Source organism: Tympanuchus pallidicinctus, unplaced genomic scaffold, assembly GCF_026119805.1.
Source record: "Tympanuchus pallidicinctus isolate F22 unplaced genomic scaffold, pur_lepc_1.0 scaffold1, whole genome shotgun sequence".
Classification (NCBI taxonomy): domain Eukaryota; kingdom Metazoa; phylum Chordata; class Aves; order Galliformes; family Phasianidae; genus Tympanuchus; species Tympanuchus pallidicinctus.
This window is the reverse complement of record NW_026294618.1, coordinates 77,336,658-77,625,015: the sequence shown is the minus strand read 5'-3', so window position 1 is coordinate 77,625,015 and position 288,358 is coordinate 77,336,658. Positions and strand designations below refer to the sequence as shown.

Below are 288,358 nucleotides of genomic sequence, written 5' to 3'. Positions count from 1 at the left end.
TCCATATAAACCTCTTACTGTGTGGATCCAGGTGCTGGCAACACCTTCCTTGAGGAATGGTATGCATTATGGAGACAGACTTTCCTGTGTTTCAGCAAGGTGGAACTCAGTTGGGAAGGAGACAGTTTATGGGGTCCCGGGGGCTGGGGGAGAGGGCAAAGGCAGCAGGGAAATGAGAGGGGAACAGAGCAGGGGGAGGATTCTGGGGGATTAGAGCCCCAAGGGGTCCATGTGACATGGATACAAGGAGAGTTTGGAGGGATGAAAGAGCTGCCCTCAGATGTAGGCTATGGACTGGCAGAAACGCTTGCATTTACCTTCCCTTCTCCTCCCTGACTCACTGTTCTCAGCTGAAGCGGGGTGGGAGAGATGGTATTCTGGTGCTTCTGCTAAGTTTCTCATTGCCTCAGTAAGTATTGAAGATCTAAACTACTGTTGGTCACTAAAACACATTCAGAATTTTTTTATGTGTGTTTGCACCAGCCTGGCACTGGAAATGCTGTTTGTTGTCCACCCACGGTGGGGCTGAAGGCAAGAAAATCAGACTCCTTTCCTGTGCTCTGGGTCTTTGTTACTAAGTGTTTATTCCAACACATGTGCAAAAAGGTTGTGTCTGGGGAGTGCAAGCTCAACATGAAGAACCTCTGTGACCCTTTTTGCTGCCCTTTTGCGCGCCATTGATATTTTTCTGCCTGCACAGACACAATTCCTTATTCCTTGCTTCCTAAAGACCAAGATCATGGGATGGTGATAGAAATATTTGCTACCCACCATGAAAGTGAAGTGAGCACTGTTCATCTCCCAACTGCTGGTCTCCTTCAACACGTGGTCTCAGTCAGCTGCTTAGTACATTAGCACAGCGTTCATGAACAACCTCCCCTTTTCTACCATTTCTCTAAGCACCAAGTTGCTTGGGGCATTTCCAGCCCTAAAGAGCAACGGGGTGTGCTGCAAGGGACAAAAGATATAAACACAGATTTCCACAGTGTCAGCCTGCATCTGTGCTTTCTATAAGTCCGTAATTTCTTGTGATTCTTTTCAAGTTAAAAAAGGAGAAAACAGACAGTATACATAAATATCACTCCATGCTGTAGCAATTCAGTTAATTATAAACTCAGTGATGTAGAAATAGAATGGCAAGGAAGAGTCATGTCTCTTTTTTTGATGATGCCTTAAAGTGCAGAAGTATTCGATGCAATTTTAAATCCTTCTTTGAAATCAGGCCTTGAGAAGAAAGGATGCTGTCTTGTTGTATTTAAAAGAAAAAAGTCAACTTCAAAATCTTATTAGAAAAAGAAATCTCTGAATAAGCTCTGTCCTCTGTTCTCTGCTTCCATTACCACTGTATATTATAGGGTAAGCTCTGTGTTTCAATCCTCAAGTTAAGTAAATTATTTCTCATAAATTGCTTCGTCACAAGCACAGTTAAGCTGGCAATACTATATGTATTCTTATAATTGCCAGCCTCAAATCTCCATGAGAACCGCAAGAAGAAAACCTTCAGATTTTTGAGCTTTCTCATTTTTTTGTGTTTTTATATCATGAAAAATACTGTCGGCTCTTTCAAGCTTCAATAACTGACATTTCCCACCTTAGGTTGTCAAGGCCCTTTGCAAAGAAAGGCAAACAATGAAAGAATGTGAAAAATGCCTTTGGGAGAGAGAAAATTAAATTACACTCATGTTCTTAGAAAATACCAGAAGAAAAGAAAGGCAAGCAGTTTCTACAGAGAGAAATCCAAAAAGCACAGTGCTCACAGAACAGAGCTGGGAATGGTGCTTGAATTATGGAAGATGCAGATGAGAACAGCTACCTACAGAAAACCCTAGAACCTGTCTCTCACAGCTTTTTCCACCCAAGGCACGTAAGAGGTTACTGCCCACAGCTGTTTGCTGCCAGCCCCAGCTGGCCTGATCCAGCCATACCATATAGGGCTAGCCCCAGATGGAGCTTGTGGAACAGGGTCTTGGTTTCTTTTTATTGATGAGTGTTCTTCCACCTGCAGATGACTCAGAAGGTGATGTTGAAACATGATGACTTGTGTCTGAAAAGGTAGGAATTTGTGTGGAAGTGTATTATTATTTTAAATCTATAAATGGAAAAGAATCATAGATGGATTAATGGGGTTTTACAGCCTCATGAGAGGTGCATGTGATTTTCATGTCTTCCTGAGGGAATTGGGGCATTGCAAATAGGTGCTGCAAAGGCAAGCGTGAGGGGAAGGAAGGTGCTCAGGACTCAGCAAAAGGTGAATGATTCATGTTGTTGCGCCTACAGTTCTCTGATACTGTGCTGTGTGCTTAGATCTGTGCTTGGAGTGCAGCTTGCAAAGTGCTGGTGGTTTCTGCTGCATCCTGGTAGGAGGCTGGGAGGGCCAGAGAGGGTCAGAGGGAGGGAGGGTGGATGGATAAGGCATCTGCTCCGTTCGTTTTGCTGAGTGTGTCCAGATCCCAGTTCAGCTGCAGAAGCAGAGCAGTACAAAGCTGGTTTAAAATCTCCATTGTGAACTTACTGTAGGCTGATATGTTCTGGTAATGGTTTCTGTGAGTCCCTTCCCATCAAGTGAAAAGGTAGTTATGATCATTGAGAAATGCGGATTGCGTGTTGTGCTTGTCTAATGTAGTTATGGAGGTAATGCGAGAGTTGATCCTGATTTGGGCCAGCGTAAGAGAAGGAGGCATGTGGCCTGTGGAGCTCTATACAATGCTATGTTCCTCTCCTCAGTGAGCTAATAAAGGACAAAACCAAGCTGTGTCAGCTGTGATGTTAAATATTATGCGCTATCCTATGTTACAGCTCACTGAGCGCTTTGGCTGTTTGCTTTGGTTCAGTGGGGTGGATAGAGCTGCTGCTGATGGTGTGCTAACAGCCCAAATGAGTTGTAAATATTCACTGTTGAGGCCACTGGTGCATCGTGCAATGGGTCTGTATTCAGCCCCAGCTGTGTTTGCTGAATGCCCCTTTCAATGCCTCCTCTATATGTGGGACTATATGCCATTGAGCCATCTTTGCTGTGGATTGGGATAACCTGTGTTTTTACTTTGCACTGATGCTTACAGGAATTCGGATGCTGAAACCTCTGTTTCCTTTGTGCCGCTGTATGGGAAAGTCTGTAAAGAAATCTGTGAGTGCTGACAATTTCCATCCAGCCATTTTTGGCCATTTAAGCTGTCATTGATTTTAGGAGGTGACTATTAGATCTTAAAGTTTCTGCTGCTCCAAAGTGAATATCCTTGGCCTTCATAAAACTCACGCTTCAAAACCCAGTCTAGACTCAGGTAAAATATAAAACCCGGTCTTCTGTAAAGTTCAGGAAACTTAATAAAGAGTTCCTGGCCCCACTGGTAGAGCTCTGGCATCAGATCTCTTTCTGGTTACTTTGCCAGAGCATGCTTCACATCAAACAGAGATGCAATTTCAGCATCATCATCTCTATCATTCTATCAGCGACTAACATATAGAGTGGAAATAAACAGGTTTTATCAATAGGGCTTCGTGAGAACACATCAGTGAGTTGGCAGACATGATGTGTTTGTGTTTCATGAGCTTCTGTGCCACTGATTCTAATGTATATTAGAATCACTAAGGTTGAAAAAGACCACTAAGATCATCTAATCCAACCACCAATCCATACTTACCATTCCCAGTAACCATGTCCCTCAGTGCCACAGCTACACATTTCCTGAACAGCTACAGGGTTGGTGACTCTACCACCTCTGTGGGCAGCCTGTTCCAATGCCTTTGGAGAAGAAATTCATCCGAATATTCAACCTGAACATCCCCTGGTGCAGTCTGAGGCCATTACCTCCCATCCTATAGCTGTTAGCAGGGAGAAAAGACTGATTCTCATCTTACTGCAGCTTTTTTTCCGTCAGCTGTAAGTAGTGTTAAGGCCTCCTGTGAGCCTCCTCTTCTCCAGACTAAACAATCCCCAAGCCTGTTGTTGTGACTAAAGAGTAGGATGCAGCACTTTGTCTTGTTGAACCTGGTCGTGTTTTAAAGCTGCCACGACTGTGAACATTGCAGCAGTGCTATTATGCAGGGATAGGGGGATTTGCCCCTGGATTTGCAAAGGATAATGTTTTGTGATGACTCTGAATGAAAGCATGGGTGGTGGGGTTTGCTACAGTCACATGGCTTAATCACAAGGTTTTACACAGTGTAAGTCAGTGCTATGGTATTGGTGTAAGGAATGTGGGCTGAAGCCCTGAATTTTCATCACTGCACGGGGGCAGAGGAATTAACTCTCTCTCTCTCTCTATGACATTTAGGGATTTCTTGAGTTGAATGCCATTACTGACTACAACATTTCAGATGAATAGACCTACACAGATAGTGCACTGCTGCAACATGAATAATTGCAAACACTCCTCAGTCTTCCCCTTCCCACCCCCCTCAGCCTAAGCACAAACACTGAACTAAAGATACACTCTTCAATCACTTCTGACATTTCTTTGTTGCTGCCTAATGAAGACTGGTTGATGGGCTATATAGAAGGGTTATATAAGCATTTGCAGAGCCTTCATTGTAGTATCAAAAGTGGGCAGCAGTTGCAAATGTTAGCATTTCTCTGGAGTTTCTTTAATTGCAAGCCTAAATGCCAACATGGTTCACGGGGCCTTGTTTCCCCTTTCACTGGGACTCAGTGAAATGTCACAGTGCAGAGGACTGCAGGGCTTGAAGAATGGCCATGCTGCAGTCCCTGCTGTGCTCATAGGGAATGTCTATGTGCTGTTGTCCGAGTGAGACGTAATTGTAGAACTATAGAATAACTCACGTTGGAAAAGGCCTTAAAGATCATTGAGTCCAACCATGACCTAACTATACTACCCTAACTAACAACCCTCCACTAAATCATCACACAAGAGACATGCCAGCTTGCTCCTCTTGGCTTTCCCAAGCTTTTTCCAAGCACTTTTATAATTCCTTTCATTAATTGCATTATTTGTTTTCTGATCTTGTTGCTAAGCAAATCCAGTCAGCTCCTGACCTGCATTCAGTGCCTCATATAGCTGTGGCCAAGTGGAAGCCCTGCTGCAGCAGGAGGCTGGGCACGGACCAGGCTGTTTTTCCTCTTGACTTTGTCAAGAGGACTTATCCTTGCAGGCTTTATCCAGGTGATGAAGAATGACCACCAGAGGCCCATTGTTTGCTTGTCATTACTGTGGATCGATTTTTCCAAGCTCTTTTTTCAGTAAGTGATCAGATTCTTAGAGGTGACTGAGGCATATCATCTTCATTTAAAAACCTTTGGGATCCTAGGTCTGATTGACGACAGAAATAAATGCTTTTTTTTACTGGTGATCTGGCAGTAGCTCCCTCAAGTTGTAGGATGATACAGATCTCATCTCTGGATCTGAAATGTAAACTTTAAAATCACTGAGCTGCTCATTAATCTGGAATAATTTTGTCTGAAATAACATTTGGGGTTGTTTCTGTATGTGAGTGCCTTTCAGCAAGCAAAGTTGATTGCACTGGATTGTCATGTAACATGATGAAATCCAGTGCTAGCAAAAATCCATTTTCCACTCCCTTTAAATCCACACATACGCTGCATGCTGCCTCAGGAATTGTCTAGCTTGCTCTTGAGTAAGTTAGCTTTGCTCATTTCATGCAGCAAGTTCCTCACAGCGTAAAGCATGATGCAAATCCACTAAATTTATCTTGCTTTCCCATGTGAATGTAGGATGATACTGTAGTGGAAAGGCTAACTCAGGGCTCAAACCAGTGATTGAGCAGCTGGTGGGAAGGCAGGGCCAACCCAGATGAGCTCAGGTGCAAGCAATGCAGCTGAGCGACTGGAAGGGGTGGATCCTGGCTCCACCTCTACCCAGACCTCATTTAAGGGTTGTCTATGGAGGCAGGGGTATCTTGCTGGAGATCCTTGAGTACCTGAGGTCTTCTGGAGGTAAGCAAATAATCTTCCTTTGTTTCTGCTTCTATGAGAGCGGCACTTGGGCTTGCCCTCAGTTATTGCAGCCAAAGATTTTGCCACCCTGCTATTATTGCTGTGCTTTTCATAACACTATAATGTTACAGATACAAATCCCTTTGAAATTTATCTCTGGTGGGTGGCAAGGATTTGCCAAGACACATTACCAAGATTTACTTGTGCTCTCATTTGTATTACCAAATGTTATTCTTGATTTAATGCGTCAGTTCACAAGTACTGTGGTACACAGGCACCTATGGCTTGAGCAGCTTGATCTGACCTTACTCTGGATCCAGCAGAGGTGCCTCTAGCCACACGTGCACCCTCTGTGATCACTCAAACTTTGCTCGAGCAGTAGCTCCTTGCATTGGTCAGGCTGGCTGGAGCAGCGTCAAAGGCTGTTGGAGGCTGTCATATCAGCAAGGTGGAGGGGGCCATTGAAGTCATCTCTGAGTCCTTCCACTTCTGTTTTACTAAGATATGTCCTATTACATAATTAAATGCTATGTGTTTGTTGTCCCCAGAGGGCTTATGTCTCGTTCACTGAGCATTAAAGTTGATGATTATTGGCATAGACAGCTGGTAGATGGTTCTTTTTTAATTTTTATTATTCCAGTGTGACTCTTTTATAACTATTGTTCTTACTACTTTCCATTTAGTAAATTTCTGGTGTGTTTTTATTGTAGTACTATATAGACATCCTTTGAATGTTGAATTTATTCTTGTTCTTCTCCTGCATGTCAGGCATAATGTATTCTTGCCACCCTCCTATGATAAGCTATTATACAGACAGATTGCGCACAAAAAAAATCCAATCCAGAAAACAAAGTTTCAGAAATGTACTAAATACATGTTGTATAGTCAAAACTGTAGATAAAAGCATAGGCCAGATGGTAAGCTGCTGTCCTCTACTGCAGTCAGTGCAATCTATTTAAATACCCACACTCAGACTGTGAGAGTTATATTTGACTGTGCCTACTTGGTCAAGCTTTACAAGAAGCATGCAGGCAGGATTAATGTGTAACTGTGTCCAGTAGTATCTGTGCTCTGCTCTTCTGGAGATCGAGATTCCATCTTCCTCTGGAATCACCTGAATTGTCTTCTCCAAGAAAGCAGGAATACGTGTTAACCATGAGGTCCTTAGAGCCATTTTATTTCCCTGATTGTAGCTTTTCCATATTGCGTAGATCATTGATATATGAAAGAATGGGGCAATGACTACTGTAGGATCTTCACATCATGTGAAAATTGGGCACTTCAGACCATGTGGTAGACACAGGCCCATTTGACTCTGCAGGCATCTTTGCTTTGGCCCTCAGAGCTCCCAAAGGATTTTCAGAAGTCCTTTGCATTTGTTGATGTACTGACAAGCTCCAAAATCCAAGCTTTTGGCAATCTGAGAGGGAGAGAGAGGGTCAGATGCAGTGTTGCAAGAGAACCTGACCTGCTAAGCTAGTTTATAGTGTTTAGTTTTCTGGATAGTTGGAAGTACAGGTGCAGTAACATCACACACCCTTTTCATTATTACCCAGGAATGCAAGCCTTGATAGGGTAGAAGAACCAAGTTCTTTTCAAGCCCTAACCTTGGGAAAGGATCTCATCTTCATCTATTACTCCTATGGATAGTGCAATGGACTCAGTCTGTATCCCCCTTGTCTAGTCAGTGTATGAGGCAAAGAACAAAGGGCTTATTGGGGTGGAAAGAGACTCTGCAAGAGTGTGCAATCCTTAGTAAGCATGCCGTAGTAAAGTCATTATCTTCATGGGGATGAAGGTAGATGTCCTGTTTTCTAGTCTCTGCTACATGAAATACTTTATATGAGTCATTAGATAAAAAGGTATAAATATCACTGAGAACAGAGACTGCCTTGCAGTATGCTGTCCCTCCAACTGCACACTCATATTATTCATATTACCATTAGAAATGTCAATGCTGTAAAGAAATGTTGCTATGTACTTCAATGTGCTGACACCCAGAGGGATTTTCAGCTTAGCAACTGTGTCAGCAGGGAAAATTTGAGCCCTAAAGGTTTTCTTGGCATAAATAAACAAGTGATAGCTTTGATTTTGTATCTTTTTTTTTTTTTTTTTTCTCCTCAAACCAGGAGCAGCTATTATTACGTGTGGAAACTGAACATAAATAATCCTGGCTTAACTGCTTGCACTATGTAGCCCAAGTAAAATGGTTGTGTTGGTAACAGGGAGCCACCTGCAAGACCAATGTGCCCGTGTTAAGTATTGACAACTACAGTGATGATGGTGTAATACTGGTATGCTGAATGTTATGAATACTATAGATAATAAGAAATAAGAGCTGATGAGATTTTGATACATATGTAATGGCTTCACAATTAATGTATTTACTAATTTACCTGCTCGTGTGTACTAATGAATATCTAATCAGAAATGTTAGGCAAAAATGAGAATATAGAGTATTTAAAGAGTGGCTTAAGTGTTTCAAGGTTTTTGCAGAATGACTTTTGCTGTGCTGTGGTATGTCACCTTTTGCCAGAGTGTTTCAGCAGTGCCAATGGGAATGAGGGTACAGAGATAGATGGATGATGAATAGCTAGGAGGGTTTGCTGGCTGGGTTCCTTGCATCCTAGCAGTGAGAGAGAGTGAATAGATGTCTCAGATCCTGCTGGAACAAGCCAGTAAAAGCTGAGAGCATTCTTGGAAATGAAATGCTTGTCCTATTATATTCAAAACAAACACAGTACTTCTAAACAGACAACTCAGAAGCAGGTAGGCCTTTGCTTCTGTGAGGGACTTGGGACCTCCCTTCAAAGACCATCTTAGACTGAGAGCATTAAAAGCTGCAATTTACTGAGAGCATCCTTATCACCAGGGCATCGTTTGTGACAACAGCTCTCTTGCATCTCTGGCAAAATTCATCCACCATAAAAGAAAATCCAAGGTTTGACAAGCAGTAGGGTTGGCAGGCAAATAATTTGACTCCAGTCTTCTGTGTGCCTCTACACTGTTCTTCATTGTTGCTGACTAAAAGGCATAATAATGCATAGGGAACAGAGCCTGGGACTCCATCATGCCCCTTCTGTAGTCCCAGATCGTGTTTCCCCTTGCTGATGCTCTCAACCTCTGCACCCTTTGAGGCTCTCTGAGGTCAGTGATGTGGGCTCAGCAAGCAGAGGAGCAGGGTTCAGCCTCCTCCAGACAAGCATGCAACCAGAGACAAGGGGAAGAAAAACAAAACTGGAAAGCAGGATGGAGGCCAACTGTTTACAGTTTGTGTGTGGGTTTGCACACTTGAAATCCTGAAGCATATTCCCTTACCTGTACTTGAGCATGAACTGGTTCTGGGTGTTTTTTCCTGTCTTCTGGTGCTTGTGTGTATCTTGTGTGCAGCTACAGAATACTGATGTGTGAGGGCTGGAAACCTAACAGCCTGAGTAACTCTAGTGACAAATGTGCCTGTTATGGGGCCTGGAGCACAGGTTGGTGCCTGCAAAGGCATCCATCTTCTTCCTCCCCCCCTCAAATAACCTGCAAAACCAGATGTTTTGCTCTGCAATCATGAATCTATCTACAAGGACTGTAGCCTCAGGCATGGCAAGAATGAGATCTGCACTGTCCAGTCAAGGCTTTTATAGTATTAGCAGTTTCTAATTGTTCTGGGGCAAGTTTGTGTCCTTAAGCTGCTGACCCCTTGCGTCCTTGCATATCTTCTTGTTTCCCTCTTATGTTGCTTTTTTCTGGTTCGTGTATCTTACTCCTGTGTCTCCCTTGCTGCTGTGTACATGTATAATGGCACATATGCTTTCTCTAGACATCCATAAATCAGCAGAAATACTGATTAAATGCTAGCCAGGTGTCTGTGGCTATTGCCAGTGCCTGGAGTGGTTGTCACTGCAGGTACCTCTGTGAGCTGCACCCAAAGGATGCATGGCACTCATCTCAAAGTGACCTGTGGATGTGTGCAGCAGTAGCTAAGCTCAGTCCAGTGAGGCTGCCAACGAGGATTTGGGTTTAGACATAGAAGCTTTTAAAATGTTGTGCCAGCTTTGACTGGCCTTGCCTGCCTTCATCTGGCTGTGACAGGGGTTTGCCTTAAATGGCTTCGTCTGTTTCTGCAGTTATGGCATGTGCTTTTATCTGGAAGTCAACAGTTTACTTATTTGCTTTTAATTATTTATGGTAATGAAATAGCACCCGTATCTCAAAATTTTCCATGGGGATGAATATTCTTGCAGTTCAGATCTGTGGCTGTGAAAGGAAACAGTTCCCAACTGTTGCTTAAAATGTTTATTTCTTTTTAACTTCAAAACACAAGTGATTTTTCTCAAAACAAATAGAGTAATGGAGGAAATGAAGGTGGGCTTGCTTTGATTTTCCAAGTGTGTTTCTTGGGGAAGTTACGAACTGTTGGAAAACAACTACATCTTAGCATATGCTGAGGGTGAAAGATTCCACGTAGGTCATAAATATCGCTGAGGTTAGCAACAAATCATTTCATTTTTTTCCCCCCCACCCTTGTTTTTCATTCAAATGGCACTGAATGAAGACACAGAATTTCCAGGGTTAATACAAAAACAATGTGATGGAAATCTGCGTGCTCAGTGAATTCCTAAGATGGGAAGTTATGAACATGTGCCTCCTTACTTTCATTCTGTGAAATTAAATTGAGGGAATAATTGGATGTTATTGTATCAGATATTCTCACTGCTGACTTAATCCTATAGTTTTGCTATTAAAATAGCTATCCTTTGTTGCTACTTGCATTTATCTGAAAGTCCTTTTTTTTTTTTTTTTTTTTTTTTCTTTTTTTTTTTCCCCCCATGGTAGGTAGGTACGAAAACTTTAACAGCAGCAGTAAAGTGTTGTTAGATTATTTTGTAAATAGCACTGATGCCATACTTTCTTAATACTCTTACTGTCTTATTCTTACTGTCATTGGTTTCAGTGGCTGCAAACCATCTCACGCTGCACTTTCACAGTCACCCAGAAAAGCAATTGAGATAGAGAGACACATCAGGAAGTTAAAGCCAGCTTTTGGGCACGTGCATGCTACAGCCAGGCCCTGCTCACTGGAAGAGTCAGGGAAGATGGAAATAATTCTGGAAACAAACAGATGCTGTTAAACCTACAGTGACAGAATACCAAGATCTACAGTTCCTTGCACTTGCATGGATACATGTAGAGTTGGGCAGGTAGTCTGTTGCATACCCATGTGGGCATGGCCATTCTACCCCTGTGTCCAGGGAGGAACAGCTTTGCCTACCAACTTGCAGAACTGGAGCAGCAGCTGTGCAGCAGGTGGGCCCATCTTTTCCTATGAGTGGGGTCTGTGCTGCATCAAAGAACTGAAAAGATCCTCTATGCCTGGGACTGCTGAGGAATTAAAAAACAGATTTGGAAATGTAATCTTATGATTAATAAAATTGGGACAGGAATATAATAACAGTATTTTTTTGCTAGCTAATGCCAGTTCTTCCCAAGTGAGCCTTCATTTTCTTTCATATGTGTGAAAATCGAATGCTTCAGGTACCATGTGTGCTGCCCGTGTTGAAATGTGTTTTGTAGCATTCTGCACCTACACAGAAGGTATCTCTTTGTTTGTGCTTGAGTTGTGTAGTTCTCAGTGCTACAGAAAGAAGTAGATGGATTGGGAGTTGGGAGATCACTCAGACAGTGATCTGAAGAGGGTCTTCCTGAACACAAAGGTGGGTGCATGTGTTAAGTGGCCATAAAACTTAGAGTCTATCACATTCGATGTCAGGGTTATTAGATGGTGTATCAAGAATACCAAAATACTCTTCCCTGTTTGCTGGAGGTGGGGTGTTGGTTGGACTTCCCACACCAGAATCGGGGCTCGGTACAGGATGCATTTCTGCTGCGTATTTGTCTTCTTTCTGAGAAGGTTCTTGTTTTTGCTTGAGGTTTTTGAAACGTTTGAGCTTCACAGGGTCCTTGACTTCCTTGGCACAATGGAACAAGATAAAAATGTCCCTCCGAAACTTAGAGCTCATTCCAAAGTAGATTATAGGATTGTAGAAACTGGCAGACTTAGCAAACAGACTGGCAAGGATGCTGGTAAGATTGGGCACAGGGTGACCATACGCAGACCAAATAGAGATGACAGCATATGGTGACCATGCAATAATGAAGGCTGTGCAAATAACAATAGAGACCTGAAAGACAGAAGGAAAACAGTCTTAAATTTATTCTGGAAGACTACATCAGAGATGAAATACACTGGGGGAAAAATAGCTTAGAAACTGATCTGGAAGGGAAACATTCAGGTTCTCCTGAAGATATGGCTTACAGGACTGCACAGAGAAGCAAAAACTTTTCTTTGGTGCCAGCTGTGTCTAGAAGCTGTATATCTCACTTGGCATGAGGTGTGCATGAGCAGTGCCTCACCTAATGGAACAAAAACAGCTGCAATTCCCTATAGGTTTTTATGAATTTAGGAGATTTGGTGTAGATTTCAATCTAGAATAAGTAATTTGAAAGTTCCCCTGTAACTTGTGTGTATTCTCAGAAGTAACATCTCTTCTGAAAGAGAATATGCCAAACTAAACTTTTGTGTTTGTGGTGTATGGCCTATTCCAATTATATTTAAATTATTTTTCTCTTGTGATGTAGCAACATCACAATTGTTATGCAACCAAAGGAGTTCTAAACAATTCTTATGTTCACTCAGTAGTGATGATTACAAAGAAGTTTAATAGGGGCTATGGGTTTTGTTCACTTCTGTCCTAGTTGAGATCAATTTTTGGACAGACAGATTTCGCTGAGATAAATCCCATGATATGAAGCCCAGTCTTACCCTGGTGACATCGCGCTCCATTCTCCTCTGTCTATCTGTGGGATCACTGAGTCCTGTTAATGCATGGCTTAATTTGACAGTATTGATAATTGACACATATGAGAAGACCATGACTGTTACAGGTAGGAAGAAACAGCAGATAAAAATGGAGATAATGTAGGACTTGTAGATTGTAGAGAAGTTGGCCTTTGCCCAGTCTATCTCACATGTTCCATACATGCGATCTGGAAAACAAAGGTGAGTTGTTAAGCATTTTTAAAACATTTATCTGGCTTTGTATGATTAATTTATTACATTTAATGCTGTATTTTACATCCTTTAAGCTATAAGCACCTTTCTAATTAACAAGCTGTGACAACCAATTTTTCAAGTACTCCTATATACCATTACAAGTTTTAATCCATATTATCATTCTGTCTTATTTAGATTTCCAGTGTAAATCCATAACGTACAAACTGTTGTTTCAGGACATTTCACTAGAAAATGGGTATTAATTTAGTTTGTTAATACTACAGAGTGTTATCTTCTGTTATTTGAAATGCTTCTAAAAAGTAACTTTCTAAAGTGAGCACTGTAACAGCATAACAAGCACTTGTAAAGATGCAATGTGCTGCATGTAAGAAGTCACTACCTGCATAGTAAAGTAAGAAAAATACTCAGTGGTGGTTTTATTATTATTTTTTTTTAATAGAAGAAAAAAGGCATTGAAAATTTTATTGTGGTGGGAGAAATGAAAGCAAATAGAGATTATGGGAAAATGAAGCATATAAGTACTTAGCAAAATGTTTCAAGTCTTTCTAAATAGAAAGCAACTACAAAGGAGCTGCAGCTCTTAAAAACAATGTCAGGCAAATAGCAGGATCTGCAACTGGGGGCATTTACAAAAGGACAGTAGGTGATCAGATAGCTAAGAAAGCGGCAATGGGAATGAAGAGCAGTCTATGCTTAAATGCTTTTTATGAATAACAGTTGGCTTATCAAGTGTCTTTTGATGTGTTCATAAATGTATCCTGACAGAAACCTTGAGTTTGACAGCATTAAGGATTGCCTGTAGTTTGTGAATCGTGGATTTTTGTTGGTGGAGGGATGGCTGTTTTTCTTTCTTTTTTCCCCCTGACAACCATGGAAATAAAGTGAATAATTGAAGTATGAACAAAAATTACAAAGTCAGGTATTAACAAGTTCTGAAAATGCAGTACAGGTGAAGCCTGCATGATTTAACTACAGCTTTCTCACTGACATCCAGTGATGATTCTGAATGGAAAAAAAAAACAGAAAAACCTCTTAATTCCTCATGGGTGATAGGAGGGAGTTTCAGATAGAATAAATTAAAGGAGCAAAAGATTAAAATCTCTTTTGAGTCTCATCAAAAAGAGCTTGATATTTTTAACACCAAAAGCTTTAGGCAGTGCTTTCTGGCTATGCTCAGTAATAGAAACTTTTTTTTGTCTCCTTTGCCTTTTTTCATCAATAGATCCCAAGGTATTATTCAAAAAGATAACCGTAACTTCTGACTTAATTCTTATTTTCTGGCTTGTGGAAACTTTTGACTGGAAAAAAAGGAAGCATCTTCCAACTGGAATGAGAAGAAAATCCTGCAGATTTTTTTATGTCAGAATTGAAAGCTCTGTTTCCCTTGCTCTGCAGGAGCACCAGCAAGTGGCATTTCCAAAAGTCAGTGGGGGCCTGGGGAACTCCGCAGCTGCTGTGCAGAAGTGACAGGTGGGAGGCAGAAATGCACCTTATGCTGTGGCCTGGCTGTCACTGTCATGCTCTGCTGGACTCCTACCTAGGTAGGTATTCATGGGTCCCTCTATGGAAAATGTGTTGAGAGTCAGATAAATGAGGAATCTGAAGCACCCCTTATTCTCAACAGGGAGAAGCTCTCAAAGAAGCTGTCTTGAAGACTGTTGTCAGGGAGTTGAATCCAAATTACAAGCAGGATCCAAGGGGGCATTTGGAAATCCTTACATGGAGTCCATGGATCCAAGTTAGGGCCAAAAATGGATATAAGAAAACCTGCAGATAAAGAGCTAATCGGATTCTTGTACATACAAAATCCCATGTTGCTACAAGAGTGCAAAGCACTTGTTGCAAAGTGCAAAGCAAATGACACATCCAGACCACCCAAGTTCTAAGATATACCTAGAGTGCAAAAATCATTACATAAAATTAGAGCAGTTGTCCTGTCTCAAACAGAAGATTCACTGGGCCTAGTTCTCTGATAACAGTTTAGTTTGGGAAGGGGATCTCAAGGTTATGGGAAATGAGTGCTTTCTTACATATATCCTTCAAGAAGTACAGAAATAACTCAAAGCTTATTTAATAAATATGTGCATGCTGCAGTGCTGGTTTTAGTCTTTTTCTAACACTTGCCCTGGCCCTAACCTTCTGCCTTGCCCTTGATCTTGGAGTCTCAGAGCCTTAGTTCCTAGCTATTGCTGCCATTATTTCTTTATGGGAAGAAATCTCCACCTATATGTCTTGAAATACAAGATGTAAGAGGTTGTCTTTCTACAACCTCTTTTCAGTCACACCAGAGATCTATGATTTTATATTTTAATCTGTTTCCTGATTATATCTTGTTTTCTCCCTATTGTGCTCATGTTTCATAGACCTATAAAACCCAGATCCACATTATTTTTATTTTCCCTAGGAGGTAAGCACTGTTTTAAAAGCTAGGGGTGTTTTCATTTGCTTTTCCCCCAGATGAGGGTTTACTTAAGATGCGTGAGCTCTGAAATTATTGTATTGGTTTGTTTAGAGACTTAATCTGAGACAATTTCTCAACTATTTCCCATAATGAAATTTTCTAGTGTGCAAATAGATCTTAACCATTGAATTACCTCAGTGTCAGCAAATTAATTTTTTTCTACTTTTTTTTTTTCCCTATGGCCTTATCTTGTACCCTCATCACTTCTTGGGCTGACTGACATCATTGTCTTCCTCTGCTGTGCTAGTTTTCATAATTTCATTAAACTGTTTAAACTTCTGGCTTGCTTTACTGTAGTTTCAAGTTTAACTTGCTGGAACTTGAATTATTTTCTAGCTTCCTAATCTTGACAGTTTTTGAAGGATGTGTTTTGATCATTTCCTTTATCTCACTGCTTAACCATGCCAAATATTTCTGGCCCCATTTTTTCCCCCAGAGATAATACACATTTGATCCAAGTATTTCCTGTGATATCTTCAAGAAATCTCTTTATAGCTGACACCAAAGCAGGCAACACTGCACATCCATCTTCCCTGATGAATTACTTTTCTCAGTTCTGCTGCTGATCAATCCGGTTTAATCACAAACAGGAAGAAAAAAGGGTAAGTATCTCAGTTCAGTTCAGTGGAGAAGTGGCAAATAAGTACAACTGAAAGATACCTGTTACCTGTATAACTACCCCAGCCAAGCAGTGGAGCTGCTGACCAGAAGAAGGCTGCTATCCAGATGAGGACCATAGCCACCGTCATACTGCTGTTGCTGATACAGTGAGCTGCAATGAGATGATTTAACCAGAAAACAATAAATGAAGAAAACACAGCTGAGAAAAATTTAATATAAAGCTATTTATTTATAAGAAAAGCTTAAATTTGCAAATGCTTGTGTTTGAGTTCACTTGTGGAGCAGTGGGACTGTGTAGCTATTTATCAGAGACAATGTTTGCTGACTGCTGCAGAAATACAACATTCTGTGTTGGAGCTGTGTTTTGTAATTTTGTAAGAAGAAGAAATATGTTTTATGCAGAAATGATTATGGTTAGTGTAAATGCATGGGATTTTCTTATTTATTTCAAAGTTCTCACTGTTAAAAAAGAGCAAAAAAAAAAAATACTATCTGATCAAACTTCATTAGCCACACGGTACAAATGATTCAGTCTGTTCCACTGCTGCCATATGTGGTGATCATTTCTTTGTCTACCAATAAAATACTTATGCAGCCACCCATCTCTGTTCCTTAACATTTATGTAACATTATACTGAGTACTTGGTCAGATTTTCTCAACACCCAAAGATAAATTACTAGCAATGAATATGTGATACAGCAGAGCAAAAGAGAAGTGTGCATTTTAAATATTGCATCTTATGAAGCTATGAATACAAGATGGAGGTGAAATGAACTTATCACTGTAAACTGCAAGAGAACTTCCTGTAGAAGAAAAAAGATTCCATGAATAATCTCTTCACAGCTAATACTGCTCACCCTAATAGAAAGAAAACTCATATATTGTATCCATGGTTTACACAAGCTTTAAATGCAGATACTAATAGGTTCTCGCTTGGGGGTGGTACAAACCAGTCATAATAAGGGCATGAAAATTGATAATGTCTTATCTAAGGATGGTGAAAGCTGGACCAGAGAAAATTTATAGAATATGGGTGTAGGTCACTCTGAAAGTAATGCTTCCTATCTATTTCCATGGAAACTACAAGTACCTGACTACATTATATTACCGTTTCCAGTGCATCTAATTTGTATCTGGTAAATTCTGTAACTGAAAGGAGAACAGAGTTACAGCAAAATTCAATGAAAGCACAACTGGATCTGCCTTTATTCCTTACCTCTCTCAGGATGGCAGCCTTTTATATAGCGAGTCACACTGATCACTGTGAGGGTGTTAATGCTAGCCAGGCCAAAGAGAAGTGTGAGGAAACCATCAACCTGAAAAACAAAGCAGTACAGAGTGTTCTCTTACTGCAGAGTGCCTAGAGGGAAAAGAACTGCAGGGATTGCTCCTGTCATTTTCATGTTAATGCTCTCAAAAGTTTATCCAGCAACCCAACCAGCATGGTAATACAAGATGGCAGGAGCAGTCATCTTCTATAGGATCAGTGAGCAAGTAAATGTTCAAAAATTAGAAGAGTGCTCTGTAATGTGCGTCAAATAAACATGCAAACACACCCTCACATGCATGCTTCCATGAAATGACTTGCCAAGAGAAAAAGGGTGAAATGAATTAAAACCCCAAGTGTGCAAAAAGGCATTGGATGTCCACTGAGGTACAGCAAAAATGCAAACTGAACCCATGAACTTAAGGCCAAAGAGAGAAGAACACAGGAGATAGCGGGCTTGGCTGTGCTAGAAGGGCTTTTCAAAATATGAAGTAAAATCATCCAAAGCTAAATTATCCAAATGGATTGAGCCTTAGTTTACTGACCACATGCTATTTACCAAGTACTAGTTATAGGAGTGGGGTTGCTGCTGACTGGTGAGGATGGATGTAGCCATCTGCTAAGGAACACAATCTGAACTAGGAAATGATCCAGGCAAAATGCTGAGGGTAGTGTTTTTTTGAAAGCTTGCAGTAATGTACCAAACCAGCCAGAGCAGAAGAGCTCTTGAAGGCACCAGTTGTACACCAAGGGAGATGGGAACAGGGAGCAAGTGTCACCAGGCTGACTTGGCATTCAAGCAGTAGAAATATCAAAGGGGAGGCACATCATTATTCCAAAGGAACACGTTGTTTTTGTGTGAATGGCACAACTCCCATGGAATTTAATTTACCCTAGAGCTGAATCTGGAGCTTTAATCCAGGCTTGAAGCTGAGATCATGGCAGACTGTATAAATTAAATTGGGTTAAGGGTTAGGAAAGACTAGTTCACTATTTCTTTCACTGGTGTTTTTTCTCACCGTCAAGTCTTGCTACTGCACCAAGCCAAGTATTTCTATGCTCCAGATACAGTTAACTCATACTTGGTGTATAAATGCAAACGAGAAAATAAACTACTTGGGGTGCTTCAGCTACATACTACTGTCTGCACTTGGCTGAATTTTGCCCACTCTGGGCTTAGTGGTTAGCAAAACACCTGGATACAAAAATGAGCTTTGCATTTCATTAGCCTTAGTAATGCAAGCAGCTGTCACTGCTCCACCTGCTCTAACAACGCATCATAAAAGCAAGAAAGTAAAGCATGGCCAAGGGCTACTGAAAAACCACACTGCATAAGCTTAACCAATCACATTAGTTTTTAGATTAAAAAGGAAGCAGTATTTCAGGGATGATTCAAAGAAGCACTTTTTGAAGTTGAACCTAAAGGACTATGAGATATAATACAGTAGGAGAACATATGTAATGTGTATCCATTAGTATAGAAAGCATACTGAAACTGGATGTTTTTTTCCTGAAATACATCAGGGTATGCTTTGTCACCTGCAAATCTGACTACAGCTGTTCCATCCCCCATTCCCTCATGTCAGAGCAAAACAAGACAATTACATTCAGTCACCAGTTTCAATACCCCACAGGCACACTTACTTACCTAGGGAGCAAAGTGAGCTTAGAAACACCCTTTACCATTTAAGATAAACTCCTATCACTGTAAAAAAGAACAAGCCAAAATGTTTTCTTTGAACTGGTGCTCTGCTAAAATACACTTTTCCTTAAATCACTGCAGTTCCTAGGACCGAGCCATTGTCAGAACTATGTGAAATAATGTGAGAATTACACCAACTTGATCCATCAGCTCTCTCTCCTTTTTACCCATTAAGAAATAGGAGTAAATTAGCAGTTTTAAAAGGTTTTCTCTCCATGCTATACCCACCCTGCTCCTTTGGCTATGTGGATATTCACAGAACTGGCTTATTATGTTGCCTAGAAGCCAAGACACAACTCAAGACCAATCTCACTAATATTCTTGTTATACTATTTACAACCCACAGTAGAGAAATATCATTCTGCACGCAAATTCATTTCTTAAACTTTCTTTCAACGTAGGGGAACATAGGAATCCCCAGTGCACAATTAAAATCCCAGCTATGAGATTGGGTGTGCCCAAGTTTCACTGCCTTTAAGACTTATTTATGCATCTCTAGGTACTACATAAGGGTTGTTTTCCTTTACAGCAGAGTAAAATACAGCTTGTTATTGTATTAATCAAGGTTTGACGGCACAGAAGCAGTTTGCCCAAGTAGCTATTACGTTTCAATTTGGGCTGAAGCAGTGATCTCGTTAGCCAGACCAGGTGCATCTCTCCCTCTTCTGGCCAAAGGGGGGAATCTACTGCCATTTCACTGGTGTGTCAGCTTTCCTTCAGTGCCACAGACCTCCCTTCTATTTTAGATAATTAATACGTAAAGAAAAAATTAATCATTTTTTAAAAAGGGATTATTTTTACACTCTATATGTTTAGATTAATCAAATGAGATCTCTCAAAAATAATTTCATAAATATAAATCAGATTGTTCAGAGATAGTAATCCAGATAGATATTCAAAATAAACCTCTTTCAGCATCAGAAGTCAAAAAAAGCACCTAATAAATCTCTAGAAAATACATCTTGAAAAAAGTAGGGAATTCATAACAGAGAATGTTTTAAAGTTTAAAACAATTCTTAGAGTCTGCAGTAAATGAGAAAATACCCTCTCATGACTAGTGACAACATAATTCTTCCATCTTCCAGTACATCAATCATATGTCAGCAGGACTATTTTTTTTCTTAAACTAATCTCTGTCAAATGGAAGAACAGCTAAGGTTCGTGATAAAAATTACTCTCCACAGTAGAGAGTAAAACTTAAAACTCCCAGTGCTCAAATTAATTCTTTGAGATTTAGTCAAATACAAGAAGCAAAAGCAAATTATAATCCACCACAATTTCCATGAAGTCTTCTGTTCACATCACACTACTGTGCTATGGTTGCATGCTGCCTTTCAAAATGTCTCAGCAGGATTCAAGGGTAGCTCTATTTAGAGGTGATTACATTAATCCAATCCATTACATGTCTCTGACACAAACAACAGGTAATTTTCTGATAGGCGATGAGAACTAATATGTAACAGGATTAGATAGTTTAAGCCATTAAGTGAGAACATCAGATGCTCAGTATTCTGCATTCACCAACTGATTAAATCTTTCTATTGGTGGCACATATTTTAAAGATATAGGAAAAACATGAATGCATTAGTTAGACTACACAGTTACAGATATGTAGTTTCATTGTTTATTCACTTACCATAAATATACAGTTGATGCTAGCTATTATGATACACAGATTATATTTTGGCTTTAGTAATATTAAATAATTCAAAATACTTGTTTTCTTGTAGTCATTTTAGGTTTATATAGTGGTTTAGTGAGATTCTATTTATACTTACTTTTGGGTGACTTTCAGTTATTAGGGTTGCAGCTCTTTCTGGTCATAATTTATACTCACAGCAGTAGTACATGCCCATAAAAACATACATGGTTCTGAACTGCACCAAGCACACAGAATTTAATAAGTTTCTTTCAGAATTTCCTTCCTCACCAGATGCAAGAATCACATCTGCACACGCTTGTGAGAAGCTTCCTGGCTCTAAGTTAATGCTGTGAAGGAAGAAACAAAGCACGTAGCTCATGCCACCCAGATCCAAATCCAGTGGAAAGATTCCCATCTTCAGATTAAATGCTGCATTAGCATTGTCCTTCTGTGAAGGACTGTACAGGGAAGTTTAGCACTAGATAACAAACTCCAACACCGTCCCACACAATGCTGCACAAAACTTGTTCCAATGGGCCTGAGCCCAAACTCCTCTCCACTTTTGGGCATAAAGTCAGAGGCTGCTTGCTTATTGTTAGCTGTACCATTACTATAAACACGTAGATCCAAACATATGCAAACAGATAGAAGAAAACAGCCTCAGGAGTCACCTGTGTTATCTTCACATTTCACAGAATCACAGAATTGTAGGGGTTGGAAGGGACCTCCAGAGATCATCGAGTCCAACCCCCCTGCCAAAGCAGGTTCCCTACAGCAGGTCGCACAGGTAGGCATCCAGGCAGGTCTGGAACATCTCCAGAGAAGGAGACTCCACCACCTCCCTGGGCAGCCTGTTCCAGTGCTCCGTCACCTCACTGTAAAGAAGTTCTTGTGCATGTTTGTGCGGAACTTCCTATGCTGCAGTTTCCAGCCACTTCCCCTTGTCCTGTCTCCACTCGCCACTGAAAACAGTCTGGCCTCGCCATTCTGCCCCCCACACCTTAGATATTTATAGACCTGGATCAGGTCCCCTCTCAGTCTCCTTTTCTCAAGGCTGAACAGACCCAGTTCACTCAGCCTTTCCTCATAGGAGAGATGCTCCAGGCCCTTCACCATCTTCATGGCCCTCCGCTGGACTCTTTCCAAGAGATCGTTGTCTTTTTTGTACTGGGGAGCCCAGAACTGGACACAGTACTCCAGATGAGGTCTTACCAGGGCAGAGTAGAGGGGGAGGATCACCTCCTTCAACCTGCTGGACATGCTCTTTTTAATGCACCCCAGTAAGCCATTGGCCTTTTTGGCCACAAGGGCACACTGCTGGCTCATGGCCAACCTGTCATCCACCATTTCCATGGAAGCAAAGCTTGGCTTTATGGCCTATGATAATGCTGCCCTAATAACTGTGATCATTTAACGTCAGATTAAGTCACACTTTCAAAATATTAACTTTGCCTTTTCAAAAGGTCATGGTTAACGTTTCTGTAGGTTTACATGCTTCTCAAAGGAGGAGGTCCTGCAGACCGTTCACAGGCTCTGCTAGCACAGCCCAGAAATTACAAGTGACCCTCCAAGTTCTCCAATGGACAATTGCCTGTGCTGTTTCCCAGCAAGAAGGAATCTGCTTGCCTAGCTTTCACCAGGTTAATACAAGGTCACCTCTGACTGTTGGCTGAATGCCTACCAGTGAAGCTATTCTTATGCTCATAAAGCTCCTAGGCACAAGGCACAGCAGGCTAATAGTGGTGCCAGCTCAACTGGAATTGGCAGAGACAAGAATTTGCTATGTCCCTGTATAACAATCAGGTCAACACAATGGAAAGGTGATACAAGAGGTGTAACAACAGAGGGATTAAGTGTTGCAAGGAAAAGAAAAAGGACTCACCCGTCTCTGAGGATCTAGACTCACTGGGAAAACTCCACAAAAGAGAGATCTCCAACCAGAGATCCATTCCCAGTGGCAGTCAGCCCTTAAATGAGGTCTAAGAGAGGTGCAGCCGGGCTCCACCCCTTCTGGTCACACAACTGAATTGCCTTCACCTGTGCTTCCAGGACTGACCCAGTCCTTTCCCCAGGTGCTCAATCAGTGGTTCAGGCCTTGACTCAATGATTCCCATACACCCTGACAGTAGGAAAAAAAAATAATAATGACTGTTTGGAGATCTCCTCTTACATAGCTACTCTTAGATCCTGTTTCAAGGTCCTGTGAAAGGAGAGGCTGGTGCAGGAACAGGAATTCAGGCGTTGGGAATTCCCAGCTCTGTATGCTCAATGTCAGACAGTGAGCGCCCTTTCCAGGCAGTGCAGTGCTTGGATGACACAGGAGGGGCTGTGCCTGTCTTGTTAAACACCAAAACTGATAGTCTGAGCAGCCACCATTTTTCAAGCACCAAATATATTTCTTCCTTAATTTGTTGCAACTAACTGGCTGCAGAAATAATCATTTACAGCAAAAACAAGGAAGATTTCATAACTAATGAAAACTGGCATAACTTCCCTGCCGTCACATTAGTTACACTGAAATGATCTTCTATGTTGCTAATGATTCTGTTCGTGCAAAGGAAATTTGTTCCCCTCTTCCCTATAGATGAAGTATTTTTCTCATTAGAATTTAGCTCACAGATGTCTGCACAATTTGCTTTTACCTCTTTGACTGCAATGTACATACTACTCTTCAGATGACATCGCAGCAGACCAGAAATAAATAAGTAGGGAACAGTAATATGTCTGCATTTTTTTCTCCATATCCAAATCTCAGTAATGCAAGGAAAGGCTCAGAGAATGAGGTAACAGTCCAGTACTCATAATATTTTAAATATAAAAGTTGTGCGGAAGAACAAAATTGGGTGCAGAAGAGGCATCATGTGACACAGTACAGGCAAAATGAAAGACATCACTTTTTGAATTTGCTATATAGTTCAGTCTCCACATCCCACCTTTCACAGTGGACCAGTGTGTTAGGGTGAGCTGAATACAGAGCTAAAGTTACACAGCTTTTCTTCAGCACCTTTAACATCTATTTTATCTCTTAATGCTCTTAGTGCCAGTTCCATGATTTGACTGCAGGTTATTTTCATCTTACTGAGATGTCAGGAATGATAAGATACATATATAAATAAAACTGCAGAAATATCACACCACAGCACTGCACTAGGTTATTCAATAGCTATTTTTTCCACTCAGTTTTTACATTTGGTTTAATTTCTTCTACGTCTTATAGGTGGATAGCTGAGCACTTACAAACTAAATAGACATTAGGACATGTTCCTGTACCATTATGATTTGAGAGAAACATTCAGGTTTCTTCTGTCCCAGCTTCCATCCTAGACCTACACTTTTGGGTATTGGGATAGAGATTTTTATACTAAGCAGTGTTGAACTACCTCAGTCTTTGGATGGGAATCCTCTGTCCAAGCCATCCAGCTGCAGAGAGCCATGCTGAGGATGGATGTACTCTTGCAGCGTGCATTCTGGCCCCACCGTGCATGAGCAGCAGTGAACTCAAGATGTGCCTGTGAAGACATTTCCCTACTATTTTCTTCTCCCATCTACCAGGAGCTGAAAGAAAGTCTGTGACCTTTTACTTTGATCCTCTCCATTTGCAATTGCCTTTCCTACCTGGTTGCACTGATGCTGAGGTACTACTGCTGGTCAGTCATCCCACGCAAAATGTAGAGGAATACCACAACACACACACTAATACATAAACACTGACTCAACTTTTACAGACACACAAAAATCACAGATTGAATCAGCAGTCACCAGTCCAGCTAAGTCAAAAGACTAGTTGGTTACACTGGTTATATTAAATCGACAGAAATCTATGTTCTTCAAGTGCACTCCATAAAAGAACATAAACGTCATTAGGGTTTATGATTTGTGGGACCATTTATAGAACTTACTGTTGAAAAGATATTGATCTTTTGTTTTACAATTAAGGTACAGATTATTGCATGTTCTGAGGAAGCAAATTCTATCAATAAGATATAATTTATTCAAGATTAAAAGACCTTTGCCTCAAAACTTCTGAAAAGAGCCTATATATTTTTATGTTATTAATTTCAGAATTTCCTACTGTTTCAATTTTCCTTTCAGAGTTTAAGATCCTCATCTTTAACGTTTACAAAAGCTGAACACTATTCCTTCCTGAAAATGTCTGATTAGACCTCTGGGTGTTCAATCGCACCAAAAGTACTGGATGTGTGAAGTGTCAGCTGGAAGCAGTGACTGGAAGCTGAACGGGATGCTTCATGGTCCCTGGAACAAGCAAATACCAAGGCTATAGAAGAGAAACTATAGCAGGAGAAGGACATCATGTGTGAGTGGTCAGGACAACCACTCTGAAGAGGAGATGTCCTTGCCCAAGAGCAGCACTGTTAATAATGCAGGGCTACCAAACATCCAGATTTTCTTAGAGGTCCATGTTTGTCTGAGATTTCATCTGGAGACTTTACCAGCTGCAGCATCTCAACTCAAAAAACTTTGTTAAGGTGTAAGAAATCCTAGACATTTCTGCTTGTCCTGCACTCCTCAATGCAAATGCACTAAGTCTAGAAAACGTTGGACTTTGGGCCAGACAGCTTCCTTTCAGGATGCGCATATGATACAGGGCTGGTGCTGTCAGGCAAACAGTGCAGAAGTGGACTAAGTCAAACAATGCATACATGCCACGAGGGGCCTGCTGCAGCTCACTAGGGTTGCTAGATTATTTCCAAGATGTGCCTCGCAAAAATAGGGAAGCACTGCATACAGCGTCAAAACATAAAGCAGTGCAGGATTCAGAACAAGTCTCCTCACTGCTACAAAGCCAACCAAACCACACAGCAAGGCAGTCACACCCACTTTCAATTTTAGAATATTCCCCCTTGTCCCATCAGTATTTACCTCTGTGAAAAATCTGTCTCCCTCCTGTTTATAAGCTCCCTTCAAGTACTGGAAGGCCACAGTGAGGTCTCCCAGGAGCCTTCTCTACTCCAGCCCTGAACAAACCCTGGGCTTCTTTGTGCACACTTAAGATCTATCTTACATGTAGGAAAAGATACTCAAGGTCTCCACTAACAGTCAAAAATAAGTATTAAAAAAATTAATAAACCTATGATGACAAAGCAAGCACATGTAAGAGCAGTCATTCTTCTTGACCCTTATACAATTCTTATGTATTTATAAAATTAACATCAGAATAACTATACTGTATTCTCATACAAAAGAAAAAAAAAAAGACAAAGTCAATTAGTGGAAGCAAGTTTGAATAGAAGTATAAGGATTATGAAACATTTCTAACTCTAGGGCACTCCACAGCCTATATTTGGCTTCTGGGGATAAGAAAGGTTATAACACTTCCCCCTCTATACTAAGGCTTCCTAAAGTCTGCAACTTTTATATTCACCAAAAGATCAGCAGATACGAGAAAAGGTTTCTGCTGGTGGATTAGTATGGTTTAGAAGAAACTGGTGTTTTCAACAGAGAGTTAACATTCCTTTACTTCCTACATGTAAATGATGCAATATTATTTACAGGTTTCATAGCAACTTCTAATTCAGCAGAACATATGAACAAAAAACATATAGAAAGGACAAAAATACATCTTGAGGTAACTTCTAATTATAAACATGGTTGATAGGGGAACAGATGTCTGTTGGTCATTGGCTTATATTCACTGACCTGAATTTACTAGATGAACTGTACCAATGATTTGCCAAGAGGCAAACGATGAATGTGTCAGAGTCTCTCCTTCCTCTGTCCAGATCAGGACTAAAACACAGGGTTACAGCAAAGAAGGGATAAAAAAAAACTATGAGAGAAAAAAACATGTCTGTACAGAGCATATAGCTGAGCAGTGTTTGGGTACAGACCGGCCATGCAGCCTCATTCTTGGAAGCAGAGCTCTCTCAAGCCTTCAGAAAGAAAAATAATGCTTGGTATGAGGGAGAGTAATAGTGGTTCTGCACAGAGGGGAGATTCTGTACAGAGATGTGTATACAGGAGCAATATACTTTGCCCATTCAGCAAGAATGAAACAAGACAGCCATTTTATCATAAGATAGATCTTTAGTTACACTTTTCACAGACTAGACCGTTGGAGAAGAAGAGGTATCTGCCTTCTCCCCACTCCCTCTATCTGAGACAGCTAAGAATTGTGAACTCTACAGTTTGAAAAACGTCACCTGAAGGTACTGAAGAGAGCCCAAGGCAGAGGAAAGGAAAATAGCTTTGCGGATTAAGTGAGGTGAGCTCGTGAATTTTCTTCATAAACAGAAATGACAAGCTAGCTTGGAAAAGTAAAGTTTTGCTAAGCATACCTGACAGCAGAGGCTGACTGATCAAACAGGAGCAAATGTTCAGTGAAATGGACAGCAACAGAAAGCCAAAGGGGGGCTGTCCTCAGGACCTAGCAACATCAACCAAGGTGGGGAAGGGAACACATGGGTCGTGCTAACAGCATGTTGGTCATGCTGTGATCCCAGCTACTGGCCTAGGAGTTTCAGTGAGATGAGGCAGCCGAGAGATACACATTCATGATGGAAGGATGGGCTTCAGCTGCCTGGCACCAAGGTCCTTATTTCCCCATGTTCCAGATGTGAGGCCCGTTCTGGTCTGGCTTTGAATGCACCAGATTTTATAAATAGAAAAAATAATGCAATAAACCCCCACTTCTGTTCAATGCTGAACATTTTAAGAATGAGCTCTGTGCTGGCTGGCTGTGCATGCACAGAAACATACAATTAAAAAAAAAAAAATATTGACTCTTCTTGTTATTTCTGTACTGTACTCTTCCTAAATACCTAAAGGTATCTACAATACTTTCAGAAAGTAAAAAACATCTGAACAAATACTTTTTCAAGACAAACCCTACTTGTTGCTGAACATATCCTGATCACTCAGCAAGTCACAACCGGTTTCAGCTATTCATAAGGAGTGAAAAAATACTTTCCCAAGTTGCCATGAATTTTTAATTAACAATTAACGTGATATCATTTCTTATTTGAAATGTTAAGTTTAAACTTCGATAATCCTCTGTAGATTCTGAAAGAAGCAACTGTAACATTTTGCAAACCAGATTGTTTAGGAAAGTTGTTAATGTGCTGTCAAGAGTACTCCCTTGCAAATCAATGGATGTGGACACAGTGCTGATTCCTGTGTACTGTGTTTTACATACCAGCACCCCCTCCCAAAACAGCTACTGCACAGACCGTGCTCTAAACTACACAAAATACATCAGGGACTTGTCAGCCTCTGGAAGAGCTTGGGCTGGGGAAAAGCAGAAGGGTCGTTTAAAATTACTTCTTCCAATCATCTGGGTTGCAGATCTTCTGTTATGCCACAGATCTCTGTTCAGAATTTCAGCTTATATGGCTTACACTGTCTTACATAGGAAGCCTGCTGCAAAGCTGGAACTGGACCCAGAGGCCCAGACTTCACACTTAATTCCCTAACTGTAGCAACAACCTTCTTTGAAATGAATGACAAAATGAGAATCTCTTTAAGTTTCTGTGTGGGTTTTTTCAATTTGTATGCATGCCTTTGTTTGTCTGATGAATTGAAATCCTCCCATTAATCAAGAAAATTAAAAGGTTTCTTGGAAGTTTATCCTCAGCAGACTTTGAATTGAAATTGTAGGTTTTCTGATTAGAGAAATAATGAGTTTTGCTGAGGAAATAATGAGCTTCGTTTTAATAAAATCTTTTCTGCAAAATTGATTTAGACATATATTTAATTTCTCACTCAAAATGTTTTTTTCAATGAAGCTATGGCTCTTAGGTTAACCAGAGCCTTTCTGCAGGAAATCTCACTCCCAGAATAAGGAAACACAAGCTATAAAAGTATTCTCAGCAGCAATGCACAATAGTTCAAGCTCCTCTTTAAATAAAAAACAATAAATACCTAAGATAAGAAAACAGGATTATTTCACTCTCTCTTTTCCTTCATAGTTATCTTCTTTATACCTTGCCTGAGGCTATCTTGTCAGTTTCAGCTTTTTGATTCCCCCATGAAACAGGCACTCACACTAAATATAATCTTTCTCATAGATATTTCCAACAGCTTCAGGGAGCCAGGCTTGCACTTATTTATCTACGAGACATGTTTATATTCTGTCTATGTAGGCGTGAATATTTCAGAATTTGCTTTAATAGGATTTTCTGAGTTTCCTGCTTCCAAGGTTAGGGATGATTGTGCCGTAGAGAGAAGGCACTTATTCTACCACAGACCCCAAGCCCACAAAGACTTCAGGCACAAGAATGCAACCAATTTGGTACAAGTAGCTGCATGCTGTGATTTATGGGTGTACTCAAGTCCTGCATGGATGCTCTGAACGCTTTGTTAAGCAGGAACATAACAGCTAACTTAAAGCTGCGTAAACTGCCAGCAACCAGGTTTGACCACAAGGAACAGAAGAGAACCAGAGCCTGCGCCTTCACTTTCCAATATGGGAGGGAGGTATGACGTGAAGTCAAAACGCCAAGCAGGAGGAACTACTGCAAATAGACAGAGCTAGTCTCCTCAATTTCTCATGTAGAGGAGAAGAAAGGCTTGTTACCTACAGAGAGCTAAGTATCCTCTGGTGAGTGTAGAAGGAAGGAAAGGGAGAAGGAACAGAAAGGTCTGCCTCCAGAAATACAAACTGCCAGTCAACTCACTATCTTGCCTTCTTTTAATTTAAAAGCCTAAAATAACCTTGTAAAATACAAAAAGTTCAAGTCCCCTAGTGAAACACTGCAAACGCAGATAAGAAAAAAAGGATATAATGCACAGATAATAAGAGAGAAATAAATCCAAGATAAAAGGACATAAATAAGAAAAAAAGAAGTATTCTTTTCTCACTATAGAAAAACTTAACCAAAACCAAGAAAACAATAACAATGCGGTTTCTAGTCACTAATAAACCTTCTCTACAGTATTTGGTGGATTGAAGTGATCAGTGTTGGTCTCCTCAAGTGTTCACAAGAACATGGAATAAAACAGCAAAAGAAGGACAGCTTTTGTACAATAACTGTGAAACTTGCATTATATAAGCCTTCTCTAAGATGACTTAACCTGCTTCTACAAGGCAAATAATGAAGTACAAATACACTAATTCTCTTGTAAGGCAAAGGGCAGCATTTAACAATAGCATCAGCCAGCTGGTTGGGAATGTTGACCTTTGTGGTAGGAAAAAATTACTGAGAATTTGTCAAAACCCGATCAAACACAGATTTATGGATGTAACAAAAGAGAACACTGTCCTTTTGGAAAGTGAATCAGCATTTTTTTCTTGTTGCTTACACACAGCACATACACAGAAGTAGTTACGCTTATATTACTTAATTAAGTATAATCCAGTTTTACCTGGCAAGTCCATATCGATGTGATAATGAATCCATCATCTCTGAAGACATTGAATATTTCAATGATCCCCCTTGAATAACCAAACACAGAGATACTGGCATCTGATACAGCCAAGTTAAATGTAAGGTAGTCAGTAGGCTGCAGAAGATGCCTCTGTTTATACAGGACAAAAATCACAATGCTGTTTCCAAACCAAGACATCCAACCTGAAAAACAAACAAACAAACAACACTTTGAAGTCAAATGTGAACAAGCATTAGTTCAAGTTGTAAATGTATGATTTCACTTCTAACTATCCTTTAGTTCAATTAGAAATGAATTGGAACAGTTTATTTCAACCATTGGGAAACTTATGTGTGAAGCACTTTTAAGTGGCTAAGATGTACTGCAAAAGCATGAATAAGTGAATAACTGGCAATCAAATGGAACGAACAGAAAATGCTGCTGCTCTGTTTGTCAAAGAATCACCACTTTCAGCAGCTGCTATCTGAGAGCACTGGTACTGTATGTTGACGTAGCAAGATGCAAATACACATACTGAAGGAGAATGTAACTTGATGTGTCATTGCATAACAACTCTGGGTATTCAGAGAACATTCAGAACTCTTTTAAGAAGCATAATATGTCTGCATGATGGTAACACAGCGTTTCTCTGCTGGGCTCCATATGTCCAGGCCACCTGTGAGCGTCACAAGCTAAAAAATCAGAGAGCAAAGCACGGAGGCAGTGAGGTTACCTACATGGATCCCAGTCCTGAGTCTGCAGTGGCAGAGACAGACTTGGTACTGCACTGTGAACAGCTTTTCTGCAGACTCATTTCCTTCCTAATAACTTCTCTTTGCAGAATTGCCAAAAAACCACTTGCTTAGCAAACACGTCTGGTTCACTAAAGAGCTTTTGAATTGGGAAGAGCTGATGTGTCAGTATATGGCATTAACCAGAAGTAGACACTGATGCAACGATACTTCTGTGTGTATACACACACACAGACACACACACATATGTATAGATATATATAATTATAAGATCAACAACAGTAAATACATCTTATTCTGGCCACTAGGTGACAATGTTTCTTAATGGAGCCTCATTTCCAACAGCAAAATACAGCTCAAGTTGGGAATTGTTTCTAACATTTTTCCAAGTCTTGGTATCATTAACCAGCATAGAAAGACAAGGGAGGACAAACTGCTTTGGGAACACAATTTGCAGTGCAGCCATGATAGCTGTGCTGTTTGCATGTGTCAGCTCCACATCGTCTAAGGTAAGATGGTTTTCAAGACAGTAGATGCAGAAATATTTTCCCTGTCAGTAGTAAGGCATGGCACTAAAATGGCAGACAAAAGTTCACCTCCTTCATAAACAGTACAATTTTGTCAATATGATGTAATTGACAGGAAGGCTGTCCTTGAAATTCCCCCTAGCCTGGAGGGCATGGGAGTTTTCATTTAAAGTATCTTAAGGAAGAGACTGAGCAAAAAGTGATGCAAAACAACAATACAGCTAAGGCAGATGTCAGAGACAAGATTGTGATCACTTCTGAAACTATGTTCAGACACTGATGATGTAAAGACACAGCGTTGGGCGTTGCTCTCAGGATGAGAGACAGTTTCCTCAGCTGCTCTACAGGCAGAAGGTGCCTCGGGGCAGGCTGCAGGCAAATCCAGATCCCAGAAAGAGAAATGTGAATGCTGAAGTGCTAGGAGGAGTGGTGACACCTGATGGCCTCTCAGTAACATGGGGGATGGAAGAGAGTACGTTGAGAGAACCCACTCTGCCTTCTATAGGATACCAACAATATTCTCTCACAGGAAGAGATGAAAAAATAAAATCAAAACACCAAAACCCAGCCCCAGAACTCAGGCAATCCTGGTGAGAAAGGGCAGGTTCTGGTGGAGACCTGTAAGTGGCTGAGAGAGAAATGGTAGGATGAAACTGAGCACTTCATCCCAAAGTTTAGAGTGGAGCCAGTGCAATTCCTCCGTAAGATGTAATGCTGTCTTGATCTGGGCTCATCAATGAGGAATGATGGCAATTCTGAAGTGGCATACAACAAAATTACTGACACTCTTTAACACAGGACAGGACTGCGAGCTGCTGCTGTGAGATGAGCAATATCAGAGCAGAACAACTAAATGAGTGCTGACAGTCACTGAATATTGAACAGCTACGGGGTCACCTTTACTCCTCAGGACAGAACTGAGTAGAGCTTTTCTCAAGCCACACTAATACAATTGGTACTCACACTTGCAAACATTGGGACGTAGGAGGAACAGGACAGGAAGCAATATTAAAAAACAATGTTTTGTCTTTATAGAATTCTGCAGTAATGTTTCTCCTGGAATAATACAGCCTGGGAGGTTTTAGTCCATGGATGTCAACAGTCTCCACACAAAGGGGTTGGTTCTGTTTCCCATGATTTGCAGAGGAGGAACAGCAGGGATGCTCAGCAAGTGATGGAAGTCAGGAACCAAAACTCTATGAGCAAAACCCTGTGTCAATTCACTGTCTGCCAGCCAGTGCAAAAAGTGCATGCGGAAAGCTGACTGAAAGATTGGCTGAGGAAACCAAAAACTTCTCTGTTTGAAAGAAACAGAAAACAGCAACATGTTTAGCTGGGAAAAATGCTAACGGAGAATGTAGCAATTATACAAAGATTCCTGCTTGAATTCCATCCAAGCCTGAGCATGCAGCCATACCCTCTATTCCCTCTAAGTGCATGAAGACTGTGAACAACACTGTCCGTGTTGCATTTATGCTTTTGCATAGTTAAGTTTGGTAGAAGGGAAGCTGTACTGTACAACTACCTGTACACGACCATAAATGTCTGTCTGGAGGGGTCTGCTATAAAGTTTTCTAGTCTAAAACAGTGGGAAAATGTACAGTTTATAAAGCTGTCATTATCTACTTAACTGTGAAATGATTTTGCTCTGCTTTTAATCGTCACCACTAATTATACAGACACAATATTGTACCCAGGGCACATTGAGAATTTTGGCAGAAGAATCATCATGTTTTAAACTTGACAAGGCATGGAGAGATTATTTGTTCAATAAATGTGATCATTTTGTGGATGAATGCTTTGTGAATGGCTTGTTTCCTTTCCCACCTTTTCAGATTTAGTTGTCAAGTAACATCCCAAAATAACATTCATCCTGTCACCTGTCAAACAGTATTCTGTCACCATTCAGAAATATGTGCCATTTAAAGACAAGTCTGGGCCTTGTGGTTTGTTCCAGTTTTCAGATCAGGTTGGTAATGCCCTCAGCATGCCTTCGTGATAAGAGTACTCACAGAAAGTCAGAATTTTCTCTCTATCAAATATTCTGTCATAATCACTTGACATTTCTTGTTATGTCAGTCATTCATTCTAACAACCCCAGTTAAATGTGAAACTAGGGAAAATGAGCACAGAACAAGTTGTGTATAAAAGTAGAAAAGAACAATTAGTTTTAGAATTCTAATTAATATTTAAGGGAAAAAAAAATACCCTTTCCTTATTTTTCCTCCAGGTATGGGAACGAATGACAGAAAGTACAACAGAAAGATCCACAGTAGTCAAGAACCAATACCACAAGACCTACAGAGGTTGATTAATTTATGATATCAGCACTGCTGTCTGACAGAAATGTGTAGAGGATATGAAGCTGGTTACAAAGGACCATAAACTTCAGGAAGTAAAGTAGATGAAATTCAAACTGTTTACAAAATTTAGAATATTTTGGAATTAAATTTTTTTTAGTTGTAACTCATATTTGTCCATTTTCAAAACCAGGTCATGCCTGGACAAGTGTTTTGGGACTATGATGTATAAAGCATAAATTGTAATGTAACGTAAAAAGATGCTTTTTTTTTTTTTTTTTTTTTAATTTTACCTAGCTACATAAGCTGGGACAAGTTTTACTGTAAGTACTAATGTTACTGCCAAAATTTGTTATTTGTTTGTGTACATTTCAAATGTCTAATCCTGGAAAACAAACTTTTAGCAGGATTACAAAGGAAATTTCCCCTCAGTATTTTTCTGCTATGGATTATTTGCTCTGTCCCTCTTCAAAGATTTTTCTTGGCAGCAATGCTACAGAGTCCTTTGGAAGACACTGTGGTGGCTCTTACAGCACATGCAATTGGAAACTTATAAGCTTTTCTTACTGGCCTTGAGATCCCATTTACAGAGTCTTTAATTACAGAGTTATTTATATTTCATACAGAGTTATTACATATCCTTAAGCCAACTTCTGTAGGGAAGATGAAGAGTTGGTTATAAAATGATTGTGTGATAATAAGCATTTCTGAACAGTAGCTTACACCCTACAAATATTTTTCCAAACAAATCAGTGTAGAAGTAGCAAGCTAGCTTCAATAAAAATTCTGTATGTTATCGTATAGGATTTTTTTTTTTTTTTTAACTCAAAGAGGTGAGGAGTAAAAATATACTGCAAATGGATCTGAGCATGCATGATGCATGCATGGAAGTTAATAATGCATTTCCTCTGTGATCAGCCTCAGAACAAAGTTTGTGTTCATGAGAGGCTTGGTGTAACCTGAAGGAGCTCTAGCAGCCATGGCATCACTGGTGAAAGCTGAAAAGAACTATCAGCAACAGAAGATGACTGGATAGCATACAGAAGTAACAAGGGGACTTCAAAGAGTGAAGTAATAAGGTATTAATGAAATTTAACTGAGCAGTGTAAAAGTTCAGGCACTTAGGTACTTTAAAATGTATTTGCTACAAGACGTGAGGTCAGCATCAGGGGCAGCAGAGGAAAACACCTCTGTTGGTCAATTGATGGAAGAAATGTGCACTACCAGTGTGATGCACAGGCAGCACCAGCAGGGGTTAGCAGAGCTAGAGGTGTTAACATTAATGAATGGTGATAGTGAGACCTGGTTTGAGTCCTAGTGCGTGATCAAAGAGTGAATCCAGATTAGAACAGCAAAAAACTTCTAGGGTGATGGACTAGGATGACAGAGGAAACACACTGCAATAGGAGATAAAGAGAACTATCTTGATGAACAGGAATACAAGTTTGACTGTGAGATAACCTGTATAGGAATATAGAGTGGCTGTAGGCGATAACTGCAGGCAACAAAAGTAATTTATTTGAAAGGAGGGACAAAAAGGACAAAGTTGATGTGCTAACGATTTAAGAAAAGATTCCTGTGCAAGAGGAACCAAGTCAGGAGCAAACTGTCAATTGAAAGAGTGATAGCAACAACAACAAAAAGCCTTAGCCAATTATATGAGGAGGCATGATAGCTTTGTAAATGGATTATATGTTGTCACAGCAGGGGAATAGCCTTACTGACCCACCATGTTCTTTCTAGTCTTAAATTCAGCTGATTAATTCATTAACTAATGGTGCAGCCATTTGTGAGGGGTTGCATGCATGTGAACAGATTGGGGATAAATTGGGACAACTCTGCTTTACCTTACACTGTTCCAATTGAGCTTATAATTAAGATAGAAGTCTTTTTTTTTTTTTTTTTTTTTTTTTAAAGGACCTCTAGTTTATTCCAAATACTACTTCCCTCCACCCCTGCTTCCTACCAATAAAAAAGCAAGGTCTCATATAAACATATTAAAATACTTAACATTTTACACTGTAACATCCACAGATCTTTTTCAAGCATTAGCTGAAGGTAATAAGCTTCTTGCAACGTGTGTTAAGCTTAGAAAAGCAAAAAAAAAAATCTACTTATGTCAGTCATTCAAGAAGAAACATTTTTGAAAGTGCAGTTTAGAACAACTGATGTCATAAATTATTTTTTTTGTATTTTCCCGTGAGGATGTATAATTGGAAATTGATTACCTATCAAACCTGCATTCTTTAATGTTTTCTAATATTTGCTTATATCCTGCATCGAGTCTGTCCCAAGTAGACATCATTTAAACAGAATGCAAAGTTGTGCTGGGATCAAAGTGAGTTCATACTGGGTTCCATTTTCAGATCCTTACTATACCCATACAGTGTTGTCATGCAGGAGAACCAAAATGGTGCTGAAACTGCTAACAGGGGGCAATGACCTGTATTCCTTAGACCTGCCAGAGATCCTGTTTGAGGGACTAATTATTATGGGCATCAAACACTTAAAGTAAAAACAGTAGAAATATTTTAAAAATTCAAAAACCTGTAGAGCTCTATTTTCTGCCTCTGCAAGAAGCACTTTAGATTGCCAACTGACTGGCACCAGTCAAAATTCTGGAAATCAATGGACATTAACTCAGTGTCTTCTCATGTCTTGGTAGCAAAGAAGCATTACATACATCTGAGAGAGTACTTTCCCTTTTTGAAAATCTTTTACTTGTTAAATTCAGAAAACAGTAGTTAAGTCTACAAGCTTGGTTTTTTTCTTCTTGAAAATTCTGCATTGGTTATTAATGTGTTAGCAAAATAAGGCCGTACCTCTTTGATCTTATAATAATGGAAGAAAAATGCTGCACTTCATAACATTCTGTTCTGTTACAGATGAAGAACAAATGACTCACTTCAAGCTTTATACCAAACTCTACCAGGAGTTTAATTTCACTAGCAAAGCCAAGACAGAGTACATACCTAAAGCCAGTAGGTAGAAGCCTATAATGGTCTCTCCTTGTTCTGTGATGGCAGCTTCCCTGCTCAGAAAACTGATGTTGTTGTTCCTCCAGGGTGCCTGTGGAGACAACTGGAGAGACATTTTCAGCAAAGCTTATGACCCAGAGCTTGCCTTTTCCCTGGTATGTCCCAAACACCAGGAAAAATAGAATAAATCCAGCCTTTCCTTCTGTTTCTGCTCAGACTATTCAGGGAAGTTCTTCGACGAGACTAATAACCTAAAGAAGGAAATTGCAAGGGACAGGAGCTTTGTAGCCTTCCAACCTGTTCTTATTCACTAATCCTATCTCTTAGTACAGGCCGTGAGCCTGTGACCAGTGAGGGCAGCAGATTTCCTCACATCCTTATTAACTGCTGCTTACAGAAATCTTGAATGAAGAGTGTGTGTCTGACAAAAGACGACCACACAACCTACAGGTTTACATGCACACCAACAAGTGTGGTGCATATTGATATATCAGTGAAATGCCATTACTTTTGCCTTTTTGTCTTCACTGAATTCCCTTAGAATTTAGTTCTAAGAATTAAGTAAGATGTAAGAATGAAAGAAATGATATTTGGAGGAAAAATATCCCATAGAGGTTTAAAAAAAAAAAAAAAAAGTGACCTCTACTGGAAAATGGCTTAAGAACCACATATCTTCTTTTTACACTATTAAGAAGCTGCCAATATTGAGCATTCCAAGTACAGTTGGATTTTTCCCCCACTGTTGAAAAATGAGGCGTTGTCTTCTTGACATGTTGCATGCGCTTTAAGTAAGTCAGCTCAGAATATGTTTAGTCTTTAATCACAGAATGATTTGGGTTGGAAGAGAACTCAAAGCCCACCCAGTCCCAGTCCTCTGCTGTGGGCAGGGCTGCCACCCAGCAGCTCAGGCTGCCCAGGGCTGCATTCAAACCAGCCTTGAATGCCTCCAGGGATGGGGCATCCACAGCTTCTCTGGTCAGTTTGTTCTACTTTGCACTTTTCTTTATAATTCCTATAAAATAAAATAATCATCCATATCCAACATGACAGCACATAGCCTGGAAAACAATAATCTTGTCATGATGATTCATGGCTATGGACTTTGTTGATTATAGTAAGAAAACACATTTCGTATCAGTAGGAGATGATCTTCCAAAATCAGATCGTGTTTGTTCACTGCTTCCAAGAAACTAGACATACTGAAATGATTTATGCAGAGTTTTGTCTAACAGTCACCCTAGTCTCCTATAAACACTGGACATTGGATGAGGCCAGTAATGCTTAAAACACATCAACAGATAAATGGGAATAACTGTGCTAGTCGCATGCTGCTTGCATTGCCTAATTTTAAGAAAGTAGGCCTGCGTGCTCCTATGCTGCAATGTTGTAACTTTATCATTTAATTCTATGCTTTACACAGAGGAGCCACTTGCAGTTCCTATCTGTACAAAAGGTATGGTTTTATCACAATTGCAAAAGCAAGTAAAACAAATCAGGAAATAGTAACTAGTCATAAGAATAAAATAAAGCAAACAAAACAAACAAACAAACAAAAAAACCCAAACACAAACAATCCAAATCTGCTGTCAGAGCTAAGCCAGGTAAAAGGCTGTTCCAGATAGGCCACAGTGCAACAGCAGTGGTGACAAGTGTATTTATGGAGCAACTGGTTACAGGCAACAGTACGATTAGTACTGCATTGTTTTCAGTGAAGTTTTATTCACTCACATCATTGAGCATCCATTACCAGAACAAAGCAAACATTCACCTATGCCTCTTGCATAGTGTAAAACTACACATAGGTTTATTTTGACCGTGGAGAGGAAGGTGCAAGTCTCTGTTTCAAAATGGTTTTTCTTCTCTCATTCAGCTCCAACATTCAAACTATGGAAGAAACGCACCATTCTATTTTAGTGTGTTCAGGTGAGATTATGTTCAGGAAGAAAAAAGAAAGCAAACCCCAAGACACCATACCTTCATTTGTTGTCTACCATCATGTCAGAGAAGAGGATTCTTTTTTCACTCCTTATACTGACTTTGTGCTTGCTTGGAATAAGACCCCCAGAAGTTACAATCTAGTAAGCATCACACTCCACAGCTTCCCATTCAAACCTCAGAAATGCTGGGCTCCTAAAACTTTCATTCAAATTGATGAGCTTTCCACGTACTTAGCCACAATTGGAATTTAATCCCAGATTAAAAGAATACCATGCAGGAGGAGGAAATCACTGAAAATTTAAATAACTTTAATCTAATTTAGGTTTCCTTCAGCTGATATCACATAATCGCTTACAGATGCCAGTTGCTACTATAAACTATATATTATATACTATATATACTATGTACTGAGTACAGTGAAGTCTTTAATAGTATACTTCAGTAGATGTGGAAGCAGATAATAGAAGCCTGTTATAACAATAATGAGCCTGGGAGACTAGCAGAGAAGCCCTACACAAGGTGGCTTCTTATGCTCTTACCTTTGCCGAATTTCTCATAATAGAGTTTATTTATTTCTCTGTATTCAGAAATCTGAAATAACACATCCTCTCAGGAAGCTGAATCGTAAAAGTGCTTTTTCTTCTGGCACCTAGTTCATGCGCCTGCACCCACCATGAACCAACTGGTCTAATAGAGATTTCCAGGGTAGCAAGAATCACTCCCTTCAATGAGACTAAAACTTGGAAAACATCTAGCAGATCTCATCTGAAAACAGCTATAAGTGGTCAGAGAGCCACCTGTAAGCCATATAACAAGATTTAAGTCTGAAGTATAAAGTTGTTAATGGAGAATCACTTTTCCCTAATTTCTCTGCGTTTTTCCTTCCCATCATATATTAACCATTTGCTTTTCTGTCATGCCAGGTCTCACCTCTTACAGAAAGTTTAGCGACTGCTAATATTTTTAATGTCTAAACTCAGAAGAAAAACTGTAAACTCCTTCCTATCACATGAATTACTTTACTATGGGACAGCACTTTTTCAGATTCATAGGCTACTCCTTCCGCTTTCCAGCTGGCACAGCTGCCCTCTTGCCAAGATCTGTGGCTTTCCTGCCACTCCTTGCACCATTATGGTTAAAATTTGTCTTCATGGTGATTCAGGTGGATAAATCGTGATTAAATTACTTTTGAATAAACTGAGGCTAAGTGCACCTGCCTCTCTGGCCACAATAATGAGCACTGTCCAAAGCCTCAAATTAGCAGTCTGCTAATTACAAACATGATTTCAGCCACCCACACCTGCGTGTTGTTTTGCAGGAATTGATTTTTGCTTGGCAGGATAACTGCATGTTGTGTAGGGAGGCAAGACCACAAAATATTATCTCAAAGATAACAAACCAGAAAAGTTCAGTCATGTCTCTGACTGCAGACAGCGGGCAGCATTCAATTAGCAGGCCTCAAGAAAGCAAGTAGAGAACACCCATAGCTTTATGCTTCAGATCATAAGGCAGCCTTTAACTTATGCAACCCACCACAGGTAGGCTATTTCCATCTTTAGCTGCTGAAGGTGTGCTACAAGGAGCAACAACCACAATCCTCCTGAGAATGCAATCAGTAAAACACCAGTGGGCAGACACACCACTGCAAGCAAAACACAAAGGACCAGCTTCCCAGCTGACAACAACACACTGCCACCAACTGTGAGGAACCCTCTTGCACAGCTAGGCATTCACAAAGTGCTGGTGGTTTCTCTGGGAAGACAAAAAGCCTGATACCTGTCCTGTCTGCCACTGTGAAATTAAGATGTGAACAATTACCTGTTCATTCATGTACGACTTAATAATTGAAACAAAGCAGGATGACAGTTTACCCCTCATGGTAAAGAGGGATCCTAGGCAGGATGCAGCTGGAGTCATGCTAGCATCCTCTCCAAAGAGGAACTTTGGAGAAATTGCCATGGTAGCAATTAATTCTGATCACAGTGGTCTTTCAATAATTTCATTCTTCCTTCCCCAGACATTGCATCTCATAAAGCATGAGAATGGAAGATAATTTCTGTAAGTATGACTAAGATACTTTAACATTTTGCACAGGAGGTTTAAAGAAATACCACAGGAAATACATACCAAGTATACATTTCTTTTTCTTAAAATAGATTTTTTTTTTAAAATTCATATGAAGACTTTAAACTGAAAAGCTACTTTTTTAATCACAGAATCATCGAATGGCTTAGGTTGGAGGAGACCTTAAAGATCATCCAATTGCAACCCCCTGACATTGGCAGAGCTGCTGCCCACCAGCTCAGCTGTCCAGGGCCCATCCAACCCAGCTTTGCGCACCTCTAGGGATGTGGCATCACAGCTTCTCCAGGCAGCAGTGCCAGTGCTTCACTGCCCACTGAGTGGAAAATTTCTACCTAGAATCTAACTTAAATATCCCCTCTTTTAGTTTAAAGCCATTTCCCCTTTTTCTATCACTATCAATCCGCTTAATAAGTCAGTCTCCCTCCTGATTTTATGCTTCCTGTAAGTATCAGAAGGCCACAATAAGGTTCACCCACAATGAGCCTTGTCTTCTCCAAGCTGAACAAACCCAACTCCCTCAACCTCAGTTCCTCTGAGCATCTCTGTAGCTCTCATCTGCACCTACCCCGAGTGCTCCACCTCCATCCTGTACGTGGAAACCCAGGTCTGGAGATATTACTACAGATGGGGCCACAGGAGGGCAGAGCAGAGAGGGACAATCACATTACCCCTCCTGATGCAGTCCAGGATACTGTTGGCCTTCTGAGTTGCAAGTGTACACACAAGAGTGTCACTGGGAATTTGTAATAACTCCTGTCATAACTCATTACACTTTAACCAATAAAAAGAAAGTTATTATTTAGCAATTCCCAAGGTCAGCATTAAAAACGAGTCAAAACAAGTCAATTTTTCCCCAGCTCTGTAAAAAAAAAAAAAAGAAAAGCTTACTCAGCATTTAATAGTGCCACATGAGAGTTAGTAACACATTTTCTTAACTTCTTCAACTCTTTAATGGTACACGCAGGGAGGGCTATCACTGTACCTGGCTGTGTCCTTCCCCATCATGTTGGGAAGACACATGCTATCATGTTAGTGATCTTACAGGTGTCATTGCTGTACACAGCAGCTGGAGATGCAGCCTTTCTCATGGTAAGCACTGATGCAAGGCATTTCTAAAGAGAAAAACATTCCTCATTTTTTCTTTTTTTAAACTTTCAAGCATTTCACATTCCTATGTTGATCCACTTAACCAAATGATATTTTGCACAGCAACTCCAAAAGGCTGACAATGATGCCACCTGACAATTTCTCACAGCACTTTTGCCAGGGCTTTGCGTATACAAGTTATATATATATATATATATATATATATATATAAAGTATGCAAGTTGTAGGTTTCAGTAGCTTCTGCTGAAGAACCATAGAATCACTTGAGCTGAAAGAAAACCTAAATGCCATCTGGTCCAAATTCCCTGTGATGAACAGGAACACCCTCAGTTCCACCAGTTGCCCAGAGCTGTGTCCAGACTGACCTTGTATATCTCCAGGGATGGGGCTTCCTAGGAAACTGCGTGCCAGTGCCTCACCACCCTTAATGTAAAAAACTTCTTCCTTGTATCCAAACTAAATCTCCCCTCTTTTAGTTTGAAACTATGTCCCCTTGTCCTATTACAGCAGACCCTGCAAAGTGTCTGTCCTCTCTTCCCTGTAGCACGCCTTCAGATATTGAAAGGGGCTACCAGCAGTTCTTCCATATGATGTCCTGCCTGAGTGAAGCTAGCATGAAGCTAGCATTACTAGAAGGTTAGGAGACAAGACCTACAGAAAACATTCTCTCATCTTACCCTGGGAAGTTTTAACACAGTTTGCAGTGCTGCTCAGGCACTGGAGGGGAAAAAATGGAAGCAACTGGTTTCTCAGAGAAGAAGCAGGAGTTAACAGCTCCAACAGGAATTTCAGAGTGGCTTGCCTGAAAAACACAGCCTCTTTGATCTTGCAAATAAACAGAAAAGTACTTCAAAAGAAGCAGTATCGACTTTACAGGGCTGTTTGCTTGGTATGTAAGCAAACGAGCTGCTTATTTGGGCAAGCGCATGTGCTGCCAAGCAGGGTCAGAGGAGGTGAGGAGTTACTGACATCAGAGCTGCACGGCTGACACACAGCCGAGGAGTCAGGCGCTGCGCCGCACTGCCTCTCCCATTCATAATCCTGGAGAGGTCAGCTGGGGCTGCGTCTGCCGAGGGGAAAACAGAGACCATCACTGTTCTTAGACACACAGAAATGAGCTTTCAAAATGCTGGCAGCCAGTCCTCAGGTCATTTCACTGGTGCAAACTGGAAAAATAAAGCCTAAGATTTGAACAGCACTTTTCACCATTAGGGTGCCAAGGTGTTCCACAAAGGGTGTTTTATTTGCCCAGGCAAACCCAAATGATCCTCACCAAGCCCATGGCCTGGTCACATCTCACTGATGTGATCTGAGCCCCCTCTGCACCTGCAGTGAGCTTGAGAGGTCCTTTCCCACACCAGGTATGAGATCAAACGCATTTCCTTCATCATAATGTTTTCAAACATATTCTGTAATTTGAGAAAGGGAACTGTAAGGATCAGGTTTTCTCTAAAAGCCTACCAAAAATGACCCTTTAACAGCCTGGCACGAAAAACGAATTGATCTTGCTATCCACACCATAGCAGTGCTATTCCTTTTCTTCTCCCAGACACTAACTAAAAGCTTTCATTCCTTAAATAAAAGACACGCACCCCTCTCCATCTTATGTCCTGCCACTATACCTCCTCAAAGCTCAGGTGAATGTGAGGGGTCAAAGTGGTACTCAATGCTACAAGAGCTATCTCATGATGACAAAATCCTATCTATCTGTAGGATAAGAATAAGGAATTCATTTCACATTCAAATTTGCCTTCCCTCCCCATAGATACAATATGAAGATTTGCCTTTCATTCTTGCCACTCCACTATGGCTGCACATGAGCATGTCCTAGGTCTTGGCTGGATGAGTTATAAAAACAAAATGCACCAACCCATGAAATTCTTAAAAGAGTTGGTCAAATGCTTTTCCTCAAAGCAGAATTCTTGATTTGAAAACACTGTTGAGAAATAACATTCACTTTCACTTAAAGACAAAACCACACTGAAAGATATCAAGGTTATTCCAAATGACAGAGAAAAAAATTAAAAAAAAAAAAAAAAAAAAAAAAAGCAATTTATCACAGATGGAAGGTTGTTCCTTTCTCTGAGAGCATCTTTCTATCCCTGCAGCAAAACAGTTATCCATGTCATACATAACACAGCAGCAGAGATGGCTCTCTGTAGAAACACTGTATTTTTCACTCTATTTGGGATTTCTAGGAAGAAAAATCACTTCCAGCAGAAGACTGAATATGTATGAATGCAAAGACCAGAACCATAACGTCAGCCAAGAATGAAAATCTTCTGGTGTTCTGAATAGCAGAGGAGAGGCCTCTTTCAGAGCTTTCATGAGCTTATGATGCAGCTGGTTGCTCAGGAGTCTGCATGGCACGATAGGACTGAGGAGTGGAAAATTATCATCAAACAAGTCTGGTTTAGAATTATTGTCTTCAGTCTATAGATCTGTAGGCATCTGTGGACTCCTGAATTTCTGTCCCACACAAGATTATACAGACGTTATCAGTGGCTCAGTTGTTCCCTTTCCTTCCACAGCTCCAGAACAACAATTAGTACATTGTTATATGGTCTGGTGGAGGAAGCCACGGAAGTATCCCTGTTGGGAGTGCTGTTAACGGCTTTGAGAGCCTTTTACTTGCCTGGTGCTGGACTCTGCAATACTGAGTCATACTGGCTGATTATATGAGCAAACTACTTGAAATTTATAACACACTTCTTTGCTCATTGTGACGCTGAGGTTTTAATTCATGTTACTCTCCTAGTGAATAACTGCATTTCAGATTAGCTTCCAGTATCAATATACACTAGTCTTTAGTTCCTCAGTTTGAGCTTGTTTCCCTTCTACTTTTTTCTACTTCATTTCCACTTGCTGCCTTAGTGGTGATTTTGTATTACTCTTGGCCCAGCTCTGTCCTTACCCTTCATGTTCCAGTCAGAACATCTTCCATGGGCTTGTTCACTGTGCTGTGCTACCAATGCCACCGCAGCTAAGCAGAACACTAGGGAATAGAAATCTATACACTGTGGTGGACAAGGAACAGAGGTTCACTGGAGCTAGCTAACAGTACTGACACTAAGATGTCAAATGCTATGGAAACTGTTGCTGCTAAAGGTTCAAATCAGAAATCCATCTTTTTGCAAACTGCCTCTGACAGAGTTCACAGGTGATGTCCAGGGAAAACAGCAACACCAAATCTCTGAACTTCCCAGTCAAAACTCCATTCCATCCTATGCTAGAAATCCCAGCTGTTTTCCCTGCTTGAGAATGCAGACATGCCTGTACGATCTGTCTTTTGCAAGCAGGATACAGAAAGGGTCTAAGGTGTTGATACTAAGTAACAGAGAAAAAAACAGACCAAACCAAATCAGATTATATCCCTGACTAGGTACTTCACTGTGCTGGGTGGAGCTGAGCTTCTTCTGAGGTAGAAAGGGAAGGAAAATACCATCACTGATGTCCTGAAACAAAGGGAAACTAAAAGCCTCGTCAGTTCTGTGCTTGTAAGAACAGAATGAGAAACAGCAGTAGTGCTAAAATTTAACGTCCTGACTAAGGCATCAGGAAATTGCTGAGGTTTCTAGGATATGAAATGCAGGTCTGTGACTCCACTCTTCAAAACTAAAAACAGAAGAAATTCTCAGCCACACAGAAAACCAGTATGTGTTCCTCCACCTAGCCCAGTTATGGATGTGTCAGCTACATACCCACATATAACATGTAAGAAAGTCATGTTTCAACATCAATTCAAAGCTTGTTTTGTTTGCAACCCCTCCACAAAAGCAAATGTTTAGACAGAGAATGCTGCTTTTGTTTGGACGTCTTCCTGACACTATAAGGCTCTCCTCGTTTTCCCAGCCTGACACTCCAGCTCCTGAAGGAGGCTCTCCTGCCTCCCACCGCTGGTCTTACCAGGGCTGGGCAGTCAGGTTCTCCACCAGGAGCTGCCTTTATGTTAGTTTCATAGATGCCCCAGACTAGTTGCTCCAGTAGGGAAAGAAGATTGAATTTAATGGTGCATCATCATCATTGCTGTGGGGGACTTGACCTCGTACACACATCCCCCTTTCACACCAGCCACCGTGCAAGACTGACTCACCCGTCTTTGTGCTTTGCTGGAAGTTTCTGGTGCTCCCTCTGTGCCTGGTAGTCCTGCCTCGCTTCAGAGGAGGCTTTGTGGTTCCTGGACAAGCTGTGGCTTGTCATCTCAGCTGTACTGTATGTACTGCTGTGCACTCTGTCCCACCACATGGATTCCTGACTTTCTGACCATTCATGGAAGGATTCAGAGAACACTCCTGCCAATTATTTCAAGCTAAAGAAAAAAACCCAAGAGATTTACAAAGACACACCCACCAAAAAACAGAAGAGGCTGGGAACCTGTGTTTTCCAGTGCAGTTATCTGGCAGAAGAAGAGAAGAATGAAACTCTGACTCTTTCACCACTGACTCTGCAAGCCGTCCAAGTGCAGTGCCTGCAGTAGGGTTGTCCTGATGAGAATGGCTTGCACCTGTGAACCTTGCAAGGTCCGGAGAGAGACTGCCCTGCACAGGTGAGGAACACAGCCAGGGCAGAGAGCTTGTTAATTAATATCTTGCCACATCTCTGCACTTCAGTTTTTTTTTTTTTTTTTTTTTTTTTTTTTTTTTTTTTTAAAGTTCATTTTTAAAATTGTGTTTTCCACCAAAAAAAAAAAAAAAAAAAAAAAAAAAAGGCTATATCTCCACAGAGCAGGACTTCCTTGAAATAATTTCATTTTACTGAAATCTGTAACGAGTGTAAGGCTATAAACCCCTTCAGATTCCACATAGTCATTGAATGCAGCATGTTTACCACTCAGTGCTGGGGCAGTCGCTTTGGTCACAGCTGGTTGGTTACATTAGTGGCAGAACGAAGGAGGAACCAGTACAAGTAACTTAAAAGAACCCCAGCTCTAAAAAAAAAAAAAAAAATTTCAAGCATTATTACAGATGAGATGACAGCATCTTAGCTCTAAGCAAATTTACCTACATTTTATAATAAGCTAATGACTGGTGGTTATAGGCACTGAATTTCAGGAGAATTGAAAGTGTATCACAGCAGGGCATTACATTGCAGTGATAATTCAGACAACCCTACGGCAATGGAAACTCAAATCTAAAGGTAGTACAAAACAGGTGCTCATTAAGAAGTGATAATATGCACCTCTCCCTGTGTTTAACCCCTTCCCAAATGAACTCCCACACAGACAACTACATGATACCCAGAACTCATCCCAGGCAAACTCTTGGAGCTAAGCAAATTATTATATTGTGATAAATTTTGTAAAGCATGCCTTTCATTAATAATGGATAAAAATGCACAAAGCTTCGCCTGTATTTTTCATACCATGGATCAAATGATCTAGCTTGAATACCTGTTCTCTCCCCTTGAAATGCAATCCTGAAACCGTGAGAGGATGCTTCAAACCTGGTCGATTGCTGCCATCCTGTGGCAGGTTTATGTATTTCAGTTCGGTACCAGAGGGAAAACACAGCCTTAGAGATGGCGTTTTACAAAGGTCTGCTATCAACTCATGCTTTAAATGCTTCAGAAGGAATGTTAGTTATCTTTTAGCAGCAGTTTTCAAATCTTAGAAATCCACGAGCCATTACCCATAAGGACTGTAAAGTCTCTTTCTCCCGAGATATTCAAAACCCATCTGGACACTTTCTAGTGCAAGCTGCTGTAGGGAACCTGCTTTACCAGGAAATTGGACTTGATGATCTCCAGAGATTCATTCTAACCCCCAAAATTCTGTGATTACAATGATTCTAGCAGAAGTGACCCTCCAATGCAGAAAATGAAGATCAGATTACAGGGAGCTCAAGTCCCTCTTTTGAGCAGAGAGACACTGCAGCATTCAGTGGTCTAAATTTCAGAAATGATGTTAGTGCTAACTCATCTCTAATCCTATCCACAGCCGACTGCCAATTCCAGAATTAATTGCTGCCCCTATTTCTGATGGAAAATCTGGTGGTGCCATCAACTAGAAAAGCCAACGAACAGCTGAATCAAAACACAATGTGATAGGAAGGGACACCATCAAAAGACTTGGGCCACCTTGAGAAGTGAGCCCATTTGAAATTAATGAGGTCCAGGTGCAAGGTGCTGCACGTGGGTTGGCTCAGTCCTAGGTATATGTAGGGACATAGAGAGCTCCTGGAGAGGACTTGGGAATCTTAATGGATGAGAAGCTGGACATGAGTCAGCAGTGTGCATGTGAAGCCTAACATGCCAACAGTGTCCTGGGCTGCATCAAAAGAGTGGTGGCCAGCAGGGAGAGGGAGGTGGTTGTTTCCCTCCACTCTGCCCTGGTGAGGTCCCAGCTGGAGTACTGCATCCAGGCCTGGGGCCCCCAGCACAAAAAGGACTTGGAGCTCTTGAAGGCAGGTCCAGAGGAGGGGCACAAAGACAGTCAGAGGGCTGCAGCACCTCTTCTATGAAAGATAGGCTGATGGAGCTGCGTTTGTTTTGTCTGGAGAAGAAGAGAAGTCTCTAGGGAGACCCCGCTGCAACCTTCTGATACTTCAAAGCTTATAATCAGGAGGGAGAGTGACTCTTTATGTAGTCTGATAACAATAGGACAAGGGGGAATGGTCTTAAGCTGAAGGGGGGAAGGTTTATATTAGACGTTAGGAGTAAGTTTTCTGTTGAGAGGTTGATGAGGTGCCGGACCCTGTGCCAGTGGGGTTAAAACAAGTTGATTTTTGATCTTTTCTAACACAAGTAATTCTGTGATTCCAACTCTGGCATCAGAGGCAGGACTTGTACGAAATATCTTGAAGATAACAGGCGCTGTGGGAATCCAAGTGCCAATTGACAGCAGAGTAAATATCACCCGCTGCTAACTTCACCTGTGCTGCCCAAGACCTCAGTAGAGAAGCCATTCAGATAGATCATTAAACCTATAGGAGAGATGAACACTAGGAAGGTCAACACAAACTCCATCATCTCTGAAGTGTGAAGCCTGTGCAAAAAAGATGAGAAGCCATTCTGTACACCATGCACAGCAGGACTGTGCCCACAGATATAAGTACATCTCAGACTTATTTTTCTTTTAGCACACAATGACAGAGAAGCAGAAAAACACCTGAGACCCTCTATACCCAGCTGAGAACTAGATAACAGCCTCCACAAACAAACGAGCTTGTTCCAACACGGGCAAATGGTAATTTATGTCCCCCAGAACCCTCTACTACTCTCTGAATCATGCATAACCTCCTCTTTAAGGCAGATCTCCTACTCTCAGCCGACCTTTCCCTTCTGTGCTCAGTACTCGACAGCTTGCAGCAGCCAGGCAGGCTGCATTTCTTCCCATCAGCCTGTCACCCACTGCCTGCAGCTCTGCCAGTGCTTCTCCATGCTAGCAACCCAACCTGGCCTGCTTTGACCTTAGCAGCAGCACCCCAAACATGTACTTGCTCAGTCTCTGTGACTCTTCCTGCTTATTCAGACACAATTTGCCCAGCTCCCTCATGCATCTCCCTTTGAAAAGAGGAGTCTTAGCTACTTACGCTTTACAGATATTTAAAAGGGAGAAGAGGGTTACAGCTTGAAAAGCTACCCAGGTAGGGAAAGGGGAAAGGAAGCGCCATTGGTCTGGAGTAGCAAGGGAATATGAGTGGCCCTCCACATTCCTCTTCTTGAGATTTTAAGAATTATCACCAAAGTAGTGTAAGGTACAGGTATATGTGAAGGTGTAAGACGGAACACAGGCAAGGAAAGAGGCAGGAAGGTCCAACAGGGAAAGAAACAGGGAAAATGCACTACCATGGGTGCTTGGCCCTGCCCAAGAAACACAGGCTGAGAAGAGGTACAAGGCCAAAACAAAATAAAAAAGATTATCTTTCCATTGGTGCTGCTACTTAATCTGCTGAATCAGTAAGTCCTTGCTGAGGGTAACACTGAGGATCCAGTCTTACCTTTCCTTCATCCATCTACAGTTGAGCTCCTCATGGTCCTGGCTGAGCACCTTCATAGCAGCAGAGAACAAGTGTCTTCTGACATACAGTGATGCCCAGACCCTCAGCTGTGAGAAGGGAACTGTTTCTCATTTGCAGGAACCCAAGCTTTTATAAGAGAATGAGTGCGTATTCCAGAGTGGTGTATTCTCATCTAATGTTCCTGATACTGAATGCAGAACTGTCTGTAGGAAGCCGACAGAGCTTTTAATCAACACCTCAAAAGAAAATGTCACTATCAAGAACTATTTTTGGTGTCAACCTGTGCATGATGTAGAATGATCACTAACAGTTTCCTAATCCAGGCACGCAGGTTTAGGTAACAAGTCTTTTACAATTACACCAGACACTATAGGATTTTACTCATTTTTTACTCCAAATTTTGACGCTTACTGTCCTAAGCCAGTAAACTCTTAATTAACTTCAACTTCTTGAGCCAGTTCAGAGCAATGCAAGAACTTATCAGACATTAGAACAGCAATGACTCCAGAAACAGGAAAGACCCCATTGATCCTTCATGGCTGAAAAGCCCTATAGAAATTATCGTGGGTAAGGGCCATGCACTACTACTAAAGCTGTCAGCACTGGGGAGTGCAGTGGTTCTGAAAGACCTTTCTTCAACACCAGGTGCTGGTGAAGCAGAACTCTCAAGCTATTTAGGTGCAACAGGCAATGCCGTGTCCCTTTGGGCTTCTACATCCAGAATTTTCAGAGGGGAAATAAATAAATAAATAAATAAATCACTGCACCACACACAAAGTGACACCTTACTAGTGCAGCACCTTTTGCAATCTCAGATACACAAATTAGAGGAAGTAATTGTGCAGATTTAGGAGTTTCTAGTGACAGCGAGTCTTAGAGCAGTTCACGTAACTTCACACATCAATGACAGCAGCCAGTGCATGTACAAGGAAGCTGCTCTGTACTCAATGGTTTTCATGCCATTGCTGGCAAACAATACCAACTTCTGGAACAGCAAGTGACTGTATCTGCATTTATTTATTTATTCCTCAAGTTTATCTCAAGCAATTTTTTATTTCTTGTGTTATAAAGAAGTGAATGTAGGTAATACTGTGGAGGTGTTCTGTAATGATGATGACAGCTGTAAGGTATTCTGAAGGAATTCCATACTTATTTGGTAATCTTCCAACCCCAGTTTCCAAAATACACAGATAAGCAGCACGACCTACGTGGGGCTAACTTGGTACAACAAATCTGTAACATATTACAAGTGTAATATAAACAGGAGAAACATTCCTGAGAGCAGTCAATGATTTGTATATGGAAGAAAAAAAGCAAACATTTTAATAACAGTACCCTTCCACCCAAAAGATATCCTGTACTGCTCCTGATTGATCTGTGATGGACTATTGCTGAAGGCCAAAAAGGCAGTCACTGGGAAAATCTAGATTTTTTTTTTTTTTTTTTAAACTTGGCTAGTGCTCTGAACATTATCAAACCATATGTTTGTGCATGTCTGCCTAATAAAGAGAAATGTATATTGCTACACAATTTGCTTTCTCTATTTTTCAAAATAGGTGGGCATTTCCTGAACATTTTTCTTACCAAGGAAACCTAAACATTTTACCTACTTAGCACAGTTTTTCATCCTACTGCATTCAGTTATAGCATGCTGTTCCTAAGAAACATGTGCATACAACACTAGAGAAAATTAGAACTAATTTTTTATTCCATAACGCTAATGTAAACCCACAGTGAGGTTTAAAAACAATGAAATAACTATGAGTTCTGCTTGCATTAGTATTCAGAGCAAAAAGAGGATTCTACTCAACATCTGAGGAGATTGAAAGGGGGAGAAAAAATGAAACAGTAACAAAATTCAATAATCAGTTCTCGCAATTCATAAAGCTTCTTCACCAATTCTTAGAGTACACAGTGATCAGGAAACAGGGAATCATCACTGATCAACACATAAAAACAAAAATAAGTTCTCAGTTAAAAAAACTTTAAAACTTCTGGTCAAAGGAATGTGAGCAAAGGACCATGTACTTCGTTTCATCAGCAAAGAAAAAGCACTTAAATGAATGTAAAAAACCCGCAAAACAGAACAAAGTAATACCTTTCCATTTTTCAGCACTAAGAAACTGTCCGCAAGGAAAGTATCTTGTCCATCACTAGATGTGCCCCATGTAACCTTAATAAAGGTCACTGCTGTCTGCAGCAGACATCTTAAAAATAAATCATAGAATCATGGTTATGATCACATTATCTTAGTATTACAGCAGGCAGATTTCCTTTATGACACTTTCACATTTGACTTAAAATAAACAACATTGTGCCCTCAAGACAAGCAAGAAACAAAATTCACCTGACAAAATTCAAGACCCATGTTTTTCATTTTGCACTGAAATTTCATTTCTACTTGATGAAAGTTTGTGCAGTTTCTGTACAGACTTCATATCGAGGGATAATTTAAACATGAAATATTAAAAATTAACACTGCTATCAAAATGAGAAAATAATTCCAAATCCATTGAGATTGTTGTTAGTACAATCCAGTAATAACCCAATAAGGAACACTTGATAGAATGATGGGACAAGTCAATAAATTAAAGCTTGGATGCATCAGAGCTGAAAGTGTTTCAATAGAGAGCTTTGCTTCTAGGCCTTTCCTGACTGAACAGGGCAGATTTTGCTGGGCAGATTGCTATTTTAAGTGAACCTGCTGACCCCCACTGACCATTAGTGACACAGCTGGAGAAGCAGGCTGCACGTGGGCTTCGTACCAGCTGGAACTTCAGGAATTAAAGCTTGCATCTTAAATCGACCCTTTGGAAATGAGGGGGCAGCTGCTGAAAACAATGCTGTGTACAACCAACACTGTTGCTGAGCACACACAGTACCACCTTCTTCTGTGCTAGCTGCAGTTTCCAAGCAACATGCATGCAGAAAGAATAGCCAAGGTAATCTAGACTGGAAGCAACAAAGATGTGAACTACTGCTATAAAATCACCACAGCAAGATGAAGGATACAATTACCTGGCAAGGTCAGTAGCAGATATTCTTTACCACCAGTTATCTATACAGTTGTCTGCACCGCTGAGAGTACAACCACATTATTATTTTTCACTCTAGGGGAATTGATTGCAATATTGTTTTCTTTTTTCCTTAACTGAGACAACATATTTCAAGAATTCTTGACCAACTTGGGACACGCTGCCTAGAGTGCCCATCACTCACCATTTGATTTTAGCAGCAAGTGAATAATCATATCAAATAAAACAACTGAATTCCATAGAAAAAGTTGGATTTTAAAACCAAAGCTTCTGAAGTAAATTATACAAATACCTACCTTTAAGTAACTTTTAATTCAGTGACTTTAATTCACTGAATTCACACAGGAGACTTCTAGGACATTTCATATAAAAAACTGAACAGACCTTTGGTAAAAATGCAGGTGCTTGCCAGTAATCACTCTTGAGTGTCCTTCTTATGGCTATCTCACAGAAAATAAAGCTCCCTCAAAGAATTCAAGATTCAATAACGGAACTGGAAAAAGGATGCATAAGAGAATTTGAAATACATAGAACTCATCAGAAACACAGAGTTGCATTGCTCTTTTTACTCACATGCTTTGAGATTTGTAAAGATTTCTAAGTACATATAATATTTCCTACCTTTGGGAGTTGATGTTTAATGCCAGCATCCTATATACATGGTAAATGGGTATTTTTCATAATCTGAATAGGTACTTTTAATAAGACTAATGAAGGACATCATAACCCATGCACATGCTTACCACTGAAGTTGGTTTTGGTTTTTAGGGCTTAGTTTGAATAGATCCCATCTGGAGACAAAATGAGTTCCACCGTTTTAAAAAAGAAATAACAAAATGGGGTCATCTCCCTCCCTTGGTTAATTTCCAGTTACCAATAATCAAAAGTAAGCATTTTTACAGAAAAACATGTTATAATGACTTTTTAATACATCTGCTAAAGAAATAAATGGTCTCTTGTTTGTTATAGGAGCCACTAATCAAGTATAACTACAACAATAATCCTTCCCTAACTATAACATACTTATGCAGGTCTCTTATTCCTGATCTCATGTATCTCATGTAAGAATCTGATGGCCGTCAGGTGCAGAGAAAGAAGTGGAGGGATGAAAGATCTTTAAGCTCAGAAAAGTTCAGCAATAAAGAGGCACAAAAGAAAATGCTGAGGTATGTAGGAAAAAAGTCAAAGTGTTATGAGAACTTTCTTAAAAAAGTTTTCATACTTTTTTTTTTTTTTTAGCTGAGCAAAATGAATCAATTTAAACAATTTTGAAACAAAAGACATTTCTCTCTTTAGACTCTTATTTGCCAGTTGTTTTCACATATACAGTATTAAAATCCGGTATAGAATAAATAGAAATTCAGCTTAGAAAAACTCCTATGATTCTACTAGTATTCCTTATTTTCTAATGTAAATTTTAAGACTGGCAAAATGATTTGTGGCAAATATTTAATATGGAGATCGCAGGGTATGTTTCTTTTACAGGATTTGCAAAATACATTCTCATCTGTTTGAATGCAGATACATCATCACAGAGCATACAAGAAAGATCTGTAGTAAAGTTCATAGATACACAATGACCAAAGTCTTGATATAATACTAACTTGGAACCCAGGTGCAAGTTTTTTCCAAACTGTACATGTATTTTTAAAAAGATACAGCCTTTCAAAATGCTTATATACTTAATCATATCCATTAAGATCAAACGCGTATTAAAACCAGTAAAATTATAGCAGCAATATGAGAGAATATCTGAGCCACGTGAACATTAACAATTAAAACAAAAACAGCAATTAAACATGAAAAATTACATTACTCTGATGGTTCCGTTGGATAACAAAGGTAAGTAACACACCAATTACTTATGCCAAACCATTAAAGAATAAGGATTTGTTCACTCTGTGAACATTACTGTTGTATAGCTCAAAGATAATGTTTAAAAGAACCGTTGAAAACAAATGTCCACCAGCACTGTCCCAGAGTGCTTCCTGAAGAACTCATCTGAATCGTTTTGTTGGGTCTGTACAATGAAAATTCTTTTTACATTTTTGCTCCAGGAACTAAGGATGTTTTAAATACGGATTCCTTACAATTAGGCTTATGTTATTTACACTATTCAAAGGTTACTTTTCCTTCCCACAACAAAATGTGCAGGAGGATTTCCATGCTATACAGTGTAAAAAGAGACTTTAAAAAGCCAGAACAATGCGAGAAAAACTGTACAGTTTTTGTTCCCTGCTCCAGTTCATTGCACTATTAGGTTAAAATGGATGAGTTGTCATGCCCAGAAGACTTAATGTAGGATCAGAAAATCCACGCACACACAAAGGAGGTAAATGGGTACTGGTTTAGGTATAGTACCAAATGGAAGGAAATACTATGAGTTATTTCCATGGAAAGCTTCTCATCATAGGAAGGAACACGGTTAATTCTGAAAGGCAGCCCTCTTCATGTAGGACACAGAACTGTAAGAGACCACAAAGATACCTGAATAAACATCAGTGAAGTTAGTCTGTGTAAAAATGTACTGTTTATACTAGAAATAACTAAATCTTGAATTCTACCCTATCAGTAACACAGCAAAAATCTAGAAATCATTTGAAACTCTCAATTAAGATACCATCTTCTCCTCAAAAGAAGATTAAATGACACAACCCACTATCTTTAACTAACATTATCCAGAAATGAGTTAACTAAAGGTCATGTCTTAAACAGTGCTTTATGTAGTGCTATATTAGAGAACAGAACGCTAACTAAAAGGTGACACATGCAATTATGTATTAAAATATGCACTGAAAATTTGGGATTCTAATACTACTTTCTAAATCTGGTGTGTGTACTTGAATCACAGACAGTGGGAAGACAAGACATGTCCTTCACATGTTTCTCATTCCTGTTTCACACACAAGACAAACCTCGGAGCAATCCAGCTTTCAAACCAATGCTAGCACAACACAAAAGCAAACAGAAAAGTCAGCTATGACAACCAAACAGAGACTTCAAAGACAAGAAGATGAATATTCTTGTTATGTTAAATGCATATTTTATTAGTAGAATAAGGGTTAAGAACTTGCTTCACTAATAAAAAAATTTTGTTGTTTGTTATTGGAAAACAAGCTGCAAAATGAAATTTATTTCTACTTTTATGACATCTACATTCAGAAAAAAAGCCGAAGAGAAAATAACACTATATATATTTCATCTACTTTACTCAGTAATAATATGTAGTAAGTTTTTAGCACTATATTTTTATGTCACACTCACTGTTTAAGAACAATTGGACAAGTGCACAGAGCTTAGTAACAGATTTTAAAACAGCTTACTATCACGATACATCTGATGCCAAAGAGCTTCATTTAGAAGTACATACCTACATACACACATACACAGACCTAGCAATTTATGCTTTAAAAATGACAGAGTTATTTACATATTACACTTATACTGGAACTGAGAAAAAACAGTCTTTCAGTGAATGATGTATTCAATTTTTGTTCTGTATTACCAGTAATATATTCAACAGTTATCCAACTGAAATTAAACCTCCAAATTTTGTAAAAAAAAGAATTAAAATAAAAAATAAAATCAATAATTCTGAAATAACATGTCAAACTTGATACCAGACAAAACTTTCCTACAAATTATGATTCTATGTATAAAAAAATGTATTGATTTGCTACTTAAATATCTTAATTAAGAAATGTTAGCTTCCTTCAGACTTCTTTAATTATTTCTCCTCACTTCCATAACTGTAAAATTGGTTAATCCTACTTCCCACCAAACCCTCCTCAGCTACTACTTTAAGTTTGCTGTTTACTCCTTCCTACCAGGTTACTCCCACACTGTTTGTTCTTGTCATCATGCATAAGAGGGAATCATGCATGAGGACCAAATAAAATATATATTATTTTTTGAAACATTTTTGAGATAGCAGAAATTGGAAAATGAGAATTTTTTTTTAAAGTAAAAAACAAAACCAAAAAATATCTTACGAAAATGAGTAATCCTGTTCAGAAATACACAGGGAGCTTTCTTTTTTCCTGACATAAAAAGAACGAAGTCTGTGCAAACCCTTCTGACAGCTCTGAGTTGCACTGGCCTTCTTTGTTTCTTTATTATTCTGCATCTGCAGAGCAGTGCTCTAAGATTTCTCCTGACAGCATTTCAGATGTGTTAGTTGACACTTTTACATAAGCTATGAAAAAACCATAGGAACGATCCATGGTAACACAGGTCAGTAGGAGATCTAGTCATACAACTCTCCTTCAAGTTCTAGCCCTGTGCTCCAGCTCTTGACTAAATTGCCTTGCCAAAATAAAGTTACTCAATCATCATTCAATTAATGTATCAAGTATTAGATGATACATATGGTGGGGTTGGTGGTGTCTTCCTACATGATGCAAATTTAGTCTTTCACAAGATTTACAATTAATTTTGGCATTTAGTTCAAGATATTCAAAACAGTGACATTTCTACCAAACACTGCAAAGTTCAGAGAAGACACAAACATTTCACTTTCTTTCTGTTTCTATCAGAACAGAAGTGGCAGGACTTGCTTTAAAATAAACACTCACTGCTTAGAGTAAGGTCTTAGAGTTCTATTATCCTTCCAGGCTCACGACACTTTCTGTTCCATTACAGTATACCAATAATGCTATGGTAATCATTAGAATCACTTTTCACTGATACTTTTTCTTCAGCTTGATTCTAAACAATGAAAGCAAATCTTGAGTTGTAGCTGACAATATCTACATTACAGTGTAATGCTGGCTTATGAGCTATAAATATTTAGCACAGTCTAAACACTGCAAGGGGAAACTCGGTTAAGGCTAAAGTGATGGAGTGAAATTCCATGCTAATTAGCCTGAATATTGTGCAAACAGATCTACAGAAGAGTAAGAAAGCCTTAGTTCACGATTTCTTAGTTCAGAAACCATGATGTTTGAGGGGAAATATCTCTTCCTTTCGGTATGAGAAAGGTGAGAGAGATTATCCTTTAAACACCCATAATAAACCTTATACAATAAGAGGCATAATGCTTCCCTGAGAGTTTATGAAGAACTGTTTGACCCAACACATTTAATGCAAGCACGATATCTTTTTAATTGTGCAACTAGCTGGTAGAACATTCCTGCTGACTTTAGAGTCACGAGCATGCAGAAAAGAGGTAGGAGGGAACCTCAGAGATTCTTACATCATCCTCTCATATGTTCAGCTAATCTGTGTATCTTATAAAAATGTTCTGCACAGAAGATTCCTGTTTCCCTCAGCAGTCAGGGTGCTTCTTCTCAGCATCCAAGTAATGTAAAAACTTTTCTCAATAGTTACGTCTAAAAATAAGGGGAGACATTGTAAAGAACAATCCATCCAGTTTCTACCAGATGCATTACGATGAAAAGCAAACAGCTTTAATTACTGACAACAGTTTATTGTCTTGGATTGAAAATTCTGTTTCATAAAACTAATGTTTAGTGCCATCACCATTAAAAACCCCTTGATCTTAAGCTTAAGTGGCTCTCAGCTCATAAGCAAATATATCTGTCTAACATAAGAAAGATTTTCAGAAAGGGTAAGTAAACAGTGGAGCAATTAAAGGAACCAACTGAAAGAGCTTCGTACTCTTATTGTATGTGGCAGTTCTGCAATGCTACACGAAAATCAGAAATGAGCCTCTTTCAACAGAAGTCTGTTGAAACTTCTACAATGCTATGTGGTTCTCTTATCAGTTTTTCTGAAGCAACAGCATGCTAACTTTCATCTACAACTGTAATTTGGAAGTATTCAGATCTCTATGAGATGAATGGTTAGAATCTTTGAAAGAAATATGAAAATCTTAAAAACAACAACAAAAAAAACCACAGTAATAGTCACGTGACTATATTTGAAATAAAAAGAAATTAAAAATAGCAAGACTTTGAAAACTTGATACTAAAAGGACAGAAAAAACTGGGAAGCATGAAAACTTGAAGCTGAACAGCTGAATATAACCTACATTTGAGTGACAAATAAAACAGCATCCATCCATCATTCCTTTAGTATACCTGCTAGTTCTGATCTTGGGAGTCTGATTAATGTTTTAAACTCTAACGAAGTAAGAACAGTGTATATGCCAAGACTTGCAATGACATAAGTGTTTTTAAGATGTGGGCAAAAAAAAAAAGCCAAAGAACTGTGTTTAGAAGCAATTTAACAACCTGGAAACTACCTGGAACAACTCCTTCAAGTTAAAGCTAACAGTGATTTTCAAAGTCTCCCATTCTGCTACTAAAACTGGAAAATAAATGATTAGTACACAAACTACAAGTAAAAGATGAAGGTATGATAAATACATGTAAAATAAATAATACAGATTAGAAGGTAACACATTTTTATGCAAAGTTTTAAGCACTGCATTTTGCAAATACTAAGAAGTTTGAGTTCTGATTCTAAGAACCTGGTAACATGCAGATGAACTACACCCATTTAACTTTATAACCCAGGCTACTCTGCTCTCACTGATGTCTTCAGCTACGTGAATATACATGCATACTTCACTACACTGCATTATCACCAATAAAAACAATCATGTTGTATTATGAACTACGCGCTCACAAGGCCCTGAATGAATGAAAGACTTCTGCAATAAAAGGCTAACATAACTCATGTTATAACTACTCTTTTCAAATACATCCTTTATATTCAGCATGTTAATATAAAATTAAAAAAAAAAAAAAGTTCCTTTGCTAGGAAACATACTCACCCTTTAAAATATAGTCTGTTAACAAGCTTGGCACTTTCTCGCTATCTTCTTTCATGGCATGAAGGACTAAAGTGTGGAAACAAAAACAAACAAACAAGCAATTCAGACATCTAGTCATAAATTAAAGACAACACTTACAAAAAAAACAAACAGCAAAGCTATTTCTACTATTCATAGGGATTTACATATTACTAGCAAGAAAACCCTTAACTGGAGTACAAGAAACACAAGAAGGGACATGTAGTATCTTCATCCTTCACTTGTATAATTCTCACTGTACTCCACAGTAGGCAGATTCAAGAGACCCATTTTGCATGGCTAATCATTTACAGTAAGATGCCATCAACAATGACAGCAAAAATAAAAAAAAAAAATAAATCACAACATCACTGAGGTTGGAAAAGACTGCTAAGATCATCTTGTTCAACCACCAGTGCAACTTCACCATGCCCACTGATCATTTCCCTCAGTGTCACATCCACAGGGCTCTTGAACACCTTCAGGGACAGTGAGTGCACCACCTCCCTGGGCAGCTGTGCCACTGCCTCATTGCTCTTCTTGAGAAGAAATTTTACCTAACATTGAACCTGAACCTCCCTTGGTGCAAATTTAAGGCCACAGCTTCTCATCATTACCTGGGAGAAGAGAGCAACCCACAGCTCACCACAACCTCCTTTCAGGAAGCTGTAGAGAGTGATAAGGTCTCCCTTGAGCCTTCTCTTCTCCAGACTGAACAATCCCAGCTGCCACAGCTGCTCCTCCTAAGACTTGCACTCCACCCCCTCACAGCTTTGTTGCCCTTCTCTGGGCATATTTTCACCATCACAAGCCTTGCCAACATAAAGTCACCATATCCAAAAGTGAAATATACTAACAGGTAAGAAAAGCATGCTGCATACTTGTCTTTTTTCATCTTCAACTGAAATCATGTAATAATGTTACTTTTCCAGGATGTGCTGCTGTAAATGATTGGATAAAAAAGATCATCTATTCTGGCACTTCTTATGTTCTTAATTATTATATATATTTTAATATTAATCATTCTAATCAATAGGGAAAAGATTCAAAATTCATGTGCAACATTCTTACGTTTAGAGAGATAAGTACATAAGCATGTATGCAATGGAATGTCAGGAATTTTTACAGCTTGTTTATGGTGCACGATTTTTAAAAATTAAAATGGTACAAAACTAAGCAACCTGGCACACATAAGCTTGTCTGTTATTTCATTAACAAAACTAATGACAATTCTTTATGAAGTGTTCTTGGCTCAATTGAAACAATTACACATAAAGAATTAGTACAGAATAGCATTATTTCATAAGCTCCAAATTTCTTCTGTGACAATGAACTTCAAATATAATAAGTGGCTCATTTCAACTTTTAAGTTGAAGAAGGCATGAGTGCTCATAACTATAGAATAATACAAAGCTTTGGGAGGAAAAGAAACCACCCTCAGAAAAAATCCTCCACCTTTCTTTAAGGTCTGTGTTAACAACAGCAAAAGAGAGAGTCAGGAATCTGCAACCGAGTCACAGGGTCAAGTTCCAACCAGCCTACAGAAGGCCATACACTTAATACTATTTGGAATGCCTTTTTTTAATATTATTTATTTATTTATTTATTTTAAACAAGACATTTTGTCAGTAAACCATTAAAACAATATATGCCATTTTCAGGAGCTTTTTATCTCTCTCTTAATATCAAGGTTTTGTTAATATTTTTAACCAAAATTTAAATACGGCAAGAGGGTAACATTACTCTGATGGACTGAATATAAAACGTGAAATATAGTGCCTACAGCAGAAAGACATTAGGAATATAACTTCCATTTAAACATTTCATTACTTCAGACTTTATCTGATATTTATTTTCTCTTTCCAAGAAAACCACCAACCAACCTGTCACTATTCTTTAGCCACCTGTGGAATAACAGATGTGCAGCCGGAAAACACCTTACAGCATTGTTAGATTCCAAGCACTGCACTGTAATACAATCAATCTTGGGTCAAACTGATCAACTGGATGTGATTGTGGGAAGTCTGATCTAGTGGTTGGCAACCCTGCCCAAAGCAGGGGGATTGAACCTACATGATCTTTAAGGTCCATTTCAACCCAGGCCATTCTGTGATTCTATCATTCTACTAATTGAAAGATGTCCCAACCCATAGCAGGGTGATGGGACTAGACGATCTTTGAAGTTCCTTCCAACCTAAACCATTCCATGATTCTATCAAATGCATCAAGGCATTTTATCACCTAATATCAAACTGTTCCTGCAAATCTCAAAAAAGAGGAGATGCCATTGATTACCTGAGATTTGCTACTTTATTTTATCACCCTAATAATTAGTATTTAATTTTTTAAGATGCAACCTTAACTGTCATGCAAATTCCAGTATAACATAGAGGACTTTGAACTTAAAAATAATTTTAAAGATCTGGCCTAAGAAAATAAGGAGAATTTAGAAAATTGTCAAAACTCAGGTTTAGTTACATGCCACAATTACTAAAATTTATTAACAAACAAACAAACCCAAAATAACCAACAGAAAGACAAAGGCTAGTTTAAAAGCAAGCAAGTACAGTTGCTGCATTCATTTCAATTTCTGTAAGTTGTTACAGTAACATCAGTAAGGTACAGCAAATTTGAACAAAAGGAGGTGTTTCAGGTACCAAAAGGTAGCAGAAACAGAGATACATCATAGACTATTTTGTGACATACAGTATTGCTTTAAGTCTCCATTCATGGAAACAGTATGAAAACCTGTGCTTTCTGATGCAAGTTTTTAGACTCCAGAGTTTCAGACAGCAGCTAGAAAATGAATATTCTGCAAGGACTCAAAACCTCAGAAGAGGAGGTCAAAATACACATTACATAAATTATAGAGTGAGACAGAAATAGACAACCATGTAAGTATGATTCATTGGTTCGAGCAACCACTTCCATCCACAGAGAACAGGATGAGCTGGGGAAACACTTTTGTACTTACTTTTGGTTAATGTTTGAAGATCTTCAACAGATGGGGGTCCATTTTTCTTCTCATAAGGGATGACGGTTGTTAAATACTGTCAAAAAAAAGCAGAGTTACTTCACAATCTTTTAACACCACGTATGTTACCTGGATTCTTTTCGTGAACACTGTAGCTATTAAATTTGCTAGCCAGAAATAACAGCTTTTCAAAAATCGTATTACACAAGTGATTAAGATTCTACTTCTCACACTAAGCTATTATTGCAGAAACTATTTTTTTTTTCAAAATTATGTAAACATCTCTTTAAAACTCATGCGGCAAAACACTAACAAACAAACAAGATGATAAAAAATGGAAGTCGTAGATAGTCTGGTATTCTTTCTCAGAGCCTAAGCATGACAGTAGGAAAATCTAAAATCTCTCCACTTTCCAGACGTCAAGAACAAGTCCTTCATATATTTCAAGTACTTCTTACAGTGAAGCAAAAGCTAGAACAATCATCTCACTATCTGGTAAATATATTTCCAGATAAACAATTCTTATTTATGTTTCCCTCAAATCATTTGGGAAACTGATATTACTCAGCCTGTAAAAGATTGCAGAACATATCTGCTGCAGGCTGTGAGAGGTGTGTGAAATAAGATATTCAAGTTTGTACAAATGTGCTAACAGTTATTTAGAAAATTTGGCCATATACTGTGTTCGAAACATTTTAGAACAGCCATGGGATTTTCCCAGTGACTGCTGAACTCCTTCTAAGTGTATGAAACATTCCAAAGACCTTGGTAGATCAAAGAGTGCTGCCCATTCCCATCTCTGACGGTGATCTATATGGTCCTCTGTACAAAGAAAATTAGACTGCCCTACAGTCGGGTGAAAATGAAAACAGACAGCTTTCACCTTCTGACCCTGTAATGCTTCCAACTAAAAGGAACAAAGAAACCTAATCAAACATGAACCCATTGCTTGCACTTAAATTTGAACTTTCACTTTTACTAGTCAAATATGCTGGTAGATTATCACAAACCAACTCCACATTTGCTTTATTTACTCTTCATTGAAATCTTTCACTCTCATCTGCTTTAAAAAAAAAATAAAATCTTTCAGGATTTTATTGCCTAGAGCTTTCAAGCTCTTGAAGTAACCCTACTGCTCTAAGATTTATTATATGAATTAAAAGTCACTGGGATTTTTCCTAATGAAAAAGCTTTAAGAATTTACTTGAAATATTTTTTATGGTAATTATTCATAGGGTACCAGATGAAGCAACATTCCATTTTGCATTCAACTTCAGAGATTGTAACTCTTCACACAACAATGACAAAATAGGTCACTTCAAAAATAATTTCATATTTATTTCCATGAAACTACAACAGAAAAAATGAGCACAATAACACTACTTGAGAGCAAATTCTCAGCTACAGAATACTATTTCTCAATAAAGTCACCACAGCTAGCTATGCATTTTCACCAGCTATGAACAAGAACCTATATGCCATGCTCGTAAATATCTGCATAGCTGCCCAGAACATGGCTTGTCTTCACATCATTGTCACCACTAATGAAATGTACCACCCACCATTTCACTGTGCTCACATGCGCTTTTTGGTCTCCATAAATGTTCAGCAACCATTGATTAATGTCAATGGGTGCCATTTTTTTTCCACACAGAGGAGCTCAATTTCACCCCTTTGCTTCATACACACTTCCATGTCAGATGCTATCCTATTAGACTTCCTTTCTGCTGCCATCTGTCACACAGCATGTAGCAGAATATAGATGGGAATGCTCAGCCTCTACTGTCATACCACCAACATCCACATCTGATGTCACAAACCAACATAATAAAATAGGAGGCATCAGTTGCAGAGCAGCCCTTGTACATTCTACATCATATCTCCTGTAGTATGGCCAACTCTTTAGCAAGAGTCAATTGTAACTCAAACTCTGGTGAAGAAGTTTACTTTGCAGAAGAGCTGGTGTTGCCAAAGCCAGCTATAACCATTGCCATGATTAGAGTGAGATGACGCAACTTATATCTTTATGCTTAAAAGCCAGACAGACTCACTTGTGTATAATTTAAAAGAACGTTGTATGGGATGTACTGACACTTCATCAAAACCTTGAGCAAAGATGGGGTGCTGTAATTCCTCCCTATTATTTCAGCACTTTCCTCACATCCACTTAGCACAGAAAAGCAGGCAGTGCTTCCAAGGAAGCCATCCATGAGTCAATTTTCAATTTCTTCCCCAGCAGATATATCACAGAGATTTGCATTATTCCTAAAACCAACAACATCAATAGCTAGATACAAGGCTGTTAAATCTACATTTGTCAGAGATGAAAGTAGATCTATTAACTCAGGAATCAGATCTTAGGCTGTTCTTTCCAGCCCTCAAAATATTCAAGTGCCATTCTACCCTTTACCAACCTGCACAATAAATAACTGAGATACATTTTAATGACCAAATATATGCTCCTTGTTTTCTTGCCCCACAACACCTACCTACCAATTTCCCTTTACAATGAAAAAGACAAAAACAATAACCATGTAATTGTTTTCTTACTTTCCAAAAATCACCTCATTTTTCTCATCACCACTTAGCTGTTAACAGTGAGTCTCCCTAATGGCCCTAATAAAACTCATTCCCTGAATTACTCTGTGAAGAACACATTACGAAAATGATTTGAGTATAGCTTACTGACATGCCCAAGCATTAAATCTACTGTGACCTGTACATTTTTGACATACATTTGACAGTATGATAAGCAGCAATCCCCACTGTAATTTGTAGTCATACAAAGTGTTTGATATGTATAATAAGTGAAATGAAAACATCTTGCAATTCCTTCTGGAGATAAGACCGCAGAAAGAACTGACAGCATTGTGTGATGCTTTTCATGCTGTTGTTGGCGTTGTATTTTCCCAGCTGCATTATCAGATGGGAACTGGTGGTTCCCACTGGAAACTTCACTTTAAATTTTACCATCAGTGAAGACACTGAAAAATTCTAAGTTGTGTTTACTCATGCCTCAAAGACAAAAAAAAAAAAAAAAGAGGATTACAGTTTTCAAAAGGAAAGTACCTACCTAGTTTTCAGAGTAGCACTATCCTGAAAACAGTCAAGACAGCAAACACCATTGAAATTAATGAATGACAGGAGTTTAGAAAGAACTGAACAAACATGTCAGAAACTTTATGCTGTGATTGAATGGGTATGAACCTCAACCTTGTAAGGCATTCAAAAAATTGTATGCTCCTGCATTTTTTTTTCTTTTTTTTTTTCTTTAGTACAACCCCAGGGAGTTACATAACTCTTCCCTACCACACAAAAATACCTGAACTTAAGTTTATAAGCACAACACGTCCTGAAGACAGACTCATACAAATGTTCTGAGAGTAACACTAAACAGATTACACTCAACTATCATGGGGTATAAGATGGTACTTATTCTGCTTTCTAACTTGCTGCTGTAGGAAAAATACAGTGTCTTAAAAGAACATCCAGAGTTGGGTAAAATGACAAAGGAAAAATGAGCAAACCAAACAAGTGAAAAACACAATAAGACTGACACTGTAAGAAAAGTTTTATAACGTTACCTACGAGGCATTTACAGAAAAAAAAATATCCTTTCAGATAACAGATTTTGAACAAATGCCACAGAAAAATGGTCTTCCAGGACTACTCTAGAAAGAGGCAGTATTACATCTTCCTTTCTCCCTTCTTTTTCATTTTAAGCTTCTTATTTTCATGATTAACTTTAGGATACAAGAAAGGGAAACAAAATATATCCCCAGATAACAAGAATATAGTATAAGATAGATCATGGGAAAAGTACAATCATCATAAAGAACAGCATTATTAAATTAACAAGAAAAAAAATCACTATCACTGGAAGTTATCCCAGTTAGTGATATTGGAAGCAAATGACTAAGCTACTTACGATTAGAATCAAGAAAAAAAGGTGTGTTTTTATAAACATATAGAAAATAAGTCTGAGCTGCCCGTTTGCATATTTGAAACAGCTAAAAGCAGCAGTAGTTAGTATTTTCTGGTAAAGATAGCAACAAAAACAGTACAGCTGTAACTGAAGAGAGTTGAGATAATGTAAGGCAATACAGATTCTATTGGGTTAGATCTAGCCACGTGCTCACAATCCAAAAAGCAAGTGACAAATAGCTGAATCTATGCCTTCATTAACACATAGACACATACCTTGCTTGCAAAAGAGGGTAAACTCATGATATATAACCTCATGATAATACTACAGTTCTGAAACAAACAGAAAGTATTATTTTGGAATAAAAAATAAAAATCTTGTTTCTTAGGTGTATGTAACCTCTCCAGGGATGCCCAATGAAGCTGGGCTGTGTATAAGTTTCAACAGTTAAACAGTCAATAAAAAGACACAAACCTGCCTTTCCCTTTTGTGTCACCTCAGTAATCTGCATTGTACATATTCCTCTGCATTTAACATCATGCAGTTTTCAATGGCAAAAGGACATACAATAAAGTCCATGCATTTTGCAGATGCTACTCAGATTTTAAGATATATCAGTTCTGACCAGTGGAAGAAAGGAAAAAAAATTCCATTGTAGACATGTCTCAAGTCCTTTAATGCTGAAAGCTAAAATGGAATGTCAAATCTGGTATATGTTCTTCTGTTGGACATTCAATTTGCACAGACATGCAACGTACCTAAAGCACACATTACGTCAAATCAGACTTTTAGTCTGGGGTAAGAAACAAGAGCTGTTACTTCAGTGCATCAGGGTATCGAGCCCTGACTGTCTCATCCCATTGAGGAAAGATGGAGAGATGGCAGGCTGATTGGAGTCCTGAGGCAGAGAAAGACTACAGATGGCAACATTTTTGTCCTATTTTTTTTTTCCTGTCTTGGCACATATATTCAACTAATGGTAATTTTCAAGATCTCAGCTCCTATCGAAGATTCAGACAAAGAATGAGGAAGAGTGAGGATAGCCCAGCACCTGTTTCTCTCCACCCGAGTTTCCAAACGTGTGGCGGAAGCCATTCTGTATGACATTTGAGATCCCTTCCATGCTGAAGCGCTAAAGGTAGTGAAAACATGGCGGAGAAAAAAATGGACAGAGAAAAGTTCAGAAGGCTAGCATTGATCAGCATTTATCACAACGATAAAAGTAAGACAAATGACAAAGACAAGCACTAAGACGCATTTCAGCACATTTCTACTTCTTTCATTCATCCACTAAGTTTTCATTAATAAAAAGCAAACCTTACGGTATCAGCTGAACAGTATTTCTACGTCAAATTTAATTAAACAAGATCTTTCACACTTCAGACCCAAAATTCGTATTTTTGAGACTTGTATTTTAAGGTTTGCCATTTCATTTCTCAACACTTAAAGTTTAATTCACAGTACAAACTTTCTTTAAAGCTTATGTTTGAGCAATACATTTCTAGAGACAATACAGACACTGCTGATATCAGTTTTACAGATTTCTATTAGAAATATTTCTCAGAGGCAGTCATTTTACTTCCAACCTCTTCAAAAAATTTTATGCTTCCTTTTTCCACTCCTGAAGCAACAATTAACTATCACCTGTATTCCTCATTTTTTTTTTTTTTGGTCAGATGAAATATGCACAATTGGTTAATAAAGCATTCATATTAATTTCAAGCTCCATTACACAGAACCCAAGTGAGGAAAAATTAATACACAATCCAACCACAGTTTTCTTCACACATATTATAATCCTTTTTGCTTGCAGGAAAAGATGATTAAAAAAAGAAACTGGAACAATTTTGACATTCAGGATTAAATGTAAAACGTAGCAACTGGCAAGAACATAAAAAGAAGAAACTGCCAAGCTGCTGACAGAGGGCAAGCAGTACGGTGTGCACACCTGAGCACATTTATCTAAATGTATATATTTATGGGAAGAGAAGAAAAATGTGCTGGAACACTGGATTCATTTGCTTTCCAAAGCGCAAAAGGGTCAGTAAATAAAGACACAGATTTTACCAAAGCCATTTTGAGTCTTCCAGGAAATTCTGCTTAAAGTAACTGGTATCTTCATGACTTGAGTATTTTTCATTACTCTCACTATGTGCTTGTGAAATAAGAGTTAGAAGTATGAGAAAATGACTTACCCAAAGTCCGTATCAATGACAAAGAATTACAACTTGTATTCGTTCAAATTCAAATGATGTATCCATAGAAGAACTGATTTTCTCAGAATATGAAAATGTAATCCTATTTCCTATTAAATCCTATTAAAGTTTTGTATTTAAATGAGACTTCAGCATAGCTTCAGCTAATAGGTAATTAACTTTATTAACAAAAGCTCACTCTTCACAAAGTAATCCAAACATACTACTTATATACACACTCCTTGCACTTCCTTGGAAAAAAAAAATAAAAAATTGAAGGAAGAAACTTGTTCCTTTGTTTCTGACTGAACGTTTCCAGATCTGTATAGATAGTGGAAGCTGTTTTCAAAGGAACCATACTTAATAAGCCTACAGTCTATCTGGGAGATAATCAGTTCAGCTCATCTAAGGAAGTAATCTGATATGTACAGCTTGAAGCAACCAAACCTGAGAATGTTTTATAACAGAACCAATACTTTGGCTCTTGAAAGCATTATTCAAGCCTCTAAATAATCAGAATAAGTAATGAATCACCTCAGTCAAGTTTTAAAATCAAGTAAACAGTTTTTTTTTCCTAGTTAGAATACCACTTTTTCCTCATCAGCGATTGAGAGCCAAAAAGGAGTACATCTCCACTCTGATTTGCTGTTGCAAAGAGACAAAAATTCCATATTGCTTTCCAGACACCCACTTTCTCCGAGTTCCATTAAAACTCAGCTAGACACACAAAGAATGGTTTTTCATCTGGATTGGTAAAGATTTTCAAATTTACATAGAATACTCATAGTATAAATGGCAAAGATCAGCACAATTCCATGTAAAGATGCAAATGTATCAGTTTACTATAATTTAGTAAACTGTAGATCTTAACACAAGGCTTAGCAAATTTGTCCACAGTTTTTTTTTCCACTTGAGGAACAGGAAAAACAGAGACCAAATTAGATCTACTGGTACAACACCAGCCAGGAAATCAGAACTGCTTTCTGTCAGGACCCGTCTTTTGGACAAGATGAACAACTACTACGTTTGGATTGTATCACAATTATCCCATTCCCATAAGTTTCTAAGGTAGATTTTGAAGAATTAATGTTCCATGACAAATGTTTATTCATTTATGTTTGAAAAATGAACTTCTCCAGCAAAACTGAAGCATTCTCTGGGGCTAAGCCAGACCCACAATACCTCAGCTACATTTTCTGTACTCCATAAGAGAAGTTCAGGAATTCTAATAATGTCCCATTTCAAATTACACTGAACAGATAAGACAAAATTACATCGACAAGATAACGACCTAATTTCTCTCACTGCTTGCCTCCTATTTTTCAAAGTCGGTTTGAAAGACATTTCTCCTTAGAAAAAAACAAGTTTTTTTGTTTATTTCCTCCCTATACATCTGCATTAAATATTGGCCTTACCTCAATCTGTTATTGGAGGTAACAACTTTGATGCAGGTTTCAGAGACTCAGGGCAAGATTTACTTTTTCTAGCCCCAGGTCAACATGATTAATAAATATCTGAACAGCTCCATCAATAATACTGGATTTCCTATAGGACTAATTGTGGTAAACATACTGAAATTCACACTGTAAAACCAAATGAAACAGATGGATGAGCTTGCCTAACCTGATAATAGAACACAGCACTACATCAAAATACAGCATTATTGGCAAGAAAGATATCCTGATTGCAGGCAAATGTGCAAACATCTTATTCTTAATAAGAAATGTAGAAGAGCAAAATGTTGTATCTATATATGGGAAAAGATTTTAAAAAATTGGAAGTGTCTAAGAGTCTTGTTTGTGAATGAAGGCATGAAAGATGTATCAGTTATCTTGGTCTAATCAAGGGCTATTACTTTTCCAAGAGAAGAATGAAAAATATTTTGAATTTAACAACAGTTATAAATATATTCTTATTATAAACATATTCTTACTGTTCCAGGCATATGACCTCTTTCTTGCTTCCCATTCTGAGGGCTACCATTTTTCAGCTTCTTTTTCTTCTTTGCTGTTTCTTTGTGCTCTCTCTGTTTATTCTGTACTTCGATGAGGACAGAAATGAAGCTGTTTTTCACTTCCTTCTCGAACTCCAACTCATCCCGCAGTGCCAACTGCTGCACCAGCTCCTCAGAATAATCCTTAATAGCAGTCTCAATTTCTTCTAGCAGTTCATTTAACTCAGCAACAGACAATCTTTTTACTCCTGTAAATAGTTAACAGAAAAATGCAATCAGTCAAGATTCTAAGCAGGAGACATGAATGCGCAGGATGACATGAAAACAATACTTTGACTTTTTTCAAAACAACAAAGTACATTCTAAAACTACACAAAACAAATCCATATTCATAAAGGAACAAGTTCATCATAGAAGAAACTAGATTAGTAAGAAGTGAACTTTAAACTTTCTGCTTAGTTCTGAGAAATCTGATATAATCCACTAATACGAGGGGCACGCTGTAGTTAAGGAAGCTGAAATAACCACTAGACTTGGAATACTGACATCCTTGTTAACTATTGCTTTCCTCCTGCACCCACTCTTCAGAAGATTTCTCCATATTTTCTTCCAAAGCAGTCAACACTTCGGCACTGCTGGAATTCTTGGATTTTTCACTTACAGTAACACAGAAACTAAGCATGCTCTGAGTGAGGGGATCCTCCTAGGGTTGCTGGCAAGGCATGCAGACATCTTAATAGAAACAACAACATGCTTTTATGATAAGATGCATTTAGTACAGGGAAAAAAAAACCCAAAACACTAGCTTCCAAGTTTCTTTGTCTGGGGATTGTAATCAAAAGTATTGCCTGAAACAAACGCCTAGAATTAAAACTATCCAGTAGGCTCATTTCAAGCAAAAATCAGTACTGATGATTTTGAGAAAGCACAAGCCTAAATTGGTGAAACCTACACCAGAAGCCTTTAAAAATGACAGTTCAGAAACTAAACCAACCCTTCAGATTTACATTTTAAAAGTACTACTGCTACAGACAATGAGCTATGACCACGAGGATCTCTCGAGGCTCACTTCAGCTCAACCTGAAAAAGCTTTTTGAGGACTGCTTTTTGTTTCAGAACTCAAAATAACATCTGGCATGTCTATGAACTAGTAAGTCCCAGATGCTATGTCAAAGAACGTCACTTTCACTGGCATTTGAAAAACAGGCAGTCCTGATTACAACGAAGAGCACAATCCATTTAAAGACACTGCATATGTCTTCATGCATTGTGTTTGTAATTACTTGGTTATGTTCCATTAGTCTAGTAAACTCTTAGACAGGTGAGTACTCATGGGCAAATGCTGAAAAATACAGATAAATTCACAAACTACAGTACAGTACAGTTCTCAGAAGCATCAAAATGTAGTAGGTGAATTTCTCTCTTAAATTAGAGCAGGGAAAAATGATTGATTTGGGAAAGCTCCCTCTCACTTACCAAAGAAAATGCAATTAAACCTCTTAGGGCAATGAGCCTCAGTTTTTTCAGAGTAGCTTAGGTCTTACATTCTGCTAGAAGACTAACAGCACAGTAAGAGCACAGTACAGAATGGCAAAGGCTCTAAGCTTCAAGTAGATTGAACTGAACAATTCAACACATTTCCCATCCAAGAAAAGAGCAAACACAAGCTTTGATTTCTTGCTCTTAATCCTAAAGATTAACACCTCTGACTTGTTCTACACAAGCCAGACTAAGCTTCCAGGAAAAACCTGTGGCCTGCAAAATTCAACAAATTCAGAGAGATGCTGACAAAACTTGGAAGCAGCCTTGCAAATGAATAAAAGGTAGCAAAAGCTTTTCATAAAACAGTGAAAGGTGTGAAAGCTGATTCTGAGGAACTGGTGAAGAAAATTAAATTATCTGACGAAAGAAACTCAAGAATTATTTGGTCAAGGCTCATTTTTAAGCCATAAAGATGCAGCAAAGAAGATGCACCAGAGAAGATGATATTTATTTTCCTTTTCCCGAGGCAAGGCAAAATAAATATGGAATGAAATACAAAGCAAGCTTGATTAGCTCTAAACCTAAGGACATATGGAACTGTCAGAAGAGCAGGAAGCCCTGCTGTGCAGGATATGCTACGCTTTCACATTCCTGAGATTTATGTGTTAAGACAGCTACAAGTCCAACCATGAAAATGGAATCTCCTCCATAAATCTGAAATGTAGCAGAAGCTGTAAGGCATGTCACAAAAGGTCAGCTGGTTTTCTGAATCATCTGTAGAATTTATACTGCTGACCCAGACTATGAGAAAGAAAGCACCAAACTCCTATCTCTTTCAAGTACAGATTTCAACTAGCAGATTAATCAAATTTCCATCACGAAATTGATTAATCAGATTTATGTTTACAAGCAAATCAATATGTTTTGCTTGCATTATATATGTATTTTCTCCTTTTTTATAGAAAATTGCAAATTTCCTTTGTGCAGTAGAAGAGGAAGCATTTTTTCCTCTTATGGTTTTTTGAAAGGGAATGGCAAGGGTGGAAAGGGTTGTGGTCCTCAGATAGTAAAAAAGCAATGGTTTCTTACTTTTGTGTTGCTGTGTATCAAGATTAGTTGCAATGACTGAAACAATACTAATGAAAACCCATTTCTTCATCTACAGTATAGCTTTCAAGAGCTTTAGCTAATCTCCTTAAACAGGAGCAGTACAAAGGCCTAAGAAAGCACCTCTCTTCAGAATATGTAATTTAATAAATAAAAATTATAGGCATCCCATTATCTATGAAAGGATTTCATTACAGCAAATTGAGCTCCAACACATAAATTCTATACAGTTCCATTTTCATTCTAAGTTAGGTGAGCTGACAAAGATATGTCTTCTATTTACATCCTAAATCTACTCTCTCCTTTTGGGAGAAATCCAATATTTTCAAAATATTCCTGGATGCAGATTTTTCATAAGAGGAGTCACTATAAACGAAGTATGTGACAAGCTTATCTATTAAGCTATTTTCAACAAGTCTATTTCAATAAGACTGATTTTCAGAAACCATTTTTTAGAACAAAACACTAAATAAACAGCACTTACTCTCCTCGTAGCTGTTGTTTGTACTGGATCTCTTGAGTGTTTGAATTTCCTGGGAAAGCATGGAGAGACGGTCGGACTGAGTAGGTGTTTCATCATCTTCGGGATCAGGAGATTCCTGCATCATTTCTTCTATTTCTTCAATCACCTTCAAAAAAAGACAATCCTTATGAGAACTCTCACTGCAAGAGACACAGCTTGCAATCTGAAGCAAATCAATTTAGAAATCGTTATTATTATTGTTATTATTTACTTTCAAGTAGTACAGATGTTGCTAAGTGAAACTCATACTGTATGAGACAGGGTTCAGGAGAATGAATAAAACCACACTGATGTTTCCTACCCATCCTTTGGGAATAAGTGCATCTTTTCAAGCTACTCTGGTAGTTGTGTGGTGATCTCAATACAAGCAGTGTGTTGAAAACACCAAGCTATTTCCACATGAAGGTACACAAAGCTCTGCTTAAGAGAAGTGAAGTGTATGCTGGAATATTTTCCTGGAGGGTTTGGTCAAAGGAAAACAAAACAGCAACAAAGTCAATGAGGTTTTTTTTTTTTAATACTCTCAAATTTCACTACATTTCTCTAAGCAAAACTCTTGTGTACTTTTATGGATGACACTTATAGAGAGAACTCAGTGCACACGGAACAAAGACGACATTTAAAAACACCACCCAAAATCATCTACTGTGAATGGAATTCTGTGTTCTCAGCTCTTTTAAGTCTGAATGTTTTTCTCCTTATCACTGCTAACACAGCAAAATGTTCCTGTTAATCCAGCACTTGGATCAGAATGGAAGATCTTGACGACATGATTAGCAGAAAAAAAAACAGTACTATCATTTCTTCAGAGCCATCTAAACCACAACCCTTTTTTTTTTCTTTTTTTTTTTTTTGCTATTACATTATACTGAATATATTAGATTGCATTTGCTTACTAAAGTGGGGTGGACATTAACTTTACTCAAAACAGCAATTCTGAATAGAGCATAAATCCACTGATTTAGAAAAGAAGCCTTTAGATACCAAGTAATGTAAACTCCTATTAGCAGAACTGTTATTTTGCTCTCATACAGGCAAAAACTTCAGAGAATTCTCACTAGTCACAAAGCCACATGCAGATATGAATACCCACATTGTCAAGCTGGGAAACTACAAACATTACAGTAATCTTAATATATAAAAAATGTTTTGGCTTCTTAGCCCATGTATTTAATTTAGTAGATTTTCTGACTTATTCCTGACAAGAAGGGTATAAAGATTTCAAGACCCTGACTATCTTACCGACCTCCTCTGAAGCACTGGAATATCTTTTCAAATCTGAAGGATATTAATAATATCACACACATTACAATGACTCTAAAAAAACAACAACAAACAAACAAACAAACAAAAGCCCCCAAACCAAAACCAATCAAGAAAGCTAGCTCCTGTAAGCAGCAAGGAAGAAGAATACAACATAATCACAGGTGAAAAGAAAATACTACAATATCACCACCGTGCTGAAAAATGTACCTGTTCCGCTGTGAACAGTGGTTCATCATTGATGCAGGAAACAATGATGGAATGCATATCCAGCTGTTCTCTCAGCTCTTCATCATCTGACAGGTCAAGGTTTAAGTTATCATTTACCTAGAAAGCATGAAAATTGACCACACACACACACAAATAAAAACACATATACAGAAATTACAAAGGAAACAAAAGGGGAACTAATGTAGAGTTTCACAAACAAAACATTTTCCTTGCCCATAATACTGGTATGAATGCTTTTTGCTGTCAAGCATGCAGAAACTGAAGCATCTTAACCACTGAAATAGTTAAGAGAGGCGTCACTCTTGAAAGATGAAGAACTCAGCAATTAAAGACCACATACACAACGTCACGTAGATATCTGCATTGGGCTGACAGCTTTCCCTACAGATATTTAAAACAGGCAGTTGCCTTAAAAGAAGGCTGACGTTATTCAGCGTGGAGTGGAAACCTACGTAGAACAAATATTAAACACCTGTGATTTTATGTGCTTTTAGAGTTTTATTTTTTCACATAATGAAAGCAATATAAAAAACTGTTCTAAAAATAGAATGTTTCCTTAAGTCTCCTCCTTCAACAATCACATATATTTTACTCTCATACTCTGCCATATTATAGCTTATTTACAAATACTTTAATATTTACAAATACCATTCTTTTTCTGCATTTTGTCTGTTATCACATTCCAGCCAAAACAACCTAGAAAAGCTAAAGTCATCTGAAAACACACAATTTATATTTCTTCAGGCATCAGAAAGAAGGCGAGCGTCCTGTTTTTTTCCAGAATCTGGACTAACCACGCAGTCACAGGCCTCCACTTGGAACATCTGCTCACCCACCACACAGACACATCTCAGTTATGACATATGTTCACGTCTGCAGTCCTGAAACGGTCAACGTCTATGAGATGGTAAGCAAGGACAACAGCACATCCAGAAGGAGGTCAGCTCCTCCTTCCTCACATCCCCACAAATATTTTAGGAGACTCAGAATATAATCTGATGGTTAAGCTAAAAAACCAACTAGAACAGCCCAAAGCATAGCTGACACTAACCTGGCAGTGCACCCAGTCACACTGCGTGCCCATTTCAGGCCCCACACTCCCACTCCTTGCACTGGCAGCTTCAGCTTTTGTACCTGCTGAACAGACCAATTCAGGCAGCGACACGTCTGGAAGTAATCTAACAATAATATAATAACAGCAATTACGCAACCCCGTTCCTTGCACCACTGCACAACACTTCCTCCCAGCTTCCCCTTTCGCTGCCAGAGCTACATAAAAGTATTCAGAGATCTGTGATGTCGAAGCAACAAAGATTTGATGAATCAACCTCATTCACCTTACGTTTTCACCTCCTAGAAGAGGAAGAAGCTCAAATCCAATGGCATATTACTAGCTTCAAACACATCAAAGAAGCATTACTTAGCTGTTAGCATTATTAAGTAAGAAAGTTAAAACAAGCTACTAGCTGATCCATATGTGCTGTCACATATCCAGAAGTACTACTGAAACAGAAGTAGGAAAAGAAATAGTGCTGAATGCCTCCAAACAGATGGGCTTCAGACATCCAAAGGCATGCCAGGTGGACTGGAAGCTGAAAAAACTTGAGCTATGTTTATTTCATAAACCAATTTCTTTTCTACTTCCAGCATACCTAAGATTCTTTATAATCCAGCAATACAGTTTCATATTTATGTAGTTCCTTCAGAATTTCCTTACAAAAATTCCATTCAGTATTTGTATATTGTAACTGGTTATTTATTAAGAAATCAACCTTCCACTCCACTGTTTCAGTCACATAAACACAAACACAGCACAGGGGGCTGCAACTGCTTTTAACTTTAAATATAAGGATTTAATTACTTTAAAATCACTTAGAAAGTCGGAGCATGCTATTAATAAAAATTAGAATATATTCAAGTCAAAAAAATCAAGAGATAATCATCAGACTCCAACAGAGAAAGACAGAGACTCTGCAAGGGAAGATGGTGAAATGTGTTTTTTTTTTTTCCTTTTCCTTTTTCTTTTTTTTTTTTTTTCTGCTATCCTTTTCACTAGAACAATCACTGCTCTTGTCAGCATAAAAGTACCTATGGATTCTTTAATGGATGGCAGAAATCAAAGCATTAATCTATTCTCAGGTTACACACTGAGATATTTTTACAACGTAATCCAACTTCACCACGCTTAAACAACTTGTTCCCTCAGAAGACCTGAGAGATGAGAATTCTTCCTAGCTTTCTTCCTCAAGTGTTTTAATCCATGTGTAAGAAGCTCAGAGGACAACCTCTGCCATGAACCTCACCGAAGCTCTTCCTTCTCCAGGAAACTATTCATTTGTTAAATAAGAAAACAGAAACAGAACTAAGTTGCACTTCTGTTCTCCTTGGTCAATTTTCCCATTAAAGAATCACGTCAGTCTCCAAATGAATGCAGATTGAGATCAACTTTTAAAAAGTCCATACAAGATTTACTGAATCAGAATACTCCTTTTTTCCTCCCTTACCCAGAACATCTTTCAATATGAAATGAGGAGAAAGTGCTTCAGGTAAACTGAATTGTACAACTGTCTACCATGCTGTGCTCTAAGTAGCACTGGCCTCCAAAGGCCTCCTTTTAACCCCACATCACTTCAACCCAAGCAGAAGCAAACATACATCAACAATTGTTTTTCTCATGTCTAATATTAAACAGCCTCAAGTCTAATATCAAGCAAAATATTTTAATCTATTTAGTAGCAACAGTACTTTATACAAATGCAAATTGCTTTATTTCCCTGCTGAGTGTAAGAGATTCAAAAAGGGTACTTCTGCAGATTGCAACTTACCCCTTTTTCTGAAAGGTTCAGAGTTGGCAAGTGCAAAGCTCTGGTGTGGGAAGATTTCCAGTCAACCGGCATTACGTTTCCATAATTATCAGTCAAAGCATTCCAAATCCTGGAGAAAGGAAAAGAGGAATTAAAACGTACAGCGTAACACAGTAAGCATACCTGTAATGGAAATATCTTTCTGCCTATGAGTATCAATTTTCCTCCCTAAATATTCACCTGCAATTTACTGACAATATTTTTATCATGCACTGGAGTCAAGAAGCAAAGTTTTTTAAATAAACATCAATTATTTCTCATTTTAAATCCAAAATTTAGGCAGAACAGTAAAGTAAAGCAAGGTAAAAAAATAAAGAAAAAAAAAGTGACAGCCTTATTGCTAATAATATAACTCCACTCAAAACCTTCGTGGGGAGTGGGCAAGTGGGCAAGGCTTTCCCTACTGAAACTTGAGATCAGCTAGAAATTCTTTTCCTACAGTTGTCCCTGTCTTCCTTGCCTCCTGCAGATTAAAGCCAAGAAGTAGCAGAGGCTGAGTCAAAGTAGCAGAGGCTGAGAAGTAGCAACATCTGAGTCAAACCTGTATTTTTACAGCTTGCATTAGCTTTCATAAAGCTTTTTTCCCATTTATCACAGAAAAGCAAAGATACAAAGAATTTTGCTTTATCCAGCAGTACTCTTGCTGACCACAGCTCACCACTCTTCTTTACAGCTCATCTTAATCATTCCTGCATACAAGCAGCTCGCACAAGCAGTCCTACTCTGGTACAGCAGTTCAGATCTTGGACTGCCTGGAAGCACTGCAATGTGGGTGCGTGTCTGGAGCGGTTGCATAGCCAGGCTCATAGGGCTCAGCACTGAGCAATGCCTCTGACTCACGGCTCAGTGATGACCTCCCTGCTGGTACCAGATAGCCAGGCATCTGCTGAGGGGCTTTTTTTGCCCCTTCTCTTGGAACAGGGCACCCAACCGACTTACCTCAAAGTAAAAGAAACACCGCAGTGTTCCTAATGAAGTTACTTGAGAGTGAAATTTGCCATAAGGCGTAGCAACTCTTAAAATGAAGTTAAAAGCAGGAAGGCAGCACAGGCCTGAAGCGCTCCGTTGCTGAGGGAAGAAAGCAACGACCACGGCTGCAAAACTCGGAGGTGCCGTTCCCACACTTTCCACGCGTGATTCCAAACGTGCGTTCGGCCAGAAGCCAGACTAACCGGGGACCCGGCGAAAGCGGAGTGCAGCGTTAGGCCCGTGTCCGGAGGCCCAGCGGTGCAGCACAGACGGGCACCGCGGTCCCCGCCGTTCCCCCTCGGCCGGACCGGGCCTCCCCATCCTGCCGGAACGCCGCCGCCCCGCTCCCCCTCTCCCCGGGCCTGCACTCACTCGTCGTCCTGCAGCGCGCTCTGCTCCGTGAGCGGCCGCAGCGGAACGCGGCTCTCGCCGCAACCGGCAGCGCGGGCCGGGGGGGGCTCGAAGCAGAGGGACAACTTCGTTCCCAGATCCCATCCGCCTTTGTCACCTCTGGCGGTTTCGGGAGCGCTCCCCGCCGAGGGCTGGAACCCCGAGAAGTCCTGCCAGTCCCCCGGGTCTCGCTGCGAAGCCGCCGCCGCCATCGCCGCAGCTGGAGACGCCGGGCTGCGCGCCCCCGGTCACGACTCCGGGCGCCGCGCGCTCCCGGCGGCTCCGCGGGGTTCGGGGGGGAGGCGGGGCGCGTGACGGGCCGCGGTGGGCGGTGCCTTCGTGCCTTCGTTCCGGCACGGCCGAGACGGAAACTGCGGCCGGCGGAGCTACGGGGCGCTGCTGGGACAGCCGGAGCCACCCGCAGCCGCCCGGTGGGATTCCCGGCTGCTCCGTGCGGGGACCCTTCAGCCCTGCTCAGTTCGAGGCGCTCACGGCACCTCGCTGCCTGCCCAGGAGTGGTGGCTCCCTGAGGTGCCCGCGTCGTCGCTCAGATGCGGTGGAAGCAGAGGCGCTTTAAAGGAGTTCTGCCAGCGTCGCTGAATCGAAGTGACAGCCGCAGGCCTGAGGCTGCAGTAGTCGCAGATAACCCGAGCTAGAAGGATAATCGAGTCCAACCGAGGATCATCCGACCCCCGGCTCCGCTCAGCACCACCCGACGTTCAAACCCGATGCCTGAGCTGTCCAAGAGATATTCCAGAGTGTGCCATGCTCAGTTTTGAGCCCCTCAGTATGGGATATGTAGGGGGTCAAATGTGTCCAGAGAAGAGCAGTGAAGCTGGTGAAGGGACTGGAAAACCAGCACTTAGGAGCAGCTAGGGAAACTGCAGCTGTTCAGAGAAAGCAGGCTGAGGGGAGACCTAGATCCCCCCAGCTGCCTAAAAGGAGCTTGCAGTGAGGAGGGTGTTGGCCTCTTCTCACCTGGCAAGTGATGGGACATAAGGCGACAGCCTCAAGTTGCACCAGTGGAGGGTTAAGTTGAATATCAGGAAGAATTTATTTCATAGTGAGGGTGGTCAAGCATATCAAGCATAGGAACAGGCAGTATTTAAGAGATGTGTGGATATAGCACTAATGTTTAGTATTGGGGCTCAGTAGGTTTGGTGGATAGTTGGACTTGATCTTCTTTCCAACCTCAATCACTCCGTGTTTCTAAGTTTCTCTGCTTAGCTTCTCTCATTTGTGTTCAGTCTTGCTTAGGTTTCTTTTCATTTTTCCCACTTGGTGTTTAGAAAGAGACAAAGCATCTCTGTCCTACATAGGCATTTCAAATGTAATTTTTTCTGATACTGATAGTACTGCAACAGAGGCCAGGACTGCTTCAAGTGTTCAAACATGGATGCACCATCATTTTTTACGTTAGCATAGAGTTATTTCCTCTTCTATGCAGATGAAAAAATGAATTCTTCACAGGCAGCATTTAAAAACACTGCTCAAGAAAACAGCCTTCCATAGGCATAGTCAGGAAAGAGCAAAGATGCTAGATCAGGCAAATATGTAAATGAATGATGCAAGGGATGGAACACCTCCCCTTTTAAGGACAGATTGAGACCTGGAGCTGTTCTGCCCGAAGAAGAGAATGCTCTGGGGAGACCTGAGAGTGGCCTTCCAGTATCTGAAGGGGAGTTATAAGAAGTAAGGGGACTGCCTCTTTATTAGAGTCTGTTGTGACAGGACAAGGGGAAGTGGTTTAAACTGAAAGAGGGCAGTGTTAGGTTGGACATAAGTAATAAGTTTTTTTACAGTAAGGGTGAAGACCAGGTTGGATGGGGCCTTGGGCAGCCTGATCTCATATTAGATATTGAGGTTGGCAGCCCTGCCTGTGGCAGGGGGTTGGAGTTTGATGATCCTTGTGGTTCCTCCCAACCCAAGCCATTGTATGATTCTATAATTCTGTGATTTTTAGGGTGGTGAGGCACTGGCACAGGTTGCCCAGAGAGGTGGATGCCACGTCCCTGGAGACATTCAAGGTCAGGCTGGATGGCGCTCTGAGCACCCTGATGTAGCTCTAGGTGTCCATGTTCACTGCAGGGGAACTGGATCAGATGGCACTTAAGGATCCCTTCCAACTCAAACAATTCTATGATTCTATGAAGCCCTTAAAGCTCTGATCCCACAGCCCTTCTACGGGACCTTGTGTCACAGTCCTGTGTGATTGACTGTGGCAGGTATGGCTGAACCAGATGGAGTCAAAATCAGAAAGAACTTTATTTTTGATTGCACTTCAGTGAATGCTGAAACTATTTGGAATGCCACAAATCCCTTCAGTGTGAAAATTCTTTAGTGTAGAACCCAGAGCTTTCTGTAACTGCAAACATTTCTTCACCCACAGTACTTTCTGAACCGTTCTGATTGAAGACAACAAATGACTCACCATAACATAAAGATATAAATGAATGTCTCAAGGACTAGCATGAGGAAGTAGTAAATAAGAAGATTTAAGAAAACAGACATCGGTAGGTTTAAAATTTTTTTTTTATTGTGCTGCCAAGAGCCAAATTACAAGAAACCGCCTTACAGTTAAAAAAGTAAACAAGCAATCTGCTGAACCGCAGTGCACTCCGAGTGCCACATATGCATCTATTTTTCAGAAAATTATATCTGCATTTCTCTTACAAGAGCACAACAGGAACCAAAGTAAAAGAGTGTAATGGATACAGCACATAGGATAAATCATATCTTTAAAATAATAATAATAAAATAATAATAATAAAAAACATTTTACACCATGTCCTATATCCTGCTAATATTTTCAGAATATGGCCTTGATTGTAAAACAAAAGCAAGCATTTACAATTTCTGGATAAAGACTGCTTACTCTTATGCAAGGAATGGATGTCTTGTCTTGACAAAATCTTTGTAGTAAGTGGACAGAAACGTCTCTGTTTCAATATCAGATTAAGTACAAAACACTGGGGAGACCACATTTTTTCTTATTGGTGGTTGGAAATGGAAGTTACATAAGCAGAAAAAATGTTGACCCTTGATGATACACCTATTTTTTGCTTTGATGCAAACAGCTAGAACACCTTTTTGATATTCTAAAACAAACAAAAAAATTGTTAATCTTCAGATTAATAAATTAGGTCATTATAATAATAAATTAGGTTTTTTTTTTCTTTTCAGTTTTTAAAGTTCAGCAACCTCTGACCAAGTATTTACAACAATACTTGAGAGTTCCTTTACAAAAAATACATTTTCTTTTCACATTAAGCATACTGGGTATCTGTGTCTCTTATGACAAGCATTTGTAAAAGAAAAAAGGCAATGCACAAATGGGTAATTAGTATAAAAGTGCCAAGACCTGTTTGGAAAGTTAACATTGTATTATACAGCCAGAGTTATAAATGAGGCAAGCTACAACAAACTTCCAGCTTAATGTGGACAATATTCCAGTAGTTGTTTCAAACAATTGTTTGAAAAAAACAAAACAAAACAAAACAAAAAAAAAGAAATAAAAGAAAGAAAAAAAAAAAAACCAATAGAAAATCCAGGAGCTGATGCTGTTATTCTATGGAGCTGATTAGTGCTGCATGTATATTGTCATCAGTGTCTCTAGCCAATGCATTCATTAAAAAGCCTTTTTAAGGCTAAGCAGGAAAAGAAAAATAAGAAACACCCTGAAATGTAGCAAGTAGCAAGAGCAACGCTTACTGCTATAATCGTGCACGTACTGTACACACGCAAACACAAGAGTGCACACACACACACACGCACACAAACACTTTCAAATCAAATCAAACTGTAGGTAGAATGAGATGCTCTTTTCTCGTCTTTTCTAAACTCACAAGTGATTAAGCACTGATATGGAATGCCTGTTTATCTGTTTTTGCTCTGGGTAAAATCTCTCTCAGATAAAAATACATTCAACAAGAAAAAAAAAATAGAAAAAATATATACTGTATACATAGTATTTTATATATACAGTATATATACGTATAGTGTACATACACATGCATGTATATATACATACGTATACCTACATGCATTTGTATATACATATATATACACAAACATACAAATACTTTTTGTTGTTTTTAGCATAATTATATTTACATAAATATTCCTATAATGCTAAAGTTTAAAGAAGCATGATCTCCTTTTTTTCTGAGCTTCAAAAAAGGTGCTTGAGTAATATACAATTAAAATTAAGCAGCTTCCTAGCATGGAAGTAGTTTCTAAATCTGCATACCAGTAAATAAGAACATCAACAGGAAAAAAAAAAACAACAACAACCTTAAAACAGTCTCTTTTTTACTCTCTTTTAAGCAAGAGCTTTGTCCAACAAAAAAATATTTTTCCTTCTCCTGTATGAACAACCAGAGATTGATATCAAATAACAAAATGAAACCACAACAGACAAACAAACAAACAAAAGCCCCTGGAACTGCGTGGTGTTCTTGACTTTTCCTTCCTTCCTTCAATACTGCTGTCAAAAGATCCAGTGCTCATTTCAGGAATTACTTAGGCCTCAGTCATTTGCTAACTCTGCCAAAGTCTGGCTAATCTAGCCAATCAGCTTTGAAGAAAACAAAAATAAAACAAAAAACAAAAAGCAGCACAAGGTGTAATTTTGTACATCCTTAATAAACCCACCCTTTATTTTCTGCTATAACCTTTTCCTTGCTATTTCATTAACTACTGCAGCTTCTCAACATATAGAAAAATATTTGCAGCTACACCACATCTGTGATGTGACAAATTCTGTTCTATGAGTATATTATTGTAGCAACAGCTGGAAAGAAAACGTCAGACCTTTTTATTTTTTTTTTTTTCACTTGGGGTTAGGATTTGCTGCAACAGATGCAATTTCAGAACAACAAGAAAAGCCACTGTCCTGCTGCTTGGTGGTATCTATTCATTTTCTTCTCCAGCCAAGCATGACCAGCTTTTCTCCTCTGAAACTTCCTTTAACCTCATTGCCTACCCCTAGCCCCTGATTCCCCCTCCCAAAAAACCTCTATAGCTATGTTACAAGCAAATACACCTTAACAAGTTTTAAAACTTTGGTTCTAAGAAAACACTTGGTCAGTTATCTCAAGGAAAAGTGGGAATGCTTTTTCTGGCACATTGCAGGAGTCAGAGCTCATCCCAGTAAGGTCTTAGAGCTGTACATGTAGTCACAAATCCAATACAATCCACTAAGCAAGTGCACGATTCTAGCTTTATTTTAATAGCAGACTTAGTCTCTTTCTCTCTCTCTCTCATTTTTAAATCCTTGGTAAGGGTGCAATTCTTCAAACTGTTTGATAGAAATTATCTGCCTGTAGGTTGTTCTGTTTCTGCATGCTGTAAAATCCGCTGTATCTTGAATCCGGGTCTGCAATTCTTAGCATCCTCTGAGAACTGTCCACCTGGACCATGGTACCTTTCTTGCAGTCCACATATACCAGTTGATTGTTTAGGCAAGATGGCTGTTAAGACAGAAAGAACACCGAATCAGTTAATTTTTTTCTGTATTCAACCCACTGCTAGCAGGTGTTTGTGGTACAAATCCATAAACACAAAAGGAAATCAAATTGGCAATGAAACAGTTTGGACTCTTGCTAAGCTTGGTAAAGGTTTTTGCCAAGCACAATGACAAACCAACAGCCTCTTGCAATCACTATTTTTCATCTTCTCAGTGAAGTTCGGGTATTCTTTTTTCCCAGTTAAACTGTTACCTACTAGTCTTCCACTGTGCAAGGGCTTTGACTTGTTGCCTCAGTGGTGCAGGAGGTTGTTTAATAGCCTCTTTATAGCTGATAATTTTTGAGAACATTTTGTTCTTGGTGACAGTATCACTAGGATAATGGGAGAGATTTCTTTTATTTTTATGTTTATTCAAGCAATTGAAGTTGATTGTCTCCTCCGTTAAATGTGAGATTCTGTTACCTTAAGGAGCAATTCTATGGAAACCAGTTGACTCACAGGTAAGAAAAGAGTTTACAACAAAACAAAGAACAAAAACACAAAAATAAGGCCACATTTTACAACATTAAAGTGTTATTTTATGTGAAAAGAAGCGGGAACCAGCAGTAGTCAAGATCTCCCATTTATTTCCTAGACTAAATTTGAGAATGTATGGCAGAAGTGCAAAATCTAGAGAATTGTGGAAAAACCTGTAACTTCTGACAGAGAAACAAGCAGTATATGTTTTCTTCAACAATGTACCCATCTTCTACTGGATCTGATGTATCATTGTCCTTTAAGTACCCCTTCCTTTAAAGCTCTTCAATAAAATGATCTTGTCCTGTATACTATTATAGCTTAGTACCAATGTATCGATTTTTAGATTAACATCAAATGTATATATTTTTTTCTGCTTTCTCAGCATATTTAAATAACTACAAGCTGCAAAACCTTTCTCCTGCAGCCATCATAGAGAAAGCAGAAAGAAAATCTGATGACATGCAGCTTAAAGGGTATTATAGAAAAGTAGTTCTATTTACTCCTTGGAAAAGTAGTTCCAATCCCCAAACTCCTAAAAACAACTAGAATTGTGGGCATATTTTTGCTCAAAACACTGCATTATTTTATTTCATTAGCATCAGGAAGATAAAAGAGATGAAAAGCTATATAGTAATGGTTTATAATATCAGCAACAACTCTGGAAAAAATGAAAGATATCCTCTAAAATAGTACACTCGAGTATTGAAAGTGCCATTTCATGCGACTGTGTTATCACTGGATAGGCTGAACAACAGTGTTGATATTTCTAGTGTAAATAAAATCTGTAATAAAAGTCTTTATTGGCTTCAAATTCATTAAACTTTTTGAAACCAATCAGTGATTTTATGTTAAAATTGTCCAATATAATGCAGTTATTAGAAAATGTGATGAACATTACTAGTACGTACAGTATCTGATCTTGGACAATACTTTGAAAGTGGATGGAAGTTTAGAAAACAAAACCTTTCTCCCAAGTGATGACTGCAGATGAGAACTGCATACAATTATGTGCACACATATGAAATTGGGAACATTTTTGGATTTTTTTTTGCTGAACTTGATTTCTATCCAGTCCCCACTCATCACTGCATCAAGCAGGACATTGCTGGCATTCATTCAATAATGAAAATAATTATTCAGGAGATTAAATAAACACCACCAGCCTCAAAGGTATAAAAAGGATTCAGGCTTAAATGAAAAAAAAAAAAACGGAGTTCATATGACGAAAATTCAATTGCATCTCACAGAATATTCTAGTCAATTTCAGTTTTCAGAAAGGTGAGAAGCTGGAAATAGGCATGAATATGGCACCTTTGTTGGAGCTTTGTAGCAGGACACTGGAATCCACTGCTTTTTCTGGTTGATGAGCAGAAAGACGATGATTACTAACAGCGCTATCGTGATTGGAATTGTCACCAAGGCAACAGAGCTAACTGATGCATCTTCACTGGGGTGCGGCCCACTTCCACTTCTGTATTCTCCCTGGAGATGATTCATGTCTGCAAGACAAATGTGGGCATTTGACATTAGTAATGATAAATGGGCCCCTATCCATAAGTAACATAAAAGCCTCAGTCACAAACTTTGTCATTTTCATGAATTTGGACTTCTTCTCCTGAAATGTCCCTTTTTTAATATAAATTAGAATAACTGAAAGCTAGCAGTTTGTATAGTGACTATATTAGTCAGAAAAAGGCCATAAAAAAGAGGAAATTGGATGGAATCTAAAGGAGCAATAAGCAACTGTGACAGCTCAGTTGTATTCACTTCGTCTTATATGATTACAACCAAATTACCACTCAGAAAAATAATGCTGCATTTCTGTGCAGCAGAAAACCTGGTAGTCTTACAATAAAAAGGTTTTTTGTTGTTGTTGTTGTTGTTTTTTTATAATAATTTTTAATTTTTTTAAGCTGATAGAGCAGTTCAGTCCTGTCTGTTCTTGCCTGTTGAGAAATTATTACAATACTTGCATCACTCAGCCTGTGAAAACAGCTCACTGGCAGTCTAACAGACTCAGTTTTTCACGTAATTTCAAAGCACGATCATTTTCAATGGCAGTATTCCTACACAGTTTTCAGTGCACATTTAGAGTTTCTCAGCCAGGATAGACACAAGCCAACTCCCAACACCTCTGAAACGTAAAAATGTTGAAATTATAAACAGTGTAACTCTATAGTTTTGTAAAATAGTTATATTTCGGATATCCTTTCTCCTAGCCACCAAGTAGTAGCATGCAATATGCATGCATGATATGATACTTGGATACAGAAAAAAAAAATATACAAATTTTAATAGTCCTTCAATTAGAAGAAGTTAGCAAAGAGTGTGACATACAGTGTTTTCCACTACCCTGCTGGGCAGTGTAGTTTTAAAACTAAAGATGGATTTACACCATTAGGCAATTTTAACGGTCTTGTGTCATTACACCTGAAGTGTTCTGTTCCACAGCCATTTCTCTATGATATATTCAGTGTGGGACTCAAGAATATAGGGTGAGATTCTTTTAAGTGGCGCGCAGAATAGAATAAGGGGCAATGGACAAAGACTATAACAGGAAATTCCATTCAAACATGAGGAAGAACTTCACTGTTAGGGTGATGGAGTGCTGGAACAGGCTGCCCGGAGAGGTTGTGGAGTCTTCTTTTCTGGAGATAGTTAAGACTCATCTGGATACTTTCCTGTGCAACCTACTGTAGGGGACCTGCTTTAGTAGGGGGGTGGACCTGACAATCTCCCTTCCAACCTCTGCAATTCTATGAAGGCATCGTACGTTCTTCTGTTTTTATCTGTACAAGAATGTCAAATGGACCAAATCAAAGTTCATTGATGCCTGTGGCATAATAGCATCCTGCTTTCTAGCTTGTGTATGAAAAAGACACTGCAGAAGCACTCCTCATTGACCAGTTTATCATATTTATAACTGTACAGAACTCTGTCATACCAACAAAGATGTGTCTTCCAAGCTGAAGATGTAATGATAATGAGATCAAATTGCTCAAGTATACTTTAACAGACTGAGTCCCCTTTGCTCAAAACAGTATAATAACAGAATAATATTCTCAGATAACTACCTTTTTCAAAGCATCACACACATGCTACCAGAATTGAAAAAAAACAAGGACATTAAAACATGGGGAACAGTCACAGATCTAACTAGCCCCATTTATATCAGATTTTACCTCTGTGAATGTGGATGATGTCATTTTCACTTGGTGTTGACCAGTTTGGCACTTCTAGTTCAACATCTCCTCGATGATTTGTCTTCTCAATAGGGATGTTAGTAGGTTCAGGTACATACATCTCTGAAAAATGAGATGAATGTCTTTCAAAATTACAAGCGTCTTAATTTTCTGGTGCTGCTCTTAATTCAGCAGATACATCTGGCTATCTGCAATGCTTTCTACTACAAATTTTTATTATTTATTTTGGAATTTTCTCTATTACAGCTATGGGATATGGTTTTAATTTGACATAAAATCTTCAATTTGTGTTAAAAAATTTCCACTGTGTACAAGATTCATGCATGTTGTCATAATCATTATACTAATGTAAAAGGAATGATGTAGTCCTATAAACAACTTTTTGCTTTTTAAAAAACCATTTCAGAATAGATGGCTAAGGCTTGGTTTGTGATGCTAAATATGAAAAATGCCAAGACAGGGCTACATCCTTCTGGCTGGTACATAGCTGACAATTTTTTTTTCCTCTCCTGTAGTTCCCAAAGTAGGAGAATTGAAAGAGATGCTACTGCTGAATTGTCCTGTCAGAAGTAGTTATTAGCTGACTCAGTAAGAAGGAAAAGACCTGCAAAAATATGTCAGGAGTAGCATTAAAAAGCAGTTGCAGTTCTTATGTCCCTTGTGTCCACAGCTAAGACAATTTCATATTACATACATATCAAATTAAAATACATTAGTAATGAAGTATTTGAAAAGTATTGACCTAGAAGGGACAGAAATATTAATTACTGGGCAAATACGCAGAAGTGCAGAACTATTCATTTTCCTACTTCATTAGTTTATTTTCATAACTTTGTATACCAACAGACAGAAGAAGCAAAAAAAAAAAACAAACAAAAAAACCCAGAACAACAATTTTTGAATCTGCAGTTCTTAGAGTAAGTAAAATTCAAACTATATGTTTGCACAGTGTGCCTATCTGGTATTCATTTTCCTGAAGCCTAAATGTCTCCATGACATCATTCAGTATGGACTGACATTCAAAAAACAATTAAAAAAACCTGACTGTCAGTCCTGGAAAAGAGCATTGCAATAACCTAAGTTGTTAAATCACATTACCTGGGCACATGGGACAGCAGCTTCCCTCCACGTTGATGGGTTCAGCACAAGGCAGGGGTGGGCAGCTAACAGTGGAGCAGAGAGTCTGACCCTGCAGGCAGTAACAGTGCGTGCAGCTGTCGATGTCCCAGCGCTCCTCATCTGCGTATGTTTTTCCACTGAAGTGGCAGACCACTTTCTTTGGTACTGTATCTTCTGTTGAACAAAAACAGAGCAGTGTTGGGATGGCCAGTTGCACACAGATCTGATCTTTTCCCAAAATATAACAGTGAAAGAATAACTAAGAAAAAATCCCAGCTATAATTAAAAGACCCTCTCCACATCTGTCAAAGATATTTCAGAAATATAATTTCTGCTTCCTTATGAAGTACGTCACCAACCCAAACTAATGCTTCTCATGCAAGAGGCTAGAAGATGAATGATTGGGTCATGAAGCAGTGATATCAAAAGTACTGTGAAAATGATAAAACAAGAGAAACTTTTTTTTTTTTTTTTGACTGTTTGAGACTCCTAACTCATCCTCCTCCTCTTCTCCTAGTAAATCCTATTTAAATCCTATTTAAGAAGAAAGCCAATCTACAGTTCTAATTACCAAGATTCAAGACAGACAAACTCAGTCTGGAATACTTCAAGACAAGACTAGGAAGGATGCCAAGAAGAAGGAAGCAACTCTTGAGCGACGTAACTGGAACAGTTTTGACTATTTATTATGGCAAAACAGATAATAAGGGGATATGCTTATTCTTTGTAACCACATCAGTGGGATCTCCCATGAAAAGGGTAGCAAGTATGTTTTTTCATGGTCAGTATTATATAAGTTGGAAATTGGCACAATTGTAACCCTCAAAAAAGTGAGGTTAGGTTCCACAACACTTTTTCCAAAGATTGAAAGCTAGAAAACCAACATTTTTTTCACACAGATTTTGACACATTATGCAATAGAGACCTAAATGTGATAAATAAAGTAGGTCTTGGGAAAATACTCAAAACCAGCATTCATTCTCTTTTTAAGCATTTAATACATCTTTATTTTAATGCTGATTCCTACGCAAGTCTTTCAGACTGCCTGTATTATACCTTCGATTTCACTGAGATGAGGATCATGAATTGCTTAACTTAAAATGTTTATTTGCTGCTATAGCATTTTACAGATTATCAAACAAACAAAAAACAGTACACAGCAGAACCTCCAAAAGCCACACACAACCTCATTTTCATCATAGCTTCTCAGTACTCTTTTCTTCTAGAGGCAGAAGTTATTATGAAGAAACATGGTGATGCTGGATTTGCAGATTAAGCAGATGCATGAGACAGCAGAACCAAATTGCAAAGAAACCCACTAAGCTGTTAGAGAAATACTGGTTTAATATCCATACAGATTACATATATAAATATGTCAGCTAGAATTACCTCCCATATATAAATACAAATCCTTAAGTATTTTGGCCATCATTATAGATTTTATTTAGAGACAACATAAATAGATCAATATTATCTACAATAAAAAGGTTTGCAGTCAGCAGACCAGTGTCATGTATCTGGACACAGTAAATTCAAATGCAAAAGAAGACTACTGAGTACTACTGAGAAAATACTAATGAAAGCATCTGAAAAGCTTAAAAGTTCCAGAGGTCCTTGAATTGGGCATCCATGTGTCCATGGATGCAATTTCAAATAGAAGATTTCTATATGAATATGGGATATAGGAAAGTAAGAGTGGGAGGAAAAAGTGGTCAAAAGCTGCAAAAAACATACAATTTCCATTTAAAAATGATTATTTTTGCGTTAAAAGTGTTGAAAAGAGGCAATGAAGACCTGTTTAGGTTAGGATGGCAAGGGACAGAGCAAGAAGCACAGCTGGAGTAGTTCTCTATTTCTTATTCTTAATCCAGAACTAAAGCTGAGCACTCCCTGTTCACCCTGGGCTGACCTACTCCCATAAATGTTACCTTGCCCCACTCAGGACAGCTTCTTCAAGTCTGCAGCCCTGTTGGCTGGATGGCTGGAGAAGTCCTTTAACTTGCTTAGGTTTCATGAGTTTATGTAGAACACAACAAAATTTAATACATATAGTGTTTTTTTTTTTAAGAAAAGTGAACAAAGACAAACTCAGAGTAGCAGTCTTGCACCTTTGAATCTTTAAAGGAAGATCCTGTGCATATCTCCTGCTTGATGTCCATATCTATAAGACTATAAACCCAGCATAAAGATGAAGGCTACCACACCAACAAGCACTCAAGAGTGGAAACAAAGGAGAAGGACAGTGAGAAACCCACATGGAAAAACGCAGTTCAAAAGACAGTGTGCAGCTCTACTTGTCTTTTCTCATATTTCCTCTAACTTCACCAGGAAATCAAACACATCTGGTAAACATATAAAGTCAATGCTGTTTTGTGCATAAGAGTAATCTTCTCACTCATCAAATGGACATCTCTTTATCCTCTCTAATGTAGATGGTTATTTTTCCTAATTAATATCTCTTTGCACAAGAAAGAAAAATATTGAACACAAGGTGAATTTGAGAATTCAGAAAACAAAAAAGCATCCAAGGCCTGCAAGATTTTGAATTTAAATCTGTGCTGACTTGTTAGACATGAACAAGATCTGGATCCAGAAAGAAGTAGAATAAAAGACAGTGCTAAAATCCAGCATCATTTTTGAAATTTCAAACAATGAAGAAGTCTTGTTATAACTACTTGTTACTACTAAACACTTCATCAGCTATTACATAAAAATAGGAAGGAAGAACCTCTACCAAGATGTTCTTCACAGTTCTCAAGAAATAAGCAGAAAATTGAAAAACACAAAGGTTTTATTCTCCATTCTTTGAAATTTCACATGGTTCTCTTTATCATCTGCAGTTGTAATCATTTATCTGCGGTACTGCATATCTTGATACAACATATATGTTATCAGTCAGATCTTCCACTAAATCCTCAAGTCTGTATGAAAATTATATCGTCATATTCCTGCACTTGTACCTTGAAACTAGAGATAATGATCCTCAAAGCTCCCTGAACTGTGTGACTTCAGTTCAACAGAAGGCACAAATGGCTTTTCCCCAAAACAGGAAAACATATTTCAATTTGGAAATAAAACTTTCTCATTCCCAAGGAAGAGGTAGCAAGTATGGACTATTTTTATTTGCTCACCAATGCAGTAAGGACAACACTGTCCCTTTCTCAAAACAGGTCTCTCACAGGATACTGGTGGGCAAGACTCAGAATAACATCTAATTACACCATCCATGCAGATGCAGCTGGTGCAGACGTTAGGCTTCCAGGATTCAGCTGTCAGAAAAATATCTCCTTCATCATTTTTGCAGTAACTAGGCATGCTCACATTGCTTGACAAAGAAGGCTGAAGAGGCTCGTCTGTAAATATAAAAAATTAAGTTAGTTAACTTACAGTAGCTAACTTCTTTGATATTTCTTCTACATAGGGCTCATTCTTGTCATGCTTGCCAGTTCAGTACCTGCAGTTCATAAATCTCATTATATGCTCTAGAATAAAGTTGATGTAAACCTTTACTGAGTTTACTCAAGAAAAACCAACCAACCAACAAACAAAAAGATAGTGAAATCGTGAAATGATCATTGTTAGAAGCAGCCTCTCAGAAAGGGACTCTGAATGTTCTAAATGGAGTGGCATACAGGAATTCATCTTAAATCAGATATATTGAATTTTAAGCCTAAAAGCTGAATCCTAGAATCAGTTCCAGGCCTTCTGTGATGAAAAGTCAAAAGCTATTATGCTGCTATCATCTTCGCCAGTCTTATAGGAGATAATTATAAGCTGTGGAGAAGCAGATGGAGCTTGATCAGGCTTCATCTTGATGCTGATGTGTCAGCTTTGATTCTCAGGCACTCACACAGGGGAGATATTTCTGCAATGAAGCTGTATCTTAACAGACATAGATCCCGAAGTATGAGTGCAGGTACAGAGAACACATAAAAAAGAAAATAAAAAGATTCATAAGGGGACTCAGATCAGGTTCTCAATCTAACTATGCAAAATAGGAGACTAAGCTTCTCACATAGCCAGTGAAGAAGGATGAATTTCTCCAAACATTTATTTATGTGTATTTTGAAGATAAACAAAAAAAATGTTCATGGTTAATAATTGGAAAAATGGTTGTTGGGAGAACAGGCTAACATTTTAGCTTAAAAAAACCTTGCCAGGAAAAATAACAACTCCCAAACCAACAAACACTGCGTAACAAATGGCAAAACCTAGTTTGTTTAAGTAAAGCAAATCCTGTTTCCTTCTTGACACTGTGAGGCAGTCTACTGCTGGGCTGTAACGGCCTGATATTAGCAAGCTGCCTTCAAGTCACTCTCAAATCATATCAAGTGAGGATAAAAACAGCAAATTTTCTTTTGTGACCAAGTCCCAAATATCCAACCCTTACAGTATTAACTTTCCCTCAGAGAAGGTGTCCAAACTTCCACCAGCAGATGAAATAACTATTGCACACAGTCAAATTTTGCAATTGAAATGGGAGGACTGCAGGCTTAAACTCCAAAATGCTAAAGGAAAAAGAGAAAGCAACAACCAATTGTGCACACACTGAAACAACTAGTATTCATAACATAAATTCTAAAATCAAGAAAAGACTGATAAAAACTAGCTGTCAATATATACCTGGGCACTGAGGACAGCAGGAGTCCTGTGTGCGAGTGGGGTTTTGACAAAGAAGAGGAGGACAGACTTCAGTCTCACACAGGACTCGTCCACTGTGGCATGTACACTGTGTGCAAGAATCAATGTTCCATGTTTCTCCTTCTACAAAGTATTCCCCACCAGGAGCATGACAGATTGATGGACTAGTGAGCTCTGGCTTCTGCACAATTATTTCATCTGGAAAAAACAGAATTAGAAGATAAGAAAAATCAACTGTGATTCCAATGATTAAAACATATACTCAACCTTTTATTTCTTGCTGCTATTATAAAAAATATTAGGATTAACAAAACCAGCTATAAATCCACTCTTAAAGAAACTCTTTTTAAACTTTGTGTCACTCTCTTGTATCTCACGGAAAATGTAAAAAAGGTGAAAATGGAACACTTTGGGAACCAATTTGAATAAATGCTGGTGTGAGAATCTTTCTTGTTTTTTGGCTCAAAGCTTGCTTCCTGAGGTTTTTCTTGTGATAGGACTGAATGATTTGTTGAGGAGGCAAGTGATGGATGCTAACCGTGTGACAATCGATATCGCTTTGGGAACATTTGAAAGCCCCTTCTTCCAGAGCTGTTTGCTCTGTAGAAGAGTGGAAGAGAGTGCTCAGGAGTGTTCACTGGTGGAAGATCTGGCCTGTGACTAAAGTGCTCCAGCTTGGTATGGGAGGCTGGGGAATGATGCCATTGTATCCTGTGAAGGCAAGATACAAGTTGGTGCCTCCCTGCTTCCTCTTATCTGCTGGCAAGGCCAGGAAGATAAGAACAAAGGAATTTCCTGCTGAGGTCCCAGAGCCAGAAGCTGCCACTCCAAGGAGAGCTGACTCAACCACCTTGGGTTTGAGCTGTCACTCAAAGGAGAGCTGGCTCGACCACTTTGAAAGCATTGAAAAGGGGCCATCATCGCCATGGTCGTCGTTGTCGTCGTCAATAGAACAACTCTGCCCGATGACCCACAACTACTGAAGATCAAAGACGGAACTATGAACTTCGCTGGATCCATGGTGGTGACTATCTCCCTCTTGCTTCCTATAAAGACTTCTTGCTTCTTCTTTTCTATCTTTTCTTTACCCTCCTTCCTTTCCCCATTACCCTAATTCATGATAGTGTCCGTCCTCCCCTTCCCCATTTCCCTGACTAAGATTTGTAATAAACTGGTCAGACTAACATTTGAACCGTTGCTTCTTAATCTCACGCCAGGTATATAGATAATAAAAGAACCTCCTCTCCCTCCTATAAATTGGAGCGAGACAGCTGGTTAATATACATCAGAGATAACCAAGTATTCTTGGAATTTTGGAAAGAAAGCAAACCAATCTACAACATAGAAATTCCAAGAGACAACTGTCATTTTCTGAAAATATTAAAATAAATGCAATTCCTGAAAGGATGGATAAGCATGTTCACAGTCTGGGATTTGAGAAGATTCAACTGCCTATGATAAAATTCTGATGTGACTTGTGCCTCTAACATTCAATGCCAAACTAAAATCAAAATCTGATAATCTCCATCTGTAGCTCCTAAAAACTTAAAAGCACTTAGCAATGGAAATATGTCACTGAAAGATTGTTTCATAAAGAAAATTTAGAAGTTAAAAAAATAATCTGCATTAATGACTGAAGTAAGAACAGTACCCAAGATGATTCCAGTGAGTACACTTTAATTTTCAGTGACTATCTCACCAAATTAATCTTAGCCCTTTTTCACACAATTAGTTACATTAATCCTACAGCCCTAGCCAAAGACTCAACCAGCCTGGATTAGAAATCCAGGCAGTTAGAGAATGGATCTGAACTCCTACAAGTCTTCCAATCACGAGGACATTCAAATAATGGGGGAGTACCCTTCACCAATGGGTGTTTTAAAAATACAAAAGAGACCTGCCTTGCATTTAGACAGTGTTTAAGCAATTACTATCAGTGAAATTGTGCCATGGACTACACTTGCACAGCCTGGTTAAAAAAGTGCCCACTGCACATAATGGATGAATTTCAAAACAACAACTTTGTGATATTTTCTAATAAATTTACATAGATGACAGGTTGGCATGCTGGTTGCTGTGGACCTGGCATGAGCCAGCAAGCTTGCTCCATGCACTGCATATAGGAATCAAGCTGCCCCACGTAGCATGCTTTATTCAGTTCCACGAGCCATGAGTTTAACCTGTTGCAATGTGAAGCTGCAGGGTTGTCAGTGCATATTGCTCTTTGGCCTCAATTCAACCCAACTGATGTTGGATATTAAGAACGAGCTCCCTCAGAATTCCTGTGCTGTGAAGAGAAGGGATTAAAAAGTGACCCAGGTAATGATTCAGTATCCCTAAACCATTTTCTGTAGGTCCCTCTCTCTTACTTTTGTCATCTGGATAGCCCAAGGCTAACACAGTGCATCTGCTTCTCACCACATTCTTAATAATGCTGATTTGTCTGATGAATTAAGTCTGTGCCCTTTGCTCTGTGGCATCCTCATAGAAGATGCCCAGTTCCATCACTTGCTTTCTCTTCTGCAGAATGACAGGTAGAGCTCAAGAAAGTAGACTCAGGCTGATCTTTTCCTGTTCAGAAAGTACTTTAATATTTTTTCCTTAAGGGAATTAACTAATCTATCAGTGATTAGCTTATGTTACCTTTTTCCCATTGCATACATTTCTAAACAGCAAATAGGATTCAGTAGCATTTTACCACACTTGAAGTGACAGCTAGTCTGCTGCCCTGTCACTGTCTGATTTATTTCAGCTGGAACAATCTATTGCATTTTATGCAAAAAACATCCACAGTCAGGCAAGCTTTGCATTAAGTTCTTTGCAAAGTCACAGCTTATATACTGCTCATAATCATAAATGCCTAACCAGAGAATACTGCTGTATGTACGGCACTGCTTACAGCTCCCTTACCAGTATTGGTATTGATATATTATTGCAATTGAGTTGCTGCAAATGTGCAATTACTAGATTCCTGATGGAGTAACTAGCAAGGCAAGCACGTAATCTTTCTGAGAAGCATGGTTCTGCAAAACACTAGAAGTTAATGGCTTTCTAAATCTTGCAGGAAACCTGGAGCTTTCCTTAAGAACTGGTACAATCCACTTGAATCTCATAATATATAGAAACATGGTTTTGATGAGTGTTTTAGCAAAGTATTTCTTGTTCTGTTGAAAACCAAATGTGAAATTGAGCATAAACAACTTTTTCAGTCTGAAAAGAGATTTCTAAGAGCTGCCACTTCCCTAAAGGAAGTAGGCTAAAAGTGTGATTTAAAACCACATCAGGACTGCTAATTATTTATGTTAGATACGTTTGACTGTCATGCTCATAACCTCACAAACGCAACTGCATTCCTATCTGTAGAAAGCCATGATATTCATTTAACAGCATCAGTGTGGAATCAACACACTGCAAACTAAAATCAGAAGTGCATAGCAAACAAACAGAAAACCCTGGAGAAAGAGAACCCCTCAGAAGGAAATTTGGCTATATTACTCACAGGTAACAAACTGAAAGAAACTAATCTCTGGTTGCCCTAGCACTGTATGCATTTGCACCAAGTATGGCTTTGCTTGCACAGAAGCTAGATGACAAGTACCCTGTAAAGACCAAAGAATGTTAGGCAGAGAAATCTAGGTAGATATCGTATCTCTAGGACCATATCTGGACTCTACCGGGATAACACTGCAATCTGGTGTGGCAAAAATCTTACATACAAACTGATAAAACCAGCCAGATGCTTAATAAAGGGAGAGAAGGAAGCAAGTAAAGGATGGATTCTCAAGTGTGCATAAATAGTGGGAGTAACTTTCTTCATGTTTCCAAGTCAGCTAACAATTTCATTAATGGTTATCATTAATAAGATGCTAAAGGGAAATTGCTCAGCCTCAGTAAGCACTGCTAAATTAGTATTAGGAATAGCTCTGGCTCTGCAAAAAAAAACCTGTGCCAAAAGCAGCACCATGGCACAGGAACCACAGACACTGTGTCCAGTCTCAATAGTGGGAGCAAGTGATATATGCTGAGAGAGGGTGAAAGGCAGATCAACATTTTGCAATCCCATATCCTCTTGAGGACTATGTTTTTCTAATTACAACTGGGTGCAAAATGGATTGGAGATATTCGCTGAAGCAGTCTGAAGAGATCTACTGTCTAGGGCTGCTCAGCCTGGAGGAGAAGGCTCCAGGAGAGACCTGAGAGATGCCTTTCAGTATCTGAAGGGGGGTACAAGAGAGAAAGAGACAGACTGTTTATAGCAGGACAAGGGGAAATGGTTTCAAACTAAAAAAGTGGTGATTTAGATTGCATATGAGGAAGACATTTTTTTACAGTAGGGGTGGTGAGGCACTGACACAGGTTGTCCAGAGAGGTGGTGGATGCCCCACACATGCAGACTTTCAAGGTCAGGCTGGACAGGGCTCTAAACACCTAATTTAGCTGTAGGTGTCCCTGTTCATTGCAGGGGAGTTGAGTTAGATGGCCTATAAGGGTCCCTTCCAATTAAAAAGATAATATGATTCTATGATCTTATGACGTCCTAGAAAGGATACACTCTTTTCAGTCGCTTTTAGAAAGAGGATTTGGCTACATATTTTGTTCCTAAGATCTTCTGTTCTTTTCAAGGGATTTGAAAACATTCATAATTGCTTGAATCATGCAAGTGCTTTCTTACTATTTCATTATTCTTATTATCACCATGCACCTTGTTCCTACTTGTAACATGACTTATGATCAAGTCATAGACAATATAATGCTATTACAAATTAAACTATTCAGCATATAAAATACTGCAGGAATCTATCTGAAGGTGGAGGGAATTACTCATCATCTGTCCATATTCTAAAGTTGTAAAGTTCTTTCATAAATGTTTTCCATTTTATCACTTCTTATTACAATTATATTGGAATGCAGCATTTATTGTACTGGTCTTCTCCCTTAGAGAATTAGAATTATTTTCTACCACTGGTGGTAGTGGAACATTCCTTCGGAACAGAATCATGATGTTCAACTGCCAAAGACATCTCTTTAAAAGCCTACTCCTCTGAGGAGCTGACAGAGAGGTGAATTTTAATAAAATTACACTTTAAAATAAAAAAGATAATGCTTATAACAGCTTATTATATTTGCGATTATTGCTAATATAAACTGGAAACTAAACTGTTTAAGGATTTCAGTCTATCAAAAATTAACGTATTAGGACCTACAACATGCACGTTTCATATACTCAAGTAACCACTTTTCAGATGTTAGATCTCAATGAAAACCAGTCATGATGTTCTATTTGGACATAGAAAGCTTCATTTATATTTATTACAGAATGAGTTTTCATGCATTAGGAAAGACCACACATATGTGAAAACAAGCTCAACTACAAAGAACATACAAAACAGCATGTTACCTGGACATGATGGGCAACACTGCCCTGGATGTATGGTGGGGTTGCCACAATTAGGAACAGGACAGGTGATCAAGGCACACATTTCCCGTCCGTTGTGACAGTAACACTCCCTGCATCCATCGTGCCAACTCTCTTCGTTTTCATGTCGGCGCCCATCCACTGACAGGCAAGAGCCTGTTTTAACTGGAGGCATAAGAGAAGCAGTTGCCTCTGCAAGAAGTCAAAAGAAAATGCAATTTGCTAATAAGCATGTGTTGCTTAGAAAAACATAAATACTGTATGCCTGGCTTGCATTTATTTTTAAAGTATGTAAGAGATCAAGTTATTAATAAATGTATCATTTATATTTAGAAATAAACTTGAGACATATGAAGTAATTATTGGTATACTGGAGGCCATAGTAAGACATAGTAGAATTTATTTCCTTGAAAAATACAATCATTTCTGTTGTGCTTACACTGTCTTTAATCATGCAGTAATGCAGTACTGGCTAAACAATGTAAGGAAATGGTAGAAAACATGAGGCATATTTAAAATTAAACAGAACAGTTTTAGATATTATCTGTAACATGAGTACCAAATATCTGGTAGAATATAAAGGCATTTACAAGAGCTAAGGATGGCTCCATATATACCATTAATTAAAAAAATTCCAAGCACGTTCTAATAGGGCCATACCAGATACTGGAAATATTTCATAAACCACTACCTACAATAAATTACTTGTGTTAGTTATTATAAATGATGCTTGGAAGATGGCTGCTCTGACATTTTTATCCCTCATTCCTGGGTTTTATTGAGATGAAAATACAATTGTTTGGACTGCTGTGTTACTTGCTCTCAGCCAGAACAGGGAGGCTTTTGGCCTAGGGAGGATAAAGACTCATTTGGATCTTAAGGGGTATTTAAGTGCAGAAGGACTCAGCCTCAATAAATTCTCTGTTAATCAGTAGTGAATTTAGATCCTAACAATCCCTCACCAACATCATCATGATGGAGGATTTTGGGTCAGTTTGCCAGTGAACTGACTTGCTTTCAGTGATACATCAACACTTACATATGTAAAGCTGCTGTATTAATATGCTTGTCAATTATTCATTTAAAAAAATAGTGCAGAATGAGAAGAATTGTTAAAATGTGTTTCTAGTTAATTAAAAAAAAATATCACAAACCCATCACAAAACTAACAGCACTCCAGCTGTGGTGGATCTACCAGTGGTGGCCTAGGAATGACAAGCAGATGCTATGAAGTGGGTTTGCTGCACATCATTTGAATAAGAACTCAGTACACAGATATTGCACTACCGTGCTGTTTTGTGACACATAGAAAAAAAAAAGGGAAATGGGTACAATACTTCTAAAAGCAATGCACTGAAGAGAAACAATATGGAAAGGTTGCACACAGTTATTACACATTGAAATCGTAATACCAGATGATATATAGATTCCTTTTTAAATTCTGTCCTACATTAAAATCATTACTGATAAATCGTTATTGATAAATGTTTTAAAATATCTGATGTATTCAGGCATTTTTTTTTTACTAAGACATTCTTATGTCTACTCCTAAATTTGGAAAAGCAAAGCAAGCATGTAAGCAGATATTCAAGATTAACACAAGAGTTTGAAATTGTTTTCATTTTTCAGTTTTTAGACAAATGTTGCACAAAAGGAAGTACTTAGAGCAGAAATCAGGTTCCCAAATACAAAATGAGAATAACTCAATATCCAGAGGTATGGCTGAAAATAAACTGAGAATTACATAGCTTACAAGGAAAATACAAGTCAGGAATGTTACACCACTGCAGAAAAGGCAAGTTCAGCCTAAGGTACGGTATGGAAGCACTGGACATTCAAATGCAGCTCTACAATCTGTACCAGTGGGCATTTTTTTTGCTGCTGCAGAAGTGCAGTATCCAGTTCCAGAACTGTGAATAGGGATCACAAGACCTGGGTTTTGTTCACTTTGAAAATAATACATTTAGGAGTCTCTAATTGCAAACCCTTAAATATTGCCAGAGTTCTAAAGGGAAAGGTGAGAAATTGTTCCCTGAGTCTGCTGAGCTTAAGAAAATAAGTAGATGGTTAAATTCCTAGAAAGGATGATGAAAATACAAGAAAACTCTTAAAGTGTCTCATATTGGTAACCACATGAAAACATAAGTTAGAGAGTAGAATTTTTTTGTCTTTTTCTTTTTCTTTTTCTTTTTTTTTGAGATTGGAGGTTCTTAAGAAGTGAAATCATAGACAAAAATCTGTTGAGGATTATCCAGATACACTTGGCATTATGTGAAGGTAGAGAAATGGACTCGTCTTTTTTTGGAGGATTATCTGATCTCTGTATTTCTACGGTTCTACTTGTATTTACTCCAGCATAAGTTAATTCCAGAAGAGGCAGATTAGAAAGTAAAGCTAATTCACAAGCAAGTTACTTATCAACTCTCTCACTCTACTTAGGAATTTTGGATCAAAGTTTTAACGACTCCTGGCTTCCCTAGAACATACTGATGGTTGCCCTAGCTATTCCTGGATGAGTTGCTAATGATCACATAATTTAAGGGATAGTTCATGATGATCCAGTGTTTAATCTCACGATATTTTATTTTTACTAATAAAACAGAATACATTCTAGGGGGCAGTGTGACAACTCTTTTTTTTTTTTTAGACACTGGAGTGTGAGATCAATATTTGAAAACTCCAGCAGTGAAAAACAACCGAGGTAATAATGAATCTGAAGTATGGACAAATCTGTGAAGTATCTCAGCAAATACCCACAGGCTCTGAAATCTCATGGAAGTATGTAATATTGTGAAAATTTTATATTTAAGAATTTCTGACATTAGCCTATTAGAATTTTATATAGATTTATGGTACAGCATTTCAATTCTTACAGGTTCCATGTAACATCCCTTTGATCTGGCTTCCAAATGCTTTGAAAACATGTCGCAGTGATAAATGGCAACACCTACCTCTGCATTTGCAGATAACACAACCGTGGCTGTTCTGCTGGAAGCCCATTGGGCAGATTTTACCACAAGGCATTTCCGGGCATTTCTTACATCGACAGATTTCGCAGCCATGCTTGTTCTTCCTAGATTACCAAAATAATTTGTTAAAGGTCAGCAGGATACTTTAAATGTCTAAATGCCATGGCTGAAGCAAAAGCAACCTCTAAATTGACTGATCAAATAAAGAAAATTGTCTCTAACATTCAGTTATTTTCAGTATGCATGTTGATGTTCTCTTCTCATGTGAATGGCAACAGGTATTTGGAAGTTTCAAGCCATAGCAGATAATACAGATCTAAATGCTTTTTACTCACAAATGTACTACGTTACTAAAAGACTAAATAATTATAGTGCTGAAGTGAGATTTGCAATAAAATGATCTTAAAATTTTTCTTACTACAATTTTAATCCTTCATGCTACAAGTTGTTTCATTTATGATTATCATTAACATTATTCAATTCATTAACATCAGTGCCATTACTAATATTTTGTAGACAATGACAAGATTAAGGTGCTTATTTCCTTTTTTTAAAAAATAAAAAACATGTAACAACATCAAACATTTAAAAAAACCCAACCAAACCGTTTATATAGTTGAACTACACCCTTCATCTAAAGGTAGAATTTAAATAGATGATTTTCAAATTAGCTTTAGAATGTTTCAAATTCAGTTTATGTGTACAAAAATTCAACTGAAAGACCATTCCAAAGATAGGGCTCCTAACATGGCTTCACATCAGTTTGCTTTTAAGGTACCTTTATCTTACTCCATACTACCATACCATGCTTATTATTATTTGCTATAATTTCTAAAATCCCTTTGTTTGATGATTCACACAAATTTACTAATATAAATGTTTTATGCATACTTTAGTTAGAAAAAAGAGAAAAAGGTGTGCGTTTCAACTTACTGAAGTATAGAAAGAACACTGAAATTTTTAGTTTTCTTCTGTAGGTCAATATTCTAAGTCAGTCAGGATAAAAATGACTACTCTCAACTGCTAAAAGGTATAATTCTGTGAGAGATTTAATGTTACTGTTTTATAAGACCTTCTATTTGAAGATGAACCAGGTAGTTTGGTGCCAGAGCACAGAGCAGTTCTGAAGGGCATAATGCTTGTTCATGGTCTCAAATGAAGCCTGCAGTTGCAAATGTCTTCTCACTAGGCAAACGATCACCGAATATCCATGGCAACCACACTAACATCAGTATCTGCCTCCTTTCAACATCTTCTTTTATTTATTGTATTTTTTATGCTTTAGATTGTCAATGCTTGAACTTTTGAGTCACCCCACTAAAACATTGTTTTTCAATTTGAGCTTTTTTCTGGATTCATGCCAATGACCACTGCAGCTCACCAGATATATGTTCAGTCAAAGGAATTGAAGGAGTCAGTCATTATTAGCCCCATCACTCTTATGACCACTATTTCCTGTAATAAGGTTCTAAAACTTACAAAGGGGTAAGCCTGATTCTGTATCTCAAATAACAAAGGATATATGGGTATACATATATCCATTTACACGAGTTCAGTGCTAACATCCAAATAGATCTGAAGAATACTTTCATCTTACATTAAGTAATATTATTTCTTCTTTCTCATACTTTCCCCAATCTTCTTGAAGTGAACACATGTATATATTCCCAAATTTTGCATATTTTCAATACATATGGGCATACCAAAGAGGCATAAACATAAGTATAAAATAAGAATACTTACAAGTATCCAAAGGGACAGTACTTGTCACAAACAACAGGTTTGCATTTCTTGGGCCGTGGACGGCATTGACAGATCTCACAGTTGTGAGCATCAGTCTGGAACCCAAAGGAACAGTCCAGGGAGCAGCCTGATATGAGGCCCATACACAGCTCTTCTCCTGTGAAGAATACACGTAGATGATTGCAAAGCAAAAGTAGTTTATACTAGACAAATGGATCCAATGGGATGTCTTCAGTTCCAGTTAAGAAGTAGATACAATACCCTATACTAATTTGATTTTGTGAAGTTATGCACATCCAACCAACATCCATGACTGTCAGACTTAATAAAGCATTTAAAATACCATAAAGTTGTGACACACCATATTCATTTAATAGGTTTCTCTTCAGTATAGAGCAACTTTTATTTCTAGTCTACATATTTCAAACAGAATTGAAAGGCAGGAATGTAAAAGCCTTTATTCCTCACTTAGAGTGCTTGCTGTCACCTGGTTGCTGATTAAAATGTGCTTCTCAAAAATATAACTGTAATACTGGAAGAGGTGATTAAAACTTTGAGATGTTAGACTAAAAGACCTTCCTTCTGAAGTCTGTTATTATGTTTTATTAATCTTTTGTGGCAAGGAAGGATGATGTTGGATTGTTGGTATATAAAAGAAATTAATTAGAATTAAATTAATTAAAAGAAATTGGTGGCATTATACATGAAATTAAACTCTGTTTTGAGCTCTGATGTGGTGTAAATTATGACATTTCCTGCTGATACTCTGAACTGACCTGAGAATAATCCTGGAAACACACATGGATTGATGAGTACCATTCATTTTCTGAAGTGTACTTTGTCACTGAGATGAAGTGTTTGGGTGGCTGTGCGTAATCAGCAGGCTCAAAGAACATAGGTCAAGGAACAATAAGGTACAAATGCAAAGGTGAGGGAGAAATAGAAAAAAAAAAAATCTAAAGGCATAGAAAAAACAGGAATATTTTTTAGTTGGCATGTTTCTTTACGTCATTTGTGTCCAGATTTGTGTTTAGGACACCTTTCAAAGCGTGGCATCCTGATTTAAATATGAAGTAAAATATAGTGCAATAGTGACTTCTTCAGGATCTCATGGGTAAATGGCTTTCAATCTTCTGTTCTGCTTTGATTGTTATGATTTATTTAGTGACACTGAAGTGCAAAATACACTCTTACATGCAAAATTGATATACTTTATTTAAAGGGTCAAAGTGTCTAGGACAGTGGTATGCAAACAGGATGACAGTATCTTATCCTAAGTAGTTCACGCCATTAAATTACTTAAAATTCAAACAGTCAGTTGGCACACTAACTAGACAGTCTAGTCTGAAGGCAATCTTCTCCTTGCTTATTCATTTATGTATTGAGTTATCCTCAAAAGAATTCTGAATTTTGACTTTTTGAAGTCAAGAATGGATGACTGACTGACAAACATTGCCTCTAAAGAACAGATGCTGAAGAGTATCCTCATCTTCATCATGCCATATGTAAAATATAATCAAAATTCTGTCTGTTTCAACACAGGTAAAGTTTGCTGAATTCAACAGAGACTACTGCTCACACCTGAACTTACTAATGTAATGTCTGTGCTAGACGAGGACATCAGAATACTTTGTATAGAACTCTACAGGCAATCCTTCTAATAACATGCTAAAAATGGTGACTACCGAGAAGCTAGTTGTTACTAAAATTACTGTGCTCTCATGTTTAAATTTCTCACATTACAATATTACAAGCTGTGGACTTAGACTCTCAATAGGTTTTGAGAAATATTCTCTATAAAGAAATTCAGTGTTGTGGAAATCGTTGATTCTGGCCTGCTTTCTAACTTCACAACTAGCTATGCACATTTCTTTTTACTGAAACGTTTTAAAAGACATGGAAAATTACAGGCAGCCGCAAACTGAAGTACCATCTGGTACACATGCACAGGCCTCCTGAAAACCCTATTTCACAGTTTTAAACAGGGCATTTTTTCAGAAAAGTGAGAGCGAACTTGCCAATTTTACAGGAACAGAGTTTAGCTCTATGAAAAAAAAAAAAAGGGAAAAAAAAAAAAAAAAAAAAAGAGAAAAATTGCCAGGCCTAGAGATTCACATGAAAATAAAATTTAATGAATACAATTTTCACCCTGACACATAGCCATAACTATAACTTTAAATTCATTGTTAGTAAAATTATCACAAGTTCAATATGAAAGACAAGTAAAACCAGATTTCCTCCGAAGGCTCTGCAAATACGAGTAAAAAGTACTAAAGAGTAAAGACAACTGCGATCTACATATGAAAGTCAGCAGCTATTATCTGAGATTTATTTACTGAAAATATCAGGAGGTAATTTGTTTTGGGGGGCTTTATCCACTTTTGCATAAATAAACTTCACCTAGAACCTGAATCCCAAATCATGCAACATATTCACAGGAAGAGATTCAGCCTTCAGTGAAGCTAAGAGCTTAAAGGGTATATTCCAAAGAAGCACTCTGAGGATACTTTAAAAAGCTAACACTGAAGGAAAACTACCTTTCAGAAGTCTGGAAATCTGCATTACGTGCTTACATGTCACTGCAACTCTAATAGAATAGGCAAGCTTCATGATTACAGAGTATTTGTTTTTTCCTTGACAGTGTTATAACTAATCGTTCAGAACTCAATTAAAGATTCAACAGGGGGGTACAAAACTAAACAGAAATGATACAATGAGTAGGAAACCAATAAAAGAGAAGGCATCTTTCACTATGCTGCTTGAGAAATATGTGGTTGGAGAGCAGAGTTCTATGTGAGAAGTAGAAACACATTCGGTGATTTTTCTTATTAACTGTGAAATGCCAATGAAGTAATGTCAATACAGAGAACAATCCTTTTACATAAGGTAATAGGAGGGCTTAGGGTGATAAAGTAACGACACTAGAATGAAATGCAATACTGAAAATGTATAAAGTGCATAAACTGAGTTCACACACATGAAATTAGTTGATTTCAGAGGGATAATAAAGCGATGTGACTTTAGAAAGAGACAGATATGCTCCTGAATGTCTCAGGCTAATATAACTGTACTTTTAACACAAACATTTTAATGTGAACATAGGCTTTAGATGAAATATAAAACAAAATACGAAACTAAATTCTAGAAAAATTTCAATTGAATCAAACACAGAAAAAGCTAGCACAGTAATCAGAGAAAGACTGCCCTACACCCCAAAGACTTTCTCAAAATAGCTTCTTACAGGGAATAAATACTGCCTTGAGAACAAACATGCCCTGAATACTTATAGCAGTGAATCCACCCCATGGAACAAAACCACACTATTTTATTGTCTGTGTACAATGATTGTAAAGGTAGCAGCAAAGTCAGTTACCAACGATTCCATGCTTCTAGCCAGTCTTCACTAAGTCTCACTATATTGGCAAAAGCTATTGCTTAGAGACTTTTCTATTCTGAACACAGCATTTCTAACAACAACTGGTTTGTAGCTGCAATAATTCATCACATTATGTGCTGCCTTGCATATAGGAATTCTACATTACTAGATTCATTTGGATCAATTTAATAAGATACCACTAGAAAAAAATAGGAAAGAATAGTTGAAGGTGAACCAGTCTTCCAAAAACATCGGTGAATTATTAAGATACAAATAGCAGGATCAGAATTTCTATGTCTGGTCACTGTTGCCAAAAAACTCCTCTTAATAGAGCAGTTTCTTTCTCCCCACTTCCTTCCCCCACTCCCAAACACATGGGAGTTTTATACACATGGACTAATAAAATAAGTATTAGAGTTTCAGAAGGGTGTGATGCTGCTTAAGCAGAATCTGATTGCGATATGTGGGATGGGACATGACTGTCAGAAGAAGAAAATCTTGTCTTAAAGACAAGGGATTACTACTAAGATATGATGAGACTGCACAGCGCTCTGCATGCAAAAGATTTGGTCTCAGTAATTCTTTTCCTCTAAATACCTCATTCTCAGTACTAGAAGAAATTCATTTTAAAAGGTTGTCTAAGACCTAATCACTCACTGCTGAAGGAAAGAAAAATATGCACAAAAATCAGAGTGTAAGAGGAGTTGATATGCTGATGCGACATACAGATACCACTCTGCAAACAAGATGACAACATCATAGCTCCAGAATATGTAATGTTATCAATGTTTGTAAGGGTTCACTCAAAACCCAGATATTTCAGATACAATGCAATCTCTCTAAGCTATGAGACCTTTGAGGCAGTATATCTTAAAATGAATCACAGGTCTTAGGCCTAAGTTCCAACCATCGGATGTATAATTTATTCCTGATTTTGGAGTATTCACATCCCCAGTTTGCATGAGCAAGAGAAAATTTAGAATGTAGTGAAATACTTCTCAAAAATCAAACTGTGAAGTGGACAAACGTCAGTTCTGTAAATTGCACGTTTGGGTCTAAAACTGTTCTCCCATTTGAAATTTAACAGCTTGACTGTAATTCTAGATAGCTCTTACACAAAAATTGACCTCCATTTTTTTCTTCTAACATATATATGACATATAAAAAAAGATCTAAGCTGTAAGATATGTTTTTCCCTGATTTATTATTTTATGTATGGACACTGGTAATTTTATTCTGAAGACTGAAAGCCTTTTTAGGCTGAAATTTTTGAAAAGGCATTCCAGAGATGCATAACCTGTTGAAATACTTTCAGTTTTTAATCCTGTAGTTTATAGTGAAAAAAAAAAAAACAAAAAACTTTTGGACAATATTAGTAACTATTTGAGAAGAATTATGTCAGTATTTCAACTTTGCTTAAGCCAGTGTCCACTTGAAAAAAAATATAGATTTGTAGCATTGCTAGACAAAGCTAGCTACATACCTTCACCATCATTATTTTCTTGACGCTGAGGCTAGATCATACCAGGAGAACTGTTTCACAGTACCTTTATAATTAAGCACTCCTCAGCCGTCCTCTCGGTGTGGATTGCTACTGCTGGGTAATCTTCAGGGGTGGGGATCTGGGGAGGCAAATTTATGAAGGAGAAAACTAGGTTACTTATCAGTAACTGGAATTCTCTGAATATATTGCCTCCACAGATCCACACTAACCCTCCCTCCTTTCTTTAGAATTAACTCATGATTCATAATAGCTTGATAAAAATGAAGGGACTGGGCACTGTGATGCTACAAAAAATAATCCCACGAGTCCATTGAGGCAAATTACCCACATGGATACCCGCTCTAAACAACTCTAGGATTCACATACAACATATGATTTCATGAAAGTGATATCTCTCAAAGGTGGAGTCACTGGAAAATGATTGAGATTCCAAAACCCTTCAAGAAGCTTTTTTTCTTTTTTTTTTTTAACGAGTCAAGCAAATTTCCTAGCTACTTTTATTGAACTAGATTTATTGTAAGCACCACTAAAACTAATACACTGTATTCCTCAGAGATCCCCACTTTTGTTCTAGTAAGAAGACAGACAATATTTATTTAGCATGAATTGTTCATCATAATTGTGTCCTCTTCAGGGAGTACTTCCTCTGTATTCCACATGTGCAGTTACAGTTAATATTTCAATTTTACAAAAAACGCGTATGTTTCCAAAAAACAAATACGCTTCATCTCCAGTTCCTCATGGCTGTATTTCACTAACAGAAGTCTAATAGATAGTAGGCATTTCTTTTCATACCACTGCAGGAAGATAATCAAATACACATTATCTGCCAGATCTACCTTATTATTCAAAAACTCAAGATGCTCTCTCCTTGCGCTAAAAAAATGCTAATAGACTGTTTTCATCTTTTCCTTTTTGTTCCATGGAACTTATTGTTACATCACGATAACAATTGTAGAATGGAAAATGTTACAGCATTCCTATTTACCTTTCTGTTTCCAAGAATTATAAATTGTCTAAAATGTGAATACCGTGACTACTTTTCCCATCTCATGTTCAATATCCAAAAACACATAAAATATGTTTACTTAAATGGATCGCATTAACACTGATAGAGCTCAGAAGTGCTTAGAATGCATAGTTAAAGAAAGTTTATTATTATTATTATTATTATTTTACACAAATAGATTAAAGGGATCAAATCAAATTTTCACTAGGAAGACTAGAAGATTAGGAAAACTCATCCAAAACTGTAACAATTGAATGATGAAAAGATTATTTGAGATATATTCTCTCATTTTTTTTTCCTCATCATTAGGCCATATTTTTTTTTTCAGAGCTTCAACACTGCTGCTCATAGATGGCAATACATAAACCTACATTACTTTTCTCAGACCTTCCAATCCTGTGCTTCAGTCTTCCACAGCTGCCTCAGAATACCCCACAGCTAATCCAACTCTCACACTGCTAAATCCAAACTTCACACTGGAGTTCCACTCGTCTTCATCAGCTATGAAGGGAGATGGTGTAACTCACCACAATACTGAAGTCCATGCTGCAGATATCTGACAGTACCAAACTCTTAAACTCCATTATAGGATATGTTCTACTCATTTAAGGAAAAGATATAAAAAAAATCAAAAATACTTCTGTATTTGTATAGAATGTATTTGGAAGAGAGGGGGTATTTTATGTCTATAGAACTATTCAAACATGCAACATACACAGAATTCTACTCTTTGAATCCTGATTTCATGATTTGCTTTGACAAACAAAACAGACCACAACAGGATGAAGATGACAACATGCTACAGTGTGCAAGAAAAATACCTTTTCTCTATAGCCTCCTACAACTGCATCTCTCCAAGATCACTTTTGGAATTAAGGAAATTGTTTGACAATGGCCTTCTGTAACTGCAAAGCTAAGCTTTCTGCATGAAGCAAGCATGTTTTAAGTTTACAGAAATGTTCTAATTTTAATAAGATCTGAAATGTATAGCCAAAATGTTCTCAGTTATACACTGAATAGTACTTCACATTCAACTCATTTAGGATAAAAGACTACAGTCTATCACAGAAGTTACAGGAAAGATTTTAATGTCTTTTTCCTTTTCATGAATTTAATACGGGGAACAGATAAGACCAGATAAGCTACTGGCTCTCACTGCAGGCTCTCAGTAAAAAATGATTTACTGTTCAGCAGCAACTTTCAGACTTTAAATCTTAATTTACTGCAATCAGCAGGCATTATTCAATGTGATGGTTAGTCCTCTTTGGAGCACTAGGAGTCCTGCCTCATAAATATCTAATCACTGGTTTTATTTCATTCCTCTTATGTACTCTTCCTTCCAAAGATTTTAATCCACTTCACTTCTCCCTATGAAAGCACTCACTAGCCTAGACACTCCAAACACAACTGCAACTGCTGCATTCCAGAAGTAATAATTTTTTGCTTGCTCATTTTTTTTTTCCTAGTTGTTTCTTGTTCTTACGTATTTCATTTTTTTTCATTTGTAGTAATACTGTCTCAGTTTAACTGATGGAGTTCTGCAGCAGTTCTTCCTATAACCTGGGCTATACTTTTTTCTTCTTCTCATCTTCATGTAGTGCTTTGGCTTCTGTACATTCTTGCTCAATGTTATCATTCCTTTTTCCTGATAATTTGTGGCTCCATTGCTACTCACTGTAACTTTTTATTTTATTAATCTGTGCTCACTCACAGAATAATAGAATGGCTTGCATTGGAAGGGATCTTAAAGATCAACTAGTTCCAGCCCCCCTGCCACGGGCAAGGTAACCAACCACTAGGATAATTCTATGTTCAGTGCTATTTTTTTCTTAAAACTACCAACTGCCCCTGCTTTTTTTAATTTCACTTTACACCGAGGATGTTTTCACTACATGTTTCTGAAGCATGTTTTTGCATTCACTGCGAAAACAAGGAAGAAGAATAAAGTATCCTTCTACTAAAACCATTGTTTTCGAGAAACTACCATTTGTTTTCTTCCTTTCTTCTCTCATTCTGTAGTCGATTCGAAACGAGCTGGATAAACTTGAATCCAAATTACAATAAAGCACCACACAAGCTTCATGATACCATATGTACATTATCATGTCAAATAAACCCGTTGTATAGCTTTTTTAGCTACAGAAATATAAATAAAGATAACAGTGAGGAACCATTTACAGATTTGCTGCACTTTCTTCCTTTTCTTTGTAATTTTGCTTTTATTCTGACTGAAATGAATAGAAGTATATACATTTCAGGGAAGGCAGCTAAAGAGAAGTTAGCAAAAACGGAAATGCCATTGGAAGGACATTAGCAGAACTTGGATAAGATGACTTGAAACAGTAATAAGAGGTATGTGCATCTTCTGTACTCAGGTAAATGTGACTCAGCTGAGCAGGTCAGATAGCAAAGAAGAAGTGAGTAGAGTGTAAGGATACTGATACTCTCTAATTAATTTAAATGTAAATCCACATGTGTCTGTGTGAACCCAAGATAATACACATTCTTACATTTTTAGAGAGCCAAGATGCAACTGAATTAGTTTAGACTTGAAAGTACAGAGAACTAGAACAGTATGTTTTCATCATATGTGACCTCAAATTGTTTTCTTCTTGGTCCTCATGCAGTCATTTGTCCAGTCTGGCAAGCGAGAAACATTATTTGACAGAAAAATTCTATCCCTGTCATTTTGACTGATATGCCACCATTGATGAAGACTACCAAGCTGTAATTTTTCTTCCCTTCTTTAGTAAATAAAGGTTTCTCCTTTCTGAACAACTTGGGAGATTTTTAAGCAGTCTACAATTCAAGTTATTCAACTAAGAGAAAGGGTGACAGACAAATGATACTATTAAGTTTGCTTCTGACAGTTTGCTACTGCAAAATGAAAATAATTGCAAGCAAATCTGAGAGAAAGAGAAAAATCTCCTTGAATAGGTTCTTAAACAGTACTTAATCAGAAACACTCCAAGAAAGCACAGGGACGTCCTGGGATGCAGTAAGCATACATGTATGATAGTCTAACAAAAGACATAATACTCTGCAGTGATGGGCCTCCTGCGCAATAAACTGGAGGCAGGACTGCACACACAGGCATACATGTGGAAACTTGATGAGTATGTCCATCTTCTTTGTCAAACTCCTTACAGAAAATGCTCCTCCTCACGCCAGTTAATACTTCACCAATAAAAAAGAAAAAATCAAACAACAGTGGTAAAAGCAGAACTTTCTGATTTTGTAGGCAAGGCATGTATGTGATGGCAATAAAGTATGTGCCTTATCTACCCTTGCAAACAGTGCTTTTTCTTTTATCCACTGATACTTCTGACACATCAGCTTATGACTTCATTTCAAGGCACCATTTCTCTGTTGTATAAACTCTTCTAGTTGCTTTGTCCCAAACTGATCATTGAGTCATACGATCCTAAGATGGAATTCTTTACTCTTCCCTAGAGGATGTAGGTTGTGTAGCACTCCTGCTGTTGTGCATAGTTGAAACAACATGAACTAGTAGGTAACACAGTTAATCAACTAGGACACAACTTACACATCTGAAAGAAATGATATAAACAGCTCTGCATGTTTCATAAATAGGGGAAACTCCTATCCAAATTTTAAAAAGTAGGAAATAGATGTGGTCCTCTGTCAAGTTCCTGTGGAAACTTCAAGAAGGTCACCCCTGCCAAGAACACAACCTGTACTTGAAAATATTATTTCTGTATTATGATAATGACATAAATTTATTTGAGATCTCCTGTCCTATATCAACATGGAAACAAAAAATGCACATTTTCCAAGAAAAAAAAGATAAAGGCACCAGAAATAAACCTTTTTTTTTTTTTTTTTTTTTTCCTCCTTAAGCAAAACATCAAGCCAATCCCTAAACAAGAAAGATGCAGAGCTACAATAAAATGATAAAGGGACTTTAAACCACTCCTAGCTGAGCTGGCGGGCGCAAGAGATATTGTCCTCCACCTGAATTGCCCTCCAGGTTCTTGTTTGATAATTCCAGGAACAAACCTGACCTTGCTTTATAATTCATGCATAAAGGTTGAATTCTTTAGGAAATACATAGAGAAAGCACACTTCTCCAGCTGTTCTTTGAAGATACTATTATTGCTGATAAATGCAAAGTTCTCACAAGGTTCAATGCTTTTTCTAGGGGTAGAATAGATCACGAATAAAAGCCTGTATAAATCTTACATAAAATGTATTCATATAAGTTACATAAATAAAATTACATGTGGCTATGTTTGTATATAAACATATATTCCCTAGAAGTATCATTTTCAAAAATTTTTGATCCTCAAAAGCAGTAAACTATGCTAAAAATAGAATGTTTAGCAAACAGGAGTTTTTAAAGTGCACAAACCTGACAAAAAGGTACAGTGACATTAATGTTAAATGACAAATCATAATTTTTTTTCTCTTTTTTACCTAGCTGTTCATTTTTACCTGAATTCATACATTTAATTTTTTCTTCATACACATTTTAAGCAAGCAATGTCAGAAATTATCAACCGTCCTTTAAAGATGAACAATTAGAAAGCATATGTGCAGTAACACAGCAGCCAATTAACATCACAAATAGAAAAAACAGCATACTGACATCTTCACCAACAGCAGGATATAGAGGTATATGGCACCATATTTTTGCATACTCACTGGTTTTGCACTGACAAATGCGGCAACCATTTTGATCCAGTTTGAAACTATAGATACAGTCTTTCTCAGTCAAAGTGCAGTTCACCAAAAGCTCACACGTGGGTGGACCTATTGTTATGTAAGTTGGTTCTAAATGCAAGAAAAATAAAACAAACACATTTGAGATCAATTTGATATCTTAAATAGTTCACAACAGGCGGACAATGCAACAGCAAAGAAAATCATTTTTAACAAATTTTGTTTCTGATTCATGAGCATTCATGGTACTTACTTCAAGAAATAGACTTTGTTTTGGAGTGGTATATACTTATTATACACAGTTTGAAGCTACATAAAAATTTTGAAATAGAAAAACAGGAAAAAAATCATACTACATTTTTGTTCACTGAGAAATCAGCATTCCTGCATTAAGTTTAACACTGAATTCAAAAAACTTATTCTACTCATTCTTTTAACAAAAGTATTTTATCCAAACTGTGCAGATTCTTAGGAATTAAAAAGACAAAAGTTTCTCCAGTGCTTAGTTGATTGATACTACCAAGCTGTAAATCAAAGCATGCAGCTCAATAGATCAAATCTTTCTTTGCGTGAATAAGATCACTTCTACACAAATTTAAATCAGAAGAGACTTTGAATGCCAAATGGGAATGAAAGGTACAGAGTGTGAAAGATCTCTTGAAGCCACACAACAGGACTATTCATCGAAAATATCACTTTTTACAGTATAATTTGCAGTATGAAGCTGTGGTTTTTGAATTTGATGATATTATTGTCAATCATTAGACAATTATTTACAATGTAATACTTGCTTTCGGACACTGTTTAAATATGTTAGATAATGAAATTTGTTTTAGTATATGCAGTAGCAAGACATATTCATGCACTGCAGTACACAAAGTTACTAGAGTAAAGTAAACCCCCAAGACATAAGAAAATAGCAAGCAACCTCAACACTCCCATCAAAAAAAATAGGATAAAGAAAGGAATGAAAAATCTTATTTTCAAAATGACTTTTTGTTGTATGATAATAATAATTTTCTCTACCTTTTTTTTTTTTTTTATGGAACTCAGCCCTTAAGTAACAAGGAATTTACTTATGTATATTATTAACACAATACTAAGCATCATGAAACACAAATGGTGTGATTTTTAAGTAAACAACCGTGAGTTTTCATTTCAGTGTTTGACTGAGCTCTGATTTTTCCAAATCTCGAGAAACAAAAATTTTAAAGAATTTAGATTTTAAATAAATTCAAATGGATGAATTGGTCAATTGTGAAAATATGGAGAAATGGTATACAAATCATCATTACAAGAAAACAGCGTTTCATGTAGCATGAACATTTTCACAGACTGAAGATGGCTATATCTTATCATACCTCCTCTCCAAACCAAATCCTTTGAATGGCAAATTTTGTCATCCATACTTGGAGGCAAATTGTCCTCACTCTCAGATTGAGAGTACAAAAATACTCAACATTTATTAAAATAATAGAAGTATATACTGTCAAACAAAATAGCTGCCTATTTCTCTGCCTATTAGCTCTGCACCCACCAGGCAGCTACAGCACCCATGCCTTCTAGTCAAGTGAAAATTATCCCATTACAAGAATGTGCATTTCTGCTTTCATTGTCTTGTACAATTTTCTGCTTTCACAGTTTCCCTCCAGCCCTACTCTTCCCTTCCCAACAGTTTATGCAGTGGTTGAACATTTTTAATCCTTTTTAAATTAGGTCAGCGAAGTACAGAGTTAGGAGCAAAAAGAATGCATGACACGCACAGAAGATTTTAGTCTTCTCTCCCAGAGATCATGGTTCAGATTCCTCACTTTTCTGTGAATTCTAAAACACTATTCAAGTTCTGTTCTGTGCAATTTTTGTAGAAGAAGTGTCTATATATATTGTACATACATAAAACACCAGCTTTGCTTAAATGAAAGCTGGAAATTTGGATAATGGTATCTCTGTGCCTGTAGAATCCTCAAATCTCTTATAAGCTGAATTATTATTATTTTTTTTTCCTCCAGATTTTTTCCAGGAGTTTAACAGATTATTAGTTTGCAGGTCAAATGAGAGATTCTATCAATTTCTGTGAAGTATTCATTTCATAGCTCAGAGTTTGTAACCATAGTATGGAAAAGTAATCTTAATGAGCAATTTATTTTAGAACAAATGAATTCCCAAACTAGACCATTTTTAATTGCAATGAACTCCTTGTATTTTTTTCAAATTCATTCAATAAACTGACTAAGTTATGCTCATACCTAATATCTAATGTTTGCAACTTCAACAGATCATTAGTTAAGGGATGAAGACCATATCAATATAGACCAGTAACATGATATACTCCAGAAACTTCATTAATTCATCCCATTTGTTTAGGACAGATCATTATAAACTATCTTTGCAAATGAACTTATTTTTAGCATCTGGTGCCTATCCTGAAAACCTCCATTCCTACTTTCCTGTATTCTTTAAGTAAAATATCCTCAACAAGCAAGATACCACAACACAGCAGTTACCTTGAAGCTACATGCAGGTTACTAGCCAGATAGCCCAAATCTGGCACTTCAAATGACAACATAGCAATACTTATAATCAGTGGTAGTTAAAAACATCACCAATCATATGAATCACTCACACTATCCAAAGCATGTGGTAACTTTTCAAAGCTCTCTTTCATGTTTTGATGCTCTTCTGTCTTGGATGCTGACATATCAGTTTTGAAATGTCTCTACCTTGATACACTGAGCAATATATTATTTCTTAGTAGGGACAAAATTAAAGGGTTACTATTTTAATTTAAAAGATTGTTGTGAATCCTTTATTTGTTGTGGTTTGTTATGTTACCTCTCACTTTTCTTTCTGCGCTCAGCATCCTGAGAATTTCCAAGCAAGCTCACAAATTTATTTTTCCTCCCTTCCGTCCCTAAAGGTAAGTCCTGAGAGATACAGTAATTTTATATGCATGCCTGCTTCTCAATGAGCTGCGAGTGAAGGACAAAAGAAATAATTTCATTCCCTACCCCCACATGTGCAAAAATGCAGCCAGAAAAAAAGTATCAGCCCTTTTCACTTCGCTAGACAAGACTCAACAAATAATGCTAGCTTTCCTGCTGCCAGACTGCTGGCTATTTGAATAGGCAAGCAGTAGTTAGGCTTGAAAAAGCATGTACGGCCACATGATCCCCGTTAGGCTTTCACTGCTGCTCTTGGTAGAAAATGCAGAAGAAAGATCCAGTGTACAAATGAACAGACAATTGGTGGGAAAAACATAGGCTACTTCTGTCCATGTATTTTACAGCAGTAAAACTCCAATGAAGAAAGAGGAAAGGCAAAAATAAAGAGAAAAGGATTGATGAGAGTCCACTTGAAAACAATGCTTTTTTTTTTTTTTTAACAGAACACAGATATTGCTGGTGTAAAGTGTTTATGAGTAAGGTTGAATGCAGCTTGCTATTAGTGTATCTTGTTTCCATATATTCTCTTGGAGCATAAAATTTTCTATGCTGAATTTCAGTGCACTGAATTATTATTTTGCTTGCTACGAGGTTGATCAAAATGTTGAATTCGTTTTTTGTGCTTTTTCACTGCTATAAATATTTTTCAGCTAACAACAGGAATTCTACAGCAGTAAATCAAGCAGGGTATGAAATTGGTATATGCATGTCACATCACAAAGAAAATGTTCTTGACTTTATGTTTTATAGTAGTAAAGAAAAAAGGCAATATTAAAAAAATAAAAAAATTGTTCCTCAAATTGCTAACATTTAATCATGGCCTACTTAAGTCTGCTATACAATACCACTGCCTACTCTTCCCTTCCATCTCAGGACGAGACAGAAGTGATGCTGCTCTCGGCTAGAGGCAGATATAAATCACTTTTTGAGATTCAGACCTATCTGAGGCATCAAACAAAGCATAAACACAGATACAACACAGTTCTGTATCTGACATTTTACTCAGAAGTCACTTCAGAAGTCATAAAATCCACAGTGGATATTCCAGCTGCTGGTGGCCTGTCAGTCTGACCCACTGAGAAAACTTCACAGTGCGTGATCAAATCCCTGATCTCAGTCATCCTAGCTTGAAGTCAAAGTGCTTTGCAGGAAGACAGTGATATCCCACCAATAGCGGAACTGGCTTTGTCTTTCTGGACCACCTTAGCAATAATGCCACAAAACTTGAGTGTCACAAACAAGGAAATTTGTCAAGGTGGAACAAGACCATACTGCCACCGTCAGTTTTCTAACCAATCCTCAAAAGCATTCCTTTCTGCTATTTTCTGATTTCTGAGACCTTCCACTTCTACTATGAGTGATGTGACACAGCTGTTGTCAGAAAAACCATTTTCTTCTGTTAAAGATGTGAAATATGTAGAAGAGGACAGGATAGTCTATCTAAGTTTTGTACTGTGCCTCTGACAGAAGCAACAGCCACTGCCATACACAGATCTTGTTATACATGGATGAGTACTAGGATAATGCCTGGCTGAAGTATTCAGAAATTGACAGAAACTGATTTACCCATGCTTCAGTGACAGCAAGGGAAAAAGGTTCTAAGGATTAGAATTTTATTATACATACAGTTTGAACATTTAAAATTAATGAAAAAAGAAAGAAAACAAATTCATTGACGATTGCTGAAGCCCTGGAAAATAAAAGCAAAAATGAATCTGAGACCATCTGCAGCAGCCTTCTTGACTTCAGTTTTTCATATGAATGTAAAAAATGAACATTTCGTTGAAGATGTCATTTTTTCTTCCAACTTTGGAGATTGCATTTGCAATCTTTAGTTAGTTATAAAGTGAGATGAAAAAATAGAGAGAAGTACCCCTTAAGGCTGATATCAGTTACACACATTTGCCTATCATACCTTTAAAATGTTTAAAATTTGAACTTTGGGTATTGAGTTCATATCAACAAAAGAAGTGGGATTCCACTTAACTGTATCACAGCAAAGCCACGTGTATTGTAAGAGAGCAGTAAGTGTTCAGTTTTGGTCTGCGTGAAGGACAAGAGGACTTATATCAGTGAGAGCAAAGCAAGCAGTTCCATGGAAGCAATGCTTCTCTGTTTAGCACTTGTGAGTCCACACCTGGTATAATGTCCAGCTTTGGCCTCCTTAGTAAGAGAAAGGCTGATGTTCCAGAGAAAGTCCAGCATGGGGTCACCACGCTGGTCAGGGGCTGGGGTAGGTGGTGTAAGAGGAGAGGATGAAAGACTGGGGCTTGAGGGCAAGGGGGTGATTCTTCTGCTGTCTGAAACTTTGTAATAGGAGAATAGACAGCCCAGTTCATCTTGGGGGTGGCCAAGGGGATGATGAGAAGCAACAAACACAAATGTAAATAAGAGAAATTACAATCTGATACAAGTTTTTTTGTTCTTCTTTTTAAACTGAGTGGTCAAACTCTGTGATGGAGTGCTAAAGAAATTGTGGGATCTTCATACTTGAAAATACTCCAAACTTCTTAGAACAAGTCCCAAATAACCTGCTTTAACTGGACCTTCTTTGAGAAGGAGATACAGCTGGATAATCCCTAGAGGTCCTTCCAACTTGCATGATTCTAAGAACTTCAATTCAGGACATCTCTAGTGAAAGCAATAATATCCTTGGTGGATCAAGAAAGTGAAATCCACAAATAAATATTTTAATTTCTAATTGTTTCTGTATTCCTTCGCCAACTACAGATTGTCTTCCTTACTCAGTAAAGAAATCTATGCAATTACATAAGAAGTAGCTTTCCAATCAAGAAGCAAAATCTCTTCCAGGCAGTTAAAACACAGAAATTCTCTACATAATGTTATTTGATGATAGCCACAACCACCTTTAAACAGTGCCATCTTATTGTTATCTTTATGCTAATACCTTACGAACAGCTTCTTGAGCCCATTATTATTAGTATGACATGAAAGTACTTAAAACAAGCTCTTTGCTTTGTTTAATCTGGAACGCAGTATTTAAACTCAAAACAGGCTTTGTTTCACACTTTCACTAAAATCACACCAGGGAAATTCCTACTCCAGGCTTTAACAAAATTTGCTTTAATTAAGGAAGTAATCATATTTAATTTTTTTTTCTTCTGCATATTGTTTAATGTTTTGCTATATTTGACATTGTTAAATATGAATTTAATAGCAAACAAAACTTTGGCATCTAATTGACCCTTAGAAATCTGTATATCTTAACACAAAATAATTAGAAATCTAAGAGGCCAGATATTTGACTCTACTGAATCAGCCCAGATTTTAATTCCACTTGCAAATGTTGTTCTTTCAAAATAGCAAAAAAACTACTATTACAAAAAAAATATTATTTTTTGACATAGAAGTGTAGAAGACATTAGCATAAATCAAACACCTTCATTAAATTACTTTGCTTGATTCAAGCACAGTGATTATTCCAACTTAACAGACACAGAGGTCTGATTTCCTCTCTTAATCACTTCATCTGCGCTCCCTGTGCAGTCTGACTCAGTATTACTCTAAGCGTATACACTTGAAAGCTAACAAATCTTACCAACATTTGGTGTAGTTTCCCAAACATGCTAGAGATTTATTTGCATATGCCATAATAATAAACAAGAACAACAGACTATGGGTTGACTACAAGTACACACATATAAAAAAAACAGAAAAAGAGAAGATGTTTTAAGACTGTGGAGCTGCTTTTTCTTTTCTTTTCTTTTTTTTTTTTTTTTGCCTGGTTACATTTTTATATACACTTTTATCTATATAAAACTAGTATTGGTGGAATTGGCGGAAACCAATCAGCAAACATCAGCAAAATCATTTCAGTCAGCCTGACAGAAATACACTTAATCAAAACTATGAAACTGTAAGCTCTACAAATACATTATTATAGAGGTTAAAAATTACCTTTCAAAAAAGTCTTCTCTGGATATTAAAAAAAATGCATTTAGTCAATTTCATTGAAAGACTACAAACTACTACACAAGTACCTAGCTTACACAGGAATTAAAGAGAAAAAAAAACTAAAAAAATCTTTACCAAACAGAAATTTTTACTTTAATAGACAATATAAAATTTCGTCCCTGGAATCCCCCAAAATACTGTTTTGTATCCTATTTGTATTTATTCAATGCTTGTATGCTGACCATTACTATCATGTATAAAACCAAATTTTCAGATGTTAGTGTTGACAGTTACTATATAATACAAATGTATTAGACTATAAAACAAGTAATTTGAGGAATTATTTGGAGATTATTGCTCATGCAACTGGAAGACAAAGCTGCCAATGATTTTCAAAAAGAAAACATTTGTGCTTTCAAAAAGCTTAATTGTAACCAAAATAATTTCAACATACAAGCTCATATCAATAGTAATTCAAATTTCCCTAATGTATCTAATAGTCACACAGTACAAAAAGCCACAGACCTGAAAATAATCCTAAATTTAAATGCCATAACTATAGCATGGGAAGTGGGATTGTATACATTAGCATTCAGTGCTAGAACTGCTCAGCATCATTTCATATTCCCATTTTACTAATGTGAACCAGTTAATGCTTTTGCTAGAGGCATCTAGATAAAACTGATTAATTTTCTTGTGTGTATTATTAAAAAAGTTGGAACATAGAAACAGATTTTCAGAGAACAGCACAAAAGCTTTATGTCTAGTTGTAAGCACTACAATGAATGTACATTGCCCTGAAATAATGCCTCCTATTTATTTCCCTGAAAATTGCAACACATACAAAGAACACAATAAAAGTAGTGGATAGAGCAAATTCTCAGCTAGAAAACACTGCTTTTCAACACAGTCACCACCACTAGCTATGCATTTTTTGCCAATGATTAACAAGAGCTTGCATGCTGCACTCATAAAAGTGCACCAGCAGAGGCAACACACTGTCACCATCATTCCTGCTGAAACCTACTCCTACTGCACCAACCACAGCCTCACTGTGCTCACATCCACGGTTTGGTCTCTGGAAATGTTGATGTCAATGGGTGCCATTTTTTCCACATGGAATTCAGTGACACCCCTTTGCTACATACCCACTTACACATCAGACACCATTTTGTCAGTCTGCCCCTCTACTGCCATCTGTCACATGGCAACAACTGAAACAGAATATTGGTGGGAAGGTTTAATCCACCAACGTTCATTACTGATATAGTAGGCCAACAAAATAACGCAGGAGGCATTACTTCCAAAGTAGCCCTCATACTTTTCTTTTTTTCCTCCCCATTGGATCAAAAGTATTGACCACAAGGAGTCCTTTTTAGTATAAGTGGAAAAAAAATAATTCCCCCAAAACTCCACATGTAAATTCTAACCACTGATCTTACCAGTACGTTTAACAATAATTAACTCATAATTGATCATTATTTTATTTAAATATTCATAATTAATAATTATGAAAATTATTATTACTTTTTTTTTTAATTAGGGGGGACAACAGTAAGAAATTTTATATAGAAGTTCTATTGTACACAGCTACAAACTCAAAATATAGCTCTCTGAGGTGCATGCATTTAATTCAATATGATTTTATCTCCAGAGAAGCAACCCACATAAAATAGCAGTACATTTAGATTCAGCAGTGCTGGGTCCTGAGACACTGGGAGAAAGAGTTAGCCAATGTAGTGGACCAGAACAGGATTCTAGAAATCTCAGCATCTCATAGAGTGTGTGAAATTGAAATGTGTTCTAGGGGAGGGAGGGGGGAAAAATGAGTCAAAATCACGTTCCACACAACAAAGACCACCAATAGCAGCAATGAAAAGCCTGCCTGTGTTTGGGGAAAGTGAAACAGCTCCCTCTTCTGTAGCATTTTATACCGCAAGCTGTGTATTAGGATTAAGATGCTCCGATCCTACCATGCCAATGCCAACAGACTTACAGAAATATAGATTCAATGCATTCAAGCATTTACTATAAAAGTTAAGAAGAAGTGTGAGTGAGCAGCAGTCTAGCTCTGTACCAAACGTTTTACCCAGTAACTGCCTGTAAACTGGTCCTGCAGGGTGTGCTGCTCAACAGCCTTTCGTTAGAGTCTATATACTTGTTTGAATTTTGTCCGCAGTCCAAAAAAGTTAACTGCAGCCTACTAAGCAGCAGCATGTGTGTTTACTTAAGCTTCCTGTAAAAACATTCATATCATTCCAAGAGTGACTAAATGTTTTCCATCCTCATAGTTAGCATTCCAGGCCTCCCCGCCCCTCCAGTCCATTACATGAAAAATATCAGTCCCAAGTCCTGAGCAAGAGAATTTCCTTCCTGGGCTTGAAATCCCTAATGACTCGCAGGATTCTTCCCCCCCCAGTGTTTAGCTGTCTGTGTTAACTATCAGTGTTTAACTATTACATAATGTAAAATGTATGCAAAGATTTACAATGCAAATCTATTTTAGTATCACACAGAAGTAATGGAAAATATATTCATTAATATATTCATTAATACTTCCAAACACATGGCTCACTGTGGCAGAAGGACTGTTAATTTCAAATGTTATTTTTAACCTCAAAATGCTTAGATACAATTTGCTTTTTTCAAAAGCAACTATTAGAATACAAGACATTTTATTGTTCCTTTGAAGAAGCCTCCTGTGAAGCAATGCTATATGTGTGTGAGGGGGTCTTTTTTGCAGTGATGCAACCAAAATACTCACAAACTTTCTACTACAAGATGCTAACTTCTAAGTTTTTATCTGGTGCAATCAATCTGTCCAGTTTTTAGGTACGGACTCCCTTCTAATAGATGTTAATACTCATGAGCTTTGTTTTTTTGACAACCCAAAGTAAAATGACACTGAGAAATTACCACATCTATTAAAGCAGAATCAATTAAACTTATTTATAAAGAAATGTCCAACTAGATAAGGCCATTCAGTTATCATTGTGAGGTGGTGTTACCAACACACTAAATTAGTGTGTATCTGGGCCAAATGAAAGCTGTAGGCACTGAAAAGAATTAATTAGATGATTCATACGGTTCTTAAAATGCAAGAAATCCTTAGCTGCATTGAGATATATATACGTATTCACTAGGATCCCCAGATTATTTATCCTTTCAATAGCCATCTTCTAATGAACTTTATCAGTGAAAAGAAGGAAAAGATTATTTTATATCCGTCTAGTATTCCTGACTTTCTTAAATGCAAAGACTTTTATTAGCAGAATGTCTCTCAGGGCACCCTGGGCTGCATGGTTAAAAAATCTCTACTGTCTTGTCTTTCCTAAAAAAGCTGTACTAAATCATGATCTGGCAAAAGTAAGCTCAATTCTCTACAGCACTGCATTTGAATCTCTTAACTGACTTTGATGAAAAGACCCACCCAGACCTACAGTGCTGACACTGAACAATAACTTGCACTTCGTGCTCTAAGTAGATGTCTGGGTCCAAATCCTATGCCAGTGAACACTGTTCTCTACTACTGACTTCATCGTGAATGAATCAAATTTCTTTTCATGGGACTATGGTGCCTTTTTTTACTTAATGATGTGTTGGACACACTAAAGGAACTGAACTGAATTACTTCTCAGCTACAGTTTGGAGCCCTTTATTGATGAAAATGTTAATTTCTTTTTGCAAAGATAAAGTGTCAGCCATTATGACAGCGAAGTAATGCACTCCTTATTCATGAAAGTCCTCTGAGGGGACTTTGTCTAACACTTAATTTCTCATTCATAGCTTATGCTGGAAACCTTCCACCTGTACCTGAGAGCTTTCACGCAGAATGACTCACTGGGTAACAGCCAACTACTGTACATCAACTGACTTGGCTGCAAGTTTTCCCTATCTGTAGCCTGAGCCAGTGGGAGAAACAAGGGAATGTAGGAAGCCTTCAACGTTCTTAGGAGACATTTTTGGTATTGATGCCAAATTCTCAGCACTCGTGTTTATTCTCTTCTTTTCAAAGAACCAAGCATTTTCCTAATACTCTACTCAATATTTACTTCCTGTGAACACAACTATTACTCCTATTTGCAGATGGCTGTCTGCAGATGGCCTGAGGAAGGCATGGTTATTTATGTCAGTGTAGCTTGTTTGGTGTTACTCACATGCTATTACACATTGACATTAATAGCTAGTTGAAGCTCCAGTAGTATCCAATTTTTTAAAAACTTCATTAAAAATGGAATTGCTGCTTAAACATTTAGGAACTAAAACAAATGTTAATCCGAAAGAGAAGCAAACAGCTTCAGACAAAGCAGAACTAACAAAAGCCTGATTCCCTATGGATCCACTTCCTACAATAGGACAGGCACCCAAACCAGCTTCCATGAAGAACCTCAGGAGTAACAAAGTATGAGTTCATCCCAAAACTTTGCACTCTGTCCCTTCTAACTACCTGTCTGTTTTCATTAAATATGTAGGAATGTGTTATCTTCGAGATTTCTGTGCACTGTAAGTGACCATTGGCTCTAAAACTGTGAGGAAAGCACAGAGGGCTAGTGTGATTACCTAAACCTTGGCTCTTTATGAAGACAGTCTAGAAAACAAAGAAAGAAAAAACAGACTAAGTAGATAATAGATTAAACAAACAAAAGCAAATCCCTACGCACCAATATCATTACAGCAGCTACAGAATTTCTAGAGAAACATCCATCAGAAGCTTAAAACTAATTCTTTGTGTTCGATCCACAGAACTTGCTTTTCCCAGCTCTGACAGGTGAAAGGAGGTGGCTGCCTCGAAAACCAGTGTAGACTAAAGAGCTCAAGGATAGGGGCTTGCTGATGAAGGAAGAAATGATACAGAAAACATCTGGGCTTTGTTTGGAACAATCTCTTTTCTGCAAGGGGAGAAAGCAACCATTTCCAGAGGGAGAACAAAGCTGTTCAAAGAATTTTAGCAAGGCATTGGGCTTCATCTTTAAAAGCAATCTTACACCAGCTTTGCAGCTTCTTATCATCTAGTATGAGTGTTTGATATTGCCCTGTCTTGTTCCCCACGCTGCACTCTATCTTCATGCCGTATCAGCGGCCCATTGCTTTTTCTCTCACTCCTGCTCAGACACTCTTACCTCGAAGTAGCCACCCTCTGCTCCCATCCCAGGCTTCTACCTATGCACATCTTGCACAAGTACAATCCATGTGCACTGGTATACTGGAAAACTGGCAAGAAGTGAAAGGTGGGGATGGTGTAACCAGAGGTCTTTCCAAATGCCTTTGATCACTTCTATGCTTACTGTAAGAAGAAAACAACTGTATATTGTTAAGTAACTATTATCACCTACATAAACACTGAAAACTGCATATCAGCTATTATAACTACTTTCGGTTATGTATGCAATTTCCTGAGAGCATCTCCTCTCACTGAGGCTGAAAATACAAACAATGTGGTTCCCTAAATGAAGCAAAATGACAATCTCAGTCAAAACATTCCACAGGAGGAATTTTGTTTTACTCAACAACCATCTACCTTTCTCTAATACGCATCTTCCCTTTTGCAACTCAAATCATTTATTTTCAGAAGATATTGCAGAATATGTTGCCTTTACTTTGCACCAACCTTTCAGGCGCTTGAAGGCTGCTATCTTCTCATTCCAGTCATAATTTCCTTTGAAGTAAACCAACCCAATTTATTCAATCTGTCCTCCTATGATGTGCTTTTCAGAACACAAACTATGCTCAGAACTCCTGTTCAGACTCTTGTCAGTTTGTCCACATGGTTTTTGGAGGAATGTATAAGAAAGGACTGAGGACTTAGTACGTCAGCTAGGGACTTACCCATAGCAAAGAGATAAGACTTGGCATCTTGCAAACTGTACTTGTAACCTTAATATCAGTACGGCACTTGCCTTCTCAAAGCTCTGCTAATCTATCTTGAATTTCTGTTCATTCATCACCAGACTTCTCCTGGGAATTGACTATGTAACAATTACCCTGAGTCAGGACTATTGAAGAACCTCCTCCAAACATAGTCCAGTAGATTTTCTCTTGTTGAATTCAGCCAACATTTTTCCAGTTTCTGCTTTAAAGCAAACAAATTCATTCTCTGCTCTCCAAGATACTGGTGGCCCTTTCCAGTTGTGTTGTCTGGAAATTAATTCAGTTTCCACTGAGTTTGCAGGTATGCTAGTGAAAACATCAAACAGAACTGAACGTGGATGCTAGCAGATGCTAACTACAGTGTAACTCAAGGAAGGTTGTCCATGGCTTTGAAGACTAAAGCAATGTAGAGCCTGCGATATTGCAGTGCTACACCTCTCCCCTCCATATGCCTGTCCCATACTCCTGCTCTCCCTCTTGGCAGCTCCAGTGAAAACGATCTGGATCCCTTCACTTGACCAACTCCTCCTGCACTCACAGGACAATGAGAATTTGGGAGGGCCTGGGGGCAGCTAAATTATTACCCTCTCTGCAAGTCCAGTAACAACTCCTCACACGCATTCAGAAAGTTATACATTTCAAGCTGTTTGGAATTCCACGTCCAAACGACATTCAAATTCCCAGGTCAGCTCCATGTGGCCTCCTGCCATCTGAACTGTCCACATGCTCAGCCCACTTTTTATCAGTCCCTCAGGAGCCTCATGTTCTTCTCAGCACACAGAGACTGTTGCTGCCACTGCTGCCATTACCAGTGACAGCTTCCCACCATTTTTTTGACACCACATGTATCACTTGCATCACACTGACATTTTGTCTCCTCCCACTGGAGAAGAAACCACCACATACAGAAAATACTTAGATAAATCTACTTGTCTATGCTATGCTTCCTAGCTCACTCACATACACATTAAGTGTGATAGCACATACTCTGTGATATCCATCACGAGAGAATCACTGGGGATTAAAACTTGCTAACTTTCTTCATCATTTAGTGTGAAAGTAGTTATTTTCATCACTTCACGGGCAGACTTTATACATTATCAGACACCTTCTTCATATCCTGTGATGTGAATTTTGACATGAAAAAGAATCAACAAGAAAAGTCTCTGCCCCACAGATTTCTCCTAAGCAGCAACTACTCAGTGAACTTGGACAGATACTGCAACCCAAGAAGGGTGACAAACTGTTACGCAAAATTCACTTCAAAATTTATTTCATTCCATCAGAGATGGAAAAGGAAAAATAAGCAGCAGCTCACTGAGCACGTTCCCCTGCAAGAATCTATGTTCTGTGAATACAGTTCTGAAGACAAGTCTAGAATGATGATTTAGAAACTGAGTGATCTGGTATTTTTCATGATGAGCAACTACTACCAAAAATGCAACTGCGAAATGTACAGATTCTTTCAAATATATTCATTTTGTAAACGTTCATATTTTCATTGCACAGGTTGGGTAGGTGTTTGCCATATCACAGAATCATAGAATGGTGTGGGTTGGAAGGGACCTTTAAAATCATCCAATTCCACCCCCCCCCCCCCGCTATAGGCAGGGACACCTTCCTCTAAGACCAGGTTGCTCAAAGCCCCGTCCAGCCTGGTCTTGAATGCCTCCAGAGAGGGGTCATCCACAACCTCACAATGCAATCTATTCCATGTAGCTAAGGTAAAATCTTAGTTTGTTTTTCAAACTGTGCACATTTCCACAAAACGTAATTACATTTTAAACTCTAAAAATCAAGATGCATCTCCTATCTAATAATCATCCCATATAAGTTTTACTGAAAAAATGTTTCTTTCATACTATATTATGTCCATTCTCAAGTTATATTGTACGAAGATTTTGAATTGTAACTAAATGATAGCAATGAATAAGAAATTAGGAACAATTCAATTATCAGTAATAGCTGTAGATGAACATTTTGATCCTCTAATTCCTCCTATACTTATTAATAAGCTTTAATAAAAGCAAGGAGTGAAATTCATTAATAAAGCTAATCTTAAATGATTACTATATTAGACCAAAAAAGTACTGAATATGGCCACATACATTTGCAGTTAAACCATGCTGTAATTTAGAATTTAAAAATTATCTATTTTTATTCCCAACTAATTAATTCCCCAACTAATTCGTTAAATGCTGTGACAGCTACTTCAATCCTCCAAAATTATAAAGTAAATTTAGGAATTACCACGTCAGAAGTAGTCACGATAGTATGAAGTATAACAAAAGAAATGCAGATCTCACCTTCACATACTGGGCAGCACTCTCCTGGTACTTTGACAGGATTCAAACAGCTCTGCCCACAGGCTGTAGCAACACAGTGAGGATCTCCATTGATACACTGGCAGAAAGTACAGTCATCCTCCCTCCAGCGGTCTCCATGAGCTTGGATCTGACCATTGGCGTAACAGCCAGCAGGATTATTTACAGGGTAAACTGGGTCTGAAATAAGAGAAATTGCAACAGAACAAGAAATATTACATTTCTTCTTATGCCTAAATATAATGTATGAATAGCTTCAGTGTCATGATTCTGTATTATTTAAAAAGAGTTACGTGAAGACACTACCAAACAGAAAGAATCATGCTGTGGCATACAGAGATACAATAATATATGCAACAACATAAGATATGCCAATATTGAAATTTACTGTTGAAAATGTTAAGTCAGCTTATACTGAACATTCATAAACTCAGTGCCCTATTTTAAAAGATTTCCACTAAAATTTTGTTTTTAACAAGCAGATCGAGAAAAGGAAAATGTACCTACAGATGGCTGGATTATATTATTTATGATGTTTAGTTTTTGGATTTTCCGATTTCTTTTCCAAAACAAAATGTATCATAGATCTACTGATCTTTCTCTTTTCTTTTCTTTTTCTTTTTTTTTTTTTTTTTTTTAACTTCACAGATTCTATAGGAAAACTGTAAACATTTCAACAAAACTAATCATATATAAGTGAGAAATTTGAGTTGGAAGACTTGGGATTCCCAATGTATTTTGCTAATTGAGATGTCACTGCTAAGTTTACTTTTAACCACACAGACCAAGAATGCATCACAGGCCTTTTTCTATGCTGTGGCCATACCCTGACCCGCAGTAGGGCAAGATCCAAGTGTACAGCGCCAGCCCTCATCTTCCTCCCCCAGAATCCTGTTTGTATTCTGGCTGACGATGTGTCAAATATTTTCCAGTATAAGCAAGAGGGTCAATGTGAAATTTCCCACAGGATTTTTTTTAGGAGGACTGCAGGCCTAACAAGCAGATGAGCAGGCTGTCAACAGGGTAAGGGAGGAACAGAAAAACACTGAAGCCAGATTACTGCCCAGGTTCTTTGCTATAATTGTAAACACTGCTCAGCTGAACAGAGAGCAGTAAGTGGAAAAAGCAGGCTGCAAAGCCATAGATACAATCAGAGACACACTGCTGCTGTTTTGGAGCATAGTGATGGCTAAATTATTAGCTAAATGAGTAATTTCTGCTGCAGAAATTAGGAACGGCTTTTATATAACATTTGGGAAGAAGGCATCCAAAAGGTACAGCACACATGACCATGTCTAAGATCATATCAAGAAACGTAAAAGAAAAACCAAATTAAGAAGGAGTTGACAAACTTTAGAACAACAACATGGAACACTTCTTCACTCATTTTCAATGAAAGGACAAAATAAAAAAAGCAGCAGACAAAAAAAAAGGATTGAAAAGATACTGTACCTTCACATACTGGGCAGCACTCTCCCTCTGGGACATAATACCTGTCACAGTGTAGCTCACCACACTGGGCAGAGAAGCAAATAGACACACCACCTTGACACCGACAGAAGCGACAAGCATCCATTCGAAACATGTCTCCATCATAGTATTCCATGCTGTTAAATATGCAAGTTGGTTTCACTTCTGAAAGAAGAAGAAAAAAACAAGTCAGGATTTTTACAGACACTATTAAAATGGTAAAGAGTTAAACTCATTTTTCTACTGACAAAACCAGATAGAAGGAAACCACTAACTTTTCCTTCATTAAAAAAAAAATCTATGTTTTCTTTTAACTACACAGTATATGTTATTCTCTGTTTAAACAACAGAAGAAATACTATCCAGATTTATTTTTAGAGCAGCTAGTTATTAACAATTATAATTCTAATTTATTAAAAAGTAAAATACTGAAGGAAAGTCATTTTCTTTATTGGTTGTAAATCTTTTTCATTCTGGATGAGTTAGAAGCTATTTCAAATTTCAGCAAATGAAGCAATACCTTTTTTTTTTAATATATATTTTAAAAATTGAGTTTCTGATGTTTTTTAAGAGCAATTTCTTTCTACAGGATTCTGATACACAGGTGGCTAAATTGCCTTAGAGCTGTCCAGTACATAATGAGCTTTCTGTTGTTGTTTTCTTCTTGTTGTTGTTAGTTCATGAGAAAAATATGTATGTATTCCAGGACTGCATGATATGAATTCCAAACACTTCCTAGTTCAATCAAACTGGAGCCCTACTAGTCATCTCACTGCTGTACTCCTCACATAAAATAATCACCATTGTAATGACCATTATCTGGTCATTTGGTGTTCTTAAAAACAGCAAGTCTGTTTTGACTATTTCTTGTACAGCAGAACCCTAACTTATGATTCAGTCCAAACTGACGGGGAAACTGAAAGCCTCTAAAAATTCCTAAATATTTGGGATATGACTTGAAGGACATGTTCAGTTCAGCCAGCTACAGATGCACACACTGTGCTGTACAGCTGAATCACAGAAGAGTTTTGACTCTGTAGAACAAATACAATTATAACATACCACATTCTATACCACATTAGTCATTAGGAAGTCATGACTTCACAGTTTTATCATTATATTACTCACTGAAGCTTCCTTTCTCTTTTCCATTATGGAATAACTTAAAATTCTCGATCTTTTCTGAAACTTGCCCGAGACACTTGAGAACAGATACCTGAAGTGTTCACTAAGCAGATGTATTTGTTCAGTAGTTATGAATCTATCATTTTCAAAACCAAAACATCTGAGTTAAAGGAAGCAACTTGTTTCAGACACAAAGTCAAAATTAAAAAGCAGGCAATTGCATACATTGTTGAATTCCGCAGACTACACGGAAGACTGTTTGCTCACTCACATGCATAAAGCAGACACATGAAGGTGATAATTATAACTGCTTTGAGGTTAGGTTTTCTATTGCTGTTCTTAGTACTCAATCTCACATGGGAGATCAAAATATTTAAATAAAAATCCAGGATTTGCTGAATCTTCTTAATTTTGGAGTCTGAAGACTTTTCATATAGGTCATTCTTGACGTTAATGTAGGGTTTCTTCAAAATTCTGAAGTGTCTCAGTGACCTCAGTAGTTCCCTGCACTCACACTTATGCTGAGCTCCAGTCTCAAGTCATTTAATATGACTAAAATGTTAGAGTTGAAACTTGGAATTATCCTGAGCAATCTTTGATTTTTACATGCCTCTTCAGTCTTCAAGGCATAATGTAGAAAGCAGTGTTAAAAAAAAAAAAAAAAAAGAAAAAAAAAAAGAAAAAAAAAGAGTAAAAAGAGGAAATACCACTGTGTCCGGGAAAACAGCTATGACCTCATTAGAAAGCTATTCACATAAACAAACACTTGAAAAATATTTCAAGTTTATGTAGCTCAAGCTGTTAGTCTAAAAACCTTCTTAAAAAGGAAAAAGTGCCAAGAACTTAGAAGGCATTTAAATCCATTTGTTCCTGACTTTACTATTTTGATTGCAGCTTTCTAGATTTTTTTTGCTTTTTCTTTACTTTTCTCCTCCCCTCCTTCTAAAAGTAGATCTCAATTTCTGCCTAGTTTGGAAAGTAGATACATCTTCCATGAATTATCATTCATTTTTAAAATGTCCAAACAACAGTAAGCAAGAAACTGTAACTCCTGAGAGGAAACAATCTATTTTATTCTTACAATGAAAAATGCTATAAAATGTCATTGTGTGTATATTTTTACAAACAAGATTTATGGTAGTGTACGTGTATTCACACTGAACTACTGAGCTACCCATATGCATTCAGCTATAAGACAAGGATTATTGTTGCTAGATCTGTGCACTCTAAGGATTCAGTCAAGCTAGAACAAACATAATAAGAACTCCAGGTTTAGATACAAAAGTGAAAGTCTAATAAAAAAATCCAACAGCATTTGAACCAACACATTCCTTTTAGTGGGGTATGTTGGAAGATACTCAGAGTTCTCTCACTTGTTTTTGTTTAAAATAGTGGTAATTTTATTGCTTTACTGACCAACATATAATAGCCATGACAGAATGAACGAGTATAAAGCTATCATTAAATAAACACAACCTTTTCTGAAAGGCTGGCAACCATGAGTTTATTATTCGAGCATGGGAGAAAATGCTGCATATAAAATTCTTCAAGAACCAAACTTCCCCATGTGACAAAACAGTTACAACAGACTGAAGCGCACAGCATCAAGCAGTCAAGTGTACCTGCAAACTGAAATCCCTTTTCTGATACCAACTACCAAATGACACAGTAGGTATGAGACAGCTGCCCAGACCATGGATTCATGAAGCTGATTTCAGCATTTGCCAGCTATCAGTTAGCCTATGACAGAAGATCTAGTCTGGGCACAGACAGTTAGCCACAAACCTGTGGAAGGAGCCAGAGCAGAGCAGACATGACCCAGCACAATGAAGTGTTCCGGCTGGCTTTACACTGACTGTGATGGGACAGATATCAGATCTGTGCTACAATATCAAGTTATGCATGACTAAGAGGGCACAGCTGACTCAATATTGAAGTTCCTGCTCCACAGTTAAATCAAGGAGAACTCTGGCATAAATTTTGCTCTAGAGATTGCTTCAGTGGGCACCATCCTTTATATTCTGAGTCCTGCAAGAGTTCCTATAGTCAAAGCTGCACTGAGACATGCAGACTTGTGCTACGTGGACACAGAAAGTGCTCATTTCTGAAGACCTTTATCTTCAAACTGCAGACATAATTTTTTTTTTTTTTTTTTTTACCAAATCAGTTTTCTATGGTGTTTTACTTTGTACTCATAAATCTAATAAAGATCTAAAGGCTGGACTACTCCAAAACAAATTTGCTGCTACACAGACCTCTGTAGACTTCCTGTATTTTTGGTTATCTTTGTTTAAAGTTACAGAACAGCTCAGAAACATGCATGAGTTTTGCAATCCAGTCCTTGCTAGGCATTATTCTGCGCATGGTTATTTCAAGTGCACAAGATGCTCAGGCATCAACTCTCTCTAGGCAAGTTTGGGCATTTTCTTCTAGCCCATCTGAAGAAGAACAGAGATTCAAAACAATTTTCTGTTGTGTAAAGGACGAAAAGATTTGTAGTTGCAGCACTTTGGACATTCTTTCAGTATACAGAAGAATTTGTACCAGACTCCTGGAAGGAATTGGTGCAAGTGCTGTGAACTTTCCATTAAATGAAAGGGAAGGAAGCTGACAAACTTCAGCCCTGTGTCAATATAAACAAAATACTGAAAAACTTTCTGTTTTTCAAAAGTTCAGCTGATAAGGAGTTTAGAAAATAAAAGGAGAAACTTCAGTTGAATTAGTTCATAGAATGTAAAAAGGCAACACATTGTATCTTTTGTTTACCTGCAAACATAACTAAGCAAGCCAGGTGGAAGAAAATATTTGGCTTCTTACTCTTTGAACTTTAGTACTCTGTGCAATGTATTCCCTGTTAACACATCTGTGGAACCACTCAGCAAAGTCCTTTAGTCTTGCATCTAGGAACACCAATCAGGACTAAGACAAACCTGTTAACTATTATTTATGAGTCAGTGTAATTATTTATACATGCTTTTATGTAATTATTTGAAGGAAAGAAACATTATTTTGTTTCTTGTTATTTTGTTGCATCTGCAGACTGTGAAAGAAAAGGACACTGAGACGTAATAACCATAGAAAACTGCAACACTGAAAAATTCACATTTAAACCAAATCGAAAAATTTAGATTTACATAGTGAAGTTTCTAGTACAGGAAGTCTGTATCATCCCACTAGAAACCACTTACATATCCAGATGCCTTAAGCTATACACAGTGCCTATCTCCATCAACGGTTTTCTACTACTGTCTACCTCACCAGCAGACTCCACTCCAGTAACGCAGCAACTTCTTCAGAGGAAAGACAGTTGCACAGGCTGATACTGATGCCCTTTTTTTTTTTTTTTCTTCTTTTCACACTAGACAAGACCTTATGGCACTGCCTTTAGAGAAGGAAAACTTATTTTCAAGTCACCATGCAGGGAGGAGAGAAGAGCACAGAAAGATACTACAACAGAAACAACTACAACAGAAGCAGCTCCACCTAACACCTTCCCAGTCTTGCCTTTTCTTTAAGCCCATCAGTAACTAAGAAACTGCAAACTACCAAAGAATACCACAGTTCAGCTACAGCTACAAAGTTCAAATTGCAGCAAGAGTAATTCAGGTTAGACAGAACACACACAAAAAACGTAACTTATCCAAGTTTCATTACTTTTCCCATCTCCAAAACTGCCGGGTATATATAAATGCTTCCTATTATTTTTTCCCAAACTGCAAATTTGCTTTTAAGTGGACTGATCCTGGGTTTTTCCATCTCCACCTCCTCTTGAGGCTTAAATGCATACATTCCTTTCAGTTTTTATTTTTGCTGTATGACTTTATGCTTCTAAATGTCTGATTGTTGGCTTTCCTCTAGGCTGTCTTCCTTTTATCTATATATCCTTCCAGAAAAAAATCTTTTTAGCATCATGCAGTAAGCTGAAGATGTAGCACAGAAATCCACCTGGACAGCCAAAGGAGGAGCTGGGGCCACCAAGCGCTGTGGCAGTACTCTAAAATCTCCTTGTTGAGCCAAATTTTGTATATAAAATTGCCAAGCAACTCCTGGAAACAAACCATGCCCTATGTAACAGAGGAATACAATTAAATATCAGTACTCTCTGTCAATCTACCAAACTAGAAAGTACATGCTGTAATCTGTTTAGCTCTAGGCATGTCAGTAGGACACAAGCACCTGCAAAAATCTCACCACCGTTGAAAGAACTGCTGTAGCTCATCATTCATCACAAGCCCACCTGTGATCTGCCTCCAATGCATGAGAGAAGTTTAAAATTGCAGGAAAAAGACCCAAATCAGTTAACACAAGGTTGTGGTTTGCCATTTTAGCTAAATAATAATGCTTAGCAGTAGGTTTTCTGCAAAGTAAGAAACCTGAAAAAAAAAAAACAACAAAAATGCACCCTACAACTACTGAGCCTGTTTTCAAAAAGATATGAAGATAACCTTCCTTTAGTATTAATGTTCCATTTATTACTTACTTAAGTTTGTTGCCTTTTGCTCCCCACAAGCCACATTTTGCATCTTGCCATTCCTTACTGATTATGCATATTTTCAAAATAAGAATCCTTTGCATTTTGACTCCAATCCTATTTTTTGTACCATTTCTTCTCCAGTAATGCCTTATCCAAAATAATCCATTCTGCACTACCCATACTATCACTTCAGCAATGTAAATTTTCTACTCACTTTTTAAAGAACAGTACTAATTTCCATTAATACCATTTTTTTTTTTTTTCATTCTTCATTTTCCATAGGATCCTTCCTGCTCTTTGAGAACTTATTGAAGCTGCTTTCTTGGAGTCCAGGTATTATTTGGCTTCTCACTCCTGTTCTAGGAAAATCAAAACCTACCATTTCATAGTTAACTTCCATCTTTGCAATCTCATACAATCCCCACTACTTGTCAAGATCAAATCTAGAACATGTCCCTGTTTGGTTTTAGATGCCTGGAGAATAACATGCAGTTATATTTAATTAGGATCAGGATTATACTCAGTTCTCTGCTCTAGGGCAGACTCTACTATCTTGGTCAAATCTTTATTTCTTTGTCTATATGGAAAATAATATTTTCCTCTCGCATACATTTTTTGAGGCTTAGTATAGTGAATAATGGGATCCTACAACAAACTGATGTCTGTGGAGTGTTCCACTTGGATCCATCTATTTGTTGCAGTGAAAATGTTTCTGGCTGGCACCTGTCAAATGTTCTTAGCACTCACTGATGCACCCTTTAGAAAAAGGTGATTCATATTTCCCTTTATAAGTAATGGCACTACCTTTAACATTTTCCACACTGTGAGCTTAATAACAGAATAAGAAAGCCTGTGAGGAGTAATGGCATCAACAGGTGACAAGAAGTGTGATTAGTGAAGCTCTCCTCCACTGCGGTACCTCCTTTATAGAGCCAGAAGTGTGAAGGAAGCCAGGAGATACAGAATAAAAGAGAAATGGCTTGAATACATCAGTGATATCTTCTCAAATTTGGAAAAAAATTTACAGATGCCATCATAAAGCATAGGTTATATGTCACATTGAGTGAATGAGCTTGATGATTTAGGAGCTCACTTCCATGTTATCATGAGTAAAGCCTGGAAAAGCAAAATAGAAGGGGTCATAGTTTCCCTGTGGCAGTTGTCATCACTGTCAGCTTGTTATTTTGGGTCATGCACTAGGTACTTCCATTCTCAAGGGGAAGGGCAACAGAAGACTGGCCTTCTACTTCAAGGGCAATGAAGGAGCTGCAGGGCTTCTAAGCCACTCCTGGCAAAGCTGGGGCAGAAAGCAGCCTTCTCCCATCCACCTTGGAGCTCTTGGACACAGTAACTAGGCCCACTCTCACACAGGCAACCGAGTGTTTTTCATAAAGCCATCAGAGACCCTTTTAAAGTAGCTGCTGCATTCAAGGAAGCTTATTCAAAAGTGAAAGCCCTGTCTGACAGAAGAAAGCAGCTGCAGGATGCTTGGCAATTTGCTCTCTCAAATTTCTAAAGGCATAGCTCCCAGCCAGTATGTGCTACAGCACAACCTACATTCAAGAGGGCCATGCGTCAATACCTAATTAGAGAACAGGCATTTTGGATGCTCTCTTGTTTCCAAACACTTCCACTCTTGCTGCACATGTAGCCTTCAATCTATTTAGATTCATTTGTTGATGCTTGTAATTGAATGCTGAATCATTTTTTTCCTTACAGCCTCTCCCATGAGAGAAGGCAGTGCACCACTGCTAGCAGACAAAAATAAATGAGTCATAAAAGTTGAGTGGATCTGGAGAAACCTCAAATTCACTTCAGTAAAATGCAGGGTGAAGGAATCTCTTGCTCAATTTTCTTTCCAAATTATAACATGCTATCTAGTACGGTCTAGAAGGAAAGATTTGAATACCTGTTCATTAACTGTAATGGTAAATTATTTTAACCAAAGCAGTGTTTTAAAAAGTAGAAAAGATGTGTCCGGTCAAATCTTTATGTAAAATCTTCTGTTCTCTGCTTATATTGATGTCAATTAAAATCTCAGAAAGAAATATATGGAGCATCTCTCTGAAGCACATTTTGTGCACATTATCAACAAGAAAGCTGTTCAAAACACTTTCTAAATGCTGAACAGCCAAAGACTGTTGATGCAGTGTAACTTAATAATAAATTCTAATTTCATTAAATTGAAACATCAGAACTGTTTCCAAGCAGGAATAATATGTTTTGGTTAGAAATAATATTTACATGATTATGTGTCAGACTATAAGAAATAGGAGATTACATAGGATGAGGAACATGAAGGCACACCAATATAACAGGGCTGCTCTAAAAGTAATGCCTCCAATGTTGGCCCGCAACATCAGAAAAAGATATTGGTGGGTTGGCAGTAGAGGTTGAATGTTCACAACAATATTCCACTACATGTTGTTGCTGTGTGACAGACGACAGCAAAATGGCAGTCTGACAGAATGCTGTCTGACATGGAAGTGCATATGAAGTAAAAGGGTGTCACTGAGTTCCTCCATGTAGAAAAAATGCCACTCATTGACACACTTTGACACTTGCTGAACATTTATGGAGACAAAATCGTGGATGTGAACACAGTGAGGTGGTGGTGGTGTGCTTCAGCAGTGGTGACAGTGGGTCACCTCTGCTGGTACAGATTTTTGCATACAAGCTCTTGTTCATTGCTGGTGAAAATGCAAAGCTAATGGTGGTGGCTTTATTGAGAAATAGTATTTTGTAGCTAAGAATTTGTTCTATCAACTAGTGTTGTGCTCTTTGTATCTGTTGTAGTTTCCATGGAAATATATATTTTTCTGATGGATCGAGCTAGTGCTAGTTTGAGATAGCATGTACTTGTTACAAAGAGAACCACACAAGACCTACAAATCTGTTGTAGAACTTCCAAAACAGCTCAATATTACATATAGGAAAAGCTTTTGTCAAAAAAACACTGACCTGACTTCAAACGCTGACAAACAGCAAAGGCAATATGATGCTAACAGAGTCTCTATGTTATCTGTATTTTGCTGCCCTTATACCACCCTTCAACACCAGTCAGTTCTGCCTGGGGACAACCAACTCTTCCCTTTCCAGACAGCCTCCCCTCTCTCCACCACCCTATCCCATCCACACATACGAAGTACAGAAGGCTTGTGTGCTTTAATACTGTACATCATTAGTGTCACCTAATAACGCAATGCAGTTACACCACCTACACTAACTAGGTTTTTTTTGTTTTTTTTTTCAATTTCCAGACTATGTGAAGATATTCCTTCATGTCAAGGTAATTCAGAGGATCAGTACTGATGATCCCGACAGCTTTCTATTCTCCTAATTATATCATTAAATAGATATTATAACAACAGGAAAACTGTATAAGAATATTCTTATGTGTAAACATCAGAAACATTCTCCTAGAGGAGTGTCTATATTAGATATGTACACATTATGTGCATATGCAGTAAAGAATGCAAAAATAGTTTTAAGAATGTCATCACACACAATGGAACAATATTAAATAACACTTAATAAACATTTAAGTATATAAAATAAATAATAAGTAAATATTTAACCAACATGTAATTTTTTTATGCTCAGAAATTATCTGAGCATGCAGCCTTTCAAGAACCTTTTTCTCCAACAGCTGAATACTTGTCTCTTCCAACTCACCACACACAACTCTGAGCAATCCTGAGATTTGCATAACAAATCAAAAATAACAAATGTGCTTAACAAATTTAAGTTCTTTAAGTAATTTTTTCTAAATATTTCCATCAGGAAGGAAAAAAAAAAATAAAAAAAAATAGAATCAGTCTATTCCTGTACTGAATTGTAATTTCCAAGGGTTTTACACTTGTGCTAAAAGTTACTGTGTTTATTTAAAGTGTTTTTTTTAGAGGGAACCCAACAGTCTAAACAGCTCTTCTTTACAACACTGCAAGAAGGAGATTCAATTCTTAGCGAAAAAAAAACCCAAACAAACCAACACTTTAAAAAGGATCTCACGCTTGTAACTGGCAAAAAAGCACCTGGAAAACACACAGTGAGGGAGCTTTTCACTAAAATTCTAACTCCTTGGGTTTAGAGAGAAAAAAATACTTTAGAATTAAAGAAACATGACACAACTTACAATGGACATTTTCCCACTATAAACCTTCAATTAAACTTCCAGTTTCTTCTTAGTGAATGAACTCAAAGAAAATTATGTCTCTCAAATCTTGACAATATAGTATGAATAACCATATTCCCAGATTCTCCCAAAGACACAAGATCCTCCTCTCCAGGTACAAGAGAAAACTTCACGTACCATTGACACACTCAAAGACATCACAGCACTTGCCAGGTGTTCCATCTCCACGTGAAACTATTTGAGGAACGGAGCCTGCCTCGCACATGGGGAAACCACATAAACCAGAGAGACACTCGCATCTGAAACCAAAGAAAAGGAAGAAAACCCCATCAATGAATAGATTCACACATAAGTGGGAAGAATAAGGAAAGGGAAAATGAAAAGCTGTAGAATAAGTTTCAGTCTCAGTATATTCATATTTTAGAATCATCGTTTATTAATACAGTGACCAAGACCATTTATCAACATGAAGTGCATTTGGCAAGAGGGAGAGATGGAAGGGTGGCTTTTTGTTGTTGTTGTGTTTTGGGCTTTTTTTTTTTTTAAATGTTATAACTATCTGAACTCTGCTTGTCCAGCAAAGAAACAAAAAAGGTCGTATAGTACAACATCAAAACTTTAGTTGAATATTTCTCCAGATTGTTTAAAAATTGCTGAATTCTTTAATTTGAAAACTTATGCTTCTCCTTTTATTCTGTGAAAAACTGAAATTGATGAAATGCTAATAAGCAGTAACTGTACCTAGTCAGAAGAAACTGTGTCCTCTCATTAGGAAACTGTATTACAGCCAATTTTATATAAGGAATAATCAAAGAGAGGAAGATGTCATGGAGAATCATTACATCTAAGCCAAATGAAAATAATTGCAGGTTGTTGGTTTTTTTTTTTTTTTTTAAGGTGCTTCCTTTATCTGCAGAAGAGTAAATATTTAAATATTGTGGTTAGTTGATTGGATCATTTAAAAAACATTTTCTACCTGCAAATAATATTTCCCGAATTAAGAAATTATCTTAAAGAACTGGAGGACATAAAATGTATTAAACAGTAGTCACATTTGTTTCCAGATTCTCTATTTTATGTATACCATAAATGTTTAAAAGTCAAAGACTTAAGATGTACGCTGAGTTTACATTTAACAGTCCTTGCCCCAAACATTGGGCATACTAGTGGGATAAGCAGCAATGAGTCAATAAAAGTAGGAGATACAACAAACAGAGAAATATGCAAATATCATAGCCAAGTAATGTCGCAGTACAGAACTTAAATTTTTTAAATGCAGATGACAGAATTTTAAATTAAAAAGTGTAGATTAATTTAGCATTCTACAAATACACATGAGCTTCAAAAGGAAAAAAGAATTCAGAAGAAAATCCTTTAATTGTAAGTTAAAGAAATGAAAATAAGGACTCTATATATTACTATTTCAAATACATCTAAGTATTCTAAGACAATTCCGAAATTAAAACACTTTTTAGTAAGATACATTACTGGTGCAAAAAAAAAAAAACTTGCTTGTTTTTTTATCTTAAAAAGCAAGAAATTTGGTTCTCCTCTACCAAGCAGGGTTCAGTGAAAGAGGAAAAGACACCTCTCAATAGAAAAAGTTTTAACATTTCTTCCTTTAACTTCACTGGCATTAGAAAAATGTATTACTCTTCATTCTAAGGTATCAATGAAAGGAAATTTCCAAGTAATAAAGTAAAAGCTAGGTCAAGTGATCTCTCAGGACTTTTACTGTAATATCTGAAATGAGTTTTAAAATATTCTACTATAACAATGTGTTAGTGTAAGGGGATAAAAGACTCCTTGAAAAAGTAGAATTATTACACCACATTTCAAAATTCATTTCACAAATTCATCACATAAATAATTATCTGGTCATTAAATATGTCCAAATAAAGAGAAGTAGAATCAGAGAATCATAGAATCACAAGCACTGGAAAAGACTTCCAAGATCATCCAATCCAACCTACCACCTACCACCAATATTTCCCCATTAAACCATTTCCCTTAGTCCATCTAAATGTTTCTTGAACACCTCCAGGGACGGTGACTCAAATTCACATCAGCAGAGAAAATGGCAGACAAAATGGAAATACAGCTGTGGATCTTGACTTTTCAAGTCCTGTGACTTGGGCTCCTGTCCTTTGTCTCACACGTTATCATGAATGACTTGATTTCTGGGAGAATATTAAATGGTCAGGTTATTAGCTCATAGCTTCTTTTGTTCTCCCACCTTCTCAGTCAACTACTTTTAACAATAAACTGTCTAAAAACCACACAAACAAAAACCAAATCAACAAATAACTTACAGTAGACAATCTTCTAAAACATGAGCCAAAAAGATGCTTAGAAGATTATTGGGAGTCAACGTTCCTTTCTGCAGAAATGAATCCCTCCCACTGAGAATACTGAAAGTTTAGCATATTCATTCAAAAACAACAAAAAGGTTGCAGTAGTCTAATAAAAGAAGACACTACCCTCCAAAGTTTTCTAAGTTGACTTCCCATTTGGATAAAGAAAATCCATTCATGGGAGAATGTCAAAGCAGCAAATAGTCTCAGATGGACTTTTAAATACTATGCATTCTTTTACTTGCACTGCTAGGAAAATCTTTGACCATCTTCCAGGCTATTAGCATGGAAAACATTGTTTTGGAGACAGAAGTCTTTCAAGAAGAAACCCAAGGAATTCTGGTAGCTGAGCACAGTTGAAGCACTGCCAGAACAATAACATCTGGAAATCTTGAATAAGTGATCCAATTCTTAATAAGAGAGCAAAATCAGCTTTATACCACTAGATTTTTCTTTTTCTTTTCTGAAGAGTCTTTTAGAGAAGATAGATGGAAGTTTTATTCCAGCTTCGGCTTCATCACATGCAGCTATCCATGTGCACAGTTGTACCTTAGCCTAGTTACTGAGCATCAGGTTTGGAGGAAATTTAGTAGGCCAGACTGTGAAAAGTCTGTTGACAGTGGCCGCGATCCCTCACAAAGTAATTTCTATGAAATTCAGAAGTTCAGGCTGCTGATTTGTAAGGCACAGTGTTGCCTCTGAGCTTCTCTTTCTATAGTTATAAATTGCCTAAGGAATACACACACAGCATAAGTTTCTTTAAGGAAAGCTTCCACAAGAAATGGTAAGTTTACTTGTTGCTTTGTCTCTCAACACAGAATAGAATAATAGAATCACAGAATGGCTTGGGTTGGAAGGGACATCAAAGACTATTAAGCTCCAACCTCCCTTCAACAAGCAGGTTGCCAATTGCTAGATCAAGTACAAGATCAGGCTGCCCAGGCCTCATGCAACCTAGCTTTGAATACCTCCAGGGATGGGGCATCCACAGTCTCTCTGGGCAGCCTGTTCAAGCACCTTGTCACTCTCTCACCGCCCTGACATCTAATCTAAATCTTTCCTAGTTTAAATCATCTCCCCTCATCCATACCAAGAAGATGACATTCAGTATCTCACTGTCAAATACATTATTAGAGCAAAGGCTCTAAGCAAACACATTCCTCAGTATAGCAGCACATACCCTAATAGGAAATGTCAACAAGGAGGAATATGTCCTTTTAGTAAGTAAGAACAGTCCTACAAGAGAATACAGTCTAACAATAAGAGCCCAGAAAGAGAAAAAAAGAGAATCAAAGAATCATCCAAGAGAGATCACAGAGCACAACCTGAAAAGGTGGCAGAATGTCCAGGAAGGAACCAGAACGTAGCTCAGAAGTCAAAGGTACTGAATTTTGATGGAAAAACTGAAAAAATATAATTAATTTGACTGGTAAAAAGGAAATTTCTTCAGTTCTTCACGTTAAAAAAGAAAAAAAAAAAATCCTAGAAATTTCAAAAGCCAAGCAAAAGTAATTTCAGTAAATGAAGAGTATATAAAGGACTAATTTCAGTAAATAAAGACTACTCTCAAAATCCAACTGTGTTCATTAATGTTTTGCAGATAGAAAAAGAGCAGCTTCAGTAATACAAACAATCTATTTTTTTCATTTGAATTTCCTTCAGTTTTTAAAGTTCTTTCAGCAGAAATAATTTTGTCACTTGTTATTTTGTTTGGTTATTTGCCTTTTTTCTTCTTTTTGTCTTCATTTCTAACATCATTCTTTTTTTCCTTTTTTTTTTTGTCACCAGAATTTCAAACATGAACAAGAAAAATGAGGTATTTATAAATGACAATTTTTATTTAAAATCTAATTATCTGGTTCATTTAGTTCTGTTATTAAACAGATGAAAAGAGAGAAGGGCTTAGTAGCCTCAAAAAAGCTGTTTTGATGGTAGGATCAAAGAGATCATACCAAGCATAAGGCATAATGGCTATGAAAATAAGAACAGGCACTCCAAAAAAAAAAAAAGACATAATACCAGTGAATGGGGAGGTTGGACTGAGGGTAAGGTTAGGAGTGGGATATTTATTTTAAGGATCAAAACAAAATCAACTCTGATACTGGAGAAAATCAAGTGATACTGGAGAAAAGCATTCCTGATGCATACATCACATTCCTGTGGAGATCTTATCACAAGCCTCTTCTTTTTTCCCTGCAGGACTCTAAAACAATTTATGTTACCATAATTAGCACTTACGTTAGCTAAATGTACTGGAGAAAATTACCACAGATCTGTCAATAACACAAACAACTGAAAGATACTGTAAAGGAGGCAAGATTCAAAGAGAACTCTCAGCATTACCAAAGCTTGAGTAATTGGTGGCAGGAGAAAGAGATTAAACACAACACCCTCCCTAATGTTAAGCATAGGGCATAAGAGATGATGTGCAGCAAAAGGAAATACTAACATGGCAATCTCATGAAATCAGCAAAGGATTTCATCCATATTATTACACTTGGAGCCATGACATGAGTTTAGGAAAGACGCGAAGTTACAGCTCAACAAATCGACCAAATGCTAGCTTTAGGAAAGTTAACTCCACATAAGAAGTGACACTACAGGCAAAAATACAGCCATTTGGGCACCTCCTAATGTTCAGCTAGTAGTAGTAGTGTAGTAGGTTCAGCTAGAATTTTTTTAATCTTCAGACACGCAATAGAGAATTTTAGCCTACAAGTTCAGTCATTGCTTTATACAGTTTGCATTTCAGTTGAAAAGATAAGACTAAACACATCAGTAATGAAAACAGACCCTTTTTTAGATAGCTTTTAATTTTAAAATTTATTTTTATTTTTTATTTCTAGATAGTATTTTTTTTTGGAGATCACTAATAAACCTGCAAATGAACTGCAGAAGGAACATATGACACTTATGACTGGACCACTCCCAAATGCTCAAAAAATTTCTATCATTTAGATATGAACTAAATGCCTCACATGGAAGTTCTTCCTATTCTAAGTTTTCAAGGGATTTACTTACCTACAAAACAAAGCTACCATGCTCCCAAGTAGGAATTCCTTTCTAGAATTCTGGATATACAGAGAGATTCAAATGTATTACAGACATCCAATATAATAGTAAATTTTTCCATGAGTCTAATTGTCTTCATAGACATGAAACATCTGAATATTACAAAAGCTGATTACATAGCTTTAAATTGAAGATGCTGCAAAAAGGAACTGCTTTCATGCATCTTCTCTATATAATTACTGCTAGGAAGCAGAAGAAGATGCTAGGGAGAGGAAAGCTGTAAAATTATCATTCACATCAAAGAGATTACCATCTTTCCAAGCTTTGCTCAAACCCAAAGATGATGACTCAGTTTCATCCTTTGGTTAATATTAACTGGTCTGTTTTCCAGACAGATGAGAGGGAAAAAGAGAACGGTCAAATGAAACTATTAGATATATAGCTACTGGCTACTGTACATTGATTTAAGTACAGACTCTTCAGAACTCATCTGAACATTAATAAAACACAACATAAATCAGTCTAATCCTGCATCTTTCTAATATTTTGCCTTAGCAGATGACATTTTTCTCTCTTGAAATGTCTTTTTTTTCTTTTTTCTGCCACTAGTTACATCAGCTACTCTTTCCTTAGGTTTATCAGCCTTAACTTTCATAATATTATGAAAATAATTATTAGAAACCAAAGATATTGAGTTAAAGTGTTATACAAATGACAATTAAATGTATTACAAGTATTACTTTATCTTCTTTTTGCACTATTTTTGATGAGGAATTATAGTATGCAATCCACATACAGATAAACCACAGTCCCTAATGACTTCAAGTCAGAAATTAATATTACAAATAATAGTTTTGTAACTAATTCACTGTGCTACCTTCAGTATTCCTAACTCCCAACTTTCACATTAACAGAGCAATAACATTTCATGTTATGTGAGCATTCCAGTGGACAGGGATGGCCAAAACAATTTTACATAATTACTGTAAAAGCAAACATCGAATGTGAAGAAAAAAATAAGACTGGTAAAGAGTGCTTTCTCATTGCTAGAAATGAATTACAGCCCAATTCCAAACTGCTCATGAAATTTTAATAGCACGTAAGTTTATTGTTCTGTATAATAGATTTCCCTGGAACTAAGCTACCAGGATCTTAAAATAAACAACCCAGAACAAATACACAAAAGATAGGTAATTTTTAAGAGAACTAGAGGGCTATTTTTAAACTCACCTTGGGCTTATCTTTCCCAATATTTTATTATTTATTTACTTCTAAGTTATGGGTCAAGATTTAAAAAGATTTGTTCATTTTCCATTTAATAATGATATAAATTATGAGAATCTGGAACTAGATCAATTGAGGAAAAACATTCTTATTAATTCCAAGCATGCATTGCTTTACCAAAATAGAAGTGCTTCGTTAAAGTACAATTGCTCTTTATAGAACATATTAGGAAACATAACTCCAAACTCTCCTAATCATATATTTTTTTTCCTCATTTAAGGGAATAAAAAACCGAAAACTCAATGTTACACATTCCTAAGCACACTGTTGCCCTAAGATGATTTCTCCTCTTTGCTCTATGGGGCTTAACAGAATAACAGTGAAAAATCATTCTAATATTTAAGTCATAAAAGAACAAATATCATTTAAAAGTCTCTCAGTTTTTTTTCAAGCCAACATACAATTGAACACTTTTAACAGGTCAGACCAAAGAAGCATCTAGCAAAAAATTCTGTCTCAAACTATTTGAGCTCACTGGTTTGTTGTACTAAGATAAAAAGTTCAGAAAAAGGAGTGGCAGGAGTCACTACAACATTTTTTCCAGGGCACCATTAAGCAATTCTTCATCAACATAATATGAAATCCACATCTGGGTACATTCTGAAAACACCCATGAGGAGCTGGAACTGTGCCTGCAAAGTACTCTGAGATGCCAGCTGCAATGTCTACATAGACAGTCTATACTCTCAAACATCAGGACCTTGACAAGTAAGTTTATTATTTATATTTCCTTCCCATGTTCAAGCAGATAATGGTTTATGGATGCCCTGTCCCTGGAGACACTCAAGGTCAGGCTGGCCAGGGCTCTGTAGCTGCAGGCATTCCTGTTCATTGCACAGGAGTTGGACTAGATAACCTTTAAAGGTCCCTTCCAAATCAAATGATTCTATGATTCTATTCAATATATCTAGGAAAGAACAGGCATCCCTAAAACAAAGCCATCAGAGACTACAGATAAGCAGACAAAACAAAACAGACACTTTTTTTTTTAAGCTTTTGAGATCCCCTATTTTTCCTTTGAAAAAGAAAGTAAAAATTACATGTTTTGCTTCTCCATGCCCTTCTCAGTATCAAATACTTTTTGCATATCCCACAACATAACTCTTTACAAGTTTAAGTATACACTGACTAAGAAATTCTTTTGGAAGCTGTTCTATATTGTGATCATGCCTGCTGCCATTCTCTCTAGTAAATTCACTTTGGTCCAAAAGGAGTAAATATGACCTTCCCAAATATATGGATGATCATTAAGCTTCTGAATTTATTTCATTATGAGCAACATTTAAAAATGAAGCCAGAAGAGCACTCCAGGACCCCAGCAATTCTGAAACCAAGCAACTCCATTCAATTAATCACATCTTTTCCATGCAGTGGGAATGGTGTATTTAACAAAAAAAAAACCAAAAAACCAAAAAAGCAACAAAAGCATTCACAACCTTTTTACAATTTTACTCAATTTACCTGCTTAGAAAATTAATGTTTACAACAGTAATTTGTGTCTGCTGAAGTCTAACACATTACCTGTTATTTACCAGAGAAAACAGATCTTCAGATTCTTTTGATATAACCTACATAACGGTGATGTAATATGCTCGATGATTGTTGGCAAACTGCTGGGAAGTTCTCCTATATATATACCTTCTAAACAGCAAACATCCAAGTGATATTTCCATTACTTTATTATGAATATGGATCTCCCTGGGCACACAGTTGTGAATTTGAGGAAAATTGTCAAAGCCATTCATCTTTGTGTGATAAATACAAATTTACCTGTTCATGTCAGAAACTATTCTGAATTAAATCACATATTCAATTACCAGATAAATTAATTAGCTGAGTAAGTAGACGCAATGGAAAGAGTGGAAAGTGGTTAGAAGGAGGAGCAGTATTCAGCTAATGAAGGTGTACGCTAATCCTTAGACTGACTGTTTAAAAGTAATATTTATAGCAGAAAAAGACTGTCTGCCAGCTTGTTTACTGGAAGTTGACAGAGATGAAAGACTACCTTGCTTTGTCAAGAATACAAAACAAAACTAAATTCTATAGACATCGTAATCTCATTCTGCTTCCAGGCACTAAACAACAGTGTAGCATCTGAAAGCAAATTAAAGCAACTCTTAGTTTTATCTATCTGAGTTAAAATTTCTTCTCAAGTTTAATAATGAAGATGTAAATATACCACTAACAGAGCAAACGGTCAGATGAAGTAGTTGATATACTTTTCCGTAGAAAAAAAAGAAGATGCTTGAGTAACTATCATCAGCACTTCTTTCTCCTGTGAAAATGCTGGGGTTTTTTTATTAGCTCTTCCCTTCAGATAAATATCCTTCTCCCTTTAGGTATTCTATTTTTGAAAAGTTTTGCAGTTCAGTGCTTCCTTGGAGTTGATTGAAAGGAATCTGGAACGTGCATTTATAGTGTGTCTAAGATGGGTGCAAAATGCTGATTTTCTAAGAGGCAAGCAATGAAAACTATACTTACAGTGTCTTACAGCTTCCTCTGCAGAAGACTCATCTTATAGTTCTTATGAAAACGTTTGGAAATTTTTGACTTAGAAGCTAGCCATCAAGATCCCTAAACATATTTTTTTTTTTCCCCTGTTGTCTCAAGAGCTTCTGCTTAAATTTTATTGATAAGTCTTTAAAAAAAGTATTTATCACCTTTTTCTCATTTATGGACTTCAGGAAAATATGGCTACTTTCCAAAACAACCCACATCGTGAAGCTGGATGCCAGGGCTACAATAACCATCACACTGAGAACATCTAGGAATTGCTGAGACAGCTATAGTAAGGGAAGGAGAAGTTTGCTCCGACTTTGGATTAGCAATTCACTACATCTCCTGAGAGGCCAAAATGAACATGGAAGATTGGTCATCTATAAATATCACATGTCCTACTTTAATTCTTGTTCTTTGTGGATTTTCAGTACAGCGCAGCCAGCATTCTGAACTGAATAACAATTCCTCATTTAACAGACTTGAATGAGGAAAAATGGTTTTCCTAGGAAAGATATTTGCCGTTGAAAGATTAAAACATACCAAAATGCCTAAACATCTGTTTGCACACATTATGAAAATCATGCTGTTCTGTTTAGGCACGGCAAAGGTTCTACAGCTCCTTAAAATGGATTTTTGAGACCTCAAGTCCAGATACAAAGATTTGTCAGAAGTCAAATCCTGAATAGAAATCTCAAGAAAATATAGATACTTGGATTTCTTTTTTGCCTTACCAGTTCCAGCTGAACTTTCCTTTACAAAAACTGGGAACCATAACCATTTTCTTTTGGACAATATTTCTTTAAGGGGGGGGGGAGAAGGATCTAAAAATTCCAAAACAAATACAAGAGAAAACTCTGTATCAACAAAAATTGCTAAGAGAAATGACTGGTTCTGGGGGAAGAGCGAGCTAAAATGTTGCATCTCTTGAGATGTTACATCTCATTGAGAACTCTTCAATGTTCTCTAAAAAGGTTTTGAATCCTGTACTGGACACCCAAATACTCACACATATATATATATAAATAATAAAACTAAGATCTTCCAAAGGTAGGAAGACCTAAGAAAAGAATATATACAAACATGAAAGAATCATGTTATGATCAGGAGCAAGACTGAAAAGATCTGTCTGAACTAACGCCTAATGCTGAATGAGATGGATGCACAGATGACTGGCGACTCTTCAGTTGCTATCAAAAGAAAAACACTGTAGAACCAACCATATCTGGTACCCTAAAATATAAACCAAATGCAAGTAATAGCTCAATAGAAAACTTGCAACTACACAATTCCTACTTAGACTTGTATGCTACCATATAATAAGAAAAAGACTGCGCTGGTTTATTTCTAGCTGCCTCTGAGATTCCTGAGACATCAGTATAACAAGAAACAGAATAAATACCACCAGCTGGTAGGTCTAATGCAGGGACTGTTGCAGACACCATAGCTGACAAATAATAAATTAGTTAATTTCTTCCTTGAGAATCGAAGGCAAACAGTCCTGTGATGGCACACAAAACTCAGAGACTGTGATATAAATTGCTATTATTCCTTAATGTTGTCATCAGAATTGCTGTAAGTATGGCATATTAATTTTTTTAAAAATATGTTAACATAAGACAGATACAAATGACTGTTTCCTTACTTTAATAAATCAAAGTTCAATGTGACTTTGTAATTTTACGCTCTTTGCTACTCTGTATGCCTTTAAAAGCAATTTTACTTCAGATATGATAATCTAGTTGTATACTGTTTTAAGTTGTATTCAACTTCTATCCAAATATAGCTTAACATTAACCTTGAGTAAATAAATGGTTAGCTGCTACATGAAAGTATCACTCTTCTTCCTAAGCTTCAGGTACTCCAGAATCTGAATAAAGTGTAGTTTCCATTTCTTTATCAAGATAAGTTTGAAATATGTCATCTGAAATCTGCAGTAAAAATTGCATTCTGTTTTAAATCAGTATGTTTTAATATCTCAACTTATGAGATCAAAATACTCCAGAAAAAAATTTCAAGTGTGATCCAAATAATACAACAAAGAATACAGAAAATTTGCTTTGAGATGCATCATTTATCAAGTATTTAATGTTCAGACGTTAATGTTCAACATCAAATGAAGATATTCCTTCTATGATTTTTAGTCTAATTACAGTCTCTAATGCTTTTTATCAATATGTAGTTTGAGTATTAACTCAGACCATTTTATTGCTACTTCTTTCTAAGGAAATGTGAAAAAAAAAAAAAAAGCATACAGTTAACTGCTTGAAAACTGAAATGGAAAGGTTGAATTTGTTCGTCATGGCAATAATTTAGAAATTCCACACTAGAATTTTTTTTTTTTTTTTTTACAGATTAATATCACTGATAGGTACTATGGGTACTATGTAAGAAAAATGCAATTTGCTAAATTTCAATGGCAGGGATAAATTTCATTGACCTCTTTCAAACAATCTCATTATCTGTTGACAAATATTGTAGCTTATCACCCTAAATTGTATTAAACAGAGAATATTCTTGCTTTCAAAGCATACATTTCAGAATCATTTTAAGAAATATTTCAGGTTGCATACTCTTATAAGGTATACTGGTGGTTGTTTTTTTGTTTTTTGTTTTTTCTTTCCTAATTGTAGCTTAATGCAGGCGAAAAACAAAACACACACATGTAAACTGGCCCCTAAAAGAGCTTAGTAGGTCACTAGAATGTAAAACCAACATTTTAGTGTATTACTCTGAGAACTAACACTTTTGCTTGTCAAATAAACTTCATCATTTTTCATGATACTACAGAACAATCTCTGGAATTGCCATTCAAAGCAGCCACAGATTGAGACATTGCAACTGCATGTAAAGTAAAACCAACAGGGCAAAGGCTATTCAAACAGGAAAAAAAAATCTATGACTAATTCATTGAAGAAACTCTTTCAGAGGTTTACTTCTAAACAATAAGCCTATAGTGCTACTCCTCCACACCACTCTATCCAATTGAAAGTTTTGCATTTGCAACGCCATGCAACCATCTGTAACTAAGTGATGGTGAATTGGTCTGAATAAAAAAAATCTTGATTCACCCATCCCTCAAGCTGAAGCCTTTCAGACTCCAATTTTGCAAGGAAGTAATGGTATCTGTCAAAAGCCATTCTTCACTTTTATCTGAAATATGAACTAATTAATCTTTATGACTTGTATTCCTGTTTCATTAATTTAATAGCTCACTCTTAAAGTCTGTCTGTAATTTGCTCTTCTTGTGTTTCATTTACATTTGTTCTTTCCTTTGTTCTCCTACCAAAACCTTGAAACAGCATTTTAAAGCTAAAACTCAGACACAAGGCACAGTACTTGTGATTTTGTTGAACAAACATACCAATTATTTCTGAAGTCTTCTCTAATCTAGAAAATATTTGGGTTTCTGGTGTGAACTTTTAAAATAAGTAGGTCAAGCAATCTTCTTACTGGGATTTAGTGAACATACTATTGGATGGCTTCTCTCTTCTCAAAGAGAAGTAAAGTAAGCCATGCAAACAGCAAGATATTCAAGCCACGCATGTTTTAAGAGTTCATCTAAGGAGACAAAGGACTGTGACACTGACTCATTGTGACTGATTCATGCCCAAAATCTGAAAAAGGAAGGGTGCAGGAAAAATTTACCTTCAAATTGTTTGGGAAAGGGGATACAACAATACTGCATATTAAAAATGAGTCAAGGACAAGCATACACCTATCTGCTCCTGCTGCTGTATGTGAAGTTGTCAGCTGTTAATCAAGTAAATGGCATGCAGCCATTCGTTCCTTACCATGATACTCACTGGTTTCCACTTCTGCTGTTGTTAAGCCAGTATTTTAATAGTAGAAAATGAGAATTTTTATTTCTTGAAATAGTCAATAATTGTAATAAAAATAGCTTAATGAAGACTAAAATCTACAGATTAATGAAGCACACTCTGCTTTAAAGTTATTATCAAATGCACAGAAAAGCATACAATGCTACTTCTGAGTTTAACGATGACAAAGAATAATGACACAGATTTAGGCAGTTCTAAACTGAATCAGTCAATGTGTTATTTATATTTCAACATGTTTATTAAGGAATTCTTAAATTAAAGAAAACTTCTCCTTTCCAAGTACAGAGTCATTCATCCATAAACCTCCACTCTGTTTGACGTCTATAGTTATGATACAAAAGCCTCGTGGGACATTATGATCTGAGCTTCAAATATAAAATTCCAATGTTTCCTCACATCCTACAAGTTTCCAGTCTAACTTCATATGGTTTGATTTTCATGCTCAAAGTAGCTGAACATAGTTTTCCTTTCTGTCCTTTCATTTTTTTCACACCCATGCTTCTCTTCTAACATTTATCTAATATTTCTTTTTGGTTATTCCCATGTCCCCCATGTTCCTTTATTGCCCCCACTTCAAGTAATTCCCTTATATCCAATACACGTATGACTACTGCTGTGCTTCTTAAGGAATATGGTGCCATAGTGATTCTAAATAATTAATCGCCATCAGGATGCAATAAGTAAAGCATCTGAGATGGTCTTAGCACTGTCAGATTTGGCTGTCCTTCCCTTCCCACTTCCTCTGCTAAAAAGTGACCCATTGCGTTGGTTTAATTAATTAAAAAAAATTGAAATTAACACAATCCAAAAATACACCGAGCTGTGTTATAACTGTATAAAAGAACATAGTCTGAGCCACAAAATCAAAATTAATGGAAAAGTACAAGACTCTTGTAAATGTTTCAACCTGTTTGAAGATCCAGACAAGTTATTCCAAGTATGTTTTTCTGCAGCTTTATAGAAATATTAACACAAAAACATGGTTAGAAATTCTGATCATAAGACTCCAGGAGCTCAGAACACATCCATCACAGCCTGTTAAACTCCAATCCCAAAAATGCATAGCAATCAGATTTTCAAGTGTTTTCAGTGTGATTCAGAATTATTTAGGAATTCACACAATCTGAGCCTGCTTGGGGGTCTTTGTATGCAGGAGATGGGAATACTCTTTTGATCACTTAGTTACCATGCATACATGCAAGTACATTTCAGACATCAGTTACATTTTACGCATAGCAAACCAACTGGCTATGTTTTTAAATACTACCAAAGAAAGAAAAAAAGATTATTTCAAAGAAAGAATTGTTTGCTTAAGATGTTTTATATAAGATCGGTTCTCATATGTGTTCTAGAAATAGAAAATATTTTTAAATGATCATTTTTCTGAAGCAAATGAAGTTCGACTTTTTCAGTATTCTGTGTTTGCTAACAGAAGGAATGCTTAAATTATTATATAAAAAGATGAAAGTGGATTATTTTTCTTTCCCCACACACAAAAAAAAGAACAACAAGAAAAAACCCAACAATAAAAAACCCACAATTTTTATCAATACAGCACATTGCAGAAGTATAAAACTCAATTTTTTTTTCTTTTTTTTTGAAACCAAACCTAATTGGCCTATCTAGAGTTTTCAGTCAAAGAAATTGAAAGAAATTTGAAAGTAAAAATTTATCACTGTCCTCATAGTTCATGTAAACAACAGTTTCCAAGAAGCTACTATATTGAACATGTACCCAAAGGGTACCCAGTGGTAAAGATCTTTCTCGTGAGGCCCCATCTCAAATACTGCATCCAGGCTTGGGACACCCAGCACAAGAAAGTTACGGAACTCTTGGAGCAGGTCCAGAGGAGGGCCACTAAGATGATCAGAGGGCTGGAGCACGTCTCCTATGAGGAAAAGTTGAGGGAACAGGGATTGTTTAGCTTGGAGAAGAGAAGGCTCCAGGGAGACGTCATTGTGGGCTTCCTTACTTAAAGGGAGTGTACAAACAGGAGGGGGAACGGCAGCTTTACATGAGTGGATAGTGACAGAAAAAGGGGGTAATGGTTTTAAACTAAGACAGGGGAGGTTTAGGTTAGATATTAGGAAGAAGTTTTTCACTCAGAGGGCAGTGAAGCACTGGTTGCCCAAGGAGGTTGTAGTTGCCCCATTCCTGGAGGCATTCAAAGCCAGGCTGGATGTGGCTCTGGGCACTTGGTCTGGCTTTTGGTGACGCTGCACATAGCAGGGGGATTGAAACTAGATGACCGTTGTGGTCCTTTCAAACCCAGGCCATTCTGTGATTCCATGATTGTACAGGCTTTGCTATTTGCTTCTTTCTGAACTCACAAGTTTATCACTACTTCAGTTTCACGAGTGGCTAAGTATGGGGCAGATCATACAGTGTGAAAGACCTTCATACAAAAAAATCCTGCTAGCTTCATATCTACAAGAAATAATTTCTGTATTATGTAAAATATTTTCAGTAAAGGTACCTTTTGCTTGAATAGATATTTATTGGACATAATACTCAATCAGGTTTGAGGAACTCTGTTGCAAAAAGAAGTTGAAACAGTGGTGCAGAACTTTGAAAAAAAAAATGTAACTCAGAATTGTCTTATTTTCCTGAAATGTAGTAAATTACACTTAACAAACTGAAATAAAATGAAATGAGTATCTGTAACTTCTTTTTCCCTATGGTACCAGATAGTCATCATCTTTCAGCATATTACAGCAGGTTTCTACACAGAAAAAATACCTTATTTTCTTTAACTAGGTAAGATTTTCTCTGTCAGATTTGCCATAACTTCAAAGACATTTCTCAAAATGATTTATTTTGTAAAACAAATTGAATACACTGGAAACTCACTTAATCAAAGAAATTTAGTAAAATTTGATGCATTTGCACTGAGAAGAATCTTCTGCTTGAAAAAGATGGATTTAATATTTAAGCCTGACAATCTTTTAACCTACTGCATATATATTCTGTCCTGTATTACCTTCTATTGCCTCTGTGATATGCATTGTTATCTTGCGTCTGTATTTCTTGAATTGCAAAATTAAAAAATAAATGAAAAAATGAATACTCAACCATCCAGACACAAACCTTGTAGGCAGAGTACAGCAGCCATCAGCCGTCAGCCTGACTTGGGTTTCATAGCTATCCAGTGGGCAAACCACTTGCTGAACAGGAGGGCATTCCACTGTGCTGCAGTCCACACTGAACACTAAGGAAGAAGGGGAGAAGAAATTTCTTTTACTCATGCTTTCAAATTTTTGGTAAATTAATTCACCTTAAGGAATCAGTTATGCATCAGTCTTCAAATTTAAATCAGACAATGTATCTATTGACTGCATGCTTGGTGGGTAATATTGGAAAAAAGGTTTTCATCCTCTTTAATATTCACTTTAATATTATGGACTCAGTTATCAACTAGTATCACCTAATAAGAAAATTATAAAAGTTGTACAGGCAACCTCAAGTAATCATTAAATTAGTGAATGACGTTCATTACTAGAAATATACTTGATTATTAAGAATGCATTTTTTCCCACAGTTTTAGAAGCAATTAAAAATAATATTGTTTCATTTCTTTCCTGGTTAAAATCTTCTTAAAGAGTAAAATTGATTTATTATAGGAAATAGATAAATAAAAAAGATACACTGGATTTGTGTCTGCACATGCACACTTCATTTTTAAGGCTTATTCTTGTGTTGTTTAGTTATTTATATACAGTGAAACAGAAATGCAGATTGTTAGATCTATCTACACTGACAAGAGGAAGAATTTCTCAGAATAAAGAAAAATGCCATGCTATGTCAAAGTACTGGTCTGTCTAACCAGTTATCTTCAATGGTGGCAAAGAGAGATATTAGTTAGGGACATCACCTATGGCATTCCTTCCTCTTCCACGAGCCTTCAAATTGTTCAGATGTTCTCCTCAAACTCTCATACACAACTATGTACCTGTTGTGCATCAACTTGTCCAATTCTTTTTTTCTGAAAATAGTTGCTCCATAATCTCCTGTGGTAGCAAGATCCCACCATTCACTATTGTTTTACACAGACTTTGCTAGTACCAGAATTCTCTCTAAATCTTGTTAGGATTAGTAGGATTTGGTGAACAATGAATCTACTTATCCATCACTCTCAGAATCCACACTCATATGCCATCTCAACATTCTCTCCAGGCTAGGAGATATCTGTTATGACATTATTAAGCTAATCATGGAACGATAGAGGATGGAAAGCACCTCTGAAGTTCAGCTGGTTTAACCACCCTGCTCTAACATGGTCACCTAGACCAGGCTGCTCGGGACCATTCCTACACATTGATGAGACTACCACTGAGTTCTCTCCTCTGTAGGCTAAGCATTCCCAGCTCTGTCAGTCTTTCCTCACATGACAGAGGTCAAGAGAGGTAAGAGATTAGAAGCAGGAAAAAAAAAAAAGTACCTTTCAGGTTTAAATTGGTTTGTCAAAATTCAAAAAGTATTTAGCTTAACTTTCCAGCATGCTGAAAATAATGTAAGGTAGCAGAACAATCTATAATCTTTACATACTTCTATATATCTTTATATTCTTTATTAGTTAAAAAGTTTTCCCCAGATTAGCTGCATTATCATTCTGAAAAATGAGACACTAACCATTTACCACTAAAACAGCAGTTTTGTTTTCAGGTCTTATGTTGGCTCCAGCAACTATCTAAAGTGTACATTTCATGAATAAGTTTAGGGCTAGAAAGCTAATAGAATTATAAATCCTGTTCAAATAAAATTGCCTTTATTAGAAACATTAAGCTTTAGACATCTAGTTTGATTAATACATCACTGTAAGATCTCAAACGTTGAAATTTCCTATTACTGAAGTTGCACTCAATGTTTATGAATCTTCGATTCATGCATTGAATTTGTAACTCTTATTAGTTACTTCTTTTTCCTATAAGAATGTAGCAGAAACCCTATCATGACTGCAAATCATGCCTCACCTCTAGCACTGCACAAGCACCTCTGTAAATTACAAAACCTGGGTTCTCCAATCATAAAACTATAAATATTAGGAGAAAATAACTTTCGAGTAAAATATGTTAACATAATTACATGAAGTTCTGCCTTTACATACTGTACTAGCTTCTCTAAGAATAGCATACATAGTACAGAGATGAGATCCAAATAACTGCGTGCACGTCTAAAACCTGAAAAACAAGATAGTATTTCACAGAATCACAGAATGGCCAGGGTTGGAAGGGACCTCAAGGATCATGAATCTCCAACCCCTCTGCCACATGCAGGGCCACCAACCTCCCCATTTAATACTAGACCAGGCCCCATCGAACCTGGCCTAGAACACTCCAGGGACGGGGCATCCAAAACCTCTCTGGGCAGCTGTTCCATCACTCTCTGTAAAGAATTTCCCCCGACATCCAACCTAAATCTCCCCTCCCTCTACTTAAAAACATTTCCCCTTGTCCTGCAGTTATCAACCCTTTCAAAGAGTTCATTCCCCTCCTCTTGGTAGGCTCCCTTTAGGTACTGAAAGGCTGCAATGAGGTCACCCTGCAGCCTTCTTTTCTCCAGGCTGAACAAACCCAGCTCCCTCAGCCTGTCCTCATAGGGGAGGTGCTCCAGTCCTCTGATCATCTTCGTGGCTCTCCTCTGGACCCTTTCCACCAGCTCCCTGTCTTTTTTGTACTGGGGGCTCCAGACCTGCACACAGCACTCCAGATGGGGCCTCACAATAGCAGAGTAGAGGACAACCACTTCCCCGTCTCTGCTGGCCACCCTTCTTTTGATGGAGCCCATATTTGCACCTATGGTGCAACACTGGCTCAGCACAGGGAAGATTTTGGTTTGGTTTGGTTTGGTTTTCCCAGAAGTAAAAGTTTCCTGAAGTTCTTTTCTAAGAGTACAAAGTCAACTTCTACAACAGTCAAGTAGCATCACACAACACCCTTTGCTTTCAGATCAGGATGCACTTAAACTCCTCCCTCATTAATAACATAATACAACCTAACTACATTTGGTAATGTTAATTACATTTTCTTTCAAAAGAAGGAGGAAAAACAAAAACCACAAAACCCCTTCACACCTCCTTCATTTCCTACACTTTTCCTGAAAAAAACCAGGATCCTGAAACACTCATACATTATGTTTATAATTTAATTTGTTTCCGGCTCTCTTTGACAATCCATCATCCCTCTTACACTTCTTCACACCTTAGAATATGCTAAACGTAACAGAAAAGATAACATTCCCAGACTTCTAGACCAGTTCTCTCACTGACTTAATGACTTCATTAACTTTACTGTAACATATACTTCCCAATACAGTCCTGTTGCTTTTACTTATTTTTAATGAGTAGTTCTAATCGCTTTCTTCCTTACCATCATTGCCAACTTATCAGCCATTTCTCCAGCTCTGTTAGAAAAGTATCTGAGACTTTTCCAATTGATTTTCATAAGTCTTTTTCCAAACTCACCTTCTAAGTTCTTTCAAAATCACGTTCTAAGAAAGCATCTAAAAAAACCCAATTGAGCAACAACCGTGTACTATTTCTGAAAGCAATAAAGAATGAAGTTATGTAACTATACTTTCTGCTATCTATAAATCTTGATTTTTCTGACCTTTCTCCTTCGTGCAAGCCTGTAAAAATTCCAGACACAATTTTCAATGCTGAAGCTGTAGCAGGGTGGAGCACAACTTAGATCCCTATGCATCATCTAACACTACTTATTAAAATTTATCGCTGACTTTCCGTCAAGCCTTGACTACTCACAATGTTAAATTCTCTGAAGAAGGATGCCAACTGGTAACGTCTGATTTACAATTGCAAGTGTTAAATGAAGATTAGGTACCAGGAAAAAAAAAAGGTCGTTTCAGTTGTACTAATTCCCATGCCATGAATTTATGCTAGAGATGATAAGTAATCATCTTCAAAACCTTGATTTGTTCAGCCCAGATCAGAGGAGCTGAGGAGAGGCTTGATGGTGGCTGCAGCTCCTCACAGGGAGCGGAGGGGCAGCACTGAGCTCTGCTCTGTGTGACAACGACGGCTGAGGGAACGGCATGGAGCTGCGTCAGGGAAAGGGAACGTGGGGGTTAGGGAAGGTAGGTTGCTTATGACACCAGATCAGTGTCATCTCAGAAATGAGCATAGGAAGAATATCAAAACAAAAAAAAAGACTTGCAGGCAATAAGTAACAGCTGTTACTGTTGTCAGTGCAACATTTGGTAAGAATATCTATGTTAAGTTAATCTGGAGGTTAGTAAACAGGTGTTACTAAGATACTACTTCATTTTAATTATATACTAATGTCTCTGATCACTGTGATCATTGTATTGCAGAAAAATTGTCACATTTTGAAACAAAAATTTTCATTTTTATACAAGCATTTAATGTTAAGGCAACCACTTCCTATTTTCCTTTCAGTAACTCAATTACCATAGTACATTTACAAGTGTAACTCTCAGCAGAAGATTCCAAATTCAAATATCACTGTAAATTGAAAAGCAAAGTCGTATTATTTAAGGAATAGAAGCAAACACAGTTCATGCTTTAATTCCATGAACCCTTTAGATTGACATAAAAGAGCACTGTTACCATAGGAAGCACACCTTCTAGCTTCTGGCAGGCTCTTTCCACCAGAACCTCCTCACTGGTTGAGAACCTCTAAGGAGGCTGGTTACTGAGACACAATATTGCAGGAAGAGCAAACACCCTGATAGCAAAAGTTACAGAACTTCAATTTCAAGTCTGTAGAAAAATATGCAGAAATTTTCTCCTTTCCACATGTAATCTTCACAGACTTGCTAACACTATTCAACAGAACAGGTAATATCAGTTCCATAAGAAACTCTGCATGAACAGTTAACCACATGTGTTACTACACATTTGGTAGTACACATATATATACACACACAGAGAATAAATGGTACAAAATAGTATAGGAAAAGATGGAACAGACAAGATGACCTCTAGTGGTTTCCTCCAACCAAAATTATTCTAGAATTCTATGACTATGAATACAAAACTTTAATAAACAAGATATTCCAGTGCTTATTCTCACATATAAAAAAATGAAAACTTACTTGAAATCATAAAAAAAGAAAAAAAAACGAAAACACACACACATAAAGAAAAATGCAACTAGTACAGCTGCTGAAGTCTAACTTGACAAAAATTGGGCTATGTAGTTACTAAGAAACCCACCTGTAACAGTACTCCTTTTTTTTTCCTAAAACCAAGGCACTGTGAGCAAGTTGTCAGTAGCTTGATCATTTTATCTTTCATTAACCATTTTTCATTAACCATTTTTGCCTGGACACAAAAGAGTGCTCACTTCACTGAGCCTCTCACCAACACTTCAGTTCCTGTTGTCTTCAAACCTGTTGGCCTCCCTCCCTATCCCCCCAACTTCACTTTTCCATATATCCAAGCTGATGCAGACTCCTACTACCATTCTCTTTCACTTCTCCTTGATCCCTCAAGGATTGTTGCATTTTCTAGACTCTTACCATACATCATATAAATTACTCAACTCTGGGAGATAATGAAAATATTTTCTTTGATCACTAAGGTCTCAGACTCTCTGCTCTCTGTTAGCCCCTCAATTCCTAACCACCACTGCAAAGCTCTATTCTTCCCTTAAATTCTCTTAGCCTCCTTCTGAAGTATCTTCAAAGCCTCTGCTCCCCTACCCTCCTAAATGCATCTCCCTCCAAAAAGAAATGAAGAACACTTCAACACTTCAAAAAAACAAAAAACAAAAAACCAATATATAGACACATAAACCCATAACATAAATGAATTACCACATAATCCAACAACTGTAGTTTCTGTAGTCATCCTACAGAAACATCTTGGTTTCACAGCATTTCACAAACTAAATAAATCTCAAGAGTTCACTCTTAATCCACATTTTGCATGAAATGCCAGAAGTAGTTATTATTTCACAATTGTACACTAAATACCATTGTATTTAATGCTGCCAAAGACTCATCTAAAATAGTACTCTACCTTTGAACATTGCATTTTAAGGAAATGTGGATAAACTCAGGAAAACTTGGAGAGGAACAACACAGCACTAAGTACAAGGAAACTATACCTTAATAAATGTCTACTTGCTAATCCTAGATGAAAGAAAGTTGAGGTTGACAAAATGTTCTAGAGCATGTATTATTATAAGCTTTGTTTTCCACCTGTTCAAGACAGAGAATTTACTTAAATTTCTACATCGGAAGATTTGCACTGGACATTAGGAAAAACACAACAGAGGCATGGGAGACAAAGAGTACCCAGCATTTTGTGAAGTATTTGAGAAAATGCATAACTTAGCATACTCAAACCTCTTTACATATGATATTTTGGATGTTATTATTTTATATGCCTGCTTTCATTCCTTTATTTTTATTACTCATCCTTAACAAAGTCTGGATATAAACAAATCACAAGAAAAGGGTTGTTTGTGCTCCCATGCGATGGAAAATTGATAGACACTGCAAATGCTACAAAGCCTTTGATTATGTTCTTTTGCAGACCTCTTGCTCCATATTTTTAAGGGTCATCAACTTGTAACCTACATAAACTTTAAGCACTGAATTAAGATTTGTTTTATGCACAAAATATTCCCATGCTGAAAAAATACCTTTGTAGAAATAAAATTGTAACAAAATATGCCACTCTCACTTATATTGTGTGTTGAAACACAGTATTCTCACTAAAGATTGCTTTTCCCTGGTTTCTTAGTTTAAATAAAATGTTTCAAGATAAAGATAAAGAAAATTTTATTATTATTATTTTTAAGAGGATGTTGGCCATAAATATCATCTAAATTTTGAAGATAATTCAGATACTACATAGGTTTCATCAGATTCAATTATATAAATAGTACGTGTTAGATAGATTAAACTGAAAACTGGAAAAAAAAAAAAAAAAAGAAAAAAAAAAGGTGCGCATTTTTACCTGGTTTACATTCATAGAGATCACAGCATTCCCCTGGCTTTCCTGATGCCTTAGAAACCAATATATTCAAATAGCCAGGCTGGCAAACCTTCCTCAAGCAGCCTGCAGGATTACACACACAACGGCTTGGGAGAGGACAGCATTCCCCGGGAGGAGCATAACCTTCAATCAAGATGGAATCTTCTGGACAGCGAGGAGAAAACTGGACCTCACAGCGGGCCTTGGAGCAATCAGGTTTCTCTTCTGAAAAGGAGAGAAAAATCAGCATGCCATATATGTCAGTAAACACTACTCTGAAGATGTAAAGATGAGCTCAGATAAAGCTCCCTCTATCCTCACTCCCCCAAGACAGTAGAAAGACAGACAATTGATGAGCAAAAATTATGGAATATGCTTAAGAACATCTTGGTATTTGCAAGATGGCAAATATGTTATAAAATATCATTCTAATATATATATAATTCATGCCATCTGTGTGATTGCTGAACTCATTCCTCAGAAACAACAGCGAAACCACACATTTGGCCATGACATCAGGAACCAACTTGTCAAACAATGCACAGCCCTAGTGCTCGTATGTACACCTTTAGTACTGATAAGACTGTGCATTATGAGTAATTGGTGTTAGTTGATCTAAAGTGAGATTCCACAGACTCAAAAAGCTGTCTCAAAAAGTAGATTTTCCCTGTATATGTTCTCAGTGCTTATATTCAAAGTGTTATTCCCATGACTTCAGTGGCTTGAAAATCAGAAGAGAAAAAGTTTGACTACCAAGGAAAAATGAGGCACTGGCTGCTGACACACAACAATAAAAGAAGGGATATTGAAGAACAAGTTCAACACGTTGGTTCTAAATAGTGACAAACTGGACAACACCAACATAGACAAAGCAACAATGAAGACAGAGGGTTCTTGGAAAAGTAGGTAAGTCTTCCAAAACTTGAAGTCAAGATTCTTCATAATCAAAACCAAAATCTCAGTTCCAACAGAAAAATTGTGTTGTGCCCTCCAATTTCCTAAGCTACACTAGAAAAAAACAGATCACTCCTGTGACTGATTTACTCCGTAATTCACAGTAAAAAACTTTCTCATATCCAAGAGGATCCCACTTTGCTTAGCACACGTGAGTACTGTTAGTAGTAAGTGAATACCACACACTCAAAAAGACAGCATTTTTAGCTCGAGATAGTGACAATCAATACAAAATAAGAACTTAAATGTGACACTAGATAATGCCATAATTATTTTCTTAAAAAATAAAAAATATAAAAAAATTCCACATTATTTCCACCTATCTTAACAAGTAGCCTCCTCTAGGGACAACTTTTAGTTAACTGCATATACATAAGTTTGCATAGGTAGATAGATAGATAGATAGATAGATAGATAGATAGATAGATAGATAGATAGATATAGAAGTAGATATAGAAGTAGATAATATATATTTCTAATCATAGAATCAGAGAACAGTTTGGGTTGGAAGGGACCTTAAAGCCCACCCAGTCCCTGCCTCCTGCCTTGGGGGAAACCAACTCAGGCTGCCCAGGGCCCCATCCAACCCAGCCTTGAGGGATTGGGCACCCACAGCTTCTCTGAGTAGCCTGTGCCTATGTCTCACCACTTTATGGGTAAATAATTTCTTCCTAACATCTAACCTAAATCTCCCCTCTTTTAGTTTAAAACCATTCCTCAATACAGTATGTATATACATGATTCACATACATAAACATAATTTATGTACATATAATTTATATTAAATTTGTATATCTGTGAAAAACACACACACACATACACACACACACATACATATATAAAGAGTTTGGATGAAAAACATATATGCATATGTATTGATATGTACTTATATATCTCCAGACTCTTTTTTTGTTACCAACTTAAGACAGTACTGAAAAATGCAAGTTTTGTCAAACAATTGGGAATTAGAACTCTAGATGCATTTATTCTGAGCACCAATGCAAAGCCTACTGTTGGAGTTGCTAAGTTCATCTAGGAAAAACGTGGAAAAAAAAAAAAGGATATTTCAATACTAGGCATGTGAGACGTACTGCTGGCAGTGGAAAGAAAAATGTAAAAACACACAAAAAAGAACTATGATAGGTATATACGAAATGCTCACTGCTTCACAAACATTATTAAGCTCAGAAGTATTTTTCCTGTTATTGTTCTTCATGTAGATAACTATAGCACAATACGATGGGACTCTTCAAACTGCTACTATTCAATATGACTTGAACGATTTTTAAGAGGAAATGGATTACAAACAAACAACCATCTTTCAAATACCTGTTTGTGTTTTAATACCATGTAACTTAGAAATCAATTTTAAGATTCTGTTTTTAATCTAGTGTCACTTTTGTTCATCATTCCCCTCCACCCCCCGAAAAAACAACCTCAAATCCCTTCACGGAATCACAGAATCACAGAATCACCCGGGTTGGAAGGGACCTCAAGGATCATGTAGTTCCAACCCCCCTGCCTAGCAGGGCCACCAAACATACACATTCAGATCAGGTTGCCCAGGACCCCGTCCAACCTGGCCTTGAACACGTCCAAGGACGGGGCATCCACAACCTCCCTGGGCAGCCCGTTCCAGGGCCTAACCACTCTCCTTGTAAAGAACTTCCCCCTAACATCCAACCTAAATCTTCCCTCCTTCAACTTGGATCCATTTCCCCTAGTCCTGCTATTGTCAGCCCTTTTGAAGAGTTTACTCCCCTCCTGGGTGTTAATATTAACAGAGGGATCCCCTCCTTCCTACTGCTACTCATAAATATCCTGCCTCCAAACCATATTCTCAACTTATGCGCATGGTAAAAGATTACAACTCCAGTATACAAACGAAACAGTAAAAGGAATATCAAGTAGAATCACCCATTCCATATTAGGCAACAGACAACTTTCACTGAGGTTCTCCAACTTCAGGCACATTTAAGTCTAGGGTAACAAGAGCCCCTTTCTGCAGACCAGGGCGTGATTCAGCCATTCATTTGAATGTGTTTTATGTTTCTAGGAAGGAGCAAGCAACCAAAACAATATTCAGTTGGCAATACTTAAACTATTCTCTTGTAGAATCTCTACTTCATACTTCCGGAAAGAATCTTACCTAAAACGTGAAACCACACAGTTCACACATTAGCATTTCTATATTTTAGTCAAAACTTGGTAATGGACTAGCACCTCACTTGTGTTGCGTTGTCTGAGCCTGGCACTCATGGCATTATTAAAAGGTCAGAGCTCTGTTTTTTGCTGCATTTCAGAAAAAGCTTTTGAGGGATCCTCATTTTAATGTAAAGCTTTAATAGAAAGCATTACTCTCATTGAAATCATTTGAAATCAATTGATATCATTGAAAAAAGGTTCAAGTTTTCCTTTTTGTTATCTCAGAAACTCACAAACTTGCAAATACATGCAGCTTTATTTACTAGGAATAAGTTTTCTATGTGATATATATTTCTAAAACTAATTGTCCTTAATTAACTTACTAGCTTAACTTTTCATTGATTGATCTAAGGTGGTGTCAAAGTAATATTTGTCTTCTATTTTGTGAACAAATTAAAATACAGCCACAAATGTCACTGCCTTAACAGGATTCCTAATTTAATCTCATTACATATGGATGCTTAAGATTTCATCAAACAAGAGGAATTGCTTGTTTAAAAATTATTCTCCTTTACTAACAAACACTTCCAGCTCTTACAAAGGAAGTATATAAGAAACTGTTTGTCAGAGCAGAAAAAAAAAAGAAAATTACCTCAAAAAGTTGAAAATGTCATTTCACAGAAAACAACTGTGAAGTACTTCACCAGAAATATTTTTTGCTACATTATCCCTTTTCTAGACAATAGGAAGTACTGAAAAGTGGCTTCTTATCAGACCACAACAGAAACCTTCTCTGTGAAACACAGCAAAGCACTGGTCTATCTCTGAGAAGTTGTCCATTACACAAGTCAGGATCTTCCTGACCAACATCCTCAAGTCAAACAAGGTATCAGTTTTATGGCTCTGTTTTCTTACTGATTTAACCTGTTTTTGTAATAGATAGAACGTATCTAACTGTTACAAATCTTCCCATCCCTTTCTGTGCTCACGCACAGGAGAATTTCATTTTTCGAAGTAGTCAGTTGAACCTAAAAAGTTCTGATTTTCAATAAAAGGGACAATTACATATATGACTATGAAAAAAATCAGCAGGAATGCATCATATTTTTCTAATTGATAATGTAGGCTCTCTCACAAGATCTATTTCATATAACCATAATTACATTTAGAAAGAAAACTTAATGCAGATGTCTCATTTATAATTTAGAGTTTATACTTGAGACACTCTAACACTAATTAAAATAAATTCTTATTAAACATTGTTCAACCTCCACCCCTGAAGCAACTGGTAGGTATCCTTTAATAAGATGACTGCTTTAATAAGAGCTCATAGAACTCACAAATTGATTTAATGAAATGAAGTTCTATATGCTGTTTGCTCTTCACAGAATTGAAGAGTTAATGGAAAAAGCACACACAGCTTAATCACATTTCAGTCTCTCCTTTAAAAAAAAGAAAAGAAAAGCATTAAAAAGGAGAGCAATTAGTTACTTGTCAAGGATGCATCCGTCAAACTTCTCATAAATTATATCAGAACAGATAACCTACAACCCAATTAAAAAAAATAAATCTGTTCTCTGAGAATGTTGTTTTACATTCAAGAAAATAGCATTTCTATACAAAGAAAAGACACTATCAGCTTGCTGATGAGCCCTCTCTGTGGGATACGTTCTCTTTATAGTCTTTCATCAAACACCACTGGAGCTAGAAGCATTCTGTAACACCGCAATCTCGCCAGTCTGAGCCAACAAAGAATCTCTACAGAGATAAAGGAAGAGTCTGGATCAATCAAGCTCAAAGTTACACAAACTATCTATTCAGAGGCAGCCAATCTTCTCGAGAAATTTGGAAATATATCTGGAAAGATAACGTTTTTAAGAAAATGAACACAATCAGAAGAGCTGACATTTTGATGAATTCAAAGTGAGAATTCTATCCTTGCAAACAAATAAACAAACAAACAACACCTAAAAAGGCAGCCTTACTGACCATTTAATAAAATAATCACTGAAGTTAGCAATGCCAGTGCTATTTTTTTTGTATAAATTATTTCATATTTCAAGACAAACAAGACCCACTTTCTGTGGGTCTGAAGACTCACGTTTACTTGCTGTAAGTTAGCAATTCATCTGCAAAAAGAACCTGCTGTTACTAACTATATCACAAAGGAAAATCTACAAACATCAATAATAATTGAACCATCAAAGAAACAACATGCTGTGTGCCTTAATATTAACAGAGGGATCATACATTCAAAATGTCAGAATTTCTCAGCAATGGTTTTCATTTTTATCCAACTTTCATTTCAGAAACACACAGAAGCAGCATCCTAGAAATCAAAGCACAGAAACATTCAGGATAACCCCTCACTGCAACCATAGCATATTTGTAAAGTGCATGAGAGCAAGAAGAGCAACCTTCAAAAAATAGAATAAAAAGAAATCAAGATGTAGCTTTTTATTTGTTTATTTGTTTTTCACCTTTAACTTTATGAAGAGTCAGTTCGAAAGCAACAGCTGTAAAGGTGGAAGCAGGAAACCACCTTTTCCAGTTTCTTCATTTGCTTACATATTTTTAATGTCGTTTCCTATGACCTCATTAAGTTATCACGGGGAAGTGCAAATATAATGGCAACTTACTGAAGCTTTTATTTTAAATCAGCGCTTTCTAGGGCAGAAGGTAATTTCTTTACCTTCCTGAAAGAAATACACAACATGGGGCATTTAGACTGGCCACTAGCTAGCAGTGTTTTATTAATACCGCCACTGAATATAGGAAGCCTAGATTTCAGGAATTTTGATTGTTTGTTTTCTTAAGTATAGCAGTTGAAACAACTCCCACTGAACAAACACATATTACATACACAAGCCCCCAGACAACTCATCTTGGCCAGCACCAAAGTGTGGAAATCAAAATGGTTCCTGAAGAATTAAAAACATAGCTTTCGCAGATTTCACTTCTGTATCAAATTCTTTTCCTTCATTACATTTGCATGCTCTACTTTGACACGCAGAGGAAATATGTGCCAAGTTTAGTTAATGAGAAAAGCAGAGCAGTGAAAGCATTGGTTAGCACAGTGAAAGGTACAGCGTGGTGTGGGAGAAAGTGAGAAGAAAAGCCATTGCCAGGGCAGAAGGCTATTCTCTTCATTCTTCAGGTGAAGTGATACAGATCTGTGCTTTTCTGGAAACCTTTTGAGGGAGTGATTTTTATCATATTGTCAAAAATTCATGTGACCACAGATGCCTACCCTCAGTCACCATAGAAACAAGGACAGAGTGTTTTAATAGGAGTAGAAGGTTAAAGAAAGCGGTAGGAGATTCAGGTCCTAATGCTTCTATGGAGACACTTAACCTGTTCTACAGCTGCCCTTTTAAAAACTGGTATTTCATATGTACACATCTCTGTACATGTAGATGCACTTAGATACAGAGAGAATAAAGCTTATTTTTTTCTGTTCATCCCTCAGATACACAAAGAATAAGACTAGTTTTGAAATAGCTAGCTTCATATCTGAGAATTTCATTTTTTAAAGAAGTTCAAGCCAGACTGTGGCTCGTTACGACGAACGCTGTATGACTAAGCAAAGTGATCAAATTGTGTCAGTGTACATGATTTGAATACACACGATGTCCAGTTTTGTCTTTTTATCTGTAAACTGATTTTGTGAAATCTAGGCTAAAATACAGCCACTTTTACTGTACATTCTTACAGCTTGCACTGAAATACACTGCAAAGAATAGGCACACTGTACAGCTATATAGTGGCAGGAAGGAAATATTAAAAGGATTAGAGATAAACAAGAAAAATGATTACCCAGCTGAAGCAGTCAGACAGACAGGGATCGATATCGGAATGCAAAATACCCAAAAGGATTTTCAAGAATCAAAAGGACAGTTATAGTAGATTAAAAAATGAGATTACCTTACACACACAATATGCACAGTCCTGTATACGGTTGAACTGCTACAAATAAAAAAAAGCAGCTAGAGTCTGAACTTTTACCTAAAACTGAACTTTATTTGAAATCCATTCTGTTTTGTAAACGAGTTTTATTCGCTTTCTAGCATTCTGAGACCCTGGATTTCACATACCACATGATTGAACAACCTGTCTGACCCATATTATACACTAATCTTCTTGTGATTTAACAGCAACAATCTGCATTTAATATGAGTTTGAAAACTCAGAATAAAAAACACAATCATAGACAATTTTAAGTAAATACGCACATCTCAACATACATATTTGTAACATGCTATTTTCTATGGATTTGCCAAAGATATTTTATTCCAAGGACCAAATAACCACAAACATGAGTTATGCCACTCAAGATAATCAAGTAAGATAATAATCCCATCTGAACAGCAAAGCTATTGAGAATGCTATATTCAACTTCTTCATTTTTTCTATTCCAATACTGAAAAAAAATTTAAAAATTAATTACTCAAACACAAACCAGAATGGCAGTCATGCCTTAAACTATGATGCTGTCTGCCAAGGAAAGAGTTTCACCAGAATCAATGAAGATTTATCAGATGTTCTTGCATCTGAATGCAATTGCAGGTTCAGTGAAAGCAATTTAGTTTGAGTCAGAGATCGCACTTGGTTTCAAACCTCCCAGCTCGAAGTATTCCTCTGTTAGGCTTAGAAACTGTCTTGCTTGGTCCTTCAAGTTAGTCCTCCTGTTACTCCATTTCATTTAAAATGCCTTCTCAATGCATATAAGCATTTTTAAATATAAATTAACTTAGCTTGACACCAACAAGGGTCAATACAGATCTACTGTGCGTAATCCTAGTTGTTTAACAAAACTGTACAAGCAATACTTAAAGATAAGGAAATGAGCCCAGCGGGCTGCACACCAAGAGGGGAAGTATGCAACTCCGGGGAAATGATCCATGCTACCAGCAACCATGCTACTTTTAATGAAGTCAAAGCGTCTTTGAGCTTCAATATTTAAAATACTTTAGGAGGCAGATGGAGAAATGAGTAGATTGATATCTGGAGTCAGATTTACAGCAACGAAGAGCTCGTACAATGATGTGGTTATGTGCCTATGATTGACAGATGCATCAAGATACTCAGCATATGCTGAGCGGCTGAATTACTATTGTTTAAAAAATAAATAAAAGAGAAAGGGAAACGGAAAGGGGAAAAAAGAATATCATCAATATCATCTTGATTGGAATAAAAATTTCTTTATCAAAGAGAGCCTATTATTTTGGATGAATGACACTACTACTGGTCCAGGTATTTAGCTGTGAATCAACTGAAATTTCAAAACGAAGAAAGTATGTAAACAGCAATGAGGTGGTCTCAACTACAGAGCCAATACTTTAAAGAATGCCAAAACATTTTGGAAGTAAATAAAAAATGAAGACACTTAATTTGCTTGCAATCACTATAAAGTGCATATGCTTCAATGACTTGCAAAAATGTACAGTAGGAGTAAGACGGTCACTAATCAAGCAGTATGTATTTCTTACTGCAAAGAGTATCAAACCATACGTAGTTCTGTATGGGTACCAAACTGATGACAAAGCAGAAATATTCAGAACAGTTCTATTTAGTACAGCTTAAGAAAAATACAAACAAGTTGACATCTGGAGAAATAATCACAAGAAATGACACTCAATAAAACTCTAACCATTTCAGTGAATAAGGAGATGGTGGGTATTCCACACCAAAAATTTGTCTCCCAAGATGAAGTCTTCTAAGAAACTAATACATATGACACTTAAGATGTAGGAAGCACAAATAAGCAGTGTAGCAGAATATTCAATTGTAATAGAAGTTAAAGCACTCTGGTTTTTATTCCAGAGGCAGTTTCTCACATTTAATGCAAAAAACATGGAATATTTGAAATACTATAGCCTATGGATGTAGGCATTCTTGAACACAAAGAATACATGCACAAAGAAAAATAATGTTAAGCACTTAAATGTGACAAAATTGACTTTCCTACTTTCCAAGTTTCACTTGCAATATCTATTTTAAGCACTAACTTCTGTTGTTTGATTTTTTCATACCTATCAATCACATGCACAGAAAAAGAAAAAAATAATATATTGGAAAAATATTTGGAAAACAAACAAACAGCATCAAAAGAGAAAAAGAAACATACATAATTTTATTTATATTCTAGAATCCATACAGTTTAAAGTTGAGGAGACAGTTGTCCAACTGTTTACACAAAAGTTTCTGAGAATTGATAAGAAAAATAAACGGGTTACTGAAAATTTGAGAATCATCTTGCTCTTTCTGCTTCCCAAGTACAACAGCATCCAAATCAGAAATATTTACATATTTAGGTTTTTTAAAAAATAAAAATAAAAAGGTCAACTGCACATACATGGATATATTCATAACCAGTCCTCAAACAGAATAAATACTGCAAGAAATCGGAGTGTGAAAAGGCCAAATAAGTTGCTCCATTCCATTCCATTTTGTTGCCATCTGACAGATGACAGCAAAGGAGCAGTCTGAGAAAATGGTGTCTTACATGGAAGTTGCATGAAGCAAAGGGGGGTCACTGAATTTCTCCTTGCAAACAAACAAACAAACAAAACAAAAAAACTGTACCCACAGTCATTCACTGATGTTTGCTGAACATTCATGGAGACGTGGATGTGAGCACAGTGAAGTGGTGGATGGTGTGTTTCAATGGTGGTGACAGCAATATGAAAGACAAGCCGTATTCTATGATCATGCACAGCTGTCACACCACCAAAATGAAGAGTCTCCACCAGCTCATTCACGTGAATCAATGGATTACAAACAGGGAACCGTGTACAGAAATTAATGTTGGCTTTAGTGTGCTAGAAATAATGGCAGCAACACTGGAATACTGCAAAGTTTGCACAAGGTGGATCCCACATATGAACAGAAAGAACTTTGTATGCAAGTTTGTCTAGACTTATTGCACCAATACAAAGCTGAATGTGACTGTGTCCTAGATCACATCATAACTGGAGTTGAAATCTGGTGTCACTACTATGAACCAGAATCAAAACAGCATTTCATTGAGTGGCTGGCCACATGTGAATTCCCCATCAAAGAAGCAGCCCTCAGATGGTAAAGCGATGTGCAGCCTTGTGGGATAGGGAAGGGTTGATCTCTCTGGATTTCCTTGGTCCTGAACAAACCACCAACTCTGACAACTACATCACAATACTGAGTAAGCTGAAGATTTGAACTTCCAGTCAGGTCACAGAAAAATACCACCCTTCTCTTGCAACATAATAACACGAGGCTCCATGCCAGTTTGAAGATCATGGAGTACACTGTCAATCTTGGCTGGAATATCCTACCACGCTCACTTAACAGTTCAGTTTTGGCACCTCCTGACTTCCATCTGCTTGGGCTGATGAAAGATGAACTGCATGGGCAACATTTTCCTAGCAACGATGCCGTCATGGCAGCTGTGAAACAATGGGTCACATCCACTGATGCAGATTTTTATGAACACAGAATGCATTAGGGGCACAGAATGCAGTCTCTTGTTGATTGCACAGCATCATGGTGGTGGTTACAGTGATGGTCATGTCATGGTGCTGGCTATATTTTACAGGTAAGAATCTGATCTATCAAATAATGTTACTGTGTTCTAAAAAATCTGCCATAATTTCCATGGAAATGAACAGGGGGCATTACTTTCAGAGTGACCCACTTAATGTCCATGGTCTTTATTCCTCATATAGTCAACAAAGAGGTGCCCACAAAGGGCTGTTCAGGTACCTACATCAAGTGCTCATTACAGACAGTACAACTGGTAAACAACCTTGCGTCCATCATATGTTAAACACTACCAGACATCCCCACCCTGTTGAAGCATCTCCTATTTTGCTTCAAAGCAGCAACATCACACAGAGAGAATGAAACTTCAAAACTACAGAAAAGCACAAAGTTTGAGCTTACACAGCACTGAGCTTCTGTTAGCACTGGCACAAGAATTTTGCTGACTGCAGTAGTCATTAAACTTGGACCCCTCTATTTAAAGCTGGATGAATGCCACCTTCTTTTATTACAAACAAAAGACAGCAAGTCTGGAAAAAAAACAATAATCCTACACCCAAAACATAAAAATAATCTCTCATCTTTAGCACATTGTTGACATAATGAAAGAAGCAATTTCTTTCATTAGAATCAATTTCTGATCTCAAATTTAACTATACAGTTGAGTCTAAACTAGACAGAAAGCTTTCTTCTAAATGATTTTCCTTCAGACTACTCTTGGAAGACTGCAAGTATGAGAACAGTTTTTCCCATATGTACCTTTTTATTTATCAGGACCACAAAACTAGGAGAGTATCACAAATAACCTTGCTCAGAGATTTGTTTTCCTACTTCAACCCTGTGTTTTCCTTATTCTATCCTCTTCATTGTCCTTTCCTCTTGGGTTATCCATTTATTGTTTATGTCCCCTTGAAAGCAAACCCCAAAACTATTTACATCAAATCTTTTTTAACCCGTTGCCTTACTTACTATATATCTTCCATACTTGGTTTCTGTAACAATTTACCTTAACACAAAATATACAAAGTATATTCTTTCAAACATCAAAGATAAGAATATCTGTGGCATTTTGCATAAGAACTTCCGTGATGCAACTAGAAAAACCGAGAAATTCAGCTGCGTAAGAGTTCAACTAACACATTTTCTTTGGGCAGTTTGAGCACTGAATGTATTATTCGCATAACACTAAAAAGCACATTACACATCTTTATGAAACAAGGTGCATAGTAAGGATGGTTATTGCCAGGAAACCGTAGACATGGTTGCACTTCACAAGTGAAGTGAAACAAGTTAATATGATTTCTATAAAGACTCTTATGACTGTATTCCTTGCATAGGTTTGAGATTCAGTCATATCTAAAGCCACTCTTAGACCCAGTTCTATGTGATACATGGCTCGAGAGCTGTACACAATCCATGTACATTACTTCTAAACATAAATTTGCAGTGATTATAGTCAAGTCATATCTGAAAGTACCTTGTAAGATACTAAGCTGGGAAAGTAGGATTCTCTGTTGAATTAAAGAATTACTAGCAAACCAGTTATGGTATAGTCACAATATGCGATGTTAGTATCTCCAAAACAGGAGAGAGAAACCAATTACGTATTTGCAGAGGCTCCTTACAGAACCTAAAAACCTCCACAAGAAGGAAGATGGCACGTAGAGTTTTGAATGGTATCCATTGAGAGTCCTGAGGAAGGGACCACTCTGTCAGTTCCTATGTCACAACGATAGGATTCTATTTGATAATCATGCTCTGGGAAGCAACACAAGCAGGAAGGCCAGAATGTTAGTTGATAGTTGTTGTGAACAAAATCCTTTTATCACCCAAGCATAGACTAATGGGAAATGGAGAAAAAACAAATTAGGTTACTAGCACACACTAAGAAATTGTAACACAAATTATAACACATTCAACTTAGACATTGAGTTTATCACATAACCTGACACAATGTATTTCTTTGAGAAATCCAAAAGGTTAAGAAAATATTCCTTCCTAGAGGCCAAGCTGACAAGCAGTATTGCAGGAGTCAGCAAAGTCTGAGCAGTACTAACCAGGAAAGACTGCTGACATCCAACAAGGCGAGACCAACCAAACGTTTCTTTCCTGAATACCACAGATTCTGATGCAAGTGTTTCAAAGCAGTAACACTCCTTTAATTAACAATATTTGTACTGCTTTTCCCTGCTTGTCTAGAAAGAAACATTAAAGAGAATAAAATCTTGTACTGTTCCATGATGAGGTATCTCACATGTTAAAGATTCCTCCTTCACTGTACACTTCATTTAACAGCAGTCCTCACTGCTTTACAACAAACTAACAGCCACTTAAGTAAAGCAGGAAGAATGAAAAATATTTATGTATGCAATTGTTGCTAACTGGCGATACAGATTTAATCATTCCTATGTAAATTTGATTTCTGCAAAGGAAAATCTAAATGAACAAATAAACTAATTCAAAATCCTATAGGACATAAAAAAGAATTAAGAAAGCCAGCACAATTTCAACCCTAACATGTAATTGAAGAGATGGCAGAAAAGCGATTGAGAAGTTTTGGAATAGTGCTCTAATTCCCATTTGAACATCTCTTTTCTTTCAAAGAACTTTTCTTGAACTACGGAAACATCAGTTTAACTCCTACTGAAACCCTTTTACCAACATGTATTTTTCCTTACTCATCTGACAACTATACATCAAGCCTCTTAAAGCCCTGAAGAAATGGAACAAGTGCACAGAATCTAAGACATTTTGTAAAAGTGGTAGCAAACAAACAAACAAAACAAATCCAACAATTTCTTCCCTCTCCCCCACCCCCCCCCCCAAAAAAAACGCACTTTCTAAAATAATGTTTTGTACCTATCATTAAAAATCCTTAGGTTTCAAGAGGCTTATCCATTTCATTTCCTTCTAGACAATCATAGCTAAACAATCTTATTATTCAGAAGCAGATCTTTATTGAAGGAAATACTAGGTGTTAATTGCTAATGAAGTGTGTTTGAAACAAGATTTTTTGTTAGCTTAATTTGAAATGCACACTTTTTTTCCAAGCAAATGAAAAAGTTACGTAACATACCATCTAGGTATTACTGCTGACAATCAAACAATTCTTCTCTAATCTTTCAAATCTATGCAGTGAATGCATTTTCTCAACAAAGAATAAATACTTGCTTTCATAGAATTCCGGATCAAGACTTACAAGGTTTGTCTGAGAACTCTGCAGTATAAGCATGCAGGAAAGAGATGATTAAGTAATGCTGACATTTCAGAAATGCTAAAATAGGATACAAATATTTCAACTTGCACCAGTAAAGCATGCCTCCAGAATCTCACCACTGTAAAGAGAAAGAATAATTGAAGTCTATCAGGAAGGAATTGGTTATTACACTACATTTCTTATACACACATAACCCACTCTCTTTAACGCCTTACATGAACACTTCAAAGGAAGCAAAAGGAAGTAGCTAGTAAGTTTAATGTATGAGAGCTGCTCCAAAAGCAATGTCTCCTATTTGCTCTATAAAATAGTGTTGTTGCGGTCTTTATTTCAATTGTAATTTCCTTAGAAATAGAAGGCATTCCTTTCAGAGTGACTTATGTATTGTTCTCATACTTAAAATACAGCTCAGATCCTAACTATTTGTTCTGCTTATCCTACCTAGTGTCCCATGAAATACATTTTTAAATATCAGAATATGCTGCTATTCCCTTATCACACTGTAGATCTCAATATATTATTCTAAAATTCCATTTAAGCACCAACCATTCCAAAAAAAAAAAAAAAGGTAAGCAAAAGCTGAGATGAATTGAGAACAAAAAGCTGAAACAAAACTAAAATCCACATTATTTTAGTCAATCTCATATTCTAGCCACAACTTTTACCACATTGAAAAACAAGCAAAACTTACATTGCATAGCAAAATGAGCAGTAGGACAAACTTAAATGATGTGTAAATGTGTGGTTTATGAAACACAGGAAGATTCTCTTGGGAAATGCATAATTTATCTAGCAAGATTTAAGATCAGATCTTCAGTTAGCATAAATTGTCTTAAATGTCTGCCATAGTAATAAAGGACTTCAAAGTACTTAGATGAACTTACATCATTTCATGTCTCACACATACAATGCGGTAAATAAGAGCATAGGCCACAAAAAATTTGGATCATAAAAATAAGAAAAATAAAGAAATCTCTGGATGCTCCAACTGATAGAAAATTCATGAGATCTGAGACAAAATTTTAGCACTACATTCAACTGGACTGAATTTTTATTTCTAGTTTTGTGAACTCAGACAAGCTCTTTTGCTCCTGTTTCACTTCCCAATCTACCATTCCTTATATAAATACATTGCTACACAAAGGAGGAGTGCTGGTTCTACATGTGGTGTCAGGCTTTGCACACTATGATTGTTTTTTTTTCAGTCAAAATCCCTACATGCTGCCAAAAAACAAATTTGTCGGGTATGTATCTGAAAACACTAAGTATATGCCAGAAAATCTGAAAAAGACAGCATATTCAGGACAGAGAAGTACAAACCACATTTTTCATTTGAAGACTTGAACAAGGAGTATAATTCCTTGACTAGAACCAACAGAACAGAATGCAACATGAAGTACCATCGAATGAGTTTTCACAAGTCAGTCACTGGCAAGTAGCTACAGTGGATGTTTTCCTGTTGATATCAATGAAAGAAACTTCAATTTGCCAAGTTTTAGGTAGTCAAAGTTGAGATTAAATCCAAGTACAATAAAAAAAATTTTGTTCTGATATTCTAGTGTCCATGCTCAGGACAGTCAGATAGCTTTCTAGAAACATATTATACAGATTGGAATTAAGCAAGAATGGAAGAAAACACATTTTGTTTAATCTTCTTCAAACAAATTTTCAGAAGAAAGAAGCCATATGTGGGAATGTGTAACAATCAAACCACATATTTGGGCTCCAATGCACTGATGTGAAGTCTACACTCTTCTGTGTATTCTCCTGAGATCTTAAATCTTCATTACGAGCTTCCCAATCCATAAATAGGACATTTATATTGAAGTAGCTGGACAGCTGAAAGAAATATCAAGGCCTTCCATCTTGAAACAGATACACAGGTATGTGTAACAATGGCAGAGTGATCAAGGCCACGACATGCATCATGTATACCATCTTGCATAGGCAGTGCCAAGTAAATACAGAACTGAAATGTCTCCCTGCTCTCTGGCAAAATAAGCAGATTCTTGCCCTTTACAGCGATTGCCCAGCTATTTTGTGGGAACTCATTAATACTGAGAACATGCTCTGCAGAAGGCAAATCCTAGCTGATACTGAGCAGTCTACAACCACTCTCAAGAACTGTCAATGTTGTAAGGTAAGTTTGACTCTGTCTGCCGTTTTTGATGAGACTTTCTCCTCATTTCCCAATTGCAGGTTAATTCCAGTCCAAAGGGACCTCTGTAGGTCACCTGATCCCATCCGCTACTCAGAACAGAACTGCCTTTGGATCAGACTCAGATCCAAGCAATCTGGACAGCTGTCAGAACGGCAACTCCATCTCTCGCTAGGAAGCCCTGTCCTATGGTCTGACCACCTTCACAAAGAAGATCCTCCCATGAAATCTAAATGAAATTTTCCTTGTTATGTCTGATGACCTTAAGCCTTATGTCCCCATATTACACATGCCCCAGCCTTCTACTCAACCATTCTTCTTGTATTTTGGAATCCAAGACAGGGCAGTATGCCACAGATAAAGTCTCACAATACCTGCTTCCTGTCACTGCTGGCTGACTCCTGCTGGTACAGCACACAAGGGCCTACGGCTGACTCATGTTGACTTGCTGTACTACCAGCAATATGTAGGACAAGCAGCTACACTGTCAAAGATATCATGAGAGTAGAAATTTCTAAAGTCAGGAATATCTTGCTCCCACTGGAGCTGTTTCACTATTAAGAAAAAAAATCTAAATTAGGTATTTCACCATTGACTTCTGCAATCCAGCAAGCCAAGTAGAAACTCTAAAAACATGAATTACTTCCTTTTTGACCTTGATGTTTAAAACAACTATAAGAAGGGAAATTCAAAAATGTATTTTCCAATCCAAATTCAGTTCTCAGCCTCTCTCCCTCTATCTCAGTTACATCTCCCACAGCTGTTCAGGTGTTTATCAGCAGTACAGGCCTATGAATTGCACTGCACTGCATGAAACATAGAAGTTTGTTTTTTCTTTTGCCTTGTGGGGTGCGGAAGTGCTGGAGAGAGCATCTGCATTGAATAAGACTCAAGAGAAGCACTAGTACTCCTACCCCCAACTTCAAGACAAATCTGTCCCAAAATATTTAATATAGACTTAAGTAATCCTAGAACCTCATTGACAAGAAAACTAGACCTAAGAAGTTGACAGATTCTCAGGGTTCTTATCTCCACCATCTCCAGGCAACTGGTGCAGCCCCTCTTCAAAAGCATGTTCTTGTCCAGACACGTCTGCATAGACGAAAGCTTTGTTTATACAGGTTAAGAGTTAAGCACATCCTAATATACCAAGCCTTGAAACAACAGGTTACATTCCTCCATGCAAACACCCCCACTTGTATGAGCAACTCCAGTTAAATGATCAGAAACTTTTGCTTACACTGAGTAACAAGTTGACCACACATGTTGCGTTGACATATCAAATCAAATTGACCACCCACAATAAATAAATGTATATATTTTATACCTATATTACGCTTAACAATGTATATGACTAGACTTGCCAACAACTCAATATAAGACTTCCAATAAGTAATCATTTTTATTTCTGCTATAAAGCACTCACTTTAAGACTTAGTTGCAGTGAACACTGAAATACAACAAATATACTTGCATTCAAGCCAACTGACAAAGCTTTTCGTTTGTCCTGTAATACCAGACCTATTTACGACAGCATATTGATTTTTCAATAGTGACTGTAGTTCGTTGCTACACTATGCAGCAGTGTGGTAATGACCTGAAAAAAATGATAATGCTGTACAGTGGCCCACAGGCCAACAGCAAGTGGCAAGAGATGTTACCCTCAGGTAACAGGTGGCTCAAATGCTATAGTGATATCACTTCATGGCTTCAGGAACCGAATTGCAATTAAATAAAACAAGTGACATGTCCTATTACTGGTAACTCTATAATGTTTGAAAGCTGATTCATTTAAAGATTTCAAGTATTGTCTCTCCCTCTCAGTATATGTATGTATGTACACCGATACAAATAGAATTTAGATCTGCATACTGAACAAGACTAAATATGTAATGCACCTTACTTTTTCTTCCCGTGAAGAACACTTGAATCTTTCCTCCCTATACTTCTCAAATTAGAATTTCTTGTAATATTTATTAAAACAGAAAATAAATATTGTTTGCACTTTACAAGAAATTTTACAAATGAGATATTGAAGGACAGTAGAATCCTGTATATTAGAAATAAATACTCTGGATATTAAGCAATACCTAAACAGCATTTTCCAAACACATATGCAAGTGGAGTGGAGATAGTAGAAGGTTCTTTGCATTCTCATGTTTGCTAGAGTGATTCAACTTCATAAGCAGTAATACAAAAAAAAAGGATTTCTGAAATGTTTTAAATTACAGGGTAAGTCATTGAAGCAAAAAAGCAAAATGTCAAATCTAGCAAGAATATGGTCAAGTCTTGAACTAACCAAGCCAACTCAAAGCACGCGTGGAAGAAATGAAATAGCCACTGGCAGATGCTGAAAGCATAGAAGAGCCTAGATCACCACTTCATCTGAACTTGAAACATTCAGCACATAATCAGCCAAACTTTTCAAGATTCCATTTTGATGAATCTTTCTAAATGGACTGAGTTAATATCAGAAATTTTATAATGTAGCATCATTCTGCTGAATGTATATGTGGGGTATAGCTTTACCCACCCAAAAACTACATATTTTTAATATATTATCCTTTCCTGAGATATTCAAATAGGATCAGAATTTAGTTGATTATCATGTTTTTCCTATAGAAGAAAGCTTCCCCTAATATTATCAGACCAGCTCTATCCACATTGCATTTTGAACATCAGCTTATACATTTCTAAGCCTCACTACAGCTGCCTACTAAATGATTAAATACACATGGAGTAAAATGTTTCTGCAAGTGGGAAGATCTTTTAAAATATTTACTTCCTTATGGGTCTCTCTTTAAAGTAACATTTTCTTGTAAACCACATAATTCAAAGATTGTTGAGCTGATGGTCCTTTGAAAAATCTGCATTTATTTTGAGAATAGAATACAACTTGAACCACTTGAAATTGTAACATTTCACAAATATGAAGGATATTCATTCATTAGATTTACTTGTTGTAAATGATTTCTAACAGCAATATCTTGCAAGCTAGAGCAACTTACGGATTTCTATCTGAATAATCATTGCAGTGAGCTAAAACCAAGTTTTACTGGATGTTTGTTAACAAATGTATGAAATGTGTCAATTATTTCAAGCTTGGATTCCAGAGAGGGAAGATGTAAAGACCCATAGCTTCCAGAATCTTCCTCTCCTCACCTCCCCTTCAGGTGCCAGTCTCTTATCACCTACTTACTCCATCTGCTTCCATTCTTCCTTTTGAATTCTTGATGCAGTTTCCCACTTCTTCAATCATCTCACATTTATGTTCCTCATCCTCCATATCTTTTCCCCCCTTCTACAGATTCCATTCCCATTCTATTCCTTATTCTATTCTAAGCTCTGTTATAAGTCATTCAAAAGAGCTCCTTCTGAACATTGTCCAAGAGCATGAGTGGAACAATAAGAGCACAGAATTCTGCCCTTGCTTTCAATCATTATACCTGACAGCAATGCGGAGTAATGACACTGCACTAAGTCATCCCTAGTGTTCACATGTCCAAAACACACTGAACTCAGAACTAAAAAAGGGAACCTTTTTTCTTAAAACTGTAAATGGTAAACTTGTTCTGTTAATCTCTGCTGGATCTTTGTGAACATTTTTTCTCAAAGTTTTATAGCCTTGCAAACTATGAGCTGTGTCTCCTCTGTCAGTCAGTGTCATAGCAAAACCAAAAGAGATAGCTGATGAAGAAAAGAGTTTGAGTATAATGAATAGTGATTCCTTGTCAATTATCTCAAAGTAAAACAATCATCAACATCAAACTTAAATCTGATCCACAGCATGTTGTTGGCAGAGCTTTTCTATGATAATACTGCAAGAAGCTTTGTACAGGAGCATTACTATTAACATAATGAAACAACCACGCCAAACAAAAACAACAAAAACAAACCCTAAGCCCCATACCAATTACAATTAGAATTTATATTCTGTCCACCCAGCCCAACGTGGTACAATACGAAGTGAACAAAAGAGAGGCACAACAGCAACATTCTACCAGCAGTGTTTTTAACAGCCTTCATACCTTGTATGCTACAGGACAAATAGTAACAAACAGTAGGAAGAAACACGCCTAGTTGAACCTCTTAAAATGATTTTTTAAGTGACGAATTTGTCAATATTTAAAGGCACAAGATCAGAATTCGTCATTAGCTGAAACCATAACTGGAATGTAAAAGCAGAAACCGAAGAGGCAGCCTGCAATAATAAGTAATTTTCAGCACCATAACAGAGTTGACAATAACAAATTTGAACCTGAAAAAATGATATAAAGCAAGAACCTAGCAAGAACAGAACGTACATGCATTTTTGTTCCACTCAGTATGGCTGCACTATGGACTGATCACAGGAGTGCTTTAGTGGCCTAATCCATCCAACTGAGGCAGCTTTAGTTGCCACTGTTCAGTCTCCTGATTTCACCAGTATCATATTATTAAAACACAGTGCTTACACAACTGGATCACTCTTTTTTGGAGACATGTTTCATATATATATATATAAAAATATATACATATATATTCTAAGACAAGATACATTGCGCTTTTAGAAAGTACTGCATAATTGACATACTGCTTCAGCAATAAGTTTCAACAGAAACAAGGCGGGTCGGCAGTGGACACCTATTTTCCTCATTGAGTAGCATAATTAAGAAAAACTTATATTGAATTATATGTTGAAAGACAATATATATGACAGACCACAGGGCAACGCGCTGAGACAGCCTGACACCTAGCATAAAAGGAAACTCTTCCTCTAGCTTTTGCATATGCCTCAGAAGGAATTCAGAAAAAAACTGGCTGAGGAAAGAAGAAAGATGTGGCGATTCTCACCACTGAGAAAGATCTTCCCGAAGGATTTTGCCTCCAAACACTACCCTGGAGATCACTGTATGACTCATCACAGAATTTCACAGGAATATATTTTTTTTTGGAATGGAAACATTTCAAATTTTCATTAGGCATTAAAAACTAAATGCTTTCTCTATATTATGTTGCTCAGAGATTGGAGGCTTCAGTTCACTGTTAAACCAAGTTACCACCCTTCACCAATTAATATTTATGCAATTTTATACATAGTAAAAAAGCTTCAGCCACGACAACAGCACCACGTTCTACATATGAAATGTAGTTCAACATAACAATCTGGAAAGAAACAAAAACTTAACAATTCAAGTTCCTATAAGTACTCCTTTGAAGCCAAACATAAGAGCTTTAGAAACTGAGAAACAGATACAGTCAACAACTGAAAACAGTGAACTTACATACACAAAATGAAAAGAGGGACTGTTTTAGCTGTGCCAAAGTATTAGAAAGAATAATTTGATATAGTTGAAATGCTGGATGAGTACGGCTGGAACAGTAAAATACATAGATCTATATTTAGTGAAAACATTAAGTAAAGCACTTTTGTATCTATTAGCTAGTAAATCAAATAAATGTTGATTATGAATATAAAGAGCAGAAGGAGGTGACAACTGGGAGAGTTTGATAGAAGGTGAAATCGAATGAAATCACATTTCATGTAACTTCAGTGGCAAGGGCCAGGGTTGGGGTATGTTTTTTTTTTGTTTCTAAGATTCAAGTTCAGCTTTAAAAAAACACAATAAAAGACAAAAACAACACATTTGTAGTCGCGCAACTTTAAACATATCTAATATTCACAGGTACAGCTGAAAGCACCAGTTCCCTACTTAAGAGCTAATGGAAAACTAAGTAGAAATATACATGCTCAAAGACAATCACTTGGAAAAATATTTACTATTTTTAAGCTGTAAACAAATATTAGAGACATACAAACAACGGTTAATACTCTACAACTGAAAATAGGAGAAAGTAAGGAAATAGTTAAATCTTGCTTTGGTACAAGTGTTAATGAGTAAAACTGTCAAGCTGTTTATACAAACATGAAGTTGAGACATTTGGAAAATGTCAATAGTTTCTAAAAAGTTTATTTAGTCCTGATATATGATTTCTTCAGTCACTCTATAGCAACTTCACTTCACATAAAGCAGTCTTCCTTAACTCCACAATGAAGTTAAATTGTCACAGATTAATGTAAAACAAAACAAAACTAATCATTATATTACTACTTTGAGACAGTTAGATAAACTTTGGAAAAAAATATCTTACAACCAAGTGCATTTATTCTCATCACAGAGCACACAGTTTTGCTCTGTGTATTTCTGATCACACTGAATTATGCATAAGGTTTGAGAAGACACACAGTTGTTCTCTTGAAATAAAACAGAAGAGCTACTTGTTCTCTTAAAGAATCTTAATAGCAGAAAGAAGATTTCAAAGACAAATAAACTAAAATACCATAACAAAATATTACACTTCTTATCCTGAGAAGACCTCCCTCATGCCCCCTGAAAACAAATAAATTGTGTGTTCTACAGTTCTATGTTCCTAAACTTCCCCTTATAAAAAGCAAAGGCTTTCAGGAAAATGATAACAAATACAAGTTATGAACCAGGGCTACATCAAATGCCAAATTTTAGTCAGACAGGTGTACTTGTATAGTTTGTTCACTAAAATGACTGTTCAATTTGCTGCTATATTTGAACATGTGCAATAGCTGAAAATATTTATAATACACATTGGTGGATTTCTGTCCTGTTTACTATTGTAAACATTAGGTCACAAGCATAAACCATCACTGGAAACAAGCACCAGGAAAGAAAGAGCTATCAGCCCTTAAACTTCAGAAGAAAACAACCAGTGCTCCTTCCAAATACATATATCTAGAGGAACCAAAGTTGTCCAGGCCCTCGGCCACATTCTAACAATCTGCATCATCACAAACATGAACAAGAAAGAAGCATATATTCAGACCAATGAGGAAAGCATTACTGCACTCAGAGGAAAAGGTATTCGTTACAGCATTGTGTCCAAAAATGTAGACAAGAACATCTCTGTCAAGGGACAGCTTTCCCATGGTATCGCTGAAGCAAGCTCCAAGTAAATGAACACAGTCAGGCAGAAATTCTTTTGTCTTGAGACAGATAGTTATTCAGACACGTAACAAATTAGTAAAGAGATAAGTTTGAATCACGATGAGGAATGGCATGGCTGCAAAATATGGCAAATACTAAGGATAACCCAGATCTTCAAATTGGAAATAGTGTGGAGTGTGTGTGGTTTGCAGCCATCGCACACACTTGCTAATAGCAAGTCCTTGCTAACAGTGCTTGACCTTGTAACACAACCAACAGTATCACGAGTTGCATGAAATTAAGAAATAAAAGATGTGGTTACATCTTTTATATCTACAAGCATTTTCATTTTAAGGAGGCTAAATATGCCAAAGCACCAGACATTGCCCATGATGACAAAAACACTCAACGTTTTGGTGGAGCCACCACAGCACCCAGTGTTGAGAAATAGGTTGGCAGCAGCTGAACTCAAACACATCAAAATAAAATGGGAAAGGGAAGGAGGCAAGCCCCATTCCCAGAACCATTGCCAGACCCTCTGGGAGCTCCTGCTTCAGGCACATGCTGTCTTTGTTAAGTGTTACCCACTAGGACAAAGCGTGCCCTGTACTCCTCCACTCATGTTCATAAAAGCATGTACAAGAAAAAAACTACTCAAATCAAGTTCTGCTGCTATTCTGCAGGTTGCTACTACAAAATAGGCAGAGGTTCCTGGAATGTTAAACAGCCCATAACACGATTTCACTGGGCAACTGAAGAGCCAATACAACTCTGCCCACAATTAGAACTGACCACAAAGCTAGAACTTGTGCTTCCAACAGAATTTATTATCAGGTGTGTAACAGCCTAGCTTGGGGAGAAGGCTTGGTGTCTCAGCAAGCCCGAAGGGTTTTGGCTACAGAGCCATAATTCATTTCCCTGCAAAAAGAGTGTCTGCTGTCATAGCAAGGGAACCATGCAAATTCACACAACCCTTCTCACTTATTACGCAAAGACCACAAGTACTCCACTGCACCAAAAACTTCTGTATTCAAGGTGACTCACAGCATGTTCAGTTTCCAGTCCAACAGTGAAAAACATTTTCAATATATATTTGTGAGAAATGTAATATTTAACTTCATTTTTATATACTCATTGGTGCAATACAATATATATAATATATAATATATAATATATAATATATAATATATAATATATAATATATAATATATAATATATAATATATAATATATAATATATAATATATAATATATAATATATAATATATATAATGTATATATAATGTATTATATATTACACATATATATATAAAATATTACCACAGAGTAAAAGCAACATTCCACATCAGACCCCTAACATGGAGAGGGTTTCTTTCATGAATATGAAATAGCTAAGTTACGTGGATGTGGGCTGTGTGCATTGACTAGGCTAGTTACAAGAGTCATGGGCATTTTTCCTCTCAGATCTTGTATCCATCTAAAACATAATTCAGCTCCCCAGAATCAGTAACAATGCAACATTGCTTCCATGAGTACCAGGGCTTAACAAGATCTACAAAACAGACTAAGATATTACATTTAATTGCCATCTATTTCAAGCCAGTATGTAATGGAGGTCTCTGCCTTAATGACAGATCGAGTACATACAGAGGAACAAGTTGTAACACATATCAGCCAAACAACAAGTGAAAAGGATGGGAAGATACCATCTGAATGCAGATAATATTCAGTTTCTCCTGCATATCAAGAGACTTGTGATGAAAAGACACATAAAACAAGAAATAAAATGTACAAATGTTGATCAGAGCATTACCACTTAGAATATAATGAATAACACCACTGGTTGCTGTTTAACCAAAACAACAGTTACTGTTTTGTGCAGAAAATGTTAACAATGAAAAAAGACAATCCTTGATGGTATCAGTAATTGATTTTTTCTTAAACCTATCGTATCTTCTAAGTTATAATCACAACAGCAGTATGTATATTTGAGACTGGATGATACAGAAGTCTAAACAGCACATTAAATGTTCTTCTTGAAGGATTTTCATGTCAAAATTAAGTATAAAGTAACTGATAAGAAGTAATGTAAAGTGACAGTAAGGACATATACAGAGATGAAGTAACATGAGGTCTAAGATGCATCAAGAAATTCAAGAAGAATTTTCAAAGTTCGGAAAACAGTTGAAATGAAAAAGCTCCAAGTTTGCATGAATAAGGCTAATATTTTTCATAAGCAATGCATTTGTTTTTAATCTGAATTTAACCAAACTTCACTTACATTGCTCTGAGCAAGGATTCACTAAGTCTAGTTAAACTGACTACAGCCTTATCAGTAGCACCTGTACCATCTGGTTTCCAAACAACTGATTACCATTCAATTACATAACAGAACAGGATAGTTTAATAAACTACTCAAGAATACTAGAAGACTCAATCTTAGTATAAAATAAAAAAGAAATAGCACACATAAGCCCTGGAAGCATTTTCTATTACATAGCATGTTTACTTCAGAAGCCTTCCCTTGTTCTGTGTTGCTTGCACACACTTATTTGTGGACACGAGGTGTGATGTTTTAAATAATGGTGAAAGACACTAAGGAACAGCAATGGCCCACAAACTCAAGGATCCACTTACCAATCGTTTTAACATTAACAGATTATTATTGCTAAATCATGAGTATGTAAACCTATCAGGAACTCAGTAGTAGCTGCTGCTATACTTTTAACTGCAGTGATTTATTTCAAAGACAACATTATGCAAATCCTAAGTGGAGCTACTCGTAAAACAAATAACACTTGTTGTGATGGTGACTTTCAATTCCACCATTTTTGGAAAGAGAAAACCTATTTACTTGAAGAAGTTTTTCTATCTTGCTGAATTCAAGCACTGCTTTCAAAAAGAGAACCTTCCTGACCAGTGATTAAGTACAACATCAAACTCCTTCAAACTGGGCTTCAAAAGGAAAACCAAATTGATTGTTTTCAACCTGTGATTTTTTTTTTAGCTAACTTCACTTCCCAAAATGTACAAGAGGAGCCTTACAGACCACAAAAGACCTTGGCTTTTCAAAAAAGAAAAAAGCTGTAAGGTTTTATTTGTTCTTCTCCCTCATACTCTTATGTAGCAGTCCTGCACCGATTTCTACTAACAAAGCAGGACTTCATCTGAGCCAGATTCAACAAGAGAACACAACAAAGCAAGCACAAGAATATATTCAAACTATAGTCTAAAACACTCGGTGGTCTTTTAGGCTTATGACCAAGACTGCTGAAAGAAGAAAGGAACCAGAGACTGAGAAGTACTTGAGAATGGTTGCTTCTTTCTCAGTGCAAGGACAAGGAAGCGGTTAATCGTTTAACAAGGAGATGCAGAAAGGTCTGATAAACCTGCAGCTGGGAGGTTAATACAGTTTTTCTCCAGATGAAAATGTGTGTCAAAAGAGCCCTATCACACCTGTAACCTGGAAGGAAATACAAGGGCAGGTGCATGCCAAAACTCAAGAAAAATTCACATGCTTCCTGGGAAGAAGAGAAGAGAAGTAAGTAGGAGAAGAGGCACTGCTGTCCCAGCCTCTGTCCCAATGCCCTCTACTCACCCTCAAAATTGCTGAGGCTGCTCCTCCCCTGAGAAGTTCATCTGGGGCATCGGCAGCAGAGTGGGAGAAGTCCCACTGTGCAATCAGGAAAGTAGAAAGGGGAGAACACCTACAAAAAAAACAATACAAAACAAAAAGCAAAATTAAACTTAAGCTGAGATAGAATTTAGAATCCTCTGAATTTGAGCTAAGAAAACATTTGAAATTTCATTTAAATTCAAATTTCACTTGGAAACTGTCACGTAGATTGTTTTTAATAAAATGGATGATTTTATCCCCAGCAAGTGCCTGGAAATGTTTCAACTAGAAACAGTTATATAAGGAATTTAACTTCCAATCTCATGAACAACTGACACAAATGATCTAGAAGACACTATAAGAAAGTAAGTTAATATTATAGAACTAGTGTTTCTACATTCATGTCACTCTACAAAAAACAATGATATCTCTGTAATTATTTATGTTTTCTAGGACAAAGCCAAAATAAAAGCACAGATGTGATGTCTGAGAAGAGACAAGACTTGGGAGGGAAAAGGCAAGTGACATTCGTCTACATCAAGACCTTCCCCATTTTCTAAGCTTCAACTATGTCAGAAAAAAGTTAAAGGCTTATACTGCAAAACAAAATGACATTATGTCATACTATCACAGTCTGGGCCTTGAGAACTATTAACATGACAAAGATACATGAATTTAGCAGTCTAAATTTATGACAAGGAACATAAGAGTTTGTGTGTATCGTTTGGTTTAAACACAAAAAATTACAAACTCAACTATTAATCTATTTTTGATATGTAGTAGTATAAACCTTCAATAGATAATGACTATTAAACATGTATAGAGTGAGTATATTTTCCTCCATGAAAACAAATGAATAACATCTTAATTAAGTTCTGTATTCTATATTGTGAGTTACTAGATTAAAGAAATTCCAAACACACTTGACAATCAGTACCATCATAGATTTTTGAAATAATTTATGATATTGAAAACAGATGAGTTCTTTATTTAAAGACTACAGTTACAAAATAAATGAGGTGTCATTTTTATATAGCTATTTAGAATTAACACAAAAGCGTTTCAGCATGAATGGTTTTTGCAATTACAGAATCCGTGGAATGCAGTTTCAGTTATGAAACCAATTAATCCAAAATTACTTAATTATCTCTCTGATCCAGTACATAGGAAGTCGTAAAATACAAATGAAATGGGAGACAAAATAAAGGGATTTATAACTGTAGAACCTCTAATCTACTTCAGAAAAACAACTATCCTTATAAAGTGACAGTTACAACTATAAGGCAGGAACCCAAACACATAGCACAGGCTACTCTGGATGGTGACTTTCTAAAGTGCCAGGGTATAGTCTACATAACGTTTGCACATATTTTCAACATAAAAGGTGAACATGAAATACTGCCAATAGGAAGAAGCAATTCAGATTCAGAGTTTATTTCAATAGGCTCATTTCAACTTTCCTAAAGTTTCATCTGTTTCTTTTGTTTTGAGGTAGATTGATTAATTTTTCTATATGTACAAAAATATATATATTCTTTAGAAACAAAGCTTTTTTTCTTCACTGTAATTTATTCGGATTTTTTAAAATTTAGCACTGAGCACTGCTGACATAGATTTTTCCCCATTTATTTGATTACCTTCATTTCCTCATTATTTTGTCTCCTCGGTGTATTAATCTCTTTTAGTTCGGAGAGTTTTATGCCTTATTTTCCTTTTCACCTTTAGTTCTTCATTTTTCCCCACCCATCACTGTTCTCAATGTTATATGCATCTGCTGCATATTCTTAAAGACCAATGTAGTACTCTACGCAGTCACCTTTTACAGAATCCCTATCCTTTTTCCAGGCCTGTATAGTTTCACTTAAGTTGCTTTATTTTGGGAGCAGAGCATTATTCACTAGTTGGCAACGATCTATGTTAAGATAATTGCAACCAAGGGATTTTATTTTATGTTTTTCAAAGAAGCTTATTTCATTCAAAAGAAAGGCTGTTTTCCACTGCATCCCTCAGCCAGTAGCTCTGCAACCCCATTCAGCAGATTGTCCTTCATCTCACGATTCTAAGCACATCTCAGATACGTCTGTCTGCGGTTTTCTTTGAAAACCAACCACAAGCATCACGGAGATTTCCCAGAGTTTTCGAACAATAAGTGCAGTGTTGAGAGACTATATAGAAAAAACAACAAAAACACGATAGCATCAAGGCTCTGATTTGGTTATGGTCTCTAATGCAGAAATGTAATTAATGCTATTTACTATTTCTCTTTGAAATCATATCTTGGTTGCTTATAACTGAACAACCAAGCCCTTTAACCTGGAATTCTTGGCATTTCATCTCTGGTTTTACTATTAAGGGGAAAAACCACCACATCTCAGCAACATCAACTTGTATTTCTTCAAGAGAATTAGAGAAGATGAAATTTCTTACTGAGATGGAGAGCAAGCTGACAATTTATTAAATTTCAGTTTTTTACATTTAAATAATCTCATGTAAATTTGTGGCCAACTTCAGTGAAATTACACCAGTTGGAAATACAGAAAAAAAGCTCAAATAAGGACAAGGAGAAAGAGAATAAAGATAGTATATGATTACTGCCATTAAATGGTGGCCTGATAAGACAGCAAAGCAGAGCTTTTTTTTTTTTTATTCAATACTGTTTTGCTCTTTTAAAATAGTAAGCAGACAATCATCACATGCGTAACTGTTGATTATATATATATAGGCATCTTTCTTTGACAAGTGCAGATACCACTAAAGACAGTTAAAAAGAGAAAATAAAACACAAGCCCATATAACAATGACTAGCAACTAGTAAGGAGACTGCAAATTTTACATACAACTAGATACATACAACTTCAGGTATTCAGCTGAAGCATCTGACCTATGTACACAGTTTCTCCATGCTGACATAATGCAATGGACAGGCTTGGATAAATGCAAGGGCAGTTTGAACCTTTAGTGGCCTGAATAACCTTGGCCTACGTTTCCTCTCCTTGCCCCAGTCACTGCAGTGCAATGACTATATTGCATATAAATATATATATAAATAATATAAATAATTTAGACACTTAAAGGAAAGGCAGAATGTATAAGAATTCCACCAACCATAAATTGATCTATTTCAAATAATCCAGTAAGTTCTTCAGCCCTTTCAAAGAGCAGAAGTTTTACCCTACATGGCAGTACTCTGTTACAGCATAAAATGGGAATCCATTAAAATACTATTCTGCATTTGAGAAAAATGCAGATGACAAATATAATACTAGCAACAAACATGCAGTTTTGGAGTCTTTCCATAAGAAGAAGATGTGGGAAAACAGAGTGAGATGAAAAGACAAGATACTCCATAAAGAAAGGATTAACTTGTTGCTTAGTTTTTCCAATACTACTAGTAATTTCTAGACCAAATCTACATTTACATGCTGAAAACTACATTAGGACTGAGAGCTGCAGTGTTGCTAGACATCATACATATAGTTTGCTGTGAAAAAGACTGTTTTCTAAAAGTAGGGAAAAAGGATATAGCTGCAATTATTAATTACGAACTTTGTAGTACCATAATTGAGATAGATGGTAAAAAGCAGCAACATAGAAGAAGCAGTGATGGAGGGGCTGAGAGTTTAATCTGAACAGACAGCTGAAGGCTGCAGGAGCAGGCAGGAGAGGAGCTGCAGCCATTCAACATAAAGAAGACACTCTCTGTACAGTAATCACTCAGTATAATTATCAGATGATTCAAGAAGTTTCTGCTGCTGCTAAAGCAGGGTCAATTTTGAGCTCTTTAGGATTCTTCTACAAAGCTACTTTTTGAAGCCCTTTTGCTTCAGCAATAGAAACTCAATGCCCTAATTAAATGAAGCAGCAGCTTTGCCAATCTCTAAATATCATAACACACACAAGTGGCAGATGATGACTTACCCACATGTGCTAAAGCTAACTGTGTGCAGCATGTGAAAAAAGTGAGAGTAACTTCATTTGTGCCTATCCTTCAACAAGGCTTTAGGAAAACCAGTTAGAAAATGACTGTTTTTGTCAAGCCAGCATGACATGCAAAGCATTTTTAAAAATAAAAACATTATGATTTTCCAAGATTTCTCTAGCTTTCCTCTAGCTTTCAATTAGCTCCATGAAATAAAGCAATAAGAACTACATGGAGCAATGGAGATCAGTCTAAAAAGTTCTACAGTATCTTTCACCTTTACACATTTAAAGCTTCTACCATGGTATAAGGAGAAAATTAAGTCTTAATCTACTGTGCAAGTTGGGATTTTCGTACTGTCAGAATGATAAATTTTATAGTAATTTCAGTGAAGCAGAAAAACACCAAAAGATGTCTAAGGCAAAGCAGAGTATTCATGGAAAGCAGTGAGGAAAGAGGTACAAAACCCCCAAAGTGGAATTTAAATAAATAAATAACACCTCTTGCCTCAATTACATATTTGTCTGCCAAATAATAAAATGGGAAAAATAATTTTGGATGCCAAAATTCACTCAACCTTTTTTCTCCCTAAGATGTAAGTAGATGTAGAGATTAATATCAAAAGCTTTAATCTGCATTTTCAAGTATTTTGTTTTAATAATAAAATGTTAACTGCTGTGTTTCTTCAAACAGCACTTCATGGTTATTTATTTGGTGGTTTTGAAACAAGGCAATGATGGCTCACAATTGGACTTTGAAATGAAAAGTGTACAAATATGAACAGGGAGTGAATGTGGTATGTGAGCTGAGAGATATCACAAAGAAAAATTTTCTTCCTAATTAAAATATGAGAAGATAAAGCCACACTGTAATGATTAATAATAATTTGTTTATCTATTCTTTCTTACTAGTGGAGGGTAGTGGGTGGAAGATCGTAATAACTGCTCAAAAATATCATTAAACTGTTTCAGAAAACAGTAATTTCATTCCAATCATGTGAGATCGTAACTTCACTATTATAACTACCATTTTGTGCAAAAAGCATACTACATGACTGACTTAATCTAACATAGCACTTCCAGTTTATGACAATAACACAGAAACATAAGAAAAAAAAGAAGAAATTCAAATATTAGATTCGTAATTGTCACAACTGGATAGTATTTCTGTTTAAATTTCTCTACAGAAGCAAAATGCTTGAGACTTTATTTTAAAAGGAGGACTGACAGCAATGATTAGACTATGTTCAAAGGAGAGAATGGCACAATTCAGGCAGAGCCTTCCTTTCTTACATGCCATTATAACCACACCCTGGAAAATTTCTTCTATAGTAAACAGTGCATCTATTTCAGTCAAGCAACAGATAGCACACGTCATACTCATCACTGACCTATATGGAAGTTCAGTACTGTGGAAGAAGGCATAAAATCCTATATCTTTGTTTCAAACAGGCTATCAGGAAGACAGAAATAAACAAGTTTCACTTTCAAGCCTTAAGGACTCAACTCCTGGAGTTTAAGTTTTACATATGTACAGTAACATACATATTGGTAAGTTTCCTCTTGTGTCTTCTCCAAGCTGCAAAGTCTCAGCACTCTGTTCTCACTGGAATTCTCACCGGAATTACCAGTTTGCTAGGCCCTGTCTCACTGATCTCCATTCTCTGGGCTCAGCCATTCAGTTTTCAATGCACCTAACTGCTCATCTAGCACATCATCAGCTTCACCACAAGGATCTCATTGCAGATAGTGTCAAAAACATCACTGAAGTCAAGGCAGATGATATCCAATGCTCTATTTATCTTCCAAATCAGTCATTTAATCATAGAAGGTTATCTATCTGGCCAAGTATGATTTGTCCTAGTGGTGCATCCATGCTGCTCCTGATGATTTGACTGCAATATAGTTCATGTACATACTACAGAATCATAGAATAACTAGGGTTGGAAGAGATCTTAAAGATCATTTAGTTCCAACCACATCAAGCTTTTTTATCAACCAGAATTCACAAGTTCTTCTCTGCAGGACTGTTCTCAAAGACTTCTTCCAGTCTTTACATATATCTGAGGCTGACCAAACCCAAGTGAAACACCTTGCACTTGGCCTTGTTGAACCTCATTATGTTCTCCCATGCCCACTTTTCAAGTCCGTCCAGATCCCTCCCTGCCTTCTATATTATCAACTATATTATCAACTACACCACTCAGTTTGGTGTCATCTGCAATCTTGCTGAGTGTACACTTGATCCCACTTTCTATTTCATTGAAAAAGACATTAAAAAGCACCAGTCCCAAGACGGACCCCAGGGAGACACCACTTGTGACTGGCTTCTATCTGGACATAAAGCCACTGACCACAACCCTCTGGCTGCAACCATCCAACCAATTATCTGTTCACCAAATAGTTCATTCTTCAAGTCCGTATCTCTTCAACTTAAGAGATAAGGATATGATGCAAGACCCTGCTAAAGGCATACATTATTACATCCTTTTAAACTCCATTCAAATAAACCTCCAAGTATTTCATACAAGTCTTGCTGAATGATCTTAATACCAAGAAGAAAAATCAGTATTATACAACCTGATCTGCATAGCACATACAAAAATTTCACCAATTTCACCAAACTTTCTCTAATTAAGCTCAAGAATCTTTCTAGAAATACACTCACATCTTGATTTTGAAACTGCAAGTGGCAGAAAAACCTACACCTAAAACAAACTTAAAATTAATGGGATTTTTTTTTTCTAAGCTTTCTCTTTCAAGTTCTAGATCTGTCACATCTCAATCTTACAAATCCACACGCCCAGCTTACAGAAATCTTTTCTCCTCTTACAGAACTGTATGAAAAATAATCACTAAGACATCTCTATATACTAAAGACATGTGGTTGCCTTACAAGGTGGAATGTTCCTTTCTAGATGTGCTAAAAATAAAAATCCTAGCCTAGAAATATTTTTTCCTAAGAGCACAAGCAGGCCATGATTAGTAAGGTTTTTGAACTGATATACAAAAAAATGTGTAATAGCATTTGACCTTAATTTCCCTGAAATGTATTGATGTTACTAAAGAGCTATGGATATAGAGAAGTACAAAAGAAAAAGTTAAAACAAATAGAATGTGCATTAAACAGAAACACTTGATAAAAATGGAGCTTACATAAGTGCTCTGCAAAAGCAATCTATGCCTCAAACTGATACAGCTGCTGGTTAATAAACAATTAGTAAATACTCAAAAAGCATAACAATCATCCAGATATATTAATTCTATCCTACTGTAATTAAAATCTAAAGAAAAACAAAGAAAGTGAAAATGAACAGCGAGGTTGAAGACAAGTGGAGTTTTAAGTATCTCTCCAAACTGAAATGCAACTGCTATCCTCAGATTACTGGACTGTCCTATATTGTCACTGCCTAAACCCTTCTTAAGTTCCTTATAAAACACCAAAGATACTTTCAATACTACATTTCCAACGCTAATCTCTGTGACAGCCAACTATTCGGTGATTCTTTGTGCTTACATATTCATTGATGTTCATCATTCACTTTCTGTGTAAGTAAGATAGAAACATATTTTTGTTCTATACTACCATAAACACTAGCACAATTGAAACCAATCAGCCAGGCAGAGGTTATAATTTCTCTCCTCAAAAAAAAAAAAGCCAACAAAAAACAACCAAACAAAACCAGTCTATCTAAATCCACTGATGAATCTATTTCACTGCTATATTTGATTACTGCATCTCACAGCAAAGAATAAATATCAATTTTGTAGTACATATGCAGATGAAACAAAGTGGAAAAGCTATTCACGAGAATATGATTGCAAGATATGATTATGTTGATGATATACTGAAATTGTTACTATCCAAAATTCATTATTCTTGTCTAGCTAAGTTTCAACAAAAATTGAGATGTCAGCTAAAGCAACTGTAAGTAATGCATCTTGACAGCCTGATTGATAACAGAGAGGGAAACCAGAATATGGCTGGCTGTGAAAGTGATAGGAAAACCTCAGCATAGAAGGCACTGGCAGGTGGTGATGTGTCTTGTGTTTAACTGCCAGAAGGAACATTCAAGCTTTGGCTGAAGAAGATTTCTTTTGAAGGAAAAATTTCATCCACAAATTCTAGCAAATACAATATTTAGAATGAGCAGCTACTACTAAGCTTTACAGAAAAATCACAATGTAAAAAGCTGTGTTTTCATTTAAATACCCAAATTTTTACATTTAATTTTGTTTCACCTTTTTGCATTGGCTTTACCAGTTCTGCCCCCTCGCAGTGTTGGAACTCTACCAGCTCTGAGAATAGGAGCTGGTGACAGTCTCAAGCAGACTTCCTATGGTTCACCACAAAGTAACAACCCTGTGGTGAAGCGTAACAGAAAGTGCTGTGGGGCTACCACAGTAATGCAAGGCAGACCACTGGTTGCTGGGGAGTTTTCCTGCCAATTTCCCAGATATTCACATCATAGAGAAGTCAGAGACGATACACCACAGATTAACCTGTCATATGTTCGCTAAGCCAGCTACGCTCACATTAGGTATTTCAATGCACATGCACGTGATTCCCACAGATGTGCTATATACTCATGGCCATATTTCTAGCATCTGTTTTTGAGTATGCTACTCTTTGGGTAGATACACTGGTGTGGATGAGTAGTCATGAGGAAGATTGCCCATTTACTTCATCTGCAGCCTTTTGAATTATTTCAGGTGAGGTTTTATGAAAAAATGGAAAAGCACTCCTGTACCAAGCCAGATGAGGCTCCTGTGATGCAAAAAAAAACCCCATGAAATGCAGGTAGAGACACAGCAAGCCACACTGAAGACACCTGAGAAAGCAGAAAATGGGTCAACAGACAAGCCACGTGAGAAAAATCAAAAGTTTTCCCAGGGTCTAAATGGGGATTTGGTAATGTATGTTCTGACTCAGGAAAACTGCGAAAAATATCTGGCTGGAAAGTAAAATGTAGAAGGACTATTCTGCAAAGATAGAATAGATAGTTTTAATTTTAAACCAGGAATGTTAACAATTCACCAAGCAGACATGAGTTTCAATGGTACACACCTTGACTGCCTTAGGTTACATTCTTATTCTTACATTATTACATTCTTTATTCTTACATAGCCTACTGTTCAAGAGAGAAGTTAAGGATTTTGGGACACTCACTGTAAGCATGGAACAGGACACTTCTAACTCAGGGGTTCTGAATCAGGCAAGCCATTACAGCAAGCACAAAAAATATCCTTGCTTTTCTTTCCAAAATGGTGAAATTTTTCTGAAAACAAATTTTCGTGTTATATGCAAGCAATTCTTTACTCAGTGGGCTAACGTCATTTATATATCCAGAAAATCACATGCTTGAATGCTTATTTTAGTATTAGAGAAAGGTCCAAAATTTAATTTAAAGTTTCTCTTGGAATGAAAAAGTGCTACAGTTTATGTGGTGTACTGCATTTAAGTATTTTTGCTTGTTGTACATTAAATTATCTTGCTATTAATCTTTTAAATGACGTTTCACCAGCTAAAATTGCAGGTCATTTTAAACTGGAGGTCAGATTAGATGTATCTTCTGACTGACTACATTGATTTGGTGTTTGGAAATACTGTAGACCCAAAGCACCCTGATTTCTACATAGTAAAATTACTTGTCAGATGAAGAGTAATTAATAAGCCTAGTGGAACTACTACTGCAAATTTAAGAGATTTTGGTATTTCCTCAAACATTGCAAACCCCTTATTTTAGAAAAATATCAAGGAAAGAGATGCTTCTTTTCCATTAGTTACTATTTCAGAGTCAAACCTCTATACTTCCTTCACAGTTGAACTGTAGCTCACATTGAAAGCTGACAGGATTAGCAACCTAGTGGAAAGAATTCTTCAAAATAATCATAGGCATTTTTTCCACTTCTTCTTGGCTCGTCTCCCCAAAACCATTCCACTTAACTACAAATATTTCTTCTTTGATTCCTGAATATTCTTCTAAAAAATTCAGAAACTAAAAATTGGACTCTGAAGAACTCCTATTAATGAAATTTTAAGGAGACAGTGAAAATAAAGTGCCAAATTTCCCTGAATTATGTATTTCCCAGGATGTTCTTCCACTCTGACTTAGTACTGGATCAGACTATGTTACAGCCTGAGTAAGACAATTTAAAGGGATGTAAACTGTTCCTTTTCATCCCCAAAATATGATACTTAAATTTAAATGTCCTGTTTTAAAAACACGAAGAAAATACACGGAATTACAAATTACAGAAATCTGCATATACTTGTATGCACACAGAAATCACTACAAGAAAGACTGATTACAAGAAAGAGTAAGATGAAGTTTCAACAATTATATCATGATACCAGATCTAAAATTTCCATTTGTAAAATCTCATTTTGAATAGATACAAGTAATATACATTTGAATTGAGAAGAACTGGCAAAGAAAGGAAGGTGAAAAAGATGATGATTCTTCAGGAAATTATTTCTCCTCCAATATGCAATGGCTATTTAAACAGCTCATCAAATGACCTAATTACAGTATGTCCTCGTATATTGGTCCCAACAGACTTTATTCACTATTGTTCATTTGATAATCGTAGTTATTTTTTCTCCCTAATAATTATTTCAGTTTCCTCATTTGCCCCCACCTAAAGAGTATGGACAAAAAAAAATTCAAAGAACTTGTCACATATTCCTAGTTTCTCTGGATGCATATAAAGTACTTCTTGTATAGTTATCCAGTTCATAATCATGTGGAAGTTTTAATACACATGCTGCTCATTGCCACTTCCAGAACACTGAAATACCAAAACCTACTCTATCAACACAATGCAATAGCCTAATCAACTCTTACATTCAATATTATAGCTTTTTATATTACTCTTCATTATAGTTACGCTGCTCTCCAAAACGTGTATTTCAGCTACAAGTGTATCTAAAATGCTACTTTACTACATTAACACTTGCTTAAAGCACACTTATAAATTCTTGAGGTATTTCTCAAGTACAGGGTGAACATTTGATAACATTATGAAAACACCAAGACTAGCAAATAGAAACTGAACATTCTTGCCACTCATTCTTTCCTATATCGTTTAATATTACATAATGCATGAACTACCTATACAACTCCCATTGCCTACATATATATGAAAGTACGTGTTATTGCAGTAAATTACACCCAACAAGACCAATGAGTCTATTGATGCACCATTGAGTCAACGCAGAATCAAAGGGCAGAATGACTATAAATAATCAAACTCCTTTCTTCAAGAGTACAGGCAAGGCTGAAAATCTCCACAAGAGAAGGTTCACAGAGATGCTTCTGATCAGGACCTCCTGCTGAGGAACTAAATGTGGGAAAGACTCCTTTGTCCAGCAGTGGCTATCAGCTACAGATTTAGGCACAGATTCACAACGCAATTTTTTGCTTGCCTTTGTCATGTACAGCACATGTTCTACACAAAACATTTTCTTCTTAAAATTTTCTGAAGTTTGAAATTTACTATGAAAGCATGAAGATAGACTTAGTTACAGACCATTATCATCATTTTCCTTATGTAGATTTTTTCATAGTTGTATTGAAATAAAACTGATTTTTCCTTAACAGAAACAAGCAACCCAGAATAGCAGTGTTACTAGTGAATGACTCCCAAATCCTCATAATCTGTATCTTAGGTTTTTACAAATCATCTTCATCAAATACTAGTTTTCTAAAGCTTTTATCTGTATTTTAACCTTTTAATTCCCAAATATCTTGATCAAGGAAAGAACAAATCACTTTATATCTTGGAAACAAGGACAGAAAGCAACAATGCTTTTCATTGAATTTGTAATGCTGTCTTTTGGAAAAGCTCTCTACTGCTTCAGGTGTACCCAAAAAATAATAAACCCCATTGCTGAAAAGCTATTTCTTAAAATACGTTGTCCCTCTAGAAAGTGCCAAGATTTTTCTTAGTCTACTGAATATACAGTATACAAAACAGAACATTCAGTATACAATAGCCCAAATCTCTGAACAGCTGAAATAAACCCAACCTTTCCCTCATCTGTCGAGAATGAGAAATTCCTGAATTCAAAATACTGTGTATACAAGTGGAGCTCAGCTACTCCGGAGAAATAGCACGACACTGCCTAGGCACACAGATAAGAAAGCAAAGTTTGTCTGTATTTGAAACTGATGACAAAATTGAAAACAACTAATATTTCCGTAGGCTCTGCTGGCAGTAAAAAGAAGATTAAGGAAGTGAGGGCAAGATACCTAGTGAATGGGGAATCTAGATGGAAGGCTGATACACTGTCTTCTTTGCCTTAGCATTCCTGATAAGTTCTGCTGTCAACTTGGGTCTCTGCCACCATGCATTCAGAAGGAATAATTCAGGGTAGAGAAAGACAGAGGTGGTGACAGACGAGAGCAAACTGTGCTTCCATAAGCCCATGGGAGTGCGCAGAGGATATATCTGAGAATGCTGAGAGAGCTGGTCAGTATCACTGGGAGATTCCTTCCCATCATTTCTGAAACTTCATGATAATTTGTGAAGTCTCTTGCAATGACTAGAAAAAGGTAAACAGCATATCCATCTTCAAGAAAGCCAAGGACTAGGAGAACACAAGAAAAAGTATGGAGCAGGAACTTGTAGAAGGTACATATAGAAAGTGGCTAGAAACAACCATTACTGATCAAATTATGCCTAACAGCTTCTACAGTGAAATGACTGGTTTTGTATATGGAGAGCAGTGGGCATCATTTACTTTTACTTTAACAAGGCTTTTGATTTAGAAATCCCATAACATCTTAGTAGCCAAATGTGAGAAATGAACTGGAAGGTGATTGAATTACTATCTACTAGGTCTCAAAGCACAGAGGTCACAGATTCAATGTCCAGAGAATGACTCATTACTGGATGTACCCCTCAAGTGCATACATAGGAACTGATATAGTTAGCATTATTCTGAAGTAGGATGATAGGTATAGGGGGACTGTTAGGCCATGGTTTGAACTGATGATTGAGCACCTAGTGAAGGGATGTGGTTGGTCTACCGAGCACAGGCAAATTGTTTACATCTATGCTCACCATGTGATGAGAACAGGTGGACCCAGGGTGGAGCCACTCTGGGCTAATATACGGGCCAGCCACTGAAGAGAGAGCATCTCTTGAATCTATGCTGCTTCTTGAGAAGGAGTACTATATATCCTGAGAACCCCTTTGCTTGTGGGGTGAGTTCAACTCTGCTTTCTGAATATGGCTATTAGCGTACATGTGAATACTTTGCCTGGTTTTGGTAACAGCCTGTCAGAAGTAATTTTGCTTCTGTATGCACAGAACAATAGGACAGAACATACTTTCCGTAAGTCTGCAGTTGACATCGATTTGGGAGGAGTAACTGATAAACTGGAAGGAAGGGCTATCTTTCAAAACAGTCCTTATAGGCTGGAAAAACGGGCTAAGCTGTTCAATGAATACAACAATGCTGCTGTGGGAATGAAGTAATCCCAAGCAATAGGCTGGAGCCAGCTGCTTACAAAAAGCAGCTTTCCACAAAATAACCTGGTGAGCCTTGTTTGACAATGGCTTGCATACAAGTCAGCAGGGTATCACATAGGAGGCTAAAGAAAATTATTATTCCTCTTCCTCTATAATTTGCATAGTACACTTGAAACACAATTTGGGGATTCTCAGGTACAAGGCAGGGAGGCATTAGAGTCTCGCTCACTTCCCTGAAGAGGAACCAAGGTAAACTGGAGCTGAGGCATACAGTGAGAAGCCTAGTGAAATTGGGTCATTGTCAGAAGGAAGCCAAAGTGGATCTCACTTCTGACTTCAACTGCAAGATAGGCAGCACCAGGCTCTACTAAGAGGAGCCCAGTAAAAGTGAAAGCAGCAGCATGATACATCCCAATTAGATCTAAGGAAAATGTTCTTCATTGACAGGGTGGTCAAATGGTGGATCTGACTGTCTGGAAAGATGCCCAGAACTATTACATTTTGAATTCTATTACTTCATTTACTTCTTAACTATAAACAATCCTTTTGGTTAGATGCCATATTACTCTTGAACAAAATGTTCTTTAAGCTCAACATACAAGTCACAGTAAGCATTTGTTTTCTTATGAAGTTGTCCACACTTCATCATTTTATTTTATTTTTTTAAATTCAAATTGCATTACTACTTTTCATTGTGTATTACTCACCGTTCAACAGTGTATTTTCCAAAAATCTGTTCATGCTTGATCCTGGAAGTATTTAGCTACTGACCAGTTGTTTTTATTTCCTCTCACTCTCAGCATAAGATAGACTTTAAACAATTTCTGGCCTTTGAGGGATTTTGTTCTCTTTAAGGCCTATTTGTAACGACTATCACGAGCTATAGCCACCTAAAAGCTACAAAATAATTATTAGTCTGGTGGCTATACTTTTCCCTGTGCACATAAATGGAGTATCAGTAACTATGGTGCTCCATATTATAATCATATACTATTTCATATTTAAAGACTTTTGATCATCCCCATAGGGGGCATTCCACATGTAAGTTATTCATCAAATCCATACAGTTAATTGAGAAGGAGTATCTCATGTTGCCAAAGGGAGGCAATAGTTCCATTCATAGAGATACTATGAGCACCCTCTAAACTTATCTAACTGCAGATTAAAAAAAAAAAAGAAAATATTTATTTTTCAAGAGGTCGTTGTCACACTTGTGGTGAATTTGATGTTCTGATTTTCTATGACTTCAGTAGCTGATTTACTTCAAATCTGGACAGTTGTAGTATAAAGTCTGATCAACCATTAAGGTGGTATAAAAACAAGGAAAGTTTTAAATTCTGAATTCATCAATTTAATTTCTTTTTTAGGTGGAAATCATTATGAAAGCAATGCTTCCATTTAAATAAGGGCCAAGGAAAAGTTTGGCTTGTGTGAAGACTACAAGTTTAATTTATATTCGTGCATACATAGCAAGCATCTCTCATCCCTCAGTGTTTCTGATACTGGACCAAGTACTCTTGAAAGACAAAAGGGATAATGGTTTATTTTCATTAAAAAAAAACTTTCTTATTTTTTAATTTGTAAGAAGGAACTATTTATCCTTGATATATACAGTTCTAAAATACATGCAATAAATCTGTATATCTTTCTTCAGATAGTCTTTGATTATTGTGCAAACTTCAGCAAATAATGTAAAAAAAAATTGCCTAAGTAAACTTCCTTGTCAACATGGAGTGTCTTGCCAACTATTCATGACCTTTTGGAGACTTCCATTTAACTATGCAAATTTACCTCAATTTATTGTTAGATGAACAGCAACAATTAGATGAATGAATATTCTGTAACCTGCTTTTGTGATTACCCTTGCAAAACATTTTTTATAGGTTCACACAGGTAACCATGAACAATATTTTTTTCTATTAAAAGAATAAAATATTCCAACTTTTAGTACTTTATGAAAGGTATAAAGGACCTTTCCTTTCTTAACATAGAAAGCCATGATCAGAATGGCTTCTGAAGCCTTTTGAATTATGTCTTCTGTGTGCATGTCTGTGTACATGCATTGGGTTTTGCACAGTAACAACAATCATCTACATTCCACTAAAAAATAAACATTGAAAAAGATCCTTACTGCTGACGCTGTACATAAAACTAATGGTATTCGTTACACAGCACCAACATTTTATTCTGTGGTCTCCCATGCCGTACAAAATTTGATGGAGAATGAATTTAAGTAGCACTCCTCATTTTTCTTATGTACAGATGAACAAGATAAGTATCTGTTATGGTTTTCTCTTTCACTGGTTGCAAATGAATGAGCTATGGACTTCACTAATACCAGTATGTGAACACCAGTATCTTCTCAGTTTCTTCCTCGAGCTTACCAGATCACCATACAGAAATCTTTAAGATTTTAAAAGAATATTGGAATGAAACGTCATCCCAAGTGCATATCAGAAACAAGTCAAATAGTGAACAGAAGTTTGGCTGCAACATCAAAATGTAAAATAGCCAAACAGCAGATAACTTTCAACTGCCTTTATGTCTTTTAAAGAGAAATCATGTTCTTTCATCTGATTTTGCCAATTTTTACTGAGAACTTTCTGTTCTTATTACACTTCCTAAAACCATATTTGATTTCTCTTAATCAGAAGACAAGATGGAGATGAAAATCATGGTATCCTGAAGACTCTCAGATTCGAAGTTCCCTACTTGGAACTACTCTTTACTACTCTTCACATCTTGAGAGTTTATGACTCTCTAAACAACACCAGAAACTTCCTAGGACAGCTCAGAAGCAGGCGCTTTCATCTAGAATCAATCATTTTTCCAGAACATCCATCATATCTCCCTGAAGACTTTTATGAGATGGCAGGAAGTTATTACTTACCACTAGTTCTGTTTATTGCAGTCTTCCTCTTCCTCCAGCCTACAACAGAGTCCTTACACTAAGCGTTATGGCTCCCACCTACCAGGAAGCAAAAGAATTGTCAATCAAGGTCATTATGGAAGTACCAGCCTGTTCACTTCCATCCCAGTTGCCTTTCCATAGCATGGAAACCTAAAGTACATGTAAGAATCTAGAAAAACTTCATCACCAGTCTGTAATGAGGAAGAAATAAAAAGTGAAATAGTTGTTTGAGGTATTAGAATACCGGGGAGAAATTATGGCTTCATGATTTTTCTCCCCTGCCATACATTTCTTAAGTAGAAGCCTCTGATAAAGAAATCAGAAAGAAAAAAAACACTGCCATAAACAGTTACTTGAGGTGAAACGCATGCTCAAGGCATGCATCCAAATCTGTACAGTCTAAATGCTTGAACACTTGAAACTTAATGGGGCATAGCAAGTTACACAAGAATAAGATTTTGTCGCTATGATGGACGCTTATCTTTTATGCTACACTGATAAGATATGGTACTAAGCCAAAATATGGCAGATAGTTGAAATTTTAGATACTTTAGCTACTGTGCTCTAAACACAAGAGATATGAAAGGATTTGTTTCACTATTAATTCAATTTTCAGACAAAAGACTGTTCTGAGGATTGATGCACATACTCTTCCATTTTAAATAACTCTACCTGTATCTCTATATAATTAAATTCTGTAGTTGCATTACATGCATATAACTTTTAAATATGTTGTGCTCAAGCATGTTATACTTACGTATTCCTTGTCTTGGAATTTAAGAAAATATCCATTAAATTAATATAATTTTTGTACAGAGGAGAAAAATTATCTATTCTCAAACTCTGAAGAGAGGGAGTGTAGAACATACTGACTAGCGTTAAATGGTGTTGTTAGGAACTGTGAGGTAATGTAAGACAATTTACCTGTCTAAAATGAGAACATATGACAAAGATGTCATAAGACTTCATGCCTTTGACATGCTTCAAACTACCCTCCCCCCCCCCATCAAGTATTAAAACTGCTTTTTTCAATTTAGATGTAAAAGAGACAGGCATCTCAGCTGCCAATCTTACTGGCATAATCACATTTTAAACTCAGTCTCTGTGGAGATCAAAGTTGTAAAAAGCTTAGCTACAGACAAATAGTTGATGTGATGATACATAAAGTAATGAAAGAAAACAAGGACAAGACCATGTTTCCACATGAGCTTCCCTCTTCACTAGTACTAACATGTAATTATTATTTACAAGGAAGTTTCTCTACATGAATTTATGAACTTGTTTCTTTTGGGAGCTGAGAATCAAAAATAACCCACTGATCTCATAAATGATATAATGTCTTAAAGGATAGGTACATACTGCTTTCATTTACAGAAATTATTATATAAAGCTAGAAAGATCAAAAAGATCTGTTGTTTCTATTTTTGCTCTGTACAGTATGTTACATGTAATTGTAAGCAGCCAGCAAATACAGCTACTGAAGAAGGAGAAGTAACATGAGAAATATTAGTAAATGAGGAAAACTGTCATTGTAAATAAACAAAACTACAGAAAGTGACCTGTATACCAAATAAATAAACCAGAGACCAAAGTCAGGACATAAGAGAGGCAGTATCTGTATGAATTATTTATTGACTTAAGACACCCAGCAAGCTCGCTGCACTTAGGGTGAACTTGGCCTGGGCAACAACTCTCTAGGGTGTGAATCTTGAAGGAATCGTCTCTTCATTATTGACTACCAAGGAGGGTATCATTCAAAATGGTACAACCTAATTTCTCTACAAAAAAAAAAAAAAAAAAATGCACTAACGTGATCTGAGCTATTTGTTTTAAAAAAAAAAAAAGACAAAAAACAAACAAACAAAAACTTAATGGGAGAAACCGAGTAGCATACTAAATGGGAAAGAAACAAGTATTAAGCTTGCTTAAGAATAAAATAACAGAAGCAGTATCCATTCTTCCTATAATTCAAAAAGACTCAATAACAACAAAAAAGTGGAGAACCTTTGTAAGTGGAATGCATAATGATGACTGAACTGGATTTGAAGGTTCCCAACCTAAAGCTACAAGTAGAACATCTCTCAAACTTCAGAACTGACTTTTCATTAAGCACTAAGCCCACATCTTTAAAAAAAGTCCCTGGGGCATTGAAAAATTAAATTTCACGACAGCAGACTTTGTATAACAAACATTGAAAAAGAGCAAAAAGGCCCTCATGTGAGTACCTAGCCAGAGCAGTTGCTTTGAATGCTCCTTCATTAACTTTCACTCCATGCTATATAAATTATTTACAACAACTGAGTATGTGTTCACACAGATGTTCTAACCTAGGAAGACAAGGTAGCTATTGAGAATTACTGCGGTTCTTCATGCTGACAAGTGGCATCTTGCCATTTTTTAGTATCTGTCTTATCAAATACTTTCTGAACACTTTTGTAAACCATCAGGCCGTCAAAAGCCCTCCAACAGGTATTTAACACTACAACAACTTTTCCAGGAGGGTGATATCACTTGCTTCTATTAGATGTCATGTCTCTGTCAGAATCAAACTTAAAAAGATCCCTTAAATTCCCAATTCACACCTGACCTTTCTGCCTCAGAGAACTGAGGCTCTTCACATCATCTCAATCTTCTGTACTTTCTCTGTCACTCACCATCCAGGATGATAATTTTCCCCAAGAAAAGAGCAGTGTTTTTTTTTTTTTCTTCCCCTTTCTCCCCCTCCCCCAATGGATCAGACACTCCTTAACTGCTTCTGAGCAGCACACAGCCTGCTCCCAGTTGCTGGTGTCCACCCTGTACCACGGACAGCTATGCCAACAGGGTTTTTAGCCACCACCTCCTCCTTGCCAGCCTCACATGACTCAAGCATCTAATCCCAACCACCATCTTCAGTCATGTTATTTGCTCCTATGCTTTTCTATGTGCCACACCAACCTCATCTTATAATTCAAACTTTCATTCATGCTCAGGCCACAAGCCTTCAGTTTGATATTCTACTTGGTTTCTTTCTTCTGTTTCCAAACCTAAAAAACCCACTCCCTGGCCATGAACGTGACTTTTCCTTTCTTTAGCTGGCACTACCACGTTTCTAATTTGTCCACTGCAGTTTTCAGCCCTTTTAGAGAGTGTTAACAAAAAGAAGCATATGTACACATTGACACTTGTCTGTAATACTGCTCCACATCTTGAAGGAAAGCTTTTCTGTATGGAATGTTATCAGACAGAATCAGCAAATAAATGAACTGTGAAGCAGCTCTTGCCTCTCCACATTCAAACAGCAGCTCTTATTTTTCTGCTCTTTGAATTTTGCCTTCTTGTAGTTAAATTCTAGTTTAAAACCAAGTTGGAGAGAAGGAGACCCCTTTAAAGCTCCAAAATACTACCATCTCATTCACTTCAGTCCTTATTGGAATCAACACATCTGCTTCTTTAATAAAAAGAGGTCCAAGAAAGATTACGTGCTTCTCAAGGTTCACTATAACTGCAGTAGTAACTATAACATGGAGGAACTTTACAAAGAATGACAGCACCAGAAAAAGATTAAACTGAGTAAAATGATATTTAGAATGCTCAGCAGTTTTGAAGCAGTAGGGACTAGCATTTAGAAAGCACCTTTTGCTTTTTTTTAATGTAAGCAAAGTCTATAACAAAGTTAGCAGTAATTTGCTCAAAATACAGACACTCAGTTCATCAGTATTAGCGTTTGAAACTGCTGAAAGGAAATGGTGATTCCAGCTCTACTCACAGTAAGTCCACTACATGCAGGTCTCAAGAAAAAGAAAAAAGAAAAAAATGATGTGAACTAAGTGTCCATGCTTTACTGGAATAGATTCATTATGGGACTAAACAAAACTTCCACAAAACTTTTCAGTCAATGAAAATTAACATGTACTACCCGAAGACATTCAGACTTAAGCACCTGAAGATATTTGAAGTCAGTAAAAGTAAGGAAAATGTATGTGGGATCTTTAAGAAAAAAAAAAAAGGCGTGAACTCAAACTCCAATTAAACTGGAAACAAAAAACAAAGCATTTGAAAATGTCTGTAAAATTTTTTGTAGGATGATTTCTCTAAAAGTTACAAAAAATTGTTTGATTATTGAGAGAACTCTCCTGAGCTTTTTATTATTATTATTATTGCAGTACTGTGTAAAACACAATGAGAGAGCATAAATCAAAGATGGATATCAGTAGTAGTAGTATCAAATTTAAAGCTACAATACTTCCAGTGGTGTTAAACTGTGAATATGCTGTCTTCACTGTAGTAACATTTTCTTGTCTTAACAATCTAGTGCTTCTCTGCTAAGCAGTGAAAAGAAATGAAGGGGTGATTATACTGTCCCAAATGTGAATTGCAACTAGATTAAACTACTGAATTTTAATTTGTATTTGCAGCAAACTAAGCATATGGACAAGAGCAGTTACTACAGCTTATTCAGCTAACATTCACAGCTACCATTACATCACATTCCCACATCCTCAACAAAATAAATATGATTACAGAAGGATTCAAAGGGGTTTGAATGTAACAATCAGTTTTGTTAACAAATAATCAGCAAGATTTAAGTGGATCTAAGCCTCTTTCAGACACATTTCCGTGAATGCTTCATGAAACAACTCCCTCTCATGCTTGAAAAGCTGTGCTTTAAGGTAATATGTGGGTAAGCAGAGCTGATGAGAAATATTCTTACTGTGAAAGAAACAGGAGAATATGCTGCAAGAAGAAAGCCAGACAAGAAAGGGAGCAGCCTACAGAAAGTAATTTACCAGATTATCTGAAAGAAATTTGCAACTGTAGATCCAAGATGAGAGAAGGGAAGAATTAGAGACAGGATGATTTACTCAACAGCATTCAACTTGAAAACCAAACGCACATTTTCATCTAAACAATTTAGTCCTATCACAGGACTGCTAATATTGCAAGATTACTTATTATTACAAGATTATTGCAAGACTTTTTTTTTTTTCTTTTTTTTTTTTTCCATTTAATTTTGTACACTTACCAGCATTTGCTGTATAGAGAATTTCATTGATGGGTCAGTTGTACTTCCTCTCTAAAGTGCTTTGAGGGGAGCTCAAGTGCATCCTCTTCCTCAATCTTTGAAGTGTTTACCTGTACCACCAGCTTTAAAAGTAAAAGGCAACAGGCAGGCAATGCAGAGACAGGAATGAGGCTGAGTACAATATTATATTAGTCCAAAAATGTTTAGTGTTGCTCTTAAAATCTTACAGGGACACAAAGTCCACATACATTTACTTATTTTTTTAGTCAAGATTTTAGCCACTATTTAAAAGAGAATTGACATTTTGGAATAAAATCAACAATATATTAGTTGACAAGAATATATGAACAGATAACCTGAAATCATGTACATCATATACACATACACATAAAACAAAGAAGAGTCTTAACAAATAAAATTATTGATGTGCTATAATACAATTTGAAAAACCCCAATATTGAGTAAAACAGAATCACAACTGGAATCTAAAAACACATAGTAATAAGAATGTTGATAACTGTGGAATTATCAAAAAATTAATTATGTTTGTATAAATACAGTGGAAAAGAATTCAAATAGTGGTGGAAATACAAGAAGTGAAGACTAGAGCTGTCAAAGATTCCCCTTCAACAGGAAAAAAAGTACTTAAAAAACAAAAAATGAGTTTTATTCAAAATTCACATCAGGTATTATCTATTCCATAAGTGACTAGAAAAAGTATCTCTACTCTGTTCTGTCACAATTATTAAATTTTAATTTATTTCACCCCCTCCCACCACCCCCCCAAATACAGTTACAGGATTGAATGTTCAATGCAGGAATTTAAAAGTACTGGCAAGAGGCCAATTTAAGCTACTTTTGCCTATGATATTCATCTTCATATAAAAGAACAAATGTGACACAAAAGAATCTGAAAGACTTCCCTCTTGAGCAACTAAGAAAATTTCCGCCATCTTTTCAGAAAAGTTAGGAAGCTCTCTGAGCACTTTTCATTTTCATAGTCCATACTATAATTCTTCTAATATAGCAAGATTAACCTGGTTTTATACAACCTGGAATTTAGGGGAAAAAAAATACTGACTTTCACTTAAAAATAAATAGATTTCACTAGCAGACATGCTGCACAAAATTTGAGGGCCTAAATCTGACTATGCATGAGCAAAATACTCAGAATGAATTCAGTTCAGGCTTTTAGTTCTCAAAGAAGGACTTGGGAATCATACAGAAAAAAGGCAGTGGTTGTTGCTTCTCCTACCATCTTCAAGCAACTATTATCATTGGGTTTATTGTTTTATGTTTTGTTTTGTATTAAATGGTTTAAGATTTTTTTGTTTATTTTGCTTGATGACATAAGTAGAGAAACAAAAGTATTACAAACATTGGTAAGCTTTTTCATGTTACTTCCACATTCAATTAGCAAGAAGTAATTCTGGAATGATAATAAAGTGGGAAAAGCACATGGCTGTCTGGGGAAACACAGCACAGGGTAAAGACGTCTTGACTGTACAGAGGGAAGAATTCTATTATGAATAACAGTAAAAATGTTAACCCTAGGAATGAATTAAGTGAAAGGTAAGAAAATAAAGCTCCCTCTACTACTGAGAATAAGTCAACGCAAATGTTAGTCCATAAAAGAAAGAGACTATAGGGAAAAAAAAAAAAAAAAAAGCAACAAAATGAACAGGAAGCAAAAAGAGATTCATAGCTTTCCATCATGTTTGTTGACTAGTGAAGAAGAATTTTCCAAGTCAACTACCATTGATAAAACAAGAATTGTAATAATTCCACATTTGCAAGAACAGAAATGTCAGAAATGAAAACTACAGTGCACCAATACCATGATTTCCACTGAATGTCTACCCTAAGATTCAACACTTATTCTCCAGGCAAAAAGGTCAGAAATGTGACAAGACAAATTCAGTATCCTTTGCAAAGAAGCTTCAACATTGTGCACATCAGAAACATTATGAATGCCTAAAAAGCAAGTTAGTGATAGGTTGCAACAATTATCCATCTTCCCTGATTCTTAAATTCATAATTCACCACTATTTTCTTAATGTTTTTCCTGATTTTTAGCAGTTATTCCCCATTTACATATTAAGAATTGAAAAATGATGACTCAAGGTAGGAGTAGGTCAGTGAGCTCATTTAGACATTGGTGTCTTTGCCTGTACTTTTCCACGACTTTCACTGCAGAATAAGGACTGAAGATCTGCAAATACCTAGATAACTTCTCATGCCATGGAAAGAAGAAATCTCAGTCTATTTCATCTGGTTTTAGTCATTAAAAAATCAGTGTGTTTCTAAACTTCTAAACAAGCGTAGTGAGGAAAATGTATGACACGACTTTAAAGGAGACACTTCAAGTTTTCACAGATAAAACATCTGCACATTTAGCATTCCTCTCACCAAGTCTTAATGGGGCAGGGAAGGCAACAACCACTTATTACGCTTGAATGAAAAGAATTCCACCACTACCCTCAGGGAATGAGGTCAACGGCTTCGTACGCACCAGCACCATTTCTGAAAACTTTCTGTAAGTATGGTTCCCGATTGGCTCATTTATTCATGCACGATTCTTTGTATGAGCTGCACCTCTATTCCCAATGCTCTAGAAGAGTGAAGAGGAGCTGTAAGCCTATTCCCCTCCAAGGTGGGGACCAGCTGCTGGCAGTTACTACAAATGCTTGCGGTTACTGAGGCCTGTTCTTCGTCTACCACCCTGGCTGGACTCAGCAAAGCTGGGTCTGCAGATGGAACAGCCACTGCTCTTCAGCATCTTCCAATTGCCTTGGAATCTAGCCAAAACATTGTGGGCCTCAGAAAGCCACATTCTCTGCAAGAGTTATGATCACAGCATGATCACTTAGCATGTGCAGCACTAGTGACGGACCTTTAATAGAAAGTAGATTTCAGACAGCTTTCTCAGGAAGGAAGCTCATTATTAGGGGACTGAAGACACAGTACAAGCTCTCATAAAAAAAAACTTTTTCTCTCCGAGAGTGGTCAGGCACTGGAATGGCTGCCCAGGGAGGTGGTGGTGCCGTCCCTGGCGCTGTTCAAGAGGCACCTGGATGAGGAGCGGCGAGATCTGATTTAGTGCTTGTGGTAGCAATGGTAATGAGAAGACAGTTGGACTAATGATCTTACAGGTTGTTTCCAACCTTGTGATTCTATGATTCTACAGTTACTGATGAAAGTGATGCTGGGTTTCAACTATTTTTTTTATTCCAAAGAAAATTCCCTTTTAAGGGACTTACCTTCTCCTGTGCCAGCGAATCCACAGGCTCAAGACTGATGGAAGCGAGGAACTGCAGAGTTGATAGACATAATCCACCTGCTAAAAAGGATCATGCTGGAGCTGGTAAGAACCACTGGCTGTACAATCCAAATCTAATTCACTTAACCAAGTATGAAGTCCCTACAAAAATTTATTCTCTAGCATCTTGACCACCCAAGGTCACAGAAGAGATCTGAAACCAGCAGCCTAAGGTGACACCGGTCCCCAAGCAGGCAAAGGGCTCAAAAAAACCTAAGTATTGCTCCCAAAAGGTACTCTCATAAACAAGCAGAAAAAGAACATCCCATGACATCAAGTTATACTGCAGTATTAACACAAGTAGAGTCAAGTTAGCACTTACATATGTTGTGAACTGGAAAAAGAACTTCAATGCTGAAATTAAACTACTTCATATAGGAGCTGGCATGAAATTCATTTGAACACCTTTCTTCGAAGCAACTTAAACTACATCCACAATCAGGGCATAAGACAACACTATCAGTCTTCTCTGTTTCTAATTTCAGAATGACTGACAGATCATTATAATCAGTTCAGGAATTTAAAAACACCCTTTCTAAATAAAGATTCATGTACTAATAGTGTCAGTTAATACAATCCTATACGTTAGCATAAAACACTGTTTTAAAGTAAGCGTGTATCAGTACAGACAGATACTATGTAACATTGCACTATCTGAAACAAGGAGATAGAACTGGGTACAATTCAAGGATAACAGAAATTACTTCTCACTGGATTCCCAACTCCCCACTCCATACAGACAAAAGCCCCATGTATGGTGTCCATTACAAAAGAGAACTCTTCAGCATTAGCCAATCTCACATCACTAGGGCAAAAAAAATCCCAACAACTAAACAACAAACCCACACCTTTACCTCTAATGCTATGTCTCTTGAATGCATACTCAACAGCAATCTTCGAACTGCTCTTGGGATATTATCAGTAAAATAGTACTTTCAGTGCTCCTACATTTCCACAACTTTTTTTTTTTTTTTTTTTTTTTTTTTTTGTAATCCTCCTTGCCAACATTATACATCTTGAGACTGTGACCTCTTCAGCATCTGAGGCTGAGAAAGGCTTCCTCCACCAGCTTCAGAAGTTGTTTTTTTCTACATCTTTGCTACAGCTTCATCAGAGCTCACCACCATTACAAAGCAGTCAACAAAGTTGGAATTTTATACTGAGGCATCGCTCTTGCACAAAGTTCAACAAGTTAGTATGAATTTGCTTCTTTTATCAGTTCAGTATGCCAGACTGTGTACTGCCTAAAACAACTGTATGAAGATTCATCAGGCACTGCAACATCTTTAATGCCAGAGCTCTCAAGATGCACAAGTCCAACCAGCAGTTATTCTCAACAGCTCAGGGAGTCAACATCTACAAACATATTTCTTTCTGAAACTAAGAATTATGCACAGAAAACAAGTCTTCAAGAAGCGTATCAAGTTCTAAATAAAAAATGGCTTCACCATAACAACAAACCTCCTCACAAACCCTTAAGAAGCATTAACTTCAAAATGCCGTTTGATGTAGGGAAGTAAATCTTCAGAAAAAGCATGTATTATGCACATATACCATAAGTTCTTGCATGACAAATACAACCTACTGAAGATCTCTGTTATCGATTTGTAGGTAGCCATTATATGGAGTGGATGACAACAACAGGATGGAAGAGAGAAACCATACACACAATCCTGAACACCAAGAAACTTCAGGCACTTCTGACAACTTAGCATATACTAAACAATATAAGTATATTAGAAACAGCTGAGTTTTAAAATAAAACCCCCCAAATATCACTTATCTTCCTTGACATTTCAATTTTACTCAATACTCCAAATTGAAATAACTAGATGTTTCTAAAATAAATGAAACTCGTTTCTTTTTGGATTTATTATTCTTTATTTATCCAATTAATTACCTGCATTCAACCACCAAGGTCCATATTAAAAGATTTAGTAAACTTTTGAGGTAGATCAGAATGATGTGAATGCCTTCTGGTCCCTGTACTGGTCCCCTGTAACCCAAAATGCATGATGAGCACTATGCCTCAAGTACTACTATATGCAGACATACAACAGTAGTTGTGGAAAATATTGTGTACCTACACACAGGACATAGACAAATCTCTACCAGTACATGCAGGCAAGCAATGGCCCTATTCTCACCTCCCTTCCCAGCTGCTCAGTGAGTCAAAAGAACATTAAAATGAAGTTAAAATAATCTATGACATTGAGTGGAGGACAAACACATTGACTAGCACTAAGAGATGAACCACCACTTTAAAGACCATCACTAGCAGGTACAAAAACTATTGCTTTGAGACGCATTAGTTTCCAAGAAGTAACTCCATTCAGCTATGAACACATCACCAACAGAAGCAAGCCCCTTCACAATACTTTAAGTTTCCAGTACTCAAAACTCATGCTTTCTGCCACAGGTTAAATCCAGGTTCACCATCTCCATGCCACATCTATTAGTCTTTAAAACTCAGTCATTTTAAATATCACTTTGTCATTTCTTAATTTCTGATCTATCAACCAGAGAGGAAGAAAAAAAAGGTCACGTGTGAACAACTAAATGCAACTAAATGCAAGCTACTGCCTTAGCATGCTTTTCAAAAGGGAAAGAAGTCTTAACAAGGGGTAGAGCATTGAAAGTGTGTTTCCTGCAAAAATAACTGATGTGAGCTCTATTAGGATAGCAACTCATCACACCACTGTTTATTCTCATTGTACACTGCAGATGAATAGTATCTGACAACCTCACAGATGGAGAACCAAGACATAGAAAAAGACATCCACAGAATAGATGCAGGGGTTCTGCCACCTAGTGGCATTTAGAGCCTTAAATTATTGTTTCAGTTGTCTTATTATTTATAACTTTACTTTAATCTGGAAGCATTTGACAGGAAAGAACAAAATACAGAATGAGGAGTTTTACTTACATTGAAAATACTAGCCATGGGGAATGAGAACAGGACTGTGTAGCACCAAAGGTGAAGTGAGTTTCAACTGAGTCTTTTCTAGCTGTCTGGATATTCACAATGTCTCTTCGTCCTACCTCCAGTTCACACAGATTCTCTTTGGCTAATACTGAAATTGATTTTATCTTGTATAGTCCCTCTCACAGTCAGCTGCCCAGTTTCAGTGATTCCAGCAATATAATATCTTCAAAATCTCTATCCATTTAATGCAACCACTGGATTCTGATAAATCTCAGAAGTTACCATGGCCAGGAAACACAGAAAGGCAGATGCCAAAAGACAAAATCAGCAGAATCACAAAACTTTCATTTCCTCATGATATGTCTAAATTACAGTTTAGCAATGTAGAGCTTTTGTCACCTCTACAAGTATAAAGGATTTCCCTGACCAGGTCACAGCCTGGACAGTTATATGAAGGCAGTAGAGACAGGGCCACTGGAGCACAGGGGCAACAATGCTGTAAGACAACATGTTAGCAGGAATCCCCTTTTTGTCAAGCCATAATCTCAAAAGCCCCCTTTCCCCCTTGAGATTCAAAGCCAGAAGCATTTTAATGCCTAAACTAGGTCAGTCTTTGTTTACACAAAACACAAATGAGAAAGGAAGGATCACTCATTCAACTTATTTAGGATCAATCCACACCACTAGACTACAAAGCCCAGAGCAGTATATTACATCTTTTCCTTTTTTGGTTTGCTTGTTTTAAAGAAGAAAAATCTTACCAAAGACACTCAGACACATCTCACACAGACAAAACCAAGTAGCTAATAACTTGATTTTGTATGTAACAGATATGCTGCTCCAGCAAGACTTTTGAGACTGTACTTCAAAATTGTCTCATGATCTTACTAGGCTATAAACTCACAGATGTTTCAGGTTCCAGCCTCTCTTTTGTGACTCTGGTAATCTTTTAGCATCTCTGGGCTACATCTACTATAGCTGCCTTAACACTGAGGTTGGAGCATTTTAGTTTTAGCCCAGGAAAGAGGAGAAAAAGAAAGATCACCAAATCACCAATACTATACAAGTATAGGACATAATATGTTGTTTTCCATTTACTTGCTCAAGTTTTTCCCCTCAAAGTACATAGCAATCCCTCCTAGTTTCTTAGCAGTAACCTCTTTGGCAAGTATAGCACTCAACAAGGGGGGAAAGGAGGAAGATCTGCCACATGAGACCACAAGTAAGCCACATTACTGCAAAGTTATCAGTGATTTACAGATCTGTGTTGGATTTAATCTGAAAATGAAAGGGAGAACAAGTAAGTTACATTTTTTGCTCTGTATTCCACAAGTTTGAATTTCAGCTGTGTAATGTCTCACTGTAAAACAAGCATGTAAAAACTACCATACCGATGAAAAGCAGTGCACGCATACCTTGATGTGAAACCACGTTTGATCATTCAGTGATGAATTTTTATGTCTTTACAGCTGCAGTGCACTAGATTTCTGCTAAAAAGCAAAGTTCTCTTCCCCTTGTCAACAAGCTAGCAGCCTTCACGGCAATATTCCATAGGATTGAGAAGGAAAAACAGAGATTGTTGGAATAAATGTGCTGGCGAGGCATAACTTTGCAAGTGGAGGACTGTGAGTAAAAGCCAAGATTCTTCTGTCTGCAGCTGCCTGAATCAAACCAATTACAACCCAGAACAGACAGTTGGGCTTTCTTACTGTGAGCATTTGTAACGTAGTCTACATGCAGAAAGCTAATTACATTATTGAAACATCCAGCTATCATTTAAAAGAAGATGAACTTTAGTGAAGGCGCATCTTTAAATGAAAACCGTGGTAATCTTACGTTCATACCAGTGCTGAGCAGTTCTGACAAAGTTCATCTGCAGTCTAAGGAGCTTCCAGAGCACAGCAATAAGGTATAGTCCCTTAAGCAGGGACAGTCCTCACACAGAACTGTTAAATAGAATATGTGTTTCTTCCCATTTCACACCCTGTCCCTCCCAGTTTATACTGCTTGGCTCACTTGGTGCTTTCAGCTTATTGGAAAGATGAGATGAAGAGTACTGCCTTACTACTTCTTATTTCAGAACTTCTGGAGGCTACAAGAATCTTGTTGACTGGTGACAGACCAGTTCAAAGGAGTTCATTTAGCTCCCAGCACCTCTAGAGCTCTGGCATGTGAGCTCCAAGCTCAAGACCTTCTATCCAGTGTATCTGCTTCACAGTATGACAAAACCCCAGCAGAAGGCAGCCAGTTACCCTGTCTGGACGCTGAAGGCAGTAGCTTACATAGAGGGCAGGTAAGGACTGGATTCTCAGATAAGCTCCAGAAGTGCATGCCTGAATGCTGGAGTATATGGATTAGAACAGAATACAAAAATTTGAGGAAAAAAAACCAACAGTATTCAGATCATAATTTTATTTTTATGTCAAATATGATCTATCCAAGTAAGGAATAGCCTCACTGCCCACATGCTTTAATATAATAGTAATAATAAAATTGTGTTTAATGAGTTACTTTATTCTACACTTAGTTCCTTATTCAGTATTCTAGTACAATGGTCCATGACAGTTTACTGGAGATTTTTTTTTTTTTAAATTAATGTTTGAAATAGTTTTCTTCAGAAGCATCCAGATTCGCATTTTTATTTAAGTTGCAGAATCCTCATTCTCACTTTCTAGGCTTTTTAAAAAGAGCAGATTAGTTACGCATATTGCAAACCCTCATAAAACAATCAATACAAATAACAGAAAAACCTCAAAAGAAAAAGATGAAATAGTGTGCTTTTGGCATTACTTTGTCCCCTACTCACTTTTGCAATGACAACTGAAGAGAAAAAAGATCAGACCTACACACAAAAGTGTGCCAAAGAGCTGGAAGCCCTAACTCAGATGGCTAGAATGCGAGGCATTTCCTCTACTAGAGTATGTGACTGTATCTGCTAGCCAAAGGTCAAAAGCAGATTTAAGTTTCCAGGTTTATTTTTTTATTTTTTTACAAATCAATAAAACGTTTTCTTGGCCTGTTATATGACAATGCCAAACATGTTTAACATTTAACATATTAATTCATTCCTTTACACAAGTTGAGAGTCTAGCATATGTATCTGACAAGTCATTTAAATTCCAGCACCTTAAATTATGTAGATTGGTTTGTCACTATGACAACAACTTTTACGTGTCTGTAGAAAGTTGATCATACAAAAGTACTGGATGTTCTCCTTCTAGCAGGAGTTAAGAGTTAATGAAAGCTTTGCTTCTTCTGGACAGAAGGGTGGAATTTACATCTGTTAACATAAGATGATGTAACATATGATTCCAGATGAGCTCTTTAATGCACATATATTAATATATTTATTTCATGAATGAAGAAGGAAGTTTTCTTGGATTTAAGTGAGGTTGCATGGTTGTGGTTTTGGTTTTTTTTTTTTTTTTTTTTTTTTGTTGTTTTTGTTTTTTTTTGTTTTGTTTTGTTTTTTAAACTTACAACACTTGAGGGGAATCTAGAACAAAAGATGGCAATGCACTGGGAAGGAGGGAGCAGAGCTATTACTCTTCTATGCTGAGGCTAAGAATGTCTTTTTTTTTTTTTTGAGACATTCACTCAATCTTGTGGTCAGTGCTTCACTCATAAATATGCACTTTTTCTTAGAGTATTTGTGTAGAAGATTCCTTCAGCAGTCACCAGGAACACAGATGTGCCCAAGATACAGCCACAGTGAGTAGACAGATACCCTAGAATTTGGAGTGCAGATATTTTATTTTTTAAATATCCACAGAGGGCACACATGTGCCATCTACATTCAGGTTTCGCCTGTAAAGATACCAGCCTGAGTACCATTTCATTGCAACGTCACAAGGGAAAGGTACAACTGAATCCTAGCAGGCCTATTACAATTAAGTAATTTCCATACTCTTAACTGCACATTTGGATGTAGTTAATACTGTGAAATAAACCTGTTAATACTCTTGACGAAGACAAAAAAAAGCGTTGCAAGAAATTTCTAAGATGATCTTATATTTTTTTCTTCCTCCAGTTTGAGAGGAAAGGTGTGTGCAATCAAGCAACACTTGCTTACGCTGACCCTTGAAGTGCACAGTAACAAGCAAACATGAGTAGTAAGCTCAGAACAAAACTTAATGCCTACATCATCAGATCAGTCTGTCAGTATCAGTTTACAGCTGGTTAGATTGAAGTACTCATGCCTACAGGGAAACAAGAAGTTGGTTTGCACCCCTCCTCCCCTCAACCTTTGCTAAAAGGAGAGCACAGATTATAGATTTGTCACATAGCATCAACTAATAACCCAGAGAAGAAGGGTTAGCAATGCAGAAAAAAATTCAAATTATTCTGTCCATCCCCACGGGCAGATGAGAAAAGTAGCAAGCCATAGATCAATAGGGATTCTGCTAAGAGTTTTAATTGTTACAGCAGTAGAGCTGTTATCTGAAGGTGTAACTCTATCAGAAAAACAATCATACCCAGGAATACAATGGCAGATATTTTTTAAGTGAGTCACACTGTACACCCAAAAAAGGCTAGCCTTTAGGTATGAGTGCTCTAAAGCACAACCTCAAGATTAATCCACAACAATATCCAACTTGACAATTGCTTTTGAGTGTTTATTACACTGCAGTCTTTTACACACTTCCTCTGTGTCCAGAAACAAGCTAAAGCTTCTTTTCCTTCAGATTAGCACTCTGCTGATAGTGGTGCTGAGAGGAACCCTAGCTTGATGAGGAGGGGGTCAGCTAGAGCCCAGAAATGTGATCAGGGATAGATAAATCTCCTCTGCATTTACCCACACACGAAAGCAACAGTGAGAAGGCAAGTCTTGTTCCACATCAAATAAAGTAATACAAAGAATACCTTAAATATTATTAATGTTAAAAAAACATTTAAAAAACCCACCATCATCATCATTTTACTTTTCTTATTCTATTCACAATTGCAAATAATAATCCTTTTGCTTTCTGAGCAAGATGTTGACTTTTACATAATATTTGATAAAGACATCTATTACTGCATTAATTAGCAAGTGCTTTTATATATGGGGGTAGAAGCATTTCATCTTCTAGCAATAAACAGAGATAAAGACAGGCTCACATTTTTGAAATGTTTAAGTTGAAAAGCATTCACTAAGTTCTCAAGCATCTTGAAAATGGTGCAGCTGGAACAGCTACATGAATATCCTTATTCTGCTTAGTTGCTGGGGAAAACCAAGTTTATTAACCATCCTCTATCTGTGGGATGTTCTGAAACAGAGCAAATGGAAGTTTTCCAGAAACACTGCCTTTTTTCTCCTTTCCCTTTCTACCTTCAACCCTCTGCAAAGGATTATTTTAACGTTGCTGAAATATCCCCAGAAATGAACCAGTTCTTAGTATCTTGCCTAGACTCTAGTCTCCATCCATAAATTCTATAAAAGACAGTTTTACTGGTATATTTTAATTCATTGCATATTGAAGTCTGTTTCATGCTGCGGAAGCTGCAAAAATATTGATAATTTTTTTAATTACTATTATGTCTTCTTTCATTAGAATAGTCTTCATGAAATAATGAAAGGTTTAAATTTAGAGACAGAATTGAAATACTTTGTCACCATGCTAACACAACTGTTCAGAAGTTATAAGTGTTCATATAAAGTACTTTAAGAAAAAAAAGAAAAAGGGAAAACTATGAAGTCTACTAGATGTGACCAAACAAAAGAACCATTACTATTTAACCAAAAATAGTTTATTAGTTACAGTGACATAATTATTGTCATATTGACCAGTCACTGATACATACTACAAGCACTGGATATGCTCATCCAACACTTGCTTATCTCAATTGGTATCAACGGACCACATATCCAAACAAGATTTGCCCTATCAGAACAAGACTTATGACCCAGCACACCAAGTGCCACAGGAATACAGCTTTCTACTAGCATCAATATTAGGATAATGTTTACAGACCATTTAATTCCAGACCTTTGCTCAGGTCTCTTCTGTCACACGGAGAATTTTTGATCCTTTAAAAAAATAAAAATAAAAATAAAAAATAAAAAAAAAAATCAACGCTGCATCTGGAAGTGCTCTGCCGATGGTCACCTGCTGCATTTTCACTCTGTTCCCCAACTTTAATAGAAATTAAGGTCAAGCATTCTTTAAAACCTGTAGCTTGCCACTACAGTTAAGATAGACGTCTTTCAGCACAGCCTACTCACCAGCAAGGGAAGGAACATTTAGAAGGCACTGAAAGCAAGATCCTATCTGATGTAAGATTTGTCCTGTTCTTTTTCTCCCCTTATAGAGGATTCAGATTCAATGTATTACATTGTATTCGGCTTCAGATGAAAGCAGGTAAGCATCTGAAACAGAAGAGCTCAAGACAGGTACTGCTTTGTCTCTAGGAACAGTGCTTTGACCATAAACACCTGATAGCCAGCTTTTTTTTGTTTTTTACTGCACTACACTGTGTCATACTGTCCGAGGCTATAGCCTACAATTAATGTTATCCTTCTGTTCACAATAACCATGTAAACTAAGAAAAGAAGAAAGAAAGAAGAAAACTAAAGTGTAACATATTAATGATCTGGTGTCTTTTCCATGAATTTTACATACTCAAGGAATTTGGATGTAGAAAAAGAAAAGGCAAGAGTAGCACCATATGAACAGGTTTAGCACAAAAGGAAAATAAGCTCAGTTCCTAGAAACAACATGTATTTACATTACAATTTACATTTACAATGAGCCATTTACACAATGCTAACACCTCTATGTTTTTGTTCTTGTTTTTAAGCAAGCTGCCCAAGAGACTGTTTCTTCAGTTTCCTTTCCTAAGAGTTTCTGCAATACAGCCTTTCCTCACTACTATACACAGCATTATCCAAAATTGGGCTTAATTAAGTTGTAAGAGTCCAGACAAATACAGAAATATCAAAAGCAGAAACTGACTTTGATATGTCTGTGAATCTTCCAGAAGGGATTCTTAAGGTTAATTCGAAATTTCACAGAATAGATATTCACTATGTGACAAATTGTTAGAAATAGGACAAACAAATAAATAAACTAGAAAAAGATCATGCTTCATGTGGGAGCAGATCTCTGACAAATCAGAATCAAGAAAGGTGAAGTCCTGCAAATTTAACACTCTTCAGTTATGCTGTTAAGTCAACTCACTGCCAGATGTCTCACTTTCATAAGATCCTTCATGAGTTAGTTTCCACTTTTCTCCCCCATCCAGTTTCCAATCCCCTTCAGGGGAAAGGAGGAAACTTATATCAATATTCTTAATTTGCATTATTTCCATATCAAACATTTATTCCTTCTATATCCATGTATTCAGGGGAGGAAAAATAAAAGCTATGCTGCAATTTTCCTTTACTTTTTACATGAAATTTTGCCTTTGGATGCGTTTACTTGGCTCTCATAAGCACATTCAAAGGTAAAATTTGGACCTTTGCCCCAATCACATTCCTTATTGCAAATACATGCCAACCTTCAAAGTTCAGTTATTTGAGTAAAAACATGCATTAATTGTTATGCGAGAGGAGTGGAAAGGATATCAGATTAAACACATCTGAAAGTATTTCACTCCCCTCCATGCCTAATAGTTCAGCAAAAAAGCTGGATTTACTCTATTCTGTTTTTTAAAGGTAACTATCAGCTACGAAGACCACAGAAGGGAACACAAAAATCACACTTAAGAACCAAACAAGCATTTCGGATAAAATTACCTTCTCATATTTGTTATTCCAAGACTGGTCTGACAGGTATTGCAACATTTGCAGGTATAAAGTTATTCAGTTACATGCAAAAAATAATGGAATGCAAGGAGTATGTTGCAATGAACAAGCTTAAAAAAGATACCAGCAACTTAAAAGCTTTCTCCTTTCACCTACGAAGGACAGCAGAGAACGGCTTGGGAAGGCACAAGCCAAGTAACTGAGAGAAACTTTTAAAATAAGAGTTTCAGTAACAGGAGATTTTACATGCAGAGATGCAAGAGAAGGTATTCTTTTACTGAAAACATTAATCACATATTCCATCAGAAGACCACACAAGTTTTATCCACCATACAGTTTGTAAAAAGATTGGGTTTAACCTTTTCATGTAAAAGTATCTCACTTCATACCAAATAGTGCAAAAACAGATGATTTATTTCTGCTCTCAAAGTTCAAGTTAACACTGACATAACTAAAAAAAAAATAAAAAATAAAAAAAATTACCACCTTTGCTAACACAAATGGCATTTATGCTCTCTAGGACTCGAGAGTACCTCTGTCTTTGGATAAATTCAGGTATTGGCATGACACAAACATTGCTGCCAAACAATTTTGAATAAGCAGGCTAGCATTAGGAAGTTTCTCATCTTTGAGGTAACGGGCAGACTGACATCTTCAGTAAACCCTGGTGAAAAGATCTGAGCCTAGAGCATCATTGCAAGACTACATGCCTTTGATCCATGACTTCTGGCCCCCCACATTTCCTAAAGGAAGGGGAAATAGCTACTTCAGAATCAAACATTTTTCAGAGAGCAAGAATTGCCACCATTTCCTCTGATGAAGGAAAGCAGCAAAGCATGTTCCCTTTCCATGGCTACTTAACAAGAATGCAGATCCTGAACCGCTTGTGGGAGAACAGGAACAGACTCAAGAATATCCTCAAGTTTCTGTTCTTTATAGCTTTCCTAGACTATTTAAATTCCTGCCAGAGCCTGGCATAGAGAAAGAAAAACAAATCTCAGAACTGAAACAATCTTAGAAATTACTGAGACCAGATCACTGCAGGCAATGACTTTCCAGTGGCTCTTCAAGGTTCAAGGAAAAGTTTCAAGATTATTTCACTGGTACTAAACAGCAAGCTTTCAATGCTGCAACACATACAAACACCCTGCAATCCTGAAGAGTAAAATTACCTTCGCTTTCACTCTTCAACCACAATCTCCAGTCTCTCACAAAAAATTTAAGATCTGATTCTTCTGCACTACTGCCTACAGTTAAGTTTTAGCAGATTGTGGCTGCAAGAATATGTACATGCAATTAGACTTCTGCCTGTGACTAAGCAGACAGATGGCATCTCAGTACTTTCCATCCTCAAGCCATATTATCCACAGTCCACCTTAGTGGTTGTAGTTCAATTGAACTGCCATCATTAGCAATCTCTTGAATAGTAACAAGCCTTGTACACCCAAGAACACAGGATTTCCTCAACCACATCAGAGCAGGCACTAGTCAAGAAAAAAAAGCAAATCCTAAAAAATAATAAAGCAAGGAAAAGCACGACACAACATGGATCTACTATTATTTAGTTATGTGATAGCTTTCCCAGACAATTCTTTTCTAGCTCAAAATGTGTGGACTTCCTCATAATAGAATGGTTCATGACTTCTATCAAATCTTTCATATGGAAAGTCACTGACTGTCCATATAGAAAGGGCGGCACTTTAAGCCTGAAAGAAGGTTGGGAGACCTCTGTGCACTTTTGCACTTTCTGTTACATGTTAATTGAAGAGAAAGTATCAAATCTTTGAACAGTTGCAATATGCCTACACTGAGATCAGCAATAAATTATCCACTAAGTTCTACTACAAAACCAGTTCTTTCAGATGTATTCAATGGTACTGTTTTCCTGAAAAACAAAGGCACAGAGCAGGCACAGCTTTCTTCAGTACCTGTATTATTGAGAACCTTGAATATCCTCTTAGGATGTTCTTGCATGTCAACATCATCAGCCCTACTGAAGTTACATACATATACTTGGGAAATATTCCTTCAGTGCAGGACAGAGCAAGTCCTCGGGACACAGAATAAAGAACATCACTTTTTGACCCTGTAAGTAACATTAAGCAACATGAGGCTGAAGCCCATGCAGCCTGACTTAGGGAAGGAAGGATAGATGCATAAATCACATCAGTCAAGCACGACAACTTTGAGTTAACTGGGGAGTAAGCCATATGAAATAGGTAGGCAAGGAAAAAGAAAAGAAGGCGTGGCAAGGTGGAGGTAGAAGAAAAAAAATGAGGTGATCAAGAAGGCAGACAAACACAAACTGGTAGGAGAAAAAAAGAATCTTACATAAAGCAAATGAAAAAACTTTGAGTTAATTGAATATGCAACATGCAACAAGCCCAGAAGGGAAGACCACACCAGCTAAAATAAAATGACAAGAGGAACACTTGAATGGAAGAATGCAAATACAAAGAACAGGAAATTAAAGTACACGACAAAGTCCTGACCTCTAGCACATGCCTTTTCATATCTGGAAATGGGACTCCTGACTTTGGCTCATCGTTAGTTGACTGAGAATATTTATGAAATAGATTCAATATATACTGGCAATTTTGCCTTTTGATTAACTGTACAGGTTGACAGAATTGGCAACTACAACTAATGGCACACTGGCCTCAGTATCTCCTGTGCATGGATCCATGTACACGTGGTGCCATTGGAACAGCCTAACTTCACATTCCATTTTTTCTTCCAAAAAATAATATATTAATGCAAAAATAAAAATAAAGGAAAAAAAAAGTCACACAACTAATTTCAGTAAGAACATGCAAATCACACTGCACACCACTGGCCTCTGTGATGCCCTTATATCAGCTGCTCAGGAAGCTGACAGAAAGGACCTCTATTAAACAAGTTAATACCGTCCAAGATTTAAATTGCACAGTTAAGACTAAATTAATGCAGTTACTTGAACCAGAGTTTATCTAGATGGGATGTGCAATACAAACCATTCTTAACTGCCTAGTAACTATCCTCAACAGAGCAGAAAGAAAATGGAAGCAGCTAGTTTCTACTTTTAGCATTTTTCTTCTGTGAGCTTTCTTCAGGAACTGCAATTACAGTATATCCATCATTCAAGTACTTGACTTGTGAGTTTTTAATCACACTATCTTTAATGGTCTGTAGGAGATACGGTGAAGCGAAGAAAGTTAGACTTCAAATACTTAGTCCCATTTTTTGTGGCAGATTGTTAATCGTGGTATTTCAACACCTGAATGACCAGCTTCATTTCTTCATGTTATTTATCTTCAACAGACAAGCCAAAATACAGAAATACACATTAGTGCTTCAAGAAAATCTTAGTTGGACATACATAGCAGATCTTATGAACCATTCATTTTTACATCATCCTATTGTTATGGCTCAACTTGCCTTGAAGGAACTGAGGTTTCTCAATTTTAACATGCTCAAGCTCTCAGGTTTGCACACAACCTAAACCATGTTTCAGGTTGACTTTCCAAATGGCTGAATTCAACTATTAGACTTCGAACTTTGAAAGCTTGAAAACTCAGACAGCAAACACTGTATCTGACACATCAAGATGGCTATCCCATTTCATTCAATAGACTCGGCTTGCTTAGCAAAAATGCACGTGGCAAGTACAAGCGAGTAAAAAGAGTTATTCTTCCTTTCCATTAGCTTACAAACAAGACAAAGCATTTAATCACAGAAATAAGAAATAAGTAGTAACACATTTAAAGAAACAACATCCATAAGCAGTAAAGCATTCAATCTCTAATTGTAGCTTAAGAACTCTACTCCCATGAACACTACGTAGTATCTCCTTGCTGCATGTATATTTAGAGAGAAGGGATAACATATTAACAGTGCAGAACACAGTAGGCAGATTTGACTGATTATGAGTATCATATGCAGACGAATTAATGCTATGCTTTGATGGAAAAAAAACAAGTATGTAAGTTAGTGTCAATGCATAGGAAAAGATCTTCCTCCTGTCCAAATAATGTTAAGTTTGAATGAAAATATTATTTAAAATGGTAGTTAAAAAAAAAGCAAGCTACCATGCTTGGAGCAGTATGTTTTGACATTGTAGGAATTAACTTAATTGAAATCCACTGGAAATTTATCCAAGAAAATGAAAAGAATCTGAAATGTGAAAAGCAAGTTAAAAATCAGTAGTCTCCTTTTTTATTTTAGCTGCATCTGAGCTTGCTGTAGCACTAACATTTGTATCTGCCAAATGTATTTTTGCGAGAAGCAAAGTATTATTTCAACACAAATATATTCATTGGAATTGGCTTTATTTTACTGTCCTATTACTAATACTTGCTGAATGATGATTTCTTCCCATCTACTGAGGAATACAGATGGCTTTAACTTCAAGCAATTCTCAGTGATAGGGGTTTAATAGGGAGGATGTAAATGCAAATTCACCTTTTTATGCAAAAGCTGAATCACAACACTCAAGTTATACCTGCACGATTTTTAGTGTTCCGGTGGTACTGCAGCACACTTGCCAAGCCCATCATTCTTTTTAGAAATGGGAAATTAGCTAGAAAAGAGGTTTCTGAGAGCAAGCTACTCAAAGAATCAACCTTCTTTTTCTATGCCAATTTACCAAATATATCATTTTCTTCACTCTGCAAAAAGGCACCACCAACAGATTCTCTTAACCAGTTAAACACACAATGAGTTGTTATGCTAGAAGAGGTTCTGATGAACCTCTACAAAATTAATCACACATTGACAAGTAAAAAAGAAAGCAGCCGGTAAGGTTACTTAGGAACATACATGCTACTGCCCACTACTTCAGCAAGGATAGAAGGCCTACACTACTTGTGCTTCTCTTATTTCTCTACAAAAACAAACAAAAAGCCACTAACCAAACAAACAAAAGCATTTGTACCCCTTCAGGGATCAACAGCACAAATGATGATAATGAACATGTTTCTGCCAGCTATGTTTTTTCTTACAAGATCATCTTGTCACATAAGAACACGATGACATCAGATCACATTCTCGTAACTCAAAAGTTAACATCTTTAAATAAGACTAGTATCCTTATAAATACATTTACTTTTGCATGTGATGTTAAACTTCACTTTAAAACAGACTCACTAAGCAGGTTCATACCACCAATCAGCTTTTGCATGTTCCCAGACACACTGGGAAACAGACAATAGTTACAGCATTACAGAAAGGACCTGAGATCAATCCTTGGACAAAACAGCCCTAAAAATACATCACGTGAATCGTATTACAACTGGACATGTCTGAGCCATCTCACTTTCAGTTCAACAACAATCATACATCATGTACATGTACAGCAGCATAAACATGCGCAACCTAATACAATTTCAAAGGAACACAAAACAGAGGAGTACTAGCAATAAAGTAATGCTGCATTATGTAATCTTAAAGAAAATAGCAATTCATGCATATACAAAAATACAACTGTAATCAACAACTTCTACTTCTTGTTTTACACCTTTGCTATTAAGATCTCTGGCACTCAGTGCTTCTAAAAAGAGTTTTCGCACACTGCCCAACAGCCAAAAATCCAGAAAGGTAGCTACCACAAACCATATGCTCATGTGGAGAATGTTCACAGGTTTTAAGATTGAAACCATCACAACACACACAAAACACAAATCATTAGTTTCTTCATTCTAAAATTTAAGCATTTGGAAGGCTAAGATTGCTAAGTTGTCTCTTTCTGAAAAGCAAATAATTGCCTTCTGAAAAACAGAAGGCGACAGGTATCTGACACTACCAAAGTCATCCTAAAAAAGAATATTAACCCAATTCCAGCTTTCAATCAAACACATGGAACAATTAACTCAGAATTACTGATGATGACTCCTTACCTTCAATCCTTTTCAAGGCTGACAGGCAAGTATCCCGACTTGGAAATTCAAATGGATTATTGCAGGTCCGAATAGTGTCACATTCGCATTTCCCGTTGATTATGTTACAACCTGTTATAAGGTTTTCATTGCATGGCTCAAATCCAAGGAGCTGGTCATCATCCCAGTTTTCATCTAAAATAAACAAGCAGAAAAACTTACTATTGATTTCAGTTACAGTATATAAATTCAGCTGCTTTGGGGTCAGGTGCAATTCATTTCAAATTTAACATTGAGCTAAACAAGACTGCAAAAGAATGGATTAATCTAAACGATAAGATTTGCCAAATATTGTGCTTCACAGCTGTTCTACTGCTCATTTTGCCCCAGTTACTGGCATTGTTTACTTCAATCAGCATGAAAAACTGTCACATCTCGAGGAAAAGCATAGCTGTAGTACAAATGAGTGCTACTGTAAACAAAATAACTTCTACAGATACTTGAAGTTGTATTTATCATGGAAGTGAGAATGTTGGAGAGAACCTGCAGCTGTTAGAGAATTCAACAGTAAGTTAGAAAGAGAGCATAATTAAACAAGTTTTAAAAATACATCACATAGAATTCACTCCATAGAGATGACTTTTTACTTCAAAAATACTGCAAGATGTCAGGCCTTTGATTTTGTAATATGACCAAAAGTGAGTTTCCCAACACCCCTGCACAACCATCATCATTCCAGGAGAATTGTTCAAGCACATTCGGCTCCTTGCTGTCAAGTGAAAGGGGAATGTACCAGGGCTAGAATGCATCTCTTTGCTCTTTCTAATGAGTCTGATGTATCTGTTAATTCTCATGTTTCTATTGTACAATTATCCATTACTTCTCCGGTTACATGCAGTGAGACTATTTTCCCTTCTCCAAAACGGAGTTTCTTCTCTCCACAATTCTGCTGGTTCCACAAAATCTCAGTTCCTTAGATCAACGGTACATACAGCAACATTCAACAGACTAAAAAAAACTTAAGCAAGACATATACTTCCAGGCATGAGGTATTTTTAGCTGTTGCACGCTAGATCATTTTCCGACCTGCCCAGTCTACCAAATCAAGTACTATAAAATAGTTATAAAAATGCTCTGCTGACTTCTAGATGCATCCCATAGTCCTGAGGGAATTAGCTAATGTAGCCACCAAGCCACAAATAACTATGATATTTGAAAAGTCATGCCAATCAAATGAAGTCCCCGGTGACTGGAAAAAAGGTAACATCACACCCATTTTTAAAAAGGATGATTTCGGGAAATACCAACCTATCAGTCTCACCTCTGTGCCTGGGAAGATCAAGGAGCAAGTCCTCCTAAAAGCTATTTTAAGGCACATGGAAGGCAGGGAGCTGATACAGGAGAACCAGCATGGCTTCACCAAAGACAAATCCTGCTTGACCAACCATGCAGCCTTCTACGATGGTGTCACTGCATCAATGGAAAAGGAAAGAGCCCCTAATGTCATTTATCTCAACTTTAGTAAGGCCTTTTAGTACGGTATCCCACAACATCCTTCTCTCCAAATTAGAAAGACACGGATTTGATGGAAAGACTGTTTGATGGACAAAGAACTGGCTGCAGGACAAAGTCCAATGACTCAATGTCTGGAAGGAGATTGGTGATGAATGGTGACCCCCAGGTGTCAATGCTGGGACTGATACTGCTTCATATCTTCATCAATGACACACTCAGCAGGTTTGCTAATGACATCAAACTGTGGGGTGCAGTCAACACACCAGAGGGACGAGATGCCATCCAGAGACACCTAGGCAGGCTTGAGCAGTGATCCCAGGTGAACCTCATGGTATTCAACAAGTCCAAATCCAAGGTCTTGCATGTGGGTGGATGCAACCCTCACTACCAATAGAAACTGGGGGATGAGAGGATTGAGCGCAGCCCTACCAAAAAAGACCTGGGAGTACTGGTGGATGGGAAGCTGGACATGAGCCAGCAACGTGCCCTCACAGCTCATAAAACCAATTGTATTCTGGGCTGCATCAAAAGAAGTTTGTCCAGCAGATTGTGGGAGGGGATCCTCCCACTCTACCATGCATTGGTGAGGCCTCACCTGGAGTACTGCATCCAGATATGGAGTTCTCAGTACAGGAGAGACACAGATCTGTTGGACCACGTCCAGAGGAGGGCCACAAAAATGATCCATGGAATGGAACAACTTCTGTTCCATGGACAGGCAGGACAATGGACAGGCTGAGAGAGCTGGGGCTGTTCAGCCTAAGAGAAGAGGAGGCCCCAGTGTGACCTGACAGCAGCCTTTCAGTATCTAAAGGGGAACTATAGAAAAGAAGGGGACACTCTGTAGCAGGATCTGTGGTGACAGAACAAGGGGAAATGGTTTCAAGCTCAAGGAGGGTAGATTTAGGTTGGATATAAGGAAAAAAAAAAAAAAAAAAAAAGTCTTTTACAGTGAAGGTGCTGGAAGAGGCTGCCCAGAGACATGGTTGATGTCCCCTCCCTGAAGACTTTCAAGGCGAGGCTGGATCAGGCCCTGGGCCCCTGTTTGTTGCAGGAGAGCTGGACTAGATGGCCTTCAGAGGTCTCTTCCAACTCTAAGGATTCTACAATTCTAAAACTATTTTCAAACTCTACATCAATCTACAATCTACAGCAGCTTTTACCTTGCAATTTCTAGTAGTTCACCTCAGATTTATATACTATCAACAAACAAGTTTTCAACAGGGATCCTGCTAAGAAACACTTTAAAAAAGCCAAAACATCTTCCAGCTACACAGCATTGCTGTTGCTCAGGTTTGTTTAAAAATAAGACAGGGATTGAAGTATACAGTTTCAAATATTCCCTGCTTGCGAGATTTAGAACTTTTCATGCTAAAACAGAGTTATTTTGGAGAAGCAAATGACAAAATAATCTATCTATACTGGCAAGAAAATCCCTGCAGAGCACTCCTCTATTTTAATGAAAGAAGGGGCAAACACAGCATTGTCTAAGTGAACAAGCTGCATGGCAACACATGCAATGACACAAATGGTTGTGCTGCCATGTTTCTGTTCAGAACACATCACTCCAGATTCTGACCCTAGGAGCATGTGGAAAGCAGAGACCCAGACATGTTTGGGTACCACAGTCAAACAAGCAGGCATGCTGAACAGGCTGGGCACTCAGCTGACTCCAGAGTGTAGCAGCTGCTTTTGGACCAGATGCTGAGCACTAGCCATGCCATCAGGCAGAACTGCTGACCCAGGCACTGTTGACAGAGAGGGAAGCATTAGTTCTTATCTACACTTATGCATTGTTCAGAAGGAACATATGTCCTCAGCTGACTCATGTCCCCTCCCTACGCAGTTCCACTGACAAGAAGAAATGAAGACTTGCAGGGTTAATAGATTCCTGTTAAGCAATTCTTAGTCCCAGATACCCTGTAAGCTACACCTTAGAGTGAGCATCAGAAGCTGCCCTTCACCACTGCAGACTGCAGCCAAACATGAACCGTTTTATCATTCAGCAGTCTGACACTGAACCAAAGCTTAAAAACTGATAGCAAATATACACACTGAAGCAGATGTGTAAATTCTGCTCAGAGAGATGTGCAGAATATCAGTCAACTTTCTGTTTGGGGAAAAACAAATAAAAAGCAACAACAACAACAACAAAAAAACACACACAAAAAACACAAAACCCACACCTCCACAAAACCAATACCTGGAAACCACAAAGAGTTAAAACAAACAAACAAACAAACAAACAAACCACCAAACAGTTAAAGCTAAGTACAGTAGACGATCTAGAGAGAGCATAGCAGCTGATTCTCACCAGCGTGTTTGTCCCTCTATATCCAGCTACTTATTATTTGTTAAGTCAGCAGAACACCTTTCTGACAGAGAACACCAAATAAATAACCAAGTCAATTTTAGAAATGAAGGAGAGAGCATCCATGGGAATCTCCTGGCTGTTTTACTCCATAAAAATAGCCACGGAAGAGTAGTCATTAACTCCAGGAAGTAATTTATTAAGTCGACCAATCACCCCACAGAGCAAGCATATCAATAAAAGTCAAAGGAAGCACAGAAGTTCACAAAGAGAAATTATTGAAATTCTTTCAAAGGAAGGTGCAGATTCAGTAGTTTCTGGGATGCTTGCATGATTATGAGGCCAGGGAAAAAAAAAAACAACAGGGAATTTTGAGAACAATAATATATCCTGTTTTTGATAAGCCGGAATACAGCTTGGACAATTTGTATGTTACAAATCACAGCAGTAATCCACGTAACAAGAACAAAAGAGGCAATAGCTGTACTTTAAAATTCAGCATGCCAAATTCTGTACCAGACCACAACTTCATCCAGATCAGACTGTTTAATGGTCTTAACAAAAAGAATTGATCTAATTGTTTGCTGAACCATTCCCTCTTTCTGACACATAGGATCTCATCCTCTGCCCATTTGCAGATCAGGAGCCTAGACCCCCACAAAGGTACAGCCAGCTGTACTCATCAATGACCTTTTTGATGCAGATGCATCAGAAACCCTGGAACTATCCACAGTATTATCTGATTTCCATTACAGATGTTTGATATCTGCCAACTCTCATGGATTTTCAGGAGGGAGCAGAAAAGCATACACACAAAGTGCCTGGCCCAGTCCTAGCTGTACTTAAGTCATCAATACCACATCCCTCAAAAATGAGCTCAATAGTCTTTAAAAGCATAGAAGAGAAGAGAAATGCCCAAGAAATACTTGCAGACAACATCTGACATAATTATTCATGAACCAAGGTGTTTTTCATTACTGCAAGCGAATACTAAAAAGTCACATCCATATAGGAAAAACATAAACCCAGTGTTAGCTTAAGCATCTCCTAGCAGACTGCTGTTCACACATTTCAGTTTAGAAATGTGGTTTCCATCAGTGCGGTAGCAAATGTGCAAGAAAGAGAAAAAGCTTACTGTAGTTTAGTAAATCTATGCAAGCATAAGACTTCTTTTCCTAGTTGATTTTGTAATTCCAAGAACAGAAGCAGAAGTTAAAGATTCTGTTAAGCGATTCCCTAATTATCAGTTAGAATAAATCCACATAAGTCACACCAGTGTAGGCAGAACAAAATTCCTTGGAATAAATCATATCGTCACATGAAAGCACTTGCATGAACTAGAAGGCCCAAATCCAGTGTCTTACTTTGATTTGAAACATAAGTTACTTGAGGTAAAAGCATTTAATGCTGTTTGATGCACATACATGGCAGTCCATCACAGCATATTCCTCCTCTACACGTCAGATACAAAACCACATCTTGAACAAAGTCTAGTACCTGTGAGCCATGAATCCTCACTCCTACTATTCCCAAAGTCCATTAAAGATTAATCCAAAAAAATAAGTTTGTACATGCTAATGATTCTGAAACCTGGGACGACTCACAAGCAGTGTGCAGCATGCATTTTCCTGTGTGCTCTCTTTAACTGCCTCTGTGGTTTTCTTTTCATGCAAAAGCTCTTTCATGCATACTTCTAAGAAACATGGATAATTTGGGGGGAAAAAAAAAAAGTGAACTGATCTATAACCATTTCTGAATACATCTCCATTTGGCTGAAGTCACAACTAGAATTGACAAAATCCAAATAAAACAATTAGAGCCTCTCAAACCCCAGTATGTATTATCTACTATTTCACTTCTGGGACTCACACACAAACAAATATATTTAGGTTTTACATTCTTGAGCTTTTAGAAACAGTCCAGCTGAAAAGCAGCCCAAAATTAAATGGTTGTTTTTCATCCCGACTGATCTGAGTTTAGCTGCAATTTCCACCACCTCATTGTGCTGGCATGGTCAGGTAGGAGCAAGAAAAGGAAAAGACCACTCTTTTCAGCAGTCCTGAGTTTACACTGGATTGCTGTTGTACAGCCAACTCAACTGTCTTTCACACTCATGCCTAGAAGCAGTTCAAAGGCTCAAAGCAGTCTGCTAACAATAGCTTAAAAGTCACTCTTTCAGATCATTTATATCTACATACAGTTCTTCATTCTTTCCAACTCATTTGGGCAAGCTCTGTTTTCAGACATTAAAATAGTTCTGCATTTACTCAGACCAGAGTAAAGCTTGGACATAATGCTTTCTGAATTCTTCCAAGTGTGCACTCATAACATAAGGAAGACATGGGAGGGGAAGGATCATATTCATTCCAAACCTTTTTCATTTTCTTCCATCATTCACATAATGATTTGCTTTCTGCAAAGCAAATATTTTCAGCTTGCAAACAATCCAAGTACAGCTCTATGTTACTGAACTACCAAGTCCTGTCTTAGCATGCTTCTAAAGTAGGGAAGAGGATTAAAGCATTAACAAGTTGAGTAAGAGGTCCTTAAACAACAGGTCCAGTCTGGGAAACAACCCAAGAAATATGCCTCAAGTAAGCAGCATTCCACGACTTCTTCTATGCTAAATCCTACATACAGGCACTCACATCACCACATTGCAACAGCTGTTTGCAGAATACAGATTTACTCACAAATAAGTGTGCACAAATACAGAGTGACTTTTTTTTTTTTTTTTAAGAACTGGAAGCTGTAATCAGACAAATCCAATGAGTAATCAGGGAGTGTGATAGAGATACAGGGCTTACAATTAGAATACACTGCTCAGTTTAACACATTTGTTTCCAGAAGCATGTAATCACTAAAAACCAACTTGGAGCCTTATTTCTGAATTACATGGTATCTCAATATAGCACCACTGATTACCCCCACATGTGAAAGATATCAAAACTGCTACACTTAGAAATATAAGGAAAAGCCCTTTTAAAGACTCCTTCTCCACTGTTTGCTCATGTTGGCTCTCCATCCTTCAAGGTTCAATTACTTCTGCTCGCCACAAATCTTCTCTTTCATTTTCTTTGCTTTCTCTTCTTGTCTGGGCATCTACTGAACGACAGCTTTAAAAACAAAACAAAAAAACACAACAAAAAACAAACCTACATACCAGTCTCCTTCATGCTTTACAGAGATAGCGCAACACCTCAAAACTGCAAGCCACACACTGGAATAGTCACTAATGTAGCACTATTGAGGACAAATACATAAGCATTGTATCCACAATAACCCTTAAGTACACGAGCCCTACTGAATCAAACCCCATCATTTACATTTACCTGTAGCATGATACTCAACTATTTCAGGCTTTCTAAAGCATGACAGGTACGTTCTTAAGATACATAAAGAAGGATCAAAGAGACCATCAGTTACCAGTCTGAAAACGGAAGTCTAAAATCAGATCTAACAGAATCCTCGCAAATCCTGCATTTGAAGGGGGAGAGAATGGACTTCAAGTGACAGAGAAGTCACTTGAAGCTGTTTCCTGAGGCTCTGTCCTCTCGGAAGGGAGGGAGAACTTGCCAAAAGTTTCTCTATCAAACCAGACTCAAGCTCTGATTCTCCATCACTCCACTGCACTATTACACACAGAAGTATTTACAATAAGTGGTATTCATTAAGATGGTATGAGACTCTGAAAACATTCTACAGATTTTCTAAAATCAAAAAAAAAGAAAAAAAAGAACAAAAAAAGAAAAAGGAAATACTTCTTGCCAGTAGGCTTTGGCTTCACTTTGAACAGGAAAAGAGAATGATGGAAAGGAAATTCATGTTTTGGAGGAGCTGAACAATAGAAATGACTAATCACCACTAAAGAATGCTTGAAACCCAGCCCCAGACCTTGAAAAGCAGCAGAGGGAAAGGCTAGCCTTGAAGTGAATTTGTGCTTATGTACTGGCAGCAATCCTCTCCCACCTCACAACTTATTCCTTCAATGAAATCATGAGTCAGGGACCAGAGCCGGCAGAACGTTTTGTGGTAAGGCAGACTAACAGTTTTATGATAAGGCACTTTTTCCACCTTTTAGAAGGGTCTGTTCTTCAAGATCAAATCTTCCTGCGGAATGTGTGTTAGCACAAAAGGGCTTTATAAGGTTCCTAATAAAACTTCTAGCTAAAGCTAGAGAAACTATACCATAACACTTAGATAGTTTAGAAAAAACATACTGAAAAGGCTTGTCTTAAATTTGAGCTCCTGCTTCATCCTGTTCAAACTAGAACTTGTATCTCAAGCAATTACATTGCCAATAAAGTGGAGGATTTTCACCACAGCAGCTCTCCACGTGTCTCACGGCAGTTATTTCAAACTGAAGAATACAGAAAGTATTTACACAAGCCAGCTTTCCACTCCATTATCAGAAACCCCACGAGAAGCCACGAGGAAAGCAAAGAAACAAACGGAAGTGCATAGTCAAGCACCTGACTTGGCCAGCCATTTTAATAGTCAAAGTTTTCCCTTGCCTACTATATTTCAGTCCTCCAGGTTCCCTTTACTCTAGAATAAAGAGACAAACAAACAAACAAAATCACACAAAATAAAGCCAGTAAAATTTCACTATTTGGGTTCTTCCAATAAGACTTTGGTACATTTTCAATAACTTCTGCCCAAAAGATGGCTTGAAACAATAGAATTCAAGATGTGAGATCCAACCCCTAGACATTGAAGAACCTGGAATAGAGATTTGCAAATAAGTTGTTTTAATCTTGTGACCAGCACCACGTCTTGTTTGTAAATAGTTGACTGAAAACATTATGCAGTGTACCAGGACTTAATCTGTCAGACAGAGCCTCTGCCAGTACTCTGCTGATTAGAATGAGCATGGACAGCAATGTTTCAGCTGTCCTAGCAGATTTTTCCTTCAGCTCTAGAAAACTAAAAACAAAACAACAGAGAAAAAAAAAAAAAAAAAAAAAGACACTAAAACCTGGAAGAAGCCAGAGGAAACGGCCAAGCCTTTGTGCCTGTTTTCCAAAGGAGGCTGAATTTCCAACGTATTTCCAAGTTGCACATTGTGCCCACATAATTCAGAAGCCAGAGTGTAGAGCCATATGTTGCAACTCCATCACAAACAAGCAGCTGACGGACAGTTTGCTGACACTGCTCATCAGCAGCAGAGAGGACAACAGTAGAAAAAGTTTTCTCTAAGATAAATTCTGGAACAGTGCCATGAATAAAGCTGTCTGTATTCTCAGAAGAACCTCCACTATTAGAAGAAAGCTGATGTTCGAAAACTTTTGTCACTTTTCCCCCCAGATATTAACACAGAGTCACAGAATACCAGAATTACAGAACACTTTGCTAAAGTCACAAAAATTCCCTGGATTTAGAGTTAGTACCAAAAAGGTTTTTCTGAATACTAAATTAGAGATAGACATAAAATTGGCTCTTTCCATCAAAGCAGCACATTCTGTGCTAGCGCACGTAATACTATCAGGGCAATTACCCAGACACCAAGCTGACCAACAGCATCTCCCTGCTGCTAAGGGTGATGCTATCCTGGGCTTCACTGGAGAAGAGTTGTCAGCAGGTCAAGGAAGGTGAACCTTCTCCTCTGCTCAGCACTGATGAGACCACACCAGATGTGCTGTGACCAGGTCTGGGCTGCCCACTGCAAGAGAGACATGGACACACAAGAGAGAGCCCAGTGAAGGGCCACCTAGATAACAAAAAGACTGGAGTATCTTTCTCTGGAGAAGGCTTGGAGGGGATCTCATCAATGTACAGAAATCCCTGAAGAGAGGGTGCAAAAAGGTCAAAGCCAGGTTCTTTTCAGTGGTGCCCAGTGACAGGACATGAAGCAATAGACACAAACTGGAACATAGCAGGAGCCTTTACCCACGGAGATCTTCAGAAGCTTCTTGGACAAGGTCCTAGACAGGCTGCTCTGAGTGGCCCTGCTCGAGCTGGGTGGGGGTTGGAGGTCCAGAGGTCCCCTCCAACCTCAGCCACTCTGAGGAACAGCTTTTCTGAAAGGAGAAACAAACAGACTAAACAAAAACAAAAGCCTGAAGAAAGGAGATGCATATGCTGTAGTACAACCTCCATATTTACCCTATTGCAAGGAAAATATCAGTACCAATGCAGGCTAGACAAAGAACACAGTTTCAGAAGTTTGCCACTATGTGGGAATCCCAACATGCCTGTGAGCCAGTGCCCTTCTTCCTGTCCCCAGCTACATCCAATTCTGCTTGTTTTCTGGCTGTAAGACACTACACTCTCATTACCTATATGGCATCAACACAATTTGCAAACTCAGAAGTACCTAGAACAACCTGTGAAAGCTGCTGGAGAATGAATATTGCCTCTGGCAAAGGTGTGAACTGCTTCTTCCATTCATCTTCATACATGAAGGCTTGCATCCTGCAAACATGGCAAAACTAGTCTGCTTAGATAATTCCCTCAGGGACCACCTTTTAATCATCTGTATGCTTATGTGGAATTTAATCTAGATAGCCTTTATACAAAGTTATCTTCACATCTTAGTTTATATTGGTTTCTCTGTACACACAAGCTTTCTATGTCAGCATTAGTCATTTTCCAAATTATATTCATATACACTGAAGAGCCAAAATGTAATTCTGCAAGGCTGTATAGAACATCTGTCACATAACATCTTGGGCAAAACTCTGAATTCACCATTTCCATGTTTATGTTCCCTGCGGATTAAATGAATTCTCAAATGAAAGCAGTTTGCAAGTCATGAGACAGTTAATAGGTCACTTCTGCAAAGTGTTTAGTTTATTAAAACAGAAACACGTGGTTCTTTCTGCATGCCGCTCTACATTTTATTCATTGAGATTAAGGATACTTGTGGGGGCAGTGCAAAGAAAGGATGGGAAGAGGCAGGCATTTTTTGAAACATACGGATGGAGTAATTATTGTAAAATATACCTGTCAGTCAAACGACATTCAGGTTGACTAAATACTATGCAAGGAGTTAAATTAAGCAAGTGCTCTTGCATCAGCTAGAGGGTACTTAGAACAGCAAACATGCCTACGGGTACAGAAATTACAAGCAATCATTTCAGTAGTTCTGGCCAACCTAGGTAGCAAGTTTGAAGATTCTTTAATAAAAAACAAACTTGTATAAGGATGTCTAGTATGGAATTATATTCTTAAAGGAACTTAAGTGTACAGTAAAACTAGCATTTAATTCTTCATTTCAAATGCATCATTAAAACTAGTCATGCTTTCATTACACAGTTAAAAATGAACTAATTCCAGCTCATTTTCAGTGTTATTTCATACACTTCTGTTATGCTTTAGAATAGCTTAGCAGAGCAAACAAGGCCTCTTCATCCAAGAGCACCAGAAATAGAAGTGTAGAAACAGAGACAAGAAAAGTCATCACAAGAAATGCCTTCAGACTAACCGAACCCCTACACCAGAGCTTTTCCCAAGGCTTTCCCATACTCCAGAAAGACAGAGCTCTGCAAAGCCTGGCTAATGCAGAAGCCAAGGCCAATGTGTTTCTGGAGAGCTCTTGTCTAATTTGGAGGTGGCTTCGGGTCTTCCCTCCAACACAGAGAACAAGAGCAGTCCCTGCACAGAGCTCACAGTTTTTTAATGCCAAAAGGTTTGGCTTTCAGCCAGCTCTGTGCTCCTGACACCTCAACAAACCAACCCAACAGCTCTCCTGGAAAGTCAACAGAAGCTGGAGGTGCTCAAAGCCTCTCAAGGTCACCCTTCAAGAAATACTCAGGCGTGTCTGGAGAAGCTGATCTAAGAATTATTCTTTACCAAGAACACAACTACAAGAATGCATAATAAATGCAGGAAAGGCATTTACAGACAGCACAATAATGCCACAGGCTGAGCCTTAGAACTACACAAAGACCTGCACACTTAATGCAGTGAGAAGACTGAGTGCTTTCCTCAGCACTTAGAAGGGTGAAGAAAAGAACTTACGAATTAATAACAGATTTCATCAGTAAGTGCTGGCTTAACAAAAACAACAGCCATTAGTGACAGATTCCATGGAAACTTCTCCATCAGGTGTCACAGAGCTCACTTATGTCAAGTGTTCTTACAATGTTTTTATGTAATACTACTATCAAATTAATAGGCAAGTATTTTTACCTGTGTAATTAGAGCTTGGAGTTTTTCAATCCATTATGTGTTGGTACCCTGAACTAAGCCAAAGCATCCCATTCAAGACTCAAAATAACAATAAAAAAAAGCTTATAACTGTAACCAGTAGGGGTCATTTCAGTGTAAAAAATTGCAGTTAAAGAGAAGACTAGAGATAGGAAGGAGAGTAAATACACCAGTTTCTATTCACACGGTTCTGTAAGTCACCTCCATTTCCCCCTCCCTGTACTAGAGTATGTAACATAGGGCTTTCACTCCCAATAGATAGTATTAAAAGGAAAGCAGCCTTTATTCTGTTAGCAGATAAATGAAAACTATCACTCAGTGCAATTGATTCATCAGGTATACAAGCCCAGCCCATTTCATGAGTGTTGGTGAACTGCCCAACAGTTTCAGTCACACCAATTAAAAACACAGAGCTAATCAACTTTATTTCAGAGAACAGAGGCAGCACATTAAGTCCTGTTCCCCCCCCTTGCCGCTACCACTCATACACAATACACACTGTAAGAAATAATGACGTTGCTTTTGTTGCTTAGAACGAGGCAGTTTCCTGACAATTCCCTAATAGGTATTCCAGTACTATTTGTTAGGCTGACAGTTCAGCTCAGTTACTTTTCATTTACGAGAATGAAAATTAAATAGATAGCTTATCTCCCCAACTATTCCTATAGGGACAGCTGGAACTAGTTTCTAACCACAACACTAATTGAAATGCAATCTTGCCAACAAATGCTTCATACTATTTTCAACAGTAGATGGGACGTGTTAAGAGTTGAACTACAGCAACGTACAGATTGCATCACTTCAGAGGAATGAAATACTCCTAAACTGCCAGAGACATCCATACTCCAATACAGGGGAGATAGAACACTGAGACATTTAAGGACTGGAGGCTTTCAGATCTTTTAACCGAGAGGACAGAAGTTCAAGCCAAGCATTTACTTAAAAACATGTAAAACCAAAAATCCATTCAAAACTAGGTAGGTCTTTTGAAGTAGTTTTCTGTTTGAAAACAACTTTTCCAATACATACTAAAGAAAAAAATAAAAAGGAGAGACTACAGCAACATACATATTTAACCTTATGGGCTCAACGAATGTCTTCAAAGCAGTTTAGAAGCATTTTTAATTTTTTAATAGGGCTTTTAACCATGCAGCTGCTCCTATGCAAGCAACAACAGACAGGACACCCTGGCTTGCTGTGGTCCGCATTTTACCCCTAAGCGAGATGAATGGAGCAAGTAAAAACTTGTGCCAGATGCAAGGCCAGCAGCCCACTAAGAAAGATCGGTTCTAGTTCTCTCAAAACAGTGTATCATTTTAAAGGCCAGGTTTTGGACACTGTCTGCAACAGCTTTTTGGACTTTCTACTGCCCTCTACCCGTCGAGAGAAGCAAGCTCCGCTCTTATTTTCCAGAATTGTCGAAGCTCACACTCGAAGTCTCACATACATTTCTACATATTCCAAACTACTGCTTATTTGCAAGCTCTATACAGCGCCATGTTTTCCCCCAGCCTGGGGGAAAGGCAAACTGGAGGGACAAGGCAAGACAAGAGAGACTGAAATGCTACTCTTTAGCCTTGTAGGAAATAACATATGAAAGAACTCTTAAGAGACTCTGCTAGATTCAACATTCGAAGAGGAGCTGCGAGCAGATCGCTTGCGCTTCACACTAGTTCATCACTTCATAAGCAGCAGGCATACAGCTGGAGCGGCTGCGAGTTGTCCTGCCATGGGGCTCGCTCCCGATGTGCAAAACACAGACATGCCTTATCGTACAGCGAGCGTGTGTGGGCAGACAGGCAGGCAGATATTAAGTGACAGGAACAGGAAGGAAAAACTTTACAACAGATGATCAGCCTTTGTGTTTCCTTAAGAAGAAGGAATCCGGAACAGACATCATGTGTGCAGTGCTGACCTCCACTGATCTCAGGCTGGCAAGCTGTCCCCAGGTCCTCTCTTATCAAGGAATTCTAGCGGGGTACTAACAGCTGGCTGGCTTGACATAAACTATTAACAAACCAGCGAGCTACTAAACAGAGAACGAAATTGGAAGAGCCTGACGTTACTGCAAGCTACCAAAACTAAGGGTGAAACTTTCAAATACTCTCCTCCTAAGCGAAACGGCTCGGAAGACGCCCTCGCAGCACAGCGGGGCGGGTAGAACACGGCAAAACACAGCAGCACGCGAAGCGACGCGGGCAGCTCCGCACACAGCGCTTCGATCCCGCTGCGTTGCCGCGCCGGGGAAACGCGCTGGGGGCACCGGCGGAGGAGGCAGGGAGCGGCCGAGGCATCTTCTCGCCGCAGGGCTGGGGGTGCTCGTCCCGTCCCGAGCCGGCGGCAAGACTGTGCGCTGCTGCACGGCGGGGCGGTGCGCGGCTCCGCACCTGGGACGGGGACTAGAGGGAGAGAAGGAAGGAAGAAAGGAAAGAAGGAAAGGAGGGAGAGAATGCGGCGCTCGGAGGGCAGCGTCCGGCCGCCCCTTACCTTCACAGACGCCCACTTCGTACTCGGTGATGGAGTCGCCGTTGAGCGGAGGGCGGATGACACAGCGCAGCCCCCGGTCGCAGGCGCCGTGCAGCCCGTAGACGCCCCCGCAGCTCTCGTTGCGCTGACGGGCGCACATGAAGCAACAGCCGCAGATGCCCAGCACGATGCTGCCGGGGCAGCTCTTGGGTTCCTCGCACTTGGACTCGTCGCAGGGCAGGCAGACGAGCGCCCGCGTCCCCGGCTGGCCCAGCAGAAGCGCCAGCAGCAGCAGCCACCCCGCCGCCGCCAGGTGCCAGCCGCCGCCACCTCCGCCGCCGTCTCCGCCCGGCCGCCTCCTCCCCGCCGAGACCGCTGCCAGGTACATCCCGGCCGCCGCCGCCCGGCCCGCGCCGGGGGGAGCCGCGCCGGAGCCCCCGAGCGCGCCGCGAAAAGCCGCCGAGCGGCGGCTCCTTCCCGCCGCCCCCGCCTCCGGCCCCCCGAGGAAAGTTTCCTCTCTCGGCGGCGGCCGCTCCAGCCAAACTTCTGCTCCGGGCGGCGGCGGCGGCTCCGCCCGCTGTCCCCCGCGGGAAGCGGCGTCCGTCGGTCCGTGCGTTCCTCGCCCGCCGGCTGCCGGCCCCGTCCACGCCAGAGGAGCGGCAATCGCGCGCGAGCGGCTGCGAGCCCCTGGGTGCGGCGGCGCCTGTGCCCCGCTCGCAGCCCGAGTCCCGACTCGCCTCCTGCCTGCGGCTCGCCCCGCTCCGAGTGCGTCCTCCGCCCTTCCCCCATTGGGCGGTGATCGCTCTCGCCCCGCCCTACCCGCCGGCTCGCGTCTCCTCATTGGCTGCCGCCTCGGCCGGCTCCGCCCGCTCCTCCCGCCGCCCCAGATGCCGGGGCCGGGGAGAGACGCAGCAAAGGCGAGGAGCGCCTGGGCCCCACGGCGGCGGCGGCCGCCCCCTCCCTTTCGCCCCTCCCCTCCCCCGCCTGGAGCTCCGGGCTCGGAGCTGATCGAGGCGGGTGCGCCAGAATCCAGGCGCGAGCCGGCGGCGGCCGGAGGGGTGTGCGCGCTTCCGAGGGACGCAGGGCATAGTGGGCGCGGGCTCCGCGGTGGGCGCAGGCACGGTGGGGGAGCCGCGAAGGGGACTCGGGGCCGCGAGAGCCTCCTTCTCTTCCTCCGCCCGTCCCCCGAGGGAGCGGGGCGCCGGGACGGGGAGCGCCTCCTTTCCCGCTCGGCCCCTGCGCTGCGGAGGGCGAGCGCCTCCCAGCCCGTCCCGTCCCCGGAGCCCGGCCCGCTCCTCTAACTTCCCTTACGGCCGCTCCTCGCGGCTCGGGCCGCGCCCCGGTAAACAAGCTGGCTCAGTCCGCTGCGCGGCTCGGGCCCTGAGACGCGCTCGCGGGGAAGGAAGGCGGCGGCCGCTACGAGAGCTGCGTTTGCGGCGGCGCTGCCGCCTTGGGCCCGGCGGAGGGTCCGGGGCCCGGCGTTGCCCGATGAGGCGGTTCGGCTCGGAAGGGCCGGCAGGAGGCAGCGCGCCCAGCGCTGTGCTGCGCTGCGGGCCGGGCCGGAGGAGCGTCCCGAGGGGCTGCAGAACGAGCGGCGGTGCCTGCGGGCGAACAGCCCGCTTGCAGAGCTCTGGAGCTGCCTTCCCCCAAAGCGGGCTCTCAGCAGCGCCCGAGGAGAAAGGTCATCTGCTCTGCTTCAGTTTTGTTCGCATGGGTACCGAGAAGGCTGTGGGATTAACTTATTCCGCTATCAGAATCTGTGTATGATGTTGAGGAGATTTAGAGAATGAAGTAATTTACTCAGCAGGTGGGATTATGTCAGCTGCACAATGCTGAGCCTGGAAAGTCTTCAGTTGTGCATGCTGGTGCCAATGATGTGGGGAATTTAAGGAGAGAGGTTCTGGAAACTTAATATAGGTTATTAAGAAGGGTGCCAAGGTATGGATGGTTTCTCTAGTTCCAAACACTCATCCACTTTCTCAGAAGAGCCAGTTCTGATGTCAACTGGAGACCTGCTCTGGGAGGGCAATGTAACAGACAGGCTACCGGTAAAGAAGAAGCACTAGTGTGAAGCTCTGTCAGCAGTGATGCCTCTTTTTGCTGTGTAAAAAGCACTGTGATTGACTGAAATGTATTCTAGTCCTCTTCTATCAAGGTTCCCTGCTACCAGCATAGGCCCACTACTGATGGACATTGACAGTAGTACAATGTAGTGCTGGAAAATAAACCATTTCCTATGTTTGCCTTCTATATTAAAAATAATGTTTTCTTTGTATCAGAGTAGCTGTCTTTACCCTGATCAATTCAGAATTTGAACGAAGTTGTAAAAGTTTATTTTTGCAGAGCTACAAATGTTTTAATTAGCCCCAGTAGTTCGCAAGACATTTGTCTTGGTCTGTGCTTTTTAGTACATCATTACTGTGATGAAACACTATGGAAACAGCATACATTACATGGATTAGGGCTATTTAGCTGACATATCTCAAAAAGTAATGGACAACGAGAAGCAGCCATCTACTGGGCAGCAGTATTTGAACTGTGCTATATTTTTGAACAGATTTGGGAAATAAAAGATAAGCTGATCTCATAAAGGTACTGCGTTTGGTATGAACAACACATGCATTTGACAACAAACAAAGCGTGGTACACCGTTGTGTTCCGGAAAGTATTTAGTCAGGAGAGCTCTGAAGGTCATATTACACTCGGACTGAATGTTATGGCAGACTGGCGGTGTTGTATCAATGGCTGTATCAGTGCACTGAGCAAGAACTTTTGTAAAATGCTGGAAAATTTTCACTGTCTCCTCAAAAATCCCTTCCTCAGCCTCAGCCCACTAGCGTCAGTCTCCCCAAGCACCTGCAGGGGTCAGAATACTTTTAATTCACCAGAAGTTTCCACCAAAAAAAACACAACACCCAAACAACACTGCGATTTGGATGAGAACAGTTTGTAAAAACATAATGTTTCCTATGATCTGGAAACACTGCCTTTTGGTCATGTCTCTTACCGATGAGGCGTGTGATGGGGTGTTACCTTCTGTGTGTAGCTTTGCCAAGATGGATTTTAGAATGAGGCATGCAGTTCTTGTGGATGTATTTTTAAAAAGCTATTCACAAATCTGAAATCCTGCAGACGGGAATTTTAAAAGCTATTTCAGTGCTAGAAATGATGCTGCACAATATAATATGTGATGAAAGACTAAAATTCAACTTGCTTAGCTTATCGAAAGATGCAAAGTGATCTAATTACAGTGTATTACAAACTTCGAGTTGAAAAAGGAGCTGGTCTGTGCAAAATATGTAGGTATTTTTCCAGGACTTGTGAACACAGCCAGCATGGAAATCCCAGACATAGGTTTGCATGCACAGGAGGCTCAATATTTCCCAGACATGCCAGCCTTACGAGTCTTGTGCTGCACTGATGTGCGGTGTGCTCAAGGCACAAAGAATTCATTGGACCTAATGTGTCTTTGCATGTATGGGAACAAAGAAGCAATAGAAGCAGTACAAAAACAGATGAAGAAGAAAGCTAGAGACAGCTTAGATAAGAATGTTGTAGGGCCCTGAGAAAAAGAGAACAAATTTTTGAGACGAGTGCCAACAGAGAGAGGTTTCAGCTGTGAGCGGGATTAGCACCCTGCGTCACAGGCTGCTTACCCAATAATAGCTTCATGGGAGGGAGCAAAACACAGAAATATTTATGCAACAAGAACCAGAATTTAGGGTTCCCATACCCTCACGCTTTGTCCTTTACATGTGAGTCATAAACGACTCTTACTTATGCTTGTATTTCCCTTTTCTGGCCCCACTATATACTTCATTGCACAGTGGCACAGGTTCAACAGGAAAGGTAGAGAAGGCTCTTGCCCCATATCCAAGGACAGTCCATAGGGGCAGTGGAAATCCTTGGAAATCAGCAAATCCAGTATTTGATGACTTTGCAGAGCATGTGAATTTTCCTGCTTTCTCCAGCAAGAAGCAGTGATGGATCCTTACAAGAAAATTTACTTGACTTACTGCCTGTTGATTTACTAGGGAGTCTACTGATCCAAATTGCTTCGCAGCAAGTTGATTGAGGTACTGAAGTGAAATCCAGCTCTTAATTTTCCCTAGAAGGAATTTAGTAAATACCACAGAATATAGCTGTGAGAGAAACAGTCTGATAAACAGGCTGTAGCAGCTGAAACTTACTGGGCTTATTTTTCTGTAATGCTAGCATTACAACCGCTTCTAGGCTGGATGAAGTTGAAGACCTAATAGAAGTGGAGTTACAGCTTGGTCAGTGTAGAACTTTTGCAAAACTGGGCAGTGCTAATGAGAAACAATTACCCCATCCACTAATTCCTCAGCTCAGTCCTATTCACTCCTCTAGGGCTGAATATCTCTGTGTGAAAAACAGGTGCTCAGCATAAATGTCCCGATAAATATGATACTCACAATAATGACAACTGAAATACAGAGTTTGTTTTATGACACAGGTAAAGGCAATATCTATAGTATGAAAAATGATTTTTTTTTTCCTAATCAAAAAGCAGAACATCAAATTGTCTTCATGATTTTACATTTTCACAATTCCAATGTTTGCTTTTACACTGTTGATATATATTGATAACTTCTTGTGAATCTCCTCTGAGTTCTGGAACAATGGTGATTTTAATATTCTAGTTAAACTTTTTTTCTATGCAAATGTTTCCTTTCTGTACTTCTTTGTATCTTTGTTGCACACTAAATTCCTTCTCTATTCTTTAGTGGGCTAAGATCACTCTTGTCTCCTTTGTAGCAGTCTCTAGACATAAACTTTTCCATAAATAGGTTGTATACATGAGCAATCTCTGCTCCCAGAGACAATGATCAAGATGAAACCTGTTCCTATTACAAGCAGTGCTGAATCAGTCTAAAACACGTGAGAATAATTTCTCTCTTCTTCACAGAAGTATGGAGTTATTGCAGTAGTAGCTGGAAGGTGTTTTAAAACCCTTAAATGGAAAATTGTGTGAAACCGCAAAACTGAATATGAGAATTCAATGTAATGAAAACAATCTTTTTGAAAAAAAAAAATTGTTTAGGACCAGTTCCTAATACATACATACATATATATTCCTATCAAGGTAGTCTCTGTTTTCTTCAATCCTATAAACCTTTCCTCTCTGTTGAATTCTTAGCTTGGAATAACACAGGAGTTTAACATTTAAGTCCGCAGTAACTGACAGGCAGAGGTGTTTGCAGCTTTCTCCTGATGCACCTTAGGCTGCTTACATGGAACATACAAGTGAAAGGACCTGCTTTTTCAGTAGAGTCAGAGCAACTGCATAAGCAATCTTAAAAAATAAAATCGCATTACTGATTTACTTCTGCATGCTTTTAAACAGATAGGAGCTATAAATTAATAACATTGATTAATAAATAACCAATAAGTTCATATGACTGGCCATTTATATATGCAGCTCTTCACATTTCACTTTGATTACTGAAAGCATTGCACGTTCAAGCTAAAGTTTTGTAGGCACTTCACGATATTTATCTTAGAAATTACAAGGTTAAACAACTGGGGAGTCAATATCTGTTTAAGGCTATCTACCAGGAGGCTATCAGGAGAAAAAACTGCTGTGTATAGAAATCCAATTTTGTATTTAAATTGATCATCCTCAAGGTCATGTAGGTTTTAGCTTCTTTAGCTTGAAGAAAATCTTTTTAACAAGAAAACACTGTTAGTAAAGATGGAAAATTTGCTGTCAGTTTACGAAAGAAAAGTAGAAGTATTTAAAATATATGTCATATTCATATGACATATGAATATGTCAATCTAGCAAATATATGCATTTTTATTACAGAAAATCTGGCCACCAGAAAAAGAGGTGGATTAGATCAGCATCTACATTCATTTTCATAGTGCTGCACGCTGACAAGATTTTAAATGTTAAAATATAAAACTGAAAATATTGTTTATTTCACTGCAATCTGTGTATCAATAACTATGGTCCTAAATAGATAAAATCAAGTAGGATGAGGGACATAGTAGATGTGATCTAAAAGCACTGTAACTAATTCCCCAGCTCAGTAAGTCCAAAGGAAGTTATCTTCACAGAGTGCAAGGCAAGGAACTAATTTTTCTCAAACGTGGTTTTGAACTCTGAAAGGAAAAGCATGGGAAGGTAAAGTTAGCAGGACTAAGCTGCTGGGCAGCTGCTTATCAAGTCAAGTCAGGCCTCAGTTGCAATACTCTTTATTTCTGCTTAAATTCATCATAACTTGACTGAACTTCAAACTCTTAAAAATTTGACTGAGCCTCAGAAACCAATTCTTACAAGGACAAAAAGGCTTATCCTTTGTTTTGCATAAATCAAATACTGAAAGGAAGAATGTCTAATTATGAGTGAAGAGCAGCCTTAAGCAGAGGCTACATAAATTGATTTTTAAAGGGATAATTTTAAAATGATATTTAATAACAAAATTAATGGAAGTCTCGCTTTTCTTTTTCTAAGAGAATTATAGTACTCTTAGAAAATGTCTTAAAATATCTATGAAATGTCTGAAATTACATGCTTTTTGTGCCAGAGAAATTTTACTTCATCAGTACTTCATATGTGTAAGCCTATTTGGCTGTTGCTCATCAAGAGTAACATGAAAAATGGAAATAAAAAACCACCAAAACACAACCCCCAAACCCACGGGCAGTATTTAAGTGAGAACACACAATAAGAACATACAGAAAAGAGAGGAGGTTGTCAATACTGCTGGCTGTAGAGGTGGGGATGCCTGAGCTAGCCTGACCTGGTGGGTGTGCCCCTTGCAGATGTTTCTGCTCTTGCAATATAGTTAATCCATAACCCAGACAAGGTATCAGCTGTTAATTGGGAGGCACTACATGGCAAGGGGGCTATATAAAGCTCTGCGAGTTTCCTGACAGTATTTGCTATAAATTTCTGGGCAATGTTTCATATTCTGGCTGTGTTCTGACTGTATGAACTCATGGAAGTCGGGGTAAGACGATCTCAACCTGGTCCTTTAGTATTTAGCAGATCATGACTATTTTTGAAGTCTTTATTAAAGCTGGATAGACCTTTCATTCCAAGAAATCATAGCATATTTCCAGTGTTTTTTCTAACACTTTCTAGATTTTAATGCTGATAAATATAACTGGCCATAAAGCGACCAATCTCTACTGATTTGCTTCCATTCGTGTCTCTAATCACCTTCTCAGTTTCTTTTGATGATGTGGCTTAGCAAAAATGTTTAGAACAAAGTCAAATGCTCTTCTGGATATTACAACTTCATGTATATCAAATTAAGAAGTTTGATTTCTGATATATACCAAGTATGTAGTCGGAAATCAGATTTTGATGGTTTGTCCATCCTTAAAAAATTAACGTTGCTTATGAGAATAAAGCAGGGATTTTTTCCCAATGTGAAACACTATTTCTGTAAATTATATGAGCTTCTCTTCGTGGATGGAAAATAATGAGTCTAACTGTTCAACTTCTTTTGGTTAGAACTACACACAGCTTGGATACCATTTGCAAAGCCCATCTGTCTAAAACTACTGCAGTATGTTTACAGAAAAAGATTAGTACAAATCAGCATTTATACTTGTTTCAACGTGTTCGTTTTTAAAACTTCTTTGGGCAAAAATAGATTACAGATATTTTTTTCAGGCCTAACTAAGCCTTATTCCTTCCTTGTTTTCTGTCATGATTTCTCTGTTTGTGCTGTGATAATAGTTGGCCTTCCAGAGCTGATTTCAATATATTAAAAGAACTATTCAATAACATCTGTCATTTTTCTTCAAGTTATTAGAAATATGGTGGTTTGTCTTCTAAACTGCTAACTAGACAGAGAGACTTTGCCAGATTGGAGTTCATGTAGGCTTCAATAAATGTTAATGCACTCAGCCTATACCAGAAGTACAACATCATGCAAGATTATGTGCCTTTTCTTTCAGGATGCAAGAAGACCTATTCAGTAGATTTCCTGTTCTGGCTTGACTAAAATAAGCAAATGGATGTTGTTTTAAGAACAGTGCTTTGAGCAGCATTTATCTTTCAAAGTATGAATTTGGAATCGTAATTTTAGGGAGCAAGCAGGGGTTACATCAAGATGCAGGAAGATAAGATGACTTGTGTATGAAAAAGGTAGCAATAGACTTAGGAAGAGAACACAGAATCTCCTGCCTCTTAATACATTTCTGCTTAACAAACTTAGTATTTCATATAATGAGGGGAAAACAGTGGTACAAGGAAGCAAGGCCTGAACAGCAGAGAAGCCTCAGCAGTAAGGAAGGTGGGAAGGAAGCTGATTTGATTAGTATGGATCAAATAGAGAGGAATTGGGCAGGAAGATGTAGGTATGTGGAATAGCCTCCTACCATTGGTAGGAACTTTCAAGATACTAGCAGTTTCCTAGACATTTTAAGCTTTCTTACTCCCTAGCAATGAAACACATGACTTTATCAGTATTGTGCTCCTAGTCCTTCACTCCTAGTATAAAAGTGCTAATCAACTCTCACAACCTAATCTTTGATTACTACCAAAAACACTGCTATTGTATCCTTGTTATTTTCTGGCAGTAAACCTTTTTGAGGAGAAAGGAGACAGACTTGCTGCTGTACTTTGTCTGCTTACTACTTTGCGGCAACTTTTTACAGCAGACTAGCTGTAAAATACTAATTTTCACTAGCTGGTTAATCTGGCTCTAGAGGCAATTTTTTATCACTAGATTTGCAAGTAGCAAGCAGATAACTCCTGAGAATATAATACAGACTATGTACTGCCTTTTCACAATCTGTCTCAGTTAGAACCCATCATGGGAAAGCGTAGCACTGTCATCATCCTGACTTGAGTCTTATAAGTGCTTTTCCATGCATTCAGCTAGATCTCTTAATGAGATCAAGATTAGACTGCTGCTCCAGTACATTTTAGAAGGGTAAAACTACTGTTGTCATTAATATTTCCTCACAGATGTTGTCTGAAAAAAATGAACAGGTGAGCAGGAAGAGGACAATAGTTCACAGTCCCTCTGACAGATTTAAAAGAGACTGAAAACAACTGAGGGCAAGATGTAATCAAAGTCAAGTCCTTCCAACACTTTCTGAATCAGTTTTTATATCCAGCACCAAGAGCAAAAGCACCACTTTCCTTTCTCTGGTCATCCAATATAGGCTTCAGTAGATCAAGCTGCCAGTGAACTACATCATTAATATTTTCCTCTCTGTTAATTTAGAGCATTTTCTTTGTCTTCTGCACAATAAAGCACGTTCTTTGATTCAAGCTGAAATCATAAAATTGTAATCATATCAGTTTTTAAATTAACATGGTGTTTTGTAGAAAAAGTCAGAATAAATATGAAAAATTAATTTATTTCTTGAATTTCTTTGTCTTCATTCTCAGTACAGTGATTCTGAGACAATTAATGGTTTGTGTTGTTTTTATTTAAAAAAAAAAAGTACGCTCAGTTCTGTAACTGAAGCTAAAAAAAAAAGACAGTTACACAGTATTTCAAGTCCAGTTGTTTATTACAATTTTTTAATAATATTCATGATAATTTCAATTTGTTGTGTGAAAAGAAGGCCTCCATAGTCAAAGCCATGTTTACTCAGGTATTTTTTTTGAATCAGGAAATACCTCATCTGGAAAATCTAAAGAGATAGAAATAAGGATTTAAGAGAAATAAAGGTATGTTAATTCCCTTTTTACCTTCATCCTATCTGCAGTGCTATTACTATGAATCCATATTTCTGTGATTCTATAATGAAGAACTGTTGTACTTCATAACATTTATACTTCTGTTGACCACAGAGATGGAAAAGAAATAGAAACTCCACCTTTAAGCTTCCACTTATTTAACTTCCATTTATGTAACTTTGATAGTGGTCAGGCATGCTTCTGATGTACAGTGTCAACTGACCAACACATCTGCCTCCATACATTGGCAAAGACATTTTTCCCTTAGTTCGACAAAGATTTTCTGTTTTAGCTGAAATTGTTGCAACTGTCATTATGGCCAGTGACCGACAGAGCTGGCAGCCTGAATCATTATAGCTTCCACTGAAAAGCCAGCACCTCTGGACAAGAGCTGCCACAAACTGGAATTTCCATGAGATGAAAGCAGTGGTCGATGCACAGAGCTCAGTGGGAAGGAAAATGACTGATGTATAACTGAAAAGTTTATCTGGTGGCTCTGACTACGCTTTGACAGTGATGGGTGATTTTAACCCTGGCTCATGGGTGATCAGCTGTAATGTATATTCTTAGCGTTTGGACTGAGCAATCATTTCAAGATCTGCAGCAGTGTTTAATCACTGGCCTTTCAGATATTAGATATTAACTTTAAATCCCCACTACACACACAGGCATGTGACAGAAATGGTTGCTGTGATGTTTTGCTCTTTGCAGAAGAGTTACGAAACTCTTTGATTTGATAGAAAATTATCTAGTGAGTTGTTAATAGTCATCATTAGCAAATACATCATTAGCCCTTTCCTAATTCTACCTAATCAGCAAGAGAATGTTTTAGCAGCTCTTTTGTATTGGAGGTTTTGGTTTTGTCATAAAAGGAAATGAGGTACCTGCGAATTTTAGATAGCAGCTAGAAGTAGTGAAAGCTGGTATTTTTCCTCTTACTGTAGGAAAGAACGTTTCCAAGTTTCTAGGGTATTAGGAAAGTCTTCTTGTTTTGTTTTGCTTTTCTTTGTATTAATGGATAAGCCAGGGCAGATTTGTCACTGATATCTCTGGGTTCAGTAGAGATCTCTGGCTGAGTGGAGAAATATATGACAAAGAGAAAATGTGTTATTGCAGGAAAGAACTCAAAGTAATTTTTTTTCCTGCTTTTTACAAAATAGGCCAAAAAAAAGTGTGAATTATCAAAAAGAATACTCCTTGGACATTCAGTGTTCTTTCTGTATCATTTAATTTTTCCACATTGCCACGAATAATTCACGTAGACATCTTAGTTTATATTCCACACTTTGTCTTTTTCCTACTTCAATGCAATTTTTAATAAGTGAGATTTAAAGCTTAAGTGCGACAAAAAGGGTCTTGGTTTAACTATGGATTTATAATGAACATATTTTTAATAGAAAAATCCACATTTGTCTTGCTCACAGGCTTACCTTTTTCTAGTCACAGAAGCAGTGTAAGAGACTGTATTGCTTACCTTCATTAAAAATCTAATTTATGTCAATTTTTATACATATTACTAACTTAGCCAGGCTGTAGCCATGACAATATTGAGAACATTTGTAGAATGAACAGGACACAAAACGGTTTACCTAAGAGACATTTAGAATACTACCAGGATATTTGCAATCCTTAAATGCAGATTAAGCTTTAGGTACTAATATCATTTCCTGTACTAAAAGCAATTGATCCTGAAACTGTTGTTACTAAGAAATACTTGCTGCTTTGAATTCTTGACTTTGTATAGGGCTGAAGAGGCTCTACAGGATCCTTCTTTCCCTTGCTATGCCACAGATGTGGCTGGCTGGTTGTCCACCTGATCTGCTGTGTCTCATGGGTGGAAAGAGCAGAGCTGTGCTTAGAGCTGCTACTTTGCTGCATGACCATGGGCCTATCATTTCATTTTTATTTCCATTTATCTATTTGTAGTCTGACTTGATTAGATAGCTGGATCATCCTCTGTTACGCGTATATGCAGCGTATGGCAAGTTGGTCCTAAATAAATACATAATAAGAATAATTCAGTGATTTTTCTTGTCATGTATTAAGAAACTTCAGGTAGAGTGGATTACAGAAGGGGAAACAAAAAGTTCTTTTGTCTCACATTTGTATCTAAGTTATGGTAATTAAATGAACTGAAAAGTAATTTTGGGGTGGGGTTTTTTTTTTGTTGTACATTAATTCAATCTATCAATTCTATCCTGATAGCTATCATTAAATGCATAGAAGGCTAAACCTGACAGTTATCCTTTAAATTATATTCATTCAGCTCATTCAGATGTTTAAATGTGTCTCTATTTAATCCTTCTGCTGGAGAAATATCGTTTCGGATGCTGTGTTGATTTGATTTCTGATTCTTCAACTTTGTATTTAATCTCGTGGTGAAATTTTACCATTCAAAGCACCCAGTGCTGATTTTTCAAAACCTGGGATCTTGATGCAAAGCACTTCATTTGTGATATAGAAATATTTGATTATACAGTCTGAAATATTGTTTGGAGTTTACATCAGAGCAGTCAGATGCCCTGGTTTTTGTAAAACTTCCCATTCATTCCAAAATACTGTTTTATTTTTGTCTGTTTTCTGAAACGTTTTCCTCATCTATGTTTTATAGTTCAGAGCTTTGTCTCATTTCAGTCAATACGAAGGTGCAACAGGGCCATAAAATGAGCTTTGTTGACAATCTGGGGACAGTGCAGATGACTGCCATCGCTTGTTGTGTCATGTATTTCAATGACTCAGACCAGAACTCAGGTTTGACAGTACAGTGGCAATTTCTGTCAGTTGGAACTGGTTATTGATGACCTTTACTACTAGATGAAACCTAAAGGAAACCTGAAACTCAGTATAATGCTGGGCGGGGGAGGGAGCAAGATTCTCTGGTAGTCCTAGGACTCCATTTAGGTATGTTTTCCCACTTCTTCCACAGCTATACTGTGCATAAAAGTCTTCCTTTCTCTTTGTTAATTTTGTTAGAACAACAACAAATGAAGAGGCCAGTGTTAACGTTAGGCAAACCACCATTTCTTAATTTATATCTGTAGTCACCATGATACTGTTAAATTATCACACATCAAAGGCTGATATCAAGTACCAAATTCAGCAAATAAAAGTAAAAATAATAATGAGCTAAAATAAGAAAAGGGAGATAATTTCTATGGGCAACTAACAAATGCTGAATTTCAGGAAACAGATAGCTATTTTCTGTCACAACCACACATTAGGTTTTACACTGCTTTAAATAGATATAGCACTGGCACTAATTGTAAGTGAACATGAAGGAGAGTGGCAGCAGGAGGCAAGTGGAGGGCTGTTCATCATTACATCACATAAGCAACTTGTAATAGGGAATTGGGCCCTGCTGATTTTGCATCTTTTGGGCAGTATCTTCATACCTCAAGGTACCATTTGTTCCTGGTCTCAACTGTTTATCTCAATGGCTGTCTTCCAGGGAAACATTTATAAATAGTTTTTTAATTAGCTGGAACTCACCTGTGGTCTAAAGGAAACCCTACTAAATACAGACAAAATATCTCTAAGACTTGGGGAAGCGTGCTGTCTAAAGCTGTGGAAACTTGGACATTTAGGGTAACTATCTGTAAGCTGTCTTTGCAGCCTGAAGACACTTCTCACTCGCATCAATATTCTCCATGCAACTTCCTCAGCCTTCTTCAGTCTTGGCTAGAATTGCACTCTCTACTTTTTTTTTCTTCACTCTCTTTTTTTTAAGGTGGACAGTGATGAAGGGGTTTGTGAATTAGCAAGTTAGTCAAGTTTAAAAGCATATTTTCTACAGGTTTTAGCAGGTCTTTAGCTCTGTCTGCTCACATAGTCATATGAAATTGAATTTATATTGAACCTGAGGGGAAAAACAACCAACCCTGCAAGATATTTCTGTAGTTTGGATATTTAAGAGAGCTCACTTCTTGCTTGAGTTAGCTCCTCTGTTAAACATAAGTTCTTCCAAAGATTTGGGGAATTATTTGAAGCACTGGCTTTGTGCATTACTACACCAGATATGACTGTCCCAGGAGCTTTAACTAACAGCCGCAGGATAAATTCTCTAGGGCAACATAGTTTCTTCCACACCATCATATCTTTGAAATTAATTTCCTTTACCGGTTTTGACAGAACACAAGTTTTGTTAGTTTCAGAATGCAAAGAAAAAGTACTTATTCCAGTGTACTTTTTTGATTTTCTACTTTCCATTCAGACATGGAAACAGTCCAGACTCTAAACGCAATCTTTGAAAACTAGAAGGATCTGAGTCTGCTTTCATAAAATATGTGTATCTTCAATAGAGAAATTGAGGTAATATTCAAAAGACGTGCATAGTAGCAAAGGAAGAAAGCACTACAGCTCAGAACATAGGCTGAAAATGCTGGTATACACCATTCTCTGACATCAAATACATAGCACACAAAAAAAGAGAAGTAAAGTTGCCTGTTGATGAAGTGGTTGCTTTCCAAATCCTCCTTTAACATGAATACCCATGCAATATCAGTGACGGATAGCATATTCTATGTGGGAAAAATAGGCATTTGATGACATTCTTTAAAGTTTAGTATTAATTAAAAGAAATTGTTTGAATGTTGTTTGTAGTATGAAGCACATTTTGTAACAGATTATTTAATTAAATCACTCAGATTCTTGGAAATGAAAACATTTGTGCTCAACAAATGCCATTTTTAGGTTAAGTCTCTTCCTTGTGTGCAATAGCAATCAGCAGCAAACACAACAATAACATTCTTCTAAGATATGGGAGGTATGGTAGCAATGATGATATTGTGCCTCAGTGACCATTAACCTACATCAGCAAATGCCAACTGGAAATCTAAAGGGTACTGAGACAACTTTCACTGCCCCAGATATGCAGATGAGAAAGCTGAACATCTCTACGTGTATCCAAATGTGCATTAAATGATCACATGAATTCCTAGCAGTCAGAAAAGTTACATTCCACTAACTGCTATGAAATTCAGTCAGAAAACAGACCATGAATTATTCAACAACATCTGAATGAGATTTTCTTTGAATGGTGACAATTATTTCTGTTACACAATACAAGAAAGCTCGGTTTGAGACAAAGATTTTTATTTTCACTTTTGTTGTTGTTACTCTGTTGCAATAATACTATTAGGATATTTTTATCATCAAGATTAAAACCTAGAAAATTAAATGGAACCCATTTCCACAATAGGGAAATCTTATTTTTGACCCCCAAACCTGGATTTTCTTGGAAGTATTGACTTAAGTTTGCTATTTCCTTTCAGTTTTCATGTGCACACTGATAAAAATCAGGGAAATGGAAGTTTAGAATTGTAACATAGAACATCTTGAGTGGAAGGGACCCATGAGGTTCCTGAACACTGGCAGCCCGTTCCGTGCCCACCGTCCTCTGGTGCAGATCCTGTCCCCAGCTCCCAGCCGCCCCTCTCCTGAGGCAGCTCCATGCCGTTCCCTCGGGCCCTGTCGCTGTCACACAGAGCAGAGCTCAGCGCTGCCCTGCGCTCCCTGTGAGGAGCTGCAGCCGCCATCTGGCCTCCCCTCAGCTCCTCTGCTCTGGGCTGAACAAACCCAGGACCCTCAGCTGCTCCTCGCACGCCTTGCCCTACAGACCCTTCACCATCTTTGTAGCTCTTTGCATCTCTAATAGTTTTATATCCATGTACTGTGGCACCTAAAACGGCACACGGTTCTTGAGGTGAAGCTGCACAGTGCAGAGCAGAGTAAGTCAATTGCTTTCTTCACCCAGTGGCAACACCAGGTCTGGTGCACCCCAGGGTGCAGTTGGCCTTTGGGCTGCCTGGGCACATTGCTGGCTCTTGTTCAACTTGTTGACATTCTATTTTATATTACACCACGGAGTTTGAGTCTGGATGTTCCATACTTTTGCTAGCTATCAATTGCTGCATTCTCTCCCTACCTCTCTTTATCTAAATGAGTCAGTGAAAGATATTGAGAAACTCTACCTGTACTACGTAAAGGAATAGTGAGGGGCTAGTGCAACTCTTCAGTAACACCAGCTCAGAACTTCTCAAGATGGAGTGCAACATGAGTCTCCAATTCCCAATCCAAATAGCCTAACTACAGAGCATTTCTTTGACTTTTAAGTCACTGTCACAATCAGAAAGGCCAACACGGTCAAAGGACAATATAGAGGTATAGTACCAAAGGGACCGGCACAAATGGAATAGTGCTACAAAAGAAAAAGTGCTCGTCCACCTCTGAAGATCCAGGCTCACAGGGAAAACACCACAAAAAAAGAGATCTCCAACCAGAGATCTTTTTCCAGTGGCAGCCAGCTCTTAAATGAGGTGCAGCCAGGCTCCACTCCTTCCGGTCACAGCTGAATCTCCTTCACCTGTGCTCCCAGGGCTGACCCAGTCCTTTCCCCAGCTGATCAATCAGTGGTTCAGGCTGTGACTCAACAGTTACCATACGGTCACATACACAAATATTGATATGCTGAACCAATTCATTTTTTATATATATATATATGAGAGTGCTTTTTAATATATATTTTAAGAGCATTTCTGCTAAAGTTACTTGGCAGATTCAAACCAAATTGCTATCTTTGTTTTTCTCAAGCTATATATTTTCAGTGATAGCCTACCAAAAAGCTATTGATTTCTTTGGGCTTTTTTTCATCCTGCACAGGAAGAGAAGGAAACAATTTCAAATTTCTTTGCAATAGAACTGTTACAGGATTTCTAAATACATTCTGAATGACATACAGCAAACAAAACTTTTTAACAACATTTAAGAGTAATAAGGGAATATCTACAAGCAGTAAAGTCCAGCAATCCAAGCAAAGTCTCTTTCATTAACGTACTTTCAGGTATTTCTGAGTGCCAGCAGAAATTGGGAATTTTTAATGCACAAAGCTGCCTTCCTCAGAAAATTAGCATTCTGATAATCATTCAGATATGTAGCCTGTAGATATATCTGTTACTGGTTACTCACAGATGTGGTTAGCAAATAGCAGACTGACTTCTTATTATTTTGTTGTTAAATACGATCCAGCTTCTCTGTTTTCTTCTCTTGCAGCAGGCCGGGTTTCCTCTGCAGAAAACTTCTCTTCCTCTGACACATTTTGGATAATTGTATCTGTAATTCAACTTTCTGTTTCCCAAGCACTAAGTGGCATGCTGTTCTTTTTGGTGTTTTGTAGTACATAGTGATCCTCTAACAAAAATATTTTTTGGTCAAAATTAAGAGCAGATCAGATGATTAAAATTGAATTTTCTTATAAATATTTTAAATTAAATACTGCTTCCATAACTCTTCAAGCTTCTCCACTCTGAATTCTTTTTCTTCTAACTAAATGATTCTCCAGCAAAACTGGCAATCAGTTGATATCAATCTTAGAATAGATGCCTCAAATACAGAATTTTAAATAAAATCTTTTTCATACCATTTTTAAATGTCATTTAGTAAACTGATACTGTCTCAATAATAATATTTTTAAAAGTAAGATTTCATTTTATTTTAAGAAATAAAAGCTCACGGATGAATATATTTTCTATCCCTCTTCCAAATATGATTACTACCATAACCTAGAGCAGTGTATGGAAAATATTTTAAGGTTTAATTTTAAGGATAATGAAGTTACATGTTATATGTTATATATATGAATCTGGAATGATTTCAAAGACATACCTTTCTGGAGAAATCATCATCTAAAAATACTTCATGCAACTAGTTGCCCTTTGTAAAAGAAAAACACAGCTAGGAATCAGAGAGGTAATTTACTAGTTTCAGTATAATGTGTGTCAAAAATTAATATATCGCCTGAGTTGGAGGCAGTATCAGTCCGTATCTGAAAGTTTACAGAATTTTTAGTTTTTAGTTTAAACTTACAAAACAAAACAAAAAAAAAAAAAAAAAATCTTTTAGTAAAGATAAGTACTGATAAGTAATTAACTAGACTAGAACAGACTACATGTTCTGTTAAAATTGGCAGTAGCATCTCTAGCTTTGAGAAACAGTGGATCAAATATGAGGGATCCATTCTTCACAGAAAAAAAAGGAATTGCAAATGTCCCTTGTGGTCTGCTTTTTGGTCTGCTTTTTCACTGGGGTGTCACCATTTTACTAACAGTATATGTTGCCCTTTCTCCCATTTATGTTAATACAAAAACTCATATTGTCATTAATGGAAACAGATTTGGATCTTAAAACTTCAGTTTTCTCTGACAACTCATAGACTGTGGTTCTATCAAGAGCAATTGAATCATAAATTCACTTTGTAAGGGCCTGAAAAAAAGTATTCCAACAGGGAAATGTTATATAAAAATTTCCAGTGTCCCCTGGTTAATGAAGGTGTTTATGTTCTGTGTCAAAAGCCATAATCCTATTGAAGAACCGACTTACTGTGTGACTTGAACAAGGCACAGTTTAGATTTTTGCATTCTTATGTGAGCTTAAGGTATTTTCAGAAAACTCCTAAAAGCTTTTGTTGATTTGAAAGCCCTAGTCTTCTCAGTCGCTTATGCTCCTTCACATCTTACTAGTTTGCTAGCAGTGCCCACAGCCATCCAGTTCATGGGACGTGATGGAGCATGCTACTGTCTGGCCCATGCAAGTGCTTTCTTTGCTTGCTTTTCATGAAGGCAAGAGCAGGAATATGAGAGAGAAAGACTAATTTATACACTTGGCCTGCTATTCATTTAGGATCCAGTCTGGGCACATTCCTGGACTGGAAACTGTTCCTATATGTGCAGCTTATTTTTAAGCCTCTTTCTTTTTTTCCTTTCAAAAAGTATTTGGTCAGCACACATACATATTGATACAATGATCAGCAGCTTAATGTGGGCTTAAGCAGGCCAAACAGTTTCCAGTAGCAAAAAAGCATAACCCCAAGATGAATTCTATAGATGGAAACAGTGTTTCCTTTTCAGGAATGTTCCTCCTATTTTTGGACATTGAGGATTTGCCATAAAGAGAAGTAAAACCAGGCACTCAGGTTTACAAGCAGTATGTGTTAACTGACATTAACTTTGCCTGGCCACATTTAACCTTTTTTTCTTCTGCTGTAGTGGCAATTAGTGAGGCACTTCTTGACAGTACAGTTCTTTGGGAGATGAGGACCCAAACTGCAGTCTGAAGATGCTGGCATTGAGTGTGCTGGTTGCAGGTCCCAGTTAAACTTATGAGAGCCGCTTGGGCTGTAACCACTACTTATTCTGCTGGAATACAGACTTTCTTTTCTCACTGAAAGAACAATACGGTGGAAACTCTTTTAGGAGCATATCACGGAATTTCCATTTCCTCGTGCAGGATTTTCCTGTAGAAGCCTAATCTGGACAGTTAATGGTTTCTTAGCTGAGCTGTAACATAGGTTTCAGAAGCATATGAATGCTCTCATGGGTGGAATAGCAGGCTACTGGAGGATATGAAATATTTCCTCTATGGAGACATTTACCGAAGCCACTGTAGGACTTCCATGCTTCTATGAAAGCCAAGTCTTTTGAAAATTTTTGTGCTAATTTATATAGATGTTTTAAAAAAGGAGTCATGGAATTCCATACCTCATATACATTAATTTTCCATCCAACAGAATAACTTTGGCTATCTCGTACGTCAGTGAAAACCACCTCTGTAAGCAGAGTGTGACTGAAAACGAACTAGCATAATGGAAAGTTTCATTTCCAAAATATAATAAATTTGCAGGAGCAGCGAAGGAAGTGAACATTACTTGCTCTTATGGTACACTCATTTATGCTCTTATGAATATGAATTTATGTTTTCCTTCTATGCTGCTGTTTACATAACTGAAATCTACCATGGCATTTAAAACTGGATTCAAATGTTTCTTTTGTTTCTGGTTTTTTTTTTGGTCTTTTATAGAGTAAATCATGTTTTAATATCACTATTATAAAAGTTTATGATGGGTAAAACTATTCAAGGACATAGTCTAACTCCCGCGTATGTAAGCGGAAAGATTCCTTTGATGTTCATGATGGCTGAATCAGGCAATTGATATGTCTTACTGTTTACATATAGTAGCGTACAGAAGTGTTAATGCTCTATGAATTAGTGAAGACACTATTATCATCTGAATTTCCACTGCAGATATATTACCTGAAACAAGTAGTTCCATGGGCAGTGGAATTAATGAGGCCTAGTTTTCTATAATTTATATCTGAGCGTGAATTTCCATGTGGTTTCTCTGAAAGCCTTTCCTGTCATGGGAGCACTGATTGTGTCCCTCTCCTTTCCCTGGCTACTTATGCTCACGAAATTTTTAGAAAATGAATAGAGAGAGAATTTGGGTGAAAACAGCCAACAGTTTTACTAGGAACTGGCAAATAGGTGACAAAAAGCTTACAAATATTATACTCACAAGACACATTCCTGAGCAAACTGGACTACAAGTAAACGAATGCACACACTGGACTTTGTATCATCAGACTTTGATATTATGCTAAGGGAACAGTTAATAAGAAACCACAAATGTAGATTTAAAAGGAGCCAGAAGTAATCTGAGTTTTAATAAGCAATAGAGAAATCTTGGTTATCCCCTTAAACATAGCTATGCATTACATAACCTCTTGACTTCCCAGGGGATGACAGAGGCATCTCGTTCCAATGAGACCCAATGCCTCCTTGAACTTCCCAGCATAGAGGAAGTATTTAAAATATTTATGGTACTGCTAAATGCCTTTGGGAGTAGTGACTTGCAAGAATTAAGATTTGCTTTGTAAGCCAAAGTAGGAGGAGAACATATTCTGCCTTGGTTCTTCCCTCTGTCCTTAGGTAAATGAAACAGGGAAAGATCTTATTTCATTCCTGGGGAATGCACTCCAAATAACAAGGGAAAAGTCCTGACATGAGTCAGAGGATGGAAAAGAAGAATTCACAGCATCAGACTTTGTGTTCTTTTTTTTTTTTTTTTTTTAAATTCCTTCCATTCTCCGAATTTGCATTCTTGAAAAGGTTGTTGCAGAAGTAAGATACTGGGCCAAAGTCAAACTGATCATTAGAATTGACTTTCCTTAAGTTATTCTGGGAGGAATCTGATCCTAACTGTTGTTGGCTGATGTTGTTGTTGTTTGTTTGCTTGTTTTTAAATTAACTGCATTAATATTTTATTATTTAGAAGAGATTATAATGTACTTCATAGATGTAACAATCTTATATACTTATATATAATTATATATATACTTATATAGTTACATATTTACCCGCAGTGGATCACGGTAAATAATATAGAAATTAATGCATTTTAGGAGTTCCTAGCTGTATTAAAAGTGAATATTTTCTATTTCTCTTTGTTATAAAGCCTGTAGCTTTGCCCTGAAATGAATCTAATTTATCCTCTATTCCAAGAAGATTTTATATTTTAATTTAAATTAAATAAAAATGAAAATAACATATCTATAAAGAAGAAATATCAGTGCAAATATTGTTCATCTTTACTTTTCAAGAATCAATTTTTTTGTAAAGCTCTGTCATTCAGATAAAGAATATTCAGAAAGACTGGAAGAGCAGTCCTAAAATAAGACAAGTGGATGCACTGACCTCAGAAACATCCAGAAAGAACTGGCCAAATAATAGTTTATATTTATGATTATCATTTGCTCATTGTCAATAGAGTTTTTTGAAGGCTTGCTGATAAAAGTCTCAAAACTTCTCATTTGTACTTTATGACTAAGATTTTCAAGTGAAAATTTCAGGTCAAATCACATATATTTTAATTGTGCTGTTTTACCATTTTGCTATCACACAATTCTACTAAGACCGTATTAATGTGAAATCAAACATATCTGGTTTATGATCTATTATATCAGTGTGACTGTTTGATACATTAATTTCTGTTCAATAAACCATGTTAGAACTCATGATGCTATTAGGAAGAACTTTTCTTTATCCTGCTGGCTGCTCAAGGAGACAGTTTTTCAAAAACTCAGTGTTAGGATTTTTGTTGCAAACATTTTGCTGGGTATAAAACGTTACATGTGCAGTGCTATACATTGAATATGGCTCTTTGTTGTTCATCTTGTAGTGTATCATCTTATGAAATTACTCCCACATTTTTGAGACCATGTATCCATCCTGCTATGGACTATCCTCTCAAATCTATTTGTTGTATGTTGTTTCCACAGCATGAATATACAAACACTTTGAAATCAATACAGCATGCTCTGTCATGTAGGTGGTAACCAAAAGTCTCTTCAGATTTGGCTGCGCATTTTATAGCACCTGTTTCACTAGCTCTTAGCACCTGCTCTTCTCATGGGACTACTAATACTTTCTTCAGTAGGAATAACATCCGATCACTTGTTTGTTGATATTCTCATAGGGTATCATCAGTTATAATACTAGAAGAAACAAACAGTATATACTTCCTTCCTCAGAGTGCATGAGCAGGATAGACAAGCCCACAGATCTTTCTTTTCTTAATGATGTGGCTACTTCTGTTACAATTAAGTGTTGTCTACTACAGATAAAGTAAGCAGAATGCCAAACTTGTACCTCCCTGTGTTCCTGGTGAAGACAACATGAAATAAGGGGTTTGCAGAATATGGGTTTATGCTTTATACAACCCAGTGCATTGCGTTTTGTACCATAACATGATAATGATTTAAGAGAGGGAAGAGAATGGACAGCAAATTTGCACACAGCCTGCTTCTGACACTCCATTTCAGAGTGCTTCATTAGGTACTACTTGGTCAGGCTGTGAGAGATTAACTGTACTAATGGCGAATTTCAACACTTATTAGGGCATAGGCCTCCACATACGGATGTTTGTGCTTGACTATTGTGATCATTTATGTGATCAGAACAGTTTTAAGTGCAAATTATCAGTTATCTCTCCTTCAACTGCATATGAAAGAATTACACTGTGATGAGGACTACAAATGCAATATTTCGCAATATGTGAACATAATTTTCCTAGCCAGATTCTGATTTAAGAGGCCATTGTAGTTTGAGATTCTTTTAGTTTCTCAGAGTGGAATACAGATTTTCAGCATAAATGAGAAGCAGGGACTGAAAGTTTCAACTGGCAAATACTGGATAATCACTGAGCAGATTGCCAGGCACTGCTATTTAAAAGCAAATCTGCTGTAACAATTGCCAGTGATCCTGATCACTTTCTGTCATTTCAGTTGAAAATGAAGACAAACAATGTAGCATTTTTATCAATTATTTCAAAGCACTGTACAAAGAAAAAAAGAACGAAGAAAAAAAAAATAAAGAAAAAAAATGTCAGGATAAAAATCTTTCTTTTTTAATTAATGAAGAAACTGAGGAAGAGCAAAAAAATATGGAAAAGAAAGGAAAACATTATTTTCTCAGTATTACAAGGCAGGTAACCCAGGCACTATGTGCTGCTGCTGTGGGACAAGAAGGGACAAAGCAGAATCAGGTACCTTTGCAACTCTTACTTTACAGCCCCACGCAATCATCCTTAGCCTGTGGAGGAAGATAGCGGCATGTGCAATATCTCTCCTCCCATCTCAGGATGAAAACCAGAAAGAAATGCTCTGTACTTGCATACCAAAGGCATAGTCTAGTCCTTAGCACGTGGTCTGAATTGGAAGGGTACTGCTGAAGTTAATATCAGATTTTCAAAAAAAGTTCTTTTTTATTTACTCACGTCTTCTAAAAAATCCAAATTCATAATGTTGAACGCACAGATTTTATTTTCTATTAACATACTGTAAGTTTCTTGAATTGGTAGTAAACAGAATTTTAAACAGTGGCAGATGACTGAAATACCTCTTCAGGGTGACTGGAAGGGATGGTCGCTGTTTTACTCAATACAGTATGCTGAAGTGCACCAAGATAATATGGACTGGGTGTGTATTGTTGCATTAGAAATAAAACATATTATTTTGGCTACAGTTTTTGTCTGCCCTCCCATTTAGTACAAGTGTTTAATATGAAAAATGTAATAGATCTGAAGCTGGACAACTGGGTCCAGGGAGCTATTCAGCTATTCCATTATTTTAATTTTATTTTAAAGAGACTGAGGATTGTACCATATGTTTCTTTAACTGTATTCCTGGTAAAAATCTGATTTTGACTGGTACAAATTGAATGTATTCCATATATCATAACCTATTACAGGTTATCCTTACCCTAGCAGTTGAACTTTAGCTCTACTTCAGAAAAAAGAAGATGTGCAAAGACAATTGTTTTCAAGTCTTTGCCAGATAAAGCTGAATAGAAGTACTATCAGAGTAAGAAATTCAGGATTTGACCCTCTGAGTAGATTTTATTTTCAAAGCAGGTTCCCAGAAGCCACAGAGAAAAAGGAAACAAAGCTAAAATTGGGACAAGGTCAACTGGATACAGAAGAGACTGCAACAAACCTAAAATAGTTCTGTTATTTTTGTTTCAGCTAAAGTTCACAGAAATTTTATTAATAATCTAACCTAGATATTTAGGCAGGAATCAGACAGAACAACTTTTTAATGACTGCCCAGCGGGAAGGTTATATTCATAACTAGTGTTAACTTCATACTTGACACTGACAGATACAGTTACTGCCTTAAATATCCAAAGCCTAAGAAGTATCCCTCCACAAGGAGTATAACACTTTATGGAAGCTTGAAGAAATCTTTTGAGTGCATTCATTGTTTGGAAACATATATATTATACATACACATAAACAATGAGAAACACATGTATTTTATCAGGATAAGGTACAATTATTTGCAACCAGTATGAGCAGGAGAAGGATCAGGTCTTATTTTAACATGATAGAAATGCAGACAGGGAAAATTTTCCGAGCAGAAATTCATAATTTCAAGTCAGTGATAAAGTTAATTAATCTTAATTAAAAAAAAATGAAGATACTATTTTTACTTCAGACTCTTCTCTAAAGTAATTATACCACAGATGAAGCATACACTTACTCTGATCCACCACCAACTTCCCCAATCCTCCCCAAAAAAAGAAAAATAATAACAACAAAAACAAAACTGCACTCCAAAACAAACAAACAAACAAAAAAATCCCCCAAAATTAGGCATGGGATATCACGAGTCACAGTGGTACTCAACTTAGAGTTCCTTCTGCTGCTAAGAACAGAAAATACTGTTAGAAGTCTCTCTGAAAAGGTGTCTGTAATTAAGAATTCGTTTTATGTCGAATTTAAAGTAGCTTAAATTTATTTGTTCTCTTTCAGAGGTTATACTTTAACATGAAAAACACTGAAGAGTGTACATTTTTTAGATCTGGGAACATTTCATTTAGACCTATTCTAGGTTTTACTGCTGGTGTTAATATACAGATAATATTCTGTCATTCTTTCAGTTTTGCAATGATCTAACAGTGAATTTTTCACTGGCGCAACATGCAGATATTATTCTATTCTATATACATTGAAGTACATATTAAACAAGTATATAAAGTATGTATACAGGGTACTGGAGTATAGGGCCTACTCGGTATGTTTATGATGAAGATTGTTATCCACTCTTCCGAAAGAGTGGATAACTTTTCCATGGATGACATGGAAAATACAGAGGTTTTAAATAGTGATACAGCCAAAATGCAAAACTCAGGCAATGACAGCAATATCCCTTCCAAACTCTTTTTAATAGACACAAACTACTAAATCCTTAAACTACAGAATAGAGTCTGACTGACAGCTGAAGAAAAGTGCACCTGGTATTTAGAGATAAACACATATCACCCTCAGTGTCATAAAAAGGTATGCCAGATCCAACCTTCAGCCTGGACTTAGAGTGTCAGTACAAAGGAAAATATTTTCACTTTTATTCTTTGTCATTAGCAGGCTGACTGAGCCAGGAGCTGGCTCTAAAACTTCCTTAAAAATGAGAGCAAAAAAAGGAATGTATTAACATCCTAATCACAAAAATGCCAAAATAATCTGCATACTTTGGTAATAGTCCTAATGTCTCTCTGGGAAATGCACATGGAGTAGTCTCATTGGTTACTCTTAGTGCTAAAATCATGGATCTGTTAAATGTGCTAGCAAATTATGATCTTTATTGCATAATTAGTAAGAGCTCTTGATTCTCACTGTTTAAAATCCCAGTAAAGCACAAAAGAAGATAGGGGCTGCTTTCTCTATTTTACAGTGGGTAAGCTTGGGTGCATGAAGATGAAGTCCTGCCAAAGGCCAGACAGGGAATCCTTAGCAAAGCCCAGAGCCCTTTAAGTTTTATCTGAGTACTTTAACATCACAGCAGCAATTTTTATCACCCTTTTAATATCACTGAAAACCCCTTTAAATACTCAACATCATAACAGGTGACTGAAGGATGATCTTCAGGTAACTTGAGAGGAGGAGATTTTTCTGCTTTCCACCTTAAAAAAGCAGGGGGATATTAAACAATGAGAACTGACAACAAAGGTAATCTAAAAGCCAAACATAATAAGACACTGTTTTCAGCATTTCAAAAGAACTAAATACAACACATCAGCAGCTTCAAAATCCTTTTGAACAAATGCACTCAGAAACAACTAACAGGCAAACAAAGCTATTAGGAAGATGACAGTCTGGTCAGTGAACTTTTGGCACATCAGCTCTATAAAGTGTAAGCCTCTAGAAATATTCCTCTCATTTGAGTAAGTATAAAAGCAAATTTAGCAAGAGATATTGAGGTTTGGGTACTATAATTTGTTGATTTTTACCAAGTTTAATAGATGAGAATGTCCCTAAAATGAGAAGTATACCCCTCGCTTATTGCTGAAGGGATTTACTTTAAATTTTAAAGGATGGATATAGTGATGAGAATTTCAGAGACTCAGTCACATCACTTTATACTTAGGTTAATTTTTATTCTACCAAAGCAATATAGAAGCATCTTGTACAGCTCTCATCACATAAGATAGATGTCCTGAACCCTATCATATATCATAATTTCTAGATAATTAAGGTGATCTCAATGGACAGATAGAAGATTATCCTAGTTTACGAATACTACAAAGCATGGTTCAAGTAGTACAAGGAAATGACAACATCCTTTGAAAAGTACAAGTCTTCTTCAGCTGCTGTTTTTGTGTAACTATGCACAAGAAGCTGTGTAGCAGAAAAAAAAAATATTTCAGCCTCAGTAATAAGGAATGCCATTAAAAAATATGTAGGTAATTATGTCTCATTATTTTTCAAGAATGTCATAGCAGAATCAACACAGCTTCAGTGAGTGTACTGCTATTGCTTCCCTTCTCATAGCTTTCAGAAAGACTATCGTATTTTCAGTAACAAATCTTCACAATTTGTAGGATTGTAACAATGCTGAATAAGAATGTCAGTTATTAAAAAGGAAGAAATCGAGTTGAATTGTATTTCTAATATCATAAACTGCTGTGTCCACAGAGTCCATCTTCTAGGCTTTGATTAGTGAATGTCATTAAACTCATGCTTGAATTTAACTTTCCTCAACAGGAGGACTTTAAGGATTAATATGGGCCTCTGGAGATGAGATACAAGATGTTCTGAAGGATGCTAACCTCCCAGACTGAACAGGACAGAAGCTATGAACTGATCTCTAACAATCTCTTCTATAACACCAAACTCACAGAGTTACAACAGCAAAGGTGAACCTGCAGCTATGCTGTCTCAGCTCACGATGATTTTTACCTTGTCTTTTCGTTTTTGTTCTTTACATTTTGATCTGTTTTGTTTCAGCACATCTATTTTATCGTATCTTTCTTTGTAATTGCACATTTCAGAGCTACATACTCTGTTGATTTGATTTCTGAACATCTTTTTAAAATGTTTCATGTATGTACGTAATGAGATTTGTATCCTTAGACAGATCTGTTCAGCATATTGTTTGTTTCATTAAGAACGGGTCAGTTGCACAATTTTAAAGGCAATCACTACAATAGAGGTCCTTGTTGGCTTTTCTCAATATTTTTTTCCATTTGATGTCGTGTTTCTTTAGGTAGCCTTTTTTATGATGTCATGTTTCTTTTTGAAATGTTCGTATGTTGATAAAACATATGTATATGTATAAACAAGATACAACATTGATACAAGAGCATGCTGATACAAAATTCAAACTATAGATAACATACTTCAGATCTCAATTATTTAAAAAAAAAAAAAAGTAGCAACAAATTAGGGGGGAAAGGAAAGAAATAAGCTCATAGAGAAAAACAAAGCTGATAAAATAGCTTTAAATGGACTGTGCTTTTTCTCTCTGGCATTTATGGATCTGGACTAAAATAAACTGATCAGCTACTTTGCTGGACATAAACATTTAATTCACAATGACAAACATGACTGTTCTTTCTTGTGCTGGAGATTTATCTGAAATTGATAACAGTGTCCTACTGCGTTTTCCACAGTGGGAATGTACTCAACACACTTTTAAATTCACATTAGGGTCACAAATAACTTGCACAAATATCACTAGTAGATGCTTAAACTATGAGTTGATTCAGTTAGTTGAGCAAGCATGATAAATCACAAATTATTCACCCTACCTTATTAGATGAGCACACAAGCACTTACTAGTAAAATAATCAACATTCTAAAAGTCTAGTTCTGTAATCTCAAGCCTGTTATTTTGAAAATCACCAAACAGGAATGTTATTAAATTTCAATTGCCAGATATGCAGCAAAAACATGTATTGGAGCTTTCTTTCTCTTTTTTTCCCTCTTTCCTTTTAACAAGCTAATAGAGTGTCTGTGGGATTTTTGCAACAATATGCTGCCAAGCTTTCAGCTGCTACATAAGTATCTTTTCTTTTTTTTTTTTTCTTTTTTCTTTTTTTCTTTTTGCACAATCACTCTTCTAGACAGAAGCTCAAAGTCACTTACGGGGGAAAAAAACAATGATAAAACAAAAAAAAGCAAATCAGAACACACAAAATACAAAAGCAGGATGGATTTCATGTGATACTTTGAAGAACAGAATGCAAACTAAACGGTTCAGGTTTTGTGAAATTACAGTATCAATTTGAACAGAGAAATTCGGGAAAAGTGAAAAGATGCTACGGACTCTGAATAACCAAGTCTGAACTACACAATTTTAGTTTGTACATGTTTCTATGGGATGTGTTAAAAACAAAGAGGAAGTTTTTATTTTCCCGTGGAAAATATCATTTCTGAAAGACTTTTTATCACTGCTCTGTTATATAGAAAATTATTTTTCCTTCATCGTAAAATCACTGAATTGTGGAGAGATGCACTCAGTGCCCAGATGACCTGAAGGCTCTTCCTAAATATCACACAGAGCACCTAAATTTCACTCCAGCTTTGACTCCAGTACCGCAGTTTCATGCCTGTTTTAAACTTGTTTTTGCCAGCAGTTTTGAAGGAGCAGTCCTGCCTTTCCTCCCCTTCCCGAGCTCATTCCTGCCCTTCCCTTGTATGAGCTCTACTGATGTGTAGCCACAGGGAGACAGTCAGCAAAGAGTTACTGAAAACTGCTATTTTTTTAAATGATATTTTCCCAGAAATTTATTCACTGCAGTAATAGGAAAGATGCATCAGAAATGGGATGAACCCTGGACCATGCATGAGATGATATTCATCACTAAGCTGAACCTTCAGCAAGAAGCTTTGCTGAAGATTACTATACAAATAGCCAGTCATCAGTTTCTCACTTTTATTTACTTTGGTAAATTTTATTTGGTCTTTTATTTACTGTTCTTGCCTAACAGTGTTGTATGTCAATGAATATATAGAATGTTTTTGAATTTACATCTATTGAACTTAAGGTCCACAGTCATATTTACCTCTTACTTCCTCTTCTATCTTTCCTATTTTTCCCATCTCACTATGGTGCTGCACACTATATCATCAGTAGACATTACTGTTGTTACTTATATTGAAATACATATGAAATACATATATATATATATATTATTTATATCAGAAAGCATAGCTCAACACTGAACACAAAGAGATGATGCTCACAACAAACCTCTTTAAAACTTCTCGTATTCAGGCTCAGACACAATTCTTCATTCTTATCCAGAATGTTTGTCCCAGACAACAAGCAACATAATTATCTATAATGTCACACAAGTGTGTAATATCACTCAAGCATCTCCAGAGCTCTGTGGCAGAGCTGTGCCTAAATCTAGTAACTTTCGCTTCTCAGCGTCTCTGTTTCTTTCTGCCTGTGAGATATCTGGTACATCTCAAAGCTAGTTGTTATTTTCCCCTCTAGGCTCTACAAATGGAATCAGATCCATCCAAAACTCTGCTGCAAAGACAGTTTTCTTGTTCTTGTCTTGGGCAGATTTATCCCTTCCTGTGCCTTAACACATGGCTCCCTGTCTTTCACTGCCTGCAATGCAGAGCCCTGCTCTTTTCACTCAGACTTCCTCCCACCTTGTTTGGCCCACTCATCTCTTCATATCGGTTTTAAGATCTTCCTTCAATTTCCTGTCACGTTAAAATGTTAATGCCTATTGCATATTCATTAACATTTTGGAATATGTGTTTTTGAATCTGCTTCTCATGTTGCTTAAAGTTTGGAGGTTTTCCTTGTGAATTTATGCAAAATTACCATTTTATTCGCCTGTAAGGTTATTGCAAATTCCAAGTGGATATGTGAATGAAGAAGAAACGCCGTTTTTCCAGGCTGGATTAATTTTTCCTTCCAAAAAAGTGCTTTTCAGCATCTACAACCCTATGTCTGTGTATGCACATTAGAGTGATTCTATGCACAAACGCCCTCCTGCAGAACTCCCACTGTCCAGGAGAAACTAGACACAGCAGAAGGATGTTCCTTCTTGACACTATCAAGAAGAGTTGCTTCTGACCTCAGCATTTGGGCAACATCTTGACACTATGTATAGAATTAACTATGAAATAATTTTGGGCAATATCTTGACACTATGTATAGAATTAACTATGAAACAATCTATGTTTATGCATCTACAGCTCTTCCAATTTCCCAGTTTGGATGAGAAATTGCATCTGCTCCTCAGAGAAAGAAAAAAAAATAAAGACAGGAGAAGATGCAGATATCCTTGCAATGAACCTCATTTTAGCAGATAAAAAGATACTGAGTCTGGAGAGCATATGAGCTGGATCCATTACCACATTTGTATTACTCATGGTGTTAGAACTGATTATGCCTTCTGGCACCAAAATATAGTAATCCTTGCAGACAGCCCTTGTTCATGGTAGTCAGCCTAGTTGAGGGCATTCTGCTTTTCAGTGTCCTCCTCAATGCCAACATAGTGATAGAAACATGCTGCTTCATGCTCAGAGCTCTCTTAGGGTGTCAGTTTCTTCATCCTGGGTAGTTCAGGTGTGGCCTACGACAGAGACATTTGAAGAAGTAGTCAACACAACTTTATATATTTGATGAGGGGAGGCTTGGATACTAGTTCAACAGGTGGATTTGTGCCTGTGGAAATTTATGGGCATGTTAGTAATCTGCGCCAGGACTTTTGAGCTGCTTGCTAGTATCCTTGCCAAAAGTCATGGAGCTCAGATTTACATAGAGTATATTTGTCATTAGGATTGGTATTCATCAAATGTAACCTCGGTATCTTGTATTACTAAATGTTTTGATGCGAGTTGTTTTAATTTTTTCAGAGATAACCCTGGACTTATCTTTAAAGCACTCAACATCCAATCTCCTGTTTTGCCTTTGCTTAGCTCTCAGCTCACTGTGTTGAGTGTGAGTGGTGACCTTTTTAAAGGAAAGTATCATCACTAAAAGTCTCCTCATTGAGAGCATCCATACTCTCATGTTTTGGAAGTAATGGATTTTTTACCACCTAAAACATCATACAAAGTTTTGTCTCAGTAAAGCTTACATACTGCTGTAAGGTGATGTCTGGAGCTTAAAGGAGTGGCCCCTCTAAGAGCTGCTGGCATATGGGTTATTATGTGTTAGGGTCTGTAAATGAGATACCACTCACAAAGATTAACCATGTTTCAGCACTGTGTGCCAGATGGTAAAAGCCATAAGAGTTGCAGAGCCCTTAGAGATTTTTTTTTAGTTTGTTTTTGTTTATCATAGAGAATATGCTTCTGGGTTCATAAAGTTTCAGCATGTTCTATCTAATGCGTCATGGAGAAAAAAATATTAACTCTATCCTGAATCCAGGCCACCGACAGCTATAAAAATAGCCTTTATAAGAGGAGGTAGGCAGGCTACTTCCTAGGAGAAAAAAATAGCAGTTTTAAAATACTTTCTGCGTGGATGCTAGAATTAATGAGCTGTTATTGTTATTCTCTGAAATGATCTATTCAGAAGATAAAGATTTTTTTGAAATGAATATATTTGCCTGGCAATGTAGTATTGTTCTTACTACAATGAATTACGTGTACTTGGGCGTAAGCATGCATTCAAACACTACCACAGAGCAGCTTCCCCAGTCAGATGCACAAATGACTGGAGATATGTGGAAGCCATGGTGGTGTGAGGTCACAGGGGCAGGCAAGTCAATGAGAGTCATGGCACACAGCAGGCTTTAACAAGGCTCTTGAGAGTGCCCTGCTTGGGAGTAAGGATTGCTGTATACGGTCTGTAGGAGGGTGATGAACCCATGATTTTTAGCACAGATCTCCTGCGATAAAAAGGACACACCGTAAGTTATTAAATTGGACTGCAGAATTTCTGTTTTCTTTGCCTATGGAAATTCATCTAAAAACAGTCTGCATGTTGGAAAGCAGACAGCGGCCACACAGGGTGCGTGGAGATGCAGGGTGGAAGGCACCCTTAAGGCAGTGAGGCCCAGGCCGTCCTGGCGTGGGATGAAGCGCTGCCCGCACCGCTTCCATTGCCCGTAATACGAAGGGCTGCCCTTGCCGCCGCGTTTTCGCTGCGGTTTCAGCCGCCGCCGCGGAGCGCCCACCGGCCGCTGCGGTCGGTCAGAGGGCAGATGGCGGCTCCGCCTCGGGGCGCCGCCAGGTGGCGCAGACGCGCCCCTTCTTCCGCTGGCCAACGGCCGGGGCACGCAGCGCCCGGCGGCGTCACCCTGGCAACAACGCGGGGCTCCCGGGGCGGGGTAGCGGCGCCATGTTTTCCTGTTTGTTGTGCCTCAAATAGCTGACCTTGGGAGAGGCGCTGTGCCGCTTCGCCTCGCTGTTATCAGCGGCTTGTTTTGCTGGGTTGGAAGGCTGGGAGCCACGGGCCGAGGCCTGTGCCAAGTTCGGGATTTTTCCACAGGCTCTGCTCATTTATTTTCAGTCCCTATTGGTAACAGTCTCCTGACACGGAGCGTAGGACCCACTTTTACAGTTTGTGCAGGGGTCCCTCAGAGAGCAGAAGTGGTCACCAACGATGCCTAAAATGCCATAAGTTTATATGAAAGTGAAGTAACCTTAGGCTCAGTATGAATGTCCGTATTAAAAATCCTCACTTTGTGCCTCGAATCAGACCGAATCATATCATAGAGTCATAGAATGGCCTGGGTTGAAAAGGACCACGGTGATGATCCAGTTTCAACTCCCTGCTACGTGCAGGGCTGCCAACCACCAGACCAGGCTGCCCAGAGCCACATCCAGCCTGGCCTTGAAGTCCCTTGAGCGAGGCTCCCATTGCCATACAGCCAATGGATGCCAGCCAGGAAAAGAAGATATTTTGAGACTTGGTGAAGTTTGTGTTGCTCACTGGTAAAATTATTCATTTTTACTGAAAACTGTAATTCCCTGAGTAAACCACGCTGTGATAAACATGGGTAAAACACAGCTTGAGTATTAATAGTAAGATGCGTATGGCTTTGTGTGAATGAGAGCTCAGTGCTCCTTGTGGAGGTGGCCCAGTCTAATTCCAGCTGTAGACAAAATGGACAGCAACGTCTACGTGACAGACATGACAGATGAACTGCCCAAATGTTTTATATTGTACATTTGAAGCGTAAATTGATAGCTGCAATTCTGTAGCTGTAGACAGGGCTGAAGTTTAAGGGTGCTGCTAGCTATAAGAAGCAGAAACTCAGCAGAAGTCTTTCCTTTACTCCTTTACTTCTAAAAGCTGGGAAGTGAACTAACTTGCAGTTTACTTGCTTTTTAAAAAGCCAGTGTTAGGTGTTACCAGCCAGTAAAAATATTCTGTTTTACTCTGAGTGCTGTTTCATCTTACTCCTTGACAGGGCTCTCAGTACAGCCTATGACAAAATCTGGTATGGTGCCAGCATTTCATACAGTTCACCAAAGCACCAAATAGCTAAATCCCTGTGAATGATACCAGAAATAACCATGCTTTGTGCTAATTTTCCTCCAGGTTTCCTGGTACATTTTAGTTCTCCTTCTTTTTACGTCTACAGTAAAGCGTAGAAGCCTCATTATCACTCTCTCAACTCCTTCAGTAATTATTATTATTTTGGCTAATACAACTAATCTTCTTTTTAGGTATCTGGACCAAAGGCAGTTCAATAGCCAGGAATGTTTATGCTGAGAATGCAGTGACCACCCTCATTTTACTTCTTGACGTAATTACTGCATCACCTCCTAGTTATTTGGAATCAGTTTGCTGATTGAAATACTCCATAGTTCAGTGGTGTTTTTTTTTTTTTTTTTTTTTTCCTTCTCTTTGTAAAACAAAGATTTTATCAGCTGAATCCAACCTTCCACAAACAATAACTGTTGTGGAAAGCATCTTGGCAACTCAGTCAGACACTACCCAAGAAAGCGTCTCATTGCTTTAGCTTTAGCATTACATGCAAGAGGAGCTCCACACCTGTCTGTTACAGTATATCTACATTTATCTTCAAATTAAAAAATGCATTTAAAATTAATTGAGAGGCTGTGAACCATTCTTGCCAATGCTGGAAGAGAAAAATGATACTGACACAATAAAATAAAAATAGTAAAATCAAAGATAGAACAAAAGCTTGCAAAGGAGCAGTGCCACCTTTGTGGGGACAGGAGGGATTGCTAGCCATGTTGCTTAAAACTTACTACAGGACTTTCTGAAGTCAGTGTAAAGATTTGTTCAAATTCAGCAAGAGTTTATTCAAGAATGAGAGGGCAAAATTCAGAATTGTACCTGAACAAGCATTTAATTAAAAAGGAAGGACACTATCTTGATGTAACAGTGCATTTGGAAACACAAAGAAAAAGGCCTAAAAAGTCACAGATTGTTGTTCAGAAATTTAAACTACAAAAATTTACCAGTCCAAAGTAAGAAGTGCCAAGAGGTTCATGGTCAGAGCCAAACTTGCAAATTTTGATCTAAAGTGTTAGGCCAATTTTTTGATATAGCTCTCCAAGACAGTCCATATGCAGGACAGTCGTTTATATGAATGAATCATCACAAAGAATCCCTTTACAGTGGAGCAAGCAGATGCATCTTATATTTCCAGAGGGGAACAGATGTATCAACTGAAAATTAATGCAAGTTTATGGTGAATAAATCTAACCAAGCAAACGAGGTGGGTTTTTTTTTTTTTGGTTGTTTTCTTTCTTTCCTTCTTTCTTTTTTTTTTTTTTCTCTTGCTATGAAAAAAATACTTTAGAGCTATTTTTCAAAAGTTTATGCAGCTGATAGTTTAGTTGGCTAAAAGGAGTTTTTGGCTTAAAGGTGTAAGGTAAATATTTGCAAGGATCAAAGAGGTGGGAAATGAGGGTAGTTAAGAGGTAGCTACTCAGCAGGTTTTAAATCTCTGAGTGGGCTGTTATCCAAGCAGGCCCTGGGTCAATGTTTGTGTCTACCACACAACTAATGCTCTACCAATAAACGCAAATATATATATTCATTTATGCTTTGGATAAGATGAATAAAACACACCCAGGGATCAAAACTTAGAAGTCCATGTTTTCCTAGGCTGCTTTCTCCCCTACATTTCAAGAGGTTCTAGCTTTCCGTCTTGCTACACCTTTCTTCACTGACAGAAATGCTTTGAGCTTCATTGGGAGACATTTGGGTTAGCCACAAGCTAACTTGAGCCAGAAATTCTACACTGAAGTGAAGATGTGCCCTCAGTCTGAGCTTTCTCTTTCAGCGGACTACTGCACCTGGAGATTTATCGTAAGAACAAGTAGAAGGATCTGTAGGAGTGTGCTTTTAGTAGACTTGTTTTTGAGAAGAGGATTTAGAGACCTCCAAATGCAGTTGCTTCCCTTCAGCCCTGAGACAATTCTTGTTTTTAAAAATGGGTGAGACATCATCCCATCCCATCCCATCCCATCCCATCCCATCCCATCCCATCCCATCCTCCTGCACTGTTCTTTTAGCAAACTGTTTTGCCTTCCTTTAAATCTGATTTTGAGCTGCTTTGGTGGTTCGACACAGCTCTGGACACAGAAGGACTGATTTCTACTCTGTGCCCTGTAAAAGAGGAACATGATGAGGCTCCTCCCTAAAAGCAGGCAGATCAAGAGCAGATGGTGAAGAAAGTCGAGGCACTTAGGCAAGATTATGATCAGTAACACGCTCAACTAGGCACAAACATAAAACACAGACACCTCTTAGACAACAACCAAGATTAGTAGCCAAACCCTGCATGCCCCTCACAATGTAAGGAGTGGAGGACCCTAGGGAGGCCTCTCTTTCTCCACAGCTTGACCCAGAATGACTCCACTGTACCATATTATAGCTGGCCTTGGGTGTGGACAGCCAAACCTCTAGGAATGTGGCAGGCAAGTGATCACTGAAACCCTGGGTACATTGTGGCCTCTGATACACTTCAGCCATCTTTTTCCTGGACCTAAGAAACAACATAATTACAGTGAGATTTTTACACTATTCTCCATTTTCTTTCTATGCAGCAAAGAGGATAAGACGCAAGTTGTCACTGGCACAGAAGAGGAAGAAAACAAGACACTCTTGTTATACCTGGAAAAGCCTATGAAGACCTTCAGCGTGAAATCTGACAGTTCTCTCACAGACACATTGCAATGGCCACCTCAGCTTCCTGCAACTGAGTCCTTCCATTGGATTCCCCTTTTTTTCTTCTTTTTTTTTTTTTGTTTTATTGAGTCACTGGTGTGTTTTTTGTCCTCTCTTTCATGATCCACTAGAGTCCCTAGGTCTTTTGCATAGCAGCCTTCTTCTCACCACAAACATTATGCATTAATCAACCTATATAAATGTTTCTATGCTTCATTCTGTGCTGCTCCACATTCATGGAGAGACTTCCTTGAAAGGATGTGAAGATACACGTGCTCTCTCCCTTCAGATCTTGTGTCTTAAGATTCTTCCTAAAGGTGGATTTAGAAAAGCAGTCAGTTCTAGTAATGATAGCTATCCTGAGGGTTAGGTGGGAAGGTAGGAAGGAGGCATTTTTTTAGGCATTTATTGTAATATTTAAAAGACGATTTTGTATTGAAGTGTTTTTCTAAAGTGTTGTCAACTTCATGTTTGCTTTCTATTTGCTCCATTTACTCTGTTTCTTAATTGGTATTAGTATTTTAGTTGCAGTCTCCATTTGATTTGGCCTTAAAATCATTTTTCTTAACTAAATTAGATGCAATGCTTAAGAACATCCAGTTACGACTCTGATTTAGAAAAGCTGGCAAGCATTTGTATGTTCTTAAATATGCAAATACTCTACTGACATGCTTAAAAGTAAGCTTGTCCTGAAGAGTTTTGCTGAACAGGAACCCAAATTTGTAATGCTACTTGCAGTATAATTTTTTGCTAGTATGATTTTGTTACCTTTTTCTTAATGGTAAGAGATACTTTCCTTCTCTGCCAGGTATATAAACAATGAGGGCATTTAACTCATTGAATTTGGCCACAGGAAAGGGTTTTCTTTTAGCACTTTCATGAAAATTTTATCTCTTGGTTGCCTTAATTAATACTTAATTAAAGTATTACCACTAAATTGTCATGAAGAAGAAGAAAGGTCAGATCCACTGACAAAAATGGCAATATTCAGTAAATTCTACAAAATGTTAACAGGTTTGTTGAATATGATTCTGTTGCTTACGAACTCCCCAACAACCTTATGTTTTCTCTAAGTAGGCATGCCAAAGGGGTTGTGTTTAGAATTGGAGCAGCTCAAATAATCCTAAATTATGGAAGAGAAGGCACGGAGAGAGTTTCATGAGTCAGTGTGTAGTGTACTTTGATTGAGAGAGTTATGAAAAAGCTGCCTCAGAAAATACGCTACTTCAGAGAATGCAGTTTGTAACATTCATAATTGCTCTGAGTGGTAAATGACAGAAAATGAATGGGACTCAAAATCCTTCACATCTTCACAGGCCACGTATTTGAGACAGATACTACATGTCAATTCTGCAGAGATGATTAATCAATCAGGTAGCTAGCTATAGCTGATGCATGTTGCAGGTGTTAAAAGCAGCACGTAGCTATTTTGACTGCTGACAGTATAAAAAAGAAACAGAGTTAATTGTCTGTTTCTGGATTATCAGAAGAAATTGTTTGATAAGAGCCCACAGTTGTTTGAAACAATGTCAGATACATTCAGTAAAGTATGTTAGAACTGTTGCTTATCTGCTAGGATCAAGCAGATAAACAGAAAGCTTTGTACGCACATTTGGAAGGGCACTGGAGAAAATGAAGTTGAACTTTATTTGTAAATAAAAACTCTGTATCAGAGTCTACCATTTTGGTATGTTTAAGTGAGGTATTTCTGGGCATTATGATTTATCATAGGTATGACATTTCTTTTCTTGCACAGAAACTGAATGAACGTTTTAGAGGAAATAGAATCTATAATAAATGCCTCCCAGACATTCTGCATCCATTGTATAAAATTATAAGGGATGAAACAATTAGGACAAAGGTGTTGTCAAGAAGGCATACTGCTGGGGGCTTGACATGGCTGCTTTTGAAAGAAAATATGTTATGAAGAAATGTACTGACCAGCTGTTACCAGACAAAAAGGTTCAGGAAGAGAAAAGTGTGCTGAAATTAAAGTTGATGGCCATGCAGGAAAATGACTATGTTTTTTATTGTCCTGAAGGAGATGCAAATGAAAATGTTACAACAAAATCTGAATCTTTTAATGCAGATCAAGAGCTGAGAATGAGCAAAAACCAGTTCTGCTCCTAACAAGCTACCTTTCAGCCATAGGGCAAATACAAAAACCTTCAAGAGAATAAAGCTTATAAATATTCAGGGAAACCACATTAGGCATATTCAATTCTATTCTTCGTGAATCTGTTACGATGCACATTGATTAAATATATATGTATATATTTATAAATGTATACGTATATAAAAATAACTCCTGATTTTTGAGGGCTCTTATGTATGTGCTTAAACAGTGAATGTATTTAAATTCTATTAAAACTAGACAAATGCTTAAATTATTTCCTGATCGAGGATCCTTGGCAGTTACTTTCAACCTGATATCTCTTGCAACTGGCTCTCCCAAGGGCAGTTCTCATTTTGCAACACAAAGTCAATATGATGCGTTATGGAAGAATCTATTCTCATGAAGACTTCACTATTGTTCCCATTTTCTTTCATCTAGAATAAAAATAACTCATGCTGAAAATACAGCTTGTGCATACTGTCAATTAAAAACAAATCAGGAAATCACTCTGCTGTGTTAAATCACATGTGCCTAGTTATGATTTTACATGCTGGGGAAAAAACAAATTCCATGGTCCCATGGTATTTTGTGATAGAGATAACAATTTTTTTATTTATTAAAGATTGATTAGAATACATATTTAATGTCTTCAGCATTTCTTGTCTCCTGTAAAGATCCATTTTAGTTAGAGTACTGCTTTTGTGAACATCCCACTCAGAACAAGTTTTTTTTTTCCATGCTTATATCATTAACGTATGCATCCAAAGATGCCTGTAGTGAGTGAAATTATTGGGTTCTCTACTAACAAATACATGTGGTTCCTGTTTACAGTGACATTCCAGGTATGTTAAAATGAGGAATCTTGGAGAGCAACCAGCTTTGATTTTTCAGATGAAAGCGATGTGTCTTGCAGTTGGCTATGATTCTTCAATAAGAAGATAGCAAGAGGAGATATTAAAAACAGAGAGACTGAGAGAAAGAGTATGTGTTGACCTAACATAGCACAGTGGGTGTAAATTCTGCCTTTGTTGCACTGAAACAATTCTCCTGAAGTCACTGCTGCAGGAAGTAAGCCTTAATTTTCCACATAATCAATAAACAAAAAGTAATTGATGCCACAGTGACTCTGAGCGGAGGAAACAGCCAAATGATGCTGATGTGGGCCATTCAGACTATCTTCTTGGCTCTTCACATCAAAACAAGATAATTCACTTGCATTTTGTTTGTTTGTTTCTTTTTTAACAGAACTGCTTCAACTGTTTCTCTGTCTAAGCCCCGTGTAAGTATACTGAGATCACGTAAAATATTTTCTATGAATAAGCACGGAGTCACGAGGCTGAGATCCAAAGAACCATTTTACATGTAGACAGTTGATGAAATCTTTTATGGAAAATTAATATTGAAAAGAATGATGAATGTAATTACTACTAGCCTCTGAAGGAATAATGAAAAAAGCATAAATGTAGATGGCAAATTCATACAACTGCAATGCAATATGGCAGTAGAAAAAGGACATTGTAACTTGATGCTGCACACTGAGAAGCTGTATCAGAGCAGAAAGAGAGAGCTGAAGAAAAGTGCCAATGAAAACAGTACCTGGAATTCCATTTTTAGATTGCTGGCCAGGATGTGTTGCTGGGTAAGGGACGCTCAAGGAGCAGCAACATTTCTGGGAAATTTTTAAGAGAAAACTGCATTCTTAGAATGTATTCCTTTGATGAGAATGGCTGAAGAGAAATGTATTTCAAAAATAAAAATTTAAATGCAAAAATGTGCAGACAATTAAAAAATTTTCTCAATGCAAGAACAAGAATAGCCAGACCTCAGGAAACACCTCGTTCACTTTGGTGATCTCATGTTCATTTTTCTCAGCCTTTAAGATGTAGGCTAGTTGCTAGGAGTGATCTGACTGCATAGAGGGATCTCAAGACAGTTGTCATTTGTGGAATTTAGAGTTAGTCTGGTCAAAAAAGCTAGAAATATTGTCTGTAAAGGATATAGCTGCAAGCACATAAGAGTTGCAGAAAGCACATTCAGAGTATGCCGCAGTCAGTGAAGCTGGCAAAGCAGCCTGCAAGCTTTCACATTAGGGAAGCCCCTTGTTTTTTGGGTAGTAACATTCAAGACAGGGCGAACTTGCGGCTCTGGCAGGGCAGGCAGTAGCCAGCAGTAGCAGAGCCAGCAGCTTTGCCTATGCCAAAGGGCACAACGGTTGTTTGTAAGAGGAGTGTGTGCCACGTAAACAGCAAATTTTAACCTTTTTCTCTGCTCTGCAGCCAAGGAAGGGGTTTTGCCAAATGAAAGCAGTACTAATCTGTTTTTCACAGATACCTGAGGTAAGCTTCACCAATCCATTTCATCTTCACCCTACTCCTCAGGATGTCTCCAGATCTGCTCCACTGCCCATTAACTGCCTTTAGTCCTCTTACTTGGCTAGTGGGCTGAGCTGCTTTGGTTTTCTCCCACCACCAGCTTCCCTGAAACAACCTTCTGTACACCTTTCACTTCTCCATGTACAGGGAATTGCATTGTGGAATTTTATCTTACCACCCAAAGGGCAGATTAGTCAAGTGAGGTTAATTTTCATTGCCCTAGAGGGACATCTTAGATTGTGATAGATGAGTTGGTGCTGTAACATTCATCTGGCGAATGTGGACCTTAGGCTAGGTCTGCATTAGCCAACATTACAGCTCAGGGGAAGTGAGTTCATAGACCAAATTGGTGTTGAGTGCCTTCTGGACATGCTTCATGCATTTTGGGGCTTTGGTATTCAGTTTAATATCTTAAGATATACTCTGAAAGTTAAATAGCTGGTAGCATTTGACGTGTGGCAGGCCTGCATCTTCTGATTTAGTTCTGTCTGGAAGAAAATCTGTTTGGCTATCTTGAAATGGCTCCACAAGGCAACCCAAATCACAGAAAGGGAGTGATATAAATTAAAACTCTGATTTGGATGCATCCTCAGGCTCCTACATTTTACAAATATTAAGAGCCTCTTCTAGGAAAATTTTAAAAAGCTTTTGGAAAGGACAAATTAATTGCATCCATCAGTTTACTTTTATCTACTATTTTATTCTTTCAAAGAATTTTGATAGAATATACAGACATGTTTACTATTACAGAAACTGAGTTGTTCAGTTCTCACCATTTTATATTAATCTGTGGTGCTTTGCAGCTCCCTCTTCAATTATTGTTCTCAGTTGCTTTTCTTTGCACTGTAACAAGACCATAAACAGATCAATAACACACTTGGAATAATATTTACTGTGCAAAGCATCTCATTTCAATCTGTCAAGCAAATAGAATTTGTTTTAATGAGTAAATTTGGAAATAAAACTTCCAGCTCTTTTGAATATTTGTACCCGTTGAAACAGACAACACCTTGCTGAATGGATGGTGAATAAAATCTTTCTTTTCGAAGAGACTAGGAGATCAGGCATTAGATCAGATACCACATCCGGGAGTTGTCTCTTTATCTTAGCAGCCTATCCAATTGTAAGTTTAATTGCCATGTTTCAGTAGGATGACAGGAGCAAAAACAGAGAAA

At 37.7% G+C, this 288,358-nt stretch overlaps 3 protein-coding genes across 8 annotated transcripts; all 3 read right to left on the bottom strand.

Annotated features, from left to right (window-relative positions):
* Positions 1–11,423: 11,423 nt before the first annotated feature.
* On the bottom strand, positions 11,424–45,983 carry LOC128082555 (opsin-5-like). 2 transcript variants are annotated; one of them, XM_052686776.1, is made up of 7 exons: positions 45,773–45,983; positions 36,544–36,652; positions 29,990–30,195; positions 17,274–17,373; positions 16,103–16,207; positions 12,723–12,946; positions 11,424–12,081 (listed from the first exon to the last, which is right to left on the bottom strand). In XM_052686776.1, the coding sequence occupies exons 3-7, from the start codon at positions 30,188–30,190 to the stop codon at positions 11,644–11,646; spliced, it is 1,068 nt and encodes a 355-aa protein (XP_052542736.1). In that variant the 5' UTR covers positions 30,191–30,195; positions 36,544–36,652; positions 45,773–45,983; the 3' UTR covers positions 11,424–11,643. The 2 variants fall into 2 exon arrangements, with proteins under 2 accessions (XP_052542736.1, XP_052542731.1); XM_052686771.1 differs by lacking the exon at positions 45,773–45,983 and having other exon boundaries at positions 36,544–37,253.
* Positions 45,984–54,104: 8,121 nt separating this feature from the next.
* Positions 54,105–79,616, bottom strand: FEZ2 (fasciculation and elongation protein zeta 2). 4 transcript variants are annotated; one of them, XM_052680393.1, is made up of 9 exons: positions 79,289–79,614; positions 77,909–78,017; positions 75,063–75,179; positions 73,551–73,695; positions 70,457–70,725; positions 67,380–67,460; positions 62,404–62,479; positions 59,412–59,477; positions 54,105–55,137 (listed from the first exon to the last, which is right to left on the bottom strand). In XM_052680393.1, the coding sequence occupies exons 1-9, from the start codon at positions 79,516–79,518 to the stop codon at positions 55,121–55,123; spliced, it is 1,110 nt and encodes a 369-aa protein (XP_052536353.1). In that variant the 5' UTR covers positions 79,519–79,614; the 3' UTR covers positions 54,105–55,120. The 4 variants fall into 4 exon arrangements, with proteins under 4 accessions (XP_052536353.1, XP_052536381.1, XP_052536363.1 ...); XM_052680421.1 differs by lacking the exon at positions 67,380–67,460 and having other exon boundaries at positions 79,289–79,611; XM_052680403.1 differs by lacking the exons at positions 77,909–78,017; positions 79,289–79,614 and adding an exon at positions 76,135–77,882.
* Positions 79,617–81,820: 2,204 nt separating this feature from the next.
* CRIM1 (cysteine rich transmembrane BMP regulator 1) lies at positions 81,821–247,158 on the bottom strand. 2 transcript variants are annotated; one of them, XM_052693718.1, is made up of 17 exons: positions 246,306–247,158; positions 231,863–232,036; positions 164,142–164,384; positions 157,286–157,406; positions 141,388–141,509; positions 131,459–131,641; positions 129,989–130,186; positions 114,940–115,068; positions 104,386–104,542; positions 102,625–102,746; positions 99,656–99,865; positions 94,240–94,455; positions 92,748–92,969; positions 89,596–89,790; positions 88,477–88,599; positions 86,606–86,793; positions 81,821–84,777 (listed from the first exon to the last, which is right to left on the bottom strand). In XM_052693718.1, exons 1-17 carry the CDS (start codon positions 247,123–247,125, stop codon positions 84,601–84,603), a joined length of 3,600 nt encoding a protein of 1,199 aa, XP_052549678.1. In that variant the 5' UTR covers positions 247,126–247,158; the 3' UTR covers positions 81,821–84,600. The 2 variants fall into 2 exon arrangements, with proteins under 2 accessions (XP_052549678.1, XP_052550487.1); XM_052694527.1 differs by lacking the exon at positions 129,989–130,186.
* Between the last annotated feature and the right edge of the window lie 41,200 nt (positions 247,159–288,358).

Coding starts and splice junctions, on each gene's coding strand:
- LOC128082555 (XM_052686771.1), bottom strand. CDS start 36,664: ATGTCTCTCCAGTTGTCTCCACAGGCACCCTGGAGGAACAACAACATC. Junction 17,374..29,989: donor CATCGATATGGACTTGCCAG/GTAAAACTGGAT, acceptor TTTGTTTTTCAG/GTTGATGGTTTCCTCACACT. Junction 12,082..12,722: donor TGGAGCGCGATGTCACCAGG/GTAAGACTGGGC, acceptor TCTGTCTTTCAG/GTCTCTATTGTTATTTGCAC.
- FEZ2 (XM_052680393.1), bottom strand. CDS start 79,518: ATGGCGGCGGCGGCTTCGCAGCGAGACCCGGGGGACTGGCAGGACTTC. Junction 78,018..79,288: donor AGCGCGCTGCAGGACGACGA/GTGAGTGCAGGC, acceptor TCCTTTCTCCAG/GATTTGGAATGCTTTGACTG. Junction 73,696..75,062: donor CACTGTTCACAGCGGAACAG/GTACATTTTTCA, acceptor CTTTTTTTGAAG/GTGATTGAAGAAATAGAAGA.
- CRIM1 (XM_052693718.1), bottom strand. CDS start 247,125: ATGAGGAGACGCGAGCCGGCGGGTAGGGCGGGGCGAGAGCGATCACCG. Junction 94,456..99,655: donor GTGTTGCCCATCATGTCCAG/GTAACATGCTGT, acceptor TGTTTTTTCCAG/ATGAAATAATTGTGCAGAAG. Junction 84,778..86,605: donor GCTACAAAGCTCCAACAAAG/GTGCCATATTCA, acceptor CTGTCTTAACAG/CCATCTTGCCTAAACAATCA.